General features: G+C 37.8%; 1 protein-coding gene, 1 long non-coding RNA gene and 1 pseudogene across 3 annotated transcripts; 1 reads left to right on the forward strand and 2 right to left on the reverse strand.

The window, feature by feature from the left end:
• Positions 1-29,965: 29,965 nt before the first annotated feature.
• LOC101711518 (PTB domain-containing engulfment adapter protein 1-like) lies at positions 29,966-32,294 on the reverse strand (annotated as a pseudogene).
• Positions 32,295-79,321: 47,027 nt separating this feature from the next.
• Positions 79,322-217,067, reverse strand: Adgra3 (adhesion G protein-coupled receptor A3). Of its 2 annotated transcripts, none has more exons than XM_004847210.3 (19): positions 216,763-217,067; positions 159,701-159,772; positions 150,650-150,721; positions 145,820-145,891; positions 137,014-137,085; positions 134,165-134,325; positions 131,629-131,842; positions 127,627-127,791; positions 124,530-124,731; positions 123,465-123,620; positions 114,035-114,196; positions 111,431-111,634; positions 104,392-104,605; positions 103,976-104,184; positions 93,484-93,608; positions 92,007-92,130; positions 84,646-84,791; positions 81,026-81,121; positions 79,322-80,886 (listed from the first exon to the last, which is right to left on the reverse strand). In XM_004847210.3, the coding sequence occupies exons 1-19, from the start codon at positions 217,023-217,025 to the stop codon at positions 79,644-79,646; spliced, it is 3,972 nt and encodes a 1,323-aa protein (XP_004847267.1). In that variant the 5' UTR covers positions 217,026-217,067; the 3' UTR covers positions 79,322-79,643. The 2 variants fall into 2 exon arrangements, with proteins under 2 accessions (XP_004847267.1, XP_087043531.1); XM_087187405.1 differs by lacking the exon at positions 216,763-217,067 and adding an exon at positions 213,958-214,061.
• LOC110349661 (uncharacterized) lies at positions 217,064-233,522 on the forward strand. The gene is made up of 3 exons (XR_002395803.2): positions 217,064-217,377; positions 232,453-232,541; positions 233,453-233,522. It is a non-coding gene; the product is annotated as an uncharacterized LOC110349661 (long non-coding RNA).
• The last annotated feature ends 54,836 nt before the right edge of the window (positions 233,523-288,358 follow it).

Raw genomic sequence — 288,358 nt, forward strand, 5'->3', positions numbered from 1 at the left:
TGATTCTTATAGTCTATAGTGGAGAATATGGAAATTTTTGTTCATAGATTAGATTTTTATGAACTGATTTAAATAACAATGAGGCAGTCGCTTGTTAACCACACTTGTATATACATTCCATTTGTTGAGTGGGACATAATGCCTAATATGTTTTCTTTTTACTTATGATACAAGAAAACCATTTGTCTTTTCAGTAAAATATCTTACCTGTGCTAGTTTCTCTCTAACCACACTTTTAAAACTGACCACCTTTCGAGGTCAGTTTATGTAGTCTTGAGGAAAATCCAAAAAAAACCAACAATTATGAATAAAAACACATATACTTGTATATTTTTTTTGAACTTGTATCTTTTTTATATGAAGAAAATACAATATATGACTACAAGCTTTGGAAAGGTAATAGTTCTCGTGAAATGAGGCATCTGAAAAAGATTAAAAGATAATTTATTAAATGTTTATAAATTTTAAATTGTTCTAAATTTAAAACTAGATCATTAACTAAAATTAAATTAAACTAAGATTGTACCATTATAACTTATTTACATTTAGATGATGATGGTTACGTTTCACATCCTTGGCATAAAAATGATACTAAAACAGAAGGATGATATATAGCATCCTAATTTTAGTTAATGATCTAGTTTTAAATTCAGAATGATTTAAAATTTGTAAACATTTAAGAAGTTATCTTTTCACCATTTTTAGATGCCCCATTTCATGAGAAATATTACTTTTCCAAAGCTTGTACTCATGTATTGTCTTTTCTTCATATAATTTAGTTTGAAACTAATGAAAACATCAAAGGAAAATGTTTATAGACATTCTCCTGTTCATTTGCGAGGCATGTATGTTTCTCTTAATGCCTGGAACTTGTTTTAAAACAAAAAGCAGTATTCACAACATAAACTTATAGAGAATTCTAATATGTCAGAAATATGTTTAAGATCTTGCTTTTAAGTGTTGCTCTTTTCTGTAGGGCATTTCAGAGTGTGGAATCATCACCCAGGGTGTTTGTTTACCATGTTTATTCCTGAGCCCACATTGGAACTCTTTTGGACTTTTGAACCTCATTTTGAGAAACACTTTCTTCAAGATATTCTTTTGTCCTCCAGTTAAATAGTAGAAAGTGTGTTCATGGTATAATATTTTAAGATGTTACAAGCAGAAATTTACAACATTATGAACATTTTTTAACAAATTTTACATGAATGGCTTCATTAGATACCTTCCTTGTTCCCCTCAAACAAATCTTACCAGTTTTCTGCCAATGATATCCAAATGATGAGCATTTTTCTTTGTTGAGGTTTTTTACCATTATTCAGGGTGGTCTTTTGCTTTTCAATTTTTTAAGTAATAAGATTAACTGTATATTTTATAGAGAACTGCATTACAAATATGTTTTCAACTATTTTTGTAGTATTTAAGTGTTATGTCAGTTCTTTTCATGTCATACAGAAATTGTCTCAAAATACTCTTTAGGGGAATAAGTCACTTTATAGTCAGAATGGTTGACATTCTGGTGTTCTAAAAAAAATTATTTTGCATAATCCTGTAGTCAGATCATTTTATGCATATGCAGCTTGGGTTAAATTTCAAGTACTGTGTTCCGCACTGGTATATTTACTGTATAAGTTTGTTTTGTTTTGATTTCTGTAATGTAGAACACTGCCTTGGTCATCATAATGTAATCTGTGTTGCGTTCTTCTTTTTTCATGTTACAGCCTTTAAAAAAACATTTAATATAAATTCAAAACAAAAAAAACAAAAGGAAAAAAACCAAATCCTTAACTTGTATTTTGACCTTAACATGTAGCAAGTACATACATTTGGAAACTTTTGATCATTAAAAGGTCCATATTTGACCATGTATGAAATCTTGATGTAATGCAATTATCATTATATTAAAAAACAGTAATGTGTCAGTGTCTGGGCTTTTTTTATGTTTTTGTCTACATTAAAAAATCCGAAGTGAGGTATAATCGGTGATAAATAACCATGTCAAATTTAATATCCTAGTTTGTCTCTTATGCAATATGAAGAATACAAACTGTGATGAAATGAAGTGGAAATATATGCAGGGACTGCAGACAACATAAGAATTGAAAATTCAAATGAACAGCACAAATAGTTGGAGTACAATTGGAAGTGTAAAAAGAACAATTCATTATAGGAAGGCCAAATAAACAATCCAGAGGGAGAGGTCACAGAAACAAAAATAATGGTAGTCATGAGGACAGCTATAAAAATGTAAGGCATACCTCTGTTTTACAACTAAGGAAATGAAATTCAGAAATGCTTGATAGCTGAACAAGCTGATTTTCATAACAACAACCAATTTCAGTGTAGGTGAAAATACACTGTCTAATGAATGATTTCACCTTCCTGAATATTAAACACACTTACATTTTGGATTAAATAATTTGGTATATTAAAGTGTATTAATTCACAAATATTTACATAATAATCCTGTTCTTCATTTATTAGTGTTTTAAGTTAGTTTTTGTAATGTTTTCTCCTTAATTGTTGCATTTGAGAAGATACTGCAAACCATTCTGATAAAGCTGTTTTCACGTTTCTGCTTGTTGATCTATGTATATGCAGCCTTATGGTATCACCTGAAATGAATGAGGTTAATATCAAAATATAATAATTTTATAATTAGATTATGCTATTAGTCAAGAATTTTAAAAGCTTAATTTTGAAAAATACTGATTTTCCATACCTTTCTTCACTTAGAGAAAATATAATTGGAAAATAATCTGAAAGTATTGTGGAGTAGTCCTAGTTCCTAAACATACAGTAGTCTCTTGATTTCTCAAAGCACTATATGGAAATTATATTTATCAAATAGCTATTAGTAATTATTGATGAAGTATTGTTTGCTTATTGAAGAGTAAATGAAAATATAAAAGTGAAGCTTTTTTATATTTGCACTTTATTTGTAAGGTAAAGGGAATTCTAGGCTCAGGTCTTTCTTCATATTATATTTAAAAATTCCACAGATGCCTTTGAATTTGGAAGTTTTTACATGGCGACCTATTCAGAAAGTGGCATACCAAACCAGAAATCTAGCTATTTTTTCCACAAAAGAAAAAAATAAACATTAAGTGTGATTCAGCAATTCTATGGAACTTTCATACATTCGACAAGGACTGTACCACTCTGATTGACAGGAAGAATCACAGACAGTAAAGTCTCTGTACTTTGTTATATAGAGACAGAAATTTAATAGTGATCCAGTAACTGGATCAAAAGTTTAAGGTAGTGTAGTAAGAAAGTAGTGATGAAATATATTACAGAGTAAATATTTAAGGTATAAGATTCTGTAGCTTGACATAGGAAGATACTCCTTTTTTAAAGCCAGACTGTGATCTAGGGCCAAACAATGAGACACTGCCAGTTTTGTGAACATCTGGAGTCAGAGTCCTCACAGCACTGCAAAGCCTTCCTTGAGGACAGCAGCAGTGTGTGGGGAGCCGACATCCTGTGAACTAGGGCAGCGCTATGCAACCTGAGTTCACAGGCACTGCCAGAGGACAGACCAGGCAGGCAGGGACCTGACAGACAATTCAGATTTGCATGGTAAGGATTATGGAGAGATAGAGGGAGATGTTGGGCTATGGGATAGTGTGATTTACTTTATGATTTTTAATAAAAGTCACTCTAAATATCAATTTGATACTGTATTAAAAAGCCAAGAAGAAAGGAAAAATCAGGTTGTTTTTCGGTACTTCAAGAAATTATCCTGTGAACTAAAAACTTTTTTAAGAAGATAGAGCAAAGCGGCTGGACTCAGAATATATTTTAACTATTTAGAAAGTTACATTCCAAGACTTGATAAAGACTTATATGTCAAAAGGAAAACAAAGTATGGGTTCTAGAATGGTTCCTAAGATTTCCTGAGCATATAGAAACATAGAAGAGGAATTTACCAAGATGAGGGATACAGGATAGAAGAGATTTATTAAGGAATGATGTAACAAGAAATGTCAAACATTCTGTCTGTGCCACTTAAGTTTGTTATATATTATATATCTGAGTCCAGTTATGTCCATTTTCTTTTTTTTTAGGTACCAGGGATCAAACGCAGGTCCTTGCACTTGTGCAGCAGGCAGTGAAAACACTGAGCTAAATCCCCGGCCCCCTATTTTTATAATTATGGTAATAAGGAAATGTGACTGAAGAAAGAACTGAAAAATTATTTGATTTATCTTGACAAAATGCATCTTGTAATTAAATGCTCAGGAAACAATCTAATCTTTTTTTAGCTAACAATTCTGAATTATACTTTCAAAAACAGGAATATTAACACACACATATGTACATGCACACACATACACACTATGCCATGTAAACTAGCACCGATTTGCGGGAAGTGCAAAACACTGTAATCATAATATAATTTTATATTTACTTTTATGAATGTTACCATGTATCACAAGAGAAAGGTTCCAAATGAGAATTGAAATTCAAATCCACAGTTTTATATCAGATATCACCAAATAATCTTCAGGGTAAAATATCATACAGACTCTTACATAAAGATTTTACAATAAATGATTTCATTAATGTACTTAATGAAAGAAGGCCTCTTAACCAACAAGATGATGTATCACAGTAACAAACATCATCAGTGATAATAAGGATATTAGGAAAGCTTACCAGAACCTCATGTGTTTTATTTTCTTTTCTACTGGTACAAAAATACCTCAAAATCCACAATTTAAGGAGAAGAGGTTTATTTTGGCTCTGACTTCAGAAATTCTAAGTGCATAGTTGTCTGGCCTAATTGTAGAACTGGCGGAGGGGCAAGAGCTGCTGTGAAGGAAAGCTGCTCACATCATGGAGCCAGGAAGCAGGGAGTGAAGGGAGGAGGTGAAGAGCGTGGGACTCCCACCACCCTATCACTTTTCAAACACATGAGGCTTTCAGGGGACACCCCACCACAGCACTGTGTAACAGGCCTCTTCCACTAGACTGCATTTTCCTACTGCACCCACAATTTGATGCATTCGACAAGGTGACAGAACAGCATTTCTGTAGCTAGTTAGTCTGACTTGTAATCACTAAGGAATAATTTATGACAGAGCCACAGAGGTAGACATCAAGTTGGCCAGCAAAAGATCCTAGGAAGGCTGCCTCTTGGCCCAAGAGCATTATTTACTCAGTTGTATAAATTAAAAAGCCTGTTATTTTTTCAGCATTTTCTAGGTGCTGTGGACTCTGTTAAGTGGTGTATGTGTATCACTTGACCTCATCTTTATTAATTCAATCTTTATTAATTCAATAGTTGTCTTTAGATGCTAGCTTTATTCCCATTTGCAGGACAGTAAAATAAATCAGAAAAAATTAAACTGCTAAAGGTTATATACTGTATTTAGAAGCAAGTTTCAAAACCAACCTGTCAGATTCCAATCTATGTGCATAAATGTTACTCTGCTATTAGTTCACTTCAGGCTGATGCCATTAAATGACTGAATTACATTCCATTTTGTCTTTACAGATTGTGTATGCATGTGCTTTTGTGGACAGAATGTCCAGGTTGCAGAAACCAAAAGACTCAGAGTATGTTGTGTTTCTGTAATAATTTCTAAAAATGGTACACAATGGGAGCATTGAAAAATGTTGTTTTCTAGGCTGGTAAATAGAGTCAAGTCTTAGATCATAAAGTTATGGGTAGGTCAAGGCAACTATGGATGTCTATGGATCTTCTGTACATAATCACATATTATGTGGGCCTCATTTATTTCAAATTTATATAAATGCTTTGGTTATGCACAAAAGAAGCATGAATAAATCATCCGAGTTTAAGCTATTCAGCTATTACAAAACAAGAAAGTCTCAGTGTTACTGACTTGAGATGTCAGTGGAGAGAGTTCAATAGTGAGAATGGCAGAAAATTGGGAGGAGGAATCCTAAAATCTGTTGCCTTATATCATTTCATGACTCTGAACTTCATGTATTCAGGTTCCTACTCATGTTTGTCAGTACAAAACGCTAAAAAGAATACTATAGCTTGGGTGGCTTAAGCAACATAAATTTATTTTTCATAGCTTCAGAAGTTTGGAACCCTAAGTTTTAGGTGTCTGCATGGATGGTACTGGTGCCATTCACTTCCTGGTTTAAAAAGGACCATTTTGTAATTTTTAACTTAAATTTGAGAGATATACAAACATTTAATCTATATCTCAGCCAAATGACAAATGGAAAGCTGAAAGAACTAGGCAAGTATTTTAGCTGCTAATCTTTGCAATAGAAACAACTTTTGACATTTGAGTTCTGTCATGTTAGATGGATTTGCTAAACGTTCTAGTCTTTCTACAGAGTTGCACTATCCAGGATTAAAATAAAATATCTGAAGAAGTTTGGTAGCCATCCAACAATTTACCTGCTTGCAAGAACAATGCATAAACTTCTTTAGATGATATAACAGAATCAGAGACTCTAGCAAGTAGCAGCCATGATATCCCCTACAAACAAAAAGTCATCAGGCACATGAAGGACAAAAAAATGTAGTATATAATTAAGAAAAAAGTAGTAGTGAATAGGAACACACTTCGGGATGACTCAGAAAAGGACTTTAAATCAGGTATTGTAAATCTTCTCAAAGACTTAAAGGAAAGGACAATCATAATGAATAAATAGATGGGCACTCTCACTAGTAAAATGGAGCTACAAGACAATATCAAATTGAAATTAGAGAATTGAAAAAGAGAATCCATAATTTTAAAACAGGTATTGATGAGCTTAACAGTGTCTTGGTAATGGGAGAAAAAAGATCAATGTGCTTCAAAGTAGGTTAATGTAAATTATCCAGTGTCAAGAAGATAGAAATATTTTGGAAAACAATGGAAAGAGCTCCAGTGACCTGTGGGAAATGTTCATGTTCAATACATTTCAGGACACCTACCGATAACTGTCAGTACTTTCCATCATTTCATTTCATTTCTTTCCTTTTAATTTTACCCACATTTACAATGATCTCACATAATAATATGTTTACCCTTGATTATTTTTATGCGTGATACATATGTGAGGTCGCATGTGACAGTTTACAGGTTTTCTGTGGCTGTTCACTTTTATTGGTTTAGGAAATCACACAGGCTCGTCTTTTTGCAATATTAAGACTAAAAAGTGATGTAGACAGAGTATTGGACTCTAAAAACTTTATTTTTCAAAGCACATTTAATTTTCCTCAACCAATCATTTCCTAAATATTTATACATAAGAAAAACAAGTAAGTGATAGTTCTTGTACAGAACACTATAAAAAATGGCAAGTAGGTGTGCAGACAGGGTCCCTCACCTGTTTCAGATCTGAGATTAAGAAGAAATTGAGTATTTTGTTTCACCTTTGAATTCACCTGTAGTTTTTTGTGTTTTGTTTTTATTATCCAGGATCAAACTCAGGATCTTGCGCTTGCAAGGCAGGCAGGGGAACCACTGAGCTCAATCCCTGGCCCTACTTGTAGTGCTTGATTGACATGTTTTGCCTAATCTGCCTCTAATGAATAGCATTAGCATTTCAAATATACTGAAGGTTACCAATTATTCATTCATTCATATATTCATTAAATTATTTAATCAAATATGTTTTTCATTTGTTATGCAATTTTAAGTTCTTACCAGGTAATAGATACGTATGTATGTATGTATGTACGTATGTATTTTTTGTCTTATACCAGTGTGCAAAGTTCCTTCTTGTGGAGTTTGTATTCTCATAGTAACAGGAAATAAAATGAGTTATTTAAGAGGGTACCAAGTGTTTATAAAAATTTCAGACAAATTAGGGGACAATTAGGCATGTTAGGCATAAAAGTTGCAATAGATTAGTCCAAAAAGGACTGATTAAGAAAATATTTCAGGACAGCCTTGAAGTGTGTGGAGGTGGTAGAAATACTGAAGGAAAATAGTCTTATTAGGTAGAGTCAGTGTGAGTCCCTGAAGTGGAAGATGTTTGACATATTCAAGGAAGACTGAAGAGGCCAACCAGTAGAACATAATGCGAGCAGTTTGGGAGAGAAAGCCAGCAAGCTCACTAGGTCTTATTGAGCATGATGAAATCTTTGAGTTTTACACTAAAGAAAGTGGGAAGGCAGAGGAATGACATTAGCTAGGTTGAATTTTGAAAAAGGGTCACTATTACTTCTTATTTAAGGATGGTCTATTTGGGACCTAAGAATAGATGGAAAGATTATTCGAAAATCTATTGCAATAGCAAAAGAAAGACTGAATTTTAATCTTTTGTCCCTAATCAACTAAGGGTACTTTTGCTCAGTTCAGGTGGAAACCATTACATTAGCATGTCTCTGGATAGGGCCTAAGGAGGTCACCCACAAAGGAGATTGGGATTGGAACTGAACTGGACACTCCTTCCCCATGGGAAATGAATTTCAAAATGTGTAAATGAGAGGCATAGGCAGGTAGATTTATTTGGTATAAGTAGGAAGTAAGAGAAAATAGACAAGGGGTTATAATTTGAAGATCAGAAGAAAGTACAGCTCTGATAAAGAGGAATGGACTCCCCTTTTAACAAAAGAATCAAATTAGCTTTTACTGATTCACTGAGGTAGGTTCAGGGCTGGTAGCATCCCATAGGTCATGGGTATGGTTTTGTGTTTTAGGAAATTTCCATCTAGTGTAATGTGGGGATCAGTGACCATTCTTACCACTGGCAATATCTGGGCACACCCTCTGCTATTATAGAGCATCTGACACTTGTAATAACAGTAGAAGAGTAGGGAATGGTCATATCCCACACATTCACTGTTGACAAGGAAAGACAAAGAAAAAGAGAATCCATTTTTCCTATCCCATGAAGGTATCAGTCTTATTTCATCTCCCCTCTAAGAGATTTTATCCTCCTTAATTTTAAAAGGACTAATTTGAAGTCTCCTATCTTCTACAAGATATGTATATATAGATATGCTATGCATATATAGATATAGCTATGTGTGTCTAGATACAATCTTTGCATATCAAATGGAAACTGTTGACAGTGTAGGCACTTAGTGTGGAATGAGTTGAAAACCATGGGAGGATCATCAGGTTTACTTGAAAATAGTGATGTCTGGAGTGTGCCCACTGGACAATCATGTTATAAACAACCAGGAGCCAAATATTGATAGTAGAATAAAGGAGAACAGTGGTTCCCAAAAGTGATGGAAGTCTGATGAACTTTGAAAGCATTTGGCGTAAACCTTTTATTCTTAACATTGGGGCCTATTTCAATTGTGCTTGCTTTTCTGGGCTATAATGCAGCCAGCAGTCCCGAGTGTTTACCTAGCTAGAACAGGGAGAGTTTAGGGGCACACACATCTCCCCAACTTGTCATGAAGGAACTTAATCTCCTCCTATTTATATTATAATAATGGTGAAGAATAAACCTGTGTTTTGTGTTATCACCATTACTCTGTTTTCTGGCCCTAATTTCCTTCTGGATGTTTAAGAATGAAGAGGTAGCCCTTATAAAGGTCAAAAAATTAGCCTTTTTCTTGTTAAGGTCAGTCCAGACTGCTTAGCAGTTACTTTTGGAGCCTTGTGAGAAGCCTTTTGGTTCCCTCAGTCCTTTTTCCTCTACCAGCTGCCAGGAAGGGTCAGTGTCTTGGTGATTATGTCACTTTCCTTGGAAGCTTTGGGGATTCTTTTAAAATAACATGGTGACAGTCAAATTGTGTTTGCTTCTCTGAATTATAATATAAGCATTTTAGGCACTTTTGTACTTTTTTATTCTGTATAAAGACTAAAAATTGATTCATGTGTCAGTCGTCTTCCAAATGTTTAGGGTGCACCATTTGGGATAGGCTAGATTGAGGGAGAAACACCCTTGAATTTTCTTTCTTTCTGAACTGATGACAATTTCAAGACCTTTGGGGGGAGGTTGATATGTTTCGTTTAATTTTAATATATAGTGAAATTTCCTCTTTTCCATTTTCAAAAATGGTGAAGGCTTTCATTCTTCTTAACCTGAAGTTATGGTACTTTTAAAAAATTAGCCCATCAACGGAGTACCTTTTCCATTTATTTTTGTCATCTTTAGTTTCTTTCATCAGTGTATTGTTTTTAATATACAAATCTTCCTTTTTGATGTTATTGTAACTAGAATTGCATCTTAAAATTTCATTTTTAAACTGTTCACCATTACTGTACAGAAACTCAATTGCCTTTTTTTGTTTTTGTTTTTGGTGGTGATTCTGGGAATTTCATCCAAGGCTTCATACATGCAAGGCAAGTGCTACACTGCTGAGCTACATCCCTAGTGCACTCTCCCCCCACTTTTTTTGCCTAATTTGCCCAGGCTTACCTGGAATTTGCAATCCTCCTGCCTCAGCCTCCCTAGTGACTGGGATTATAGGAGTGTGCCACCATGTTTGGCATCATTTCTAATATTTGTAATGTGCACACATTCCCAGATTTTGGTATTTGTTCAGATATGTTCTATACACATGTATTTTACTTAGACATGTACAGAATTGTCACAGCTTTGTACTATGGAGTTCCTAGGCCTAGGTGGTGACTTAGAGGACTGAAAACACAGTCTCACCTGACTGTCCTGGCTGCCTGCTGAGTCCTGAGTTCAACCTCAGTCTCTCAGTTGGCTGTGGCATGTTGATGTTCTGTCTTGCAGCTTTACTGAATTAATCCTCTAGTTAAAACTCTGTGTGTGTACATATGTGTGATTTTATATTTATGGTTATCCCAGTGTATGATCATGTCATTGTCAATCATAATTTTACTTATTTTTTAATATTGATGTCAATTATTATTATTATTATTTTACTTAATTCATAATTTGCTCTGGCTAGGACTTCCAATACTGTGTTAAAAAATAGTAGTGAAAACAGAAAAACAAGCATTTTTGTCTTCCTGATTTTAGAGAGTTTTTAGTTTGTCACCATTTAGTACAATATTAGCCATGGATTTTTCATGTGTGACCTTTAGTATGCTGAAGTAATTTCTATACCTTTATTGAAATTTTTTATTAACTTTTTTTTTGTGGTACCAGGGGTCGAACTCAGGACCTTGCACTTGCAAGGCAGGCTCAGCATCACTGAGCTAAATTCCTGGCTGAAATTTTTCATTAAAAAAGGGTGATGAATTTTGCAAAAACTTTGTCTGTATCAATTTAAATGACATTTTCTTCTCTTCTAAGTGGTGTATTACATTGATTTACGTAAGTTGAACCATCTTGCATTTTAGAAATCAATTCCATTTAGCTATGGTATATAATTCTTTTAATGTCCTATTGGGGTTTTTTCTTTGTTTTCATTTGTTATTACTTGTATATTTTATTGAATTTTTTCATCAATAGTCATCCATTATTCCTCTTTTTAAATGTTAGTGGGTTTTTCTATATACCTTTTAGGATAATTAAAAGTGTTTTCTTATCCTTACTTTGCTGAGTTTTTGCTATGAGTAGAACTTGGATTTAATCAAGTACCTTTTGTAATAATTGAAATGTTTAAATGGATGCTTTAATTTGGATCTGGAGTGTCTCCCAAAGAGCGGTATGATAAAGGCTTGGCCCCCATTTGGCGAACTCCTGAGTTGGTGGGATCATGAAGAGGAGGGATCTTGAGAGGCTTTATGGTATTGGCAGCGTCCTTGAAGGCAGCTGAGGGACCCTGGTCTCTTCCTTTCTCTCTCACTTCACAGCCATGAAGCGAGCAGCTTTGCTCCTGTGCCCCCCCCCCCCGCCCCTTGTCACAGTCCCCAAAGTAAGGGAGCCATTTCATCACGGACTGGAACCTCCCAAACTGAGCCAAAAATAAGCCTCTCCCATTGGAAGTTGATTGCCTCAGGTATTTGTTAAAGTGACAGAAAGATCACTAATGTAACACATGTCTCCTTTGTAAAGCACATGAGTGTAACTTGGATGGTAAATAAACCTTACTTTTCTTGAACAATAGGACGTGATGCAAGAAGGCCTCCTTTGTCTTCTTCCTGATTTTAGAGGAACTATTTGCTTGTACAATATTGTCTTTTTCCTGTGTATCTCTATTCAATTTGTGATTTTTGCATCTACATTTGTGAGTAATTTTTCCATTTAAACTTCCAATGTCTTTAGGTTTTAGATCAATATTGTACTAGTTTCATAAAACAAATTGTGATGCCGTTGTCATTCCCTATTCTTTGACAGAGTTTACATAAGATTGGACTTATATCTTTCTTAAATATTTAGAAGTTTGCAAGTAAACTCATCTGAGCCTCAAGTTTCTTTTCATGAGTAGTTTTTCCTTAAAGATTCAATTTTCTGATAAATATTTCTACTAAATATTTTCTATATCTTCTTGTTAAGTTGTAGCAAGCTGTATTATTTTCTTGAGGCACATGTTTTATCCAATTTGATTAATTTATTATAAAGTTTTTCATAATAAGTTTTTCATAACATCCTCTCATCCTTTAAAGGTGTGTGCTTCTGTCCCTTTTTAAAATTCCTGATAATACTATTTTGTGCTTTTCCCATTAAAAAAAATCAGTAGCATTAATGATTTCTTACTTTTATTAACTTTTTCAAGAAACCAGCCCTAGCATTTTGCTGTTCACTTTTACTTTCCTTCCATGTTTTTTTCAGTTTGCATTTGGGGGTGGGGGAGGCACTCTTACTTACACATTTTCAGGCAGAGGTGGATATCCAGGCCTGCCTGTTGGAGAGCACAGACTTCAGACTGTCTCTGCACAGAGCCTATAGACCTTCCCTCCTTCAGAGCCTGGGAAAACCAGGACCTTGAGGCTACAGCCCAGAAGCTAAGGACTCAATTCTATGCTTTCATCCGAGTTCTTTCCATTTCATTAAGTACTTAGACTTCTCAGGTCTGTTCCATTTATACTTTTTCCTTTCCTACATCCATCTACTCGATTGTTAATAACAACAGCAACAACTACTAATTAATGATAGTGTTATAATATGAATATTATTTCCCATTTGAACCATGTATACAGTGTTTACACATACAGCATCTCATCTGAGGTCTCAGTAGTTCTGTGAGGTAGGTATTCTCCTCCCCACCTTTTTTTTTTTTTTTTTTTTTTTTTTTGCAGACTGGGTAACTGAGACTCAGAGAAGTAATGGGATTTGTTGAAGATCACACAATCAGTGGTGAAACTAGGCTCTGACCCCTGAACCCCACATAGAAATCTAATGTTCCAGCACCTCACCTATCTCTGAAAGGTGAGTGACTTTTCCTACCCCCGCCAGAGCAGAGCAGCACCCTGAGGAGTCAAGCTTCCTAAAATGGGTTTTAACCTCTTTTTTCTAATGCATACAGTTAGAGCTATATATTTCTCTTTTCTCTCTGAACATCATTTCAAAATACCACAAATCATAAAAGTCATCCTCCCCTGCCACCGCTTGAATAGCTCTAAAATTTGAGAAGTGAATACAAATACCTTTGTTGTGGTTTGAATATTGTTTCAGTAAGTCCCCTAGGAATTCGTGTGTTGAGATTTAATCTCCACATGAGGTATTAAGAGGATGAATATTTATTTATTTACTTATTTTGTAGTACTGGTTATTGAACCTCAAGGCCATCACATTGAGCTACAGCATCAGGCCATTTTTTAAAATTTTGGGACAGGGTATTGCTAAGTTACTCAGGCTAGGCTCCAACTTGCAACTCTCCTGCTTCCAAGAGGGCTGGGGTCACAGGCATGTGTCACGGTGCCCGGCTCCAGGGCGGAATCCTAAACTGTGGTGTTTCAAGGGAGGGACTTTGGGAGGTGATTAGGATTAGGTAAGATCATTAGCATGGAGTCCCCATGAGTGAATTCTCAGGGCTTCATAAACAGAAGGGCAGAGTCCAGAAGAGAGACACAGGCACAATCCCTGTCTCTTGCTGTGTGTTAACCCCCTTGCCTTGAGACTGCTGCTGAGAAGGCCATTGGCAGATGCAGCCCTGGCCTTGAACCTCCAAAATGGACCCAAAACAAACCTTCCCCTGTAAACTTAACCAGTCTGTAGTACTGTGTTGCAGAAAACAGATTAATACCCGCTTTAGCTCATTTTCTTTTTTGTTTATTTTTAAAGACAATATTGGGTTACTTCTGTTTTCCTTAAGGGGCATTGTGTATTTTTAAAACTTTTACCCTTCTAGTGAGGATCCCTTTAACTGCTCACATTTCAAAACACCCCGTTTTGATAGTTCTTTTCTTTCTCCTTTAAGCCATTGGAAATTTCCAAAATAAATTCCATGTGGAAAAGATCCTTGAATGTGCTTCCATTTGAGAATACATTGTATAATGTACATTTACCTCAATGTAGACAAAACACTAAGAATATCTTTCTGTTGAATAATTCTAACCATGTTTCTGAAGATGCAATTTAGATGATAATCTCACATAAAATGATCCCAGAAATAGTTTAGCTTTGTGGAAAGCTGAAGAAACCCCTGCAACTGTAGAATTATTGTAATCAACAACAGAAACGAAATATAAGAGGAAATAGTTTGTCAGATAAATTTAATCTTTAGAATTTTCCTAATGTTAAATACAAATCATGTTTGAAAAGTGATATTTATATATGATTTCTATATATTTTACTGAATTCAGGTTTAAATTGGCAGACCTAGAAGTTGCTACCTTTTTCTTTACTGAAGTCCTTATCTCTTCTCCCTGCAGGAAGTGGACAGAAGGTAGCCACAGAGGAACTGAGTTGCAACCATATTGAGTCCTCCAAAAGGCTATATCCACAAGAAGAAATCCATCCACACTAGGGTTAGACAAGAGGGAAGTAGGGGCCGGGGATTTAGCTCAATGGTTCCACTGCCTGCCTTGCAAGCAGAAGGACCAGAGTTTGATTCCCAGTACCAAAAAAAAAAAAGAGGGAAGTTTATCAGTCATAGTCTGGGCTGTAGTTTCTCTCTTCTGCAAAATTATGAGTATATAGGTTTGGTGGTTAACTTCTTACATCCTTCTGTGGTTATCCCCAACCCAAGACAGCAACATAAAAACTGCTCTTGTAAGGTATCACTTCTGGGCTTGAATGAAGCAAATCAAATAAATCCACTTTCAATGCCCTATGAGATTTTATGCCCAGATGTGAGCAGTGTCTTAGGTATTCAGCACTGCTTTACCCAAACACTATTGGAATGAACTGCTATAGTTGTCTCTTTTGTACCCCCTCATCTTGCGCCCATCTGGATGGATACAGCAAGAGTAAACACCATGAAATGTGATTGCCTGGGGTTGATTATTACAAGGGGAATGCATGGCCCATGCCAGGGCACACAGTTTCGTCCTTAGATATTTGAACTCTAATGTCTTTTCTAATGCCTTCATTAGTCATTTAGAGCTGAGCTGAGAACTTTCATGGAGTGAGCTGGCAAGAGAATTTTCATGGAGCCTATCCAGTAGTGCCCTCTGTTGGAGCAAGGAAGTCTCAGCAGGAAGAGCTTGAGTGACTTCCTCTTAAGGCAGGAGTTTCAAATGACCACGTACATTCATCTGTGTCAAGGGAACTGTAGAAGAGCGGGCCCCAGATAGCTCAAATCCAACTTCTGACAGTACCTTTTCAAGGAAGACTTTTTTTTTTTTTTTTTACTCTTGTTCTCTTTCAGGTAAATCTTTTCTTGTTTCCCTAACTTGTCAGTCCCAATATAGGGTAAACCCATCTTTAGATGGATATGAAAGAAAAGATGTGGAAGTGGGGAAGCTGGCTCCTACCCTGTTCCTATTGCACGCTTTGAACTTTGGTATCTTTGCCTACCTGGAAGAAAATAGAAAAAAGGATATTAAAGCCAGTTTAGAGCTTTGTTATATTGAACTACACTTACTAATATGTAATCAAGAATGTTTTTCAGTTTTTATTTTTTATCAGCACATGTTTGGAAGAATTTTTAATGGTTCAATGAGATGATAGAACCTTTCAGCATTTTCTTCTAGGGAGAATTATAGTCTTTTACTAAAGTATAAATAGCAGAAGACAAAATACATTTATGCTCTTAAGTTTTACGAATATTCAAATATATAAAAAATTAGAAATAATGGCACAATGAATCACTTCTCTGGAAATAAATCGTGTCCTTTCCCTCAATTATTTTTTGCAGTGCTGAAAACTGAACCCAGCAATGTGCTAGAGAAGCCCTCTACCTCTGAGCTATACCTCTGGACCCCAAGCCATAACACTCATGCAACTGAATTTGGAAATAAGGCTTTTAGGAGGCAAAATCAAATGTGTTTATTAGAGTTCAAATTCAATAGAATTGATAGCCTGGTGAGAAGATGAAGAGCATGATCTCTGACTCTCCAATGTACACTCAGGGTTAGGCCCTGTGAGGCACAGTGAGGAGGCAGCAATATGCAAGCCCAGAAGACAGCTTTCACTAGAACCCAACTGAGCTGGCATCTTGATCTCATACTTCCAGCCTCCAGAGCTATGAGAAAGTAAATTTCTGGTTTTTAAGTCACCTTGTGTATATTTTGATATAGTAGCTTAAGCAGATTCATGCCCCAATATGTAGTATATTCAGTATATGAAATGTAGCCTAGTTCATCTATGCTCACCTATTTGCATGCCTTCCTTCCACCCTCCCTCATGTCCTCCTCCCCTTTTTTGATTTTTTCCCTCTTTACTTCCTTTTTCTTTCCTTCTTTCATATAAAGAGTATTCTAAATCCAATATTTTAGTTTTCATCTTCAGGGCTTAATTTTGTTATTCCCTCTATTTCCTACTACCATATGCGTACATTTTTTTCTTTAGGGTAAAATATTTGTTTTAGTAATTTTCTCATTGCTGGGACAAAATACCCAGACACGTGATTTAAAGGAAAAGAGGTTTACTTTGGCTAACAGTTTCACTCCATGTTTGGCTAGCTCAAAGACAGGAACAGGATAGAGGAAACCCATGGTAGCCCATGGTAGCCAGAAAGTAGAAAGTGGAAGGAGGGGGTAAGGAGGGAAATATACCTTTCCAGGTCACAGCCCCAGTGACAAACCTCTACTAACCAGGCCCACTTCCTAACAGCAAATTTACCTCTGAGCATCAGAGGATCAATCCACTACTGATAAGTATAATTTCCATGATCTACTCACCTTCTAAAATATGAAAATTTAGGGGACATTTTACATCTAAACCATAACATTCCATGCCTGGCCCCTAAATGCCCATGTCCATCTCATTATGGAAGATGCATTTAGTCTACTTCTAAGAGTCACCAAAAATTCAACAATTCCAATGCAGTGGACCCTCAAGTTATGACTGGTCTGACATACAAACAACTTGGATTATAACCAGAATTTTAGTTTTAACTTACAACTAAAATCTTGAGTTATGACCCAAATGCTGGCTGCTTGTAGTTCCAGATGGTCTCAGATACAGATTTAACCCTTGAAGAGTTCTGGAAAGAACATTACAACATCTTTTCCTGTGTGGGGTTAATTGAGAAATCTGGGGCCATTGTCTCTCTAAGGACACTGAGATCTGCCTATATACAGGAGAGCAACTCTGAAGGTGGTGTAGAGGAGCTTGAGCCTTCAATTGACCAGCTTGAGTAAAAACCAGCCTTCATGAATTAATTGAGTTTGTAAGTCAAGGAGCCACTGTATTACTAAAAGGTCAAGTTCAAAGTCTCCTCTGAGACTCAAGGCAAGCTCTTAATTGTGAAGCTAATGAAAGAAACTAAAATCTACCAACATACAATGCCACAGGGTAAACAGTCCCATTCTAAAAGGGAGAAGTAGGAGAATAGAAAAGAATGGGACAAAAGAAATTTCAAAACCCAGCAGAGCAAATATTAAATCCTGTTGTAGCCATGCTGGTCTCTCTCTTGGAGTGGCTCCACTCACTGCCTGTGGCTTTCCTCAGCAGATGTTCTTGACATCTCCAACTTCCTGTGCTCTGCATTGCTCTTATGGCTTCCTCTCCCAGCTTCACATACTGCCTTTTTGGACTACAGTAACTGGCATCCCAGGCCTTCTTCTGAAAGCTGGGTAGCTTTACAACCTTGAGCCTGCAAAAGGGTGGGATCTTGCTGATCGCTAGATACCTTCAAACTATCTTCGTCGTTTCTTTGTTTTGTTTTGATGAAAAGTACTTGGCTTATTCTTTTTTTTATTTTTTATTTTTTTGGTTCCAGGGATCAAACTTGGGTCCCTGTGGTTGCAAGGCAGGCAGTAGAACCACTGAGCTAAATCTTTGGCTGAAAATTAACTCTGGCCATGAAAGTATTTTTTTTTTTTGGTACTAGGGATCGAACTCAGAATGTTGCATTTGCGAGGTAGGCACCAAAGCCACTGAGCTAAGTTCCCAGCCGACTTGGCTTATTCTTAATGCTAATCTTTTCAGCAACCATACTCTCTCCTTTGCCCCAAATTTGAAGGTGCTTCCTTTTTGATGAAACTCCAAATTTTTTATGCCATGAGCTCTACCATTTGCTCCTGATTCTCCCTGTAGACCTGACTAAAAGCAGCCAGCAGTACCTATACCACCCTGAATATTGGGCTGCCTTGAAATTTCACCTGAAAATTCATTAGCCTGCAACTCTTAATCTCAGTCTCTCAAAAAAGTCTCAATACCTGGGGAAAATGTAGACAAATTTTCTGCCAGAGCATAATACACAGGGCCTCTAGTCCAAATGCAAATGGAGTCCTTGTTCCCAACTAAAACCTCCTGAGGTTGGCCTTTAGTGTTTGCATTTTTATCAGCATTCTGGTCTTCTGAGCTCTGCTCTGACTCTCCCAGGAAGCTCAGCTTACAGCAGTCTAGGGTTTCTCTAACTGACATCTCCAAACCTTTCCATACTCCTCCCATAAATCATTTCCAAAAGCTTCTGACCCACAGAAGCAATGATCTAACTTCTCTGGTACCATAATCTATGCTATTTCCTTATCATTGGGACAAAAATACCCAGCATCCTCAACTGAAAGAAGGAGAGATTTAGTTTGACTCACAGTTTCATTCCTTGGTTGGCTGGCTCCAAGGCAGGAACAGGATAACAGGTATAACAGAGGGAAAAGGTGCTCAGCCCGTGGCAGGTAGGAAAGTAGCCAATGAAGGAAGATCCGGGGAGGAAGATATGCCCAAGTTGTGCCCCTAGTGACATACCTATTCTGGCTCAGCCCTGTCTCCTAACAGCGTATTTAGCTGTAGTGACGAGTATAGTGCTGCCATGATCCGGTCACATTGCAAAGCACAATGAGAATTTTGGAGGAGATTTTAGACTGATACCTTAACAATACTGGTCATGTATATAACAATTTAAGTTTTTGTATGTTAATTCCATCATATGCCATTTTTGTTTTAAATTTTTCTATAGTTCTTTTTTTTTTTTTTTTCAGCCTATTTGGTCACATTCTCCAGATTCTATAAATTTTTTTTTTTTTTTTGGTACCAGGGACCGAATTCAGGTCCTTGTACTTGCGCAGCATGCAGCAAAACCACTGAGCTAAATCCCCAGCCCTCTATAATTTTTTTTAATGCTGAAAATTGTGAATTTTATGTTACTGAGTTTTGCATATTGTTGTCTTTTTTTCAGGAGCATTAAGGGTTTGTTGTTGCTGCTACTGCTGCTGTTTTCTGAAAGGTGGTCAAGTTACTTGTAGAATTTCTTCTTCTTAAAGAGGAATGTATCTAGAGTAGTCTTCACTGCATATTCAGTTGGCCCCTACTTCTTAGCAATGATGAGTCTCATGTCTCTACTCTCCGTTGGCAACATACCATCTCTACACTGACTAGTTAGGATTCAAACATCTTTCAGTCCTGTGTAAGTTCTGAGAATTACTTCATTTATAGCTCTCAAGTAGTTTTTTTCCTGTTGGTGAAATTTCACACCACAATTTTGTGTTCAGATAAAGTCTGAAGCAGATCCCTGTCAGATTCCTGAAACTCCCAGAAGATCTTCCCTGAAACCAAATTTCCCCCTCAGGAACTTAGTGGCACTCTCAGGCTCTGATTATGTTCACTCTTCCAGTGTGATCTATAAAGTGCCAGCAGGCAGAAAACCAGGGTGATTTGATTATTCATTTTGATTGTCTCTCTTCTCTTAGACTTTATAGTTCTTTGATGTATGTTCTCCAATGTTCAAAACAGGTTTTTTTTACATAATTTAATTGGTTTTTCTAATTCCTTATGAAGGGTGGACAAGTGTCATTTCAGTTACTCAGCAAAGCTGGAAATGAAGTCCCCCCATTCCATAGGATTTTAAGACAACTTATAAAATATTTATTAATTCCCTGTAGAGATAACCAAGATACGTAAAAGATTGCTTAAAATATATTTCCTATTCATAAAATGAAAATTTTATCACTCCTACAAATTAGAGAAGGTAATTGTGAACAATTTACTGATTTTAGTTAGAAACAGAGTTCTCAGTAGATTTTAAGAATGTTTTCCATTTAATAAAACAAAACTATATAATTTAATACCATTAGATTGGTCAAGGAAACATTGTTGAAGGCCTATATAATTTTGCTATTCTTTTCTCAATTTAGCACAACCTTTTTTATTAACTATATACCTAGTAATGTCATTTCCATAATTTTTGATAGATTGAATTTAGTTATATTTTGAGGAACCATTAATTCTGAGTTTACATGACTTTTGGAAACTAAAGTTTTCTGAATCAATTTGTCTGATTTGGAATGTTATAAATTTTCCTCTCTTTTTTCTGGCCTTACATAAAGAAGTCTTGAGAGACATTATTTTGGAATTATCCATTAATTTAGAGAAACAAAAAAAGAGCTTGCTAGAGATTTTGGTTTATTTTTATTTCCATTATAGAATTTTTCACAAATTTCTAACATTAGATCCAAAACTAGTACATATATAAAAGGCCATACTTTTAGATAAAGCAAGAAAAAGAAAAATCCTTAAAGAAACAAATACAAGCAAGAATGCTGATAAGCTTACTGTATTCTATTTCCTGTTGTGCCCATTCCTGTCATTTCAATCTCTGTAGAAGTTTCCTAGAATTTTCTTTGACTGTATCAAAACCCACTTTCCACCTGCTGCCAGTAGCAAGTACACCTGAAACTTTGGCATCGGTATATATTTATCTACTTTCTCTGTATTTCATCCAGAAGCAACTGGAAAAAGAAATAAAAACAAATCCAGCCAAGAGTCAGATTTCACACTATCCAACTGTTCTGTTACTTGACTTGTGGCCTAAACCAGAGGCCTGTCTGAAGGAATTGTAGATGTGACTTTTGGGATGAGCCCAAATAATTTTCATAGAACATTCTCACATACTTTTAAAGAAAAATACATTAGCACAAGTACTGAAGCTTGGACTAAAAAGGGGACAGATGGGTGGAAAAGAAAAGAAGCCCTCTGGGATCCCAAGTTTGTATGGTCAGGAGGAAGGCTGAGAAATACAGCTGTAAATAGGGAACAATTTTTATGGAAAAGATATTGCAGATGGAGAAAACAAGAGCATTGGAGTTGGAACAGAGCACTCCTTGGGCAGAAGAACTGGGCCTCGAAAAAGGAAATTTCCTGCTCCCTGGCAACATATTGTTGGCTGGACTTCAGAACTGATGTACAGCAATGACTACTATGGACCTTTCACCTCTCTCTTTGATTGCCTTTAGGGATTTACCCTTCTTGTCTCACCAATGTACATTTCTTTAAGAGAATAGATCATCTTTTTAGTTCCTTGGATCTCTGGACTAAGAAGAGCTCCTCCTGCTTATCTACATAAAGTAGCCCCATCTGCATCTGGACCTGATATAAATGATGAGAACATGGGGTTTGAGCCTGATGCCGCACTTGGATGAGACTTCTTGGGAATGTTTGGGTGTGGGCCTGCCCTTTCCCCAGGTGAGCAGATTTGAAGTGAATGTGGCTAAGGGGTGGGCAACCATAGCTTGGAAAGATAGTTATAATATTTTGAAGTTTTTCCCATCAAAAGAGGAAGTCTATTCTTCACCTCTTAAATTTAAGCCTAACCCAGAGCCTTGCTTTAGCCAATGGGACATTAGCAAAAGTGACTCAAGCAAGGAAATTGAAGGTTACTAGTCATTGGTGCTTACTGATTCTTGCTTCTTTTTAGATCCATGGTCTAGCATATGAACAATGAGAGAGAGTGTGGGCCAGAGGTAAGCTGCTCCAGCTGAAGTCCTTGCCATACTAGCCAACCTGCCAATAACCATCCTAGACCACTTTCCTCCAGTGGGGCTGGCAGAGATTTAAGAAACACCTCAGAATACTCAGAGAATCATGAATAGTAATAAGCTATTAATTTGGGGGATGTTTTGCCATGTAGCAGAAATTAACTGATAAAAGTAACTTTGAAGAGGAGAAAATGTGTAGATACAGGTTTCTTATAGAAAGACTGGGGAAGAAGTATTATTGGACATATCTTAGATTTTTTCCCTATATTAATAATGAGGCTGTGCTCATTCAAAACTTTGATTCCAGAAACAAGATTACTCAAAATGTGTAAACTTTTCCTGAAATGGAATGAATAACTTGTTAGTGTAAGTTTTTCTAGAATCATGATGTACATTTTGGGAATACAACTTTGGCATCAGTATATATTTGCTTACTTTCTCTACACTTCCCTTTGAGGAAGAGAATAACACTGAAAGAAGCTAATTAGCGATTAGCTAGAGATTACTGATTGTTAATTAGAAATTTCTAACTGTCTACCAGTATCATTTCTGTCTGTCATTCTTTTTTTTAGAAATAGAGCCATGAGGTTAGCTAGGTCCATGGTCCCTAAGTAGAAACTCTGCTTTCTTCTTTGCTGTTAGGAAGGGCATGTCAGAAGGGGATTTACACAGATGCTTAATCACCAAGCTCCTTCCTTATAAGAGCCAGTTTCAAAGCCCTCAGATGGATCTTCTCAATGCATTTATCTGAACTTAAATTTTATTTTTTTGTCATAAGTTTTGAAACTTAGTCACAGTAAAACTGCAATCTCAATATATAAGACTGCTGTCCTTTTCTCTTCCAGCTTGTCAACAATGATCAGAGTTTTCTTTGTGTTCATTACAGTAGATTGATCATGAGATACAGAATTTTCCAGGAGAGCTTAGGAAGATGATTTGGTGTGTTAGTTAGGGTTCACTAGAGGAACAGATTTAACATCATATATATATGTGTGTGTGTGTATGTGTTTATATGTGTATATATGTATGCATATATGTGTGTGTATGTATGTAATATATATTATGTGTGATTATATATATATGATTATATAAAGGATTTACTAAGTACTAGAGAGGCTTACAATGGTTGCCTATGAATCAGGAATGGAACATTGCAAAATGGCCATCTGTGCATTGGAGAACAGGAGGATACAGTCAAAGGTTGAAGGCCTGGAGCTCACTGCAGAGTCTGGTGTGAGTCTTTGCTGGGAAGCAAGAGGTTCTGTGTTGGAGGACTGAAGAGACTAAGCTGGAAGCCTGAATGAAATGAAAACAAACATCCAAAGTTGATGGCTGGAGCTGATGGCTGAAGAAGAAAAGGGATGACTTCCTTCCTCCCTTTTTATTTTTAGGGTACAAGCCTGTTGATTAGTGCCACCCCCAGTAGGGGTGGGTCTTTCTCAGTTTGTGGCCTATATGTTAATCATACATAAACACACCTAGAGCTTTACTAATATGCTAGGTGGTTCTTACTCAAATCAAATTGACACATCACAATGAGCTATCACAGTTGGTGTATATTTACTTTGTTTAGTAAGATAAACATTTGTGATGGACTACATTCTTGTAGAGTTAAGTTATTGTTAGTTATCCCCACATAGAAATGCTTTCCAGGGTTACTTTTACTCTGCACTCTGCTATCTTAACCACCATAATGCACAAAGCAGCTGGGGTAGAGGTGCCTTCAAAACATGAATGTACCCTATAGTGTCTAGCACTGAAAATGTGTGAGTAAAAGAGGAAAAAAAAGATCTGATGTGTATAGTGCCAGAAGCTAAACTGTGGAATTTCTTTTAGATTATCAGGTTGCGAATAAATGTTTCAGTTCTCACTGATGCCTCATAAACATAGGAGTATGTTTTAACCAAAGACATATTTAGGCCAAGTATGCCATTAAACACACTGCACATTACTCTCCTTTTGATGAGAATCACATGTAATAGAACTGATCATAATTCTTATGCAAGTGTAGCATACACATTTACCGGTACCTCAAATAACTTAGCTATACCTTAAGTTAAATGTTTTATACACTGCAGAGTGTCAGTATCAAGTGCCTGACACTGGTATTACCAGTAATGGATTGAGAAGCTGAAAGAAACTTCCAAACCATCAACAATAAAATATAAATTTTGTTAAATCATTGTACTAGTGAAATTTTCTTCACTATAATGAAAGTGATGCGAGCTACTTGTGAAAAAGATTTATTTAGCTCATAGTTTTAGAGATTGAAAGTCCAGGCAGCATGGCACAGATTTGGGTGATGGATCTGGGGCAAATGGCATAATAAATGTGGGAGCAAGCGCTCACATCACAAACCAGCACCAGAGAGACTGGGTAGGGCCAGGCTCAGACTTGTATAACAGTCCCTATGATGAGAAGTACTTAGCAGTCCCATGAGAAATACCTTAATCCCTTCCAAGGGCAGAGCCCCCAATGACTCCCCACACACACACACAAGCCCTTGCCTCTTAAAGGTTTCACAGCCTTACCAAGAACCAACCCTCCAACATATGGACCCTTAAAGGACAAATCATATACACACTGTAGTGGTGAACCTATGGCATGTGTGCTGCAGCTGGGTGTTTATCAGTGAAGGTGCTAAAAGATTCGCCATCATTAATAGTAACCATGTCAGGGGAATTTTTTTTCTAGCCTTACTACGGAAAATGATAGTATGGAATTGAATGTGAAGAAATAATCAAGAGTAGAGGGTTAAAAAATAGGAAAATTGCATTAGGGCTTGCTGGGAAGTTAATATTACATTTTTCTGGATTTTTCGATATTTGTGGAGTTGGAAAGATTTTTTAAATCTGTACATTTGTTTATTCTAAATAAATACATTTTTCCATCTCGTCTTATGTTTTACAGCTTTTGAGAAATACGTGTTTCTTTGTCCATCCTTAGTACATCAGTTTATTAATTTAGGCTGGATCTTGAATATTAATATAGGCTGGATCTTAAATGTTCTCCAAAGTTGCATTTGTTAAGGGGTCACTCTTCAGGGTGGCATTATTAGAAGATGGTAGAAACTTGAAGAGGCGAGGCCTGGTGGGAGGCCCTTATATCACTGAAGCATGCCCTTGAAGAGGGTTGCAGGTCGTGATCTCTTCCTTTTCGTTTCTTTTGCATTTTCTTGTTATAATTTGCTGCCTCTCCATAAGCCCCAAACAGTAAAGCCAACCAATCATGGGCTGGCAAATTCAAAACTGTGATGTAATTTTTATAAATTGTTTATCTTAGGTATTTTGTTATAGTGATGGAAAACTATAATTTTATTTACTTTTCCCTAAAGACTCCCTCTTCTTTTCCTTGCTTTCTTATGTAAATTTTGAACCCAACAAAACTTAGATTTTCCTCTGGATCATGATACCGGTTTCTGATCAGTAAGATATACACAGAAGGAATATGAGGGACATTGGACACAGTTTTTTAAAACATGTCCTTTTTCCTCCTACTATGAACTGCAATGGTGGCCTGGTAGTGGTGAACCAGTTTGGAAAATATAGACGAGGACAACATATTAAGGGATGGCAAACACCTGGACAGAAGGACCTGAATTCCTCATCAGGTCTTATAGAGTGCAGCTTCCTACCCTCCCTGGAACAGCTTCCACCTGTGGACTTACCTGCAGGAACAGTAAACTTCTGTTTTGTTTGAGCCACTGTGACTGGGTCTCCTTGTTACAGCTGCGAAATCTACATTTTTTTTTTTTTTAACACAGTGCTCTATTAGCAACAAGCAAAAGGTCAACCTGAGTTCATTTGTGCCTCTTCAATTTGGAATGTTTCTTCCTTTTCATGTCCTGTCTTTGCTAAATAAATCAGGCAATTATAGTAGGTATATATGTGAAGGCTTTTTGCACAATTCCAAAACCCATCTGGAGAGGTGTGAAAACTTGTAGAGAAAACCCTGATGTGGCGCTCAGTTTGTAATTGTAACTCATAAACTTTTTTTCTTCAGGGGAAGATTTCTTTTTTTAAGAATTCCTATAATTTTTGATCTACAATTTCTCTTCATTGAAAAAATACTTAAAATATTCAGTCTGTGTGTATCATGGAAGAAGACCATGGCACAAGTATCCTAAATTCAATTCAACCAGTATTAATGAAGTAGCTAAAATATGCCAGATAGGATCCTTTTTGTGAGACAAAGAATTATATAATATGATTCTTTCCTTAGAGAGTTAATATTTTAATGAGAGGGAGAGGAGGCTCATAATTATAATTCTCCCAAATGGCAATTCCAATAAAAGTAATACATATAAGTAGTGATTAATTTTAGAGAGAAACAGGCATTGCTTCATGAGGCAAATAAAAAATACTCCGACGCAAAAATTATTACTTTTATGGCTTAGGAATAAATTGAATTATTTTTCAAAGGATCACAGTGAAATCATTTCTCACCCTAGGAACACGCAGGTAGTGCAAGACAGGGATATAAACATGACCTTGAAGAGAGAGGGCTGCTCTACAAAGTGTGAAAAAAGTGACCCTAAGTTAACAGAGTCCAATTATTTGGTTTCATTATAACTCTTCTCACCAAAATTTTGCAATTCAAGAACAATGAGTCTTAGTCAACCTGAAATGATATAGAAAAGAATTAGCATATATAATGATATATAAAAATGATAATAAAAAAATACATAAAAGAACCAAAGTGTTTTCTCTTTGATTTTATGAGAAAGAGAAAAAACATTCTTAAAAGAAGTATGTCTGCATTGGTAGAATGCTCACATTTCCTGAAATTCTTCAGTGCAAGAAAGGCTTGTGGCGATGTATTCCTATTACATTAAGTTTCGTGTTGGTGGTACACAGAAATTTTTCATTTTTGGTTTCATCTCCAGAATCTTAAGTGAGCACATTAAATCAATTTTATAAAATTCATACTAAGAAGGCATTTAAAAATTTACTTCATAAAATAGCAGCCTAAAAAGATTGAGCTATTGAATAGTAAATTTAAGATTAAAAAAATTGGATACCAATGTTTAGTCCATATATTCTTTTTTTTTCTTCTCTGGAGTAGTTCAGATCAATAATTCTGATCAGGAAATGTTCACTGAACTTCTGCAATACCTAAGCCAGTGTGCTGTGCTGCTCTGGGCCAAGAGCTATAGGAGGTTTCTAGCTGGTGGATAAATGTTCGCAGGCTGTAAGACAGAGATGTCAAATTAGGTTTAGATCAAGTTCTGTGGGCCTGCAACACAGAGTGATTCTGAATAGGGAAACATTAGGCCAGGCTTGATGACACATTCTTGTATTCCCAGCTGTTTCGGAGGATGAGGCAGGAGGATCATGAATTTGAGGCTCGTCTAGGAGAAAGAGAGCGTATCTCAAAAAAGCAAATGAACGCACAAAGATGCAAGACATTGGATTAGGGACCAAATTCATCTATTATGGCCTCATTTTATCTTGATTACATCTGCCATGACATTTTTACATTTCTAAAACAGATTTCACTCCCAAGTACCACAGGTCAGGACATTGAAATATATTTTGGAGAACACAATTCAAGCTAGAAAAGAGAATGATGCTTTTTGCTTATTAATAAATTTCCCTTCCTTCATCTTTTCTTTTTCATCTATTTCTCCTAACATTTTGCACTATCTGATTTGCTTTTGGTTATCCCTGAATTCAGAAAGCTTTTCATTTTTATATCAGTTAAGGTCGTTAGGACAAATGACCTAGACTTCATAGACTGAAATGACTGGACATGAACCTCTGAACCATTGAGATCATTTTCAGTTCATCTTATAATAATTAGAATTTATTTATTTGGGGGGATAGTTTTAATAATTTGTTATATGGACACAATGATAACAGAACATACCTCCGAAGGCTTCAGTAAGGATGAAAAGGATTCATTATATAAAGGAGCCAACAGAAACTTAAATGTTAACCCTTTACTTAGTGGTTTACTGACCTTGTTAGACACTACTTGGTAAGTGTATGAATGAATGAATGTCTCAAAGTAAACTAGTTTTCCAGTAGGCAGCGACTGGGAAATTCTAAAGTTAAATCATCCATATAGTAGAGTAATAGCAGGTGAAATTTGCATAGCTAACTTGGATGAAATGAAATAAATGAAATGCTTATAAGTGAAATGGGTGAAAAGATTAGAGAGCAACTAGTAACAAACAGCTGCTACGATATACAACCTCTTGGCTACAGAGAATTGTGATTCAGGATACTAAGAGAAATTACAAATGAAACATCAGATGGCTATAGATATTTGAGAATTCTAAGGAACAATTTGAAATATGAGAATTATGTAAATTTCTGATTTAAAAATGAGAAGCTTCCACAAACTGTCAAACTCAGCCACACTTATTCAATAATTCAGCTTTCCTGTTACTGGGACAAAATACTTGACACCCAGAATTTAAAGGAGGAGAGGTTTATTTTGATGCACAGATTCACTGGGTTCAGTCCATGGTTGGCTGGATCTAAGGAAGAATATGCATTAAGTCCATCTCTAAGGGCCATCAAAGTTTTAGTGGTTCCAGGTTGCTAAAGAGTCTAAGTCCAAAGTCTCCTCTGAGACTTCTGGAAAATTCTTTTTTTAAAAAAATTATTTATTCTCAGCAAAATCAAACATATCATTGAGTTTACATAGAAATAGTTTTCAACCAGATCACCATAAAAATGCACTGGTGAAATAAATGTTCATAATTGATGACCAAGTATGTACTATTTAATCATGCCAGTAGCAGAATTGATTACCATAAAAAACTGGTAAAGTAACATATCTTAAATATTCAAATATCATTTTAGTACTCTATTGTGTTACCATTGATAATAAATGGCCACTAAATATATACCTATTACATAAAGCTTTTTAAAGTACAATAAAAATACAAATTCTATCTGTTAAAAATAAGCCATATATATGGCTTTGAAACATTCTCATTATATAAATTCCAAAATACTATATGACAAACAAAATTATAAAGATTCTTCCTTATGAAACATACACTACCGTTTAATTAAGGTACAATTTATAACAACACAAACAAGAAGGCTTGCATATACCATAGAACATTATAGAGATACATACAAATATAATATTGCATGAGCATATTTGATTCTTTTCCTAGTGAAAATGTACCTTTAGCTCTTGAAGAAAACTCCTGTGATAAAACAATCTATTTATTAATTTATTTTTGATGGCTACATCCTTACTAAGCTCATGTTTTCATAATTCATGTTGCTTTTAAACTAATAAAACACATTACAAAATTTGACCATAAAATTTTGTTGCATAGTTACTGTTAGTCTGTTATGTAGTGGACAAAGATACAGACAACAAATGTTTTTAAAGGTCAGGTTCCATCAGCACATCAAGAATGAGCTGCCACTGAATTTCATTGCTCACATCTAAGATGAAGCTGAGCAGAAACTTGAGTTTTGTGAAAAATGAGATTTGACTTCAACAAAACAAATATATCATGTTGCTATATATTTTGATACTTTACTATCACACATTTTAAAGTATCAAAACCAGTGGGGCATCACAAAATAAACTTTGGTGAGGGAAAATATCTTTATTAAAGAATAATATATGAAAATAGTCCATACTAGTGAGGAGAAATATATTTGGTAAAGTAAGTATGCATAATAGGCATTGTACTTATACACAGCACACATTTCAAATACATTGAAAGGAAGTATCAGATCAGACGGTGTTTAGAATTTATAGTCATGTTATTATGCATTAGAAATTAGATCTTTAAGAATTTTACTGATAGTCAATTTTTATTGTTTTCCACAATCATTATTTATAAAGCAAATATTTTAGAGACTAATTTTTAATAATATAATATTATTACCTTGTATTTGCTTATTACCTTTATTCTAAATACATTTGATTTAATTATTATTGGAATTTATGTATTTACTTTATCAGCTAAAAATTAATAAAGAGGCGGCATAGAATTCAAAGTTAACATTTTCCCAATGATGTGAACAGCATTTTATATATAAAATGACATCTATCTGGTGAATGGTAACATCTTTATTGGTTTGAAAATAGAACATGTGTAGTTTGGCATTATATTTCTTCAGAATTTAAAAAGTTACCATTTAAGCTATGGCTTTTGGGACATCAGAAATAAACTAGCATCCTGAAGAATGAACTCAAATTTTAAGGTGCTAATTATTTAGATCACAAACAAGACAGATTATTGGGATGATTTGTGTTTCAATTATAAATTTGCTGACAACAGAAACAAAAAGGAATAGAAAAGTAAGACATAACACTAAGTTGCTTTTGAAATAAAAGGTATAGATCAACACTGAATATGAAGAAATTTTACTGCGATAGTTTTCAAAGCGCTAAGATGTTCAAAAATATATTGGCACATTCATAATACCTGTCTCAAAGTAATAATGTGTGATATACATGGATATAAACAAATTGAACACAAGGCAGCATCTCTCCTTCCTGACATCAGCATCTGCTGTCTAATGGGTGGAGACAAAATACTGTGCCTTCATGAGTTAGTCCCATTTTGAATCCCTCCTGCATTTCATCTAATTTTGATTGAACATCTGGAGGGAAATCCCCTGCTCCTGTTGTGTCCAGATAGCGAAGTCCCCAAAGACCACCAAGGAGCCGATTCCAATGTAAACACACGAGGGTCGTTTATTCAAGCTGGAGCAGGGGCACTCAACCATCACCAGTGCAGCAGATCAGGATTCAGAGCCCTGAATTCCAAATCAGCAGGGTTTTTATTATGGCTACCGCAAGGTTTGGGGACGTTCCATTTAGCAGTTACATGATTGGTTGATATTTAGCAAGCATGGGGGGTTGAGGGGTGGCTACATGTAGAGTTTATGGGAAAAAGGAACAATCAGCACATTGACAGAATGTTCTATAGATAATGGGCCCGGGAGCATCTGTTTTCTGGGCAGACAGAGGATTGAGTTAGGAGCTGTGTCCTTTTTTTATCTGTTGTCCCACAGCAAGGACATTTTATCATTATTTTATGGGCACAAAGGAGACTAGGGGAATAGTTGACTTCAGTGAAGTGGAATTCATGTCAAGGCCACTTCACTGTCTTATTTTAAGATGGAGTCAAACTTTAAAATAGAGTTAGTTAGGTCTCACACTCCACAGTTAAATGGGTCAAAAGGTTCTGCTCCAAACAGGTCCCGTTTAATTTCTGTAGATCTACTAGGTACTGGAGGTAGCTGTGTGCCCTTGAGAGTAGCTACTCAAGACTGGTCTGCAACTGGAGAAAATGGAGTCATATCAAAGACGTCCGTGGAGGGTGACTTAGGTGCCACACTGCCTGCTGGAGATGTTGACTCTTGAGTAATTCTTAACTGGTTTTCCAAATCTTGTACTTTATTTGTAAGTTCCATATTTTCTGTTTCTAGGTCTTGGGTTCTTTTTTGTAGCCTTGCAATCTGTTTTCTTGTTTCAACCTCTTTTCCTCCAGATTCTAGAAATTTCCTGTATGCCAGGTCCAATGCTTGGCCAATGGTTCAAGTTATCTCTTCAGCACACTTTTCGCTGTCAAATACATAGCACAAATGTTTATTTGACTCAGAATCTTTGCATATGAAAGTGACTATCCTCTTGTCGGTTTTATCATCTGCACAAAATGATATTCTGTGAAGCTGGCAACTGTGCTGGACTTCCTTTGTTTTAGGTTCTAGGATTTTTACTCCATAAATTAATATTTGCAATTCAACTTTAGGAATTTTCTGGCCTTCAGATTTCTTGATGTGTCTTGCAAACTTTAGTATCCGCACCGCATCTCGCACAACTTCTGTCCCCTTTTGGCTGCTCCACTTCTGTACTGCCAAGAAACTTGGCATTATAGGGAATGTGATGTTTTGATAAAGCTTCAGGTGTATGCATCCATGTTTTGTCTTTCTTCCTGCTAAATGCACGGTTCATGATGAGAATCTGCCAAGTATATGTGCAGCTCAGTCACACTTTATAGCCGGAATATGCCCAAATACAGCTGACAGAATCTACCGGGACAACCACACAGCTTCAATCATAGGGTTGCCATCAGAACTCTCTTTCTATCACTTTCTCCCCTTGCGGGGCGCTGCACGGCCAAAGTTTCTCAGGGGCGTCCACGCGGCGCAGGGTTTGGCACCCGGCTGCGGTCCCCTCCCTCCTCCTTGGGATCAGCTGCAGCCACCACTGGTAGCGGCGGCGCCGAGGCTCGGGACTCCAGGTCGCGCCCAGCCGGCCGCAGCGCGGGGCTCCCCCTCCTGGCTGGACCCCGGCCTGCGCGCCGCGGGCTCCGACCTCCCGGGCGCGTGGTGCTGCCCGGCGCCGGCCGCGCGCCCCGAGGGCTCCCGCGGGCGACCAGCTCTTCAGCCCGCGCGCAGAGCCAGGTGCAGGGCGGGGCGGCCAGGCAAATTCTTAATTATGAGTCTCTGTATAAATAAAAAAGAAAGTTACTTCCTACATACAATGACACAGGGTAAATATTCCAATGCTACATGGGAGGAATAGGATCAGATAGGAAGGAATTGAGCCAAAGCAAGACCCAAACCCAGCAGAGGTTAAAATCCCATTGCTCCATCTCCAGTACTTGGGGGCAGTTGTGATGAAATGTGAGCTCCAAAGGGCTTGGGCAGCCCCACCCCTATGGCCTTGCAGCTTGGGCTGGATTTGCTCACTACCTGCAGTTTTCTGCAGACTTTCCACATTCCTTCATCTCCAACTCCCTGGAATGTCCAGTGTATTTTCAGCGGCACTCACAGCTTCACTCACTACCCTTTTAGGGGCACATTTCCTGGCCTTCCAGGCCTTTTGAAACATGGGTGCGCCACATTTGCAAATAAGGCAACAACAATGCCTGTCTGACCTGCTAGAAAAGATACATTGAGCCAGTTTTAGCTTTGGGCTGCCCATTGTTTACGTAGACAGGAAAAGAAGCCCAAGTGTCCAGCTCCTAAATCTTTGTCCCAGCCACCAAAAATGATGGTATGAAAACAGAAAGAATGTTTGCAACTTGAGTTGTGAGATACCCAGTTTCTGAAGAGCCAAATATAGCTGCTGCATCTTCCACAGTAGTATTCTGTGGTGTGTGGTGGGTGGGGCAGGAAGGCCTGTATTTCCCCAGAACCCAGGAGGAGATAAGAAACTGTCTCATGACCCTTCTTAGGGAAGCAGAGAGGTGAGTGGGAGATGGAATCAGCAGTTCCTTGAGAGGCCGCTTGTCCTCTCCATTCAGAGTGGTATCTGCCAATACTCAGATAAGCTGCAGTTCTGTCTGTTAATACTGATTTATGTGAGGCAGCCAGGGCACCAGGCCAGAGCTGTTCCCCTACACAAATCAGAACACTTGAGTGGATCTAGAGAAAAGTCCTAAACAGCTTATTAATGAGAAATGAGGTGATTTGTGACCACTTTGAAGAGAGAATGATCCAAAAATGTACATGCTAACAAAGTAAAATTTAACATGAATGAATGAATATTTATGACATTTGTTACAGGAAACTGGTCTTCCAAAATAGGTGGTAATGCGACTTGGCTCAGCAGAAATCTCCAATGGAAAAAAAGAGAGTGAAGAAGACTAGGGGTTTTACTTGGCAGCTCTCTATGAATCTCTTCTAATATGAGTACTAAAAGAGTGAGTGGGCTAGTAGATAGGATTATTAGGATATATGTTTCCAACCCCACAGAAGTGATGGGCTTCTCCTAATTCAAGAGTGTAGATAGGAACCACAGTATTTTAATAACATATAGCTTAGGTTGTGGGGAAGAAAACTATGTCAAAGAAGAAAAGTAAACATTTCTTCATCTAGAGGAGAATCAAGAGTGATTACTACCATTATTAGTCCTAAGCTAAGCTTCATTATGTGCTCCATATTTATTGCTGTACATGAATTGTCATATTAAACCCTTACAATGACCACACGGACTAATTACCATTACTGCCATCACTATATTGTACATGGTAGTGCCCTCTGTTCTGCAGCTTTACCCTCCACAGTTTCAGTGGCCCAGTCAACCAAGGTCAGTGCGGTAAAACCTTGGATTGAGAATAACTTATTCTGCAAGTGTTCCACAAGACAAGCAAACATTTCTGATACATTTTTTCTGTTCTATTAAGTTATTTAATCCTAATAACAACCATAGAAGGTGGGTGCTATTATTAATCGTGTTTTAACAAATAGGAAGCAGACCAGAGAGAAGTGAAGTTCATACAGGTAACTAATATTTTTTCTTTTTCTAATTAATTTAATTGATACTCTTGATATACATAATGATCACACTCATAATAAGGAATTTGTATCTGCATATAATATATCTTGAGTCTTCTTTTTCTCCCCATTCCCCTCCACTACCTTCAACCCCTCTTCCTCTCCTTATTCACAAAAGCTTTGTTTCCATTTTTTCCTTCCATTCTCTTTTTTCCTTTCCCTTCTTTCCTTTTCCCTTCCGTCCTCACTTGCTCTCCTTTCCATTTGAACATTTTCTTCCTACTTCCCAATATCTATTATATGTTTTGGTCTTTATTTACACTTTTAGTTTCTCACATAAAAGAAACAATGTGATATTTAAACATATGTTTCTGATTTATTTCACAAAAAGTATAGTCTCATGGTGCATCCACTTACCTAAAAATGTCTCAAGTTTACCTTTCTTTGTGGCATAGTAGTACCATTATATATGAAAACCACACTTTCTTTATCCAGTCATCTGCTGATGGGCATCTAGCCTGTTTCCAAGATTTGGCTATTACAAATTGTGCTGCTATAAACATGGGTGTGCATATATTGCAGTGGTATGATTCTTTAACTCTTTCATGAAGATACCAAGGAGGGGAGTAGCTGGAACCAATGGAACCTCTGGTTTTAGTTTCTTGAGGAATCTCCATAATGATTTCCATATTGGTTTTACCAATTTATTCTCCCACCAATAGTGGAGGAGGGTTCCTTTTTTCCCCAAACCCCCACCAGCATTTGTTATTAGTTGATTTCTTCATGATAGCTATTCTTTCTGGAGTGAGATGGAATCTCAGTGTTGTTTTAATTTGCATTTCTCATATGATCAGCGATGTTGTATATTTTTTCATGTATTTATTTGCTGTTTCTATTTCTTCATCTGAGAAGTGTCTATTCATTTCAGATGCCCATTTTTGATTGGGTCTTTAAATTTGGGGGTTTGATTTCTCTGAGGGTTTTTTTTTTTTTTTTTTTTGGTACCAGGGATCAAACTCGGGTCCTTGCACTTGTGCAGCAGGTGGCAAAACCACTGAGCTAAATCCCCAGCTCCCTCTCTGAGTTTTTTATATTTTCTAGATATTAGTCTTTCGTCTGAAGCATAGGTGTTAAAAAATGTTTTTCCATTCTGTGGGCTGTCTCTTCACCGTTGGTGATTTCTTTTACTGTGCAAAAGCTCTTTAATGTGATGAGATACCAGTTGCTGATTCTTTGTAATATTTCCTGTGCAATCAGGGTTTTGTTTACACTTATGTCAACGGTTTTACCTATTTTATCTTCCAGCAGATTAAGTCTTTCTGATTTAATATTTAGATTTTTGATCCAACTAGATTTTAGTTCAGTGCATGGTGAGAGATAAGGGTCTAGGTTTAACCTTTGCAAAGTCACTTTTTCCAGCACCATATGTTAAAGAAGCTATCTTTCTTCCATTGAAGATGTTTGGGCCATTTGTCAAAGACAAGGTGGCTGAGTGCATTTCACATTTTTTCTCTGCATCTTCTATTCTGTTTCATTGATCCTCAGGTCTAATTTTTGTTTGTTTGTTTTGCCAGGACCATGCTATTTTTCATCATGGTAGCTTTGTAGTATAATATCAATTCAGGCATTATGGTGCCCCCTGTCTTGCCTTTGTTGCCAGAATTGCTTTTGATATTCTAGGTCTCTTCTAGTTTCAAATGAATTTTGGATTGTTTTCTTTAATTCTGTGATGTATGCTATTGGCATTCTGTTCAGGATTGCATTAAACTTATATAACAGCTTTGGAAGTATAGCCATTTTCACTATATTGGTTCTGCCTATCCAAGAACAAAGGATATCTTTCCATTTTCTGATATCCTCTTCCATCTCCATTTTCATAGTACTGTCATTTTCAATGTAAACATCTTTTCCTTCCTTCATTAGTTTGATTCCTAAGAATTTCATTTTTCTTGATGCTTTTCTGAAAGGTGTTGTTTCCCTAATTTCTCTCTCAGTGAGTTTGTTATTTGTGTACAGGACTGCTATTGATTTTTGAGTGCTGTATTTGTATCTGCTACACTGCTGTCATTAAATCTAGGAGTCATTAATTGGTCCTTAAATCTAGGAATCTTTCAGTGGAGGTTTTGGGGTCTTCTATGTAGAGTATCATGTCATCCACTAAAAATGATAATTTAACTTCTTCCTTTCCTATCCTTATTACTTTTCTTTCTTTCTCTTGTCTAATTGCTCTGGGTCATTTTCCAGAACTTACTGAATAGGAGTGGTGATGGGGCCATCCTTGTCTTGTTCCTGATTTTAGAGTGAAAACTTTCAGTTTTTGATCATTTAGTATGATGTTGGCCATTGGTTTGTCATAGATGGCTTTTATCAGATTGAGATAAAGACTCCTATTCCAGTTTTCTGTAGGGTTTTTATGAATAGGTACTGGTCTTTGTCAAATGCTTTTTCTGCATCTATTGAGATGATCATGTGGTTTTTGTCTTGAGTCTGTTAATATAGTATATTACATTTATTGATTTGTGTTGAACCATCCCTGCATCCCTGGGATGAATCCTACTTGTTCATTGTATATAATCTTCTTGATGATATACTGCATTCTGTTTCCCAGCATTCTGTTTATGTCTGTGTTCATTAGGGAGATTGGCTTGCAGTTCCCTTTTTTGGTTGGATCTTTCTCTGGTTTTGATATCAGAGTAATACTTGCTTTGAGGAATGATTTTGGGAATATTGCTTCCCTTTCAATTTCATTAAAGAGTTTGAGGGATAGTGGGATTAGACCTTCTCTAAATTTCTTGTAGAATTCAGCAGTGAAATAATCAGGACCTAGGCTCTTCTTTGTTGGTAGTTTTTTAAATTACTGATATTATGTTATTTAGAATTTTTATATCTTCTTGATTCAGCTTTGGTTATTCATATGTATCAAGGAGTCTGTACATTTCTTCAGTGTTTTCCATTTTATTAGAGTATAGGTTCTTGAAGTAGTTATTGATGATCTTCTGGATTTCTGCAGGATCCATTGTGATTTCACCCTTTTCATTCATTATTGCATGGATTTGAGTCCTTTTTTAAAATAATATTGGCTAAGGGTTTGTCAATTTTATTTAATCTTTCACAGAACCAACTCTTCAATTCCTTGATTCCTTGTATTGTTTTCTTAGTCTCAATTGCATTAATTTCTACTCTAATCTTTAGAATTTCCTCCCTTGTACATTCTTTGAGCTTAACTTGCTCGTCTCTTTCTTGAAGCTTGAGGTTCAACATTAGGTTATTTATTTGAGCTTGCTGTTTTTCTGATGTGGGAATTTACTACTATAAATTTCCCTTTGTTGGACTGCTTTCATTGTGTCCCATAAATTCTGTTATGTTGTATTGGCATTATCATTTAATTGTAGAAACTGTCAAATTTCTTCTTTAATTTCATCTGTGATCCATTGGTTATTCAGGAGTGTGTTATTTAATTTTCTTGTGTTTATGTAGTTTTTGTGGTTTGTTTTGCCATTAATTTCCAATTTTATTGCACTATGATCTGATAATAACCTGGGATAATTTCAGTTTCTTTGCCTTTACTTCAGAATATTCTATGAGCTAGTATGTGTTCCATTTGGAGAAAGCCCTATGTGCAGCTGAGAAGAATGTGTGTTCTATTGATGTGAGGTGGAACATTCAGTAGATAGCTACTAAGTCCATTTGTTCAAAGTTTTGGTTCAGCTCTGATTTTTTGCCTGAATGATCTATTTGTGACAGTGAGGTATTGAGGTCCCCCACTGCAACTGTATTTGTGCTTATTTGATTTTTCATGTCCATTAATTTTGTTTTATATAGTTGTGTGCTCTGGTATTTAGTGAATATATATTTATGATTTTTGTCTCTTCCTCTTGGATTGTTCCCTTAACAAGTATGTAGTGACCTTCTTTGTCTCCTCTGGTCAGTCTTGGCTTGAAATCCACATTGTCTGCAAATAGAATAGCTACCTCTACTTTTTTCTGGGTTCCTGTTGCATGGAATATTGTTTTCCATTCTTCAACTTTCAGTCCTTGGATTTCTTTTTGAATTAAATGTGTTTCTTTTATGCAGTATATTGTTGAATTTTGTTTCTTGATCTGGCAATCTGTTTCTTTTGATTGTTGACTTGAGGCCATTTACCTTGATGATTATAATTGATATGTATTGACTTATTCTTGGCATATTATTCTGTTGTTGGTTCCCTTTCTTTCCTCTCTGTTTAAGTGCTTGCCTTACCTTGTGGGTTCACTCTATTAGGATTCATGTGATTGTTGTCTTCATTGTCTTCTTCTAGAATATCCTTTAGAACATTTTAGAGTGCTGGTTTAGTGATCATAAATTTCTACAGGTGTTCTTTATCATGGAAGTGTCTTATTTTTCCATCAATTTAGAAAAATAATTTTGTGGGGTACATCAATCTGGGTTGAAGGTTATTTTCTTTTAAGGCTTGAAATACTTCACTCCAAGTTTGTTGAGAAGTCTTCTGTTATTCTGTTGGGCTTTTCTTTATAGGTGATTTGTTTCTTTTCTCTAACAACTTTTAATATTATGTTGTTGTGTTGAATTTCTGGACTCTTGACTATTATGCACTGTGGTGTAGTTTTTTCTGATCGTGGCTAATTGGAATTGTGCATGTCTCATGGCTCTTTATGTCAAATTCTTCTTCTGTGCTTGGGAAGTTTTTTGCCATTACTTTTGTGAACAGATTTTTTGTATCCTTTGTGTTAGCTTCTCAGTTTTCATTGATTTTGGTCAATCTTATGTTATTCTTCTTTGCATTATATAGCAGCTGTGGGACTAATTTTTTGTGGTCTATTGCTATTTTTAAAAAGTCTTTCATTTGAGAATCACTAACAGCAAACCTGCCTTCTAGGTGTGATATTCTGTGCTAATATTGATTGATTGTGCTGCATAGCAGAATAGCTCTTTCAATAGAATTTTAAATCTCCTGGATTCTCTTTGGATCTTTTTCATGGACTCCAGTTCTTTCCTATGTTGGTCATTCATAGTTTCCATCACTTTGCTAAGCTTTTAAAATCTTTTTTTGTTTGTTTAATTCTTTTATTGGTAGGTACATTTTAGGTATACAACACAATTACATTTCTCATTGGAAAGTGTACCTTTACATAATGCATCTTGGTTCTTATTTTTTCCCCATTCCTAGCCCTCCCTTCACCCCTTCCACCCTTCCCTATTTACAAAGACTTTATTTCCATTTTTTCATTTCTCATCATTTTTCCTTTCCCTTCTTTCCTTTCCCCTGCCCCTTCCACTACCCCTACCCCTTTGGACCTTTTCTTCCTATTTTGCATTATCTATTATTCATTCTAATCATTGGTACATTTTAGGTATACAATATAATGACATTCATCATTGGAAATTTGCACCTTTACATAATCTCTCTTGGTTCTTATTTTTCACCCTTGCCCAGCCCTCCCTTCAACCCCTCAAGTCCTCCCTATTTACAAAGATTTTGTTCCTATTTTTCCATTTTCTCATATTAATCCCATTCCCTTCTATTCTTTTCCCTAGCCCTCCCACTTCCTTCCCCTTTGCCCCTTTTCTTCCTATTTCACGTTACCTATTATACATTTTAGTCCTTATTTACACTTTCGGTCTCTCACACCAGAGAAACTATTCAGTATTTATACATGTGTGTTCTATTTATTTCACTTAAGAGTATCGCCTCAATGTGCATTCACTTAGCTATAAATGTCTCTAATTTCTCATTTTTTTATGGCTGAGTAGTACTCCATTTTATTAAAACACCACATTTTCTTTATCCAGTCTTCAGTTGATGGGCATTTGGGCTGTTTCCAAGTTTTAGCTATCACAAACTGTGCTGCTATGAACATGGGCGAACATATATCACTGTGGTATGATTCTTTTAATTCTTTGGGGAAGATCCCCAGCAGTGGACTAGGAGGGTCAAATGGGACTTCCAGTCCTAGTTCTTTGAGGTATCTCCATACTGATTTCCACAGTGGTTGCACCAGTCTACACTCCCACCAGCAGTGGAGCAGGGTTCCTCCTTCCACACAACCCCACCAGCATTTGTTATTGGTTGATTTCATGATAGTGGCCATTCTTTCTGGAGTGAGGTGGAATCTCAGCATTGTTTTCATTTACATCTCTCGAATGACCAGTGATGTTGAACATTTTTTCATGTATTTATTTTCTCTTTCTACTTCTTTGTCTGAGAAATGTCTGTTCATTTCAGATGCCCATTTTCAGATTGGGTCTTTAAATTTGGGAGGTCTGATCTTTTTAAATTCTTTATAGATTCGAGATAGTAGACCTTTGTCTGAGGAAGAGCAGGTGAAGATTTTTTCCCACATTGTGGGTTGTCTCTTCACACTGTTGGTGGTTTCTCTTGCTGTGCAGAAGCTTTTTAATGAGAAGAGATCCCACTTGTTGATTGTTTGTGCTAGTTCACAGGCAACTGAGGTTTTGTTCATAGAATCTTTTCCTACACCGATGTCTTCAAGAATTCCACCTAACCTCTGTTCCAACTGGTTCAGAGTTTCTATTTTAATATTTAGATCTTTAATCCATTTTGATTTTAGTTTAGTGCATGGTGAGAGATATAGGTCTAGTTTTAGTCTTTGGCAAGTTGAAGCCCAATTTTTCCAGCACCATTTATTAAAGAGGCTATCTTTCCTCCAGTGAGGGTGTTTGGCTGCTTTATCGAAGATGAGATGGTTGAGTGTGTCTGGTGTTGTTTCTGCATCTTCTACTCTGTTCCACTGGTCCTCAGGTCTGTTTCTTTGCCAGTACCATGCTATTTTTATCACAGTAGCTTTGTAGTATAGTTGAGGGTTGGGGATTGTGATACCCCCTGCCATGTCTCTGTTACCTAGAATTGCTTTTGCTATTCTGGATCTTTTCTTGTACCAAATGAATTTTTGGATTGTTTTCTCAATGTCCTTGAAATATGCTGCTGGGATCTCAATTGGAATTGCATTGAATCTATATAGCAGTTTTGGAAGTATGGCCATTTTCACTATATTGATCCTTCCTTCTCAGGAGCAGGGGATGTCTTTCGATTTTCTGATATCATCTTCAATCTCTCTTTTCAGAATGCTATAGTTTTCATAGAAGAGGTCTTTGATTTCTTTTGTTAGGTTGATTCCTAGGTATTTCAGGTTTTTGGATGCTATTGTGAAAGGAGTTGTTTGCCCTATTTCTCTCTCATTGAGTCTGTTGTTTGTGTAGAGGAAAGCTATTGATTTTTGTGTGGTGACCTTGAACCCAACTACTTTACTGAATTTGGTTCTTAAGTCTAGAAGACTTTTGGTGGAATTCGTGGCGTCTTCTATATAGAGTATCATGTCATCTGCAAATAATGACAATTTGATTTCTTCATTTCCTATCTTTATTCCATTTATTTCTTTCTCTTGTCTAATTGCCATGGCTAATGTTTCCAAAACTATATTAAACAGGAGTGGTGATGGTGGACATCCTTGTCTTGTTCCTGATTTTAGTGTGAAGGATTTCAGTTTTTGACCATTTAGTATGATATTGGCTGTTGGTTTTTCATAGATGGCTTTTATCAGTTTGAGGTAGAGACCATCTATTCCAATTTTTGGTAGGGTTTTTTTTTTTATCATAAATGCATGTTGGATTTTGTCTAATGCTTTTTCTGCATCTATGGAGATAATCATATGTTTTTTGTCCTTGGCTCTATTGATATAGTGTATTACATTGATTGATTTGCGTATATTGAACCATCCCTGTATCCCTGGGATGAATCCCACTTGATCAGGTTATATGATCTTCTTGATGATCTTCTGCATTCTGTTTGCCATTATCTTATGAAGGATTTTTGTATCTATGTTCATTAGTGAGATTGGCCTCTAGTTCTCCTTTTCAGTTGGGTCTTTCTCTGCTTTGGGGATCAAGGTGATGGTTGGTTCCAGGAATGAATTTGGGAGTATTGCTTCCCTTTCAATTTCATTGAAGAGTTTAAACAGTAGTGGCAGCAGTTCCTCTCTAAATGTCTTGTAGAATTCAGCAGTGAAGCCATCAGGGCCCGGGCTTTTCTTAGTTCATAAGTTTTTAATTACATTTTCAATTTCATCGGTTGATATAGGGTTGTTCAGAATTTTTAGGTCTTCTTCATTCAACTTTGGCAATTCATATCTGTCTAGGAATCTGTCCATTTCTTCTGTGTTGTCCATCTCATTGGTGTATAGGTTCTGGAAGTAGGTCTTGATGATCCTCTGCATTTCTGCTGGGTCTGTTGTAATTTCACCCTTTTTATTTCTCATTGCATGGATTTGGCCTTTTCTTTCCTTTTTCTGATAAGGTTGGCTAAGGGTTTGTCAATTTTCTTGATTCTTTTGAAGAACCAACTCCTGGCTTCATTGATTTTTTTGTATCGTTCTCTTAGTCTCCATTGCATTGATTTCTCCTCTGATCTTTCTAATTTCCTCCCTTGTATGAGCTCTGGGGTTTTCCTGCTCTTCTTTTTCTAGAAGCTTGCGGTGCAGCATCGGGTTGTTTAATTGGGCTCATTCTGTTTTCCTAATATGCGTATTCACTGCTATGAATTTCCCTTGTAAGACTGCTTTCATTGTGTCCCATAGATTCTGATATGTTGTATTGTCATTGTTTTTAATTGAAGGAACTGTCTGATTTCTTCTTTAATTTCTTCTGTGACCCATTGGTTATTCAGAAGTGTGTTGTTTAATTTCCACGTGTTTATGAAATTTTTGAAGTTTCTTTTGCTATAGATCTCCAATTTCATCGCACTATGGTCTGATAATATACAGGGGATAACTTCAATTCCTTTGCACTTACTTAAACATGTTCTATGTGTGCATCTAGCTGGAAGCATCTGGCGATGGCTAATATGCAGGCAGGAATATCTGATATGCAAACAGGGATATAAATGGGAAGGCACTTCTTGTCTTACTGAGACTGGGTTGCAATTAACCAGAGTCTGCTAATACTGGGCAGAGATGTCTGTCACATCTCTTCCTTTCCTTTTTGGAAACAGAAGCAGCTGCAACAGAGCAAGTCCAAACTCTGCTACTACCATTTCAAAGTTCAGCTGGATTGCTTTTCATTTCTTCCACCTCATTGCCCCCTGGGTTTTCCTTGGGCATGCTGAAGGTTTGGGATGGCATATTGCTTCCATGTCTTCTCATTTTTTTATTTTTTAAAATTTGTTTTCTGTGTTCATGTTTGCAAATTGCTTATGATAGATTTATTAGTAGTATGGAGATCTCCTTAGGAAATGACTACTTTTCAGAGATGTTTCCTAGGTTTAGCTGGCTTTTGTTTTTTGAATGTGTCCCAAGAGCTTGCCTCTTCAATTTATTTGGGATGAGAAGTTGCTGCCTATTTGGCCTAGCATCTAGTTCTTTGGTACTTAACTATGGTATTGTTTATGACCCATAGAAAATCTCAGTATTGGCATACAAGTAAGAACAATTAATCACAACAACTATGTCACCTTCACTAAAGTAGTATAATCAGCAATAACAATAGCATCAAGCACTCTCTAGAAAATGACAAACTGGTAACTGTTAATTTTCCATCTTTAACTTTGGTACAAGATTTATAGTTATATAACAAAATCTAAAACAAATCAGAAAATTAAATACAGTGAATATCCACTCAGTAGAGTGATTTTACCCCAAGGGGAAGAAATTAAAAGGATAAGATGAAAAAGTAGAGAAATGAAAAAAGAGAAAGAGATTAGAAGCGAGACAGAAAGACAAAGGAAATTTACTCAAGCTTTGGGAAACTGGTGAAGAAGACAGAAGGGAAAGAAAGAAGAAAAAAGTAAAAACAAGAACTAAACAAAACCAAAAAAGCCCTAAAAAACAATGTTCACATTCATGAAAAAACAAAACATTCAATCAAGAAAGAATAAAAAAGAGATTTCTCTGTGATTTCAAGCCTGTGGTTAGCTTCTGGAGTCTACAGTTTTGTATTATTGTCCAACTCGGGTTGTGTCTCCTCTCTCACTGGAGGACAAAGGAGACAGACTGAGTCCAATCCATGCTGGATAATCCCAGCAAGCTGGCAACAGGAATAGGGAGGGTGCTAATTCTGGTGCTTTTAACTCCTCACAAGGTCAGGTTGATTCGGGTCTCTGGTTATGGGGTTGGAGCCTGAGTTGTTCAGCCTACAACACTCTGGGTGTCTCTTGCTGGCCTGGCATTTGCTCTGTGACCATGGATGTCTCCTGAAGTTGTGTCTCACCCAGTCACTATGAGCCCAGAGAGGAAGCCAACCTATAACTGCTCTGAGTCCCAGATTCAGTTTGCCCCTCCATAAAATGGCATCTGGCCAAGCACTCTCCCCAGGGGACACTTGTACTGGAGTTATTTATCAACATACACTGCTCCATTCCACTAGTGTGTTTCTCCAAAGAGGCCTCTGGAGTCACCTGCCTTCACTGTGTCTCTATAGATTTGAGCCTCCTCTCTCATGCTGCAAGCCAGAAGTCACACAGAAAGTGCAGTTGGCCACCTGCTTTTTCTGTGTTGATGTTCATCCCTTCACTTCCCCTTTGGGCTCCAATTCTCCCTTCAGATCCTTTCTGGGTCCCTGGGATCTACCTCCCTCCTCCTGTTCTTCCACAAGTTGTTACATTCCAGCGTCTGAATTCCATATCACTGAGAGGCTGATTTGCTGTAGTTAACTGTTCCACTGTCTTTGCAGAAGTCCTCATTTCTAATCAACTTTAACTTGATAAATGAGCAATGTCTTGCAATACAAGTAGTACATGACAAGCACCCGGAAGGAAGCTCCCCCACACCCATTCCATGTTCATGGAAGGTGAGCCGTGCAGGCATCAGAATCAGCCCCCTCCCCCCCCCGTGGAAATGAGAAGACTCGTAAACAAGCCTCAAAAACACATTTCGAGATCATCTACAGCAACCCCAAAGGGAAACGAGATGGAACAATTTGATACTCAACCACCTGGACTCTCTGAACTCACAACAAAAGAGGATCTGGGAAAAACAAAATCAGAAATAATTACTCAGATAGCAGCAAAGATTTTGCTCATAGTGCAAGACATGATTAATAAAGCTGGAGAGGACACAGATGGAAAGATAGAGGATCTGAAGAACATGATGAAATCCCAACATAGGAAACAAATGGAATCCATAAAACAGATGCAAACAGATTTCCAGGAGATTAAAAACTCCATCGAAAGTCTGCGCAGCACAATGAACCAATGTGAGGATAGAATTTCAGATACAGAAGATAAGATTGCAATTAGTGAACAGGAAAAGAAAAATTGCTTTAAAATTGTAAGGGAACATGAGAAATCAATCCAGCAGCTGCTAGATGATGCAAAGAATAACATAAGATTGACTGAAGACAATGAAGAAACAGGAGAGAGTGCAGATGACATTAAAAAACTGTTCACAGAAGTGATGGCAGAAAATTTCCCAAGCAGGGGGAAAGAACTTGACACACAGATAAGTGAGGCACCTTAGACTCCAACTAGCCTTGATCAAAAAAAATCTACACATAGGCATATAATTGAAGGACCCTAGTTAGCAAGACAGACTCCATATTGCTGCTTGACCCACCTGCCTGCCCTTTAGATGAACTCAAAAGGAGGAAGCTTAGAAACCTCCTCCCCTTAGAGTCTCTTAGAAACAACAATCAACTATTGCTTTACAAGTGTTCTAACAGCAGGACGTTCCACTTCTGTACCTTTTACTTGCTTTACTAGTTCTATCCCAGAGGGGGTCCTAGAAACTGTTGGCCTCAAAGGTGTATAAAACATGTTTGTCTCCCCCAAGTGGATGCTGGAGTCCGATGCTCGGCTCGGGTCCTGGCCGGTGATAAACTCCTGTGTGGATTTAATATCGGTCTCTGGTTGGTTCTCTCTCATTCGGTGCAACAATAATAGTTAGGATTCCAGAAACCCAACAGAAGAACAAAATTCTACAAGCAGTTAGAGAAAAGAAACAAATCACATACAAAAGAAAGCCCACCAGAATCACAGCAGACTTCTCAATGCAAACCCTCAAGGCAAGAAGAGCTTGGAGTGATGTATTTCAAGCCCTAAAGGAAAACAGCCTCCAACCCAGATCGATGTACCCTGCAAAACTATCTTTCAAAATTGATGGAGAAATAAGATACTTTCATGATAAAGAGCACCTCAGGAACTTCATGAATATCAAACCGGCACTCCAAAAAATTTTAGACAATATCCTAGGAAAAGACAATGAGGATCACAACCCCAGGAAGCCCAGCAGAATGAATCCATTGGGCATGACAAATTAAAAGCAAAGGGGGAGAATCCAACAAAAAGAAAAAGTCATGACAAGGCTTTTAAAACTTTTAACTTCATATCCCTATGATTGTATAATTCAATCTTGTTATTGTACTGATTAGTATTTTTCTGATTCTAGAGTTGCACACCTTTCCTTGTGCTGTACTGGCTATTTATCATCTTCTTGTGTCTACTTTTTTATTGGGTTGTCTATTAATGAGCTCTAAGAATTCTTTATATATTCTGGCCATAGGTTATATGCATTGTAAGTATGGTCTGTTTACGGACTACTTTTCATTTTAATGATGTCATTTAAAGTTCTAAATTTTGATGGAATCTCATTTATCAATTTTTTTCTTTTATACATCATGTTTTTTGTATCCTAGGTAGTTCTTGCCTACCCTGAATTCATAAACATTTTCCCTTATAATTTCTTCTTAAAGTTTTATACTTTTAGGCTTTCTTATTTAGGTTCATAGATCCCTTCAAGTTATTTTCATGTATGGAAATAAAGGGTTGAGATTAATTTTTTATATACGGATACCAGGTGTTCTAGTGCCGTTTTCTAAAAACACTATCTCTTCTTCGGCTCTTGAATTGAGTTTATATTCTATAAAATACTAATGTTAAATAATCTTTCAAAACTCAGTGGACCATATATGTGTGGTTCTATTTCTAGATTCTGTGTTATTTCAATGATCTATATGTCTTTCCTTGCACCAACACTGCCTTGATTACTGTAGCTTTAGAAGAAGTCTTAAAATTAGGTACTAAACGTCTTCCAACACTGTTTTTTGTCTTTTTTTTTTCTTTTTACTTTTCTAGGTCCTTTGTACTCCTACATAACTTTAAAATTTCAATATCCAATTTTTCATTTATAGCACGTATACACAGACCTGAATTTTTATATATACCTTGTGTTTTCTAATCTTGCTAAATTCAAATACAAGTTCTAGGGGCTCCTAGAGATTTCTTAGTATTTTCTCTGTAGATGATCATTTCAACTACGTATAAAGATTTTACTCCTACCTTGCCAATCCTATCCTAATTGTGTGATTTTATTGCCAGACTATTTTGGTGGGGCCTAGGTTTCAAAGTTTAATGGACAGATAAAGAGTAAGCATATCTGCCCTTGTTCCCCACCTTAAGGAGAAAGCATTGTGTCTTCTCCATTCATATAAGGCATTCTTGGTAGAAGTATGGAGTATATGTCTTTAATCTGTTGAGAAGGTTCTGTTCTACTTCTAGTCTTCTGATAGCCTTTACCATGAACAGCTGTGGAATTTGGTCCAATACTTTTTCTCCAACTAGTGACAGGATCATATGGCTTTTTCCTTTCCCCTGTTAAAATGATGACTTTTGGGGATGGATCTTCCAATGCTGAACCAACACTGCCATTCCTATAACAAATCCACTTTCTACATACTGCCAGATCTGACTTCTAAGAGTTTGTTTTGTTAAACAAATTTCTATCTATGTTCATACTTTTTTCTTCTATTATCTTTATCCAGTTTTAAGATTAGCACAAAGCTGATTTCCTAAAATGAGGGGAGAAGTGTTTCTTTTTTTTCCTGCTTTAAATGTTTGATATAATTTATCAGTTAAAATGTATACGAGCCTGTTGTTGTCGTATAGGTAGGTTTTCAAGCTAGGAATATACTTTCTTTAATAGGTGCTATTCAAATTTTATATTTCCTCCAGAGTTTGTTTCATCAATTTGTCTTCCAAGGTACTTCTTAGAAGTTTTGAAATATGAGTTAAAACAGAGTTTTGAAATAAGCTTTCTATATCCTTTTAAATTCTGTAAAATCTGTGGTAATGTCTCCTAGGTCTTGATATTTTAATTTTAAAAATATATAATTGATACTGTATAATAGGAAGTAAAGGTCTAAAGGAGCAGGGGAAGTGGGAGTGGTAGGGGAAAGGAAAGAAGGGAAAAAATATGAGAAAAGGAAAAAAATGGAAACAAAATCTTTGCAAATAGGGTAGGGTGGAGGGGGTGAAGGGAGAGCAGGGGAAGGGGAAAAAAAATTAGAACCAAGATACTCATGTAATGGTACAAGATCCCAATGATGTGTGTAAATGTATTTTATACCTAAAATGTACCAATAAACTTAATGGGGAAAAAAAACCCCAAGTAGTACATGACAATAAACATCACATGATCACAAGTGAGCCAATAATTCTTCCCGCTGTCTCTCCCTCTCTTCCCTCCCTCCTTCTCTGAAATTATGGGTGACTGTCTTCCAATAGGAAGAGGTTATGGAGGAGATCTTATCCACAGAGAAACAGGGGAAAAAGGCAGAGGAATCTCTCACTTCAAAAGAGATTAGGGAGATGTGTAAAATGTGGGAAACAGTGCAAATTTTTTAGAAAAGCACTACACACACAAATAAATGCACAGCAGTGAGAGCAGTGAATCTCTTTAATGACATTGCAATGTCAATTTCTGTGAAATCATCAAAAGGAGGCAAAAGCAAGTGTCATTGGATAAGTTCTTTGTTAAATTTACACAAGAAGAAAAAGATTCCCTTGAGCCATTAGTTAGCAGTGATTCGTTAGTGATTGTGAGCCAGTAGTTAGCAGTGAGCCATTAGTGATCGTGCAGGTCATCCTACAGGATAACCTTCCTCTCTTTTGTCTCCCTTAATCCAGCCAGGAAGATATTCAAAGGTAAGTTCTGGTTAATTTCTTTATTTTTCTTTATATTTTCTTTTTTATTTTGCATTATATTATAGTATTGTAATCATTTTTATATGAATATTTTTGGGTTGTGGAATGAATTGTCTGAGTTCCAATAATTTCTTATGAGGAGGTTCACTTTGATATACAAGTGTTTTGCATTACAAGCACGTTTCTGGAATTAATTATGCTTGCAAACGAAATTAAGATTTCTTTTCTTTTTTGGTGTCTCTTCTTTCCTTTCCTCATCTCTCCTCTCTTCTCTTCTCCTCTTCTTTTCTTTCTTGTTTGCCTTTTTTTTTTTTTTTTGGTGCTGGGAATTGAACTCAGGACCTTGCACTTGTGAGGCAGGCGACAGAATTGCATTTTTTTTTTTTTCTAATACTAGAGATTGAACCCAGGGCCTTCCATCTGAGCTACTTCCCCAGCCATTTTTATTCTTATTTTGAGGTATAAAGTCACTGAGTTGCTGGGCTTTGAATCTGTGATCCTCAAGCCTCAGCTTTGCAGAGTGCTGGAATTACAGGTATATACCACCATCCCTAGCTCAGTAAGATATTAGAGAGAGAGAGAGAGAGAGTGAGCATTCATATAACTTATAATATATTGTTACAATTTTATTTTATTATCTTCATTCCTTTTTTTGCTGTACCTAATTTATACATGAAATCTTATTATATCTATGCACATTAGGGAAGAAATATAGTATATATAGGAGAAAAAACTTCTAATGTTCTATAGCACAGTAGGATAATTATGGTTGATAACAATTAATTGAATAGTTCATAATTTCAACATTATAATTTTAGTATAGTGGTGATTAGAGTGACTCATATGTATATACTTTTTCACTCATTCTACAGTTTCAGGCATCTACTGGGAGTCTTGGAAAACATCCCCCTTGGATAAGAGGGGACTAGTGTTATTACTATTACTGTTTTTAGTAATTACCACTGTTGTCCTTACTGTTTAGATGAGATAATGAAGACTGTACAAGGGTACATTGCACTTCTGTCCAAGGTAAAATATGTTGCTTACTAGTGCCTGAGCTGGGATTCAAATACAGATGTGTTCACTCCAAGTCCACACTCTGCACCCCACACTGTAATATCTCACTGCAGTAATCTAACGATTGAAGGCTTTAATGCATAAAGGAGGTATTATGGACTGAACTGAGTCCCCTCAAAATGTACATGGAAGTCTTCAAATTCACTGTGACTGTATTTGGAAAAAAAGACTTCAAAGAGGTAATTAATGTAAAATGAGAAAATGTGAATGATGTCCTAGTTCAAACAGGACTGGCAGCCTTCTATGAAGAGGAAGAACTCCAGGGATTTGCAAAACCTGAAGAAAGACCATGTGAACTAACAGGCAGGTATCTATGGGAGGGAGGCCTCTGAGTAGCCCCAAACTGCCCTGACCTTGGTCTGGGACTGTGGCCTCCAGAGCTGTGAAAAAAAAATGTTTCTGTTGGTTAAGCCACCAAGTCTGTGGTATGTTGTTATGGAAGCTTGAGGAGACTAATACATAGAGTTAGATTTGTTTTGTATTTTGTATATTTTGGGCTGAGAGTATAAAAACAGAAGAGCACCTGCCTGGAGGAGCTCACAATTTACTAGGACTCCAAGGACTAGCTCTAAAATTGAGTCCAAAGAGAGACAGATTTGGGCTCAATAAAAGGAAGAACATTCTCCAAGACATCCTCCAAAAATATATTTATTGGCCTGTGGTGACTCAGAGATTTTCTGACCAAAAAGCAATTCCAGTGTCTCTAACCTGGATGACCCTTTTTGGGTGATGTTGATGAGAGGGTTCTGACCCTTGGCAATTGGTTTGACTACATAGTCTTTAAAATCTCATGTAATTCTCACCTCTTATTTCTATTTTCTGTACATATATATGTGTGCAAAATAGCTTTAGATTTGCAGAAAAGTTGCAAAGATAGTACAGAGTTCTTATATACCCACATCCAGCTTTGTTGTCTTTTAACATATTACTATGGTACTACTATGGTTGAACTCCACCAAAAGTCAAGTTGAGATATGGCTCCAATTTGGTGTCAGGAGGTGGTACCTCTAAGAGGTGACTAGGTAATTAAGAGGAATTAATTGTTTTTCCTACTGGAGTGAATTAGATCTTTCATGGGACTGTGGGAGTGGGTCATTTATCTTGGGTATGAGTTGTCATAAAGCAGGTCAGCCTCCCCTCAGTGTGTTTTGTTGCACACCACTGCTTCCTTTCTGCTTTTCTGCCGTGAGTTGACGCAGGATGAACCCTTCACCTGAAGCTGAGCAGTGGTGGGTAGCATGCTCTTAGATCTCCAGAACTGTGTATGCTTTTCTTCATAAACCTCCCACTCTCAGGCATTTAGTTAACAACAGAAAAAAGACTGAGATAGGGACATTTGTCACAACTAATGAACAAAAACCCATTGAGTTTTTGAACTTTTTCTTTTACAAAATTGAAAATTTAATTTTGTTCTCAGTTTAATTATGTTAGAGTGTTTGTTTGTTCCGAAAGCAACCACCAAAAGTACAAATGATTACTTCTGAGACTTGAACTAAGCAAAGAAGTTTCCAGAAAAAAAGTAAAACTAACCTGCCAGATTTTGCATAAGTGTGTGCAACAAAAGCCTTAGAATCTTGTAGAATGGTAGCTGTTTCAAAATGGAGACTGTGTAGAACCCTTAGAAATGTGATAAATAGTTGAGAAAGTGAAATAATAACCAAGACAGCTTCTTCTGAAACTCTATTGTCAGAATGTAACTACAATGAATTTATGTTAAAGGTTAATGCAGAGTTGCTCTCTTCTCCTTTTATTTTTGTTAAAAATAGAACTGTAAACGTAAAGCCAAGATTTTATTTTGCTTTTGCTTTGTTTGTATTAGGGTATTAAATTTCTTCCTATAAATATTAACATAGCTGAAATATGGGATTTTTTTCGGATTGCTTCAGAAGCTTCCTAGACACACTTTGGTTTGCAGGTGTTTAAACCCGAATGCTTTTGGACTGCAGTTCCCAGAGAGCACGGAATCCTTTAGAGTTCTTGATTTTGCACCAATTAATCGAGGAGTTTTGGAGATAAGAGGTGTTTGCTGTGGAAGCAAAAGAATAACATACTCTTTCTCTTAACACTGTGTTTTTCATGAACCAAGAGTTTTTAGAGGTTTGAAAGACGCAATTATTGTCAACCATAGTTACTCTACTGGGCAATAGGACAGTAGCAGTTATTTCTCTTGCTTAACTGCATCCCTACACCCCTTATCCAGTCTCTCATATTCCCAACAAAATGAAATGACAAATATGTGACATGATAGATTACCATCTTCTGTGATGTGATTATTATACATTCTATACATGTTTTACATGTCACACTGTAGCCCATATATTTGTACCTTACTAGCTATCAATTAAATACGGTGGTACTTCGGTTCACAAACTTAATTTGATCCATGATTCTGGAGAAGATGGCTGCCTTCGTGTTTCTGTGGGGAAGATGGCCACAGTAGTGTTCCTCACCCTACGTGGAGTTCATGAATGGAAGCAAAATTTTGATGAATGTTTCTGTTTGCAAACTGAATTGTTAACAAACAGATGCATTTGTAAACCGAGGCATAACTGTATCTATATGTTTTAAAATATTTTTTAGAATTAAATCCATAAAAGGATGAATATAAAGAAAAAGATTTAATCATGCAATTCACCCTTTTTTAGGAAATTAAATTACTTCTTGAAAAAATAAGATCAACCCTTTCTCAACAAGTCTTGCCATGTTGCTAATTTATCCTATACAAAAAAACTGATCCACCTAAAAAATAATCTCTGAAAGTGCAGACTTTCCAAAAACATTAAAAATGTCTTCACTTAAAACTGCAGCCAACAAATAGATTTGGATACAGCTTTATCTTTGTCACAAAAGAACCAATAGTGAAATGTTAACTAAGCTCATGAAGCCCACACAGCAGAGGCAATGGTGTGTTTAAATAGCCTCTGAGTATGTGACACACAGACAAAACAGTAAGACCTTCTGCCCATGCTTGGAAACTGTTTCAGCCATCACTGCATTTGGCAGCCCTTCCCTTCCTGTATAAAGACAAAAATGTGTCCGTCATTCTCACTGTGTCACAACAAAGATGCTGTCTATCCCCAAGCTGTCACAACCAGCACATCCAGCATTGGTGAACAATTTGGAAGAGAAATACATTTTAATTGCACACTGTTCTGTACAATATCTAATAAAGGTATGAAGAACCCAAACCATAGATGTTTAATTGCTAAAGACCTTTATGAGGAATTATAGGTAGGCTTAAAATTGTGCAGTATACCAAGTGGTAGAATTTATAGTAATGCCTATAAAACAAGATGGGAATCAGCAGATCCCAGTGAGCTATTCAAGGTTAAGGAAATGACTTATGCAGTAACAGAACAAATATACTACCCTTAACTTCATCGGGGGGAAAAGTTTCATTAATCCTTTAGTGAAGAGAGATTAGAAATTAGTAGCTCCTGAAAGTTTGTTATATGCATGTTTGTTTATATTAACTCTTGCATAAATGTTAAACAGTTTACTCTGTATTTTAGGTTCACTCCCTTTTGGCTAACACTTGTGTTGGTTTTGAAAGCTCGAGACATGAGATCTTCCAGCCAGTGGTTAAGGGAGGTGCCTGAAGTGTTAGTCACACCTGGGTATTGCAGCCATTGGCTGGTCTGCAGAGTGGACAAACTGGGTAAATGACCTTTCATCCAGGTGCTACCTGGGCAAAGCATTCCAGTCAGGAACAGTGATACATTACGCTGACTTCATTTTTCTCTGATCTGTGTTTTTCAAGGTGAAGTGGGCAAACCATCTGCATCAGAATTCCCATAGGAGCCTGTTGAAAATAGATTCTGGGACCTTTCCCAGATGAAATAAAACAATCTCTGGGGGTGTCCAGGAATCTACATTTTAAAGATACAAATGGTTGCCCTAAATGAGCAAACTAGGGATTGAAAACTATTATATTTCATCCTGCCAACATTAAGGAGGAGTTAATTCCATGTAGAAAGTCTATGGGAAACCCAGAGATAATTACTAGTTTGTAATTTTTCCACAGTAACAGTTCTATTTATATCCCTAAATGATGTTCTCAGGAAGGCTTCACTTGGCTGTTGAGCATATTTGCTATGAATTTATGGAGTAGCAATAATTACCAACCTGAGAACCCATATAACATAACTATGCAGTATAGCTGCAGATGATTCTCAAATTATTTAAGCAATGTGTAAAGTACTTTTTAAGAACTTAATATCATCCAACTGAGATAAATCTATTTTGTCAATTCCCACATTTCTCCATCTACTTAACAACCACCTACATATGTTCATAGCAAGTTACATGTGGTTTTGCAGTCATCAATGTAGTAACTAAGGGTAATTAATATAACTAGTTACTGTTACCACACTCACAGTATTATAGAAATGTTCTCAATATGATTCCATTCACTAGGTACTGACAAATAGACTTTTGTTACCAATAGAGGAAAAGAAACTTGATTGTTGATTTCATGATTTACATGAAATAAACCATTCTCTAAAAGGTAGTAATGCAAAAGTACTACTTATATTTGAAATATCCAGAAGTGTTGCTTTAATTAGAAAAAACAGTAATTAAGCAAACCCTGCAAAGTTGCTATGTCCTTGAGATGTAGAGTGCTGACAAAAATCATAGCTGCAGAACAGGACATCTTAGACTCTGTAACCTAGCTCTTGAATATCTTAACTGTGTAACCACAGGCAAAATATCAACCCATTTATGCTTCATTTTTTTCATCTGCAAAATGGAAAAAAATAATGATATCTCCCCCGTCGGTCTGGTGTGATGATTATGTATATATGTTTAAGGGGTGAGACCAGTGTCTGCCACACTAAAGCACTGAAAAAGTTATCCATTATTAGTTTTATTATTCACGTATTGAAAGCATGGCAGAGGTATGTCTCAGATCACTACTGTACCTGTGTTCAGTACCTTCTCGTACTCTAATTTTGCCCTTACTTATCTTGAGGGTTCTTTGTTCCTCCCTCAGCTCACAGCAGTGCTGAATAAAAGATTCAAAGAAACTATTGGCTTAAAATGCTAAATGAAGATTTCTGTAGGTCTGTGTTTTCCCCCAGAAATGAGTCAGTTAAGGGCTATAAAAAGGAAAGGGACAATACAGAATGATCATTCTGGAAGGAAAGAGCTGGAATACGACACCAGGGGTGGTCAAAATGAAGCAGAAATGAGGTGCCATTTATGGCAAATGACCTCCGAGAAGGAGGCCCTCGAGTGAGGACATCTGCTATTCTGTCTCCCAGGGGCAGGCGAGCTGCTCTCCACCATCCTGTACACCTCAAAGCTTTGGCTAACAGGAGTAGGGACTCTGAATATATTGAGTGGCTATGGGAGCTGGAAGGGAAATTGTGACCTTCTAGACAAATTATGTACAACCAGTTGAGAATTTTCCTAAGAATGGAAAGTGGCCAAACAATTGCAATTCAATTAAGTGAATCTACATATGGAATGGAAAAATTCTGGATTTCAACAAGTTTGAGATGGTGTTTGGTTTTAATCTCTATATTATAGAATTACAGGAATTATACAGCCCCACTGACTAGTTGTAATCAGCTTTGAGAACAGTCAAAAAATCATTTCCTTCCCAAATAATTCTTCTCTCCAGAATTTAAAAATATCTCTTAATCATTTTCCTTTATCCTTTAATAAAAGTAGGATTTAAAAAAAATCTTGAAAATTACTTTCTCATGACATTAATGTCCTCAGCCTCCCAGCACCAAATACCATGTCTCATAATTTTATTTGCACTCTAAATGACTAGCATACTAAAGCTTGTTTTATATTATATATTTTCTTTGATATCTGTAAGTGAATGATAGTATATTTATAAATTCTATGACTATTGTATATTTGGAAAATTGCATTTTCATAATCCTCAATTAGCTTATCTTTGAAGTCTCTTTCATTCATCATTTTCTTTGAAATCTGAGAATTCTTTGACACCAATTTCCTTATCCACTTCCTTGAAAATTTCTCCCTTAATTTCTCTAATATTATAATATGCTAATTTCCTTCTTCCTTTAAACTTCTCTCTGATATCTTAGAGATCATCTTTGGCATCTGGAAACTTACAATCTATTGCAAAGGCCAACATGTTGACTGACATAGCTGAGCAGCTAATCCAATTTCAGGCCACAAGCCTACACTTCTAAGCCATTTTCTTCTTTGTATCCACTAGTTTCTAATGTAGCATAAAACAAGGAGTAAAATGATCTGCTTCAGGAACATGGGCAAGGAGAAATCATTTGAATGGAGAACATGGGAAAGTTGGGATGCAAAACTAATGATGGAAATATTTCAACAGTAAGAATTGGAACAAAAGATATTTCATATGGGTGGAACTACTTGAACAGTGAACCAGGAATATAAAAATATTACATATTTTAGATAGTTCAGGTAAAATTGTGTACTGGAGAAGTGAAACGTGTGAAGTAGAGTAGATTACAGTGTGTAGCACATAGGTGAAAGCTAAGGAAACTTTTCACATAGGTAAAAGAGAGTCATCAACAATCTAGGATACAAGAGCATCCCCATCAGAGCGATGTTTCAGAAAGGGATTGCAGTGTTAGTGTGGAGACTATCTTAGTGGGAAGGGCAGATCAATGGTGGGAGATCTGTTTGTTTATTTTGTGTATTGAATTTAACATCAATTATATATTCTATTTTTTATATTACTTATCTTTTCTGCTAAATATTTATGCATACCTTGCCTTCTAAGATAAGCTCTTCAAGGCATGGGCAATCTTGTTTTCCTTTCAGGCATTTCTTACATGGAAGTTATCATGGTGCCTTAAACATAACCACCACAACCACTACTACCACCACAGCCACCATCATCATCATCATAATAGCTACAATTATGTAAGTCTTACCATGTTCCTGGTGCTATGCAAAGACAGTTACTTGCATTATCTCATTTAATCCTTATAAAATGATTATCTTCTTTTGCATGTTTAAATGGGAACTTAGAGAATGTAGTCATTTGCTTTAAATCATGTAGTTGTTACCAAGTGGAGTCAGGATTCAAAACAAATTTTTTGTAACTCCAAAGCTATTAACAATAGTGTAAAATGGATTCGATAGTGATCAATGATTACTTTTGAATGGTTGGATAAATAAAAATTTTGGTTCAAAGAATGAAAGGATGTGGGGTTGAGTTGAGCAAGATAGGCAAATTAAATTTATCAATTGATATTGGAAAGATAACTTGTGTTCAAATGGTGTATGTTTATTCAGTATTTTAATATAATAAAAGTAATGGTAATGCATTAAAGAACCACATAGTAAATACTTATACTCTATCCACTCTACAGAGTGGATATATCCTTTTTTACTGTTCCTGTGTTCCTAGACTTTTAGATCCCCTTTTCCCCACTTTTCAAAAGCTATAGCAACTTTTGAAGTCTTTCTTCCATCTACTGGAGGCTTCTTTGAATACAGGGGTGTCTCTGTCCTCTTGAGGGGACCCTTTGCCAATGTCTGGTAGGAAGTTTGAAAGTCCAGTTCTCCCCACTCAGGTTAAGGCAACTCTGACATGTAAATTCTCTCCAGTTTCACCTGTGGGATCAGACTGAAGCTATCCTAGAAGGGATTTTGCTTGAGATCACACTTTCATTTGGCAATCCTCTCTTTCACTGTCCTGCTTCATTCACTTTTTTTTCAATTTGCTAATGACGAACCACCTGCCTATGAACTGTTATTCAGTCTGCTTCTGGGGGAAACTGACCTAAAAAAAATGTATACACTGAGGTCTAATGGGTATGCTCTTTATTCCTCTTTAAATACTAATTTGTTTTCAATACTTAACATGATATGCGTGCCTTCTTCTGCTTAGATGAAGAAAATCAACACCAACATTCCACGCAGTGACACTTCAGAATATCCTCTGCACTTATGTAAATTTTCATGAGATATGATTGGGTCTGTAACAATTGTTAGAGTAAGTCATACAGGCGCTTTTCCTATATAGTGTGTTCATGTATATAAAAGTACAACTTATATATTTGTCGTATGGAACATAGAAATTGCCTTCAAAATTCCATTATAGAATTTCTAGGAGTTTGAAATCTGAAGTTCTTAAATTGTGTTCCAAATATAGCAAATGTGTTTTTGCAAAGTGGATACATTTTGAATTCACATGGTTCAGATAATTCTGTCTCTTCCAACATTATGAAGAAAACATTGATGTGTTTTCTTTCTTCATTTCCCAGGCTGAGCATTTTATTTCCTCCAGCAGGACCACAGATAAACAAATCATTCCAAATTTAGCACACTGGGAAGATCTCATATTTAAATCATAGATTTTTTATGGGGTTTGTGCCTTGTGCTAACCTTATACTCTACTGTGCTCCAGGTAATGTTCTGAATGATGGCATTTACTTCTACATCCAGACTGGTGATAGTGATGAACTCTCTCAAAGAGCCAGGCCATAAAGAAATTGTGTACCCTTTAAATAGAACTCAATAGTTCTTGTGGTATGCAAATAGTTGACCTCTCTCCCCTTTAGCCACTTTCCTTAGATTGTAAGTAATTAATGTGGCCCCATCACCACCTGAGTCCTCCTTATGTTACTGGGTATTCACATGGAATAGAGGATCCTAACCTAAAATTTCTCCTTGAATGTGTAGGGAAAACAGACCAAAATGGAAAATTCTAGTTAAAGAGAAGATACATGTTCATTCTTAATCCTGTTAAAATATATCCGAGTAGTGATTTCCTGGTTCTTGGAGGTTACATTTTCAATCCTGATTACAGTATGTTCTGAAGCCTCCCAGTGGAATAGATGCTCTTGTATTCAGTGTCAGCAGGGAAAACTATTATAATATGGAGAAATAAGTGCAAGACAAAAGATTACTACCCAGCAATGACCAAAGAGAAATGCTAGGATTATAATTTGTCATCAAGTTTGAGGGCCCATTGGATGCTGGCCAAGAGGGAGGATGCTAAAGGGCAAAGATTGATTAAAGCCAGGAATAGATAGAATGGTGAAGGGAGCAGGAGAAATAAGGTAGGCAAATTTGAACTTATACAGTGTTCTGAGCTGACAGGGGCTGCCTTATAATGCCTTGCAACTTTGGTTCTTGTTAAAACTACAGAATCCAGCAAACAAGTTATATTAAAATCCTCTTATGTAACAGTTAAGAATGATTCATTCTTTATAATTGAAGGGCATTGCATTAGGCAGTAGGGTGGCAAATAATAATAATAATGATGATAATCATCATTGTGGTAATAATGGTAATAAAAATAGCTCACACTTACATGAGACTTGCTTGTATGGTGTACATAATGTGGCAAATATTTTCGCAAGACTTTGCAGTTAATTCATGCAACTATTGCCATCATAATTTCCCCAGTATGGTTGATGAATCAGAAGCAAACAAAGGTGAAGTGGTGGAGGCAGAACTCACATCCCAGGAAATCTGGCTTCAGGATCTGCCATAAACTCCCCTCAGACATCCTACTCTTAGAGCAAGAGGCAGGAAATACACAAAGTCAGAGAAACAACTATGTAAATCGCTTTAACTTTTTCTTAAGTCTGTTTTCCATTGCTCTAACACAATGTCAGAGTCGTAGGTAGTTTATAAAGAATAGATATTAAGTTGGCTCAGGGTACTGGAGCTTGGAAATGTTTGGAACATGGCTCTGCCATCTGTCTGGCATCTAGTCAATCTGGTCAGGACCTTTTTGCTTCATCACAACAGGGTGCAGGGTATCATGTGGTGAGATAAAACAAGTGTGCCAACTTGGATCTCTCTCTGTCATTATAAAGTCATTAATGCCATCATGGGAGTAGTTCTCTAAGACTTTACCTAATGCTAATTACCACTTCCAAATACCATTAATGTATGAATTTTGGAATTAAGTTTCCAACAAGTGAACTTTTGAGGGACTCATTCAAAAATGGCAGTCCGAAGTGTTGAATCAGTGCTGCGCACAATGAATGCCTTGGAGGCCCGAGGTAGGAGAGAATGTTATGAGTGACCACTCATAGAAGTGACAGGGCTTTCAGGATTTAAAAATTAAACTCAAGCTAAACAAGGAAGGGGGTTCACTGGTAACAAGCCTGAAAAGTTCAGGACCTCTTCTAGCTCAGAACTCAACATTATTATCAAGAGTATTTCTCCTTCCTTATCCTGCAATTGTTTCTTCTGTTGACTTTATTCCCATACAAGCCTCTTCCCCTGGACCTCTCAGGGGCCCTAGGATTACATTCTGCTTATTTCCTATTACTACTAAGAAGCTTCTCCTACCCCAGATTTCCAGTAGCAGTCCCAGGACCAGTGGGCGGTTCTAATGTCCACCAAGTTTGAGTTAGATTTCTCACAGAGATAACTACTATGCATTGGCCTGGATTACATGCTGGAGTCATCTAAGTATCCATGCACAAAAAAATGGTTTTTCTCAAATTATATAGATTAGAGGTGTAGGAGAAGATGTTTTTCAGAAAAAGTGTAAGTGCAGATGCTAGAAGAAAGGAAGATGAGGGACTCTGCAGAAAGTAGGACAAATGACAAATCTCTTGACCCTACATCTTTATGTAAGGTATGGATGGAAACAAATCAGTATACAAACAACTAAAAGAAAGATGGCAGAAAAGTGCTGAAACCCATACCATCTCTCTGGGGGCTAGTTTTTTAATACATATATGAACTCTGGGGTGGGGATGGGAAAACACAGACATCAGTTTGTAACAGATGGTATTTCAATGAAGACATTTCTTTCTCTAAATAGGTGAAATGCAACAAATACTTGCTGAAGAGGAAGAGATGACAATCATAAATATCTATGCAAGAAACACTAGTGTGCCCAACTATATAAAACAAATACTAACAGACATGAAAAGTCATATATGCACTAATACAATTGTAGTGGGGGACCTCAACACCCCACTGTCACAAATAGATAGATCAACTAGACAAAAAATAAGTTATGAAATACTAGAACTCAATCGAACTCTTGAACAAATGAACTTAACATGTGTTTACAGAGTGTTCCACCCCACAAAATCAGAATGCACATTCTTCTCAGCTGCACATGGGTCATTCTCCAAAATAGACCACATACTCACACATAGAACATGTTTAAGTAAGTGCAAAGGAATTGAAGTAATCCCCTATATATTATAAGATCACAGTGCGATGTAATTGGAGATCCACAGCAAAAGAAACTTGAAAAATTTCATAAACACGTGGAAATTGAACAACACACTTCTGAATAACCAATGGGTCACAGAAGAAATTAAAGAAGAAATCAGACAGTTCCTTCAATTAAATGACAATGACAATACAACATATCGGAATTTATGGGACACAATGAAAGCAGTCTTATGAGGGAAATTCATCGCAGTGAATATGCATATTAGGAAAACAGAATGAGCCCAATTAAACAACCCGATGCTGCACCTCAAGCTTCTAGAAAAAGAAGAGCAGGAAAACCCCAGAGCTCATACAAGGGAGGGAATTAGAAAGATCAGAGGAGAAATCAATGCAATGGAGACTAAGAGAACGATACAAAAAAATCAATGAAGCCAGGAGTTGGTTCTTCAAAAGAATCAAGAAAATTGACAAACCCTTAGCCAACCTTATCAGAAAAAGCAAAGAAAAGGCCCAAATCCATGCAATGAGGAATGAAAAGGGTGAAATTACAACAGACCCAGCAGAAATGCAGAGGATCATCAAGACCTACTTCCAGAGCCTATACGCCAATGAGATGGACAACACAGAAGAAATGGACAGATTCCTAGATAGATATGAATTGCCAAAGTTGAACGAAGAAGACCTAAAAATTCTGAACAACCCAATATCAACCAATGAAATTGAAAATGTAATTAAAAACTTACCAACTAAGAAAAGCCCGGGCCCTGATGGCTTCACTGCTGAATTCTACAAGACATTTAGAGAGGAACTGCTGCCACTACTGTTTAAACTCCTCAATGAAATTGAAAGGGAAGCAATATTCCCAAATTCCTTCCTGGAAGCAAGCATCACCTTCATCCCCAAAGCAGAGAAAGACCCAACCAAAAAGGAGAACTATAGGCCAATCGCACTAATGAACATATATGCAAAAATCCTTAATAAGATACTGGCAAACAGAATGCAGAAGATCATCAAGAAGATCATACACTATGATCAAGTGGGGTTCATCCCAGGGATACAGGGATGGTTCAATATACGCAAATCAATCAATGTAATACACTATATCAATAAAGCCAAGGACAAAAAACATATGATTATCTCCATAGATGCAGAAAAAGCATTAGACAAAATCCAACATGCATTTATGATAAAAACCCTACAAAAAATTGGAATAGATGGTCTCTACCTCAAATTGATAAAAGCCATCTATGAAAAACCAACAGCCAATATCATACTAAATGGTCAAAAACTGAAATCCTTCATACTAAAATCAGGAACAAGACAAGGATGTCCACTATGACCGCTCTTGTTAAATATAGTTCTGGAAACATTAGCCATGGCAATTAGACAAGAGAAAGAAATAAAAGGAATAAAGATAGGAAATGAAGAAGTCAAATTGTCATTATTTGCAGATGACATGATACTCTATATAGAAGACCCCAAGAACTCCACCAAAAGTCTTCTAGACTTAATAACCAAATTCAGTCAAGTAGCTGTTTACAACATCAACACACAAAAATCAATAGCTTTCCTCTATACGAATGACAGACTCACTGAGAAATAGGGCAAATAATTCCTTTCACAACAGCATCAAAAAAACTGAAATACCTAGCAATCAACCTAACAAAAGAAATCAAAGACCTCTTCTCTGAAAACTATGGCACTCTGAAAAGAGAGATTGAAGATGATATCAGAAAATGGACAGACATCCCCTGCTCCTGGGTAGGAAGGATTAATATAGTGAAAATGGCCATACTTCCAAAACTGCTATATAGATTCAATGCAATTCCAATTGAGATCCCAGCAGCATATTTCATGGACCTTGAAAAACAATCCAAAAATTCATTTGGAAGAAGAAGAAACCCAGAATAGCAAAAGCAATTCTAGGTAACAGAGACATGGCAGGGTGTATCACAATCCCCAACCCTCAACTATACTACAAAGCTACTGTGATAAAAATAGCATGGTACTGGCAAAGAAACAGACCTGAGGACCAGTGAAACAGATTAGAAGATGTGGAAACAATGCCAGACACACTCAGCCATCTCATCTTCAATAAAGGAGCCAAAAACCCTCACTGGAGGTAAGATAGCCTCTTTAATAAATGGTGCTGGAAAAACTGGGCTCCAACTTGCCAAAGATTAAAACTAGACCTATATCTCTCCCCATGCACTAAACTAAAATCGAAATGGATTAAAGATCTAAATATTAAAATAGAAACTCTGAACTAGTTGGAACACAGGTTTAGGTAGAACCCTTGAAGACATCGGTGTAGGAAACGATTTTATGAACAAAACCTCAGTTGCCCGTGAACTAGCACAAACAATCAACAAGTGGGATCTCTTCTTATTAAAAAGCTTCTGCACAGCAAGAGAAACCTCCAGCAGTGTGAAGAGACAACGCACAATGTGCGAAAAAATCTTCACCTGCTCTTCCTCAGACAAAGGTCTACTATCTCGAATCTATAAAGAACTTAAAAAGATCAGACCTCCCACATTTAAAGACCCAATCTGAAAATGGGCATCTGAAATGAACAGACATTTCTCAGACAAAGAAGTAGAAAGAGAAAATAAATACATGAAAAAATGTTCAACATCACTGGTCATTCGAGAGATGTAAATGAAAACAATGCTGAGATTCCACCTCACTCCAGAAAGAATGGCCACTATCATGAAATCAACCAATAACAAATGCTGGCGGGGCTGTGAGGAAAGAGGAACCCTGCTCCACTGGTGGTGGGAGTGTAGACTGGTGCAAGCACTGTGGAAATCAGTATGGAGATACCTCAAAGAACAAGGACTGGAAGTCACATTTGACCCTGCTATTCCCCTGCTGGGGCTCTTCCCCAAAGAATTAAAAGAATCATACCACGGTGATATATTTGTGCCCATGTTCACAGCAGCACAGTTTGTGATAGCTAAAACTTGGAAACAGCCCAAATGCCCATCAACTGGAGACTGGATAAAGAAAATGTGGTTTTTTTTAATGAAATGGAGTACTACTCAGCCATAAAAACTGAGAAATTAGAGACATTTATAGCTAAGTGGATGCACATTGAGGCAATACTCTTAAGTGAAATAAATAGGACACACATGTGTAAATACCGAATAGTTTCTCTAGTGTGAGAAACTGAAAGTGTAAATAAGGACTAAAGGTATAATAGGTAATGTGAAATAGGAAGAAAAGGGGCAAAGGGGAAGGAAGTGGGAGGGCTAGGGGAAAGGATAGAAGGGAATGGAATTAATATGAGAAAATGGAAAAATAGGAACAAAACCTTTGCAAATAGGGAGGAATGGAGGGGTCGAAGGGAGGGCTGGGCAAGGGTGAAAAATAAGAACCAAGAGAGACTATGTAAAGGTGCAAATTTCCAATGATGAATGTCATTATATCGTATACCTAAAATGTACCAATGATTAGAATGAATAATTGATAATGCAAAATAGGAAGAAAAGGTCCAAAAGGGTAGGGGTAGTGGGAGGGGCAGGGGAAAGGAAAGAAGGGAAAGGAAAAAATGCCAAGAAATGGAAAAAATGGAAATAAAGTCTTTGTAAATAGGGAAGGGTGGAGGGGGTGAAGGGAGGGCTAGGAATGGGGAAAAAATAAGAACCAAGATGCATTATGTAAAGGTACAATTCCCAATGAGAAATGTAATTGTATTGTATACCAAAAATGTACCAATAAAAGAATTTAACAACAACAACAACAACAACAAAAAACCAACAAATACTTGCTGAGCATTTTAGTTGGCAAAATGACAAAACTGTTGGCTTCTTAACCTAAACTTAAATCTGGACATGCTACAAACATGAGTAGTTACTAGAGAATTTATTCAATGCCTGATTTGTACATCTTCCCAGGCCTTTCTCTCCTATGAATACAAAATAAGAAAGAGTACTGGGTAAGTTGCATAGAAAAAAGGCTGGAAAAACTTAAATTTGTTCTCCTTTTACCTTAATGGCTTAGTTTTTGTGTCTGAACCATTAGAAAGCCGTATACTCACAAATCTAACTTCATCTTGACCATGGTTTGTGGGCTAATGTTTAAGTGCTGCTGAAATTCAGGTTAGTTTGGGAACATTTAACATCAGATGAAGGAATCATCTGAAAATCTGTTAAATCAGAATCGATTTGATTCAACAGAAGCACTACATAAACATACAAAAAGAAGAAAATAGAAAACATTTTAATGTATGTTTCATAGAAACACATTGATCAACGCTGGGGATTTAGCTCAGTGGTTTTGCTGCCTGCTGCACAAGTGCAAGGACCCGAGTTCGATTCCCAGTACCAAAACAAAATAAAAAAAGAAACACACTGATCAAGCAAAAATTAAGCAAAGTAGATTTGAATAGTGTAATTAGTACGTTCAGAATAATAGATACATAGTGAAACTTATACACAGAAAATTCTAGCATTCTAAAACATGCACAAAAATACACACATAGTATGTGACAAACAAGTTTCAATAAATGAAAGAAATAATATCACACAGTATAATTCAAATTGGAAATCAATGGCAAAAGGAAGGCTAGAAAACTGGTGAATGTTTAGAAACTTTAAATGATACCATGAACCTTTGGATAAGAGAGCAAATAATTAGAAAATTATAAAATGGTTAGATGGATATATGAATTATTATATAATAAAATTTACAGCTAATGAAATATTCAGTACAAAGTTTGGAGCTATATAAACATCTAGTATATTTAAAATTTAAGCCAGATGAGCTGAGTATTCAACTAAAACATTAAATAATATATAAATGAGTTAAGCCCAACTGAGAAAGAATATAAAAATTATGACAAAATTTTTCATATATTACATTCATTTGTCCAGGCATTGTTCTTAATGCTTCCTTCAGAATAATGAACATAATGTAGAAGTCAACAACACTGAGTAAAAATAATAGAGATTAATCAAAGCAAAACTTACTTGAATAATTTTAAAATATTAAAATAATTAAGATGATTTTTCTCTTGAGTTCTATCAAACTATTAAGAGCTATTAAACTTTATCTTAATTTTTCCCAAAAGTAGATAGACATTTGCCCAAATCATTTTATTAAGGCTAGCCAAAAAATTCATATTTATAAAAAAATTAAAATGTTAAGAGAAATAGTTATAGATATTTTCAGTTTAAAAATTTAAGTGATAAAATGCAAATAAAAATTAAATCAACAATTATACTTAAGTAGATTTTTATCTGAGGGATTCAACGATAGTTTAATAGTAGTAATTTCACTAGTAGATTAAATGAGAAAAAAATCACATTAATTGAATAAGTGCAGGGAATGTATTTCATAGCATCTAATTCCTACTTGTGGTAAGAAAGATCCTGGACAACTAAAATTAAGTGGAAAATTACTTAATTTGACAAAAGTCTATGATAACCAAAGCTTAATATCATCTAATAATAGTGAGATCTCCACTCTTAGCATTATTCTACATCATGATATTTGAGATTCTGAGCACTGCAACCAGATAAGAACAACTAATAAGGGCCGGGGATTTAGCTCAGTGGTTTCGCTGCCTGCTGCGCAAGCGCAAGGACCAGAGTTTGATCCCCTGTACCAAAAAAAAAAAAAAAAGAACAACTAAAAAGAGGCAAGTTTATCAGAATGGGCTAGGTTATGTTGCAATTCATAAAATCAAAACATTATGCTGTTTAAAAGCTAGGAGTTTATTTCTTGCTCATGATAAATGATCTACACTGCTTGGCAAGAAGGCTGGAATCACTATCACTCAGAGACACAAGATGATGGAATAGCCACCATCTTGAACATTGATTGCCAAGTCATTTAGGGAAAGGAGAATGATGAGATCGGAGGGTCTGGCATACACTGCTATATGCTTTGGTTCCAAAATGATTGTGTCATGTGGACTCAAAACTCAACTGCCAGAAAGAGTCATATGGACAGCGACCAGCTTAGTGCGTGGGTGCCTGCAGTGCCTCCCCCCTACCCCCCGCCTCTGACCTCCTGGCTGTGGCTCTACCTGGTTCCATATTATAAAGGCAAAGGGGGCCATAAAGGCCATTTTCCTGAGCTCCAGAAGATAGAGCAGAAGTGAACAACAGATAGAGGGCCTGTCTCAGACTCCCTGATGAAAACTGAAGCCCACAGAAAAACTGAAGAGAATCTCCGGAATAAAGGCACACCAGACCACCATACTTGGTAAGTTGGGAGGGACCATCACTTTCCATCAGAACCCGGACTATCTTTAGGGGAAGGGCAGCTGGAATCTGCAGTAGAAACTTGCAGAGTTGAACCCTGCAAGGAGGACAGGGAGCTCAACTTGGGACTTTCAGCCAGAAATCTGTCTGAATCTCACGGGTCTCTGACTTGCTGAAACTCGTTGACTTATATCTGCACACTGCTGCCCACATTGTCTATTGTGACAGGAGAGACATACCCTGAAGGAAGCCCTGCATTTTTATTTTTAAATTATTATTTTTTGCTCTTATTTTTAATTTTTTTTCTACTCTTTTCAAATTTTTATTTTTCTTATTTCTTTTTTCTCTTCTCTTGTTTCTCTTTCTCACTCACTCTGTTGCAGTCCCACATTGTTCTTCATCTCCCTTTTTGTTCTTGTTCTGGATCTAATTTGAACTTCTTTACTTTTCTTTTCTTCTCTTTTTCTGTTTCTTGCCTGTGTCCTTTGGCTTCACTGCTAACCTTCCCCTATCCTTCTACCTATCTATCTGTCCCTCCCCAACACCTTCTAATTCCCCATTCCGAAGGGTAAAGTTGCTATATTGAAGAGTTTGTTCACTATGAACATATGTTGGGCTGGTCCTCGATTTTGATTTAATTCACACAGTTAAAGGTGACAGATTAATAACTACCACAAATTGTCATTTTCTAAGATGTACATGATGCTATGGTGTTGCAGGTGTTGTGTTGCTATGGTGTTGTGTTGATCGTATCACTTGGGATAAGGTATTGTGATTGATCTAATCAGTTGTCCTTCCTGGTATAATGAAAATGAGATAGCCTCAAAGCCATTAGAGATGCAAAACCTAAAGACCAGCTATATCTGGAAGACACCTCTGAGAAGCAATCATTCCATAAGGGTTCTAAATACATCAACAAAGATACTTACAATAAGCAACTTCAAAATATCAACCCAGGAACTAAACCAAGGACGGTATCAAAAACAACAATGAGAAGACACTTAAGTAGGGGACAAACTCAGACTTCCACCCCGCAAAAGGCAAATTCTGGGGGAAACGAGGGGGAAAAGTCTGATAATCAACCACCTGCACACCCTGAACTGACAGCACAGGAAGTAACAAAACAGATGAATGAGGCTCTAGAAAAATTCAAAACAGAAATAATCTCCAGGATAACTACAGAGATGGTGAGCAGAGTGAAAGACATGATTAGAGGATCTAGAACAGAAACATTAAAAAAAAATAGATGAGCTAAGAACCATGCTGGAGGCCATGAATGCCGAGCATAAAAAAGAAAGGGAAACTATGATCACCCAACGTAAGAAAGAAATGGAATCCATGAAACAGATTCAAACAGATTTTCAGGAGATGAAAAACTCCATTGAAAGCATGCAGAGCAGAGTAAGGGAATCTGAAGATAGAATATCAGATATAGAAGACAGGATGGCGGTTAAGGACCATGGAAACAGAGATTTCTTAAAAATAGGGGACCAGGAGAAATCAATCCAGCAGCTGCTAGATGATGCAAAGAAGAATAACATAAGAATGATAGCAGTCCACGAAAAAGCAGGAGAAAGTACAATTGACCTAAAAAAAACTGTTCACAGAATAGAAAACATCCCAGACAGAGGTAGAGAATTTCACATACAGATAAGTGAGGCATATAGAACTCCAACTAGCCGTGATCTAAAAAAAAATCTACACCTAGACATATAATAAGTCAGGATCCCAGAAATGCAACAGAAGAATCAAATCCTACAAGCAGTTAGAAAATAGAAACAAATCACATACAAAGGAAAGCCCATCAGGTTCACAGTGGACTTCTCAACACAAACCCTCAAGGCAAGGAAAGCCTGGAGTGAAGGATTTCAAGCCCTAAAAAAAAAAAAAAATTCCAACCTAGACTGTTGTATCCTGCAAAATTATCTTTCAAAATCGATGGGGAAATTGATGCTTCCACGACAAAGAACACCTGCAAAACTGCATGAACACCAAACCAGCACTCCAAACAATTTTAAACAATATCCTAGAAAAAGACAATGAAGGCCACAACTCCATGAGGCCCAACAGAGGGAAGCCACCAGGCAAGACAAGAAACTAAAGGGAAAGGGGGGAAAAATGGAAAATAAAAGAGCAAACAACAGTAAAACATCATGACAAGGATGAGTCAATATTTATCAATTATAACCATCAATGTTAATAGCCTCAATTCCCAAATCAAAAGAAATAGACTGGCAGAATGGATTAAGAAGCAAAATCTAACAATATGCTGTGTACAAGAAACACACCTAACTCAAAAGGAAATTCACAGACTGAAAGTAAAAGGATGGAAAACAGTTCTCCATGCCACAGGAACCCAGAAGAAAGCAGGCGTAGCAATCTTATTTGCAGACAAAGTAGATTTCAAACCAAAACTAATTAAGAGAGACAAAGATGGTCATTACATCCTTGTGAAAGGAACAATCCAAGAGGAAGAGATGACAATCCTAAACATATATGCACCAAACACGAATGCCCCCAACTATACAAAACAAATATTAAGGGACATGAGAAACCAAATAAGCACTAATACAATTGTAGTGGGGGACCTCAATACCCCACTCTCACAAACAGATTGTCTACACAAAAAAATCAACAAACAAATAATAGAACTGAACCAAGCTTTAGAACAAATGGACTTCAGAGATGTCTACAGAATGTTCCACCCCACAAAATCAGAATATACATTCTTTTTGGCTGCACACGAGTCATTCTCCAAAATAGACCACATGCTAGCTCACAGGACGGGTAAGTAAATGCAACATAACTGAAGTTAGCCCCTGTGTATTATCAGATCATAGTGCAATAACATTGGAGATCAATAGTGTAAGAAACCACAAAACCCCCACAAACACATGGAAATTGAATAACACTCTCCTCAACAACCAATGGGTCACAGAGGAAATTAAAGAAGAAATTAGACAGTTTCTACAAGTAAATAATAATGCCAGTACAACATACAGGAATCTATGTGACACAATGAAAGCAGTTCTACAAGGGAAATTCATAGCACTGAATCCCCATATTAGGAAAAGAGAGAGAACTCAAATAAATAACCAAATGCTGAACCTCAAAGCTCCTAGAAAAAGAAGAGCATGACAAACCCAAAGCTCATACAAGAGAAGAAATTATAAAGATCAGAGCAGAAATCAATGTAATGGAGACTAAGAGAATGATAAAAAAAATCAAGGAATCGAACAGTTGGTTTTTTGAAAGAATAAATAAAATTGATAAACGCTTAGCCAAGCTTATCCAAAAAAGGAAATAAAAGGCTCAAATCCATGCACTTAAGAATGAAAAAGGTGAAGTCACAACAGATCCAGCAGAAAGCCAGAGAATCATCAATACCTACTTCGAGAACCTGTACGCTAATATAAAATAGAAAAAATATAAGAAATGGACAGATTCCTGGATACATATGAATTGACAAAGTTAAATGAAGAAGATATAAAAATTCTAAACACCCCAATTACAATGAGTGAAATTGAAAATGTAATTAAAATTTACCCACAAAGAAAAGCCCAGGTCCTGATGGCTTCAATGCTGAATTCTACAAGACATTTAGAGAAGAACTATCACCATTACTCCTTAAACTCTTCAAAGAAATTGACAGGGAAGAAATACTTGCAAATTCATTCCTGGAAGCAAGTGCTACTTTGATTCCAAAACCAGGGAAAGACCCAAACAAAATAGAGAACTACAGGCCATTTCCCCTAATGCACATAGATGCAAAAATCCTCAACAAGATATTGGCAAACAGAATACAGAGGTTCATCAAGAAGATCATACAACCTGACCAAGTCAGATTTATCTCAAGGATCCAAGGATGGTTCAACATATGTAAATCAATGACTGTAATACACTATATTAACAGAGTCAAGGACAAAAACCATATGATCATCTCAATAGATGCAGAAAAAGCATTCGACAAAATCCAACACCCATTCATGATAAAAACCCTACAGAAAATTGGAATAGAAGGTCTTTATATCAACCTGACTAAGGCTATATATCAAAAACCAACAGCCAACATCATACTAAGTGGTCAAAACTTGAAAACCTTCACGCTAAAATCAGTAACAAGACAAGGATGTCCATTATCACCACTCCTATTCAATATAGTTCTGGAAACATTAGCCACAACAATTAGACAAGAGAAAGAAGTAAAAGGAGTAAAGACAGGAAAGGAAGAAGTTAAACCGTGATTTCTTGCTGGCGATATGACACTTTACATGGAAGACCCAAAAAGCTCTGCCAAAAGACTTCTAGACTTAATTGACAGATTCAGTAGACTAGCGAGATACAAGGTCAACACTTAAAAAATAACAGCCTTCTTGTAACAAATAACAGCCTCATTGAGAGAGAAATTAGGGAAACAATTCCTTTTACAATAGCATCCAAAAAAATGAAATATCTAGGAATCAATCTAACAAAGGAAGCAAAAGAACTCTACACTGAAAACTACAGCACTCTGAAAAAAGAGATCAAAGAGGATATAAGAAAATGGAAACACATCCCTAACTCCTGGGTAGGAGGACCCAATATAGTGAAAATGGCCATACTTCCAAAACTATTGTATAGGTTTAATGCAATGCCAATTGAAATTCCAACAATATACTTCACAGAACTAGAGAAAACAATCCAAAAATTCATTTGGACCCAGAAGAGATCTAGAATATCAAAAGCAATTCTAGGTAACAGAGACATGGCTGGGGGTTTCACAATCCCCAACTTGAAACTATACTACAAAACTACTGTGATAAAAACAGCATGGTACTGGCAAAGAAACAGACGTAAGGATTAGTGGAATAAATTAGAAGATCCAGGAACAACTCCAGACATACTCAGCCACCTCATCTTTGAAAAAGGAGCCAATCATACTCCCTGGACGAAAGATAGCCTCTTTAATAAATGGTGGTGGACAAACTGGATTTCAACCTGTCAAAGATAAAACTAGACCCATATCTATCACCATGCACTAAACTAAGATCGAAGTGGATTAAAGATCTAAATATTAAGACAGAAACACTAAATTTGCTGGAAGATAAATTAGGTAGAACTCTTGAAGACACTGGCATAGGAAATGACTTTATGAACAAAACCTCAGTAGCACGAGAACTAGCACAAAGAATCAACAACTGGGATCTCATCTTACTAAAAAGCTTCTTCACTGCAAGAAAGAACACCAACAGAGCTAAGAGACAACCTACACTTTAGCAGCTGTACCTTAGACAAAGGACTACTATATCTAGACTATATAAAGAACTGAAAAAAATCAGACCCCCCAAATTCAAAGACCCAATTCAAAACTGGGCATGTGAAATGAACAGACATTTCTCAGACAAAGAAGTAAAAGCAGCAAATAAACATGAAAAAATGTTCAATATCACTGGTCATTTGAGAGATGCAGATTAAAATAACAGTGAGATTCCACCTTACCCCAGAAAGAATGGCTGCTATCAAGAAATCAACCAATAACAAATGCTGGTGGGGGTGTGGGGAGAAAGGAACCCTTCTCCACTGTTGGTGAGAGTGCAGACTGGGGCAGCCACTGTAGAAATCAATATGGAGATACCTCAAAGAACTAGGACTAGAGTTTCCATTTGAACCAGCTATTCCTATGCTGGGGATCTTCCCAAAAGAATTAAAAGAATCATACCACAGTGATATATGTGCACCCATGTTTATAGAGGCAGTTTGTAATAGCTAAAGCTTGGAAACAGCCCAATTGCCCATCAACTGGAGACTCTATAAAGATGTGGTTTTTTAATAAAATGGAGTACTACTTAACCATAAAGGAGAAACTAGAGACATTTACAGCTAAATGGATGCACACTGAGGCCATATCCTTGTGAAATAAATAGGACACACGTATGTAAATACTGAAGTTTCTCTGGTGTGACCAACTGAAAATGTAATGATTAAAATGAATAATTGATAGTGGGAAACAGGAAGAAAAAGTCCAAAGGGGTAGGATAAGTGGGAGGGGTAGGGGAAAGGAAAGAATGGAAAGGAAAAATTATGAGAAAAGGAAAAAATGGAAACAAAGTCTTTGTAAATAACAAAGGGTGGAGGGTGTGAAGGGAGGACAGGAAATGGGAAAAATATAAGAACCAGGATACATCATGTAAAGCTACAAGTACCCAATGATAAATGTAAATGTATTGTATGCCTATAATGTACCAATAAAAGAATCTAAGGAAAAAAAAAAAGATGTCTGGGCCAATGAAGTGTAAGATAACAGAACCGCAAGTAATTTTATTAGTGGGTCACTAAGGTTAATAGTGAATGGTGTCTCTCCCATTTGAAGGCAAAACATCATCTGGTTCAAAAAACCCAGATGATTACTTTCAGTTCTGAAATTCTGATGGGATTATCCTTGTTAGGGTATAGATTTACTGAAGACTCACCCTTCCTTACTTTTTTGGAATGGGAATTTCTATTCAGTCTCTTCCACTGTTTTATGGAACCATGTATGTATAGCTTCACAATTTAACAGCTAGAATTTTACCTCTGGGTAAATCATATCTTGGGTTTTATCCATATCTACTTTGGATGACAGATGAGATCTTAGACTTTAGAGCTGATGTTGGAATTAAGACTTTGGGGGCTGCTAGGATTAAACAGAATATGAACTTTAGGGGAAGGAAAAGGGAAGAATGCTACAGACAGGTTTGAGTCTCCTCCAAAATTCCTATGAATGTGATAATATTTCAAGGTGAGGCCTAGTATTAGGCCATTCTCCATAGGTCAGGAGAAAGGAGTTCTTATGAATAGGATTAGTAACTTTGTAAGAGGGGCCCTGACAGAGATGCATCTCTCCATGTGGGGATAAGCCACGGAGGGTCCACAAGCAAGGAAGAGAGCCCTCATCACAATCCAATCATGCTGACACACCCATCTCTGACTTTCAGCCTCCAGAATGGTGACAAATAAATTCTCCCAATCAAGGCTACTTGGCCACAGCAGCCCAAGGTGGCTAAGATATTGACCATCATATAATTTCAAACTGACCTGACCATTAGTATCCCTGCTTGGCACTCACAATGGATCAATGCTTAAGATTTTTAAAGTGTCAGGAAAGACTAGGTGGGAATAAAACTCAGTTGTACATGCCAGGAATCTATCCCTACAGCAACTTATCTATTCACCAAACTGTCTACCTTTCCCTCCTGGACATACAGAAGACTGCATCTGCAGTTAAATGTGACCACAATGGTGTTCAAGCCATGGACTGTGTGTAGAAATGTCATGTGATCTCCCATCCTGAGCCATAAAACCCTCCCACATGCTTGCTATCCTCCCTTCTATGAAGAAAAATGAAAAGGTGAGCAGAGACACATAAGAAAGATGCCTGGGTGAGGTGAGCTGCCAGTTAATAACATATATGCCAGGCTATTACTTCAGTGAGAAGCTTTTACTGTTTTAAACCTCGAGATGTGCTGATCTTTTAAATAGCAGTTTACCCAAATTGAACAAGTTAAAAAGAAAACGAAACTCTTCACTGAAGGCCAATAAAAATTGTCAATAGCAGCTGACTTTTAAATTAATGCTCTAAATTAGTTTTACTATAAAGGAATGGATATTGATACAAAACACCGTTTAGTACTGGATCTCAGTTCTTTTCTTTTAATAGAATGTGTAGCTGGACATAATCTTCAACCTGGGTTAGTACTCATGATTATCAGCTTTGCAAGCAATCATATCTTACCTATTTCCTTATTCGAACAATATGAATTTATCTGTAGAAGCAAACCTTCATCAGTGCTATATACCAAGAAAGAATGAAAAAAATGACTGGAAAACTGAAGATCAGTTGGATTTTACTGTTGCTGGAAAAACCTGACTAGGTGTGCATCTGAAGAGTTCTTGAAAGTATTTTAAACTTTTTGAGGAGACCTGAAATACTCTGATGAAGGTCTTCACTATCTCCTCAAGCCAGATGACAGCAGTAGATAATGGATTAAACCAGTTGGAAGCAGTAGATAATGAATTAAACAATACAAACACATTCTGTTTTCTTCTACCATTTTATAAATAGAACACAATTAGAAGGTCAATATGTTTCAAAGAGCATGAAGCAAAAGTTTTTTGAACTAAAGTCTAATTCAGTTTTATTCAGGAAATTAATCCTAAACACTCAGTTCTATAAGAGAAGACAGTGCTCAGTCACTTCCTGAATAAAAGAGACCTTCTCAATTATTACTGTTCTCTAAATTTATGCTCAGAATCTAGCTCTGCGCCTTTTGTATGCCCAGTGAAAAGATTCAAAGGAAATTCTTTGACCAAAGGCTACCCAGACCTTCATTTCATAGGGAACAAAGTACAGAAAGAAGAGTGGATAGACCAGGACTAAACAGCCTACAAAGACTAAGTTAATATACACTACAAAGACTAAGAATGTGTTCATCAATTAATACCCCTGTATCCCAGTATCATACTCCAATGGCCGATAAAAGACATGGCTATAAACTGGAGGTCCTAAGTAATTTAGAAGATTCCAATTAACACCAATACTTAAAAAAAACAGAATCTTTTTGCTGTTTACGATTATCTTTGTCTAAGACCAAGCAACATGTACTCAGGATTTCAGTATTGACAGATTATAATTACAAATTTTTCCTTAAGGAATCGGCTTTGTTTATACAAATAAATCTATATTTTAGTAAAAACAAAGTCAGCTGATCCAAATGACCACATTAACATAAATGTTAAGGACAATATTAAGGCAAAAGGCAAAATTAGTAAAAGTGATGGACTGATTCAAGTTCAGGAAGTATCAGAAATAATTACAAATAATTAAACTATCTCACAGGTAAGAATGCTGAAGAAAGTAAAGTCATCCACTGGTATCCAGAGGGTACTGGTTCCAGGACTGCTCATGAATACAAAACTCCACAGATGGTTCCAGTCACTTACATAAAACACAGAATATTTCCATTTAACCTACACACATCTTTCCATACTTTAAATCACCTGTAGATTTCCTATAATACCTTGTTCAATATAAAAGCTACATAAGTAGTTACAATATTGTATTGTTTAGGGAATAATGCCAAGGAAAAAGTCTTTACATGTTCAGTACATACACAATTTTTAAAAATATTTACGATCCATAGTTGAATTCATGGATGTAGAACTCACAGATACAAAGGGATGAGTATATTAAATGAGCCTTAAAAAGAAAAACAAAATTACCATGTTTTAATTTTTCATTGTTGTTGTTTCATTTTCACTGATTTATTTAGCTTAATTCCTGCATTAGATGTTTTCAGTTAATTTATTTCATCACTTTTTATGTTCTCATCCAAATTCAGTTTGGCAACCTAAAGCAATGCCTGAAGCATAGAGGTCTATTTTAATACTGTTTTTTTTTCTCTATAATGAGCCTGATCAATAGCTATGAGTAATTTGGCATCTGTATTATTATTTATATACATGTACACAAATAGATGTAGCTATGTTGTTATCTATATATCCAAAATACCCTGAGATTTAGAAATAATTTACTACCTATAAATGACCCAAAATATTAATAGGCATTTATATTAGTATATAAATCTGTTCACAAAAATATGCGTACACAGACCAATCTGCCACCCTGTCACAAATTTCTATTTGTTATCTGAAAAGTCTAGTATCAAATTAAGTTTCATAAGAGTATATGGCATACACATTTAGTCAAACACATTACATGGCATGATTAAAAAAATAACTGCTGTGGAATAAAAAAAAACCAAGTCACGTGTGGTTCTCTAAGTAGAAAATAGCCAGTTATACCTCATTATGAAACTAGAACAGAAAACCCGGGTAAGAACAAAATGTGATATTGAGCACAGTGACCTCAGTATCAGGAAAAAGTCTTGGTCCTGGATATGGTGTAATTTGCCAGCATGTCAAACAACTCTTAAATTCTTTGGGGCTTGGTTGTGATTTTTTAAATTAGGGAAAATGAATGCAGCGATCTCTAAGAAAATGGAAATATACGTTAAGTTTACAATTCTATGGAAAATACAGAAATCTAGCTAGGAGGAAGCCCTAAGTCATGAATGACAAAGGTGGGGAGAAACACAGGTGTTACCCACATCCCATACACAAACATCAAACTTTAATTCAACCAAAGAGGAAAGATGCGTGGGGTCACCACTCAACACCAGACTGTAACAAAATCCCACTGGACTTTCTCAGTGGAATCTTCATTTCCTTGCAGTGTTTGATTTCCTTTCCCATCCCTGACTCCTACTCTGTTATTTAAAAGAAGTCATAGTTAAATTAATAAACGCTTATTCATAGAAGAACATTTCCAAGAGAAGAAAATTTTCCATTTCTATGGAAAGGTGGGAAAAAGAAGGCAACTAATTTCTCTCCATGTGTAGAGCTGACCAACAGGGGAGGCAAACAAGTCAAACCCTAAAATAATGAACTGCAAAGCAGAGTAAAATAAAAATAGCAATGAAGGGCTGGGGATTTAGCTCAGTGGTTCCACTGCCTGCCTTGCATGTGCAAGGTCCTGAGTTCAATCCCCAGTACCAAAAAAACCAACCAAACAACAACAACAACAAAACACAAAACAGCAAAGAGGAAACAAGAAATACACACTTAACTTATTAGTTTATCTCTGTCATTTCCAACACCATCTGCACAGAGTAGAGCAAATTACCACAATAGCCTGGGCTAGGAAATATATTTATTAACTGTGCAAATGGTGAATCTATTCCTTGGTCATCTTGTTTGCCCCATTGAACGTGTCTAAGCTATCGTACAAATAGTCTTCAATAGGAATACCAGTCTTATTACAGAGAAGCCAAGTCACATAGTTCTAAAGCAGTGTCCTAGTGAAAAGTGAACATTTACATGACAAAGGGTGGTCTTTTAGTGTCTCTAACAATGGCTCTCTGAAGGCAGGCGGTTATTCTTTCAGAATTTGACTTTATCAGGCTAAACTATTTGCCTCCTTTAGCACTTCTTGAGTATGTACCTTTTGTCTGATTTGATTCAAACCTTTAGCCTTCTGCCCAAAATAGATATAAGCTGTGAACATTTTCACACCATGGTCTTGCAGATGAGAGAACTTGGAACCCCAGTGAGATTCAGGACAAGAGCGGGGAAGGATGGCAGTGCACTGCCCACACCTAATGTGAACTGTTGGCTCACAACTGTTGGAATGGAATTTAAAGGTCATTATTTTAGCACGGACCTAAGCAACTTTACTTGTTTAAGTACATAAAGGCCAGTAGTGAAGAATGCAGAATGAGTCAAAGTGAACCTTATGTGGTAGCTCTTCATTTACATTCAAGGGTAGCACATGTGCATATTCTTTACTTCCACACAACTGGAAATAAAGAATATGAAACTAAATCCAAATATAAACCACTGAAAAGCTGCACAAGTGGTGACAACAGTATGAAGATGACTGAACTGATATGGCAAAATTATGCACCCTAGGAAAAGTCTTTAGGCATTTCCATTTATAAAAGCCATTCTGAGATCTTTTTTAAAACCTGAAGCATTTAAAACTACATTTGTAAAACTCATCAGTTGAAAAATCACTTTGATTTAAATGCCATAGTCAATACTTAACGTTAATAGACCTGAAACCGGTTTACATATAATTTTCCTTGAAATATCCCACTGTATAAGTTTCATTAAAAGAGCTAAGTGTTTAGAACGCAAAACATAAGGAAGACAAAGTGACAAATACCTATTCATTTTATTAAATACAAGCCTGAAATGTTAAGTAGGTATTACAGATTCTAAGAAATTACATTTCAGATTCCCAAAGTGTCCTGTTGGTGTTTTGACAAATAAACTGATGTTTTAAAGGACTTATTTTAATGAAAAACCAAAAGGTAACAATTTGGGACTATAAAATAAGTAAAATCCAAAACTTAGAAGTTTATTCAAAACTGTTCTGAATCCCTAAGGTGGCTGTAAACTATTTTAAAAGTTCATAGTTTAAAGGAATGTGGACGTCACAGTTCATGTCCGTTTCCACCGAAGATGACCAGCAATGCTACACAGTAGTTTCGTGTTTCCATAATCCAGTTCTAACATTGCCAGTGCTATCTGTACTGAGCAGAGGTCCTTCCTGCCCACTGCTTTTAATTGGCCCATTCTGAATGGCCAAGTTGAGGCCATAAGACTTCTGCTGACTTTCAAGTTCAACTACAGTTGGCTTCCTTAATGCATCTTTTTTACTACTAGTTGAAAGAGGCTTTTCGAAATTACGGCTACTTTTGGGAAGTGTGCTACAAGCATCACTACTGTCTTGCTGGGGTGGGTTGTACTGTCTCTCTCTGTAGGCTAAGTAAGCCCTCCGACTCCTAGAATGTCCTTCGTTATTGCCCGGCCGACTCTTGGGTAAGCCATTCTGCACACTTCCTTCCACACTTGTTGGGACGTCGTAGGCATATTCTCGGAGGACTGTGAGTCGGCTTGCCCGGTGCCCTTTACTCCGGTTTTTATGATGGCGGCTTGAGTGCACATTTGGTCGAAACTGCACATCTAAAGGTGCCACATGCATTTTGATATCATTGTCCATCGAATGTTCTGTGAGACTATTATCAAGCTGAGGATTGGAGTTCACAGGTAAAGAATTGGTATGGCACTGTGCTGCCGCAGCCTGCAAGTTTGTTAGCTTACAGCCCTGGGAAGAATTTTTGAAGCTCGATGTACTTTTGTTTGTACATGAAGATTCTGCACTGCTATTGGTGCATTTTGGTGCCTCTCCATTTGTCCCACTCGAGTTGGGGGGCTGGACGTTGACTTGCACTGAATATGAACTCCGTCCTGGGCAGCATGTCATGATCCATGCAAGTCTGACGTCCTCCCTATTAACACAATGGTGAACCATGATGAATGCACTGAAGGTTAAACATGTGGCTCCAAAAAAGAAGCTAAAAACCAAGTCCAAAGGGTAATACAAAGAAACGGCCAAGGCCCCAAACATCCACAAAGAGATATATAAGAGCAAAGTAAGACTGGCGCCCAGGAGCTGAGAACGAAAAGTGTGCTCGTTCTCCAGTGCTGATGTAGAAATCAGAGACAAAGACATTGAATCCTGATGACTTATTTCACCATTTTCATTGGCTGCCAATCTCTGTTGCTCCTCTGTGGGCTCCTTCAGCTCATATTTGCGCTCAGGGTGTCTTTTCAACTGAATAAATATGCTTAGAAAGTACATACAGTTTACAAAAGTAATGAAGCTAGCGGGTCCATAGAAGGCGCCCAAAGAGGGTTCCCATGCCATCCAGCAACTAGAAAAGAACATGGTGAACCAGATCAGATGCTGTGCATTTCAACAAACTCAGGAATTTCAATACAATGCAGGGCCTATAAAAATACTTAAAGAGAGAAGTAATTGGGTCAAGCACACAGAGAATACAAAATACTCACTAGGGTACACTTGGCCGACTGCCGTAATTTTTGATGTTTGCTGCAGCTGTTATGCCACAAACTATGATGGGGATCCCACCACCAATCAGGTAGAACCTAGGAAGAGGAAAAATGGGAACAACTGTGCATTACTCTATATTTTTTAAGGTATATGAATTGCAGCATCTCAGTACATCAAAACTCATTTCCTGAAGATGACTTTTTTGAGCAATAATGATTTGTTTTGCTTTGGTTTGTAGATTTCTGTTTTTAAAACTACAAGGCCTAGGGAGCATCTGAGCTGAGGAAAACTGGGCAGCTCCTGCCACCTTGTGGATGGGGAAAGGAACACACAGCCACTGTCTGTAGAATTTTCACTTCATTTTGGTTTTGGAGTTTTTTTTCGATTCAGCTGGTGAATGGGAAATTTGGTCCGTTCCGAGACAGACATTAAAACTTCACTGTTAGGGTTTATACAAAGATTGTAATGAGGTATGAGTACTACTAATGTTTAGCTAAGCCTGACTATTCCAGGCCTTCCATCTGTGTGTACTGCACCGTGGCCCCATCAACAGAATAAACAGGGAGGGTATTTGGATCTCAAAAGCTTCAGACTCCTTTCCTGTGGGTAAGCTGGGACAGCCAAAGACACAGAGGCACAGTATGAGCAGAGGGGGACAGGGAAGTGACTGGTACTACCAAGAACAGCTTGGTGGCCTTTGAGCTCCTGAGAAGAACTTTCTGCCCTGGTTGGATACTCCTGGGTACAGTTAGAATCTTAATTCTGCATCTACCCTCTCTGAGAAACAGCCCTTAATCCTGAATGGGCTGGATAAAGGGGATATTCACAACACGTTATTCCATACAGGACTGCTTCTCCATCAAATCCTTACCAAAATCCCTAAAGAGGATGTTAGTAATTCTAAAGATGGCCTGTGAATTAGATCATGTCTTCTACATCACATTTCAGGGAAACCTAGATGTGCAACCTTCCTCTTCTTCCTGCCTCTTACTAATTCCTATCTGCTTTTCACCTGGCAAGAAAGCATCCCTTCCAAAATGTGTCTAGGCTTCTGTCATTTTCTTTGGGGCTCTTTTCCTGCTCAGAACCTTCCTGTCACCAATGAACTCTTACTGTACTACAAAATCTCCTGCTCTGCTCCCCCTTATTTTTAATTTAAACTCATTTAAAGTTTTCCTCATCTTCTAGAACTTTTCTTGAATTATCACCTTCTTTCTACCCTCAGTTTCAAACTCCTAGAAACAGGTATCACCATGTGCCTTGCTTTAATACCTTATGATGGCTGCTTCCACCCCACACCGTGATGCTGAGGCTGCCTCCAGGGACCAAGAGAAACTCACAGGCTGCCCTTGCCCACCTTCTACGCAGCAGTGTTGCTTGGTGTCACAGTTAACTAGAGTGTCGACCTGAACAAGGAACACCTAGGGATTGGTTAAGCACGGTTCTGGATGACTTGTACCCTTGATGGAATAAGAAAGGAAAGAAGAAGGAAGTCTTTCGTACGCTTCTTTGGAGGAGCTCCAGTCTCCACTATTGCCTTTGACAACTGTCTCCAGGCTGGCAAAGCACTCTTCAGCCTTGCAGTGCAGATGGTCCAGCTTCCTGACACAGACTTGCATGGGACTCTGCAGACTTCAACCTTTGCCTAGACCCTCTAGCTCTTCAGCACTGCCTTTCTGCATTCTTCCACACCAGACTCTCCAGGCAGCCACTGTAAGCCTACCTTGTAAATCCTTATGTACCTGGGCTTCCCTAAGCTCCATACCCTGGGAAAGGAGGGTACCAGCTCTAGTGTTGGAGCTGGACTAAAGCAAAGGGGGTACATGCAAATGTGGGCCATTCAGGCGATACACAGGGTTTGGAGCTGCTTTTCCTGAACTTTTCATGTTTCTTCTCTTCTCAGAACCTAGCAATGATGAGTAACTGCTAAATGTGGGATTCTCAGGCCTCCTAGTCAAACACTTTCTCTCTCTCATCTTTTAACACAAGTGGCAGAGGTGCCCCATATCATCCTACAGGATCAATGTGGTGGCTGAGCACCCCTACTGCCCCTCATCCTCCACAGAACCACTCTCCCCTGGAATCACCTACTTTGGCAGGCGTTCTCTGTCACTTTTCCCGTGGACTGTTTCCCACAGCCTATCTATTAAACAGAGATGTGGCCTTTCTCAACTAACTTCTACCCGGGACATCTCATTCATTATCATGGCTTCAATTATAGCACATGGAAAACGTCACCTGCCTTGTCTACATAACTCCATGATGCTCAAGACTGAACTTCCAGAACTGTGCATGTTCCCAAAGAAGGCACTGGTAAGCTCCAGGATCCTGGGGAAAAGGGTACCAGCCATAGTGGGTGTACCTTCCCTGGGCTATCTCCATAACCCTCAGCCTTTCTGTTTTTCCTGTGGTATTTTCCAAGTTGATGGAAACACCATCTGTAATGGAACCTAGCTGAACTGAGCAGGCTATCTTCAGTTTCCTCTTAAATCTAAATGGTCATCAATCCTAGAGAAAGTAACTCACGTCTCTCAAACATGGATCCTCCTCTGTTCTCCATGACACTGTTCTGGCTGCAGTCCTCACAGGGAGAATCCTAATGACCTCAGAGGGAATTCCTTATTTCTAGGGAATGGTGGCAAACCTATGCTACACGTGTCACAGCAGGTTGTTTGTTATCACTGTGAAAGCTCTAAAAGGTTCGCCATCACTGTCCTAGGGCATTCCAATTTATGGTCCACACTAATGCCATTCTATCTTTCTAAAATGACACCGTGGCAGCCCACATTCTAATAGAGCCCAGGAAGACTCACCCACAGCTTTCATCCTGCATTCCTGCTCCTCTGTCCTAAACACCTTAGGATCCAGCCAGGCTGCATTTCTCAATTTCCTCAGCTTACTCCCTTTCAGGGTCCCCTTCCAGCCTTTGCCTTCATCACACAGCAAGGTTCGTGACTATGCTCCAGAATTTCCTAGTGTCTGTCCCAAATTCATGGCTGCTTTCTTTGTGCTTCCCAAGAACTTACCTGAGTTGCCTTCCTGCACCTTCAACTCCTCAAGGGGAGGGAAGGCATTTGCAGTCCCTAGCCCAGGTGCAGGCCAGGCATTTGATAAACTCTGCCACCACTGATAGAATTTTTTACTCCTTTAGCAGGATACTTAATCTACTTAATTTTTTTTTATTATTATTATAGTGGGTAGGAAGGGAATGACTCCAAATCCATTTTACCTTGTGTAGGGAATAATTAAGTGGATTCTCTATTGAGGAAATTAAGAATGTGACAAATAACCTTAAAGAACTAAAAGGTTAACTTTTTAGAGAGCCTGCTACAAAGCCAGTACCATCTTAAGTGCTTTGCGCATTAACACATTCATTCCTCCCTGAAGCTCTATGAGTGGAGTTATCCCTTCTGGAGAGGAGCTCGGAGGCACAGTGAGGGTGAGGAAGCTGGCAAAGATGCCCAGCAAGGAGGATGGGTAACCCACAGTCAAAACCAGGCAGCACAGCTTACAGGTCCATCCTTTTACTTCTCCAAATGGACTCGCCAATTTTTGTTATAATTTACAACTGTGCTTCAACTAAAACAGTTAGTTAACACTTAACAAAGATATCAGATACCTGAGCATGGGTCTTGGTGGAGGGGGTGGTTCGTCAGGATCCTGGCATCTTTTAGCTTTTTTGGTGACTTGTTTATAGATATTTCGAGCAGTCACTCCCACCCATAGTACAGTGGCAAGGGTGGAATAATGAAGAATTATTCCAACCTACAGGGAAGATTGAGGAATATATAGAAAGCAAATGAAAATAATGTTTTAACAAGTCTGATTAAAGATCAGTAAAAAGGTTATTTCAATGATCAACTTTTCTGCCTGCTAATAAAACAAAGCTCTCTTAACAGAAGATTACATTCCTCCAATGCACAAACCAACAGCTAGATCTAGGGGGGCTAAAGACTACAGATCCACTCAAGATGACCTGTAATGCACCACATCACCGGCTTCTACACCACATGAACCCACAATTGAACAAACAGAGTTCAATTCCTAGCACTCATTTTAAGGAAAAAGTAGAGGGAAAGGGTAACTAGAAGCTGAAAGCCACAGCACACAGACAGAATGTCTTAGAGTAAGAGACTTCAGTTCTGATTCAAGCTTCTCCTATCCTGGTAAAAAAGCAATATAATATAATGATGGTTAAGATGGTAAACTCAGGAATTAAATTTTGCCGGATTTAAAAACTGTATACACCTCTTACCTGCTGTATGATCTACACAAAGTTATACAATATCTTAAGCACTAACCTCGTCATTTGGGAAAGTGTCATGTTGAGAAAATAATGTGACCTGTCTAAAATTAAGTTTCCTCAATATGATAGTGGGATTATTCTCAACAGACAGCTCTAAGGGTGTTTGTAGGGATTGAATAGTAACAGACTCTGGGATATGCTAGAGGATCAATAAATAGAGGATATGTGCAGTACATGTAAATGATGACACTCATCAAGTTTTTTCCAAGTGATAACAAGAGGTATGCTTATCACATGACCTGTATTTAAAGCAATGCTACCTGAGGACCAAATTCCAGCTGAAGATACAAGAGGGGATAAGAGAAGTTTAAAAAAAATTTTAAGTTGCCAGGTATGGTGGCACATGCCTGTGTTACACAGTCAGTTCAAGAACAGTCAGAACTACATAGTCTGGCTGGGGATTTAGCTCAGTGGTTCCACCGCCTACCTTGCAAATGCAAGGTTCCGAGTTCGATCCCGGTACCAAAAAAAAAAGACGCAAGTATAGAACTACACAGTGAGACCTTGTCTCAAAAATAATTTTTTTTCTTTAAAGAAAAATAAGTGCCATGTTTCACAGAGCATCAAGAACATAATTCAGCTTTCTTAATAACTTACTGTTAAACACTGGATCACTTTTTTTCTTACATAAATATTGTAAGATTCTAGTAATGAAAGTCTCCAGGAGAAAAAGTCCTCATTTTAAAGAGATGGTTCTCCAATCTCAAGAAAATCAAATCAGTTGACATTATCAGACCTAAGTCAAAAACAAAAGAATGCATACCACTCTCTGAGATTTAACGAGAATCCTCTATCCTTGGTGATAGCAAAGCCTTATTTGCAGAGCAAACAACACAGGAAGCCACTGCCCAGGGAAAATGGCACCATGACCAGGGCATCGGAGGGGAGACGCAGCTCACCCAAACTAGGGAGGTTGGAAGTTGTCTTCTGCCTAAGGAGACAAGCCGCTCCTTGCCCTCTGTTAGTTTTGCTGACTGCACTGTGAAAGTAAAATTTATAAACAGAAGTGGAACAAAAAGCATAAAATAGACCTTTGAGCTGTCTCAAGTCACACCAGACACTGTAAGTAAAAATAGTATAAATGAATTTGGTGCATAAAAATCAATAAATTCAAGACAAATCACTGATTTGGATTCTAACATCACTGGAGTTTTCTTTGACACAAAGGTGAAAAGAATGAGATGGAACTGTAAAATACAGCAAGCTAAAGATGTTTTCAACACAGAAGGAGCAAGATGGAGAGTCTGCTAAGCAAAGTAACTCCGGTTTTAGGCTCTGAAATGTTTTCTATGGTTTTCTAAATTTTTCAGTAAAGTATTCCCCCCTTTTTTTCAATACTGGGGTTTAAACCCAGGGTCTTTACACTGAGCTACATCCCTAGTTCTTTTTTATTTTTTATTTAGAAACAGGGTCTTGCTAAGTTGCCCTGGTTGGACTTAACTTACAATCTGTTAAATGATTTTAGGAATCTGATGATCTCTGCTCAGAGAGTCACATAAGCAAATCACTAAACAATCCATAAGAACCAGAAAAATGGAAGAATTAAGATGTAGTAATGAGGGCTTCCTATGGTATTTTCCAACCAACACCAGGGCTCTATATGAAATACAAGCTCACTGTCACAAATAAATCAGAGATCCATGTGGAAATGTAAATAGTATGGAATTAATCCAATACAAAGGCTATGTAGAAAACTAATTAAATGCAATGAATTGTCACTTAAGAAAGCCACTTCACCTCTGGACAATAATTTCCAAAGCTACAAAACAGAAAGTAATTGTCTAAATAGAATTCCACTTTAGATTTTTCCTAACCAGTATTATAAACTCATATCCTGAAAGTTTTAAAAATTATCAATTATCTAAGACAGCACAGGTGTACAAAAAAAGACCTTTATGACAAATGATACCTAAATACACAAAAACTAAAATAATATTAGCTTGCATTAGTGAAGACTATGAGATGTACAAAAGTACAGTTTTGTATGTGAACTTACGCTGTTCTCTTAGCATCACCGACCGGTCAGTATTATTAACCTTGAGCTACATACAGACCCACAGACTGAGGTTAAGAGAATTCTTTGGATGACAGATATAAAAGGATACCTGAGGAGAGCAGCTGGCACTACATTGAACAGATAAATCTCTGAGTTGGTAGAGCAAAAGGCAAATCCCTTTACTGCACAGCTGTGAAAATCAAGGACCAAGAAATGAACAAACAATGACCTGGCCGCACACCATGACCCGGCACTCAGATCCCTTCTGGTCTGGAGCAAAGGGCCTCTCTTCCTCTCTCGCTCAGCCTCTTAGCTCTCCTCCTGTTCCTTTTGCAGAAGAGTCAAAGCCCATGGAAAGCACTGGAACTGACTGAGGAAACAGTGTGGGAACATTTAATTCAGCCAGCTTGAGCCACTATTTTATAGGAGAAACTTTCTGCCGCTCGTTGGTAAGTGACCAGCAGAACAAGCTGTTCAGGCAGAAAGAATGGGCGCCTACCGACTAGGATCTAGAATCCTCCACCGGTCCTTTTTTCACTCCAACACCATCTTCTCAGGGGCTACTAACTGAATTAAGTGTTTTAAAAGTAATGTTTGAGTCAAAAGTGATGTTATATCTTTCAAAGAAGGGGAGGGCACTGTAAAAAAGAAAAAATTAACAAGTAGAACATCTGAAGACATGCCTTTTCTTTTTTGTGTGTAAACCTTTAACTAATGGGCATTTGTTCTACAGGCCCTAAGGAGTCCATGCAACTCCTCTCCTTTTCACTTTAGAAATGGTATAAGACAGCACTCAACACAATGAAAGGCAGTCATCTTTACAACAGCCCCTTTCTATCCATTTCCTTAATGAAATAAATTAATGTGTCTGATTCAGGAAATCAATGAATACAGTTAGACCAAATTGAGACCATTAATACCAATGTGTGCTGTGTATTCTACCAACAGAGCCTGTGCTCACAACAGTTCTTGGTTTGAATGATTTTTATTATCTGCAAACATGGGCTTCTTTGTGTTCATAGATAAATATTTGCTGAGCACCTGCTAGGGATCAGGTCCTGTGTTGGTCCCTTCATAAATTTGGGTGAATTGAAGTGACATAATTTTTGCCCAGAGAGAGCTTAGGGACCAGAGATAACAAATAGGAAGGTAGAGAGTTCTGAAGCTAACAGTGGGAAGTGATGGACCATTATTTCTGAAGTGGTAACAAATGACACCTCCAAGGTTAATGAGAAGCATCCATGTGAAGAAGAGAAAAAAACTAAGTGCACAGAATCTATGTCTTTGTCCGTGCATTAAATTGAGCCCTTATCTGACTTCTTGTAAGCTCCAAGCCGAAGTTTGCTTTTCAAATGTATAGTAATGGCTATGAACAAACAAAAATACTGCATAACTGAGAGATAACTGCTTCAGTATTAGTACCATAGTATTAGATAACATTCACTGAGCAGTTACTGTATGCTAGCTACCAATCAGACTGTGAAATCATTAATCCTCTCAATAACTCTTAGAAAAACACATACATTTTAAATTGGCTCTCAGGTATACAATGCTGGATTAATTATAAGGCTCGGGTTCATGACACATCTAATGACTGGGCTAAGCATGGCTTGCCTTTATTCATAGTTGCTGTTAATAATATAATAAGGATCCAAGAATCTGCCAGCAAGACCAAAGTTACCATCTTGTAAATAACCTGTATCTAACCATGTCACCTCCACATTCAAGGTAACCCTCATCCTATAGTCCTATATTTTATGTTCTTGGCCTTTTCCTAAGAGTTACTGCACTCATCTATTTTTGTTAAAGGTATCTGGACTATTTTAGTCATTTTTATTTTTAAAAAAGGTACGGAGTGAATGTGATTTTTGAGATTTCGATTTTTTCCTAAGACTCACTGGTGCTATTCTACACTGCTACAATTTACTTGTTTTGACTCCTGTATAGCAGTGTTTATTTGTTTATCCTCTCTGTGATGGGCATTTGAGTTGTTTCCAGGTTTTAGCTACTGTATATACTGATGCCATGAATATTCCTATCCAGGTACACAGGCAAGGTTACTCCTTGGGCCCAGTAGTGGAACTTCTGGGCTCCATGGTGACGTGAAGGATTCACTCTAGAAAGTACAGACTCCCAGAGTACACAATGTACATCCACTATCTACCAATGTCTCCACCACCAGCATATTCAAGGGCCTGTGGAGCCACATTTTCATCAGTATTTGGCATTGCTGCCAGGCTTAGTCTGTGCCATCATAAAAAGCATAAAGTAATAATTAATGGTTACATTTGCATCGTTAAGGCCTCGAAATGGTGCTGGACATCTCTGTACATATATTCTCACCCTGTGTGCTTACTCTTCCAAGAAATCTCTATCCAGTCTCTTATTACTTCCGCTGGGCATTTGTGGCCCACTCAATGATTATATTATTACTTTCTTCTTTATCCTAATGCTCTATCAGTTTTGTATGTATGGTAATAGCTCTTCCAATTTGTAACCTGCCTTTTTACTGACTTCAGAACTCTTAATCATAAAAGTTCTTATTCTTAGTCAAATTTATCTGTTTTCCAGTGAATGCCTTTTACTGTATTATTTAAAAAAATCTTTCCTTATCCCAAGTTCTACAACATTTTCTAAAAATTACTCTAAGATTATGGTTTGGCATGTAAGTTTTTAATCCAACCAGAGCTGACTTTGTTTTCAACATAAAATGGGGTACAGATCCTTTAAATCTTTTTCCAAATGGCTTTTCCCCAAATCCGTCCAGTCTGTGCTCTGCACAGCTGATGAGGTCTGCCATCTCTGCTGGACCCCAAGTTCTGCCCCAATCTGACTGGACTACACACCACTGTGCTGGTCAACTCAGCCACCTCTGCAGCTCCTGCCTCGTGACTTATCACGGCCCTGTCAGCTTGCATCACTAGCAGGACACTATTCTGGCTCTGCTCTTCCTTCTCACAAGTATCCTGGGTTTCTTTCACCCTTCACTTTCAGATAACTTCAAAAGTCCTCAAGTTTCACGAAAAAAATCTTTTTATCTATCTATTAATTTAGGAGGATGTGCCAGTCTTCTGATATTGTCTTCCTATCTTCGGATATAGTAGTTCTTTCCATTTATATATGTCTTTTTAGCTGTAAATCTTGAACATATTATCTCTAGGTACTTGTCTTTGCTATTCTATAAATGGACTCTTATGATCCATTATGTTTTCTCATAGTTCCATTTCAGTAAACTTTTGTATATTAAATTTATATTCAATTTTTGCTGAACTTTCATATGTGCAAATTCCTTAGAGCTCTTGAACATAATAATCAGATCATCCAACAACAATTCAATTATTCTCAATGTACAAGTGAGAAAACTCAGATATACAAAGATTAAACAATGAGGATCTTGAAGAGATATCTACACTCCATGTTCATTGCAGTATTATTCATAATGCCCAAGAGATAAACAATCTGTCTGTAGTTAAGTATACAAGGGAAATAATACGGAATACTATTCAGCCATTAAAAGGAACTACTATCATATTCTATAACACACATAAACCTTCAGGATTTCTAAGTGAAAAAAGCCAATCATAGACAGATAAAAGTTGCATAAATCCACTTATATGAGGTACCCAAAGTACTCAAATTCATAGAAGCAGAGAGCGGATAGGGTCTAGAGGGAGAAGAAAATGAGAAGCTGCCATTCAATGGGTATAAAGTTGATACATCGTCATACAAAATAAAAAGTTCTACACATCTGCTAGTCAACATTGTGCACACACTAAAACATTTTTAAAGGGAGTAGATCTAATGTATTTTCTGCCACAATTTCAAAAGAAAAAGGTTAAATTGTCCATAAAAATACTACCAGTAAACGGAAGATCTGAGATGTAAATCCAGGCAGTCAAACTTTTTTTCTTTTTCTTTTTGGTATAGGGGATCGAACTCAGAACCTTGCACTTGTCAGGCAGGCTCTCTGCCACTGAGCTACATCCCTGGCCCTAGGCAGTCAAAACTCTTAATTTTTATGTGATACTTCTTGCAATCACTCATATGAAAAACAATACATGAATAGAGAAATAAAATTTTACATATTTCTTACTCTTATATTGAAGTGTTTCAATTTTTTATGTTTATATTGCAATAATACTGTTCACTAACAGTATGTATGTAAGGATTTATGTGAAAACATGAACTGAATACTTAATTCTTTGCATTGATTGAAGCTCACATCTATCTTTACATAATTCCTATTCTTTTCATCAGTGAATTATTTCTTTTTTGGGGGGGGGGCGGTACCAGGGATCAAACTCAGGACCTTGCGTTTTCGAGGCAGGCACTGGAACCACTGAGCTAAATCCCTGGCCCCAGTGAATGATTTCTAAAAACCTCACTGTCAGAAAATGTCACTATTCTTTCTGTTAAAGTCAAGATTTTATAAATATTTCAATTAACTGTTAGGCATTGTAATAGACATGACAAGTAATGCCCAGTTTCCAAGGAGAAAGAGACAAGCTGATAAAGTTAGGTATTCAGTTGTGAATGATAATTTAAAACTTGAAGCATTAAACTGTTTAAGGGACAAGCATTAGGCTGAACTTCAATTAAAGAAAAGACTTTAGAGAAACATTTTTGCTGTTCTACTTAATGAGACGCAAAGTTACGCTGAAATATCACTCTGCCTTACTGCCTGGCAGACACTGGCATTTCTGGTCTGGGTTATTCCTCCCACGAAGACCACACAGGTCAGAGAGACATGGAAGCACAAGTTCACGAGCATGTGCCAGCTCTTGCGACTGATCCTAATCAAACTGTTGGAAAAATGAGACGGTATTAATATTCAGTCTGGTACATTTGAAAGAAGACACTATGATGTTCATATACACTTTAATTCCAACTACTAAAAGGTGAAATTTAAATGTTTCATATTTAAACATTTTATTAGGTGCACACAATATTTTAGAAGTCATTCAATACAGTTTAACATTTCACTTTATGTATTAAAAGATAAACTATTTATGCAATCACTGTATCTATTAAAAACTAATCTCAAGATGTGACATGTACATATACCAATTCCCCATGATGAATGTATTTATTATATATTGCAAGCATATACTAATAAGAAGGAAAAAATGAATACCAAGAAAAAGTTAAAAAAAATCTCTTAGTCTCTTTCCCCAGAGATGGAAGGGGTGGGACCCAGGGGGTGGGGTGGGGATGAAGAAAGAATTAAGGTGTGTTATGTACATGTAGCAACCTCCCACAAGGACTGTAATCATTATGTACTAGGAATGTTTACTAAAAAAAAATTTTAATGTTTAAAATTCTCATAATAAAAACATATGCACTTTTATTATTGATGCTGTCTTAAAACAACTCGATTGACTACCTAGAGATTTCTGCAGTGTGCCAATAGTTATTTTTCCTGACTTACTAGAATAACATGGTCTAAATGCCCAGTGTATTTCTTCCTGGCCTTTCGTAATGAAATGTTGAAGTCTCTAAGTCTCTGTCTCTGTCTCTCTCTCTCTCCCTTTTTAAAAATATCAAAATCTCCTTTTGTTTCTCAACTAAACGTCAAGAAATGCCATATATGTCCAGCTTAAGGAGGAAAATATGTTCTGGCAAAACCTTTTGTAAAGTGAATTCCTGCTTAGAAAATTCTTTTAGTTCATTATTTCCAGCTATAAAATAAGTTTCTGTAGCTACGCCTTCAATTAACAAAAACCATATCCCACACTTACCGGGCACAAATTTTCTTAAAAACGCCATTTATAAAATAAAGGATATCACAACAGGCAAAAAGCCAAAAAATAAAAGTCCCGACACACGCTGCCACCTAGAGACACCTTTATAGGAGCAACTAGAGGTTACAGAGCCTTCCTTCACACCCTCTTGCTCTGAAGCACACCACCATCCCAGCCTCCAACACATACCTCCCATATTCTTCTCCAGACACAAGCCCAGCAGAACAACTGGTTGTTAAACTAATTATTCACGTTTCTAATGAAATGGAGAAGGCTTGTATGTATTCCACAGTATGAATTCTTACTTTGGAAGGTAGCATGGTTATCAAACTTAGTTTTATTATAACTAAAGGTAAAACGAAGTCCTCCAAGTCCCAAGCCACAGGTCTGTATTTGTTGCATGGTGTCTCTTACCTGTGATGGTAAATGTAACTCACAATGGTGGCCAACAGACACAAGAGGAGAATGACAGCAGTAGTATAAACCACAGGATGCAAAAGACTGGCTACCTGGGTGTACAGTTCGGATCCTGTCAAATCCTGAGGGGAAAAACAAAAGAGTCATGCCAGAAACATCTTTTTTTAAAAAAATTGTATATCCTTTTATTGGTACATTTTAGGTATACAATCTAATGACATTCCCCATTGGAAATTTGCACCTTAACATAATCTCTCTTGGTTCTTATTTTTCACCCTTGCCCAGCCCTCCCTTCAACCCCTCCATTCCCTCCCTATTTACAAAGATTTTGTTCCTATTTTTCCATTTTCTCATATTAATCCCATTCCCTTCTATCCTTTCCCCTAGCCCTCCCACTTCCTTTCCCTTTGCCCCTTTTCTTCCTATTTCACATTACCTATTATACCTTTTAGTCCTTATTTACACTTCCATTTCTCACACTAGAGAAAATCTGTTCGGTGTTTACACGTGTGTCCTATTTATTTCACTTAAGAGTATCACCTCAATGTGCATCCATTTAGCTATAAATGTCTCTAATTTCTCATTTTTTATGGCTGAGTAGTACTCCATTTTATTTAAAAAACCCACGTTTTCTTTATCCAGTCTCCAGATGATGGGCATCTGGGTTGCTTACAAGTTTTAGCTATTACAAACTGTGCTGCTATGAACACGGGCGCACATATATCACTGTGGTATGATTCTTTTAATTCTTCGGGAAGATCCCAGCAGGGAAATAGCTGAGACAAATGGGACTTCCAGTCCTAGTTCTTTGAGGTATCTCCATACTGATTTCCACAGTGGTTGCACCAGTCTGCACTCCCACCAGCAGTGGAGCAGGGTTCCTCTTTCCCCACAGCCCAACCAGCATTTGTTATTGGTTGATTTCTTGATAGCTGCCATTCTTTCTGGGGTGAGGTGGGATCTCAGCGTTGTTTTCATTTGCATCTCTCGAATGACCAGTGATGCTGAACATTTTTTTCATATGTTTATTTGCCATTTCTACTTCTTTGTCAGAGAAACGTCGGTTCATTTCAGATGCCCATTTTTGGATTGGGTCTTTAAATCTGGGAGGTCTGATTTTTTTTTAAAGTTCTTTATGGATTCTAGATAGCAGATCTTTGTCTGAGGAAGAGCAGGTGAAGATTTTTTCCCACATTATGGGTTGTCTCTTCACACTGTTGGTGGTTTCTCTTGCTGTGCAGAAGCTTTTTAGTAAGAGATCCCACTTGTTGATTGTTTGTGCTAGTTCACGGGCATCTGAACTTTTGTTCATAAAAATCTTTTCCTACTCCAATGTCCAACCTCTATTCCAGCCGGTTCAGCGTTTGTTTTAATATTTAGCTCTTTAATCATTTCTATTTTAGATTAGTGCATGGTGAGAGATATAGGTCTAGTTTTAATCTTTGGCAAGTTGAAACCCAGTTTCTCCAGCACTATTTATTAAAGAGGCTATCTTTCCTCCAGGGAAGGTGGTTGGCTCCTTTGTCAAAGATGAGGTGGCTGAGTGTGTCTGGAGCTGTTTCTGCATCTTCTAATCTGTTCCACTGGTCCTCAGGTCTGTTTCTTTGCCAGTACCATGCTGTTTTTATCACAGTAGCTTTGTAGTATAGTTTCAAGTTGGGGGTTGTAATACCCCCAGCCATATCTCTGTTATCTAGAACTGCTTTTGCTATTCTGGGTCTCTTCTTGTTCCAAATGAATTTTTGGATTTTCTCAAGGTCCATGAAGTATGCTGCTGGGATTTCAATTGGGATTGCACTCAATCTATATAGCAGTTTTGGAAGTATGGCCATTTTCACTATGTTGATCCTTCCTACCCAGGAGCAAGAGATGTCTTTCCATTTTCTGGTATTGTCTTCAATCTCTCTTTTCAGAGTGCTATAGTTTTCAGAGAAGAGGTCTTTGATTTCTTTTGTTAGGTTGATTCCTAGGTATTTCAGTTTTTTGGATGCTACTGTGAAAGGGATTGTTTACCCTATTTCTCTCTCAGTGAGTCTGTTGTTTGTGTAGAGGAAAGCTATTGATTTTTGTGTGACCTTGTATCCAGCTACTCTACTGAATTTGGTTATTAAATCTAGAAGACTTTTGGTGGAGTTCTTGGGGTCTTCTATATAGAGTATCATGTCATCCGCAAATGATGACAATTTGACTTCATTTCCTATTTTTATTCCTTTTATTTCTTTCTCTTGTCTAATTGCTGTGGCTAATGTTTCCATAACTATATTGAACAGGAGTGGGGATAGTGGACGTCCTTGTCTTGTACTTTTATGGACATTTAACCACAAGGATTTCCTTGAGTGACTGAAACACACTATTAAACAAAAACTCTGGCACTGACATCTCTCTTTGAGAACTGGTGTTTCTTGCTAACATCTTCACATGTAACTTTACCTTCCTAACTTGTCTTGTTCAACACAGGACCATGTTCTTTACAAGTCTGAATGCTGTCCTGCCAGGAGGGTAATGGAGAAGGAACAGCAGCCCATGTGAGGGTGATAGAAGAGCAACTAAAGACACTCCCTTAATGCTCTTAGAGTTCAAGTATAGGGCTGCTTAGTCAACAGCTGAGAAAGTACAACAGAGAGCAGGGCCTCCAAGTCCACAAACCTGAATAAACCCCTCCAATCACTGGAAGTCAAGTCAGCCCCAAGTTCCACAAATATGAAAGGATCAGACACTGTGTAAGGCACTGGAGATATAATGTAAGTCATGGTTCCTGCCCTTGCAGAGCTCCAAGCCACAGAGAAAAGAGACTTACAACAGATCCCAACAATGTCTGCTGAAGACACAAACAATAACAGTATGGAGGTGAAGGACATAGAAGCCTATATAGTTTAAAAAAACCAACAAACAATAACTGCAAGTCACTTACATAGCACCAAACCTAGTACAGGCACTGACTACATCCTGCTATTTACACAGAGCTACCCTGAGAAGCACGTGTATTACTGGCCTCATTTTATAGCTTGGAAAACGAAGACATAGAGAAGTAAAATGCTACAGTGAGATCCAGTGGAGCCTGGCTGATGAGTCTATGTTCTCAAACACGATGCAAAAATTGCTTCACTAAAAGGAAAACAACAGACATCTTAATGCTGCCTTCCTTAGAAATCATCAAGGCAGGCTGGGAAGACACCACCACCCCAACCATGGTGGCCAGGCCAGAAAATGGGTTGCAGGAGACAAAGCTATAGATTGTCCAGATCCCTTAGGGACAGTCTTTCTTCACTGACTTGTAACACTAAAAAATGATGCCTGGATGCAGGAAGGAGTTCACAGGGATGTATCTTGAATGAGAAAGTTCCTGATATACCTGAAACAGTAACAGCTAAACGAAAAAGGAAGGGACCATGTGACCAACAGGCAAGGAAATGGAAGAAGACCTCAACAGAGTAGAGAGGGAATGAGCACATTTTCCCAGGGAAGAATCCAAAGTTGACAATATAAAATTACAGATCAAAAAAGATCATAATGGAACACCTTACCAAATTTCTCACCTTACCAAAAGATAAATAGTTAATGACAAAAATCTGAAAGAAATCAGTTAGTGGGAAGCTGGAGATAGAAGACCAGGAACTGAATTCCAACTTGAGTGCTCCACTATACCACAACAAGTCTCCGACTTCTAGTCCACTTATTTAGTTGACAAATTTAATTGGGTGCAGAATACTGTTCCAGCCCTTGGGGGACAGACATGTATAAACTAAGTACACAAAGGAGAAAATACAAGACAAAGTCAGGGTGCCCACCATGTTAGTCTATAGCACATGGTCTCAAGAGATTCACATTCTGTTAAAACTCTAGCATATTAGTAGGAAAAAATTTAAAATGTTGAGACAATAAAAGCAGTGAGATGCTATTAAAAACAGATAAGTTTTTCCTCTATTTCTATGAAAAGCTACCATGCTGGTGCAAAATTAATACTTGAGGATAAACTTCCAATATCTAGGCTTTAGCCTCCAGACTCTTTTCATGCACTGCCTGCTTTAGATTCCTGGAGGAAATGTTCAATAGCATGTTGCACTGGATCGCTGTACAACTTGGAGCCATTACCTCTCCATAAAATGGAGACCCACCAATCATCTCACAGGGTTTGAGGAAGGAGTGGAAGGAGGGTGTGTAAAGATGCCTTCCACAGTCCTTAGCAGATGGCAACAAAACAGAGGGAGCAGAATATTAGCTAATAAAGCATCAGACAGCATCCTGATTTAGTTCTCAAAATATATTGCGTCTAACATTCAAGTTTAAAAGAAATCAGTATTGTTTTCAAAAGCCAAAAGCATGTGACACAGAATGAGAAAGAAAGCAAGTATTAAAAGGAGGCAAAATGCTTACAATTCCATTGGAATAGCTGGAGAAAGGCACAAGCAAACCCCTCTGTGCAGGTCACAGAGGTGACGTAACAGGTATACTGTGAGCCGCCCAAACGTGAAGGGAGCCTCTGTGAAAAAGATTCAGGGAAACGTACGGAAAGCCAGATGGTAAATATTTTACGTTGTGAGGGTCATAAGGCAAATTTGAACTATTACACAAGTTCTTATTAATCATTTAAAACATAACCCATAAAAAACCATTTTTGGCTTCCAGGCTTAAAAGAAAGGGGTAAAAAAATGAAAAGTAAACCACAGTGCAGCTGGCAAGATTAAGCAACACAAAAGAATATAAGGAGGTTGGTGTGATGGCACATGCCTATAATCCCTGCACTTTTTGAGAGGCTGAGACAGAAGAATCATAAGCCCAGCCTAGGCAATTTAGTGACTTAGTGAAGACTTATCTCCAAAGAAAACAAAAACAAAAACAAAAAACCATTTGAGACAGTTAAAGATTAGGACAGCAAACAAGTTAGAAGATTTACAATGAGAGATAAAGCAAAATCTGTGTCAAATTATTTTCAATAATAAATAGTAAACAAATAGAGTCTGTGCTAATATAGAAAAATGACTAAATGGGTTGTATAAAAATGACATAGGAGATACTTTCAAGAGGAAAAAGTAAAATTACTGTTCACATGTCAACACAGGGATTAGTAAAATAGGAGTCCCACCCTGGCACTCACCACCCCACCAGAGCCTGTGGCTAATGATGATCTTGATATCACACTTTTACATGGCACAAAGTTGAAGGAGAAAACTAAGCAGGAAGTGAAAAACAACACTGTCCACAGAAGTTCAGGACACTGATGCCGAGAAAAGGAAGAACACCTGCAGTGTGGGAAAAGTCATGTAGATGATCATTAAGAAGGCTCCAAATAAAGGGAAGAGTTTCCAGAACTCTTTACTTGACAGAGTAGCAAGAGGTACTTATAAGAGGTAATTCAAACCCAAGGACTGCTAAATATAGAATAACGAAAGTATTAAATAATTCATGACCTTCACACCAATAACAAGAATTAAAATGAGCAATTATCTAAATTCACCAGGATCTGAACAACAAGATACAATCTAAAGAACACATCTTGGGACACTATTCTGTGTGTCAGAACACCAAGAATTACATGAGTTTAGCGATAAGATTTTAAGATAGATGTGACATCAGAAATTTTAAGAAAACAAGAACTATGACTAACTTCTGTGCTATTTTATTATCTCCTTTTTGAGAATAAAGAAGAATAAATAAGGATTTTGATCCCCTTACCTCGAACTACAGACAAAATCAGCATCAGTCAAATTGAGGACCTAAATGTTAAAACACATTAGGACTACCTGAAGGAAACAAGATTTTCATGCACTTATGACAGACTAAGGTTTCTTAAGAGAGTGTAAAAACACTAACTGTAAAAAACAAAATGCAAACTGAGAAACCAGACTCCAGAAAAATTACAAAACCGTTCATAAAAAGATTAACAGAAAAAGGACACAGGGACAGACTGAGAAAGGCTATCTGCAATGTGCAAATCCAGCAAAGAGTGCATATTTAGAACTCATATCAAGACCTTCTATAAAACAAACCCATTTAAAAAAACCCAAGAGTTTGTGAGGGTTTCACAAAAGGAAACATTAAACTATCAGTAACAAAATACAGAGACACTTAACATTTTTAGGCACCAGAGAAGTGCAAACTAAAATCACAATGATATATCACAATAGCACCACAAAATCATGAACATCTGAGGTTGACTAAGGATCAGCGAGGACATGGAACAACTGTAAATCTCACTACTGTGAGACTGGTAACTACTAAAAGTGAGCACATGGCCTATAACCCAGATATTTTACTTCTGAGCATGCATATCCACTGAAAACATGTATGTGAATATTCAGAGCACATTTTTCTTGATAACCAAATGTCTAAACAACAAAATGCACAGATTGTGGCATATTTGTTCAATGCACTAATACGAAGCAGAAAAAAGGACTATACCGTAAATTGCTGCTACGTGTAAAGACAAAGATAAATCTCATCAGTGTAATAAGAAAAAAAACAAATGCAGATTATGTAAAGTTTAAGAACATGTGATATCACACGGGTAGGTGGGAGGACATCTTCTGAGATAGTGATGGGAACCAACTACAAAGAAACATGGCAGCTCATGACTGCTCTAGTACAAACTTTGACTTTAGTGGTAGCTAAATTTGTGTTGCACATGTAAAAATATCACCACTCCATACATGTAAGATCTGGGTCCTTTACTGAGCATCTCAGTTTAGTAAAAAAGGAGGACAGATGTTCCTTCCAATTATCAGTTTCATTGTGGAGAAATTTATCCTGCAGATATCCCATTAAACATGCAAAATGGTATCACACAAGCAAACTACAGGAAAGAAACACAGTAGAGAAACATCTAAGTAAGTTATGGTAGGGACATGAAGTAATATTCCTAGGTAAGAAAAGACAACGAGGAGGCTCTCATAATGATATGGGTTTTGAGAAAGCAGATTTAGCGAAGTGATTAGGAACACAGATTCCAGAACCAGACTTCTGGCTTCAAATCTTAATTTCAACATGTACTTTGTGGCTGTAATGGTTAATCTTGATTGCCAGCTTGATTAGACTGAGAAACACCTAAGAAATTAGAAAAGCACACCTTTGGGTACATCTGTGAGGGCATTTTCAGAGACAACTGTCATGTGGGACAGTAAATGGAAGGAGACCTCCCTGAACATAGGTGGCACCATCCAGTAGTCCGCAAGTAGTCCAGATGGAACAAAAACACAGGAGGAAGCCCGGGAGCACATGTTGTCGTCCCCCTCTCTCTGCTTCCTGGTTGCCATAAGGTGAGCAGCTTTCCACTCCTGAAGCCTAAAAGCAGTGGAGCCAGCTGCCCATGCACTCAAACCTATGAATCCATGAGCCAAAATAAACCTTTCCTCCCTTACGTTGTTCTCAGGTATTTTGTCACAGGGACAGAAAGCTGACCAACACAGCTTTCATGGAGTTTAATCTCTCCTGTCTTGGTTTCCACATCTGTCATCTGGGGTGGTAATAGCACTATTTCTCTTGAGGTTGTTTTGATAACCAAATATGTTACTGCACATAAAGCCGTCAGAGGAATGCCCGACACATAAGTGCTTAATAAAGATTAGCCACCATTATACATCAACTTCTTTAAGATATAGCAGCCTCAAAGTGACGATACATTCTTCCATGGAAAAAACATGATTTAGAATAGAACATTATATGCAGCATACAACTTTTGTGTAAAAATTGAAGCAAATAGGCCTTTATATTCATTTATTCAATACACATGAAAATGTCTTCAATGATATGCCTGACATTACTAATCACAGTTACCTACAACTCTGATGGGAGACCGGGGGATTCAAGTTTTCACTATACTCTAATGGGCAAAAACTTCTGATCCGTGTGAATGTACTATTCTAGAGCTATTTAACGATAAACATTAATAGCATTCATGGTCAATTATAGAGTAAATGAAACGAAATTTACTTTCATTCAGCAAGTTTTATAGAAACAAATTTAAAAGCATCACCGGACAGAGGAGAATAAGTCTTCTTCGGTTTCTTATTTCTAGGTGAATACACTAACAAAGGGGGAACTAAAGCATAGAGATTATTTTATCTTCACCACTATTCCCAGTTAAAACTTTAAGTTTTATGTAGTTTAGCCTTAAATCAGATTATTATCCTGCTTTCTAATCAGCCCCTACATACACACACACACACCTACACACCCACACCCACACACCCCAATCCAAGGTCCTATGAATCTTCCTGCCCAAAATGGCTGTTTCTGATCATACTATTCAAACAAACCCAATTTCCACCTTTTTTCTCTGGCTCCTACTTAGAGCTTAGGACATAGATGGTGGTTATAGCACGATATATGCTGAACCAACCATGCAGCTGCTCTAGAATTGGGAGCAAATATATCCTTTCTATCTTATTTTTAATTTTAAGACCAAATCAGGGAAAATTATATGAACTACTGCCCCAGATAAGAATTTACATTTCTATATAAAATGATGTATTAATATGGTTATTTAAAACCAAAGAATTTTACTTACTATTTTTAAAAGTTCAGAAGATGCTAATTTACAATTTTAAAAGACATTTCTTTTTAGAGATTAACTTTAATTACTTTAGAGTATGCACAATTTCATTAACTTTGTCTTTATGGTTAATTAGCAACCCTAAAATTTTCATAACTAACTTTTTCAATAATTTCAGACACATTTCAGTTCTGCCTCTAGGTGGCAGTTACATCTAAGAAAAGCAAAAGAATATCCTTTGAAAATAAATAGAAGGAAAAATCTTACTATTGTATTTTAGCTTTAAGGAATTGTGTATTACATTTTATAAAAGATTAAAAGTCTGAAAGATAAAAGAATAGCTTATTCTGTCTAGAAAAGGATTATATTAATTTAAATAGTTAAGAAGAGCTAAGAAGTTCAAGAATAGATGCTTAAAACTGGTATTAGATTAAATAAAAATAAAAGTTTCACATAGCGCAGTATCATAGTGAAGCTTATAAAATGCTTTGTGTTTTGTTTCATTTATTTTGTTCAACTTTTTCATGTTAACCATTATATACATTTCAAAATGGCATTTCTATTGTTTCTCCTTTAGTACATCAGTTTCAGACTTAAAAACCTGCATGAGAAGACTTAGAAACTGAAAGAGAAAATGTCCCCAACACTTTAATTAATGCTTTATGCTTTACTTTAAAAGAACCACAAAGCAATAAAGTGTGAACTTACAAAGTGTGAACATCAAACTCACAGAAATCAGATGCCTTCCATTTGTAAAGAAAATCATAAACAGTTAACAGTAACTTTAAGCCCAAAAGGATGGACATCTTAAACAAATACAACTGGGTCTAACTAATGTAGAATCCACCCACCAACAAACAGAATGAATACTATACATGCTGGAGAACACTAGGTGGAGCTGTACAAAATGCATAGAAGGACATTAGTGAAAAGATAAATCTTTAATCCTCACTAAATAATCAATTCAATTTGCTGCCTACAAGGCCAACGTACCAGGTAAGATACAGAAAGCTGAAAGCAAAGAAAACCAGAGAAAGAGTTGAGGAAAGTTTATTATAATCCAGACTCGATTTAAGACCATTTCTAGTAGCAAGATGGTTTCAAGATAGTTTCTTGTTTTTTCAAGAAAAGAAAAATTCCCAAAATGTAAAATACTGCATACTGTTTCAAGACTATTTGGTACTCTGCAAAAATACTGTCTAGATACCAGATTCACAGCTGCAATTAATAAAAACATGGAAGTTTTCCTCAGGCTAACCTCAAACCATTTCTGAGGTGTCTGAGACTCCTCATTCCTTCCACTGCAGCCTAAATACACTTCATGAAGTTAGTAACATGTAATTACAATATAAAATAACACCTATCATGGCTAACTTCATAGTTATCACTCAGGAATTAGATTCACTGAAATGTATCACTATTTAAGACCTGTTCCTGTATACTAATAACAAGTTTCTTTACCAAAAAGATTTACAGGGGTCAGCAAAGGTAAATAGGAAAGAACCTTAGATTGACTGGAATTAAAACTTAAAAAACACTTTGTGTCAGTACTGTCACTTGCAGTCACAATGGTGGAAGTACCACCACTGATTCTGAATTCAAAAGGAGTCTAATGATGATAGTGTGTAGCAGGGAAAGATAACATCAAAGCAAGAAAACTATCTTTCCCCACGGACTGAGTATCCTTAGGCAAGTGAATGGGTCTAAGTTGACAAAACTAGACCCATGCTTTCTCTACATTTTAAGAAGGCCAAAGTCAGCTGAAGTGACTGATTTAGAAAGTTTACTGAAAATTCCTAGACTAAAGACAATGTCATACATTTCACTTGGTAATAACTCAATTTCTCTTTAAAATCAGAATTATACCAAAAATCCCTTACATAGTTAAAGGGAATAGTATCTGTTAAAAGTTTAAAAAAGAAATCTTCATTTAAGCTTAATTATGCAAAGGGAAAAATTAGAATACTTAGTATTTATGCATAAAGTTAACAACTGTCATACCATTAAAACTGCATAGTTACTCAGGGAGTAGCACTGAATTGTAGTGATATTTTCATCTGAGTAGAGTATACGGCACCCATCTGACTTCCAGCCTCCTTGTCCATTCAGCAAATCAAAATCCCACTGGGCTGCGACGGCATCTGCTCCGTGCGCAAGTCGACGCAGTGTCACATTAATAGGGATGTGGTGGGTATCTACATTCACACCATCTGGAGAAAACGAGAAATAACAGTATTTTTGAAACAAATTTCATAAAGAATTAAATGTCAACTTATACACAAATGGGTACTCTGCAAGATCTTTTTTCACTAGTGACTCATTAAAACGAGAAGGAACAAAAATAAGCATTCTCAGGAACCGTGAAGCATAAACCACACTGCCCAGTGAGTACAGGCTAACATATGTCGCATACGAACCTAACTTGGTGAGAATTACAGGGGTAACCACTGTGCGCCGCTTTCCATCATCAGCCAAGTCTGTTGAATTTCCAGTGGCTGGAAAAAGTTTCCCATTGCGGAATGCAATGAGTTGCAGCTTATAAAGAGAGTCTTCAGTTAGTCTGACTTCTCTTTTTTGCTTTGGTGAGAAAAGGGAAGGGGGAAGCTGAATAGAAGCCTCTATGACGGTATTCTGAAAGCACACATAAAAAAAGAAAAAAGGTTAGGATATTAGTAGACAGAAACCAGAAGAATATCAGATGCTTATGTTTTTTTACTTACATACTGAGTACATTTTAAAGAAATATATATATACAAAATTTAATATTCAAAGCATGTATGAATTAATTGAAACAATATAGGACAGCACAGATCAGCAACGGGGTACATGTTTTAGAGCTTGCGATGATAACAAACAGCTGGCCATACCTCTTGGGCCACAGGGTCAAAGGAAGTATAGATCACTGGCATAGACCAAAAGTACAAAGTAAAGAGAAATGAAAACTTTATTTCAAAGAGTTTAAGAAGTAAACAAGTGAATTATTTCAAAAGTTAATTTCCCCATGGTACCATATAATGCTGAAGTGGATACTAAAATTAAACAGATCAAGGACCTCAGTGATCATTCTTTGTATCAATTTTACAATAACAAAATACAGTAAATTAGGCCAAATGTAGCAAACATCAGAAATTTGAGTATAGTTAATTTAAGGTTATTGAGCTTTAAGCTGGTTTGTGATGGATTCAAATAGTCAAGCAACACAAAAAGGACATTATACAAACAAGAGAAGTTTAAATTCAGCAAACTCTTAATTTAGCATCAATTTTCTTGAGACCAAGAAACACAGGTTTGGAAAACAGTATCATATCGGAAAAATTAAAAATGCTAACTGATCGCTGAATGTTTTTCTGATTTCATTACTGGAGATTTTATATTTAGCATTCAGTTTTAAAAGGCTATACACCAAGTAAGATAAACATTAACTATCTTAATTTTAAAAAGATTCTCTATTTTACAAATTCGTTACAAAGTCGTTCTCTTGGTCACTAACTCCTTCCCTTCAAACCAACGTTCCTGTTGCCACCAGAATTTCCCCTGGAGAACCAAAGCCCACCGTGTTATTCCAGTTTAAACAACACCTAGGTTCAGTACTATGTGAAGATCACTGCCCGTGAACTCTAAGCATACACCACGTTACTTGACTGAAACCTACTGCTCAAATGCATCTCCTACCCTTCCTCCCCCACAGCCAGGAGGGCTTCTCTGAGTTCTCTGCCCTCCTCCTGCTGCCCTGCATGCTGCCCAGTGTAAGGAACAGGGAAAGGGGACGTTACTAGAACCTCTGCAGTAAGTCCTTGTCTCCTGCGAGCTACGAGAGCACAAGGCGAATTACAGGAAAGGTAGACAAATGAGACTGAGAAGAAGCTGAGCTTTGGGTCTGATCAGCGCTGCTCTGGCCGGCAAAGAAGAAAGCCCACAGCTTACCGCACCTCGGGAGAAACAAATATAACAAATGACTTGCAGAGAGTTCAGTACATCCGGCGTAAACAACATGTAACAATCTAAGAACAATGAGGAACTGAGTCGATGAAGATTTTGTTCCTCCCAGGATGTCTTCAGCTGGTGTAATCTTGTCCTGAAGAATCACAGCATCACCAGATCATTGAGGTCTCAGTTGTGACCGGAGGCCAACATGGAATTATGTCTCGTAATTCCATAGCTGGGCTGTAGGGAGGAGAACTAGGCCTAATCAAATGGTTTTTCCCTAAAATTACGTAGCATTGCTCCCGACAGCACAGGTGCTCCTGACTGAAATGCTCCACTGTTCTTCTCCCTGACAAACTCAACTCATCTGATTTGAATGTGAGCAAGATAATTCCGTTGGCAACAGGTCAGAATGAGAGGCTGACAGCAGACCTTCCCCAGAGTCCTTAACCTAGGGCCTATTGAGATGATAAATCCCATCTTCACAGCAGTTTGCTTGTACAGCTGGCTGGTTGCTCCCTCTTCTGGACTCAGAGGGCTCTGTACAAATCGGCGTCACAAGCAACCTTAAGCCTCAACCTGGAACTCACTCGCTGCACCTCCAACTAGACTGGAGGATTTCCGGCTGTAGACGATCTCACTCATGTTCTGGATCCCTACATGCCTGCCATATGCACTTCATAAAAACAGTTCACTGTTTATGAAACTAACAAAGTCTCCATGGCATGTTTATTTTTAAGTACAAAATTCCACTGAAGCAATTAACTGATTTTAGAATTATGTAATTGCCATGCTTACAACAAGGTGAGGACACAGCAGATAACTATAAAGATCTGTTGAATGAATGTTAAATTTTAACTTTTACATTAAAAACTGCAAGAAAATATTTGGTAAAAACATTTTGCCTGAGAACAAGCATTAAAAGGTTTCTGCTATTGCCATAAATATAATCTGATGTAGAAACAAAGTTTATTATAAACTCATTTGCTAATATAGTAAATTTCTGTATAGTATATAAATTTCTCAAGTATAAAATGAGGCACACAAAAAAGAAAACACAAAACATAGATAAGACAAAAAAATAGATCTGATTGGTTAAAAGTTCAAAATCCTGATAAAATGTTCTGAAATGGACATTTATTAAAACAAATACTATTAAATTAATAAAATAATTTTACTGTGAATATAAAACAGCTCTCTGGGAAAGTGCTTATAATTAAAAAATCAAATTTATTTTTAAAAAGTTTATACCTAACATTTTCTAGAAGGGAGCTAAAAAAAGAAACATTTGTACTTTGTAGAAGTTGAAGATCTTCTATAAAAGGGTAAACTTGAAAAACAACAACAAAATAAAAACAGAAATTCCAGGCCAGCACAACCTATGGCTAGCGCATACTCATGGCCTCTAAATACCTTCTCAGGTCCAATATAGAATATTACTAAATAATTATATATTCTTTAGTATGGTGAGAGGGTGTCCTGGGGATTTTGGTAAGGCAAACTGCACTGCATCAAAAATGTTTAGATATTTACAGTAAAAATACAGTATAAAGCTTTTATATTTCATTTCTTAAGAAGTGTTAACCATTACTTATGGAAAGGTTGTAAATCTAATGAAAAAACTAAAGAACATTTATTTGTTACATTTATCATAATTATACCTTCTGTCTCTTGGCCTAAAGGCAGGGAATATAAAAATTTTAATTTCATTTAACCATGTATTTATTTTAAAATGTATGGCTTACAGCAATGAGAGATAACAAACTAATTATACTAATTATAGCTAATAAGTTGGAAAGTTCTCCCCTAAGATTTTTGGGGAAATATTTGTTCCTCATTTCTAAGATCTGAAATAAGAAAGCAAGATTCAGGGCCCAGCCTCACCATTAAGGAGCTAGTTAACACTGCTCAATTTTGTTTAACGGCTCTGAGTTTCACCTGTTAATCACAGCTAATGAATGATCTTTCTAACAAAGGATAGTGAAGACCAAATGAGATTATGGCCATGAAATGGTGGGTAGTATTTTTATTAGCATTACTGTGGCAACATGGAAGGTGGTTCTTTGGGTGCTGGGGAGAGAAGAAATCTCTGGAAATAACTGACTTGCCAACAGTAAGCTAAACCTCATCATGCTTTGATACCTACAATTCAGTATCACTGTTAATTTAAATAATACTGATAAAGGCTGAATACATATGAAATGAATGTCAGTTATTAAATTCACGTACAGTTCAGTACAAAGACATTAAGCTACAAAGAAAGTGTTTAATGGATGTTAACTGAAACATGGAAATATTTTACGTTGACTTTAATATCTTTCCTTAAGAACTGTCCACTATGTAATTAATACATTAAAATTTTCAGAAAGCTCCATTTTAAAAAATCTACAGAATTCTAACTACATTCAGAATAAGTCAAAATCATCAGATTCAAAATAAAATACTGATTTGTTTTCTTATCCACTTACTGGATTTTGAACAAAGAGGAATGATATATCCTCATTATTTCCTCAAATATTAGTTATTAACTATATCCCACACCTTTTGATTACCTCATGGCTACCTATTAGAAAAGGATCATATTTGCCTTTACAATTATTGAGCTGAGTTTCATTGTAAAGCTTGACTGCTAATTCTATTTAAGAACGGTTATTGGACATTTCTCTGTGCTTGGGCCTGTGCTGGACCCAAAGACAGAGTGAAAGAAGCTGTATTCCTTGCCTTCAAACATTCACAATGTAAAAGGAGAGAGATGACAAGAACAACTACAAAACATTTACGGTGTGCTTATTGTGTGCCAAGTACTGCGGGGAATATCTACATGTCTACCTCATTTAATCTTTTCAAAAAGCCTTTAAGTACTATTTCATGATCCTCCATTTAACAGACAAGGAAGTAACATCGTAAAAGGTTAAGATACTTGCCCAAATTTGCAAAGCTGTTAACTGGAGAGGAAAACATGAACCGAAGCTGCCAGGGGGCCACATTCTCAGTCACCACATCAGATGACCTAACTGTGAATCAACTCACCATTGCATTATCGTCTAGTAACTATGCTGGAGAATAAACACACCACCATGGGATTAACAGACAATGACTGAGTCTGTATGACAAAGGAAGAGAGGGAAGATGCTTTGTGCATGGAGTTGTAGAGGGAGAGTAGCAGGAATTCCACTAAGCAGGGAAGGACTGAAAGCACACAAAAGGGGTAAGAATCAGGGTAGGAAGCATGAAGACAATAGCTGCTCTGGCAAACTGAAATGGCCTCAGTTGTGGAAAGGTCTGGATGGTGCTCCCAAGGGAAGGATGCGCAGGGTTGGGGAGCCATTCATGAGCAGGAGTACAGCTATTTGCTGAATGGTAAACAAATATTTCACTAGTTTACTAACTGGCAGGGCTGCACTGGTGCATGTTGGCCAATTACCAGGTACCTGAGGCAGGCCAACCCACATACCAAGACACAGACCAAAGACTCAGAGATGAAATCAAACTTTACAGTGATCTGGACAACACATGCAGTCCCTGTCTTATGATCTTCCAACAGAGAGAAAAACATTCAGTACAAACTGTGCTTTGACTTTTGATTTTTCCCTGGTCTGGACATATATGGTATGATATTCTATACTCTCACCACACTGGGTAGCAGCAGCACCCAGCCTCAGCTTCCAGTCAGCCACCAGATCCCAACGTTAAACAACAAAGACTCTACAGTATTCCGTGTTGGCAGTGACGTTTGGTAGGTCAGCTACCATCTGTTCAATGCATTTTTGACTTAAGATATTTTCAATTTACAATGGGTTTATCAAGATGTCAAACCATCGTAAGTCAAAATGCATGTATGTAGCATGGGAGTCCAAACCAGGCAATGGTGGTAGTGTGGGAAGTACCAAGATTGCAAAAATATGGAGGAGGCAAATCAGGTGGAACACCTATTGCTAAGTAAAGATGCTGCACTCCCATTTGAGGGTAATGCAATCAACTATTGGATGGATGTTCAAGGTGATTATCTCACTGGTACTTTGTAACAGTATATTCAATGAGTTTTTTAAAAAATATGCAATATGTAAAAGTTAACCTAGCATAAAGTTTAAAATGGGAAGGAAGTCCTCGGTTAAAGTGCTAATGCTTAAGTACATTTTACAGTGTTGGTGTTAAAATTTTTTTTAACTAATTTTGTGTCACAGAAGATGCGTTCCTTTTTCATTCAGGTTAATCATGTCTATCTATGAAGCATGAATAATAATGTAATGTGTTCTTTCTCTCTGGTCATTGGATGATCTTAAAAGGACAGAACAGTATGAAATTAGCAAATCTGAGTGTTCATTTAAAGCTTTCTACTTTAGCAAACAGAAACTCCTTACACAGAGGGGAAGGTGGTGAAATTGATAAAATGTGTAAGATGTCATCATTTTTAATCTCTCATGGGCTTGCATGTTGCTGTTTTTATGCTTTTCAGGGTATATTTTTACCGATAAAAGATAAAGAGAAGTTGAATGGGTCTACAGCTGCACGGCTGGGTGCATCAAGTACTCTCACAGGACCAAGGGTAACACAAATCTTGCCAATTTTCCTCTGAGTATATGACAACAAGAAACTGTAATGCCATCAGACATTTTGATCTAGTTGAGATTATATTGGGTAGTTGCATTATTTCTAAATTCGGTAAATTAGCTTTTCTTATGGAGGTCACCTGGGTAAAGTATGACTAGATACATTAATTATTCATTTACCTACTGGATACTTATTGGCTACCTATGGCATTAAAGAATATTTAATATCCATTTGAGCAATTATTATGCGGCCATTAAAATGACTAGAATACTGTTTGGAAAGCCATTCGGGGACACACTACAAAGTTCTGTGTAATTAAAAACCACAGAGTACACAACAGCACATCCCACACAAAGCTAAATGAAAAAATGTGGCTTCATTAGGGTGTTGGACTTCTGCCTCCAACCATTTTCTTCGGTGTGGTTTAGTGAAAAACATCTATACCCCCAATTATAAAAATCAATGAGAATGCTTTCTTCTTGCTTGCTACAATAAAACACGCATTTCTTTTTAATGCATGCCACATATTTCCACTTCTTTGCCCAAAAAATCCTGATATACTTGATATACCGTTTGCCTGATTAAATGTCAGGCCTCAGAGCTGGCTACTCTATTAGGTACAGTGCCAAGAGCCCACAAGATTTCTAGGGACAAGGAAAATGTTTTTAATGTCTTAAAATCAAGAGAAAAAAAATGTGTGAGGGTGTCAAAGAAACAATTTTCTTTATATCACTGCAATCATAAAATGCAAGTTTTGATTTTTTGGGTGGACAAATAGGACCTCGAGGCAAAAATGCCATAAAAGTTAATAAGGGGGTCTTCTTAGGCTAAATCTCATTTAATACAACAGCACAACATCCCCACACCTCTCATCCCAAACCAGTCCTGAAAAACAACTTTTAATAAGGTTATTTTGCAAACCAAAAGGCTTCAATCATTCGAACTACAAATACTATTAAGTGACTAAGGGAAATTAAATACCTTTAGTGCCAGACTTGAAAATGTGCTGGAAACATTGCACTTAAAGCTCAGCTGCTTGTCCAAGTTTCCATCTGGATCCCGCCGTCCATAATCAGACAAACCTGTGCGGTCAGAGGCAGCCACTTTCTGGAACACAGTGCAGGTCATTCCCGTGAAGCCAGCAGCCTTGATGACATAGGCTTCCAGAGCAATGTTGGGTGAATACTTCAAAAGTCAACCAAATAAGAGTTAGGAAAGATGTTTAATCTGCAGGGAAGACACTATCAAAGACTTCTCAAACATAAAACAATACACATACAAGCCAAAGCAGAAAGCCCACGTTCTTATCAAACAAAAACTGTGTAGGTACTGAACAGAATAAAAAACAAAACAAAACAAGAACCTTGAGTGAAAAATTATCCTAGAATGGAAAGAAGACTGATGAAGAGAAAAAGAACAAGTTTTGAAGTATGGCAAGCTAGGTATAAATTAGAAGTCAACTGAAAATAATTTCAGGGCCAGGGACCCAGCTGAGCAGTAGTGCACTTGCTTGGCATGCACAGGGCCCTGGGTTTCAGCCCAGCACTGCAGAAAAAATAAAATAATAAAAAATTTGAAAAGCCACCTTGCAGGAAGCTTCCAGTTAAAAATGGAAGCCTCTTATTTTAAAAATATCAGCTAGATTAAAAAAAAAATCAATGAATCTCCTTAATGACCACTTTACAGAAAGAAATGAAAGGTAACTACTATTTGGGTTTGAGAAAGAGACGAAAATTCAACACTTCAGGCCATATTTACTTTCCCCTTTACAGCGAGATCAAGTTAGCTCTCTACATTAGTTTCTCAGATAAAAGCTTTCCACAGACTCATTCCTCAGCTGTTTCTTTGAAAACGGGACATGGTAGTTCAAATAAGAGAAAATAGACAGACTTAAGTATATTAGGTCAGAAAAAAAATCACCCGAAGAAAATAGCATCTGCCCCAGAGTTTTAAATACGTTTAAAGAGTAAGCTGAACTTGGAAGACTTGCCCAAATGTACGGCCTTTCAATACCAACTGCCGCCAGGCCCGTGGTAGAGAGATGCCAGCAATACTCCCATTTGCCAGAGACTCAGCAGAGCAGGCGTGCGAAGCGACAAGCTGACAACCTCCACTTTCAAAGCAACCAAGGGGACAGGATTTACTGTAAATTCTAAGGACAACATGATGTCTCTCCTTGGTTCTTTAATGATAATTAAGTGTATCCCAACCATATGGGCAAGGTGGCATTCCAAGTACCATATACAGAACATCACCCTGTAAAAAAATTTTTTAGCATGGAACTTGGTGCAAGATGCTTAAAATTCTATTAGGAAGACAAGATACAAATTAAAAATATGAGATGTAAAGTAAACTTGGGCAAGTACCATACATAGGACAGAAAACAATCGGTGGTTCCTGAACTTTTCAAGAGTAGACAATGTTCATATGAGCTTTTGCCTTGCCGATTACACACTATAAAGCTTTACTGAGTTGTATTTGTTAACTAATAATGTATAGAGTTTGATGCTATATCCATGGCTGTAGGTACACACTGGGATCTAGAACACTTTCCCCAGGGATAAGGGTGATCTGCTGAAGAAGCACTCACGTAACTCCTAGAACCTGTTTTGTATGAGTTTTTAAAGGAACCATTGAGGTTTATAGGCAGGAAGTAAAGTCTTCCAGGTGAGTGATAAGTAAGGCTAAAGGATGGGATTTAAATTGGGTTTCAATAAATGTCTGAGGAGGACATAAAATAACAAGCAGGTCTTAGGTAAGGTCATGCACCTGGGCAGGAAGTGCCCTGAACTATATTATAAAAATGTAGCCATGTTAGGCCTCTATTTTATTTATTATTCAGGAAGGTAATCCTAAACTTAATTAGCCAATAGTTACAATAAAACATGGTATCATTGAAGAGTCTCAGAAATCAATGGAAAAATGATAATCTAACATCGACAAAACCACAGGTGGAACTGCAGAATATTCAACACTACATGAACCCATTAAAATAATCAGGAAATGAAAAACAGGGATCAGAGTATGACTGCTATGGGAACACACATCTTTACCATATTTTAACATTTGTAGAACAAAGAGTAAGCAATATACAAAGAAGTTTAGAACAGTTCAATCTGGCATAAATAAAGTGTAATACTATTTAACTGAGTAATTATTATGCCAATAGTTTTGCAAGTGTTGGAGCACATCCCAGTTCTCCTTTGAAATTAAAATCTAGATAAAGCAATCAAGCATTCTCTCAAAATATCCTTCAAGGCCCAGGACACAATATTAACTCTGCTAGACTGTGTGTAAACACCAGTAGGGCAACACAATAATGCTCTTATTCTTGTTGCAGAAAGTTTCAGTGGGTTAGATGATGACAACCATTCAAATTACAGATTTAGAAAGTATTTTCCAGTTACCAAAAAAACAGATTATTACTCACAAGCAAAATTACTTGAAAAATGTCTTAGAAAAGAAAATTCTGTGCTTCAGCAACAAAAAATATCTGCCCCATAATAAAGAAGATACCTATTTGGGGGGCTAGAGTTGCCCATGATGGACATTTGTCTCAGAGGCCTCGGACAGTACTGCACTTACTGTTGAATACACGTGAGCCCCACTGGCAAGTCGGTGTGTGGCGATGCACTGCAGGCACTGCACAATTCTGCTGCAGGCTCTTGCCTCCCTCTGTGCCAGCCACAGAACACGCTCATCAGCCAACATGATATTGCTTGCGATGTCAACCATCACGTCACCTAGCTGTGCAGTGTGTGGGAGAAAAGAAGAAAGGTCCTTTAAGCCAAGGGAAGGTTTTTGATAGAATCCAAATCCTAGAGAGATGCACCTTCAGTCTAAATTTTTCTATGAAATTCCTGCAGGCCCTTGTTTCTCTTTAAAATATTTTCAGATATGAACAGCACATTCAAGTATGATCATTTGGCAATATTGAGCTCCAGACAGTATACTTAAGTAGTCACTACATCACCAGAGAAAAGACTGCCACGCAATACTTCAAACAGAGGAAAAGAAAGGCAATTTAGATTAATGAAAGAGGGAAAATGTCACCCAATCCCAGAAGAAAAAGCTCATCTCTTCCTCTGGAAGAGATATAAACACTTCTTTTTGTATAGGCATTAGCTTAAGTGAAACCCTATTATTAATGAAAAGTATATATAGTCTACTTTAATCTCTTGCCATGTTTAAAACACCAGGCACCTCCAACTACTGTGAATTTCCCGTTTGTGCTGTACGATCCCAAACCTCTCTACCCTGCTACATGTGGACTCCTCCACCTTGAATGCACTCCGTCTTCCCTTCCTTCACTCAATGAAATGCTTTAAGATCCACGACCATGAAACAAATGGACCCTAAGAGGTATTTGTGTCTCCCGTGTTTACTTGTTTCATTTACTCAGTTCTTTTTATTAGTGTCTTTTGTACCTTTCTGATGTGAACATCTGTCAGGCAGTGCCAGGGAAGTCAACTGACTACTGTTTACTGTGACTTGTGCATCCCACCACAGAGAAATGCACTGAGCAGTCCAGCTAATAAGACATACTGGTGTCAAGGGTGTTTGGTATTGAGCAAATGTTCATGAGAAGGAGATCTATGGCAGAAAGAACAGCAAAAACATTCCAGAGGCAGGAGCAGAGTGTTTACAAGCCAGCTGGTCCTCTCACCAAGAAGGAAGCATCAAAGGCGTAACGCCCAGTGCCAAGCCAGAAAGCCATGGCTGTGTTAACAGATGTCTTTTGATCATCCCACAAGATCCCAGCTATGATTTCCAACCCTGTTCTGCATCCCTCTTCGCAGGATGAATAATTATGAAGGCTGGGGTGGTTTTGGAGTAAGTTCTGTCCACCCCACCATGGTCCACTTTACAAAGAGGGGCCTATGGAATCCACCAGATCCCAATCCCAGAAGCACAGTTGAAGGAGCCACAGCAAGGCCAGAGGTAAAAACCTGCTGTTCAAATACTCAGCACTACTGCTTGGGGTGCAAACCTCACGTCTCCACACCTCCAGCCTCCTTATTTGTCTGTTCTGAATGCTGTGCAGACTAAGTTCCAATAATAAATATAAGGTTTCTGAAACCATGCCTGGTACATGGCAAGCACTTAAAAAATGTTGGCTCATTTTGTTATTTTCTTGTTCTTTTTTTTTTCAACCATTCCAATCCCCAAATCAATACTATGTATGCCTCAAGAGGAAATGATTTCTAAAGTGTGTGTTCCTACACAAATAGGACCACCTGCTTGCTCACTTTAAGCCCCAACCCCAATCTTGATTTAATTTTTAAGAAACTGGATCCTGACTTTATACTGCCCTTGACACAGTGTGTCACAATCATTTCCTTATTTTATGTCCAAGGTGAACATCTAAGGCCAGGGATATCACAATAAACTTGTATCTACACCCTGATGCACTACTATACAGGACTTGGTATAGAAGAAGCCAGTGGCTATCAATATCCATTTATTCATTGTTATTGTTCATTTATAATGTCCACTGACTAATATTTATTAAGGATCAATACAAAAGTAAAAGAAACATACACTTCTACCTTCCAGCTTACAATCTAATGAAGAAAATAACCAAAGAAGTAATTCCACTTTTAAAAAAATTATTCAGACTGTGATAATTGCTATGAAGCAAGTAGAATAATATATGATGGTGAGTAAGGAAATTTAACCCAAACACCCTATTTTAATGAACACATACATTCTTGAGATATATTTCTCTGAAAACTAAGACACTAACAAAATGAACTACTGAAAAAGGAAGGAATTCCACAGGAGTGATGACACATGCCTCTGGTCCCAGCACTCTGGAGCCTGAGACAGGAGGATCACTTGAGGCCAGAAATTGAGGCCAGAAATTGAGGCCCACCTGGACTACACAGTAAGACCCTATCTCAAAATTGAACACACACACACACACACACACACACACACACACACACACCCTAACATCAAGCTTTGTATAATTTCATTCAGTTCATTTTATATGATCCCTGGGAATATCAGCATCCTAGTTCATTTTCTTTAACTAAGAACAGGTATGGTGGTAAATGCCATTCTATCAGAAGCCTTTATTTCTGGAGTTATGAAGACAGGTATTGACTCCTGATTGGTCAATTAATGAATACGTCAATCTGCCATTTATATAAAGGTCAGACTAATAAGCCCCAACTTTAAATGGGAATTCAGAGTCGCTGGAATACCTATGTTTTGTCCATTATTCTGATTAGTTATTTCAAGTTTTTACATAAAAATAAAACAGATAAAAGAGAGATAAAGCAATTAAATGTGCTCTGTGACTATGAGAAATTAAATTCCTGTTGGTGAAAAAAAATAAAGAGCTAAAAGTACATAAAAATGCTGATTCTAAGACACCACTAGTAAAATATAAGATGTTTCTAGATTTGTGCAATGACAATGTTTTTTGCAGATTTAAACAGATGGACTGTATACTGAAGTTCACCTGTCCCAAAGAATTATGATGATGACAGCACCAAAGAACGGCTGCCTTGCCCCAGTTAACAAGGCCAACACAGGGATGCAACTGGCACTGCTCATCACAAAGCATCTCCCCTGGGATGGGGGGGTCAAACAAGAGCACTGGTTTTAGATGAGAGCAAGTTATTTTTCTCATAGTTTGACACAAAATGGCTAAGAACTGAGGAGAGGGATTTGTTGCCAAAATATTCCCTAGAGTAGATAATCATAAAACTATACGGTTCTGTGGCTTGGTCACAGGAGTAGTTCTGAATCTGTCACAGGAGCCAAGAAAGAAAGAAAAGGAAGAAAAAGGACACAAGTGGGATAACAACGCATGAAAAGGTACTGGATTAAAAATTTATTCCTGAAATGTGACATGCAAAGATAGTTGAAAAGCTGCAAACAGCATTTAAAGCACTGCATTTTCCTTGGCTTCCTTCCCTGAAGGCTGTTCCAGCCACAAAAGGGTCAGGAGGAGCCAGGCACCTGTGCTGGCCCCATCACACCATGCCCTAGGGACCAACCGAAGATATGTGTGAATGCACTTCATAAAAGGTGAAATAGTAAGACGAAAATCCACATGGACAACATTGAAAGCATTCAATGCCATACATTTTAAGAGACAGGCTATTCCATGTTCTTTTTAAATTGCTTTGGAATTTGGACCAAAAGAAAAAGTAGGTCAAAATCATCTGTAAGTCCAATAATGAACTTATGATATCTTATCATATTAAATAGACAAAATATAAACTTGACATTTAATTTTAAGGTGTAGGCATACAATGTTCAATACTGAAGACAGAATATTTATGTTGCCTCCTGGGTTTAGATTTCAAGTCTGTCAAAAGCTAGATGTCTGAGCAAATCCTTATGTCTTAGCCATTCTGAGATCCAGTTTTCTCATTTGTAAAATAATGAGTCGGAACCCTATGAGAAGTGTTCAGAACATCTCATCTCATGTTAAAATTAGAAGGAACAAAACCCAGAAGACAAATATCCTTTCACATACTAGCAGATGTATAACCAACGCATGTAGTTTTTAAAGAAGGCCAGTGATTCAGACCCTTTACCCAAGCAAAGAACAGCAAGGGATACTTCTGTCAATTCTGATAACCAGAAAAGCAGGAGCTACACATTCATGTACAGCTGGGGCAGCCAGTGGGGCAACTGTTTGCGGGCGGATAGTGTGCAGATGACAAGCAGAACTGATGTCACCCAAACGCCACTCTGACAACAGCAGCAGCAGCACAACTGATATTAATATTTGGGCTGAAGTAGTTACAACTTTCTCTGAATTACAAATTGAGTACAATATTAGGACCTTAACAGTCTGAAGGTATGTTATGACTGCCATTACTTTTAATGAAGGAACTGCTCAGTTTTGGAAGTCAATTTTTTAAAGGCATATTTATGTCACTCTTAGCCAAAATCTGTATAAAGTACTAAGGGATCCTCGTGAGGGCTTCTCAGCAGCTAGCTGAGGTAAGACTCAATACTCAACAAGAGTTCTTGGCATGATCATCATCAGGACGTGGGGTGAAGATTAAAGCTCCAACATTACCAAGTGAAGCAGTAAAGAGAGATGAAGGGGCGGGGGGACAAGGGGACAGACAGGAAGGGAAGGACGGAGGGAAGAGGCTGAAGATGCTACTGCACGGAGTAAATATTCCACACATTCTCCATTTACTTAGAGAAAGGGCTTGGAGTCTAACCAAAGATTAATAGTTCTTTTAAAATTAACAGAATGTAAATAATACAGAGCAGAGAAACAGACTTACGAGGAAAAAGGAGACACAATGAGTTACAAATATGTGCCAATAGCAGAACTGCTACAACTGGGGAAAAACTGATTCCTGCTGTATTTCTAGTCAAGGCAACAAAGATAATTTTACAATTATAACACAAAGGAGAACATTCCCTCGAGGCAAAGTTGCTTTTATTAATAATAAAAAGTTCCATGACCATGTGAAGAAGACTACTGGACAGAGGTGTAATTTAATGGGCAACATGCTAGGCCACACTTTCACAACAAAGAGAAAGCTCCTCCTAGCCTCTCGAGGAAAGCAGTTTTGGTTTTGACTTTTTTTTTTTTCTGATTATAAAATGGATGTGTGCTTCCCTGTCTGGAAATATGGAGGCTGAGAACTCTGGATGACTCTCCTGAGACAAATGAAAATGCTGGCAGAAACCAGTCAACTTTGTACCGGAGCAGCAAGAAAGCAAGACTCCTCCAGGGGCCAACAGGAACGGGACAGCAGGGATGCAGGATGGTGAATTCCAGACAGGGCGAGGTCATGCCACAGGAGCACATCAGAAGGCCACCTATGACAGGGGAATGGCACCCAGCCTTGGGCCAGCAAAGAGAAGCCAGCTTCACAGACAGGAAGCAAGGAGACGGCCCGGCCTGCACCTGGCTCATGGCAGGAGGACAAAACATGTCTTCTCTGAATACTTGTAAGCACAAATCAACCTTCACACAGGCCAGACTCCACGCCACTGCTGTTGTCTGAAAAACACCAAGCTAAGGATTTATCTCAAAATGAGTTCCTACCTTGGTATGGCCCCTGGCCATTTGGCAGAAGCAAAGGAATCACATTTAGTGATTTGTTAGACTGTTCTCATTAATGCCTCCCACTACCTACATTTATTACACTGTTTTGGAGGTCCTCATCAATGTATAAGCAGAAAAAAAAAAGTGTGTGTGTTTTGTATGAATAGATAAACTAATTACTATTTGCCAATGAGCTGTCTAGAAAATTGCAGCTTACAAACTGCAAAATGATATGAACAAATTTAATAAGGTAATCAGACACAAGGTCCACGGTTCAAGAAACCATAATTAAGGAAAATAGAATATGGTCAATATATTTGATGACACTAAGAACCTATAGCTAATTCTCATGACAGAATAGCAATTTTTAAAGTTCTCTTCATTTTAGAAAAACTGTGGATGAAATACAACTTCTAAATTTGCTTTTAAATGCTCCAGTATTAAAAAAAAGAGAAGGGAGGGAGAGAAAAGAGGAGGGAAAGGGAAAAGAAGTGCATATACTTGACAGATGAAACAAGACTGGTGAACACTAAAAACTGTTCAAGCTAAGTGAGAGATATAAGGTAATATAAATAACATTCTCAGACATTTTTGGTTGAAATTTTCCAGTAAGAAGGTTCTCAAAAAGTTAAACTCAAAGAAAGAACTTCTAAATAAGTAATATAAGTGTAGAAAAGGAAGATGCTGCAGTGGTTCTCCATCCTATGACAAAGATGCACTGCTTCAGCGTCACCTGACGGGATTTGAGATGTAAATTCTCAGAGCCATCTCAGAACTGCTGAATCCGAAGCTAGGGATGGGGGTGAGGGGTGCCCAGGACTGCAATCCCTGTTTAACAAACCCTCTATTGAAGAGTAAGTCCTAGGAAGGTCCCAAAACCAGACAGTGGGTCTTAGAAAAGGTCAATAATATAGGAAAGTCTGGCAAGTAAGGGCAAGAAAAAAATTAATACCAAAAATAAAACCAAATCTGTCAAAACAGAAGTGACTACTTTAAAATGAATACATGAAAGAACTATAAATTTAAAAAAATCTGTACATAAAAATACACCAAATGAATTTAGTAGTAAACATAGCCTAGGTTACATGCATGTCTCACTTATATTTAAAATGAGAGCACAATAAAAGTATTATAAAGCATAACCAAATCTAGGTTTTAAATACTTTCTCATCTTCTGCAATGGACATAAGAAATGGACGTAAGAAAAATCACTACAGTGAATACGGAATAGCCACTTGCGTTGGCTGACAGACAACCCTTGGTGTTTTTAGAAGACCACTAAATATACTGCTTTGATGGCTTTTAGTAAGCATTCTGAGAAAGTAAGGGTACTGACTAAACTCAATCACAGTTTAAAAAACAAGTGTCTCACGATATTTTAGCTATGAAATTATCCATAGCAGAATTAATTTTGGATATAGTACAAAAATCAATTTAATTAATGATTTGTCCACCTAAGCTATATGAATTTTAGGATATCTTAGTATAATTTTATGCCGTGTTAATTAACTTAAGAGGAAGCTCTTAAACCTCGTAATTTATTTTCAGCATCCTGATAAACAGTGAAAGCTCTAGCCTGCTGTTTGAATTTCCAAAGAATTGTATAGGATGTCAATCAGCATATCACAGATGATATTACATTTATATACCCAAGATTCAGTATTTTTCCTCTCTTTTATTTATAGTTAGTATGTTGATGTCTCTTGGTTCCAAATGTAACAATTAACTTTATGACTATGCTAACCAGTCAAAGTGACAGCAATCTTCTTCAAATTAAATTTTTAGTAAGTAACTAAAGCACTCATAACTTTTTGGGGGGGTTTTATTTTTTCCTTTTTTTGTGTGGTTTTTTTTGTTTTGGTACTGGAGTTTGAACTCGGGACCTTGCGCTTGTGAGGCAGGCACCAGAAACACTGAGCTAAATCCCCAGCCCTCCTTTTTCTTTGAGACAGTCTCACTATGTAGTACAGGCTGGCCTTGAACTTACTGTGCAGCCCGGCTGCATAGCAATTTTCTGCCTCAGCCACCTGCATGCTAGGATCACAGGCATGAATCACCACACCAGCAATCACAAACTTAAAAAAAATTTGCTTTCTTAGATTCTGAGATCACAAAGTTAATTTCATAACCCTATAAAACAAGACCCAAGTGGTGCAACAATTTTGCTTTTGAATTTCCTCACTTGTACATACAAACTCTGCAAGTTAAATGGAGCCAGTGTCATCCTGATTTAAAAATAACAAAGAGCACATGGTTAACTGAAAGCTTATGAAACCATATCTATTTCTAGTTCTAAAGGATGCTTCCACCTAAGGACATATCAAAAGATGGTTTATTCCATGTACTATAGAAGAGATAACCTTGAACCTTTGGGTACCACACTGCTCTTTCCAGTTGAGAAATAAGCAAAATCCCTTCGCATCAAACATGGCAGCAAGGGAAGAAACATGTATTATAATTTGGCAGAATCTTTTAATGCCAACATCCCAAATGTCACTGCAATTATACTAGTAAGTCAAAATACTCCACTTCCACAAACAACTAGTCATGTGGGCAGCTAACCTGTGATTATAAGTGATGATGAGAAGCCATAGCACTGCGTCAGAACCCAGACTGCTTCTCCCAGTGCTGAGGGAATTGACCACAGGGAAGTGGCCCAGAGTGCAGTTGGCTAGCAGGACAGTTCATTAGGAAATCGTGGTCTTCCAGTCTTAAAGTTCAATAGCAAAGCTGCAATGTTCTCTCACTCTCCAGCAGAAAAGCTGTTTGCCTGGGTCCTACACCTTATGCACATTATCTACTTTGCTCCCTTTGATAACTACATCCCAAGGTGCCTAACATGGTAGGGTTGTGGTTCCAAAACTTATTACCAAAATACAAGACAGCAGTATCCCTCATTGAGGGATACAAGACATATTATTTACTTTTCAGCAGTATCAAAGGATCTGAGATGCCCCTACATAAAGAAATGCATAGACTTTGTTTAGCCAGTTCCTCAAAGCTATGGAAGAGGGGTCAATAATGTACTCAAAATGAATGTGATACTACAGAAAACACTTCTAGACAGAGTCAGGGAAGGCTCCAAGGATTTGTTTTTTAGCCCTCCCTTAACTGAACTATATACTCACAGATGAATCATTTAATTTTCACTGGGCTTTAGTTTATGACTTTGACCTAGGTTCTTCCTAACTCTAAAATTCATTTCGGTGTGATTATCTCATTTTGTCTTTAAAATCTTTTATTTGTTGTGCATTTGTTCTGAAATCTGTGGTTCTCAGTTTTTCCCCTAAAGGACGCTATGTTGACAAGCATAACACAGTCTTGATGTGGCTCTGTTAAAATACATCCCTTTTCAGTCATTAAAATTTTTTAATGTTTAACTGATACATATAAATTATACATATTTATGGGGTATCATGAGTTTCACTACATGCATACATTGTGTACTGCTCAAATCATGGTAAACGTATCAATCTCCTCAGGCAATTAACATTTCATTAAATTTTTATAATTTGTATATTCCAATCATTTGGAGGTTCAAAAGAGTTCCTAAATAGCCTCTCATTTCCCCAGGATATTACAGAAGTAATTAGGCAGTTCACAATATGTGAGTGACAAAACCATATTAAGAAGGATGATGGCTGTATAGACAAAGGAAATTCCAGGGGCCAAAATAAGTAGCCCTGGTAACCCACAATATGGAAACAGAAGGCTGTTTCCTTACTATACTTCTCTCTTTTGTATTATGGTACCTTGTAGTGTTCAAGAACTGATAAATCACCTTTATTCCCAATAATCTCTCTATTCCCAACAGGTCACTATAACAACTGGAGCATGACTTTCTCTGTGATAATTTTGGAAGTTGAAAAGTGCATGTAGTTCAAATATGGCAAAGCATCAAAAATACAGATTGGACTCTATCTGTCCTACTAACACTTGTTGACACTGTGCACTACAGATCTGAGATTAGGAAAATACCTCTTTTGATTTTTCCTCTTTGGTAAATCTTCCAAATTTTTCTATCATTTCAGCCACAAATATAACATCCATTTTGTCAGAGAAGTTGGCTGCTTCCACGGTGTAAGCCAGTAACTGCCGAGCTGTTGCCATGGCGTTCGTAAGATTGAGGGGCATCTACATGGAAAAGGTGGAAGGAAGTGGTTTGAAAAATGGCTAAAACATTTTTGACATTTTAACTTTGCATTTCAAGACATGGCAATGAACTGGAACTATTTACCCATCATAATCTTAAAATGCTTTTTCAAATTTTAATAGAAACTATCCTGAGGGAAAATTTTCAAAACCTGTAATGAAATATAATGATACAAAAAACCAGTATCTAGTAAGCATGCTGTATCATCTCCTCCTCTCTGCTTATCCAACTTCCAGACATACCTCCTCCCAATTGCTCAGGAAAGCCTTTCCCGAAGACTCCAGCTGGGAGCGATCAATACCTGCCCTGGAACTCCTACCGCACAGGAGTGTGAACCACTTATTTAGCATTTATCTTTATTGCCATGTACTGCTAGCATGCTTTCCATTTGCTTATTTACTGGCTCAAACACTGACTTAGCCTCCACCACTGCAAAAAGGATAAACTAGTGCTAAGGAGAAAAGAAACAGTAACACAGAAGTAACAGTAACAGAATAACACAGAGGCTGCCTCCCCATTGCTCACTGTTCAGTAAAGTTTAAAAAAGATGACTGGATGCACAGATAGGAAGAGGCACACGAGTCCTACAAGTCCTGGAAGGGCTTAGTTCTGACAAATGGAATATAAAAGAATCCCAAGATGTGGCTCGCCACATGGGCTGGAAGAGTGGCTGGGATTCTGTCTGGTAGATGCAGATGGTAAAAGTATTCAAAAAAGGCAGAGTCAGGCAGTGACTGGAAAGGAAGAGGGACATCGTACAGAGCTTGATCCCAAAGACAGATAAATCAGTTAAAGTATTTAACCAAATCCTTACTTTGCTTAGTATTTTTAAAAAAGTGAATACTACATTTGTTCACAACTCAAAAAGAATTTGAAGACTTTATAATTACCTGATTAAACATATAAAGAACTCTAGTGACATCATTTGCATACTGGCAGCGAGAATAATCATCATCTGCCCAGAAGCCACCTCTGTCACATCTGCGCCAAGCCTTTCTTTCATCCTGTGGGTTCCCGGGATAGATCCCACTGCCATGGGTGTTCCGGGTGCACTGAAGATATGCAGTGATGCCCGCCAAGGTTCTGGGCCACCTGCACGGGGAGGACAAAGCAGTGTAAGAAAACCTAGAATGACAGAGTTAAATCAAATATGGCAACAGTGGAGGAAAAGCCAAGGAGTCAGGATATGTTATATACAACTACAGAGACAAAAATCAAGAAAAAAAAAACTCATTGAAGAATAAAGACCAAATGTTTAAAAAAAGTTAACAAGGACTAACCTGTGTTAGTCTACCTGCCGAGTACATTTCAATACTATACCATGACAGTTTTCTAAAACAAATTTCTAAATGTCACCATGAAGACAGGGAAATTGCACAGTTCCCAGTAAAATACAGAGTAAAACTGAGTCATTTGTAGGAAAAACGGATGCATCTTGAGACCATAATGCTCAGTAAAATAAATCAGACACAGAAAGTTAAATATTGCATTGCTTCTTATATGAGAAACTTAAAATGTTAATAACGTAAAGAGAAAAATAAAAGGTGGCTGGGAAACAAGAGATAGAGACCTGTGGAGAGGGGAAGGGGTCTGGAGATGATGGGGAGGGGAGTAAAAAGGACCAAGACAGCTATGCGCATGCATCCTTCCCCAGGATGAACACATTCGTTATGTACCACAAACAAGTCCAGGTAAAAATGAGTCATGAAAACAGAATTGGAGCAACAGATGGTCTTCTTGTGTTTTCGCCTAATAACTGTTGGTATACTGTTGGCTTCGAAAACCATCAGGCATCTAAGGGACGACTTTCCCTGATAGGAACAGATGGCCTTCTGCAGCAGTGGGGTTGGTATATGTAGAGAAAAAAAGGTACCACAGCAGGCCTAAGGCTGCTATCTGTAGGAGGTGTTGGTTTCAAACCTGGCTCCTCAGTGGCTGTTTGGGAACTTGCAGAGCATTCTGGTATTCCGAAAGGCAGTAAACGGGTAAAGGCAGTTCACTCTGCTTAAACTGTCAGGGCAAGCAACATGGCTTATGCTCAACCTCTACTTTCCTCCTGAGAAGCTGGACTTCTGGTCTCTGCCAAGTGGAGGGGCTACATGACCAGCTCCTGGACAAAGCTTTGGGTGCGAGTCTCCAGCGGGCTCCCCCTGGCAGAACTTACACTGCTGCTGGTACGATAAACTCTGTCTGACCCCTTCCAGCACAAAGATGCCTATCCTGAATTCTTCTGGAGCCTAGCGGTGTCTTTTTCCTATATGCTACAGCTACATATTATACCACACTGACATTTATTCTACCTCAGAGTACAACTCTATACTGAGTCCTATGAGTTCTGGCAAATTTCTGGGTGTGGACAGGGTCTTAATGACATCCAACAGAGCATACAACAAAATTTATCAGGAAGAAGCTACGGATTACACCAGAGATCAGCAAACCTGCTGACACAGGTTAAGACTCTTTGGGGCTAAGAGAAAGGTCTGTTGTTTGAGCTCTATTTCTCCAAAAGTGGGAATGAAATTAAGTGTATTTCAATACAAGTTATGGCTGACTCACAACATGTGAACCACCAAATTACAGTAACAGCCACATCAAAATAGAATTCATTATCAAAACCATATAAATAGATCAAGCAACACAATTAAATCTCATGACTAATGCAGTGGAAGTTTAACTGTATAATATCTTTTTTAAATTAAAAAAAATTTTTTTTGTATAATATCTTAAGGAGTGCCAAAAGATAAATAATTCATTAATCAGTTAAATATTTAGATTTCTGCTCTATTTTTAAAAACAAAACACTCAAAAACTAGGAGTAAACCAGAAAATCCACCATAAACAAAAAACATGATTATTTAATAGAAGATGCTGAATATAACAAAGTTAACCAATGTTATCCATATTTAAAGTAAGCAATAAATGTAGCTCAATATTCAGTGCTCATAAAAGACCTCCCTTGCCAATAATAAATGCCGATTTCCACATGCACATGCCAAGAATATTTAAAAAAAATTTTTTTAAAAGAACAACAGAAAAGCAATAAAGATATAGGTGAATTAATGATGTTATTATTGCTTCTTCTCCTTGGATTGGAAGGATTAATACCAAAGGGCTTTCTTACTCTTAACACACTGGGTTATTGCACAAAAGGGGCAGCAGAACTCACCAGAGACAATGCAAACTCAGCATTAAATAATCTTTACACTGCCTAAAAGCAGTATGTTCCCCTTTGTTTATATCAACTATAAACTCAATATTAAAATCTCTGAATATAAAGAATATCAAGGTAATAATATACCTAAGGCTGTGTTAAGAAACAGTGAGTGAAGAGAGTCTAAGGTAAAAGTTGTTACTTCTCGCAAGTTCTAAACTTTCCAGTAAAAAATAAAATTAACTTATTTGTTTACCTTAATATAATTCCAACAAATCCCCCTGGCATTCTAATGATTTTCTCAAGTTTCAAGTTACCCAATGGCTTTCATTTCCCAAAGTCCTTGTCACTTAATTGACAGAAGAATGGAATAGAAGATAATTAAGTAAGCATATCTCCTAATGATGATGTCATAACTGCCAAAAGTTAAGTGACTCAGCAACAGAAAACTTTGTAGAGTTCATTCATAAAAGCATCTTTGAAAAACAAGAGAGTACCATTAGCCTGTCTGAATTTTATACTATTTTCACCAAAATGTTTCCATAAAATAGTGATTTTTAACTTATATAACAAAACCATTTGAAAAAAATGATTTTAAATTCCAGGGACTCTTACATCAAGGGGTCTGAAATAAAGTTCAGGCATTTAAAAATAAAAATCTCCATAAAGGATTCTGAAACTATCATTCTAAAGGATAGTCTTTAGACAAACATAAAAGGATATGTGTTCATTTTTCTCAAATTTTGTTACTGAGGATTGGCATCCAATTAAATGCTTCTGAGAATAAAAAGAGTTTGGACAAATGAGGCTTTTCTAGTACTTTCCATGTCACTGACCTGAAATCACCTTTATTGTTCACCACTCTCTCTGGGGGACAATACTGTGCAGAGCTTTCTAGTACTACAATATCGACAGTCCTTGTATTGTTTCCACGCTTCGTCTGGACATGACAGCCCCAGTTTCCAGTAGATCCAGCCTGAATATTAGAAATGGTTAGGGCACTGCATGAAAAGAAGATTTTAAAAAGAGAAAACATGATTAGACAAAGGAGGAGATTACAAGTTTCAATCATTCATTTAGCAAATACCTCAGAATGCTCATTGTGAGCCAAGTGCTTGCTAGATAAAGGAATTAAAAAACTGTGACCCCTCCCTTTTAAGTCCTTCTGTCAAAACAAGCAAGGGGAGGGATCCTTAAAATACAATAAGAGCAATGAAAGGAATACTAATAAAGTGCAATGGCATACAATAAGTGAGGCTTCGCCTTCCAACAAGAGAAGAACAGAGCACAGTAGGACACAAATGGCCAGCCCAAACCAGAAGTATCTCAGCACTTGCTGCAGCAAAGCTTGGAGAAATTTCCAAGTTACCTCTACCTTTCAAAGATTCTGAGCAAAATACTCAAGTATGAAAAAAAGATGGCACTATTTTGAATTATGTAACTGAGAAAACATTTCAGGTAAAAATAGTTTCTGAGAAAGGGAAACAACCTGTAAAATCTCTAAAAGATTTAGTAATGACCAACTAATGCTTTCATAAAAGAATTTCCCATATAAAGGTATATTTCCATTTATAAAACAGCTATATTCCTAAATGGCTCTCAGTAAATCTCACTTTTGAGATGAAATCATAATTTTTTAATATAAAACCTATTGAGTATAAAGGAAGTTTTAGAAACTTCAATTAACCTTTATTCCTCCAAAGGACCCACTACACTTTACTGTTATATAGACACAAATGATAAGAAATAATTTGAAATCAAGCACATACCACTTTAATTAACTTATAAAATTATATCTTGACGTTAATACACATTTGGTCTCCTAAATCATTGATGACTGCACCAAATGTTCTACTAAAGAGGCTCTGTTATATTCTGAATCATTAAAGAAAATGTTTATTAAGTTAGAAAAGTAGCTCAATAACTATAATAAATATTTTCAAGACCAAGTGACAAAAAGAATTTGAACTAATTTAAATAACCAGAAAGTTTACAAACATTCTACTGTGGCTTTGGAATGAAAGAGGAAGGAAAATTACTTGGTTGTAATGAATCAAGGAGAAGTGTATAGAAATTTTGCCAATGAAAATCATTCACTAAGCCAGAGGTTCCCAAGTTTTATTAGCTCTGAGCCTTTACTAACTAGATAGAACTTTTTTATGGGTCACCTAATGCCCCAAAACGCCCATAGTGTTTCCAATTACTAAATTAAACCTCCAAACTGTGTATTTGTTTAAATAACTTAGTAAGCATTTGAAAAAATAACATAAACTTGAAATAAAATTTTATTTTGAAATAATAAATCTTATTTCTTATATCACTGTGACCTCTTCATGGGATGTGAGAGTCTATCTGGAACTTGAAAAATTATCCAACATCAGATTCAGATCAGACAGTGACAGTCACTCTTCTTCCACAGGGATTTCCACATGACAGTCACTTTTCATCACAGTAATTACCAAAGCCCACACCCCAGAGTATGAGGCCATAAAAGGGAAGCAGCCTGAGCCGGCTGACAACTGCACACCGCAGATGACAAGGTGCACAGTGTCCAGCCAGTGTCAAAGCCAGCATGCTTTCCCCAAATACTTAAAAATCTCAAAATGCCCCACAAGCACCTGTGAGATTCAGTGTGCTGTCCCAGGGCAGGTGAGCATGCTCCTTCGTAACTAAAGCCCTCATAAATTTTGCAAACTTCTGTGGCTAACTTAAGCAATATTTTCAATGTCTAAAAGCAATCACTGTAATAAAATTCCCAGGAATCCTCCAGGCAGCAGATCTGAAGATTTAAGGAGTCTTAGGGAGAAAGAAGCAGCTTCAGTTTCATCTTCTAAGAAAACTACAACCATTGATGCTTACTGATTAAAAAGATTAAAGACATGAGGAAACTAGAAAAGGATCAATAAGTATCTCACACTACCCAATTCAATAATAACATATTTCCTTCTCCTACAACTTCTGTATCATTGTGGGGCTAACTTTGGGTAAAGAATTTCAGTCTTTATGTGAAGGTTTTTTTACCTTTGTTAAGTGTTTCTACCAACAAAAATGTTTATCTGAACTGCTATCCTTACAATTAATTTTTTTGTACCACTATAAAGAATTTAGACAAAGCATGACCAGCAAATACTGATTTATAAAGTAAATTTACTTTATTTATAGTCACATAGCTTATTTTCATTTAAAAATAAGTAGGGCTCTTTTATCTAGAAAATGGATTATTCTACTTTTAAAGACTTATTTTGCATTGTACATGTACATATATAATACTGTACAATTTATTGAGTTTTTGACATATATACATGCCTGTAAAATTATCACCACAGTAAAAATAGTGTAATAATGAATATAGGATTTCTAACAATTAATCTCATCCCATAGTAAGGGAATTCTGCTTCTGGTAATGTCTGAGTAGTTCCTAGTAAGCCATCCTTCCTGCAGTTAGCAATTATAAACTCTGAAGAGTGACCAAAAGCACAGTTACTAAAGAGGAACTGATACTGGGAAGAAGAGATTAGCACTGAGGAGTAACCCGGAAACTTTTTTTTACTGGTTTTTGCCTAAGGGCAGACCCCAGTCAAACAGAAAATCACAATCCTACTGATTTGAAAAATCAGCAGACAGAGGTAGGAAGGAGCCTGGGTAGAAACGAAACCTGTAAGCATAACATCCACCCAGATCTGTTACTGACCCCTGACCTAGGCACCAAGACTTCTGCTGCCACCAGCTGGAGTTTGAGACTTGCCAGGCTAACTGCCTGATCAAACAAAACTCAGCTGTCCTCAGGAGAATGAAACAGAATCGAGAGTTAGGAGTCAACACATTTTTTCTTCAAAGGTCAGAGAGTAAATATTTTAGATTTTGTTGGCCAGAAAGAAACATCAAGGATATTACAGTACTGTACAGGATATACTCCAACATTATTAATAGACAATAAACAATATTTTTAAAAATAAGAAAGTATAAGTCATATTCTAAAGAAAAATAGTAATGATGACTCTAAGAGGACCCAGAGGTTGGAATTACCAGGCAAGGATTTAAAAGTATTTATTCTATTAAAATGAATGGATGAATGTTAGAAGATACAAAAAAATGCCTTAATAGATAGGACATGTCAGGAAAAGTTATAACAGAAAACTCTATCCAAGAAGTGCCCAGACTTAAATCTCAACTCAGAGAAGCTTTTTTCTCTTGGCATTTTTTTCACAGCATCTCTGTCCTGGCAGTTTGAAAACTATAACTCTAACCTAACAGAAATTTAGGCCAATATCTAGGTAGGTAGGTAGATCAGCTGATCAAAAAGAAGGGAGGGAGGGAGATGAAGAAGACTTTAAGGAAAAGATCTATCAAAATAAAATAACTGGTGTGTAATACATATATTTTTAAGCCTATTTTCTATACTTATAAAAAGTTCATTCAAATTAACTGCTTTGGTGCTCACATCAATCAGGATTGAGCACTCAGATGTTACATTCTTTCATACTCATAGGTAGGTAGAATTATCCTAAAACATAATATTAATCACAAAACTAAACAGTAAAAATTAGTTAATTTCTACAAGTAAAAATAAGAACTTAGCAGGAAATAGAAATTAAGTTTAGCACTAAAAGTTTACATTTTTCTTCTGAAAATATTAAACAAACAATTCAATTTTTTAAGTATTTCCATTTCATATTAAGCTTTTTCTTCCAAAACTGGATGGAAAGATGCATAACAATCAAAAAAGAGAAATGCTGCCTTTCTAAATGCAAGAAGATAAAATATTAATTAAAATCCCAACTAAATACAACTCCAAAAGGATAAAATCCAGAAACAATTCTTCATCTAAAAAAGTTTACCTTGCAATCAACGAGCAGTTGTGAATCATGTTCTTTTCAACAAAGATACCTTGGGATTCATCAGTTTCAACTATTCGTCCATCTTGGTACCATAACACCTGCATGTCCTGGTCAATGTATGAAGCCATGCACTGGAAGGGAAGGCTGTCCCCTTCAAACACAACCTGGCGGTGAGAGGGAGTCATGTAGAAGGACGGCAACTCCAGGGGAGGATCTAGAGACAGTAAAACAAACAGTGAGCATACATTTTCACACAGTGTAATTTAAAAGTTATACAAATTCTATGTAAAATTATAAAAACAGAACGGCAAATACACTTTGGTAACCAGGATTCTAATGTCAATACTAATGAAGCTGTTACTGAGTTACGTAGGGCCATGGTTTGGTCTGGCTCTCAAGGGCTGGGTTAGGCTTGACCCCCCAGTCAGCAATGTGGAAGCTGAAGGAAGCTCTAAGAGCTGAGGCCCAGGGGTTGACCACAGATTCACTGGTGGCCTTTTCCTCAGAAGGGTAAGCTGCCCTCCTGGAGTATGAAGTCATGAAAGCAAGCTGTTCTGAACAAGCAGAGCCTGACCCCCAAACTGCTCCCTGGCTGCCAGTCTTGCTTGACTCTTGTTCCCACCCATGTTCCTACCATGAGCTCACCAGTCATGAGGCTTTCACCAGAAGCCAAACCAATAGGGCAACTAGATCTTGAATGTCCAGCCTCCAAAACTTCGAGTTGGAAGTACTTATTTTTGTTATAAGGTTACCCAGCTTCAGGAATCTTATTACAGTAATGAAAACCAACTAATGTTTCAGAAATAGATAAACAAAATTAAGTAAAATTAAAATGATACCATTTCATATTCAGTTCTAGTATTTAGAGTTCTTCATTTTTGGTGATACAGTTAACAATATCAAATGATCACAGAATCAAATTCAAAAAACAAGTTGTGTAACAATATTTAAATCTAGAAAATTGAACCAGTGATAAATGCTGACATTTACCATTTTAAAAGACATTTCTGAAAACAAATTACAGTACCTTTGATTAAAACACTGGTTTCTGGTGGTAAAGGTAATGCATATTCATTGCAGAAAATTTAGAACATTTAAAAAAAGCAAAAAAATCCTTTTAAAAATCTCATCTTTTACAGTCATTTAGTGAAAGATGATATACTTCCTTCCAGTCAGAAAAGAGGCAAAGATTTCAAATATATATATATGCAAAAATGTATAGCTAGTGCAATAAGACTTTAAATTTAGTTTATTTGTGTGACACAACAATTCTATTTTTAACAGTAACGTATCTTGAATAATAGCAAACATGCATAAATATACAGAAAAATTAATCACTGCATTATTTACAGAGTGAGAATTTATTAAGAGGCTAAATATGTAGTAATAAGTTGTGAAATTATGGCTACAACTATACAATGAATCATTACGCATGTACTTTGTGATAAGGAGATAAGTTTACATAAATTAATCTTTTAAAAGGTTACAACATATCACAGAATATGATATTTTTGTCAAACTATAAGAAAAAGGTGCAAAAGATAACATCAAGTTCTCAACACTACCTGTTTATGAGTGATAAGAATGCACACATGAGCTTTGCTTCTTTTAATTTTTGTTTCCCTTCATAAGCCTTAATTTTTATTCAGTGAACATATTTTACTTGTGAAATAATAATGAAAGAATAAGGGAGAAAAATAATTATTTCTAAACACAAATACTAGACTGAAACTCCTTTTGTCATTTTTAGAGACTACATGTGGTTTTATAGGTTGTGTTTTGTTTTTACATGGTAAACATGTTATTTCTCTCATGCCTTCAGATATTCTTCAAAATCATTATTTTCAAGAGCTATCTATTATTTCACTGAACAGATGTATCAAAAGTAATTAGAACATTTCTATTTTTGAGAACTTAGGATATGCTTATATATAAATTTTCAACATTTACATATGCACATGATGTTATTCAAAGAAATAACTCCAAGACATTGAGCTACTCGATCTAACTGTATCAGTCTTTAATCACACTGACACATACTGCTGAACTATACTTCCAAACAATTATTTCATAGTGGGTGGTGGTGAAGCTCAGTGGTAGAACATTTGCCTCGCATATTTCGGGGTCCTAGGTTTCATACCTAGGACCACAAAAATGAAACAAAACAACAAAAACAAAAAAGATTACATTAACTCTCACTTCCACCATCAAAGATGTGTGTATCTTGGGATTTTATTGCTATGAATAAATTCCTGATTTTTTTCCAACTGATGGAAAATCTCAATATCTATGCTGTTCTTTGCAATCACTTTTCATAAAGCTGTTCAGAATCTAAGAACAGCTAATTTGAAGACCAATTGAAAAAACAATGCTTTCTAATCCAGTTGGCTTAACTGTTGTCATAAACTTAATATCCCATCCTATAAGAGTAACAGTTGTATTTCAGGTCCATCCAAAGAATTTTACAATTTGTCAAGAAAAACACAATAGGAATCAAAATATGGTAAACACTTTCTCGGTTTTGATTCTTCCTTACCGCATGTCAACAGCTCCTGCTTCACACCTGTGACTGGCTGAGCTTGCAGTGACTTAGGGTACACACACCTGGTGTCCCGTACAGTGATGTTCCTCTCCTTTACCCAGCGATGCATCCACAGTATGTTACAGTCACACAAAAGATAATCAGTCTGAAATTCTCTGTAACACACAAAGCAGAAATTATAGTGAAGGAAATTAAGTAGCACCATTATTTTATACTGGTTTAACTTTTTGTTGTAATAAACAATACTGCTCACCTCTACCATACTTGTGCCATACACCATCAACCTGGTCACTATCACCTGGCCTTCTATCCAAGGACCATCATTGGAGTGTTGGGTCCCAACCCTCTTTCCCACTAATCCCAGGATTCTACTTTTAACCAAAGAAAAAGTTATCAGATATTTCTCTTCTATGCAGCAAGTTCCATAATCCCAAGGTTCTGGAATACCAAATCCCCATTCTTTTTGTCTATCAACCTGTATCTATTTATCATAAAGCACAAGGCAGTAATTTTAAATCTTAAAACCTCCTCCAATTTTTCAGTATCACTGACACATTCCTGCTCTAAATGTGTACAATCTCTCCTGCTGATTTTGGCTGATGAATAGCAACGTACAGCAATACATGGACTATTTTGTGTGGTTATATTCTAGACATCTGACAAGACTGTAGGGTTCTCAAGGGTGGAAACTATTTCTGACACTTATTTCCTATGCAATACGTGACACCACAGGTACTTACAAATTTAAGGGATAAGGATTCAACAGATAAAATATAAAAGAATATTTCATACTTGATATAAAAGAAAACAGAACTGTCTCTAGATGACACAGAAAGCTTTGCCATGACCTTTGAGAGGAGATGCACACACAGCTTGGCTCTATGTACTGTATATGTAACACTTTGCTGAGCACTCTTTTCACTAAGCATAGACTATTCCTATGGCACATTATGATAAATCCAGCTAGAAGCCAGGGATATAGCTCAGTGGTGCTGCCGCCTGCCTCGAAAGCACAAGCTCCCAAGTTCGATCCTCAGTACCAAAAAGAAAAAATAAATAAATAAATAAATCTAGCTAATAAAAATAACAAGATGAATAGGAGGAACAAACAAATATAACTGAAATAAAACGTAAAAAAATATTCCATAAAAATGAATCAACAAAGTGCAAAGAACAAACCTAAGTCTGCATGTGTCTTACACTAATAATGCATTCGAACAGGGACCAAATCACTAGTTGCGGGGGAAGGGGAGGAAAAAGCAAAGAGAAAACAAATTTTTAAAATATTCCACAGAATAACCTGATTGCTAATTCCTAAGCACCACCTTCTGGTTGGTTCCTAACACTGCCAGGCAAAAACACTGGCAATGTTTCCCACCTTCTGGATGAGAATACTTTCCATATTCTTGCTACCCATGACCTTAAGATGTCATATTACCCTTTGCAATTTTATTTCTTTAACTTCAGAGAAGGGACGAGGAGGCGACTCAGTAGTAAGCACTTGTCCAGTATGTGCAATGCCCTGGGTTTAATTCCCAATGCCAACAACAACAAAGAAAAGCACTAGGCTGAGCAACGCATGCCTATGATTGCGACACTCTGGGACACTGTTACAGGAGGATCTCAGGTTTGAACCCAGCCTGGGCAAGACAGCCACTTAGTGAGACCTTGTCTCAAAATAAACAAAAATAAAAAGGGCTGGGGATGTAACTAAGGGCAAAGGCCTGGGGTTTAACTCCCAGTACTGCAATCAATAATATCAAAATCCAGAGAAATGAGCCCATTAAAGGTGTCAAAAGGAGCTGTTTCCACTTACAAGCAGCCTTTTGGACAGAAAAGTAGTGGCTCCGAAAACAGAGACCACACAAAAATCTGACCTGATGGGACATACACCCCCACAAGCACATACACCCCCACAAGATAAGGAGCAGCCAGATGGGAGCCTTGACTGCCGACTCCAGCTCCCTGCCTGGAGAAACTGCCAAAGAGACTGAAATGACACATCTGCAAAAAGAAAGGGGCTGGGGCACAGTATGGACAAGGCCCTGGGTTTGACTCCTCAGTGCTACAAGAAAGGGGGGAAAGAGGGAGGGAAGAAGTCTACACACACTGAACAAAGGCATCTGGTAGAGAAGAAAGTTTTCCTTGGAAAAAGACTCAATCTTATCAACTGAACAACACAGAGGAAAACTGAAAACAGTAAGTTTAACAGTAATCCCAACAGAAGTTAGTGTAACTTACAGTTTGAGATGGATTAGGGTTTATCTGGAAATACAGTCACTTTCGAAAGTGACTTACCAAATTTTATCTGGGGAAAATAATTAACCGATCCTTATAAAATTACATATAGCTGTGTGAATCAGATTTTATACCAACTTCATAAAACAGGCTTTCAATAAACATCCTTAAAAACACCAGTAATAAGTTGTGAATTCAATATGGTCAGAGATTACAGGATAAAATTAAATCCTTAAGGTATAAAATATTCTTCACCACAAATTCTTCATTGGGAGAGGACAGTTTACACTTTAGGGATTTAGTTAGTGAAACAACAAAAACAATTCCAGATTTGAAAACACAAAAAGAGAAACAATTACCAATTTATTTACTCTGAACTTAGATTAGAGTGATAAGGGATTCTGAGAAGAAAATGGCCATCTTAGCCCGAAATGCATTACTGAGATGTACTATATATTTTTCAGTGTGAATATAGGTTTCTCTAGTAAGTCTCATTTTTGCAAATTCACAAGATGTCCCTCATGAAATCTCTTAAACTACATAATGAATGCTTTTAATTTTCAAAAATGAATATACGCTTAGTAAAACAAAAAATTCTTACTTACAAAGACCGCAATGAGCCAAGATAATCAAAAGTTCCTTGAGACAGTGAAGAAAACAAATTCCCTGAAAGGTTTCTGGAAGAAAAGGAAATAAAATTAAAAAATTTTTTACTTTAAAAATTATTTAGTTCTATCAAATAGTTTTTCACATTTTTTTTAAATGCCCAATAATCATTATGTAACGTTACAAAAAATTCTTCCAAGTGTTTTATAAAGGGAGATCATCTAGTAAATTTTCTCCCAGATTGGGGGACAAAAGGTATTCTTAACCCTATACAATGTGGTTGTGAAAGTTTTTTAAAAATATTAATGTCAGGTAAGGATTTTTCTATGGAATATCAGGCAATCCTAAAAGGATGTGTACAAAATAACTCTTCATATGTTCATTCTCCATCATTAGAAAAGGTGAGGGGGAGGGAATTACAATCTTAAAAAATAAGAGAAAAAGACTGGTCTCCCTGATCAGCATCAGAACACATGAGTGAAAAACATGGGAAGAGTGCAGAGTCCAGGACCTCAAATGAGACACTGACTATAATGTAACCTTGGTATTGGGCAAATTACATAACCTCTCCAGTTCTCTCTTGTATCAAATGGCTTTAATATTCTGCACCTATGCTGCAATTGGAGTAGCCTGCCACACCCATAATTGGGAAAAAGTGTTTCTTCCAAGTTTGACTCTAAACCTGGGAGCTGGTTGTTAAGGACATACACCTCACCTTTGGGGACTTCGGGCAGTGAACTGGGACCAAGAGCTCTGTGAAAATGGCAACATGATCAAACTCCCCCAGGATCTGTCCTGTGCCTCTCGTATTACGGAGAACAGCTGGAATTTAAAACTAGAGCTCTCAAGCAACGAGGTGGGATAGGGCACAGCAGAAGCCTGGAGAGATGTGAGGGCTTTCAAAGACACAGCACTCCCCTCTGGCTCCGAGGACCTCCTCAGGCGCAGGAGAGAGCCGCAGTGTGGTAAGAGGAGAGAAGGACCTGGGGAAGGGGAGTAGCTCGTGTTATACCTGCAACCAGGATTCCTAGATGGGAGCCTGGCTCTCAACCAATGACCAGTCCTCACCTATCAATACACACGGACGTTCAGTAAGAACAGCCCGGACTTGCTTCTATGTACGCTTAAGGATTTTTTTTCCAGGTAGAAAGTCTGGATGAAATGCTTCTGATTCTCATGGGAGAAGTGTCTGAGAACCTTAAAAGAACAAGTAAAAGTATACATGTGCAGACTGAAAGAACAATGAAAAGAGATGCTTTTTTTCCTTTCTGGCCTGTCAGAGTAGAAACCAAATGTGAATTCTGAAAAAGATACTTGACTGATGGGAGTGTGAAACACTATGACATTTTAAGAAAACAATATTTATTCCATTATAATGAACAGATGTACTTTTATGATGCTCTTCTACATGAACTTATATGAATACTGTTATTGTTTATAATGTGAGCAGCATGAAAAATGAGATATATAACCAAATGAAGGCTTATGAGTTGCAAAGTGCTGAAATTGGGAAGTGAGTACACATTAATTCCTTTTTTCTAGCATATGTGCTGCTGAAGTGAGCACCACATTAATTCCTTATATAGCTACTTCTAATTTTTGTTTAGATGGTCTCAAGATTCATAATACTAAGTCAGAAACAAAAAAATTCATTCTACAAAAGTAGGATTTAAATGAAAACAGAAGAATGTCATTTTACAACGACCACTGGATCCTAGTATACTTATTATTAGATATTTTCCCTTGGAAATCACAGAAAAAGGAAAAGGAACCACACGAGAGAAGTGAATTCCAACACAAACCAATTTTCCTTTGTGCTTGAGAGGAAAAACAACCCTATTGTTTGGCTGCACATCAAGTAACTGGTGTGAGGTTGGTGGGCCACAAAACATCTCATATTTTACAACACTAGAACCACATTCCAACACTGAGATGCTTACAGGGACAGCTAAAGGGAACTGAAAATGACACATGAAAGAACAAAAATTAAGATCCACAAGAGTAAAGCCACTGTTTCAGCCTCACAGTAAGCTCCCTGGATGGTGCGGCAGGATAGTCAGCCACCTGCCCCCCGCCATGGTGTCATTTTCACTGTCTCAATTTTTATAATTCACATGATTCTTGCTAAACAGATACTTGAGTCACATATGTGTGTGACACATCAGGTGTGTGCATACACTGGGTGTTTACCAAGACATTTTTTTCCTTAAATTCTTTTATTGGTACATTTTAGGTATACAGTGTGTTTACATTCATCAATGGGTGCTTGCACCTGTACATGATGTATCTTGGTTCTTATTTTTTCCCCCATTACCTGTGCGCCCTTCACCTGCTCCACCCTTCCCTATTTACACAGATTTCATTTCCATTTTTTTTTCTTTTCTCATTTTCCCTTTCCCTTCTTCCCTTTCCCCTTTCCCGCCCACCAACCCTACACCTTTGGACCTTTTCCAATTTAAAGTATCAATTACTCATTTAATCCTCATTTATACTTTCAGTATTTCACACTAGAGAAACTATTCAGTATTTACACGTGTGTCCTATTTATTTCAGTTAAGAGTATTGCCTCAATATGCATGCATTTAGCTATAAATGACTCTAGTTTTTTGTTCTTTATGGCTGAGTAGTACTCCATTTTATAAAAAAAACACATCTTCTTTATCCAGTTTCCAGTTGATGGGCACTTGGGCTGTTTCCAAGCTTCAGTTATTACAAACTGTACCGCTATAAACATGGGTGCACATATATTGCTGTGGTATGATTCTGTTAATTCTTTGAGGAAGATATCCAGCAGGGGAATAGCTGGGTCAAATGGGACCTCTAGCCCTAGGTCTTTGAGGTATCTCCATATTGATTTCCACAGTGGTTGCACAAGTCTGCACTCCCACCAACAATGGAGAAGGGTTCCTTTCTCCCCACACCCCCAACAGCATTTGTTATTGGTTGATTTTTTATAGCAGCCATTCTTTCTGGGGTGAGGTGGAATCTCAGTGTTGTTTTCATCTGCATCTCTCAAATGACCAGTGATGTTGAACATTTTTCATATATTTGCTGCCTTTACTTCTTTGTCTGAGAAATGTCTTTTTATTTATTTTATTATTTATTTTATGCCCATTTTTGATTTGGGTCTTTGAATTTGGGGGGTCTGATTATTTTCAGTTCTTTATATATTCTAGATAGTAGTCCTTTGTCTGAGGTACAGCTGCTAAAATGTTTCTTCCCACATTGTAGGTTGTCTCTTAGCTCTGTTGGTCGTCTCTCTTGCAGTGCAGAAACTTTTTAATAAGATGAGATCCCAGTTGTTGATTCTTTCTGCTAGTTCCTGTGCTACTGAGGTTTTGTTCATAAAGTCTTTTCCTATGCCAATGTCTTCAAGAGTTCTACCTAACTTATCTTCCAGCAAGTTTAGTGTTTCTGTCTTAATATTTAGATCTTTAATCCACTTCGATGTTAGTTTAGTGCAGGGTGATAGGTATGGGTCTAGTTTTAATCTTTGGCAAGTTGAAATCCAGTTTTTTCAACACCATTTATTAAATAGGCTATCTTTCCTCCAATGAGGGCAGTTGGCTCCTTTGTCAAAGATGAGATAGCCAAGTATGTCTGGAGTTGTTTCTGCATCTTCTGATCTATTCCACTGGTCCTCAGGTCTGTTTCTTTGCCAGTATCATGCTGTTTTTATCACAGTACCTTTGTAGTATAGTTTCCAGTTGGGGATTGTGATACTCTCTGCCATGTCTCTGTTGCCTAGAATTGCTTTTGCTATTCTAGGTCTCTTCTGGCTCCAAATGAATTTTTGGATTATTTTCTCTAGTTCTGTGAAGTACAGTGTTGGAATTTCAATCGGCATTGCATTAAATCTATATAGTAGTTTTGGAAGTATGGCCATTTTCACCATATTGTTTCTTCCTACCCAGGAACAAGGGATATCTTTCCACTTTCTTATATCCTCCTCGATCTCCTTTTCAAGACTGCTGTAGTTTTCAGTGTAGAGGTCTTTTGCTTCCTTTGTTAGAATGATTCCTAGATATTTCACTTTTTTGGATGGTATTGTCAAAAGAATTGTTTTCCTAATGTCTCTCTCAGTGAGTCTGCTATTTGTGTATAAGGCGGTGATTGTTTTTTGAGTGTTGACCTTCTATCCAGCTACTCTGAATCTGTCAATTAAGTCTAGAAGTCTTTTGGCTGAGTTTTTTGGGTTTTCTATGTAAAGTATCACATCAGCAGCAAATAATGAGAGTTTAATTTCTTCCTTTCCTATCTTTATTCCTTTTATTTCTTTCTCTTTTCTAATTGCTGTAGCTAATGTTTTCAGAACTGTACTGAACAGGAGTGGTGATAGTGGGCATCCTTGTATTGTTCCTGATTTTAGTGTGAAAGTTTTGGACCATTTAGTATGCTTTAGTATGATGCTGGCTTTTGTTGTTTTATAGCTAGCCTTAATGAGGTTGAGATAAAGACCTTCTATTTCAATTTTCTGTAGTGTTTTTATCATGAATGGGTGTTGGATTTTGTCAAGTGTACCAAGGCATATTTTTAAAGGAGGAGAAATATTCTGTAGCCATGAAAAAGCATAAACAAATATTCTCTTATTGTTTCATTTTTTAAAGTGTGTTGCCAAGGACAGTGCATTTTTAAGTCTTGTACGTACGGCTATCCACACGTGAGGGCACCAGAAAAGAAAGTGTGAAAATGTATTTATCAGATCACTGCCAGGGGCTATCTCAGAGTGGTGTGACCAAAATGACAGAGGAAGTCTAAATTTCATATTGTCATACGGTTTATTACTCAATAACATCCAAATTTTCTGTATATTTTCGCATGTTTGTCTAAAGGAAATTCTTTATGCAAACATTTTTTTATATATGCAATTTTCTACATAAAGAAAATTATATGGGAAGTTGCTATACACATGACTCAAAGATTTCCGATAGGGAAATATTATGGACAGAAGTCTCTGGGAAAAAAATACAGGTTTCAAACTACCTTTCTAAGAAAGGGAGAGAACAAATGTTGATTCTGTGGTCAGGTAGCTGTCCCCCAAGAGAGCGGCATGGTGTGGACACCCTTAAGAGTGCAAGGCCATTTATCTGGCAGTGCTCAGGAGATCAGCTCCATCCGGAAAAGCAGAGATCAATACAGAGAAGTCATCAATTTCACACCACCAACCCCAACTCGTGTCCACTGAGGCCTCTGAGTCGCTTACAGAAAGCTGTTTTTCAATGTATAACTGAACCCCCGAGGCAAAGGCTTGCTTCAAAATGACGACAAGCATGTGTAGAATGCGCTGACGTCTGGCACGGCCACTCAAGGGCCTCAGCATCCAGCCCTCTCGCTAAGAAGCCTGCTGGGTTTCAGGTCCCTGCTGCCAAGGTGACCAGAAGAGTTTGCTGAAGAACTGGCAGAGGAAAGAGCTGAATGAGATTCACTCAAAACTCACTTTCAGGTATCTCCCAGGACCTGACCCCTAAAGGACAGTTCTACAAGCCTGTTAGGCATCGGATTTTCTTTTTCCACTTGCTGGAGTAAGAGAATGCTCTTCTTCATCCCCGAAGAACACACTGTGACTGGCCTTCAGGACCGGCACATGGTTTGGCACACAGAGCTCAGAAACCAAGTGTGAGAGTAGTCCACACGAGGCTCTTATCCAGAGCTTCCAGGTCCACAGCGTGAAACCAGTGATGGCGAACAATGGCAACAGCAGCAAGCTGTGGCACACGTGCCGTCGGTTCACCACACTGCTCCAGACCTACAGGGACTCAAATCATGATAAGCAGTTTTACAGAAATGCAGTCTTGAAGGCTAAGAAACGATCTCAAGTGACATTTTCTCTTTCAAAATATTAAACAATTTAAGCCAGATATGATTGTGCACATCTATAATTTCAGCTACTTAGGAGGCTGTGGCAGTAGAATTACAAATTCGAGCCCAGCCTGGTAAACTAATACTGAGACCTTGTTTCAAAATAAAAAATACAAAGGACGGGGGATGTAACTCAGTGTGTAGGCCCTGGGTTCAATATTCAGCACTGAAAATAGGGGCGAGTAGTATTTAAAACATTTAAGCCTGGTGTATCACAAAGATAAATCCATTAAAAAAAACCCTAGTAATCTCTTATTATACAGGCTATAAAATCATCTCAGTCAAATCTCAAAATAGGAAGTCCGAGAGGGTTATTTCTATGTTTTAACGAGTCACCTGGACAAATATATTCACTGTGTTCTCTGCCCTATAAATTCTCACAACTGATATCAGATACCTGGTAAAAATGTAAGATATGACTTAAGTTGTGCCCAAACTACCAGAACCTTGAACTTTTGAGACAGAGAAAAAGAAATAAAAATAAAATAGTAACTTGCCCTAACCAAGCTGTCCCACACAGCTCTTCCTAAATGACATTTGTTAATGGTTCAAACCCCAGGGACAAAGTCAGAAATCAACCTGGAACCAAAATCAACATAATAGTACACTCTGGATTTGTGCACTGAGTCACAGGTATCCAAAAATACAGTAACAATTCCTTCATAAAAGTAGAATTAGGGGAAATATAAAGCAGTCCTCAAAACTAAAAATACACAGGGATGGGATGTGGGGAATTAGAGGATACAGAATAGAGGGGAGAGGAAAGGGAAGGAAAAAGGACCAAGACGTGGTGTGTGTATGTACCACCCCTGGGATGAATGATTTACTAGGTACCATAAGTATATACTAAAAAAGGCAGAAATACAAATATCTCAAGAATAAAAATAAAACATCTGAAAAGGAAATGTATGCAGCTCAGTTATAAGAGTTAAAATATGACTGATATAATTAATTTCACCTCGTGAGTAAAGCATACCAAATCAATTTTTTTCTGCAGTTCTGAGGGATGATCCCAGGGGTGCTTACCACTGAGCCACATCTCCAGCTCTTTTTATTTTATTTTGAGATAGAATCTCACCAAATTGTCGAAACTAGCCTTAAAATTTCGATTTTCCTGCCTCAGCCTCCCAAATAGCTGGGATTATAAGCATGTACCACCACGACACCTGGCCAAAATCAGTCTTTTATTTAGAAACATAAATTAAGCCATATATTTCCCCCCAAAATTAAAAAAACACTAGGAAAGAAATCATCTGCAAGTCTCCTGACAAAGAAGTAGGAATAATTTGTCCTATAATAATTAGAAGTCCCTTCTCTTACTATACACATGAAATAACCTCTCTATTTAAGCTTCTAATTGCTTTCTCAAAGTGAACTGAACTAAATAAAAGAGCATTTCTAAAAATCTCCAAGGAGAAGGAAACAAGAATGGACCACGGTGTATCAGGTCTTCCACTGGAAATACGTTTCCTGCTGACCACTATTCTCAGACTGCTCATCTAACACATTAGTTTATGCATTTTCTCATTCTCATGCGGATCAGTGGGTTCCTATTCCTGAATCAGTCTGACTCTGTCTGCTTTTCATACATTTCCAACATAAAGCTTTATAGGTAATCAGCCTTATTTCTAATTACTCCCAGAAGGAGTATCTTTATTTAAAAAATTGATGGGGCCGGGGATTTAGCTCAGTGGTTCCAGGTTCTGCCTCACAAGTGCAAGGACCCGAGTTTGATCCTGATACCAAAAAAAACCCCCAAAAAAACAAACAAAATAAAACCCCAAACCAAAAAACTGATGGGTTATACAAACTTCTTTCACATTTATATTATGCATAAATTATACACATTTACAAATAATTTAAGTCTTTAAATAACTTTAGGTACTACTGGTCTTTCACTATAAACAAAAAACAGAGAATCTCAGAAAAGTCAAACAACTTGCCAGAAATCCTATGGTCAGAGGCATAGGTAAGTGGTTATTTTACTCCAAGTCCACTGGCATCCCTTTGAAAAACTGATGTTATTCTCATTTCCTCCTCCGAGCATCCCTAATTCAGCTTCCTTTCCTTCTCAACATTTGAAAATCTTCTAGACCATCAGCTAGCTTTTTACCTCTCCCAAAAAATTTCCCTGGGTTAGCAAAATTTTCAATCATATCCGTTAACGTGAATGTGTTGTCTTCTGTATGTGTGACATTGTGTGTGTGTGCGCACCTGTGTGTGCACGCATATGTGTATGGTGTGTTAATGTATTACAGGCTGAGCAGCCCTAATCAGAAAGTCTGAAATCCCAAATGCTCCAAACTCCAACACTTTTTGGCCATTGACGTGACAGCACTAGTGAGAAATTCCATACCATGACACTTAGATTCATGTACAAAATATTTCTACTCTTACACAATGTTTTCATTTTTTAATCAGCACATTTGCAGTACATGATTACAGTCATCGAGGGGAGTTGGTACATGTACCTGCCACGTCTGAGTGCTTTTCATGTCCCCTTCTCCTCTCTCCCTCTCCACTCCCTCCATCTCTTCGACCTCTTCCCATCTGCACCAGATCCAGTTCCGTTTCCTATTATCTATCTATCATGCACAAAATCTGTAAAAACACTGTACAAAACTGTCTTCACGGTCTGTATATAAGGTGCATATGTAACATAAATTTCATGCTTAGATCATTTCATTATATACATGCAAATATTCCAATACCTGAAAAAATTCAAACTCTGAAATACTTCTGATCCTAAACAGTTTGGACAAGGAACACTCAAGCTGTATCATACTGAGGCCATTACAACTCCACGATTGTGAGCAAACTGTCCCTTATTGCTTTTATAATCACAACAGTTGCTTTCTAATATTAAATATATTGTAGGTGTTCACAAACACTTGGATTCCAGTTCAGATAATACCTTGTATCTTAATAGAAAGAAAAGGTACTTACAGCCGAACCAGATTGGTGAGTCCCCGAAATATGTCTGCATTCAGACATCCTATCCTATTGTTGGTCAGGTCCCTGAGGAGAAAGCACAGAAAGTGTCTGCAGTTAGTTCTCTTCAATAATAAAGGTCTTACACGTTCAGTGTTCAAAAATGGCACCAAAGCATCACACCACCCTTCCTCCTCTGTATCTCTGAGATACCTGCCCACCTGCTGGGACATAAGAATAGCACTCCTCCGAGAAAACGATTCTTACTTTCACTTAGTTCTGTACACACAGACTAAATGCTACTTAATTATATTTCAAGCACTGACTCCTGCAAAATTAGTCAAGATAAAGCTGGAGGGTAAAAGAAGACTCGATCTATCTTACTGTCTGTGACACAGTTCCCTGGCTGACCTACAGAGTTAATTATGCCGGGGCAGTAGGAGAACTGAGCCCAATCTCAGCCAGCAAATAAGAGGTAATGGAAAGAGGTGATGGATAAAAGGGTAAATTATCAAAATGATGAAACTTTTATTTCCTCGAGAACATTTGAAACTTAATGCTTTTTTTAACTACTCAGAAGTTGTAACTGTAATGAAAAAACAACTGAGTTAGCTTTTACTTTACAGATCTATCATTTAGTCTCAAGTACTAGGGAATTGGGCCACAATTATTGTTTCAGTCCTAATTTCTATTTCCTGGAAAGTGTTATTTTCTAAATATTTTTCTCTTCGCCTCACTCTATGGAGCATTTTTCTTTTCATGTATGCAGAATTTTTAGTATTTTGCTCTCTGTAATTCCAGCACTTTGGGAGGCTGAGGCAGGAGGTTTGGAGGACTGCAAGTTGGTGCCCAGCCTGGGTAACTTGACGACTTAGTGAGACCCTGTCTCTGAATGAATGAACCAATGAATGAATGAATGAATGAATGAACGGGGATGTAGCTTAGTGCAAAAAGGCCTTGGGTTCAAACCTCAGTACTGCAAAAAAGAAAAAAATTCTTTTTCTTCACTTACTTTACACCAAGAACAGTAAACACAGTTTTAATTTTGCATTTAATCAGAGACCTGCATTGGTTATAAGTGAAAAAGTTTAAGCTAGAAGATAACAATTAGTTTCTCTAACTTTCAAATTGAAACGCCATGCCTTTCATTACTTTTCTTCAGAGGTCTTGGTACACCCTATGAAAGAAATCCCTACAACAAAGAATCTTAATTTTTAGTTGTTAAGTTTTGAATAATATACTTTGAATTTCAATAAAATTATTAGAAATAACTCTTTCAACCAAGCTTTCAAAAATTATCACATTCTCCTCAATGTCTGTGTTATTCTCTCTCATGGAAAAGTACACATTCTTGAATTACACTTTGAATTATTCTAGAAAAGTCCTTTAAGGCACCATTTCCAAATGAAAAACTGCTGCATTCAATCTGTATAATTGGTAATGGAAGAAAACATATTAGTTTGACTATAAATTACAGTAACACAGCATTTGAACCAAGTACTACTCATTTACTTTTTCTGCTACATACTAAAAACTACCTCACTCTGATTTTTAACAACTTCATGGCTCTCCTTCCCTCTCTTATGGCCACTTTTGCTAAAAGAATCTTAAGCAACACAATTCTTCATCTGTGCATGGTGAATCCCTCAACTTCCTCAGAATATTAAATTTAAGTATCTAATGGCACGGGACTTCTTTTTTTTAATTCTAGTAGATTTTCTTTTTATTTTGGGGTTTTACTGTTTAAGAAAATTAGGCATCATCTTGTGAATTGTTGCTTAAACAGGCATTTCTGGATGCTGTTCATTATCCTGTCTCAATTCTGAGCTTTAAATGGTATAATTATCATTGATTCTTTGGGAAACAATTTCATTATAGCTATACCTACTTAAAATGGAATTTAGGTATTGACAATGGGTTTTCATTTGGGTTGAGAATCAACTTGAATTTGTTGATAAAGCAGAAGAGAAACTGAATGAGTCTAGGTTTCACTTATTTCTGGTAATTAATTTTTCAGAAAGCCCCTTAATCTTCCTGATTCAAATTATCTATAAACTAAAGGCAAAGGCACGATATACTTACAAAAATGCTTTATATGTGGCTGTTGAGAAGGACGTACAATTGAGAAGAATGATTTAAGAGCGCATAAGAAAAAGCGCCTGTCTCTATAATCAACAGCAGAGTATCTTTACATCCCATTTAATTCATACATAGGACTCCTTCAGCTTGCAAGTTGTGTACCGTAAGTTCAATTACAAGTCAGATGTTTGGAATTAAGAATATATTTTCTACTGGGAAGAACATTATAAATGGCAATTACCTTCCTACACAAGAACACAAGAGACTACTTAATGTGTAATGCAATGAAAAAATGCTAAGGCAGTGCCTAGTACAATATCAGTAATTATATTAAATGCTACCAAACATGAATTTTAAAATTTATTTTAGATGGCTGTACTTGAGAAATTATTTAGGATCAAGAACTAGATGGAGAACCTCTGCAATCTTTAAAACATTCTGATGAAACTACTTTTTATTAACAGTCAAATTTCCTCCAACCTATATCTGTGTAGAAATATCACTCAAATTAACCTGTGCATTACCAAACAAGGTGGGAATACAATGGTGTAGATCAGAGAGAGGGAATACTAAGTTGCCCTATCTAAGATATGATGATGTCACAACTCCTGTGAAGAAAAAGCTCGATGGAAAAATATTCTAGAAGGTCTCAAACTTAAGCATCAGAATCAATTGGAGGGATGGTCACAACAAAGATGGGTCTCAGGCCCAGGGTTTTTGATGTGATAGGTCTAGCCCTACCTGGGCTTCCTGCTGGAAGATTCGGCATAGGTGGGAACTGACCCAGTATGACCATCACTGTTCTAAATCAAGCTCCTTGCTGCTGCCCTCTTCTCCTTAACGGCTACTTCTGGACGTGCTGCCTGTGCAGGGCCTGCTCCATACACTTGCCTGAGTTTGTCTGGCTGAGCCCTAACAACCTCCAGACACCCAGCAGCTAACCCCTAGCCACTGCTTCACCTCTCTGGGACTAGACATTCATTCTGCATCCAGGCTCTTGGCTGCTGTCATGGCTACATTACACTCAAGCCTCTCCTGGGCTTCCTGAGCTTCCTGGTATCTCTGGTGCCCAACACTGAACATGAAACAGATCTGCTGAATTTTCACTGAAGTCACCTGCTGTAGATCTCTGCCTTGCTGCTTGATGACACTGCTTACGCCTGGCTGATGCTGACTTTAACAAACTCAGCACCTGCTTGACTGGCTGTAACACTGACACTACCTAATGCCCGGCTGCCCCAACTCTTATCTCCTTATCTAGAGGTCCAAACTCTACTAACATCAGCCAGATTCTGAGTTGTTTCATTGAAGAAAAAAGTACAAAGTGAGTGGAAAAGAAGAAAACTGACTGGCAGCAAGCTTTCCTCCAGAAGACCTTGGGTTTCTAGGGAGTGGAGCAAAGAATGAAAATCACAGGACCCATCACTGCTCACACCCAGGCAAAAGCTATGGCACTACAAGGCCATAGTCTAGGCCAGGCCCAGACGAAAAATTAAAAATAAGTTTACAAGACAAAACACATCCTCTAAAACCTTTTATTGTCCAACTTCCAGAATTCTGACCTCTAAGGCTGCCCATAGAAAAAGGAGAAGAAAGCTACAGATGTGAAGTTTTAGATAAAAGATGTTTTACTGGCAAAAGCAATAATGGGGGTGGGGCTCAGGGTCAGAGCACTTGCTTAGTATGTACAAGGCCCTGGGGCTCAATCTCCACGCCCGCAAAATAAAAATAGTAGTGGTAATAATTTTTAAAACCCTGTGGAAATACCATGAGGATGATTTTGAACTGAAGGTATCTGAGAAGAAAACAGACACACGAAAGTTTTTCCTTGTTCTCCTTCTTTGTCTAACAAGGTTTAAATTTATAAAGGAGTCCCTCCTCTCTCTAGCAGGAAGGACAAAAGTTCCCCCTAGAGAGGACTTTATATAGACCTTTATTAGCCCAGAAGGCTCACCAGAGGAATCTACAAAACAAACATTTCTAATTAGGCTTTAACTACTGTTAGTTTCTCCTTCCTTTATTTGCTTTCCCACAATTTGTTACCCCTAGAGACTCAAGGTCCTTCCTTTTCTTAAGTCCTATCACTTCTGTAACTCTGACTAATCTGGCTTCTGTTATCAGGGTCACAGCCAAGAACTTAGAAGAGGTAGACAGAAAATTATTTTTCCTCCCCTAAACTACCTTCTTCCCCTCAGGAGTCTGTGAGCATGGTAAGGTAAGACAGTGCCCAGTACTGTCTTCAGAAGGGGTACAGAGGGTGAGGTGGTCTGCCTAGCTGGAGTGTAGTCATTTCTCAAATTCGAAAAATTGTGCAAAGAGCATGGAGGGGGTGAGGGTTAGCTTTGGAAGTAATAAAAACTGGCCTGTAGGCTGCAAAATAAAAACACAGTGATAAGACACACATGAAAATGGCAAGACTTTCACATCGTTAGTGGAAAGGTGCTCCATTTATCTCATTTATGACAGGTGCAGTGTGATCCAACTTGTAACTTGAAAATCATCTACAGATTAGGGTGCCCTGCAGAGCCACAGGTAATGATTTTACTAGCCTAAGAGGGACACAACTATCCAGCAGGAAACAAACCGCACTTAGGCAAATTAACTGCATTCTAAGCTGTTTATATTAAATTCTCTGTTCTTCTGCAAGGGACTGGTGCAGATGAACCTCCAGAAATTATTAAATATCCATTTCTTAGCATGCTAAAGTAAGTGAATAACTACTTCTGAAAGAAATAATTCAAATTCATAAGCAATTCAAACACTCACAATCTTTTTAGCGAAGACAGTCCCCAAAAGGCACCTGGATCTATATTACTAATAAGATTGTTCCGGAGGTCCCTGTTAAAAAATAAAGCAAAATAAAAGTTACTCACATAGCAGCACCGTAACGAATACCAGGCACACACTTACCTGCTATAAGGAAACAGCAGGAACAACAGTGATGGAAAGAAACAGAAACCACAGATCACCTGAGAAGTAACTGACAGAATTCAATTTTGAGTAATGCGGCTCCACGGTTTTTTGCGTTGGTCAATGTAAGAATAAAGGTACGTCATAAAAGCACATGTGTTCTAATATGATTCAGATCCAAGTTATCACTCAACTATAACCACCTACATTATTTCTCCAATCTCTTCCTCAGCATGCTCTACTTTGGTTATCAAAGTATATCAGTGGCTGTATTTATGACAAACATCATTACACTACAATTTTTTTTAAATCTCTGAAAATATATACTCTTAAGATTCATGTCACTTGGGTTTTTGTTGTTGTTCCTTTTTCCTCCCTGGGCTTTTGTGATCAGGTTTATTATAAACAAATACATGATGAATCACATGATAGCTCAAAGCAAAGATGCAAAAGTCCTCTCTGGGCACCAGAGAGCAGGCATTTTATTTTCCTTCTTAAACCCTGGCAACTCCATGCCAGTACCCTACCACTGGAGGGCAGCAGTGGGTGCCTACAGACTTCCCTCTACTCCTACCTACAGTGTTTCCGAAAGCAGGCTTAAACTGTTGCTGTCCTAGGTGCCTGAGCTTCAGTGGGGACTGAAGATGCCCCATAAAGGTGCAGAGAGCGGAGAGTCGGCGACTGTCCAGTTCTGGGGCCGACACTCTACCCACTGGCTTGCTCACACTTCAGCTATGCCGGGCACCCGAAAGTGACTCTGTCTATCGGGCAGAGTGGGCTTGCTCTCTAAGTAATTCAACCTTGCCCTTCCTTACACAGCCACGGGCGACCCTCCCACGCTGCTCTTCCTGACCAGACACAGCTCAGGGATGTTAACACAACAGATGCAGACAACACAACCTTGGTGTGCAGAGGAATGCTCAGTATAAGCCAGGATGGCAGGTGCCTCTCAGCTCTTGATTTTAGCTGAGATTTACAAGCCTACACTAGAAATACATCCCAGACCTTGGTGCCACCTGTTACCACAGCAATGGGGCGACCTGCATCTCAGGGTTCTCAAATGGCTACTTCTCCCTCGTGACCATTGTAGCCCATGCCTGGGCAGTCTGAATGACTATACTTAGAGAACAATCCCTGTCTGCCTTCTCAAACCCCTCCAACTCGAAAAACAACATGTCTCCCTTTGCTACTGTGCTTTTGAAAAGGTCTCCGAGGAAATCTTACTGCAGTCTATCCTGTCTTCTTCCATCCACTGTGTCTTCTTCCATCCACTTCTCGAGAACATTCAACTGTACTGCCGCACCAGTACATGAAAGATAACTGCTGCATGGCTGGATTCATAGCATGTTGCTTTCTTTCTAACAGCCTGTTCTAACTATCAATGGAGCAAAAGTCACGGCTCTGGGGTTAGCTTTTGGAAGGGTTTCCTGGAAAACACACAAAACCTTCAGATGAGGTGGCCTGCTGCTCATCAGCAGAGACACTCATTTACTCTGAAGCCCAGCATTCTTAATGTGTCATTGACACTGTGGCTTCCCACACTGTCCCTGATGTTTAATACATGGCAGCAGAGACTGATTAGAGATTCTCAAATCCAATTCTCTAGAAGTAAAACCTCTGAATCCTGTAAATACTGTAGCCTTCAGCTTTCCAGGGGTTCGTGCTCTTCTAACACACTACGTGCTCTTCAGTAGCTAGGCTAGGGGTGGCGATTCCACAGCCTTCTTTCTAATCAGTTGGAATTTTCTACATAAAACTGAACAGCCTCTCTCTATACTTAACAATACTTTTTTAAAAAGAAAGTAGGCCGGGGATTTAGCTCAGTGGTTTTGCCGCCTGCCTTGCAAGTGCAAGGTCCCAAGTTCAATATCCAGTACCAAAAAAAAAAAGAACTAAGAGATATAGAAGACATACAAAATCTATGTTCTGATTTCATTACTAAATAAGCACTTCACTGATCATAATTCAGATAGTTACATGCCACAAGAAGTAAATAGCTCTGTGAACACTGGTGGTTATCCTTCACTTTTGGAGAATCTGTATGACAGCCTCTAAAATATTTCCTAAATGAAGTAACTAAAAATACCAGGAAAGTTACGAAGCTTCCCCATGTGTACTCAGATGGCACTAAAAAGTCTTAAAGATACTCAGATAAACTCTTAGTTACTTCCTTTTAAAAAAAGTATTGCTAAGTATGGAGAGAGGCCATCCTTGCTGGCCTCCTGTCCTTCCTTCTCAGTGTCCCTCCCAAGTACAGCGCTTTCTGGGACACCTTCCAAACAAAGCAGCTAACTCACGTCTGCTTCGGGTCCTCTTCTAGGAAAACACTGGTTCTCACGTTCACTGGTGACTGTGACCCTGCTAGTGCCAAGACCAAGTATTAACATACAACCAGCAGGGAGACCTAAGAGGACTGTCCATTCTGGAAGAAACAGACCAGAAGTCATTCAAAAAAGTGTCCAGAATGCAATAATGATGACACTAATGACGGCTATCAATCACTTAATGTTTGGTCACCATACTTGGCACAGGTTTGCGTGCGCGCGCGCGCGTGTGTGTGTGAACTTTTCTCTTGATCTGAAGGGAACAAATGGCACAGACAGCAGCTTAAAATTCTCCACCCCACCCCTCCAAATATGGCAACTGATCAACCTTGTCCAGATCTTTCAAACACCCTGGATTTAGAAACTGTCATGATTACGTGATCCACCAAAAGTAGGTCTCCTGCTTCCACTCCCCTGGTTAGAGGTCACAATGTGGGCTGGGAGCTGTTAATGGCACTTTGCTACAAAGGCAGAAAAGCTTGTCTGGTTACCCAATAGAAAGGAAGAAGTAACAGTTGGTGAGTCCCTGGGATCTGGAATCTAGCTCTAGCTCTGGGCTCCTCAGTTACACACACAAAAAATCACTAAATCCAGTGAGTTGGAGTCTGTCCCTTACCACCCCATTAGGACCTAGGAGATAGTATCATTTAGCCAAGTTCTTTGTGTTAAAAAGCGGCCAGTATTTAATCATATCTTATACTGATATTATGAATATTTACTAAAGGAACTAAGTAAATCTATCTACAGCAACACGGAGATAAAGCAAACATGCAAAAAGCTGGCCAGGAGGTTAGAGATTTAGCTTAGTGGTGCCACCGCCTGCCTCGAAAGCGCAAGGACCCAAGTTTGATAACTGGTACCAAAAAGAAAAGCTGGCCAGGATTAAATCAAGATGCTAAAGCTAAGATTCTCCAAATTCCCCTGTATATTGGAAAAATGAAATCGAAGAAGAAATGATGACACACAGTAATAATATCTCAAAGCCACCCGCCTTTCTTTCATCCTCTCCATCACTACCCAGTGCCCGGTTACACACCACACACATCAGTTCTCTCTCACACACGTCCCTGCCTCTCTCAGCCACTCTCCACTCACAGTGGTCTTTCTAACCAGGAGCCCAGTCATGTCTCTGCTCTAACGGAAACCTCCAGAAGCTCCAGTCTTCTCAGAAGAAACGTCAGTTGTTGAAATAATGTCCAAAGTTATCCACTTTCTTACCCTGACCATAGCTCCTAACCCAGCTCTTCCCACTTGGCCTCAGCTTCTTCCTTTAGACCCACTCAATCTCTCTCTCTTCATATACACAAGTCACTTCAAGATATTTCTAAGAAAGACCATTTTTAGGCTGGGCGTGTAGCTCAGGGATGGAGCATTTCTCTAGCATGTTGAAGGTCCTAGGTTCCATTCGCAGTACAACAAAAATGTTTCAAAGAGAAACAATACCTTTCTTTTACTTCTGACTTTTGCGCATGGGTTTCCCTGTCTTTCACCCTCATCTCAATCCCTCTTCTCTTGCCTGGCCAATTCCTACTCATCTATAGAAGTTTGGATGAAACGTTACTCCTTCCTCCAGAAACAGTTCTCTGAACAACAGTGTCCCATGCCTGCCTTATCAGGTCTCTCATCATATCGTGCTCTAGGTGCTTAAACCGTCTTTACTAAGAGACCACAAGTTTCTCAAGACCAGAGCCTGCTGTGCCCAGTGAGGAGACCCTCACCATATATCAGGGAGATGGGCAGAAAAATAGATGAAAAAAATAAACCAAGACTGAGATATGGAATTACATTAACCTTTACTATAAAAATATTTTAGTGAATTATCGTTACCCACAACGTCACTAGGATGTTCATAAAGTCAGGCCATGTGGCACTTCACTCAGGATCATTTTCATTTCTCAGTAAAGCTATAGTATGATGCCTGCAATTTACCTTCAGCTAAGTCAGCAAATGTGTGCATGTGTAGGCATATTCCAATATAAGAGAAAAATTATGGCAAAATGTTAATAATTATTGGACTGTTAAATATAAATTGGTGATACAGAGATGGTGGCATCCTTTTCATTTTTCTGTTATTTTTGAAAATTTTCATAATAAATTTTATTTTTGACCCCAATGTAAAACAACCCAGCTTTTTGAGTTTGGGAGCTTTTAAGTAGCAGGAAATACAGTGAATCACCACCCCAAACTTCCTGGTTCCTCTCTCCCCTTCCCCAACTAACCCCAATCCTACACCTCAAAGAGATAGGATAATTTTACGAGAAAATTCAATTCATATATTTTTACTTGTTTTGCACAAGCCAAAAATCTCTACAAATAGAAATATATAATGTCAGTTCCATTTTTTAAAAACATAAGTTTCTCTTTTCAGATTTTCAACAGCATCTACAAGAGGAACTGATTTAACTAGAGCACTCTATAAATCTGTGGCCCATGATGAACTGCATGTGTTTCTACGAAATACCTCTCATGAATAACTAACTACAGTAATATGATTTAAAGATACACTCCTTCTTTAATAATAAATTCTTGACATATTACATAATATTTAATAATAGCCATATTAATCAGGCATTGCCAAAGGATATTTATGGTCAGACTCTCTCATTTAACATCCTCTTTCCCCCACAAGCCCACAGTGTCCCTAGTAAACACGAGTCTAACTTTAGAATATAGAACTAAATCTAATATAGTGGATCATTAACACAGAAGTGAAAAGGAGCACAAGAACTGCTTTAATAAAATTAAAGGAATATTTTAACAGTTCTTGGTAGAAGAACTCACTCCTTTAGGAAAGAAAGCACAGTGGATGAGGAGAGACACTTTTAGATGCCAGTATCAGAATGCCTGACTCAAATGATTTCAGTGATCAAGGGAACAATTCTCTGATATCACAAGAAATCAGAAGCAAAGCAGCCTTGTGATTAGGTCCATCTACCTCTCAGACCACCATCCTCAGCATGTAACTGCCAGGTTAGTCTCAGTCACAGTACAGTATCTTAGGCCCCAAAATCCTTCCAAGTACAAAGTCATGAAAAAGAATGGAGATTTCTTCTTGTGTCTCCTTAGATGCTATGAAATTTTTCTCCAAAGTCCACAGTAAACTGTTCCACATCTCTTATTAGATAGGGTAGGCTCTATCAATAGTCAGACAAAGACGCTGAATTACCTCATGGCCTTGACCCATCACTTAGGGTAGAATTAACACTGGGGAGTCAAACACATTGATTAGTAAGCAATCCTAGTGTCTAGTGAGAGTATATAACAATACAAGAACGACATCACTCTGTAAGGAAGAGAGAAAGCATGGAGGGAAGAAAAGAGAGAAAGGAGTAAGAGAAGACAGGGAAAAAGATGACAGTCAGATGGGAATGGATACATGGCGAATGTTATGACTTATATCTAAGATGCCTCCCCCAAAAGCCTCATGTGCTCATAGGTGGGGTTTTAGGAGGTGACTGGATCATGGGTGTGTGATACTGGATTACTTCACTGTAATGGTTTAGCATAGTTCTAGGTGAGGATGATGGATTTACTGAAGAGGGAGGACCCACTCTGGGTATAAGTGGCACCAACCAATGGGCTTATAGCCTGGAAAGAATAAAAAGGAAAAGAAAAAGGAAGTCTCAGTGCTTCCAGCCTGCCCTGCCACGGACTGTCTCTCCTCTGCCAGGCCACCCTGCCTTGGAGCCAGGTGACTGTGGACTGAAACCTCTACAAACTATGAGCTAAAATAAACCTTCAACTTATGGGTGTTAGGTATTTTGTCCCAACAATGAGAAAGTAAGATAGTGAATGAAACATCAATTCTAAAAAAATCTAAAAAGCTGGGAGAGAGTGGGGGGTGGGGGTGGGAGACATGGAATAGATGAGGAATTGCCAAGGATGACTTAGTCCTTAGATTACCTCAATCTCTAAGGCATGTTTGCTAGCTCAGCTCAGCCAGACCTTGCTACTCTACCTCACCATTCATACACTATCCCACCAAATGCTACCCCTTACTCTGTAGGACTTTATCCAGCAATTTTAAGACTAGACCTTTGGAAGTTTCGACTCTGCTTTCAGGAACTTCTTGTTCTACTAAACATTTTCTTTCTTTCTTTTTTAACAACGTATTCTATTCTGACATATTCTCAAGTTGTTTGGTTAACTTATTTTCATTTAAGGGTCTCTACCCAAATCTGGATTACAAACATTGCATATGGCTGGTTGTATCTCTTAGGGAAATTTTCCCAGACAAAGATGCAAATGCAAGTGGCTTTACCTGGAAGGGGATCCCGTGATGTGCCAGTAGGAAAGTGGGAAATGAGATAAGCAAGAGCAGCCAATCAGGGGTGTGCTGCTGAAGAGGACAGCACTATAGTCAGAGGCTCAATCTCCTGGGAAGCTCTGGAGGGCAGTGTAGACAGAGCATGCATGAGGCTGGCCACACCCTAGACAAGAGGGGTTAGCGTAGTTATCCAGCACTTGCTCTCAGGTGAGGGCTGAGGGTTGCTGGAGGCAGGCATGGAGTGATGGGGTGGCTTTCTCTCCAGTACTGGAGCCAAGACAGCTCCCAGACTTCCATGGAAGACTGCTGGACTGAGGGTCTGCACAGGTACCAAGGTTCTCCAACACAGGAGGCCCAGGGCCCATACTCAGCACTCGAGGTTCTGGGCCAATAAGACAATCCTTCAAAGTTCTCGTGTGTGTGTGTGTGTGTGTGTGTGTGTGTGTGTGTGTGTGTGTGTGTCCTACCACAAAAGACAGTGGTGCTATTCTGGCATTCGGGTATAAACAGACCACTAGCTAAAACACATACTGCATCTTAATATCACCCTACTGCAGTGTAACTTGTTTCCACCATATACTGAGATTTATTATCAGCAAAAGAGTCAAATACAAAGGAAATTTAAGAACAAAATTTAAGAAGAGTAGTAATTCACACCACAGCATAGAATATTAGCTATGCTGGCTACATTTTTATGTGGCTACATGAGCAATCACATCAAGCCGACACATCAAGAATGAAGTGTGTTTTTAAACCCAACAGATGCTATCTATAACCTTAGAGGGCCCAGCACTCTTTATTCCTTTTGATAAAGGATGATCACACAGATTTCCTTGGTACCACCTGAGTACCTACTAAGCACACGATGGATTATCTGCCAATCACAATCACCTTTCTCTGCAAAAACAGCGCACACATGATGGCAACTACACTCTAAGGGCCCAGAGGTGCATGCTTCAGCAGAGTCCTCCCTGATCCCCCACTGCTTACATGTCAGTCATCTCTCCAGCCTCCTTAGCACGCTGGCCCTAGCCCAAGCTGGCAGCAGGGTGACTTCTGGGCCAGAGGTACAACCATGGTTTCTGCTGACAGTGAGGAAATCCTTCCGTCCAAATCTCAAGCACATCTTGACTCAGTCAAATTGATTCAAATGCCCATTCCTGAAACAGCAGCCACAGAATGTGTACAAAGGACTATTCTTAGCATAGCCAGGCCTGGAGCGGAGGGTGCGGCCAGCGTCCTCTGAGGCTCATGGATTATGTGGAATATTATAGGAATACTTGAATAAAAACAGAGAAAAAGATTCTGAGATTAAGTGCCAGTGTGCAGGAATGCTTTTGTGTATTTATGTATGTGTTTACATACGTAGCACAACAGAAACCTATGTGATTTAAGTCCTGCGAGTTGAACTGCCAAAGCCACAAGGCGAAATGCTCAAGGAAAAGCATGCAGAGAAATAGAGAAAGTGAAGTAGAGTAAAGAGAATCGGGAAAAATGAGGGCAGTTTGTTACTTCCCAGAAACAAAAATGTTCAATGTGACTCTCTTACGTATTTTGAAATCTGAAACAGGATCCTGAAAAAGTATTCAGAATACAAGCAAATTTACCACCCTTTCCTAAAATTTACCAACACAAAAAAACAAGTCCATTTGTAACCCATCAGATCATAAGCAAAACTAAATTTCTAAGCAAAAAGATATTATACTCAGATATCTGAATAAAATATCAATGTTTCAGCAAAGTTTTACTTTACCAAAGTTTTTCCCCTTGACATGCCTTTTAAAAGTTCTACTTATAAAACATACATAATTCATGATATAAATTTCTGAAACATATATATGCTTTAAGCCAGTGGCCAGGAAACTGGTTCATGGCTTGTAAAGTTGTATTGAAGACATCCATCCACCTTCACTTATATTGTATTGTCTCATGCAATATCTCTGTGGTATGACTTATCTACTGTCTGTGACTTCTTTCACACTCTGATGACACAGGTGAGTCGACTTGTGTTTATAAAGCCTAAATCTGCTTAGTAACTGACCCTTGCCAGAAAATTTGCCAACCTCTGCTTTAAGCAATTGGCTTTTTGGGAAGCAAAAATGGGAAAATTCATTCATCATTGAATAGTTGGGATTTTAGCAAAGACTTACGATGAAAAATGCATTGTACTTAATATATCACAAATATATTAATAAAATTTATAAAAACAATTAGCTCCTGATTCAAAAATCAGAAAAACTTTAACCTCTCCCCTGCAAAAAAATCTAATGAAAATGCATTAAATACAGTAAGAAATAATAATGAAATAATACTCACAATCTTTCAAGAAGACTTAGCCCAGAAAATGAGCCATTCTTCAGTTCCGATATTTTATTGTTACTTAGAATCCTAAAAATGACAGGAAAAAAATAGGTATGTAAGTTTTCTAGTACACAGCATCAATATCAACATTATTTGTGCACATCATGTTTATATCTATGTGGAATTCTCAGAAATTATTACCCAGAATTTTTGAGATGGTTGAGAAAAGGGGGCTTTTTTCCCAAAATAACTCACTCAAATATCTTAACTTAAATCACTTTCGTCACGCTTAACCAAAAGCTCAAAGATGAAAAGGAGAAAGTCAACATGTAACCGCTCTAAGTTCAACAGACTTATGTTAAGTTGAACACTTATTTTAAAACTGAAAACTTACTAGAAAAGTCCTAGTAAGTGATCCATGAAATACTGACCTCACAAAGAAAAGTATCTTCTTGATTCAAAACATTCAAATTAAAATACAATAGCATTTTTTCCAATCGAAACCACAAAGGTTAAGGTAGTTGGCACAGGCAAAAGCAAAACCTGCATGTGGTCACCGCAGATCACCTGCTTCGAAGCAGGTTTCTCCAGCACCTGGCAGTGCACACACACTCTGGACCTCCAACCCTTGCTATCCCAAACAGACATAGATCCTAAGCCAACAAACACCAAATCTGACAAAAAGGACATCCAAGTACTTTATTTCAGCAGGATTTATAACAGAGTATAAACCACTGAAAGAGGTCAGAAATCAAGAGGAGTTAAATCACAGCACACTCAAACAATAAAATTTTACATATTTATTACAAATGAGTCTTTCCAGGGAAATCTGGGAAAGAGGAAAATATTTATCATCAATTACAAAACAAACAACACAATTGATACCACTGTTTGAAAAGGATCCATGCAAAGACCAAAAAGAAAAAACAGATCAAAATGACCACTATATCACAAAGGAGGTATTTATGAATTTCTCTTTTATTTCTTATAATCCTGCAGTAACTTTTGAAATATCTGGAATAAGACTCTTAGCTTCAAAATGTTTTGTCCTAATGATAGACATAAGAATCTTAATAACTAAATATTGCTTAAAATTGAGTTAATTTTAAGTTGAATTACATTTTAGAAATAAAAACTGAAGGAATACTTTGTACTTTGAAGTTAAATACTCATTTAACTATTTTAAAATGTTTGTACAATGCCTGATGCTAGCAACTTAATTGGCACCAAAAGTAGTACCAAGAACAATCAGGTTCATATTTACAGCATGTGTTTTTTGTTGTTGTTGTTGTTTCTGGTACCGGGGATCGAACTTGGGACCTTGTGCTTGCAAGGCAGGTGGCAGAACCACTGAGCTAAATGCCTGGCCCTGAGCCTGGGTTTTTTAATAGAGGCCCTGCCAGGATAAATCTGTCTGTCTGTCATTTCACGTTTCTAGGTAGACTTTAACTTCATTTTTAAGATAAAATGAAATTAGAGTGATTACCAAGATCCTTTCTAGCTTTTAATTTTGATTATTCATATTTAATGAGCAAAGCTGTATAGTGACTGAGAATTTATAACCAATAAGCCAAAAACGAGAGAACAAAAGAAAAAAACACCAACTCCCAGCTCAGTGGCATTAGGACCGCATTTTTGAGTGAAGAATGAAAACTCGATGTGGAAGGGGTTTATAAATAACTGCCAGGGTGGGAACCAACTTACATTGCTGCTTCAGGAAAGGGACTGTCATTTATTCAGCCATAAAGGTTTTTGTACAATAAATGATAGATTTTATTGAGGAGCGTAAAAGGAAGGCATTTCATCACACTTAAAAAGTTATAACTGTAACCTCAAAAATATAGTTTACAACCTCAAGTTAATATATTCAGTCTACACATTACTGGATGTGTTTAAGGATTGTGTGCAGGAAAACAGGATCAGTATGAATAAATCTACTCTGCAGACAGCTTTTATACTCAATTTTGAAACAGGGGACTATGGAGCTAGGAAATGCATACTATCATATATCGTTATAAACTGAAAACCCATTCATAATCAGTATTTTTGCTGACAGGTTTGAAATTTCAAACTTTCTAGGAGGTAACTAAATGAAAAATATAAAACTTGAGCAAGTTATAAAGCTTATATAAATATACCTACTTCCTTCTATACTGATGATGTTCACACCACATGATCTACAGACAATGTGTAGAGAGAGATGCTATCCTGGTTCACATTTCTGGAATTCAGAAACCAAAAGGAAGAGCCTGGTATCCACTGCTATTATCTAGCATGGTACCAAGTTAGTTCAATGCACATGTGCACTGAAAATAAGAAAAAAGTATAAAACAATGTAGAAATTTTTAAAATAACAAAAGTTGATGGAACGAAAAATAAAAATTAAGTAGTATATGCAGATCCTAGGTTGGAATGAAACCTTGAAAGTTGGTAACAGAACCTACACCTACTATGGCAGAAGTCACTAAATAAATTCCTTTTGAAAGGAATTGGATAATCTCTTTCAAGAGCATGAGGACTCAGGTCAACATTGAGAATATAATTCTTGGTATCAACCGCTAGAAGGAAAAATCAGATGTACAAATTGTCCACCTGGAAGATGTTATGCTGACCTTATTTAGAAAATGGGGCTGTCTGCAGGCATAACGAAGGACAGAGCGAGAAGAGCACACTACAGTACAGCAGGTCCTAAATCCAGGGACAGGTGTCCTTAGACAAGAAGGAGAGAAGAGACAAGAAGGTCATGTGAAGATAAAAAGGAGGTCAGAGAAACCGAAAATGGAAGGAAGGCCAATTCAGAAGCCACAATAACCAAGGATTTTCCAGAACTATGGAAAGGAGGAAATATGACATTTAAAAACATATGTTTAAAACTTCTATTTGATTCATAAATGAGCAATGGTAACAGTTAACTGATAAATATTTGCAACTCCCACCAAAGGCAAAAAAATTGTCCAAATATATAATGAACTTCACGATAAATTATGAAAAAAAGTTCTCAATAGAAAAACTGGCAAGGACTCTGAGCAGACAGTTCAATAAACGTAAACACCAAGCCAGGAATAGAAAGCCTGCAGTCCCAGCTCAGAAAGCTGAGGCAGAAGGATCACTTGAGTCCAGGCGTCTGCGGCCAGCTTGGGCAACTCAGTGAGACTCTCTGTCCCTTTAAAAGTGATAAATTAAAAAAAAATGATAAAGAAACACCAATGGAGCATAATCGTATGAAAGAATGTACATGCCTAATCATGAAAGAATGTAAATTAAAACTAAAACAAAATACTATAAAAAGTTTATCAGAATAGGGAAAAAATGTGCTAACATTTTATATTCTGAAGGAAATAGTCACTCAAATTTGCCATGAATTAAGACAATCACTGTGGAGGGTAAAAGTACTACTGAATATTTAGCATTTGCTCCAGTAATTACTCTTCTGGAAATTTATCTAAACACATACTTGCACTTGTCCAAAATATATCACATGTTAAATATAAAATTATACAACAAAATTATTCTTTGGATTACAGTTGGTAAAAGCCACATGGTAATCCTACATGTTGGTTCCAGATTTTATGAGATTGTTTTTCTTCTACAAAATGGAGCACAACAAAGATGGAAGACGGTGGATACACGGAGAGGAGACTCCTTAGGCTTCCCAGTCAGCATCTCTCTCGTACTTCTAGCTTCACAGAGACCTGTGCTTCTCAGAGCACCCAACCGACAAGGTGCTCACATCTGGTCAATAAAAGAACAAAAGAAAAACTAGGGCTGGGTTTAGGTTACTGTGTTCAGAGTCCTTCTCTGAGGACACAGTGGTACAGCATCTGTAGTTTAGTGAGTGGTAGAGAAATATAAATCTCAGTCCACTCTCATTTCTTCCTCTCTCTGAAATTTATAGAACTTTTTCTGAAAATCTACCAGAATATGTCTAGTTTCTTGTCCACTTTTAACACTGTAATGGAAGTGTCCTATGATAACTTTTCCATGTTTTAACCCTCCTGAAATTAGGACCATCTTAAAGTTGATATGAAAAGAAATTTGCAGCTGTCAGAAAAAGGAAGGAGTCGTGAATTTATCAATAGTTGTCACTGTTGGCACACACACAAACAGTGGTTGACTTTTAAGTCTGGGTCCTTAATTATGGCTTGATGTTTATACACTGAGGTTTTACTATGATACAGGGCTGAAATTAAAAGCTGTGTGATAAAAGATTGCATACTGTATGGCAGTCAGAGCAATTAAAGGCTGAGAAATGTTAGATCTCTCAGAATTTAACATTTTAAGAGGTGGGGGGACCCACTACATGTCACAGAGAACTATCACTGAGGCAGCTCACAACTCTCCGAAGCTACCAGCTAACCAACCTATAAAAGCAACACTTCAACTTTTAGTGTAGTTTGGAAAACAAAAAACAAAAAAACTAAGGGAAGCTTGTTAAAGTAACCAAGTAAAAAATGCAAATAAAACCGTGATATTCTTCAGAGCCATCCAAATTATTTTATCATGACTACAAATGCTAAAGAAAAAAAGTCAAAATCATTCTTATAAAAACACTTCGTGGAATTATGTTGCATGGCACACACTCTAGAAATTTTAACATGCACATATAAGAACACACTGATAAGGGGGTAAAATGTTAGTAATAGAAAAATCATGTGAATCTGGGTTAAAAATATAAGGAGGATTTACTCATTTTTTTTAACTGTCATGTAAGTCTGAAGTTATTTTCAGACCATAATGGAAAAGAATGTGTGTCAAAATGACACTATGCTGGTCACAAATGGCTAAGTGACTCAGAAGAACTCCAAATGAGAGGGCTGGGGAGGGACAGAGCACTGAAGTGGCTCTTCATGGTGTGGGAAAACGTAAACCACTCTTTCAGAAACTGGCTTTTAAGAGTAATTATCATCCCTCCAGCTCCCTTGATAGCATCTGAGAATCAAAGAGTATTTTAACCTGGCTTTTCCTGCTCCATCTGCTTCTCAGTTGATACTGCATCTCTTACATCTATCCTCCACATTTCTTAATTCTGCTTCATAATTCTCATCTTAATCCCTTTGCCTTGAATTTTCAAATAAATCCCCTGTTCAATTTTCCAGACCACTAATTTTCTAAGTCTTCAGTTGTTTCCATTTTGCTAGTCAGCCCTTGCGCTGACCTCAAGCCAGTGCTTTTTAATGTGACAATCCCGTGGCTAGCTTCTTAGCACTCCTTTTCTCAGTCTGCCCCGTGAACTGTTCTTGCATTATGGATATGCTGTTCAATTGGGTTTGAAACTATAAATTAGAATCTTCCTGGGGTAACTTTTTTTTTAAACATGGGCTCCTGTTAAGTTGCCTAGGCTGGGCCTGAACTTGTGATCCTGCTGCCCCAGCTTCCGAGTGCTAGGCTTATAAGTGTGCATGACTACACCAGACACTTGTGTTAACTTTTCACCAATCATTGCACTGGACTCAATTCTGATTTCTTCACTAATGAGCCCTTTTGGTTGTCTGTGGATGTTTACAAATGCAGGGGCTAGAATAATCAGTGTGACACTCTAAAGAGGTTTTCTTTAGATGTATGAAGATAATGGTGAATGAGCAGAGCAAAAAACAGGTTTTAGGTCAAGGTTCAGGTGTCCCACAACCTTGGACTTGCAGACAGAAAAGATCCTGGGACCCCAGCAACTTCTTCCGGCTGCAGTCATCCAACTTCACTCTGCCTTGGAAAGCTGCCCAGCTTATTTAAAACTAAACTAAATGGCTTTGTTGCAGAGGCGAACTGATCACTAACGCCTCGGAGCCAAACGGAGAGCAAAACCAGAGCAGCTGTTGCAAGGTTATTAATTCCTGGCCATGTACTCTCATTACCCACTTTTGTTGCCACTCCCTACAGTTTCGATTATTGGGACTCTTCCAGGATGCTAAGAAAATCCGTTTTTCTAGTTGTTCTTGCTTTTGTCTTTATTGGGTTGTAAGTTCCTCTGCCGTGGAGTTTCCCCATCAATCTGATCCCGTCTGCTTTATTTCACAATGTTCATCGCCAATGTTTCTGGGTCACTGTAGCACCTTGCTCAGTTTTCAGCCCCATTACAGGGCTATTCATATTTTTTGCTGCTTCTATATTTCCAAGAGAATTTTGGAAGCAGAGAAAAATAAATAAACACAGCTCGATGCATATCCACTTAGGGGGTTGTAAAGGGGTCATTCCCTAAAATAAGAGTTCTCTTTCCCTCTGGATGCTAAATGATTCAAAGGCAAGTTTGGCTTCCTTTTTCCTAACAGAAATATTACTTTTAATCACAAGGGTCCCTGTTAAAACAGGAATACCTCATATATGGACAAAAGCTAAGGTCCCAGATACCCTGTAAGACAGTCAGGTGTCCCTGAGCACAGCATTTTTTAAGTGTCATCATCATCCAGGCCAACATCCAACCACCAGATGCACGGGGAGGCAGATGTGGTTCTGTTCTCTGAGCACGTCACTTATCCAGCCCTGCCCTCCCTCAGTGGTCACTGAACATGGAAGGCCACAACGGGGAACAGATTCTGGGACATGGAATACCTCAGTCTCAACACCAGGATCCAGCATCATGATTTTAGACAAGGTCCTTAACCTATTAGTTGCTAAATGCCTCAGCTGTAAATCAGCGCCCCCCCGCAAATGCAAGGCTTTGGGAAATGTGTAAGGGAACAAGCGGTAAAGGACTTAAAGCAGGGCCTTAAGACTACTTTGTAAGAACCACACTGTTGGTCAACACTGCATTAGAAAATGAGGTGGTTTTTATTCAGCTGTGCCTACTGTGCCTACTGGTGGCCGCCAACCAGGTCAGTTACTCTGTTGCCTTCTGACAAGGACAACAGAAACTGCCCTGCCACACCTGCCTCTGGCAGCTGCTACAACGCTGAGATTCATGGACATCTTTCTAATGTTTTCAGACCATAATGCATATCTAACAGAGCAAGTGGCATCTAGTAACAAATTAGGACGAAGGCACACATGCATCTGAAAATTTGCAAACACTACTGTTTTCATGAACAAGAAAGCCATAGAGAATGAGTCTGAAGAAATGGCATGTCATGAAACTCTGACCAAAATGAACTTAGGAAGCAGCACCTGCTGGATCAACTTATCCTCAATTAAAGGTACTTAAATTTGCTTACTTGGATATTTCTCAAATTTAACCAAAAAATTCTCAGTAACAATGCAATGACCTGCCAAACCCACTTTGCAAAGTTGAACCATAGCCATCAGCTGCCTGAAAAGCAGTGTGTGGTGGGCAAAAGCCAACACTTGGTGTTAGACATCTAGACCCAAATCCAGATCCTCAGGGTCAGAATCCATGGACAAGAGTGATTGTGCTTATCTGTTCAGAAGAGGACTCAAAAATCTGCCCACAAACTGTTTATAAATAAAGTTTTACTGGAACACAGGCAACAGTCACTTGCTTATGAATTATTTTATGGTTGCTTTCACACATCAGGGCTGTATAGAATCACAACAGAGGCTATGGCCTTCGTAGGCAAATTATTTATTATCTGGGCCTCAACAGTTTGCCTACAGCTGTGCAGAACAAAGCTTCTCAACTCTTGCTATACATTAAAAATATTTATGGAGCTTTAGTCTGGCATGGTGGCACATGTCTGCAATCGCAGCACTCTGGGAAGCTGAGACAGAAAGACCCAAGTTCAAGCCCAGCCCGGGCAACTTAGTGAGACTTTGTCTCGGCAGGTGGGTGGTGGGTGAGTGCTGACTGGCAAGCAGTGTGGTGGGCAAAACCCAACACTTGGTACAGGTAGGAACAGTAGCAGTAACTACAGAAATGAAGGGAAAAGGCTCTGCAGTAAAGAGGGGGGGAATGGAGTGATCGGGAACACAGTTATTTTGTGGATACAGAGTTTATGCTGGAGATGATGGAAAGATTGTGGATAAAGACAGCACGAGCAAGGATGGCTAAAAGACAGTGCAAATGTCTTTAATATCACTAAATAGTTCACTGAAAAATAATTAAGATGACAAATACGTGTATTTTACCACAATAAAAAACCAATGTACAGGAAATATATTCACGTAATTTTAAAAAAGAAAACAGAAAATGTCCCCAGTTTGGAGAGAGATTTGTAAAGACTATGTGTCAGTCAAACCAATGAAAGCAGTATTTGAGCATGAGCTAGTAAAAAAATTTCTGACTTCCATAATAAAGTAAGTGTCCAAACAAACAACTGGGAATAATTTCATTATTTGTTTTTAAAACCTCTTCCACACATTTGGCAAAATGGGGTGGCTTCACCATACAGAATTTAGCTTGCCTTCTCAAAGCTCTAACAATAATATGTCCAACTTTAATCTTCGCATGGTGTAAAGTGAGACAGCAACTCAAAGGTTCCGACTAGAGACAAACAACTATTACAGAGCCCTGAGAATAAAACAGGCGCCATTAACAATTACACTGGCACAACAGACATCACCTGGGTACGTGGTACCATTAACTTCGTAAATGGTTCATTAAACAATCTTCTTTCAAGTTCCCAGTCATTTTTATCAAAAACTAACACTTCTTTAAAAGGCTTATTATTTTGTATTCTTTATTTGGCAGTTTATAAATTAAAAGAAAGTAACTTTTTATGCTTTAGCATTAAACACAGTGAGTGTACCTGAGATTAAATAACATTTGACTGATTTAAAAAAAACTAAAGAGGGCCGAAGATTTAGCTCAGTGGTTTCGTCCTCTGTTGCGCAAGCGCAAGGACTCAAGTTCGATCCCCAGTACCAAAAAAAAAAAAAAAAAAAAAAAAAAATCTAAAGTTTTTAATGCCATACTAGGTATCTTTCAAAAATGCCTAAAAATGAAAAACTGCTTATTAAACAACACTTCGTTTTATCTCATGAGCACATTCACTTCTTGAGAAAAGGAAACCCATTTCTCAAGGTGTCTGTGGATCTTGAAGAACAATGGACACAATATTTATGAATACAATAAAAGCAGGTTTATTTGGAATTTTAATCAAATGGAGTGCTTTCTGAGACCACAGTGAGATTCTCAAGGATTTCTGTGATTTTTCAGCTGAAATTCCTTAAAATGTACCAATTACTCATTAATTCAGATTATATTTGAGTAACTAGCAGTGTGCTAGCCATGACACCTAGATACAGAAACAGACCTCAAGGACTAACATCACACATGAACTAAATCTTGATGCTATTAGCTTAGTGCGTAACTGATCCCAAGGGAATATGAGTTTAAGTGTTGCTAAAGGGGAAACACTTCTGAACCATGGTGTCAAAACAAACCAAAACAAGGAGTAAGAATTATGAAAGGCAGGCAAGGAAGAAAACATCCTTTCAATTGGAGATAACCTCGAAAAGATCTGTGTTCATTTCCTACTGTGGCAAGAAAGTTCACCACAAACTCAGCTCACAGAAATCCAGGCAGGGAGTGAGCGGGTCCCCACGTATGGGCAGATCATGCTTCTAGGTGTGGAGCTGACAACTTACAGGAGGAAGCCTGGAAAATGACACAGATTAAGTCAGGCAAGCCCTTCTGCCTGCAGCTCCTCCTAAGAACATGGAGCACAAGGTCCACTATCAATGGTAAACATCTTGTTTAAGTGTAAAGGTGTTAAAATTCACAAGGGTAGTGCTAAACTAGAGGTCAACAAACTTTCTGAGCACGAGCTATTTGAGGCTTTGCTGGCCAAGAGGTGAGAGTCAAGATATTATGCAGGTACTTGCTTCAGCCAGGCTCCTTTGAGCCCCCTTCTTGAGGAGGCCTCAATCTTGAGCTTCTTAGTCTGTACTTATAAAGTCTAATTTTAGCAAAAATCCTGCTAAATTAGAGAATCTCACCCTTGCTACCTAGTCGTTCCCATATCCCGTCAAATTCCTCATCGCCTGACCTCCTAGGTGGTATGTGACAACCCTAGTCCACCTGCAGCAAGAATCCCATTCAGCCTATCAAGAACCTCCCTACTCTGGTGCCTCCTCTCAGTAATTTCCCATTTACTGACCTGTCCTGCCCCAACATTCCCAGCTATAAACCCCATTTGTTATTATACTTGGAGTCTGGCCCGATCTCCCTGCCCTACTGCAATAGCTCTGACAACTCTCACAATAATCTTGAAGAAGGTATTCCCTACTGTTTCACCAAGTGTCATAATAATTCTGTCCTTAGCCTACTGGTGAACTAGTAAGAATAGGTTTCTTTTTATCAAGAGGAGGAGAAGATAAAACTTCACTTAACTAAAGTTTTCAATCATCAAATCAATTGCAAAGGTAAAAACCTCTTCTTAGCTCCAAGGCTATACAGAAACGCGCAGAGCAGTAGTTTGTTGACCCTTGCTCTTGAGAGCATACAGCTTGGAGGGAATAAAACTTGCTATGAAACTCTAATACACATATCCCTCCAAGGCACTTTCCACAGCACAGCTTCACCAAACTACAGGGAAATGCATTTAGTGTGTGGGGAGGGGACACAGCAATGCAGAACTGGCCTTGCAAAACAAAAACAAAAACAAAAAAGACCTTCCAACTTCCTTGAGTCTAATGAGGAGGAGGAAAGTACAACTGGATACAGGCAGACTAAGCCACAGCAATTCGTCAAGTGTATAACTTTAAGTCCACTTGTAGCTTTCAAGATGTTAAATGACCTTGGTTCAAATCTGTCTCCATACTTGAGAGATAAAGTTTGGCCCAAAGCAGCTGCTGTACATAGTTTTATGTGCCAAGTGTAAGCTAACTGAATAAGTATACTCAAACAATTAGTGTCAGCCAATCATAGCAGCTGAACGTCCAGCCAATCAGGGTGCTGAAACCTGCCGGAACGTGACCATATGAGGCAAATGCCTACTGTACCCAATCAGGTTGTTCCTGTATGGCACCTCCATGTCTCTGGCTATAACCATAACCTGCATGCATGGTACGAATAAAGCATTCTGCACCATCTTCAGCCTCCAGTGCTTTATGGTTCAGTTGTAGAACTTTTTCTTACAAAATTTACAGGTAAATTTCAGGTTTTCTGGTTTGCTTTTACAGATGTCTTCAAGCCAATAAATGAAAATGATAAAACTGTAGTATCATCATTTTGGAAGTACTAACAGTATCTTTGATTTAGGTAATGATATCAAAAGTTGTTAAACAGTTTTTTGCTTTATTCTTTGGTTTATGTAGTACAGGAAATTGAACCCACGGCCTTCACACTGAGCTACACGCCCCCTCTTTGGAGACAGGGTTTTGCTAGATAATTCAGGCTGGCCTTGAACTCACTATTATAGCCCATGTGGCCTCAAACTCACAGTGATCCTCCTGCATCAGCCTCCTGAATGCTGGGATTACTGGCATCCACCACACCAGCTTTATTTTTTATTTTGAGACAGAGTCTTATTAAACTGCCCAGGGTAGGCTCAAATTTGCAGTCTTCCTGCCTCAGCCTCCCAGAGTGCTAGGATTACACACACACCCCTACACTGGCTAATTTTTTTTAAAAAAGATTATGTGTCCCGATAGTACATACCCTTCTTCTTGAAGTCACACTGGAATCTGAGAAGTGAAAGTGTTATCTCAGAAATTCAGTTTACTTTTCTCATTGAGAGTTTGTGCTTTGACCATTAAAACATCCTGGTTATGAGGACAGGCTCTGAAGTCCAGTTGCTTGGGCTGGAATCCTGGTTCAGTTGCTTACTGCCTGGGTGACCTCAGGGAACTTAATGATCTTCTCAGACTCGCTTCCTCAGCCTGGAATCAGGGATCATCAGAATGACCCCAACAGGGAACTGGGGAAGTAACTAATATGCTTCAAACACTACAGGATGATCTGGCACACTCAGCAAGTATCACCTATTATTATTAGACCTTATTTCCAATGGATTATCTGTCTTTTCTTACTCATTAGAGCAGTTCTGAACATACAGGAATCTGCATTTTCCCCAGTAGAGTCTCCCACACACCCTTTGGCAAGTGGCACAAATGCAGGCAGACATTATCAGAATATGCGCAGGAAGTGCAATTTAGAAACTCTGAAGAGTAAAATCAGTATTTTTGTCAACAATAGAACTTACTACTCATTAGAATCTAAATAATTTCACTAGTAAAAAATTCTTCAGACTTTTTACATATTTAGGTGGATGAAGTTCTTTCACAGTAGCTACTGAAATTTTATCTCAGTCAGTGAAGAATCTCAAATCTACAAAAGGCCAGTATAAACTTTTAACTGTAAAGCTGGAGGAATAGTACAGTTATTAACAGTTGTGGGCCTATGCGGCCCCTGGCATACAACCGCACCTGCGCCACTGGCTTGTACCCTGCCTGTGTCTGATCGTCACGCGGCCCTGGCACCTTCCTGAGACACCCACACGGCACCCCGACATCTACTCCTAGTTCACCAGCGCGAACATGCAAAGAATCTATTTGCCTCGCTGGTTCTATTGCAGAAACTGTATTAAAGGCAACTACGGCCCCTTCTCTACATCCTCCCCGCAGAGGATGTAGAAGTGGCCTCCCCCCGGAAAGGGAGTTAGGTGTGGGGTGGGGAATGCTCATGAAAGAGAAGCAGCCAGAACATGAGCATCAGAGGATTCTGCAATAAATACGGGAAAAGCAGTAAAAAGTGCAAAAATGCAGTCAAGAAAAACAATCATGTGATGTATAACCTGCAGCAGGTACACAAAGTCTAAAAATAAAAGAAAAATGGGTGTTGTGTATAGGCAGCAAGGATACCGTCTATGTGTATTTTAAAAAGTCTTTGCTCCATACATTTATGGACACTTTGCAGATACATCTGCTGCTTAAAAATTCAGACAAGCAGGCTTGTCTATTCATAGAGCTGGGTTTAAAAATCTATATTCCTGTGCCGGAGGCAGGAACAGGGATATGCCAAGGGACCACCAGAGTTCAAGCGCTAAATGGGCTCAAGTGTTCAAGTCTTAAAGACAGGAACTTGGGGACAAGAAAGAAATCAAGTTACCACAAAGAGCATTCCAGGTCTGAGGCTGGGATGAGCCCCAGGGAAGGAGGGCAGGTCTGAACTGGTAAGTGAGAGGCAATTAGCTGCCAAGAATGGTAAGAAAAGGCAAGCAAAACAAAGCAAAGCTCGAGAACCTTCCCTGGCAAGCCAGATGCTAAGTGAGACACTCAATCCTCTCTGCCAAGGAGACAGCCCCTGCACCTGCTTTTATGATTCAAAATAATGATGCAAAGAATCTGTCCCAATAAAACTTCTGGGGCTTCATTAACGCCTGTGGCTTTTAAGAAACACTTAAGTGGTCTTGTCAGGTTTGGCTGGGTTTGTGTTCAAAGTCCTATTTCACTAGTCAGAAAACTGAAGGGCAGCTATGTCGTGCTTAGATAAGGGGCACAATTCTATTTGGTAATAAAGCCAATGTGAGTCCCCCTCCCATTCACTCTCATACCATTTCCTCTGCTTTCTCCCTTCTGGTCTCCAGTCATCCTGAGCAGGTAGGAAGGAACCCCAGCCCCTGTGTACCCAGCACAGTAAGACGTGAAGACTGAATCTTCTCTAGAAGACGGCAAATGTCATGAATTATTTTCACTTTAGATGAAGATTTAGCAAAACGAGCAGCTTCCCTGCCCTGTCTGATGCTCTCATTCCTTCCATCTTAACATGGCAGCTATGTTTGACACATGGTCACTAGGGTTCCAGTTCAACATTTTTAATTTCAAGAATGCAGATAAACAAAGAATGCTTAAGTACTAATAATACCACATTAAAAACTTAAACCTGACAACCTCTGGCCATTTTTTCCTTCAACAGTTAGACACTGGGACCTAACGTGTACTAGGTTACTCTCAGTGACTATTTTCCCATCAGTCGTCCACCTCTAAAGAAACTGTCCAGTATATACCACTTTTCTGAGACAACTGTCCTAGAAAACTACACGCCCCCCGTACTGCCAAACACAGCAGTAAGTTGCCTGTGAATTTCATGGACACAATAGCTAGCACTGTGCACTGGAGTCACAGTGCTAGGCCAGAAGCCAGACTCTGCAGCCCACAGACCAAACCATAAACAATGTAACTGGAGAAGATCGATTTACCTGTCCAGGCTTCAGCTGGCACACCTGTAAAATGCAGACAGACAAGGTCAACCACTGAAAGCTGGATTTTAACCACCGAGATGTCGTACATGGAGTGCTGAGCGCACTCCCCAGCAGAAGACAAATACTAAATATTAGTCTTAGAACTGTAATTAGGAATGCTGAAGTTCTGAAAGTCAAAGAGCTCTATGGACACCTTAGGTGTTTTTGTCATCATGATAATTACTAAACCAGTTTCAGCAGAAAATAAAATGAGCATTAGAAAAAAGTTTTTAATTGTTTTATGATGATTAATTCTATGTGGCAACTCCCTAGGGCCAGGAGATGACCAGACAGGTGTGTCTGGAGGTGTGTTTCCTGGAGATCAGCATCTGAAGTAGACCTCTGAGTAGAGCAGACGGTGCTCCCCACGTGGGAGCGCATCCAGCAACCTACTGAGGGCCTGAGCAGAGAGTGTGGAGATCAGACCTTCCCTAAACTAAGAACAAAATGATTTCGAATTTGGGCCATTCGCAGCTCTCTGCTACTGCTGAGACATGCATCTTCTCCAGGCCTAGGCTCTCTGTACTCCTTGTTCTTAGCCTTTAAAAATCCATATGGAAGTTGGGCATGGTGGCACACACCTGTCATGCCAGCACTGTGGGAGGCTGAGGCAGGAGGATCGTAAGTCAAGCCCAGCCTGGGAAATTCGGCAACTTAGCAAAAACCCATCTCAAAATATAAAATCAGGTGTGTGGAGGAAGGAAAAGAGAGCTCGGGATATAGCTCAGTGTGAAGACCCTGAGTTCAATCTTCATTGCCACACACACACACACGCACACGCACAAAATCCAAACTGAAACCTACCCCACCATCTGCATACGCTCCACACAAACCTGACCGTAAGACTCTCGTTAAGAAAACTGAATCACACCACTAAATCTCCTGGTTCTTCAGGTTGCAGATCATGAGACTTCTCAGTCTCTGTAATCACGTAAGCCAACTCTTGTAATAAATCCTTTTCATCTCTCCATCTGTCTGTATCGCTAGAGAACCTGTGCATCGGGTAACTCAACTGTGCTTATACTAAGTAAACCCGACCCAGCAGGTCTCTCAAATTCACTTCAATAGAAAGCTAAGGAGAGTGTCTTTTTCAATCCCTTTCTTGGGAGACAACAATGAGCAGAAGCCAGAATCTTTAGTTTTACTGTACTCTCCTGAAACATCCCAACCAAAAAGCAAAAACAGCACTGGGGAATAAACTCTGAGTCCAAATAAAACACAACCATGAAGGCTTACAGAGTTTCATAAGCTAGTAAATCATTGGAATTAAAGAGCAAGGAAGAACTTCAGTGAGCAAGGAAGAACTTCAATGCTATGCTCACCTCCTGGCCAGGAAGGAGCTCTCTGCTTGGACTGCAGGGTGGCTCCCCAGGCTTCCTACCATTATAAAACTGTCACCACCTACACGCGCTGCGGCCACAGTAAGACTCAGGACAAAGCCTAACACTACTTCCTCTCTCATGCTTGCAGAAGTCTGCTTGCAATTTAAAAGGTTTTATGATGGCTACAATGAGAAAAGATGGGAAAAACTAACACAAGGAACTGAGAATATTACAAAGCTTAAAAATACATTTAAAAAAAGTCTTTGCAGGTTCTCATGATCATCACCCCAGTCTGTGGTTGTTATCTTATAGCTAAGCTGATGGGCAAGTTTTACAACTTATCCCTGAGAAAAGAATTCAGATATCTATTTTGTTTTTCCAGTAAAGAGCCTTGAAAAATCAAATCCTAATAGGTCAATTATCTAGGGCTCTGTAATCAAGCAATAATCTTAAGCAGACAACTGCTTCTCATCATTCGGCCTGGATGACAAACCATTCCCAAAAATCTCACCTTGAAAAGCATCCCATCCCCTAGAGGGCGCTGCCCTTCCTGGGTCTCTCCACCCTGGTGTGGAAATCATGCAGCCAAACACACCTGTTTTTCCTAAGAGATTCCCACAGCCTGAAAGAATGGTTTAGTAGCAAACACAGTCCTGAAATGCATCAATTAGTGAGTGTGGTAACAAATATGGTCATCAAGATAAAGGGCCAGAATATGAAGAAATATGCAGTGCTAAGTAGAAAATAGCTCTGATCTAAGCAGATTTTAGCAAGAACGCAGGTCAAAACGTAGACAGCAATGGGCTCAAACTGATGTACAAGGAAAGAAAATGAGGGTGAAGGATTCAAGAGGCTCCCAAGTGGAGGAAAGACAGTGGTTACTCATCATGGTGCTGAGAGGAGTTTCTGACCAGCAGAGAAACATCACAAACTTGAGGGGAAGTTCAAAAGAAAGGAAAGGCTGAGCCGGGGATTTAGCTCAGTGGTTCTGGCGCCTGCCTTGCAAGAGCAAGGTCCCGAGTTAGATTCCCAGTACCAAAAAAAAAAATCAACAAAACTAAGAAAGGAAAGGTAAAAAAACATACTTTCTCAAATGGTAGGAAGGAAAGGGATCAAGAAAGAACAACAAAGGGTAAGAATTAATCTGGGTGTCAGATGAAGAATGACAGCTTAAGCCTTGACCTTGTATGCTGGATATCTTGCTCTGAAGATTATCCACTGTAGATTCATCTCCATTAAAGACAATGCAAGACTCCTCCCTGGTCCTACTGGAGGAAAAGAATAGTGGGTAGAAAGGGACTTCTGTGTACAAACTTTTACCTGGTGCTGTTCCAGTTGCTGGTGATGCAGAGGGAACTGTGACTTCTCAGAGTCCACAATGTGGTGAGAGAGAGTAAGGACTACAAATAAAACATCCCGAAAAGGAATCAGCGCTGCCATAATGTAAGCAATCTTGGGAGGAAGGAGGATCACAAGGAATGAGGAGCCAGCCAGGTACTGTCCACTAGGGCAGGATACAAATCCATGTTTCCACTGGAGAGATTTCAGAATTCTAAGTAAGGCTTGGTCATCAAGGAAGAGTTTACGCTTGGGCTTGTTTAAAACAAATGAAAGGAATCTTAAAAACAAAGAAGGAAAAAAAAAGATGAATATAACAGAAAGGACTTCTGTCTTAAACACTGCCCCAGAGATGAACGTAGTGGTAGTCAATTTCTTTTCACCTTTTTCATAAAAAAGTCAAGAAGAATTGCACAATCAAAGAATGCTTTTTAAGTCTTATCTTGATTGGAAAGGAATCAAGTGTAATTAGACTTAGATTCAAACAGGCTCAGAGAAAGATTTTAACAATGGTGCTAAAGAACCTGTATTACAGTTATACCTTTGAGGTTGCTCTAAAATCCCTTCAATTAAATTTAAGGAGGGTTAGGACTGTCATGTCACACCCAGCACACCTACATCTACCTTCTCTGCTACCCACAGCTCCAGGCCTTCACAGGAGTGACTGCTAAGTGCTGGTGCCTGGAGGAAGCGCTGCAGATGGAGGGAACAAAACAGCCCCTGCTACCAGAGCAACTAGGAGGCCTGGACAAAACTAGTCACATACTCGCAACAGATTCTCTGACCCTGAAATGTCTTATCAGGAGTGATTTTTTTTGTGTGTGAAATTCTTTTATTGGTACATTTTAGATATACATTCATCATTGGAAATTCGCACCTTTACATAGTCTCTCTTGGTTCTTATTTTTCACCCTTGCCCAGCCCTCCCTTCAACCCCTCCATTCCTCCCTATTTACAAAGATTTTGTTCCTATTTTTCCATTTTCTCACATTAATCCCATTCCCTTCTATCCTTTCCCCTAGCCCTGCCACTTCTTTCACCTTTGCCCCTTTTCTTCCTATTTCACATTACCTATTATACATTTTAGATTCAATGCAATTCCAATTGAGATCCCAGCAGCACACTTCGTGGACCTTGAGAAAACAATCCAAAAATTCATTTGGAACAAGAAGAGACCCAGAATAGCAAAAGAAATTCTAGGTAACAGAGAAATGGCACGGGGTATCACAATCCCCAACCTGCAACTATACTACAAAGCTTCTGTGATAAAAACAGCATGGTACTGGCAAAGAAATAGACCTGAGGACCAGTGGAACAGATTAGAAGATGCGGAAACAATGCCAGACACACTCAGCCATCTCATCTTTGATAAAGGAGCCAAACACCCTCATTGGAGGAAAGATAGCCTCTTTAATAAATAGTGCTGGAAAAATTGGGTTTCAACCTGCCAAAGATTAAAACTAGACCTGTATCTCTCACCATGCACTAAACTAAACTTGAAATGGATTAAAGATCTAAATATTAAAATAGAAACTCTGAACCAGTTGGAACACAGGTTAGGTAGAACTCTTGAAGACACTGGTGTAGGAAAAGATTTTATGAACAAAACCTCAGTTGCCCGTGAACTAGCACAAACAATCAATAAGTGGGATCTCTTCTTATTAAAAAGCTTCTGCACAGCAAGAGAAACCAACAGCAGTGTGAACAGACAACCCACAATGTGGGAAAAAAATCTTCACCTGCTTTTCCTCAGACAAAGGTCTACTATCTCAAATCTATAAAGAATTTGAAAAGATCAGACCTCCCAAATTTAAAGACCCAGTCCGAAAATGGGCATCTGAAATGAACAGACATTTCTCAGACAAAGAAGTAGAAATAGCAAATAAATAGATGAAAAAATGTTCAACATCACTGGTCATTCGAGAGATGCAAATGAAAACAATGCTGAGATTCCACCTCACTCAGGAAAGAATGGCTGCTATCATGAAATCAACCAATAAGAAATGCTGGTGGGGCTGTGGGGAAAGAGGAACCCTGCTCCACTGCTGGTGGGAGTGTAGGCTGGTGCAACCACTGTGGAAATCAGTATGGAGATACCTCAAAGAACTAGGACTGGAAGTCCCATTTGACCCCGCTATTCCACTGCTGGGGATCTTCCCCAAAGAATTAAAAGAGTCATACCACAGTGATATATGTGCGCCCATGTTCATAGCAGCACAGTTTGTGATAGCTAAAACTTGGAAACAGCCCAAATGCTCAATCAACTGGAGACTGGATAAAGAAAATGTGGTGTTTTTATAAAATGGAGTACTACTCAGCCATAAAAAATGAGAAATTAGAGACATTTATAGCTAAGTGGATGGACATTGAGGCGATACTCTTTAAGTGAAATAAATAGGACACACATGTATAAATACCGAATAGTTTCTCTGGTGTGAGAAAATGAAAGTGTAAATAAGGATCAGGAGTGATTTTAATTCACAATCCACGCACTGTATGCTATGCCCTGTGCTTGGGGAGGAGTGAGGGGTAGGGAATCCCAGGGATCCTCTGCTTTTCCCAGCCTGGGAAAGGGACATGTTTATTCCCCTGTGGAAAGACACCATGGTCTTCTAGGACAGTTCCTAAACAGGTGGAGGGGAGCACATTCGCACACAGACAGCATCCTCTCTCACTACAGGAATACCGTCATTGGGCAAAATCACAAGGGAGTATAATAAAAATTTGAAACAGTTGTGAGGGAGATGGTTACCCTCCAGGTGTGGAATACATTCTACAGAACTGTCCCCCTCCTGTGGTAATGATGCAAGAGGAAAAGACTAAAAATATGCACAAAAATTCAACTATTAAGAAATTTAAATTGAAGAAGGCAAAATATAGGGAGGGGAAAAAAGACAAGATGGGTAAGCTTCTTACATTATTTAAACTAAAAACCAAGAATGTCTGGCATCTGGGTTAATAAGGAGCTAAAGCAACTGGCAAGTGTCTGGGGAATGAGTTGATGACTGTGTCCTTCAGAGGGACTGTCCTGTTGTGGTCCACGCCCATCTGTACTACACCCATCAGCTGTAAAGTCAGCAACAAGGAGGTTCACACTCTTCCTCCTTCGGTCTCTGCCGAACAGTGCAAGAAAATCATGAAATAAATGTACTATCTGATGACGACCTGTCTCCCTAAAAATCTCAACAGTGTCAAGTGCAGAAGAAAAGGTAACAAAACTCTACAGAGAAAGTGGCTAAGTACAAATGACCCTTTGGCAGATATGTCAAGTTCTATTAAACTGCACTTCTATCTAGAATGCAAACCAAAACAAGCTCTTGTTTTTTGGGTTTTTTTTAATCTACCAGACAAGTAGAGTGTTTTTAAATTTTTCCAGAGTAGGAGCTGGGCATGGTGGGGCACGCCTGTAATCCCAGCACTCCAGAGGCTGAGGCAGGAGGACCACCTCAAGTTCAAGGCTAGTCTGGGCTACATAGCAAGATCTTGTTGGCAAAAAAAAAAAAAAAAAATTCTAGAGCCAGCACATATATGGGAGACTGGGCCTCTAATGTTACCAGGAAACAAATATCTTATTTTAAATCTAAGAGAGTAGATTTAAGGGACATTGTGCAGAAGCTCTGTTTTGTTGCCTGCCCCAACCAAACACACAGCAGGTCCTCAAATACTGGCGGTACAAATGCTTGCATTTCTTAGACCCCTTTGAGTTTATGCATTTAGCTGCACAACACATCGCATGTCTAAAACCGTACTGTCCGTACCCTCAACTTTATATAAATCCAAATTCAACACATCAGTCCCCACTTTACGAAGTTATCCCTCTTGCCTATAAACAAGGCCTGTCGTCCCACTGCTCTTGGCTCTGTCCTAGAAGCGTCTCTGGATTTCATCCTCTCTGTGCCACTGGGAGCAGCTCCTACCTCCATGGAGGCAGCTGCCCAATTTGTTCCCCGGCTCTTTCTGCTGTCTTCTTTTGTTCCAGATGACAGCTGGTGAGGATGGTTAACCCTTCAGGATGCTGAACTACTAAAAAAACAGGTTTTCAACCCAAATGACATAAGACTCATCCATGGGGCTTTGAAAAAAGGCCAGGATCCTGGGCCCATCCCTACCAATTACATCAGGACACAGGGTCTGTGGTCCAAGCACCTGCCCATTTGATGCTCCCTTGATGATTTAAGTGAAATTCTCAACTGTAAACTCACTAGCCAGGTTACAGCAAAGTGGAGGTAACTGCTCCCTTGGGCCCTGGGGCTGGCAGGGCTACAGGCCGGGACAGTTGGCTCTGGAGTGACCTTCACCACTTCATTTCAGTGTGTCCCGTAGCATCAGTAATGCTGTGTGTGTCATAGCATGGTGGGAGCAATCTTGCAAAGACCTGCATAAACAGTAGTACCTGTGGGCTGCAGGAAGTCTGAGACATTCTAGGCTGCCGAAAGGTTTTGTGCCCAGGAGGTGAGGATGAGAGAGAAAGCAATGGTGGTCATAGAACAAAAAGATCTATCACTCAGTCTCTTGAGTAAGACCGCTCCTCAACCAGTATTGCAAATTTCTCTTTAGAAACTTTCAGCGCCTACTCAATTTTCTAAAAATGCACAAGTTGCTCTCCTGCTATCTTAGCAGAGTGTGACAGTGTATGAAGGTACAGGGGAAGTCACATCAAAAAGAGCTGGACAGTTATAGCCAGGAAGAGGTAAGACATGTTATATAGCTAGAAAGCAAGAGCCAGAGCTTCAAAACGACAAACAGGACTCAAAACTGGTCTAACAGACCAATGAAAGTCCAGTCCAGACAGAAGTCACCTAAATCCACCTAAAACTAGCACAAGCATTGTAGGTACTGAAAAACTATTTACTAAATGAATAAAAGTAGTTTAAAAACTAGTGTACCTTTTATGAAGTTGGCCACTGGAGAAGAGTAAACATCAAAAAGTAACTTCTGGCCTTTTTGCTCCTGCTGCATGCGGGAAGGTGCAGGTTAAAATCTGGGCTTGCAGTTTGCAGGCAAGAAGGAAAAAGGAAGATCAGGGTGTGGAAGGAGAAGAAGGGGGAAGCTCTAGATTATTTTTTGTTATAATCCCTTAAACTTTGCACATGTTCCCATCAGGCTGTGAACAGGAAGAATATGAGGACAAGAAAGAGCTCACTGGGTAAAAGGCAAAATCAAAGCCCTATATCGGCTCTGTGCTCAGCATCCTACTAAAACTAGCCAAGACAGCAGGTGTGGTAGCACAGGCTTGTAATCTCAGCACTTGGGAGGCTGAGAAAGGAGGATCACTGTGAGTTCGAAGCCAGACTAAGCTACACAGTGAGTACACAGCCAGCCTGACCTATACAGTGAGACCCTATCTCAAAAAAGAAAAAAAAAAAAAAGTGACCAAGTCAGATGCTATTATATCTCTGTACCAGCCTATCCTATGACTCCTTTACTAGACATGCAAAATGCAAAATCGCAGCAAAGTTTTATGAAGAAGAAAGAATCCGGGCCAGCATAGCCACACAGGCAGAGCAGTCCCGGGCTGACAAGAGCCCCTCTCAGAGCGGCTCACCACGCCCACTTGCGGCCAGGAGGCGGTGAGGACCCCGGGCACAGCCACTAGCACCCAGCATAGCCGCTCAGGCACCTGCAACAACAGGTCCCTCCCCACCCCGCGTCTCTGGCCTCTTGGCTGTGCAGCTACCTGGTCCCATACTACAGAGGAACGGGGGACCTAAAGGCCATTGTCCTGAGTTGCAGAAGTGAACAACACACAGAGGGTCTCTCTCAGGCTCCCTGATGACAACTGAAGCCCACTGGAAAAGTGAAGAGAATCTGCAATAAAGGCACACCAGACCACCGTACTTGGTAAGTTGGAGGGATCATCACCTCCCATCGGAAGCTGGACTATCTTCAGAGGAAAGGCAGCTGGAACCTGCAATAGAACCTAGCAGAGTTCAACCCTGCAGGAGGACAGGGAGCTCAACTTCGGACTTGCAGCCAGAAATCTGCCTGAAACTCACAGGTCTGCGACTGGCTTAGTGAGACTCACTGACATATCTGCACACTGCTGCCCACATTGTTGACAGTAGAGACATACCTTGAAGGAGGCCCTTCATTTTTATCTTTTTATTTGTTACAAAGTTACCACTATTTTTTACTCTTATTTTTAATTTTTTTCTTTTTCTATTCCATTAAAATTTTTATTTTTCTCTTTTTTCTTTCTTTTCTCTTTTCTTTCTCTTTCTTTCTGTCACTCACTCCCTTGCTGTCCCACATTGTTCTTCATCTCCCTTTGTGTTCCTGTTCTGGCCCTAATTTGTATTTCTTCTTTATTTTTCTTTTCTTCTCTTTCCTTCTCTCACCTGTGTCCTCTGGCCTCACTGCTAATCTTCCCCCATCCTTCTACCTACCCCTCTCTCCCCAACTCCTTCAAACTCCCCACCCTGAACGGTAAAGTTGCTATATTGAAGAGTTTACTCACTATAAACATATGTTGGGTTGATCCTTGATTGTGATTTAATTCATACAGTGAAAAGTGATAGATTAATAACTACCACAAACTGTCATTTTGTAAGAGGTATTTGATGCTACTGTGTTGCTGATTGTATCACCTGGGCTAAGGTGTTGTGATTGATCTAATCAGTTGTCCTTCCTGGTATAATGAAAATGAGACAGCCTCAGAGCCATTAGAGACTCAAAACCTAAAGACCAGCTATATCTGGAAGATACCTCTGAGAAGCAATCATTCCATAAGGGTTCTAAATACATCCACAAAGATACTTACAATAAGCAACTTCAAAATATCAACCCAGGAACTAAACCAAGGACAGTGCCAAAAACAAAAATGAGATGACATTTAAGTAGGGGAGAAACTCAGACTTCCACCCCACAAAAGGCAAATTCTGGGGGAAACGAGGGGGAAAAGTCTGATAATCAACCACCTGGACACCCTGAACTGATACCACAGGAAGTAACAAAACAGATGAATGAGGCTCTAGAGAAATTCAAAGCAGAAATAATCTCCAAGATATCTACAGAGATGGTGAGCAGAGTGAAAGACATGATTACAGGTTCTAGAACAGAAACAGGTAAAAAAACAGATAAAGAAACATGCTGGAAGCCAAGAATGCCCAGCATAAGAAAGAAATGGAAACCATGATCGCCCAATATAAGAAAGAAATGGAATCCATGAACCAGATTCAAACAGATATTCAGGAGATCTAAAACTCCACTGAAAGCATGAAGAGCAGATTAAGGGAATCTGAAGACAAAATATCAGCTATAGAAGACAGGATGGTGGTTAAGGACCGTGAAAACAGAGATTTCTAAAAAACAGTACAGGATGATGAGAAATCAATCTAGCAGATGCTAGATGAGGCAAAGAAGAATAACATAAGATTGATGGGAATCAATGAAAAAACAGGAGAAAGTACAATTGACATTAAAAAACTGTTCACAGAAATAATGGAAATCTTCCCAGACAGAGGTGGAAAATTGGAAATACAGATAAGTGAGGCATATAGAACTCCAACTAGCCATGATCAAAAAAAAATCTACATCTAAACATATAATAGTCAAGATCCCAGAAACCCAACAGAAGAAAATCCTACAGGCAGTTAGAGAAAGGAAACGAATCACCATCAAAGGAAAGCCCACCAGAATCACAGCAGACTTCTCAACACAAACACTCAAATCAAGGAGAGCCTGAAGTGAAGTATTTCAAACCCTAAAAGAAAATAAATTCCAATGTAGACTGTTGTATCCTGCAAAATTATCTTTCAAAATCGATGGGGAAATTAGATACTTCCACGACAAAGAACACTTGAGAAATTTCATGAACACCAAACCAGTACTCCAAACAATTCGAATCAATATCCTAGAAAAAGACAATGAAGATCACAACTCCATGAGGCCCAACAGAGGAAACCCACCAGGCAAGGCAAGAAACTAAAGGGAAAGGGGGAAGAATAAGAAATAAAAGAGCCAACAACAGTAAAACATCATGACAAGGATGAGTCAATATCTATCAAATATAACCATCAATTTTAATGGCCTCAATTCACCAAACAAAAGAAATAGACTGGCAGAATGGATTAAGAAGTAAAAATCTAACAATATGCTGTATACAAGAAACACACCTAACTCGAAAAGAAATTCATAGACTGAAAGTAAAAGGATGGAAAACAGTTCTCCACACCACAGAAACCCACAGAAAAGCAGGGGTAGCAATCTTATTTGTAGATAAAGTACTTTTCAAACCAAAACTAATTGAGAGACAAAGATGGTCACTACATCCTTGTGAAGGGAACAATCCAAGAGGAAGAGATGACAATCCTAAATATATATGCACCAAATAGGAATGCCCCCAACTATACAAAACAAATATTAAGGGACATGAAAAAGCAAATAAGCACTAATACAGTTGAAGTGGGGGACCTCAATACCTCACTATCACAAATACACAGATCATCTAGATAAAAAATTAACAATGAAATTCTAGAAATGAACCAAGCTATTGACCAAATGGACTTAATAGATGTTTACAGTGTTCCACCCCACAAAATCAGAATACATATTCTTTTTGGCTGCACAAAGGTCACTTTCCAAAATAGACCACACGTTAGCTCATAGGATATGTCTAATGAAATGTAAAAGAACTGAAGTTATCCACTGTATATTATCAGGCCATAGTGCAATAAAATTGGAGATCAGGAACATAAGAAACCGCAAAACCCCCACAAACAAAGGGAAATTGAATAATGCCCTCCTGAACAACCAATGGGTCACACAGGAAATTAAAGAAGAAATTAGACAGTTTGTACAAGTAAATAATAATGCCAGTACAACATACAGGAATCTATGGGACACAATGAAAGCAGTTCTAGGTGGGGAATTCATTGTACTGAATGACTATATTAGGGAAACAGAGAGAACTCAAATAAATAACCTAATGCAGAACCTCAAGCTCCTAGAAAAACAGCATAACAAACCCAAAGCTCATACAAGAGAGGAAATTATAAAGAAGAGCAGAAATCAATATAATCGAGACTAAGAGAATGATACAAAAAATTAATGAATCAAAGAGTTGATTTTTTGAAAGAATAAATAAAATTGATAAACCTTTAGCCAATTTAAAACAAAAATTAAAGAAAAGGCTCAAATCTATGCAATCAAGAATGAAAAAGGTGAAGTCAGAACAGATCCAGCAGAAATCCAGAGGATCAACAAGACCTACTTCCAGAACCTATACTCTAGTAAAATGGAAAACACAGAGAAATGGACAGATTCCTAGATACATACGAATTGCCAAAGTTAAATGAAGATATAGAAATTCTACACACCCCGATTACAATGAGTGAAATTGAAAATGTAATAAAAAATTTACCAACAAAGAAACACCCAGGTCCTGATGGCTTTACTGCTGAATTCTACAAGACATTTAAAACAGAACTATTCTCATTACTCTTTAAACTCATCAAGGAAATTAAAAGGGAAGCAAAGCTTCCAAATTCATACCTGGTATTACTTTGATTCCAAAACCAGGGAAAGACACAACCCAAAAAGAGAACTACAGGCCAGTCTCCCTAATGAACATAGATGCAAAAATCCTCAACAAGATACTGGCAAACAGAATACAGAGGATCATCAAGAAGATCACACACCCTGACCAAGTCGATTTATCCCAGGGATCCAAGGTGGTTCAACATTCATAAATCAATAAATGTAATACACTATATTAACAGAGTCAAGGACAAAAACCATATGATCATCCCAATAGATGCAGAAAAAGCATTCGACAAAATCCAACACCCATTCATGATGAAAACCCTACAGAAAATTGGAATAGAAGGTCTTTATCAACTTGATTAAGGCTATCTATGAAAAACCAACAGCCAACATCATACTAAATGGTCAAAAACTGAAAACTTTCATGCTAAAATAAGGAAAAAGACAAGGATGGCCACTATCACCACTCCTGATTAATATTGTTCTCAAAGCATTAGGAACACCAATTAGAAAAGAGAAAGAAATAAAATGAATAAAGATAGGAAAGGAAGAAGTTAAACTGTCATTATTTGCTGATGATATGATCCTTTACATTGAAGACCCAAAATACTCTGCCAAAAGACTTCTAGACTTAATTGACAGTCAGTAGAGTAGCTGGATATAAGGTCAACACTCAGAAAACAATAGCCTTTTTAGAGGCAAATAATAGGCTCACTGAGCAAGAAATTAGGGAAACAATTCCTTTTACAATAGCATCCAAAAAAGTGAAATATCTAGGAGTCAATCTAACAAAGGAAGCAAAATATCTCTACACTGGAAACTAAGGAGAGACAGAAAAAGGAGACTGAGCAGGATATAAGAAAATTGAAAGGCATTCCTTGTTCCTGGATAGGAAAAACCAATACAGTGAAAATGGCCATACTTCCAAAACTATTACATAGGTTTAATGCAATGTCGATTGAAATTCCAACAATGTATTTCACAGAACTACAGAAAACAATCCAAAAATTCATTTGGAACCAGAAGAGACCTAGAATAGCAAAAAAAATTTTAGGCAACAGAGACATGGCTGGGATATTACAATCCCCAACTTGAAACTATACTACAAAGCCACTGTGATAAAAACACCATGGTACCGGCAAAGAAACAGACCTGAGGATTAGTGGAATAGATTAGAAGATGCAGAAACAACTACAGATATGCTCAGTCACCTCATCTTTGACAAAGCAGCCAACCATCCTCATTGGAGGAAAGACGGCCTATTTAATAAATGGTGTTGGAAAAATTGGATTTCAACCTGCCAAAGATTAAAGCTAGACCCATACCTATCACCATGCACTAAACTAAGATGGAAGTGGATTAAAGATTTAAATATCAAGACAGAAACATTAAATTTGCTGGAAGATAAGTTAGGTAGAACTCTTGAAGACATTGGCATAGGAAAAGACTTTATGAACAAAAGCTCAGTGGCACGGGAACTTGCACAAAGAATCAACAACTGGAATCTCATCTTATTAAAAAGCTTCTGCACTGCAACAGAAACCAGCAACAGAGCTAAGAGACAACCTATAATGTGGGAAAAAATTTTCAGCACCTGTACCTTAGACAAAGGATTACTATCTAGAATATTCAAAGAAGTTAAAAAATTCAGAACCTCCAAATTCAAAGACCCAATTCAAAAATGGGCATCTGAAATGAAGACATTTCTCAAAGAAGTAAATGCAGCAAATAAATATATGAAAAGATGTTCAACATCATTGGTTATTAGAGAGATGCAGATGAAAACAACACTGAGATTCCACCTCAACCCAGAAGGAACAGCTGTTATAAAGAAATCATCCAATAACAAATGCTGGCAGGGGTGTGGGAAGAAAGGAACACTTCTCCATTGTTGGTGGGAGTGCAGACTGGTGCAACCACTGTGGAAATCAGTGTGGAGATACCTCAAAGAACTAGGGCTAGAGGTCCCACTCGATTCAGTTATCCCCCTGCTGGGTATCGTCCCAAAAGAATTTAAAAAATCATACCACAGCGATATATGTGCACCCATGTTTACAGAGGTACAGTTTGAAATACCTAAAGCTTGGAAACAACTCAAGTGCCCATCAACTGGAGACTGGATAAAGAAGATGTGGTTTTTTTATAAAATGGAGTACTACTCAGCCATAAAGAATGAGAAACTAGAGACATTTATAGCTAAATGGATGCACATTGAGGCCATCCTCTTAAGTGAAATAAACAGAACACACATGTGTAAATATCGAATAGTTTCTCTAGTGTGAGAAACTGAAAGTGTAATTAAGGATACACATGGATGAAATGGCCTAATAACATATTTCTTGGATTGTGTTTCCATCGCATGTCATATGACTCTATCGAAATCTAAATTAGGGAGAAGTCTGGATTATGTGGAGTCTTCTAGCTAACTGCAGTTTTTTTTCCAGACCATTATTTGTTCAATGTTGGTTTTGGGGATCTTTCTGAAACAAATCACATCCTCTGGTGTCTTGTTGGTGCTTGAGATGTTTTTTTTAAGTTATATGGAAACACGTTTAAGTGCTTTTCAGTTTTGTTTTGGTTGAGTTCTACTGAATTTGAACATTATTGTAGTTTTTTTTTTCCCTTTCATTGTTCTTCTTTGAATGGTTTTAATTTCTGTATGTGTGTGTGATTGATAATAAAGTTATTTTTAAATTAAAAAAGAAAGACATACTTTGATTTGAACTTGAGCTGGTATAATTTTTATAATTTCATATAACTCCTTAAAATTGTCTCTTATCTTCTGCTTATAATATACATACTTACTCCAAGCTGAAGCATCTTTATTAAGAGACACTGATGATGTTTGCTCTCGTGGTTAAAATGCCACTCCTAATACTGGATATAATCTTAATGTGAAGGGCTACACTAGTGAAAATAACAATGATGCTGGCTATTCTTTGTTGAATATCTGCTGGACAAATCTCTTCACGTGTACAATTTCATTTAAGTTTCTTCATGTCAAAGAAATAGAGACTAAAATTATATCCATTTTAGAGTGGAGGAAATTAAAGTTTCATGAGGTTAATTATTTTTCCATGTTTGCACATATACTGAGTATAAAACTTTAATTTGAATTTATATATGTGTTAACAAAATTATCTCAGTTACTTACCCTGATGTCAAGATCTAGTAGCATTTTACATTTGAAATCATTTTTTGCCTAATAATTAATAACCTGAAAATATCTAGTAGCAGAAATAAAAAATTCAACTTCATTTTTAATTAATAATGCATGATGATGGGGATATTGGTGTGACTGGTATGTGTGTTCATGTATGTGTATTTTCTAGTGTTCCTAACTAACATGCTTGTATCTTTGCAGGACTTTGTTTACACAAATTTACTGCTTTGATTCAAAATTTACAGTCCTACAAAGTAACTATCAAACTGACTCATTTTTAAAGGCATAAGTAGGTGAAATTATAACTTTATTGTTTAAAGAATGTAAACCACATTAGCGTGACTTTGTGATATGCTTGTGAAAGACGAGTGATGAGACATCCGATGCTTAAAGACTGTGTTCATTCTCTAACTAAAATAGTGTTTCCAGTTGTATTTGAAAAGAAAAAAAAAACAAAAAACTAAAACAAAACAAAACAAAAAACTAGTTTTTTTTTAAGTGCCATAACTTCAGGTTAAGAATGAAAGCCTTCACCATTTTTGAAAATGGAAAAGAGGAAATTTCACTATATATTAAAATTAAACGAAACATATCAACCTCCCCCCAAAGGCCTTGAAAATATCATCAGTTCAGAAAGAAAGAAAATTCAAGGGTGTTTCTCCCTCAATCTAGCCTATCCCAAATGGTGCACCCTAAACATCTGGAAGACGACTGACACATGAATCAGTTTGTAGTTTTTATACAGAATAAAAAAATAAGAAATTGCCTAAAATGCCTATATTGTAATTCAGAGAAGCAAACACAATTTGACAATCACCATGTTATTTTAAAAGTATCCCCAAGCTTCCAAGGAAAGTCACATAATCACCAAGACACTGACCCTTCCTGGCAGCTGGTAGAGGAAAAAGAACTGAGGGAACCAAAAGGCTTCTCACAAGGCTCCAAAAGTAACTGCTAAGCAGTCTGGACTGACCTTAACAAGAAAAAGGCTAATTTTTTGACCTTTATAAGGGCTACCTCTTCATTCGTAAACATCCAGAAGGAAATTAGGGCCAGAAAACAGAGTAATGGTGGTAACACAAAACACAGGTTTATACTTCACCATTATTATAATATAAATAGGAGGAGATTAAGTTCCTTCATGACAAGTTGGGGAGATGTGTATGCCCCTAAACTCTCCCTGTTCTAGCTAGGTAAACACTCGGGACTGCTGGCTGCATTATAGCCCAGAAAAGCAAGCACAAATGAAATAGGCCCCAGTGTTAAGAATAAAAGGTTTACGCCAAATGCTTTCAAAGTTCATCAGACTTCCATCACTTTTGGGAACCACTGTTCTCCTTTATTCTACTATCAATATTTGGCTCCTGGTTGTTTATAACATGATTGTCCAGTGGGCACACTCCAGACATCACTATTTTCAAGTAAACCTGATGATCCTCCCATGGTTTTCAACTCATTCCACACTAAGTGCCTACACTGTCAACAGTTTCCATTTGATATGCAAAGATTGTATCTAGACACACATAGCTATATCTATATATGCATAGCATATCTATATATACATATCTTGTAGAAGACAGGAGACTTCAAATTAGTCCTTTTAAAATTAAGGAGGATAAAATCTCTTAGAGGGGAGATGAAATAAGACTGATACCTTCATGGGATAGGAAAAATGGATTCTCTTTTTCTTTGCCTTTCCTTGTCAACAGTGAATGTGTGGGATATGACCATTCCCTACTCTTCTACTGTTATTACAAGTGTCAGATGTTCTATAGTAGCAGAGGGTGTGCCCAGATATTGCCAGTGGTAAGAATGGTCACTGATCCCCACATTACACTACAAGGAAATTTCCTAAAGCACAAAACCATACCCATGACTTATGGGGTGCTACCAGCCCTGAACCTACCCCAGTGAATCAATAAAAGCTAATTTGATTCTTTTGTTAAAAGGAGAGTCCATTCCTCTTTATCAGAGCTGTACTTTCTTCTGATCTTCAAATTATAACCCCTTGTCTATTTTCTCTTACTTCCTACTTATACCAAATAAATCTACCTGCCTACACCTCTCACACATTTTGAAATTCATTTCCCATGGGGAAGGAGTGTCCAGTTCAGTTCCAATCCCAATCTCCTATGTGGGTGACCTCCTTAGGCCCTATCCAGAGACATGCTAATGTAATGGTTTCCACCTGAACTGAGCAAAAGTACCCTTAGTTGATTAGGGACAAAAGATTAAAATTCAGTCTTTCTTTTGCTATTGCAATAGATTTCGAATAATCTTTCCATCTATTCTTAGGTCCCAAATAGACCATCCTTAAATAAGAAGTAATAGTGACCCTTTTTCAAAATTCAACCTAGCTAATGTCATTCCTCTGCCTTCCCACTTTCTTTAGTGTAAAACTCAAAGATTTCATCATGCTCAATAAGACCTAGTGAGCTTGCTGGCTTTCTCTCCCAAACTGTTCGCATTATGTTCTACTGGTTGGCCTCTTCAGTCTTCCTTGAATATGTCAAACATCTTCCACTTCAGGGACTCACACTGACTCTACCTAACAAGACTATTTTCCTTCAGTATTTCTACCACCTCCACACACTTCAAGGCTGTCCTGAAATATTTTCTTAATCAGTCCTTTTTGGACTAATCTATTGTAACTTTTATGCCTAACATGCCTAATTGTCCCCTAATTTGTCTGAAATTTTTATAAACACTTGGTACCCTCTTAAATAACTCATTTTATTTCCTGTTACTATGAGAATACAAACTCCACAAGAAGGAACTTTGCACACTGGTATAAGACAAAAAATACATACGTACATACATACATACATACGTATCTATTACCTGGTAAGAACTTAAAATTGCATAACAAATGAAAAACATATTTGATTAAATAATTTAATGAATATATGAATGAATGAATAATTGGTAACCTTCAGTATATTTGAAATGCTAATGCTATTCATTAGAGGCAGATTAGGCAAAACATGTCAATCAAACACTACAGGTAGGGCCAGGGATTGAGCTCAGTGGTTCCCCTGCCTGCCTTGCAAACGCAAGATCCTGAATTTGATCCTGGATAACAAAAACAAAACACAAAAAACTACAGGTGAATTCAAAGGTGAACCAAAATACTCAATTTCTTCTTAATCTCAGATCTGAAACAGGTGAGGGACCCTGTCTGCACACCTACTTGCCATTTTTTATAGTGTTCTGTACAAGAACTATCACTTACTTGTTTTTCTTATGTATAAATATTTAGGAAATGATTGGTTATGGAAAATTAAATGTGCTTTGAAAAATAAAGTTTTTAGAGTCCAATACTCTGTCTACATCACTTTTTAGTCTTAATATTGCAAAAAGGCGAGCCTGTGTGATTTCCTAATCCAATAAAAGTGAACAGCCACAGAAAACCTGTAAACTGTCACATGCGACCTCACATATGTATCACGCATAAAAATAATCAAGGGTAAACATATTATTATGTGAGATCATTGTAAATGTGGGTAAAATTAAAAGGAAAGAAATGAAATGAAATGATGGAAAGTACTGACAGTTATCGGTAGGTGTCCTGAAATGTATTGAACATGATCATTTCCCACAGGTCACTGGAGCTCTTTCCATTGTTTTCCAAAATATTTCTATCTGTTTGACACTGGATAATTTACATTAACCTACTTTGAAGCACATTGATCTTTTTTCTCCTATTACCTAGACACTGTTAAGCTCATCAATAGCTGTTTTAAAATTATGGATTCTTTTTTTCAATTCTCTAATTTCAATTTGATATTGTCTTGTAGCTCCGTTTTACTAGTGAGAGTGCCCATCTATTTATTCATTATGATTGTCCTTTCCTTTAAGTCTTTGAGCAGATTTATAATACCTGATTTAAAGTGCTTTTCTGAGTCATCCCAAAGTGTGTTCCTATTCACCACTTTTTTCTTAATTATATATTACCTTTTTTTGTCCTTCATGTGCCTGATGACTTTTTGTTTGTAGGGGATATTGTGGCTGCTACTTGCTAGAGTCTCTAATTCTGTAGTATCATCTAAAGAAGTTTGTGCATTGTTTCTGCAAGCAGGTAAATTGATGGATGGCTACCAAACTTCTACAGATATTTTATTTTAATGCTGGAGAGTGCAACTCTGTAGAAAGACTAGAACGTTTAGCAAACCCATCTAACATGACAGAACTCAAATGTCAAAAGTTGTTTCTATTGCAAAGATTAGCAGCTAAAATACTTGCCTAGTTCTTTCAGCTTTGCATTTGTCATTTGGCTGAGCTATAGATTAAATGTTTGTATATCTCTCAAATTTAAGTTAAAAATTACAAAATGGTCCTTTTTGAACCAGGAAGTGAATGGCACCAGTACCATCCATGCAGACACCTAAAACTTAGGGTTCCAAACTTCCGAAGGTATGAAAAATAAATTTACGTTGCTTAAGCCACCCAAGCTATAGTATTCTTTTATAGTGTTTTGTACTGACAAACATGAATAGGAACCTGAATACATGAAGTTCAGAGTCATGAAATGATATAAGGCAACAGATTTTAGGATTCCTCCTCCCAATTTTCTGCCATTCTCACTACTGAACTCTCTCCACTGACATCTCAAGTCAGTAACACTGAGACTTTCTTGTTTTGTAATAGCTGAATAGCTTAAACTCGGATGATTTATTCATGCTTCTTTTGTGCACTACCAAAGCACTTATATAAATTTGAAACAAACGAGGCCCACATAATATGTGATTATGTACAGAAGATCCAGAGATAGCTAGTTGCCTTGACCTATCTATAACTTTATGAACTAAGACTTGACTCTATTTGCCAGCCTAGAAAACAAATTTTTTCAATGCTCCCATTTTGTACCATTTTTGGAAATTATTACATGAACACAACATACTTAAGAGTCTTCCAGTTTCTGCAACCTGGACATTCTGTCCACAAAAGCACATGCATACACAATTTGCAAAGACAAAATGGAGTGTAATTCAGTTATTTAATGGCATCAGCCTGAAGTGAACTAATAGCAGAGTAACATTTATGCACATAGATTGGAATCTGACAGGTTGGTTTTGAAACTTGCTTCTAAATACAGTATATAACCTTTAGCAGTTTAATTTTTTTCTGATTTATTTTACTGTCCTGCAAATGGGAATAAAGCTAGCATCTAAAGACAACTATTGAATTAATAAAGATTGAATTAATAAAGATGAGGTCAAGTGATACACATACACCACTTAACAGAGTCCACAGCACCTAGAAAATGCTGAAAAAATAACAGGTTTTTTAATTTATACAACTGAGTAAATAATGCTCTTGGGCCAAGAGGCAGCCTTCCTAGGATCTCTTGTTGGCCAACTTGATGTCTACCTCTGTGGCTCTGTCATAAATTACTCCTTAGTGATTACAAGTCAGACTAGCTAGCTACAGAAATGCTGTTCTGTCACCTTGTCGAATGCATCAAATTGTGGGTGCAGTAGGAAAATGCAGTCTAGCGGAAGAGGCCTGTTACACAGTGCTGTGGTGGGGTGTCCCCTGAAAGCCTCATGTGTTTGAAAAGTGATAGGGTGGTGGGAGCCCCACGCTCTTCACCTCCTCCCTTCACTCCCTGCTTCCTGGCTCCATGACGTGAGCAGCTTTCCTTCACAGCAGCTCTTTCCCCTCCGCCAGCTCTACACTTGGGCCAGACAACTATGCACTTAGAATTTCTGATGTCTAAGCCAAAATAAACCTCTTCTCCTGAAATTGTGGAGTTTTGGGCATTTTTCTATGAGTAAAAAGAAAACAAAACACATAAGGAGGTTCTGGTAAGCTTTCCTAATACCTGATTATCACTGATGATGTTTGTTACTGGGATAGATCATCCTGTTGGTTAAGAGGCCTTCTTTCATTAAATACATTAATGAAATCATTTATTGTAAAATCTTTATGTAAGAGTCTGTATGGTATTTTACCCTGAAGATTATTTGGTAATATCTGATAGAAAAGTGTAGGTTTGAATTTCAATTCTCATTCGGGACCTTTCTTTTATATATGGTATCATTCAGGAAAGTATTTATAAAATTATATGTTCATTACAGTGTTTCGCACTTCCTGCAAATTGGTGCTAGTTTACATAGCATGGTGTGCATGTGTGTGCATGTACATATGCGTGTGTTAATATTCTTGTTTCTGAAATTATACTTAAGAATTATTAGCTAAAAAAAGATTAGACTGTTTCCTGAACATTTAATTACAAGAGGCATTTTGTCAAGATAAATCAAATAATTCTTCAGTATTTCAGTTTCTTCAGTCACATTTCCTTATTACCATAATTGTAAAAATGGACATAACTGGACTCAGATATATAATATATAACAAACTTAAGTGGCACAGACAGAATGTTTGACATTTCTTGTTACATCATTCCTTAATAAATCTCTTCTATCCTGTATCCCTCAACTTGGTAAATTCCTCTTCTATGTTTCTATATGCTCAGGAAATCTTAGGAACCATTCTAGAACCCATACTTTGTTTTCCTTTTGACATATAAGTCTTTATCAAGTCTTGGAATGTAACTTTCTAAATAGTTAAAATATATTCTGAGTCCAGCCGCTTTGCTCTATCTTCTTAAAAAAGTTTTTAGTTCACAGGATAATTTCTTTCTTGAAGTACCGAAAAACAACCTGATTTTTCCTTTCTTCTTGGCTTTTTAATACAGTATCAAATTGATATTTAGAGTGACTTTTATTAAAAATCATAAAGTAAATCACACTATCCCATAGCCCAACATCTCCCTCTATCTCTCCATAATCCTTACCATGCAAATCTGAATTGTCTGTCAGGTCCCTGCCTGCCTGGTCTGTCCTCTGGCAGTGCCTGTGAACTCAGGTTGCATAGCGCTGCCCTAGTTCACAGGATGTCGGCTCCCCACACACTGCTGCTGTCCTCAAGGAAGGCTTTGCAGTGCTGTGAGGACTCTGACTCCAGATGTTCACAAAACTGGCAGTGTCTCATTGTTTGGCCCTAGATCACAGTCTGGCTTTAAAAAAGGAGTATCTTCCTATGTCAAGCTACAGAATCTTATACCTTAAATATTTACTCTGTAATATATTTCATCACTACTTTCTTACTACACTACCTTAAACTTTTGATCCAGTTACTGGATCACTATTAAATTTCTGTCTCTATATAACAAAGTACAGAGACTTTACTGTCTGTGATTCTTCCTGTCAATCAGAGTGGTACAGTCCTTGTCGAATGTATGAAAGTTCCATAGAATTGTTGAATCACACTTAATGTTTATTTTTTTCTTTTGTGGAAAAAATAGCTAGATTTCTGGTTTGGTATGCCACTTTCTAAATAGGTTGCCATGTAAAAACTTCCAAATTCAAAGCCATCTGTGGAATTTTTAAATATAATATGAAGAAAGACCTGAGCCTAGAATTCCCTTTACATTACAAATAAAGTGCAAATATAAAAAAGCTTCACTTTTATATTTTCATTTACTCTTCAATAAGCAAACAATACTTCATCAATAATTACTAATAGCTATTTGATAAATATAATTTCCATATAGTGTTTTGAGAAATCAAGAGACTACTGTATGTTTAGGGACTAGGACTACTCTACAATACTTTCAGATTATTTTCCAATTATATTTGCATTTTCTCTAAGTGAAGAAAGGTATAGAAAATCAGTATTTTTCAAAATTAAGCTTTTAAAATTCTTAACTAATAGCATAATCTAATTATAAAATTATTATATTTTGATATTAACCTCATTTGTTTCAGGTGATACCATAAGGCTGCATACACATAGGTCAACAAGCAGAAACATGAAAACAAATTTATCAGAATGGTTTGCAGTATCTTCTCAAATGCAACAATTAAGGAGAAAACATTACAAAAACTAACTTAAAACACTAATAAATGAAGAACAGGATTATTATGTAAATACTTGTGAATTAATACACTTTAATATACCAAATTATTTAATCCAAAATGTAAGTGTGTTTAATATTCAGGAAGGTGAAATCATTCATTAGACAGTGTATTTTCACCTACATTGAAATTGGTTGTTGTTATGAAAATCAGCTTGTTCAGCTATCAAGCATTTCTGAATTTCATTTCCTTAGTTGTAAAACAGAGGTATGCCTTACATTTTTATAGCTGTCCTCATGACTACCATTATTTTTGTTTCTGTGACCTCTCCCTCTGGATTGTTTATTTGGCCTTCCTATAATGAATTGTTCTTTTTACACTTCCAATTGTACTCCAACTATTTGTGCTGTTCATTTGAATTTTCAATTCTTATGTTGTCTGCAGTCCCTGCATATATTTCCACTTCATTTCATCACAGTTTGTATTCTTCATATTGCATAAGAGACAAACTAGGATATTAAATTTGACATGGTTATCACCGATTTTACCTCACTTTGGACGATTTAATGTAGACAAAAACATAAAAAAAGCCCAGACACTGACACATTACTGTTTTTTAATATAATGATAATTGCATTACATCAAGATTTCATACATGGTCAAATATGGACCTTTTAATGATCAAAAGTTTCCAAATGTATGTACTTGCTACGTGTTAAGGTCAAAATACAAGTTAAGGATTTGGTTATTTTCCTTTTGTTTTTTTTGTTTTGAATTTAAATTAAATGTTTTTTTAAAGGCTATAACATGAAAAAAGAAGAACGCAACACAGATTACATTATGATGACCAAGGCAGTGTTCTACATTACAGAAATCAAAACAAAACCAACTTATACAGTAAATATACCAGTGCGGAACATAGTACTTGAAATTTAACCCAAGCTGCATATGCATAAAATGATCTGACTACAGGATTATGCAAAATAATTTTTTTAGAACACCAGAATGTCAACCATTCTGACTATAAAGTGACTTATTCCCCTAAAGAGTATTTTGAGACAATTTCTGTATGACATGAAAAGAACTGACATAACACTTAAATACTACAAAAATAGTTGAAAACATATTTGTAATGCAGTTCTCTATAAAATATACAGTTAATCTTATTACTTAAAAAATTGAAAAGCAAAAGACCACCCTGAATAATGGTAAAAAACCTCAACAAAGAAAAATGCTCATCATTTGGATATCACTGGCAGAAAACTGATAAGATTTTGTTGAGGGGAACAAGGAAGGTATCTAATGAAGCCATTCATGTAAAATTTGTTAAAAAATGTTCATAATGTTGTAAATTTCTGCTTGTAACATCTTAAAATATTATACCATGAACACACTTTCTACTATTTAACTGGAGGACAAAAGAATATCTTGAAGAAAGTGTTTCTCAAAATGAGGTTCAAAAGTCCAAAAGAGTTCCAATGTGGGCTCAGGAATAAACATGGTAAACAAACACCCTGGGTGATGATTCTACACTCTGAAATGCCCTACAGAAAAGAGCAACACTTAAAAGCAAGATCTTAAACATATTTCTGACATATTAGAATTCTCTATAAGTTTATGTTGTGAATACTGCTTTTTGTTTTAAAACAAGTTCCAGGCATTAAGAGAAACATACATGCCTCGCAAATGAACAGGAGAATGTCTATAAACATTTTCCTTTGATGTTTTCATTAGTTTCAAACTAAATTATATGAAGAAAAGACAATACATGAGTACAAGCTTTGGAAAAGTAATATTTCTCATGAAATGGGGCATCTAAAAATGGTGAAAAGATAACTTCTTAAATGTTTACAAATTTTAAATCATTCTGAATTTAAAACTAGATCATTAACTAAAATTAGGATGCTATATATCATCCTTCTGGTTTAGTATCATTTTTATGCCAAGGATGTGAAACGTAACCATCATCATCTAAATGTAAATAAGTTATAATGGTACAATCTTAGTTTAATTTAATTTTAGTTAATGATCTAGTTTTAAATTTAGAACAATTTAAAATTTATAAACATTTAATAAATTATCTTTTAATCTTTTTCAGATGCCTCATTTCACGAGAACTATTACCTTTCCAAAGCTTGTAGTCATATATTGTATTTTCTTCATATAAAAAAGATACAAGTTCAAAAAAACTACAAGTATATGTGTTTTTATTCATAATTGTTGGTATTTTTTTGGATTTTCCTCAAGACTACATAAACTGACCTCGAAAGGTGGTCAGTTTTAAAAGCGTGGTTAGAGAGAAACTAGCACAGGTAAGATATTTTACTGAAAAGACAAATTGTTTTCTTGTATCATAAGTAAAAAGAAAAAATATTAGGCATTATGTCCCACTCAACAAATGGAATGTATATACAAGTGTGGTTAACAAGCGACTGCCTCATTGTTATTTAAATCTGTTCATAAAAATATAATCTATGAACAAAAATTTCCATATTCTCCACTATAGACTATAAGAATCAAGTATTACATCTAAATATAGCTTCAAAACAATAAATTAAAATTAGCTTCCAGACATCTCTGAAATAGTTAATTCTATCTAGGCTGGTAACAAGTTTTTCCAAGCATTAAATGGGAACATAAGCAAAATGCATAGTTGAAAAATGGGGGTCAGATCCCTTCTTCTTCCTACATCGTAAGATGATTGATATACTCAAAACCTGCAAATTCATATCCATCAAGCTCCCTCAGGACATCATTATCATCTGGGGTGAGCCGAACAGGTTCATTAGTAAATTCAGGATCAAAGTTGTCCAAACTGAATTGCTCAGAGATCTTTGGTTTAAATGGAGGCACCTCCTGCTTTTGCTCCATCATGTCCCAGTCCACATTTTGAAAGAATGATGCTCCTGAATATCAGCAAAGGTCCTGTGAGGATGAGAACCCAGTCGTTCTTTTGGGTCCTTGTTCAGAAAACCCTCTAGGATACTTGCAGCTTGTACAGACAGAAAACGAGGTATGACAATGTCTCTTTCCAAAATTACTTGCAAGACATGCCCCACTGAGTTTTCATAAGGGTTATCAGAGCTCTCATCAAGATCGAATGGAGACTCTCCAATTATCATGATATAGATCACGACTCCGAGATTCCACCAGTCCACACTGAAACTATAATCTTCCATTCTTAGAAGTTCTGGAGCCATGAAATTAAGAGTGCCACAGAAAGTGTGGGTCGTGTCTCCTGGCTGTAAGCCTTCCTTACACAAGCAAAAATCGGTGAGTTTAATGTGCCCTTCTGAGTCGAGTAATATGTTTTCCAATTTTAAAATTCTGTAAAGTATTCCTTGCCAATGAAGGTAGTTGACTGCTAAACTGATTTCTGCAGAGTAAAACCTGACATGTTCTTCAGGAAGCCGTCTTTGTTGCTGCACATGAAACAGTAAATTTCCCCCACTGACATAGTCTAGAATAAGGAACAGTCTGCTTTCCGTCTCGAAGCAAGCATGCAGTCCAACTAGAAAAGGACAATTGAATGCCTGCTCTAGAATGCGCTTCTCTTTCTGTATCCGATCAATGTTGACATGCTCTTTTTTCACTGCTTTCACTGCATACATACAATTTGATTCTTTCTGTTGGACTAACAGTACTTTCCCATAACTTCCTCTGCCAATCACTCGGAGCAAATCAAAGTCCTCAAGACCTAGACCAGATGAAGCTTTGCCACCTTCCCCGGTGTTCCCTGCCTCATTCTCTTCATCAACTTGTTCTAAAGCCCCATGAGTTGAAAGGTTATGTGGGATCGCTGTGTGTGCAGGGTCTGAAGCCATGGATGATGGATCGACTGGCACCATGGGCTCTGATGGTAAAGAATGCTGCCCACTTTCAATTGTGAGAAGTTTGTGGCACTTCTTATGAACCGAGAGTTTGCAGTTGGTGCACTTATACACCTGGCGGCCAAGTCCCCCTACACTGTCTGTGCAGACAGCACAGTGAGCTTGCCTGCTGAAGCATTTGGCCTGAAAAGTATGGCCATTTGCATAATACAGCTTTCTCCAGCAGCCTGCAGCTCTGTGGTGGATGGATTTCTCTTCTCCTGGACAAGGCACTTTAGGATGTTCTGGTATACAAGGCGATGAATGAATTAAGAGCTCAGAATCTTTCTTTAGCTCAGAAAGCCTAATGGCCTCTTCTAATTCCAACTGAGGTGACACAGTATACGGGTCTCCTTCCTCCTCTACCCAGTGTGTGGTGAAAAGCTGTTTATTGTCCAAACACCACACATCTCGATCTTTATCACACAGGCCCTCAAAGGGGATGGAATTCTCAAGAGATCTTGTCATGATGTCTCTTCCCAAAATCAGAGCCGACGGGGTAGAGGTGTGGGTGGTGGAGGTGCCTGGGAAGAAGGGACCATAGATGGGTTGGGTGCCCAGGGAAACAGGCAGGCAGGGCTCAGGCAACAAGAGGGGTCTGACTGTCTGCAGGGACCACACTGGCTGGAATTCTGCATGGCTCTTTGTGAAGTTGCTTAAAATAGTGCCAGCCAGGCCTGGATGGATGTACACCAGGCTTCTCAGTGTCTCTCGGGGGCTGGTGGCTGTGACTTCAGTCTCCCTCCCTGCACTTTGACTCTCTAGGTTTTCTGTGCCCGGCTCTGCAGAGGCCTCCCCAGAGCTACTGGGTGTTTCTGGGCCTAGTGATACTTGCCCCACACTCTTCTCAGTTTCTATGCCATTGGTATTTATGCTTAGGGAGACTTCCCTGGGGTACCTTGATTTTTGTAGGTCACTGGTGGTCACTCCCGGGGAGACCTCCCCTGTGGTGTCTGTGCCAGTTGTGTGGCTGCTGCAGCATGGCCTGTGGCATCTGGATGGAGTCAGCCATCTTCTTAATGTTTCATAGATACTTTCTCTACCTGGGGTCCTGAGGCTGTTGCTTCTCGAAGTGGAGAAGCAGCTCAGCATGTTCGCTGTTGACCATCTCTGGCCAAGTGAGCTTGGGAGATGATTGTTACTAGATTGTGACACCCATTAACAAGGGTTCCAAGTTCTGTTTGGAGATGTTGCCAAGGAAGTGAGCTCATGTCTTGGGGTTCCATAACCTGAGTCTCCATGTAATAGAAAACCCTAGAGCCCTGTACGGATAGAAACCCCTAGGCAGGGAGAGATGAGACCCTCCCCAAAGGAGTTCAGATAGCTGGCAGAACAGGCTTAACCACTCATAAAAAGCTGACAGTCTGCTGAGGCTGCACCTCCTCTTCATGCTGTACCCTGCAAAGCTTGGTTTGCTAAGATCAAAAGGAAAAAGAACCTTGGCCCTAAGATGTAAATGGCCTCTGAAAAGACCCTTCCCTATTGTCCCTAGTAATGAGCTAAGTTAATCAATAACCAGTCAAGTAGGGGAGCCCTCAGCCCAGAGGCAGGATAGGCCCCAACCACTAGAAAACCAACATCTTGAGCCCCACTTCAATGGTGGCTCCGTTTCGGTCACCCCGGCCTGTCTCTCTGCAAGAAGGCAGCTGTACTCTTGCATGCTTGCTGAATAAAAGTACAACTTTGCGTCTATGCTTTCAGTCTCTATCTGATTCTTCCACAACCTTCTGCGTCATCAGGAGAGTCAGGCCTGGGATTGCGGGGACTCTCCCCCTGTCTCCGGCCGTGACAGCCATTTTTTCTTCATACTAAATAAATCAGTGGGCACTTATTTTGTTATTTTTATCTAAGTATCTATGAATATTTTTATCTATTTCTCATCTATCTGTTAGTTTTTCACTTTTGCATTACTGGGGCTTGTACTCTGCATCTCCTCAGTGAACTATATCCTCAGACATTTTACTCCAGATACCCACTAAGGGTCTCACTAACTCACCAAATTGGTCGGGCTGGACTCCACCATGTGACCTTCTTACCTCAGCTGACCAGAGTGCTGGGACTGCAGTCACACACCATCCTGCCTGATTCAGTGTGCAACCACAGTGGTCTGGTGTGCCTTTGATGCAGAGATTTTCTTCACTTTTCCAATGGGCTTCCCTTTTTATCAAGGAGCCTGAGAGAGGCCCTCTTTCTGTTGCTCACTTCTGCTCTATCTTCTGGAGCTCAGAGCAATGTCCTTTATGACCCCCTGCCCTCTGGGCTGTGGATCCCAATACTGTCTCAGTGCAGCCACCGGGGTGGGGGGAGAGTGGTGCTGCTGGCAACTGCGCAGCTCCCTCCTCGGCACTGGGGCAGGGGGCTCTGCTCCTCCAGTTTTTTCTGTTTTTCGCTGTGAAGTGCATCTGAGGACTTTATGTGGCTATCGTGTCCCTGGGCCTACTCTAGAAAGTTGTATAACAAATTTCTTCTATATGAGAGTCAACCTGATACCAAAGCACATCGAGCTATTGAAATCTTGATTTCAGGATCTGCAAAGAGGTGAACCTGAAGAAGTAGCTTGTACAGGACAGTCCCCTTCAGAGCACCGCTTGTTTACCCTTCATGACTGTGCAGCCGGCTGGGAGCAGCAGCATTTATCAGGAAGAGAGTATCAGGTCACGTGTTGCCAGCAAATTGTTAACTGCTTCCAGATGTGGTGGAGGATGCTTGTAATCCCAGCATCGGGAGACTGAGGATATGCATTTGAAGTCAGCCTCAGCTACACACTGTGTAGCTCCCATCAGAACCTGGACTATCTTCAGGGGAAAGGCAGCTATAACCTGGAATAGCACCTTGCAGAGTTCAACCCTGCAGGAGGACAGGGAGCTCAACTTCGGACTTGCAGCCAGAAATCTGCCTGAATCTCATGGGTCTGTGACTAGCTTACTGAGACTCATTGACTTATAACTGCACACTGCTGCCCGCGTTTTCTATTGTGACAGCAAAGACATACCCTGAAGGAGGCCCTTCAAGTTTATCTTTTATTTGTAATTTTCAAAGTTAACACTATTTTTTTTTGCTCTTATATTTAATTTTTTTCTTCTTTTTCTTTTAAGATTTTTATTTTTCTCTTTTTTCTTTCTTTTCTCTTTTCTTTCTCTCTCTCCCTTACTCCTTTGCTGTCCCACATTGTTCTTCATCTCCCTTTGTGTGCCTGTTCTGGCTCTAATTCAGATTTCTTCATTATTTTTCTTTTATTCTCTTCTTCCTTCTCTTGCCTGGGTCCTTTGGCCACACTGCTAACCTTTCCCTATCCTTCTACCTACTTATCCCTCCTTCCCCAACTCCTTCTAATTCCCGATTCCGAAGGGTAAAGTTGCTATATTGAAGAGTTTACTCACTATAAACGTATGTTGGATTGGTCCTTGATTCTGATTTAATTCGCACAGTTAAAAGTGATAGATTAATACCTACCACAAACTGTCATTTTCTAAGAGACAAGTGATGCCATTGTGTTGCTTATTGTATCACTTGGGCTAAGGTGTTGTGATTGATCTAATCAGTTGTCCTTCCTGATATAATGAAAATGAGACAGCCTCAGAGCCATTACAGATGCAAAACCTAAAGACCAGCTATATCTGGAAGAAACCTCTGAGAAGCAATCATTCCATAAGGGTTCTAAATACATCAACAAAGATACTTACAATAAGCAACTTCAAAATATCAACTCAGGAACTAAACCAAGGACAGTGCCAAAAACAAAAATGAGAAGACATTTAAGTAGGGGACAAACTCAGACTTCTACCCCACAAAAGGCAAATTCTGGGGGAAACGAGGGGGAAAAGTCTGATAATCAACCACTTGCACACCCTGAACTGATAGCACAGGAAGTAACAAAACAGATGAATGAGGCTCTAGAAAAATTCAAAACAGAAATAATCTCCAAGATAACTAGAGAGATGGTGAGCAGAGTGAAAGACATGATTACAGGATCTAGAACAGAAACAGATAAAAAAAAAAATAGATGAGCTCAGAACCATTCTGGAGGCTAAAAATGCCCAGCATAGAAAAGAAAGGGAAACCATGATCACCCAACATAAGAAAGAAATGGAATCCATGAAACAGATTCAAACAGATTTTCAGGAGATTAAAAACTCCAATGAAAGCATGCTCAGCAGATTAAGGGAATCTGATGATAGAAAAACAGATACAGAAAACAGGATGGTGGTTAAGGACCATGGAAACAGAGATTTCTTAAAAATAGTAAGGGAGCAGGAGAAATCACTCCAGCAGCTGCTAGATGATGCAAAGAAGAATAACGTAAGACTGATAGGAGCCCATGAAAAAACAGGAGAAAGTACAATGGACATAAAAAACAAGGGTTCACAGAAGTTCTCAGACAGAGATGGAGAACTGGACATACAGATAAGTGAAGCATATAGAACTCCAACTTGCCATGATCAAAAGAAATCTACACCTAGACATATAGTAGTCAAGATCCCAGAAACCCAACAGAACAAAATCCTACAAGCAGTAGAGAAAAGCAACAAATCATCTACAAAGCAAAGCCCATCAGAATCACAGCAGACTTCTCAACACAAACACTCAAGTCAAGGAGAGCCTGCAATGAAGTTTTTCAATCCCTTAAAGAAAACAACTTCCATACTAGACTGTTGTACCCTGCAAAATTATATTTCAAAATCCATGGGAAAATTAGATAGTTCCACAACAAAGAACACCTGAGAAATTTTGTGAACACCAAACCAGTACTCCAAACAATTCTAAACAACATCCTAGAAAAAGACAATGAAGGTCACAACTCCATAAGGCCCAACGGAGGGAAGCCACCAGGCAAGGTAAGACACTAAAGGGAAAGGGAGAAAAATAAAACAGCTAACAAGAGTAAAACATCATGACAAGGATAAGTCAGTATCTTTTCATTATAACCATCAATATTAATGACCTTGATTCACCAATCAAAAGAAATATACTGACAGAATGGATTAAGAAGCAAAATCCAGCAATATGTTCTATAAAAGAAACATATCTAACTCAAAAAGAAATTCATAGACTGAAAGTAAAAGGATGGAAAACAGTTCTCCACATGACAGGAACCCACAAAAAAGCAGGGGTAGCAACATTATTTGTAGACAAAGTAGATTTCAAACCAAAACTAATTAACAGAGAGAAAGATGGTCACGACATCCTTGTGAAGGGAACAATCCAAGAGGAAGAGATGACAATCCTAAATATATATGCACCAAATACGAATGTCCCCAAGTATACAAAACAAATATTAATGTATATGAAAAACCAAATAAGCACTAATACAATTGTATTGGGGGACCTCAATCCTCCACTATCACAAATAGAACATCTAGACAAAAAATGAACAACAAAACTCTAGAACTCAACCAAGCTAATGAACAAATGGACTTAATAGATGTTTACAGAGTATTCCACCCCACAAAATCAGAATACACATTCTTTTCAGCTGCACACGGGTCATTCTCCAAAATATAGCGCATGCTAGCTCATAGGACATGTCTAAGTGAATGTAAAAGAACTGAAGTTACACCCTATATATTATCAGACCATACTGCAATAAAATTGGAGATCAGTAACATAAGAAACTGCAAAACACCAACAAACACGAGGAAATTGAATAACACCCAGGAAATTAAAGAAGTAATTAGACAGTTTCTACAAGTAAATGATAATGCCAGTACAACATACAGGAATCTATGGGACACAATGAAAGCAGTTCTACAAGGGAAATTCATAGCACTGAATCCCCATATTAGGAAAAGAGAGAGAACTCAAATAAATAATATAGTGAAGAACCTCAAACTTCTAGAAAAAAAAGAGCAAGACAAACTCTAAGCTCCTATGAGAGAGGAAATTATAAAGATCAGAGCAGAAGTCAATTCAATGGAGACTAAGAGAACAATACAAAAAAAATCAATGAATTAAAGAGTTGGTTTTTCAAAATAAATAAAATCCATAAACCTTTAGGCAACCTTATCAACAAAAAGAAAAGGCTCAAATCCATGCAATTAAGAATGAAAAAGGTGAAGTCACAACAGACCCAGCAGAAATCCAGAGGAAAATCAATACCCACTTTGAGAGGCTGTACTCTAATAAAATGGAAAACACAGAAGAAATGGACAGATTCCTAGATACATATGAATTGCCAAAGTTAAATGAAGAAGATATAGAAATTCTAAGCACAGCAATTACAATGAAGGAAATTGAAAATATAATAAAAAATTACCAACAAAGAAAAGCCATCAGGTCCTGATGGCTTTACTGTTGAATTCTACAAGACATTTAAAGAAGAACTAATGCCATTACTCTTTGAACTCATCAAGGAAATTGAAAGGGAAGCAAAGCTTCCAAATTCATTACTGGAAGCAAGTGCTACTTTGATTCCAAAACCAAGGAAAAACCCAAAGAAATCTCCAAAAAGAAATCTCCCTAATGAACATAGATGCAAAAATCCTCAACAAGATACTGGCAAAGAGAATACACAGGTTCATCAAGAAGATCATACACCCTGACCAAGTCGGATTTATCCCAGGTATGCAAGGACAATTAACATTTGTAAATCAATAAATGTAATACACTATATTAACAGAGTCAAGGACAAAAACCATATGATCATCTCAATAGATGCAGAAAAAGCATTCGACAAAATCCAACACCCACTCATGATAAAAGCCCTACAAAAAATTGGGATAGAAGGTCTTTATCTTAACCAGATTAAGGCTACCTATGAAAAACCAACAGCCAACATCATACTAAATGGCCAAAAACTGAAAACTTTCATGCTAAAATCAGAAACAAGACAAGGATGCCCACTATCACCACTCCTGTTCAATATAGTTCTGGAAACATTAGCTACAGCAATTAGAAAAGAGAAAGAAATAAAATGAATAAAGATAGGAAAGGAAGAAGTTAAACCATCATTATTTGCTGCTGATATGATACTTTACATAGAAGACCCAAAAAACTCAGCCAAAAGACTTCTAGACTTAATTGATAGATTCAGTAGAGTAGCTGGATAGAAGGTCAACACTCAAAAAACAATAGCCTTTTTAGGTGCAAATAACAGACTCACTGAAAGAGAGATTAGGGAAACAATTCCTTTTACAATAGCATCCAAAAAAATGAAATATCTAGGAATCAACCTAACAAAGGAAGCAAAAGACCTCTACACTGAAAACTACAGCACTCTGAAAAAGGAGATCAAGGAGGATATAAAGAAAATGGAAAGACATCCCTTGTTCCTGGGTAGGAAGAACCAATATAGTGAAAATGGCCATACTTCCAAAACTACGATATAGATTTAATGCAATGCCAATTGAAATTACAACAATATACTTCACAGAACTAGAGAAAACATTCCAAAAATTCATTTGGAACCAGAAGAGACCTAGAATAGCAAAAGCAATTCTAGGCAACAGAGACACGGCTGGGGGTATCACAATCCCCAACTGGAAACTATACTACAAAGCTACTGTGATAAAAACACCATGGTACTGGCAAAGAAACAGATCCAAGGATTAGTGGAATAGATTAGAAGATGCAGAAACAACTCCAGACATACTCGGCTACCACATCTTTGACCAAGGAGCCAACCGCGCTCATTGGAGGAAACATAGCCTATTTAATAAATGGTGTTGAAAAAACTGGATTTCAATTTGCCATAGATTAAAACTAGACTCATACCTATCACCATGCACTAAACTAACATCAAAGTGGATTAAAGATCTAAATATTAAGACAGAAACACTAAAATTGTTGGAAGACAAGTTAGGTAGAACTCTTGAAGACACTGGCATAGGAAAAGACTTTATGAACAAAACCTCAGTAGCACGAGAACTAGCACAAAGAATTAACAACTGGGATCTCATCTTATTAGAAAGCTTCTGCACTCCAAGAGAGACCACCAACAGAGCTAAGAGACAACCTACAATGTGGGAAAACATTTTCAGCAGCTGTACCTTAGACAAAGGACTACTATCTAGAATATATAAAGAACTGAAAATAATCAGACCCCCCAAATTCAAAGACTCAATTCAAAACTGGGCATGTGAAATGAACAGACATTTCTTAGACAAAGAAGTAAAAGCAGCAAATAAATACATGAAAAAATGTTCAACATCACTGGTCATTTGAGAGATGCAGATGAAAACATCACTGAGATTCCACCTCACCCCAGGAAAAATGGCTGCTATGAAGAAATCAACCAATAACGAATGCTGGTGGGGGTGTGGGGAGAAAGGAACCCTTCTCCATTGCTGGTGGGAGTGCAGACTGGTGCAACTATTGTGGAAATCAGAATGGAGACACCTCAAAGACCTAGGGCTAGAGGTCCTTTCTGACCCAGCTATTCCCCTGCTGGGTATCTGTCCAAAAGAATCATACCAGAGTGCTATATGTGCACCCATGTTTATAGCAGCACAGTTTGTGATAGCTAAAGCTTGGAAACAACCCAAGTGCCCATCAACTGGAAACTGGATAAAGAAGATGTAGTTTTTTGGTTTTTTTTAATAAAATGGAGTACTACTCAGCCATAAAGAACGAGAAACTAGAGACAGGTATAGCTAAATGGATGCATGCTGAGTGACGTGAAATAAACAGCACATCTGGTGTGAGAAACTGAAAGTGTAAATAAGGATTAAAGTGATTAAAATGAATAACTGATAATTTGAAATAGGATGAAAAGGTCCAAAGAGGTAGGGGAAGTGGGAAGGGAAGGGGAAAGGAAAGAAGAGAAAGGAAAAATTATGTGAAAAGGAAAAAATGGAAACAGTCTTTGTAAATAGGGAAGGGTGGAGGTGGTGAAGGGAGGACAGGGAATGGGGAAAAAAGAAGAACCAAGATACATCATGTACAGGTACAAGTACCCAATGATAAATATAAATGTATTGTATACCTAAAATGTACCAATAAAAGAATTTAAGAAAAAAAAGAAAAAGAAAAAATCCAATCTTTTGAGGAATTCCTTACCTTTTAAACTCACTAAAATTGTCTCCACTTGAACATACATGCAAGTTAAACCATACTTTGAGCATTAAAGTTATATTGCATTACAGAAAAAATCTACTTAGATGATAGTTAAAAACTTAAGGAGCAAGTTTGAATGTACAGCTTCTTAATCTTTGTAGAAAACTATGTTCATCAGCTACTAAAATTTAAAGAACTCTGTACCCTGTCTTTTGTTCAGTTAAGAGAATACTGTTGACATAATAATGTACAAATTAAATTATCTGGACTTAAGATTCCCCTATAATACCAAGTCAATACAGAAAACAATCATTTTCCAAGAAACAGCTGACAGAAAAACAAGTCACTGAATATTCTTGTAAGAAACCATTCTTTTTCTGAGTCAGAGTTTTACTTCTGCCTTCTGCTTTTTAAGACCAACTTCTATAGATCCTGAGAAGAGAAAGCTGCAGCTGCACTGGGACGAACCTCTCCTAACTCTCTGTGCGTGTGTGTGTCTGCAAACGGGCATGCTGCCAAACCCGCCAACTTCTCTCCCCACTCCTCATCCTGGAGGAACCCCAGCTCACATGGGAAGCAAAAGAGTCAGAAGTCCGGTCCTGCCCGACTTTGCATATTGGAAAAGCTCAAGACTCGAACTCAAGGACCAAATGCCTAAGTCTCCCCCAAATTCTGCAGCATTTTTGAGCAACACTGCTGGTAGGAATTCAGGCTACTTCCCGACACAGTGTAAGTCAACTGTCACTGTAGATTTCATATACCTGTTTTTGAATGCGAGATGTCACAGCTCTAAGATGCCTAAGGAAACTAAATAAACAAACCTTCTCATTCACTACAACAGTGTAATAATCTAAATTCCAATCTCTCTTCCATCCCCCATGTCTCTAGCTTTTCTATCATCTACCTGTGTTATTGTTAGCATTACTCTTTGTTGTTGTTGTTCGGATTACTCCTGACCAAAAGAACAATTACGAACCCACCTGTGCTAAGATCTGTGCTAAGACAAGTCCCAGGGTCCTTCTCTTTGAGGGTGTCTGCATGATGAGAGTAAGATCCAGTATCGGAGAAAGTAACACAAGAGTTTTGGAGATGCAGGTGCATGCTTACCGAGAGTGAGGTCTTGGGTTCAATCCCCAGCAATACAAGGGGGCGAGAGGTGAATAAGGAAAATAAGGTGACACAAAAGCTCAGAAATTAAGAACTACTGGAGTTCAGAGAAGAGAGGAGTCCAAACACCAGGACAGTGAGTGAAGAGTATGTAGCAGTTGAGCTAGATTATGAAGAATCCAGAAGGTATGAGCTTGTCAATCTTAGCCAAGGTACACAGGAAGCCAGGTCCAGGGGAGGAGGGACTCACTTTGGTTAGGCAGGGAATTTGTGTTTGAGACGCATCCTTGAATGAAAGCATCACCTCTTTTATCCCCAAACTATGAGCACTCAGCACCATGTCTACAACATAACTGTGCCCCAACATATATGCATTGAAAATAGTAATATAATAATAATAATATTCTGTACAAAAAAGTACTGGAAAATCAGGCTACAGGGGTAGGTAATACCTTGAATTCAAAGATAACAGCCTTACCCTTGAGCCAGCAGCTCCCCCTGGTAGAATTCAGGGCAGTTCCTCTTTAAAATCATTTTGTTCCTCTCTCCCTTGTCTGTATTCACCTGGCAAAGGAGCAACCTGGCTCCACCCAAGGAGTTGTATCTCTCCGCAGTCTGCTGGAGAAACAACCTTGCTACCTATCTCCCTTTGAATTGGGATCTAGTACAAGGCTCCAAATGGGCACAGCTCCATTCTGCTGACTTTCTCCAGTACCCAGCAGGATCATCTTCCAGAAGAAACTTTTCATTCCTTGCCGTGGACCGAGACTGAAGATGGCCTTTCACCTAATCTCTCCTCCCTTTCTCCTCCATATTCTCCTCCACAGACTGTGTCTGTTTGGTTAAGAGTGTAGATCCTGGATGATACAGTCCCAGGAGACACATTATGTATCCTTGTTCCTTTTCTGCGCATGCCCTATCACTAGACAATCATGTTCAGCCTAGGCCATGCGGGCCACGCGGCACAAGTTACCCCACCTTCCTACACTACACATAAAGAGCACACTGGAAGGCAGCAGCAGTTAGCTCATCAGGCTATGGTCCCACCTGGTTCCAGCTATCAAGAATTATCCCAGTCTCTATGTCATCTTTCCTTCCTCTTCCACCGCTCTCCCTACTCTGTGCGGGTCTGGGCAACTCCTCTTTCACCTCTACTTCCCACCTGGATCTTTGAGAATGCAGAAGCAATGAGGCAGGAACTCCCTTTCGCAGCCACCTTTATGCCTAGTTCCACTTTCTTTCCTGTGGAGAGAAAACTTCCTGCAGCCATCAAAAGTGAAACTGTGCACTGTGCTCCAGCTTCCCCCTATCTCCCTCACCATTCCTCCTATCTTGGAAATCATCCTGGATTTTTTTTGGTACTGTGAATTGAACTCAGGACCTTGCGCTTACGCGGCAGGCACAGGTGGCAGGCACGGTGCCACTGGGCTAAATCCTGGCCCCTGTCTGCGATTTTACTCAGAGGCACTATCCCATCCCCCAACAAATCCAAACCTTTGCTCAACCCTGCGCTGGTCAGACTCCTTTCACACCAAACTCCTGCCTCATCCAGTGCTACTTCCACCCTCCCCGCCCCAAACTGGCTTTTTTGTCTGAACTATACCAGCACTGTTCTTGGTAGGCACCGAATCTCTAGGCTGTTGAAGCCCGTTATCTATTCCCCACCTCTGTACCTGATCTCTCCACAGCTCTCCACTAGGCAGCCATGCCAGTCCTGAAATGTTCACTTCTTTCAGCTTGGAAGATCACATTCCCTGTAGCAGCTGCTTCTCCTAGATCTCCTTTCCAGTGCCTCCTTGCTGCAGGGTGGTCTGGCTGCACCTCTTCTCCTTCCCCTCTGCACAATGTCCTCCAGCAAACCCTGGCCGCCACTGCGACTGGAACGCCACATGCAGGCTACGGGTCCCAGAGCTGTTTCTACATCAGCATCAGTGGCCAACAGTCTCTGCCCCAGCATCTCTGCTCCTCTGTTCAGTCTTCCCTTCTTTTCAGTTCACACTCCAGTCCTTACTTCTCTGGAAAATAAAAAACTTCCCAAGGACTCCACATCCACACCAAGCTATCTCTTTTCAGGCTTCCTAAAACACTCAAACAGTCTGCAAGGCAGGATTTACTATTTAATTACAGACATTCTTTAATTGCTCCCTAAATGTCTGCCTCCTACTGTGCAAATCCTTTCTCCCAAGGAGGCTTCAGTTTCTGAATAATGAAGCATTCCTTTTCCTCTACCTGGTACTGGGCCACACTGGAGATTTCCAAATAAGTGTCAGTTCTCTGATAGCAAACAAACATTAACTTTTATAAAGAAAAGCCAAAACTCATACATTATTTTAATTTGTCAGTCTGGGAAAAATCTGGATTTCATCCCTAAATTTCTTGATGAACCACAAATAATTTTTATTTGTCTCGAATTACCAAGTAGCATCATGAGGAAGACACAGGGTCACACCCTTAAAACTTTCTGGCAATGGAATCCTTAAAATTGTTAAAACAAAATATTGAGAAACATCTTATGCAAAACATAGTAATATGGCAAATAATTTATATTACCTACACAAACATTAAATTTGGGCGATTTCTGTTCAATTTGTATCCTGAATTAATAAATCAATTTACTCTTTCAGTGTAAGTCTACATAAGAGATGGGTGTGTTGAAGCCAAGGATTTCTGTCAGATTACGCCTGGTAACTCCAGCTATAGAAACAAGTGTTGTTCATTAGGACAGTTGAAAGGTCTGAACTTCAGGCTACAATTAAAATGGGTTCATCAACCAAAGAGAAACCACCTTATTTTTCATTGGTTTTTTAAAAAGCTGTCCTTGCCATACTCGAAATCCCCATCAATTACCCTCCCTCTCTGTTGCCACATCACCACTCATTAAAAACTCTTGGTCACACCTAAGGGATAAAAACACACCAGGGCGCCTGCTCATCCTAAACTGCACCCTACAGCCTCTACTCTGGCCCTCTGGGCTCTGGACACTGGCCCTTGCCAGTGTAGCGACCCCAAGGGTGGGACATTCCAACTCCCTTCAGTTCCTCTCCAGGTCCTCTGTGCCCTTCAGTTACCTTCCTCCTTTAGCCAGCATTGGCTCAGTTTCACCAACTGTGCTCCAAAAAGGCCTTCATTGCCCTCCTCAGGGTTCATTTTGCTCCACGTGTAAGCCAGGGATACAGCATTTACCATACTCTTCTGGTACTTTATGGATTTTCTTCCCCAAATATCTACAAGTTCATAAATAAGAAAGATCATAGTTTTTTGTAGCTCCAGTGCTAGGAAGGAACCTAGGGCATCGAACACGCAAAGCAAACTACCACTGAGCTACACCCTCTGGCTGATATTGTTATTTCTGTTCTGTAGAGTGGCATAGTGACTCCCAACAAAGATGGTCCAGCCCATTTAACCTTTCCATGTGACTTTAGCTGTAAATAGGGTCTATAAGTAAAAGAGCTTGAGATGAAATCACTTGACACTTAGAGTGGACCTTAAATCCAATGACTGCTGTCCTTAAAAGACAATGTCACAAAAGACAGGAAAGTAGGCTACAGGAGCCAAGTGTGGTGGCAAACACCTGTAATCCCACTACTCAGGAGGCTGAGACAGGAGGATACCAAGTCGGAGCCTAGCCTGGGCAACTTAGCAAGTTTGTGTCTCAAAATAAAAAAAAATTAAAAAGAACTGGGAATGTTTGAAAGCCCTATATTCAATCTGAAAGAAGAAAAAGTAAGAAAAAAGGAGGCCATGTGAAGATAACACACAGAATCAGCAGTCAAGATTTACCACAAATCCTAGGAACAGGGAAAGCTGAAAGAAGCAAGGAAGATTCTCCCACTAAAAGTTTCAAAGGCAGCAGGGCCTGGCTAGCACCTTCATTTCAGGCTCCAGACTCCACAACTGTGGGAGAATAAAACTGTTTCAAGCCACCAAGTTTGTTGTAATTTGCAGCAGTCCAAACTTTAACATGCTACTTTCCACCAAGAAGTTGCTCAATTATAACTATGTTGAACTAGCAAAGATTCCACTAGGGGGAAAGATGTGAAAGTGTCTGAACTGCTGGTCAAGCATCCGGGACCAGGGAGGACCCAGCCATCAAATTACTATGGAAATTTGGACATGTCACTTACAGGTAGAGACTCTGATTTCTTATCGAGTAAAGTGAAGGAACTGGCCCACAAAACTGTAACCAGGCCTGAAATACCTTGAATGGACTCCATCCAAACCATCAGCTTTAATTAGGCCTTAAATAAATTACTTCTTTCCACTCACTATCCAAATTTTATTAATTTTATTTTCATCTAAAGAGCTTTTAGGTGCAAAAAAAAAAAAAACTAAAATAAAATGACATTTCAAAGGCATTTACATTTTAATCAGCTTATGCAAAATTCACTGAAATAATTTCACTGATAATATGTCAAAAAAGTGATTTTCAACAATACTGCCTCTTTGTCTTCTGCAAAGCAAAATCAACAATTTACAAGTAGCTGACCAAATCCAGCTGGAATTGTTGACATTTCACAAAAACTGGACTCTAACATGAATCCAGTGAAGCGCCATTTGCTGACCCATAACCTAAATGTTTATAAAGCCACTGCATGATGACTAATTCTTGCAGCAGCATAACAAGGGTCTTCTCCAAGTCTGGGGTTTGCTCCACTAGACTTAGACTGTAATTAAAGTCCCATACCCCGAATTTCCACTTCAAAGCATCTGGCCAGGAAATAAGTAACAACTGCTGCCACCACCAAAGGGTAAGGGAGTCCAAAAACAAAACAAGAAAGGTACTGAACTTCATCCCTCCATAAACAATAAGCAGATTTTCTGTTAAATATTGTCTAATGCAAAAAAATGAAGATTTAAAGGTGTAAATAATATGCCCACTCATCTTACCCTTAAAGACAGCTGCTGAATTTGCGATTAATTTTTGAATATTTTTTTCCAATTTTGTTTTCATAGACAATCCTGTGCCTTTTGCTTTTATACTGGCAGCCTCCTCGATTCTTTTTTAGGAAACCAATCAAAGAACACAGAGGAACACGGAGCTGAGACAGTCGGACAAAATATCCATTAGAAACACTTAGGCTTGAAACTTTTTCCAAAAAAACCAACGGTTCAGAAAACTAAATCTAAAGTCACTGGGACCGACTGTTCTGCTAGAATTGGCTGAAGGATGCTAGCAAACCTCAACAGCGAGTTCTGGCACAAAGTGTTACCAAACTTTTCCTTTCCAGGTGGAAACTCAATCCGAAAAAATCAGAAGTCCCTTAAACTGGAAGGCTCACTGCTCAAGCCCGGCTTTCAAGTCCAAAGTTCTCTGCTTTTCAAAGTGAATCTGGCAGGCAGGGAAACAGGATTGAGAGGTGGGAGCGCAACTTTATCTCGCAGGTCCCATCTTAAAACTATCCATGAAACTAACGTAGCAAAAGCCTTGGGGACAATGTCCAAGCTTGGGGACACACAGGGCGTTCAAAGCGCTCCTGTTCTGCACTTCCGGCCATCCAAGTGTAACTTAATTTGCACAGAAGCAGGACCGCCACTAGCACCCAGAGCACAGTGTTTCTCGGAAGCGGAATCCGGGATGAATGAGCTTTAACTCCCACGACGTGCCGCCTCACGTGGCACCGCGCAGCCCCAGGAGCTCAGCGCCGGGGAGTCGGAAAACTTTACTTTGCAAACTAGCGGAGCCGAGAGTCGGATTCGCCCGCCGGCCCCGAGCTGCACCTCCGCCGAGCGCCCCGCGGGCTCGGCCCGGCACCCGGCACCCAGCACCCCGCCCCGTCCCGGCCCAACTCGGTCCACACAAAGGCGCGCGGGTGCCGCCGGAGCCCCCCGGGGAGACCAGGAGGGGCGGGCGGGGCCGCGCGCCGGCTACTCACAGGGTGATCGTGCGGTTGGGCAGCGTGTCCGGCGGCAGGACCTGCGCGAGCTCCAGGCTGCTGCACACCACCTTGCCCTCGGCGGGCGCCTCCGCCCTGCCGCTCCCTCGGGGCCGCCCGTCTTGCTTGCAGCCCGGGGGCAGCGCTGCGACCCCGTCGCCGCCGCCGCCTCCTCCTCCTCCTCCCAGCATGGCGAGCAGCGCGAGCCGCAGAAGGAGCGGTGGTGGCGGAGCGCGGCCCCGGGGGCGCCCGGACGGCTCCATGCTGCGGGCCGGGCCTGCGGGCCGTGCGGGGAGCGCTGGCCTAGCGGGCGGCCTCGGCGCGCGGGCGGACGGGCGCGCGGGGCCTCCAGGCGGCCGCGGGGCCGGCGCTCCTCGGCGCCGACATGCTCCTTTGTCCGTGGCCGCCGCGCTCGGCCTCGGGGAGCCGCGGGGTCACGGCCGCCGGGTCCCAGCGCCGCTGCACAGCCCGCGGGAGGACCGCCTCCTCGCCCCGCCCCCCTCCCGCCCGGCCACGCCCCCGCTCGCTCGCCGCCCCTCGGTTCGGTTCGGCTGAATTCCCTCCAACCACCCTCGCGGGAAAAGTTCCAGAAACCAAGTCCTCCACCTCGCCAAGGTAATCTCATTTGTCCCAGGGCCAGGTCACAGGTTCCACTCTAGTTACGTGAACTCTGACGCGCTTCTGACCTTCAGCTACAACAGCTTTGGGTCCTGCAAAGGGGCCTGGCTGTAATGGCAGCGCTTAGGAAAAAGGTTCTCTCAGGGTCCAGAGATACCAAAGAGGTTAACAAAGCTGGAGTCATCCTTGGCAAAGCGACCAGGAGTAACCAACTGAATCTATTGCTCTAAGACCGCAGCCCCAGGCGTCACATCTGCAAGCCCAGGGTTCACCTACCCTGTGTTTAAATTGTGCAAGGAATACGCCAAGCTAACAAAATGAGTTTTGTTCTGTCTTGGGAAGTAGACTTTCGTACCCTGGAAGGCCAGTTGGCCTGCAGAATTCTCAAATACCGTGGCGTTCCACCCTAAATCGTAGCAGGTAGGAGTTAGTTCTTGGCCATACCAACCCACACCCCTCAGTACCCGGGCCAGCTCTGTTCAAGCACACACAGCTTTCAGCTTTCTGCTCATGTGCTTGGCTAACCCGGCCCAATCATCCCAGCTCCATCCACACCTTAGAACTGCCCTCTGCCTGCCTCTGCCCAGGAGAGCCCAGCATGGTTGTGTGGTTTTCCATGGAGAGGATTCTGGGAGGAGGCCTGTTGAGGAACTGGGATGTGACCTTGGGATTTTTAGTCAGAATTCTAGGGTCCTGGATCCCATGGACTTAGTCTAGAGAAAGAAGAGCACACAGGCTGTGGGCGCTGCCCAGGGAGATTTTTCACTCTATGGAAAGGAAAGTCAGGTTGGTGTCTTCTAAAATATAGAGCCCAGAGCAGTGTTTTCTTGCCTAGGTCTAAGCACAGTACTGTCTCCAAAGGCCCCCAGGAAGTTTATTTCAGAAACCAATCCCTAGACTCCATTTGTCTAGCTAGAAATTTCTCAATCATCAGTAAATGGCCTCCATTTACCACACACTACTCCGTTAAGGTTGAGTGACAATACTTTTAAATAATGCTTTTTGTGATTCAACTATACAAACCCACCAGTGTCCAGGACTGTCTACTGTGATAATGTCTATTTGGTGATGATAAAAGTGTTCTAGATCTCTGCTGTCCAATATAATGGCTTCATGTGGGTGTGCAGCACTTGAAATGTACCTAGTATGCGGTAAGAAATGAGTTTTTTTCTTTTTATTTAATCTTGTAAATCCCTAGGGGCTACCATGTTGGTGTTGAGCAGCCTAGGTCTGTCACACTTACAATAGGTTGAAAAACAGGGACATTATCACCGATATTAAGTACCTTTAAATGTCTAAATAACCGTAAAAGGAAAATTGGTGCCTCTATGTTAAGGTAGGTGGAATTGCCCATATTTATCTTGAATTTATGTGAAGAACTCTTATTCCTCAACAAAATTACCATCATTAACATCATCATTGGGTGTTTTTTTAATAAAGATAAAAGAGTACCAATATGAAAGTTCTTAATAACTTTTACTCTTGATATAGACACAGATTGGCATGTGAACTTGAGAGTATGTGAATATAGCTGCGTGTGGTGTCACGTACCTGTAATCTCTGCACTCTGGAGGCAAAGGCAGGAGGACTACAGGTTTGACCCCATGTGGGCAACTGAGCAAGACCTTGTCTCAGAAGAGGGTTAGGGATATGCTTTGTTCCAAGGCTCTGAGTTCAGTCCCCAGTACCCCCCCCCACACACAAAGTATGTGAATATTTTGAAGCCTGTTGAAGTAAATGTGCTTGTCTATTTTGAAATGTATTTATAGATACTCACATTAATTCTTTTCTGCTTTACCGTATAGAAAGTTATGTGAGGTACAGAATGTTCAAAAAGAGAAAGAGAGATGACAGGGGATACCATGAATCCAGTGATAACTATGGAGAAAATGTTTTTATTATACAGATAATTTCAGTCACTTTTGCACAGAAATCACTCAGATCATCTTACAAGATTACGTATCTGAAACTTATGCTGTTCTGTCCTTCAGTCACACCAGAATCTAAGTTTGAGTTAAGCTACTCCAGCTCTGAGAGCTTCTTGACAGACAGGTCTGTCTACTGCTCCCTCAGGCTTTAAGAACATCACACCATTTGAAGTTTTAGGACTTCATAGGTCCTTTCAGAGTTCCCACTGTGTTTGTAATTGTTCCACTTTAGAAGGTCCTGTAGAAACTAAGAAACCACTTGTTAACCATACCCACATACACATAGTCCAGTAAAACTGTATTGCATCAACTGTTGCTTAAGGGTGGTAGATGGACCACATTCCAAAGCTTCTATGCTGCGAATCCTGTCTTGCTATGTTATGCAAGACTTGTAGGAGAGACCAGAGAAGCTCTCAAAGATGCTTTGTTTTTCTCCTTAATAAACTATTAACCATATAATTTAAGCATGTACATATATAATAAACATGTATATGTTAAATATGTATTTATGTATAATGAATATGTTTGCATTCATTTTTGTTAACAATTTCATTTATATGCCTGTTTTCCCTCTCTACCAGACTGTAGGATTCTGGAAGCTTTTGAAATCATTTCTTCCCACTTTCTATCATCCTCTTTTATATTTGTTACTCTAGAAACTTCTAGACTGATTATCTAGACTGAGTTAGATAATCTTGATGTCTTGTCCAAACTTCAACACAACTTCCTTTTTTATTTATCTGTCTACATATTACATTGTTGCCTGCCCCGCTACAGTGTCAGCTCCATGATGCCCTATCTTATTTAATTTTAATGGCACACACTGTCGGTTGCTGCTAAAGAGCCATTCCCAAATTTTCCTCCTTTAGAGGAATCATTTTCCCAACCTCTTTTGCAGCTATTATGGCCTACATCTTTCTAGCCAAAAATAATCAAAGGATGTGCTGTCTAATATGGTAGATACCACATACGGGTATATAGATTTAAATTCAAATTAATTATAATTAAAACAAAAAAATCCCATTTGTTTCATCATGCTAGTCCTAAAGTGGATATCATTTTAGACAGCACAGACTTGTGAATAGAACATCACAATAACTTTTATGTGTATGTATTAAAAAGAGATTAGTAGGGCTGGGGATTTAGCTTAGTGGTTCCGCTACCTGCCTCACAATCACAAGGTCCCAAGTTTGATCCCCGGTATCAAAAAAAAAAAAAGAGGTTAGTAAGAGAAGATATCTATCCTATCATTTCCATTCATCTTGCTTTGGAAATAGTCCTGTGAGAACATTATACCTCGTGCTGAACCAGGTATTTTGTGATCCCAAGGCAAAAAGCCTGAAGGAAATTTTTTAAAATAATTAGGAGGAAATAGAAAACATGAAACCACTTGCTTCACTGAGGTCATAGTTGACCTACTGATTAAGCCTCTGGACTTCTTTTTATCAGTAATGAATATTCTACAGTTAAGTCACTGTTAATTGTGATTTTTCTAACACCTACAACAGTACAGGAACATAGAACACCAAAGGATTTTCTGATTCACCTAGTTTAAATCTTATTATTTTTATGGTTCAAACATTTAACTCAATTCCTCATCTATATTAACTGGTGAGTAAAAGTTTTATTGAATTGTGTATTTTGGATAACTGGGCAAAAACTCCCAGCTAAAGTCAGCTAACTTGAAATGACTGAAGTTCAGTCTTCTGTGATTGGATGGAAATGTGTAATATGATCAAATTAACAGCAGGAAAGAACAGTGATGTTTAGCTCTTGAAATGTTTTGGTGACACCTTTAATAAGCCCTGCTAATAAACAGATATTCTCTGTTTATTTTTGTATCATTTAAGGTTAATCTATTCATTGTGACAGCTGTAGTTTCTATTTTTAGTACTTACACAGCATGTGCTAGAATGTGTCTTTGGTCATTACTCAGGACCCAGACAGGATCAGCAGTACTATCTCAAATGTCCCTCTACCTTCATTAGTGTTGGCTTCTTTTCTGGCTTGCTAGTTAAAAGAAATAGTAACCGGGGCCGGGGATTTAGCTCAGTGGTTTTGCTGCCTGCTGCGCAAGCGCAAGGACCCGAGTTAGAGCCCCAGTACCAAAAAAAAACCCCAAAAAAACCAGCAATAGTGACCATCAGCAAGTCATGATATCTCACCTTTTGAAATGAGAGTTTGAACTGGGACCGGTTTAAAGTACTATGATTTTAGCCTGCTGAACCATGAATCCTTTTGTCTGCTGCATCCAGAGTATTATTGGAATGTATCCCTGTGACAGTTAAAGGCTTTTTTTAGATGATCAAATACTTTTCTGCAGTGGTTTTTTCCTTACCTCCTGCAGTGTAATTACCAAAAGTTGTAAATATAAGGCAGAAAATAGGCAAAAATTGGCGATGTCATTTGAGGAATTGATACAACAGTAGCCTTCATGAATACATATTGCAATGGAGGCTAGAGCAGATGTTATGGAATAGGAAGGCTCACAGTCCAAATTAAGATATCCAGATTACATTGAAACAAACAGTGAGAAACAGATGGGAAAGAAATGAGATAGACTAACCTGCAAAAGATAGGGTACAAATCAGTAAAGGATCACACAGCCTGAATATTGGATACCAAAATGTTTCTGTGAACTGTCTGTATTAGTTCATCTGTCTGCTGCTGTCCCTTCTAACATGGCCACTTCAGTCCTTCTCACTGATGGTGTGGTTACAAGGCCCAGACTTGACTTCCGAAAGCAGGGTGCCTGCCAATGTAAAATTTCAAGAGGCCGCCTGTTTTGGAGAGATGCAAGAGCATTGGTACCTGGCCCTGATCACAACTCGCCATATAGCTCAGTCAGGAGCTCTGGAGTTTATATCTGTGCTTCTTCTGCAGAAAACATATGGTGCCGCATTACGCGTCACCCTGGCTGGCTGATTTCCAACCCAGTAAGTAGAGCGTCATTTCCCTCAGGTACAGTTACTGAACCATGAATATTGGGAGCCTTCTCAGACCTTCCATTCTCTCCAGTGTATAAGTAATTTTCTCATTTATTCTATCATTCTTATCTCCTCACCACAGCTCTACTGTATTTCTCTTTCCTAGATCTATCATACATCACAAAGCTATTTGCTTCTAAGTATCATTTTTTCCTCCTTGCCCCTGCCCTCGTTTTAGTCACTTTTCTCATTGCTGAGACAATACAGACCTGACACCTGCGACTTAAGACAGGAGAGGTTTATTTTGGCTCATATTTCAGCTCCCTCGTGGAGTGCTCCAGAGAAGAAGCAGCACAGCAGAGGGGCATGACAGAGGGTCTGGTGGAGGAAAGCTGCTCACCTCATGGCAGACAGGAAGCAGAGTAAGTGAAGGAAGGGGCTCAGAAGGGAGATACCTTTTAGAGGTCAGGCCCCCAGTGACCTACCTCTTTGGACCAGTCCTTACCTCTTAATAACAAGGCAGCTATGATGTCCCCGTAATCCAGTCACCTTCCAAAAGTCCTGCACGAGCCCCTTGGGGGACATCTAGATAAAAGCCATGACACTCCCCTTATCATCACATTAAAAATAACCAAAGAAACAACAGACTTTGAGGGAAGCTTAGAATTGTAATTGTACGGAGGGAGTTTTCCCAAATAGGATTTCCTGAGTATCAAACTCCTAGATATAACTGTCTTGTATACTGGCTGTGTGGGTTATTATCAGCTTGAGTTCTATGTACAGACTGTGTTTAATGTCTATCAATTGGCTAATAACAATTAATGATAGACTTAGTAACAGAGTTGCCAATTCTGAAATTTCCATCTTTTTAGGATGTTAATACGTTTAATTTCCCATTATTTGGAGATATATATATATATATATATATATATATATATATATATATATATATATATATATGCACGCAAGTCCAGGGCCTTTCACATGCTAGGCAAGCTCTCTACCATTTAGCTACATTCCACTTCTTTTTTTTTTTTTAATTCTTTTATTGGTACATTGTAGGTATACAACACAATTACATTTCTCATTGGGAATTGTACCTTTACATGATGCATCTTGGTTCTTATTTTATCCCCATTCCTAGCCCTCCCTTCACCCCCTCCACCCTTCCCTATTTACAGAGACTTTATTTCCATTTTTTCCATTTCTCATCATTTTTCCTTTCCCTTCTTTCCTTTCCCCTGTACTTCTATTTTTTAACACCATTTTTTATCACTTAGAGGCCTCAAAGATTATTACATCATAAAGAATTTGTGCAAATGAGTTCCAATTTTAAAAATTTAAACTTAGATATATTAATTATTTCAACCATTATACAATTTTCCTACTTTGAGTAATAGGGTTGGTCTTGTCTATACATCAGTAAATCAAGTCACATTTATGCTTTTTATGTAACTCGAAGAATGCTAAAATATAGGAGAAAATGCTAATGTGCAGGAAAAGAACATTGATCTTGATGTCAGGAGATCAAGGTTAAGATGTTGACTCTAGCTGGATTACTTTGGGCAAATTGCATAACTTTTTGGCACCTCATTTTCTTCATAAACTGTGAGGTTTAATTCAAATATAATTTAACATTGAGAGTATGTGGCACATGACTTGCAAATAATAGGTACGCCATAAATGTAAGTTGAATCTGGATCCTTGCCTTATTATTCCAGATGAAACAGCTGAAATCTAGAGATTAAATTACTGTGTCCAAGGTCACATCCTTGGTTCCTCTAAAAGCCTCAGAGAACTGAGAAAATTGCGAGTGTAATTTCTTTCCTTTATATGCCTATAATTAGATGTCCCTTTAAACTTGGCCAAGGATTATGACTTAGATAAGCCACTCACTAAATATCTGTTTCCCAACCTGCAAAATTGAGGAATAATAATTGTCTTCTACCTTCCAATAATGTTAGGTAAAGCAGTAACACATGGAAGAAACTACTAGGAAAAACATTCTGTGCAATCATAATATATCATTACAAACACTATAAATTATAAAAAAACATCTTTTATCTTTCATGGCCCTACATTACAATTACATGTATCAGCTCCTTTCATCTCTGAATCTCTGACTTCCTCCAAAATAAGTGCCCTGGCCATTGTTAGACAATGCTTCTAGGAACAAGGCAAAATGCAAAATGAACACCATGATATGGAAAACTCTTGGGGAAGCAAGCCAGATTCTCTGCATTGCCTGTCTTTTACAGTCCTGTGTGTTAATTACCTCAATTGTCTTCACCCCCTCTCAAGCAGATACCCGTCACTCTACAGACTGATACACATAAATCCCGACTTCAGTTCATTGTAACTGAGTTGCTTCTGAAAGCACATTGCATGAGTGAAAGAAAGTTTTTGTTGTATTACTGTATTGCCAGCACTTTGAATAGTGCCTAGCATACAGTAGGCACTCCATAAATATTTAATGAATGAATGGATGGATGAAAGAGTACACAAAAACAATAGTTCTCCATTCATTAATTTGTCTTTTCATGGTAACTAAATAACCACAGCTTCATCCCTGTTTGGTAGTTTAAGTAAAACTTTTTATTTTTTATGAAGTCTCAGCTGAGTTGACTGTCCATTGAAATTTCCCATACCTGCACTTATTCCTTAAAACATTTTGTATGTTTGATCCCATCATTACTAGATTATAAATAGTAAAACCCAGCACTCTGACTCCTTACCCAGGTCCTAATCAGGCAAATTACTCATCTATTTGAAGCCTGGTTGGCAGTAAAAGCTGTGTATATTAAATTCTAAATCTACTTAATTAGCTTCCCTAGTCTCCATTATATAAAGCTCAGTCTCTTTTGATAGAAATATGTAATAAAAACAACTTTTCTGGCAACTGATATGGCAATGTGTAGTCTCAAGTTGAGTGAAAGACTGCCAAGGACACTGTCCAATGCTGACTCATTTTTAACTGAATCTGATTACTTAGCTAAGAATAATTGTTGCTTTTATTCCTCTTTTCTCTGTATCCAAACCCTTCCTCTCCTCACTACAACGGAACTTTAAAAAGAGAAATAGTCGAGAGTCAGGTCCCTCACCATAGCACCATGAAATATTATCCAAACTCCTCCAATATTAGTCAAAACTCTCAAAGAAGTGACACAGTATAACTCCAACTTGTTCTAACTCGAAGAGGAGTCTATTGGTTCATGTAAATAGGAAGTTGTTTCAGGCATAGCTGTATCCAGAATCGGAAACAATGCCTGCGGTTCTCTCTACCTCTCAACTCTTTGTTGGCTTTGTTCTCAGGCTAGATCTACTCACCCTGCAACTGGAGGATCACTGGAAGCCCTTTCCTTGTAGCATCCTCAGATTGTAAAATTTCAGCAAAAACCAAACAAAATCAAAAGCAATGGACTCCACCCCCACACCCCATACACACACACCAGCATTCTTAGTGAGGGATGTAATTGGCCTGTCTTGGGTCACACATCCCTAAAGAGGACCAATGTGGGAGTGCAGCCCTCTGACTGGCCTGGCCTGGGCAGAAAATATACCACCTGAAACAGTGGCAGGACTAGGTGGGTTCCACAAATTAATACTTTATGGCAAAACAAAATAGTCCACTATGCTATCCTTACCCCAAGAGTATATGACACAGAATAATAAGGAAAAGTAACAAAATGTTAACCATGGATAAATCTGGTTGCCAGAGTTGCAAGTGAATTTCATTTTATTTATGCCATTCCTTCCTTCCTCCCCTCCTCCTCTGCAGACTCCCTCTCCCCTTCTTTCTTTCCATCTTTCTTTCTCCCTTTCTTTTCTCTCTTTTCTTTTCTTTCCTTCACCGTTATGGGGACTGAACCTAGGGTCTTCACACTGCACTACATTTCTGGCACTTTTAAAATATTTTTTGAGACAGAGTCTCACTAAATTGCAAATTCACCCAGGCTGGATTTGAATTTATGATCCTTCTTCCTCACTCACCCTCCAGATTGCTTGGATTCAGGTAGGTCCCACCATGGTGGGCTGCTTCTTTATGTTTTTTAAATTGTTATTTGTGATTTTTATAATATACATCAATTACTAATTTTTTTTTTTTGGCACCGGGGATCAAACTCAGGACCTTGCGCTTGCAAGGCAGGCGCTGGAACCACTGAGCTAAATCCCCAGCCGAATTACTAATATTTAAAATGTTAAGTATGCTGTTATAAATTTTAAATAAATTTTATAATTTTAAATAAACTATAAATAAATTTTATTGCATTAATGAATATTATTATTCAAAGTCCACTGCGAGCAGAGCACTCTTCTGAATGCTGAAGACAAACTTCATAAATAAATAGGCTTGGTTACTGCCTTCAAGGTATTTGTCTTCAGATGGGGACGATAAACACCTATAGACTTAATTACTATTTTGAGCATCCTTAAATTCCTTCAGCCAAGGATAATGGCCATTTAAAAGTTACTAGCTCTTGGGGCCTGAGATTTAGCACAGTGGAACTGAGCCTGCTCCGCAACCACAAGGTCTGAATTTGATCCCCGGTACAAAAAAGAAAGTTACCAGCTCCTACTGCTTCTTCTAAATTCCTCTCTTTCATAACACCAACCAAAGATTTAAATGTAAACATGTATTTATAAGACATGTTTAAAAATCGTGTATATATAGACATAGATATTTGTATGTACATCCACACATGCACCATACCAAGATATAAATCAATAAATTTTATCTCATAAAACTTTAAATTTGTTCAGAGAAAAAAACCATAAAAATTAAACATTTAACTAATTTAAAAATTGCAATATATATGATGGAGGAAAAAAACTTAAGGATAGTAAGAAAGTGTTCACCTACTTAATAAAAAATAGATGAAAGATATAAATACCTAGCTCACCAAAAGATAATAATAAAAGGTTGTATAATATAAAAAGGTGCATAGCATCACCAATCATTAAAGAAATCCAAATAAAGAAAAAAACCCCACTAATAAAAACAGATAACAATTTTTACTCATCACATTGTGAAAAAACAGACCACTGGATGTAGGGCAGTCCACATTCTTCTACCTAGCCAGAGACAATACACATTGACTCAGCTTTTTTGTAGGATGATTTGGTATCACTTTCCAAAAAGATGATAGCAAATATCTTTCATTTAAAAAGCTTCATTTCTAGGAATTTTTCCTTCAGACCATGTTAAGCTTTGGATCTAAAATGTCCCCCAAATGGCTTCTGGATGGAGCTTTTATAATGTGATTGGATCAGGAGTACATTAGCCTCATCAGTGGATGAGGTCATGGGGGTGTGACCTGGAGTATTATGTTTTGTCCTCCACCTCTACTTCTAGGGCTCTCCTCCCCCACTGCTTCCTGGCTAGCATGTGGTAGCAATTTTACTCTCACTCTCTTCCAGCATATTTCTGCCTTGCCACGGGCCTAAAAGGGATAGTCTTAGTCACTTTTTCATGGCTGGGACAAACTACCCAGCATCTACAATTTAAAAGAACAAAGGTTTATTTGGGCTCATGGTTTCTAGAGAATTCATTTCACAGTTGGCTGGCTCCAACAGGTAGGGCATAGTTCAAAGGACTTGAGGAAAGCTGCTGAAGTCATGGTGATGGCCAGGAAACAGAGGAAAGGGAAGAATGGGTGAGGGAGATAGACCCTTCCAGGTTACACCTCCACCGTCTCACCTCCAACCAGCCCCACCTCCTAATAACAACAGCTATCATGCTGCCATAATCCAGTCAGCTTCCAAACACGTGAGGTATTGAGGGCACAGAGTAAATTTAAACCATAACAAGAAGAGAGCTCTTGGTACCTTGGAAACCATCAGCCCAAACACCTATATACCTTTATTCCTTAAATTATTTTTCTCAGGCATTGTACTTGGTCACAGTGATGGAAAGCTAACTAATACAGATCAATACATACATGTTGCACAGAGAGCACATATGGAGGATTGGTGCATTTTTTGTGATGACAGAATGCTGGAAATAACATATGTCAACTGACAAGCTGTATAGACATTCATAAATAGAGGTGAATAAATTATGGTCAGGTACAAATGGAGGGCAGTGAAGACTTAAAAAACAGAGTGTGGGGATCTATATAGGCTCTGAAAATCTTGTAGGTGGTAAAAGCAGAGATGTAGTGGGTTCATGTGTGTATGTGTGTGTATACTGTGTATGCATGGACTATTTCTGGAAGGATATATAAGGAACTGTTAGTAATGAATGCCTTCTGGGAAAAGGGTCAGCAATAAGAAGACTTACACTTCATTGGGCACTCCTTTGTTAAATTATTTGATTCTTTGAAACACTCTGTACTTGTGCTTCCTTTTTAATAAAAAGTGATTTGAAAAATAGACTGAGAAAAAATATATAAATACATTTTTCAATTATCTGACACCGGTAGACAGCAAGTAATCACAGAGAATATTCTGTTTGTTTTGGGAGTTCTTTGAAAGGAGCCTCTTAGTTGTGGAAGAGTAAAAGTGGTAAAGCAAGATGGTACCAGTTGCCCTGGAGGAGTCTTTTTTTTTTTAATAGATTGACCAAAAATGCTCTTTTTAATATCTACTCAAATGTAGATCTGGTCACTTGGAAGTATGTGTAAATTTTCACAGGGACAGAGGAGATTCTCCGGAGTGAAAGGCTGAAACCTGAAGACCAAGACCCTTTTAAGGCTTAAAACCTTTTCATTTCTGATATGCTTAAGTGATCTTCAGGCAGTTCTGTTGGGAACAAGTAACATGCCAGCTGGACCTTGGGAAAGGAAAGAGCTTATGAAAGGTTCCTGCAGCTGGAAGGATAATGGAAGGATAATGGGAAAGTGAGAAAAGACTGGGGCAATGAAACAGACAGCAAAGTGCCATGAGATTAGTGATGTGGGCATAGGTAGGATCCAGCAGGGCTCGTGTCTGTAATTAATAATGTTTGGAGGCTACAGATATCTCAGTGGTAGATGATGTTCTTAGCATGCAAAAGTTTAAGGTCCTGGGTTCCATCAACAGCTCCCACTCACCCTAGCCAAAACAAAAATGTTGTTTTTCAGTTTAATACCACTTGAAAGCCATTGAAAGACTTGAAGTAGAGGGAAGTCACAGTGAAAGCTGCATTTCATGTGCTTGTTTTGGCTCCTCCATTGAGCTTGATGAGGAATGGGGAACAGTACAAGAATGGATTCTGGGAAATGATTAGAAGTCTGTAACTATAAATCAGAAATTCAGGCAGCTCAAAGTAGGATGGAGGGAATGAAGCTGAGGGAAAGTGGATATATTTGAATCACACAGAATTTAAGAAACCACAAGATTCATTTTTGTGGTTGGCGGGTGGACTTGAAGGAGAGGGAGATGTCAAAAATGACTCCCAGTGTTTTGGTTTGCCTGAGTTGGATGGGGATACCTTTCACCAAGCCTGGAAACTTGAGAGGCAGACAGGTTTAAATGGGAGGATATGAGTGTTATTGGAAGATGTTGAATCTGAAGTCCATTTTAAATAGTTGGGGATGGGGGGAGTCAAGTGGCCATGCTGGTTCAGCAGTGTTATGAATAGTCAAGTTCTCAGCTAGAGCTGGAGATTTCCTTTTTCTTTTTAGTCAGAGTATGTGAATTTTATTGGAAGCCATAGGTGTGGATGAGATTTTTTGAGTAGAAAAATAAGTCATAAAGGAAAAGGCATTAGCCACCTTCTATCCTTAACTGTTGTATGTTGTTAGAGGAGAAGGAAGCTGAGAAATTGTAAGTGAAAGATTTGACCCCAGAGAAAGGGTAATGAGAGGACACAGAACAAAGCCAAAGTGTGGCATTTCCAAAGATAATAATGTAATAAATCCCTATGATCATTTGATTTCTTCTTGTGTTATGAAATTAATGAGAGTATTTAGTGATAAGCAAGAATTGAAGACATCTTTGTTTATCAAGAAAAATATCTGTTTTAAATTAACTATTTTTTGCAGTACTGAGGATTGAACCCAGGGCATTCACACTAAGTTACAACCCAAGTCCCTTTATTGATGTTTTTAAATTTGGACACAGGTGGCACTAGGTCACTTGCAGGCTGGGCTTGACCTAGCAGTCCTCCTGCCTCAGCCTCACAGAGTGCTGGGATTATAGGAATGCATAACCACAGCCAGTTTAAATTATCTATTCTTAAATTGTTTTCAGGAAAACTAATGAAGCTAAACAATAATTTAAATACCAAAACAACAACAACAACAACAACAAAACTAATACCAGAAGAATAAAATGGCCTGTTTTCATCTATACTTTCTACCCCAGACCTATCCTTTTATCATTGGTGCCATAGATTTTTGGGAGATTGCTCCTGAGGGTCACTAATAAGAATGGAACGTCTAGCCCAGCCTTCTTCAGCTGTTACAGGATTCGGGGAGAATGACTATTTTTCTCTGTGTCTCTGCTTAGTTCTTGAAAGACAGAGTTACCTGTTCTCTGCCAGATGCTGTCTGACAGGTGCTTCTCGGGATTCTGTTGCCATCGAGTCCTAACCGGAAGACTACCTTATCAAGGCATCCTTGAGCCAGGCCCAATGTTTGCCATTTGTGTCTCTAACGATAAATATCAAAGAAGTCTAGTCCTTTATAAGTCTCAAAATTCTACTCGTTGGGTAAAAGTAGATAAAAGTATGGAGGGTGCGTTTCAAAAGGAGTTTTCATTGTCTCCAGCATACTAGAGCAGGCATCAGCAAACTTCTGTGAGACCCGCCAAAGGGAAATGTTAGCCTTTGCCTGCTCAGCTGTAACCACTGTGGGGGAAACAGCTGTAAACAGTGGTGCATAAAGGTATGCATGCAACTCTGTTCCAATTATACCTTATTTATGGCTATTAAAGTTGGAGTTTTGTATAGTTTTCACATGAAATTGGTATTCGGTATACTTTTCATGTTACTCTTTTGATTTCTGTCCCCTTTTCTTAAGAATGCAAAAATCCATAAGGACTTTCAGATCATAGGCTGACCCCTGCCCTTGATGAGGAGCATAACGGTAGGCCTTCACTGAGCTGGTCACCACCTGATTACTTCCCCAAACAACTAATTCAGAAAATTCAATTCCATGTGTTGAAAATGAAAATATTAAACTTTAGAGGGGAAAATCCTTGGCAAATATGGAAGTCTGGTTCCTCCAGGATTCTTAGTGAAGGCAATCTTAGCAGTTTGCACCATCCAGGCATGGCTGTTTGCTTGGGATTGATAAGACACAATGGTGACAGCTCTGATAAGGCTCCCAGCTACAAATTCTCACCACTCAAGCCATGGTCCAATCAGAACTGTTGTCAGTAAAGATGGGGTCTGTCAATCTATGTGTTGCAAAAACTACCACAGAGCTGTGATTGTTGCTGGAGATGTTGGAAATGTAATTATAAGCACTTAGAACCATTTTGAGACGGAGTTTAACCCAAGAAGTTCTTTTGATATCAACCTGCAAAATCAATATGGATTTTGAATTGCATTTTGAACTCTTAGAGCCCTTAGCCTAAAATTACCTTGGGCCAATAATATCTAGTGGGGAGAATGTGGGTCAATACTTTTACAGCTGTTTCATTCTTTGTGTTTATCCAGGATACCCAATAGAAATTTAAACAAAGAGGTTACACAAATTCCTTCTGATTATTTTACACTCAAGATGGTCTGATGACCCATCAAAGAAGTAACATTATTCCTCCTTAGAATATATTCTTTGTATAAAACCAACTCATTCTGATGATTTACGACCAACCCTTTATTTCTTCCTTTCCTTTCCTTCTTTTCCTTTTCTTTCTTTCCCTTCCTTCCTTTCTTCCTTCCTTTCTTTCTTTCTTTCTTTCTTTCTTTCTTTCTTTCTGTTTTCTTTTGGTTTTTCTGAGACAAGGTTTCACTGTGTATTTCAGGGTGGCCTTGAACTCACTATGTAGTCTAGGTAGGCCTCAAACTCAGGACAATCCTCCTGTCTCAGCCACCCAGGAATTACAGGATACTCCACCACACCCAAGTTCAAGCCTTTCTTTATTTCATATTCTTACTCTATTCCTTATTTAAGACAGAGACCAAAAGAGGATATTTTACACAGGTAATTTTGTAATATGGTCAGTCAAAAGATGTAAAACATTTGGAGGCCCTCAGACTTTGATGATAAGGTGCTATATTGTCAACCCAGGCTGCCACCATAGACTAGGTGGCTTAAAGGATGAAAATTTATTTATTTATTTTTTTACAGTTCTGGAGGAAAGGTAGCTCAAAATGCAAGCCAGTCCAGTTTCTGGTGAAGACTCCACCTGTCCTACCAATGGCCACTGCTTTCTCACTGTATCCTCACATGGAAGAGGGAGGAAGGGTGATGAGAGGGAAGCAGAGAGAGTGAGAAAGCATTTGGGTGTCTCATTTTGTAAGGACATTCAATCCATGGTTTGGAGCTCCACCCTTCTGACCTCATTGAACCTTAATTACCTTCTTCTGGGTCTTACCAACAAACAGTCAAAATCAGGGTGATACTTTGAAATAGGAAAAGGTCCAAAGGGGTAGGGGTAGTGGGAGGGGAAGGGGAAAGGAAAGAAGGAAAAGGAAAAATTATGAGAAAAGAAAAAAATGGAAACGAAGTCTATGTAAATAGGGAAGGGTAGAGGGGGTGAAGGGTGCACAGGTAATGGGGAAAAAATAAGAACCAAGATACAACATGTACAGGTACAAGCACCCAATGATAAGTATAAATGTATTGTATACCTAAAATGTACCAATAAAAGAATTTAAGGAAAAAAAATCAGGTTAAATCTCAAACCTATGAATTTTAGGGAACCCTAATTCAGTCTATAACTGGTACTGTAAAAATTTAATTTCAAGCCTAGCACTGTAGTGCATGCCTATAATACTAGCAATTTCAAAGGGTACGGCAGGAGGATCACAAATACAAGATCAGCCTGGGCAAGTGAAAGAGACCCTTTCTCAAAATAAAAACTGATTGTCCCTGGTACCAAAAAATAAAAAAAATTAAAAAAATAAAAACTGATTGGGGACATAGGTCAGTGGTAGAGTCCTAACATGAGGATTGAGTTCAATCCTCAGTACTGAAAAACAGTCTGTAATTTCTAAGCTTTCCAAAAATTTTTTCAAAATTGAACCTTAGATGAATAGTCAGGTTCCTGAAGCTAAAGCAGACTGTCTGGCAGACAAATATGCTAAGATAGCCATTCTTCTGAAATGCTTCCTCAGCTACCTTATAGTCAGCTTCCTTCTTCAGAGACATGAAGACTAAAGGAAAACTTCCAGTGTTGAATATACAGTGACGTAAGTAAGTATAAAAACATATTCTTATACATTAAGGCCTATTCTCTCACAGCAACCTGTAATTTCCCCCATTATACTACTGGAAGCTAAATCAGCCCACTGGCTGAACACACAGTCCTTACATGAACTTGCATACTAGCACAAGAGAGCTGACATTGCGCTGTCAGCAGATAGGCTTTGAAGTTGTACGTGGTTTTGGTGTGCTGTGGAAACAGTGTGCATGATAGCTTCAGGGACACCCACAAAAGTAGAACAGAAGTCAGTAACTCAGCGGAGGCTTTCCTCCTGCCCACAGTATTGGCTATTTTCAAAAACAGATCTCAGGCTAGTAGCCAGATGCCTGAAATTCAACCAAATTCCTTGGCTATCAGATAGGCTTAGATAGCAGCTTCCCAGGAAATCTCTTCCCTGAATACTGAATACTTCCCCTTGCTCTATCTTCTTCAGAGGCAGAAAAACTCTGTTTAGGGAATCTAAGGCATAACAACTGTAGCACCTGAGGCTGAGAAAGTCAGCTGGAAACAAGCTAAGATTTTATTCACACAGGTGGACTTTGGAGACACCCAGCTGGCCACTTGTTCTCTCCTCCATTCTTTGCAGAAATTTAATCCACACACAGCAAGATTATACAAAATAGCAAATGTTAAAAGTTTCTTCCATAAATATTGGTAGGAGCACTTTGAGTTCTCATATTGGGCAGGGAACCTCAATTTGCACCATCTACTAGAAACAATACCGATAAAACCATAAAGGTAAGGATGAGAACCAGCTCCCAAGGGCTTCTTTCTCCATTGGCAAATGGATTTAATTCAGATCTCAGAGTTTCACAGATAGGTTCATGCTCTGACCATTGTCTGCATGTCTTTAGGATGGTTAGAGGCTTTTCTTCACAAACAATTCGCTGGCACTGCTGTAGCTAAGAATCATCAGTTGAGCAGTTCCTCTGTTCTTCTATAACAGAAGACAACCAGTTCACCAGTGAGGTCATTCAAGATATTCATAAGTACTTTCACTCACAAATATTGTGCCTTCCATAACACCCTCCATCCTCTGGATAAACAGAATGGGCCAAGCAGCCAAACAAGCCAGATTATTTGAGGAACTGAAATTGCCTTACCCCAAAATATTGGCTTAGCCCCAGTGACCCTTCCCTGTCAACACTGATTATCCCTTTAGGAAATAATTACTGTCAGTCTGATGAAGATCCTTACTCTTTCTGATCTTAAGCAACTCTAATCTGATTCAATCTAATATACAATGTTTTGTCAGACCCACTCCTTCATAACACCAGAAGGTCAATTATGTCTTTTCCTAGACTTCATTCCACAGCTCACCCAAGAGCTTCAGGTTAGAGGCCTAGTCTTCTGAAAAAGACCCTGAACCAGATCGGAAGGACCTGACTGACCTCTGAACCACTGACACGGCTGTAAAACTATAAAGAGCACAACCATGGGCATATTTAAATATCAGAATTGAAGCGGAATTGAGAGTGGTGTAGATTTGTTCACTCCCTCTTGTTTCCAAATATAGTTGTTTAATGACTATATTATGGTTGTCTTGAGGAAAGAAAGGAGATACGATAGTGTGCAATGGTTAATTTTAAATGTCAATGTGATTGGGCTAAAAGATGTTTGTAAGGCATTTTTTCTGGTGTTTCCACAGGTTGTTTCAAGAAAAGATTAGCATTTGAATTGGTGACTAAAAGAAGAAAATCACCCTCAGCAATGTAGATGGACTTTATCCTATCTGTTATGGGCCCAAATAGAACCAAAAATACCAGAAAAATGCCAAATGTACTCCTTCTGCTTGAGCTGAGCCATCCTTCTTCGCCTGTGCTTGGACATGGGTGCTCCTTGTTCTCAGGTCCCGGGCTTGGACTGGAACTACATCACCTTGGATCCTCTGTTTTCTTGGGCCTCCACCTTGTAGACACAATAGTGGGCCTTCCCAGCCTCCCTAAAGATAGCCAATCCCAATCTTCCTTTTACCCCTCTATCTCTTTTTATATCTCTATATCCATTGATTCCATTCTTCTGGAGAATCATAACACAAGGTCAACCACATACCTTCCTTGCTCTTATCTGAACCTGAGAAAAACAGGCAAAAATCCTCCCCTTTTAACTCTAGCCAACTTCTCATTCTCATCTTATGAGTAATTAGCTAAAATTAAAACCGTGTGTCTCCAGAAATTGATTAGACATTTTCTTTTCAGATAACAGGCTGAGACCTTCCTAGATTGCCAAACAATTGCAAATGTAATTCGCTTATACCTTTTTAACTACCTGTTAGCAAAGTTTAAGGCAATAACACTTTGCGGAAAAACTAATCTTTCACTCAGGAATGTAGTCTTCATTAAAACAGAATGGCCAAGATCAGTCTCTTGGCCAGTTTTTGTCTTTAATGGGTCTGAGGGAGGTGAGGAGAGAAATTTTCATCCTTCTTAGGGATTGTTCAACTAGATTTAGTAGCCAAATCATACAGTCACACACAGTATGTTTTTAGGTAGTCAGGAGAAAATTACCTTTGATCAGTTGAGGCCGATCTTGAGCCAGAGAGCAACTAGGGAGGAGGAGTTTCTGCAAGGAACCTCCAATAAAAGATCAATAAATTATATAGTTATTTTATTATGATTTGCATATGCCTTCTCCAAGATTCATGTTGAAACTTAATTTACATTGTGGTACTACTATTCAGAGGTGGGGCCTTTTGCAAAGTGCATAAATCCCGAGGGCTCTGCCTTCATGAATGGATTAGTGCTGGAGGGAGCTTGCTCAGGACTCTTGCACTCTCTTCTACCATGTGAAAAATATGGCGTTTTGGAAGCAGAGACTAGGCCTTCACCAGATACTGAACCTGCTGTCCTCTTGCTCTTAGTCTTCTCAGCATCCAGCATAAATGAACTAAGATGATAATGCGCAGTCATTTTTATATTTTTTTCTTAATATTGTGTGGTCTTCAATACTCAGTAGGTTATTTTTAATCTTTCATCTTTGTTATAATTGAACTAAGGAGAATTAAAGGAAGAGTCCTACATTTTGTCTGGAGAGAAATGATCAGAAGGATCAATACTCTCTCTGGTAGTGGGTGAAATTAAGCATAAATCTCAAGCAAAGAACTTTGAGGTCTGACTCTATTAACTCTGAATATCTCTATTGCCTAAAAAAAAAAATATGTTGAATAAGGTCAGACACTAGCCATATTGATAGAATAGCTTAAGGAAGTAACTCTGGAAATTCAGCTTTTTGTTTTCCTTACACTGATACAACTAATATGTCAAAATGATTTAGGGCCTCTAAATATGTCTCTGTAGTTCAACCTCTCTTGATACCAGAAATATAAATGCAGAAATATAGACTTAAAGCTAAGAAGTAGAAGCACTGCTCTCTAAGCCTTCTAAACTGCTGCTCTCAGGGAGAAAGTTGTTAGTATCTGTAACACTTTGCAGAAATGCTGCATAACACAGAGGAGGAAGAAAACCATTTCTGGGGGCTATGGATATAGCTCAACCATAGATGGACACTCAGCATGTACAGGGCTCTGAGTTTAATCTCTAGCAGTAAAACAAACCAAATCAAATCAAGACAATACATTAAAAAAAAGGTCAGGGTTCTAAGTTTCTAGAAGTAAGTATTGTGTGGAAAGAGTAGAAGAGAGTCTTTCCTTTTACCATAGACAAGGATGTGTCTGCATCAATAATTTAAACTTCGAGCAACTGCAAATGCAGAGCCTGGAGGATCTCTGCAATTGTTAACTGGCCTCTGACTAAGGATGTTGAGAATGAAGCAGGGCCACACCTCAGAAGATAATAAGAAAGAAGATGGGCAGAACTCCAAAATGAAGAAAAGATACCTAATGACTCACAGTCAGAGAGTCTTTATTAGCAAATTAACCGCAAACCTGTAGACTAATTAAATACTTTATTAGATTAAAAGCATATGAGAGATTATAAATATATGCAAGTATCTTGCCTATATCATGTAGCTTGTGTCCCTATCACTTATTTGAAGACTTTTCTAATTCGAATATAAAGATTGAGAACTGAGTTCACCAAAGCTCACTCATAGCTCAGATAATGAGAAATAAAAACCTCTACTTTCCTTATTCCACCACCATGAATTACTGACATAAGTATAACTTTACTCTGCCGTTGTTTGGATTGCTGTGTTTTGCCAAAACACCCATGCATTCTTCAACAGGAAGCATCAACAGGCAGCTTGCATCTTATGACCACTTGGATGTCTTACTTGCTGTTTTTGCCAATCTCAGACTGTTGCGTCTTAATCTTCAAACAATTCTGATCAGTCTCCTTTGTACTGAAAGAATCATCTTGAATTAAACTTCTGATTCTCAATGAATTTGGATTTTGTTCCCATAGAGAGACATTACCAAAGCATTGTGAAAGTGTGTTTCACCCTTAATGTGGTGAGCAATAAATTTAGCTTTGTCTTATCAACAGATTGTGTTTCATGATATTTGAGGAGCCTAGTTTTCTTAAAGTCTTGGTAAAATTGTTTTGGGCAGAGCAAAATTAAATTCTTAGCTTTCAAGAATATTTACAAGTGATCAATTTGTGCTGGGGTCTTTAAAAGATAAATTGTAACTTCCTTCACCACATGTAAAAGACAGCTACCAATGGAAACAGCTATGAAATATGATGTAATCCTGAGAAGTATATAATCATCTCAGTAACTTTGGTACAGGAGTTTCAAGAATTTATGGCAGGTGAGATACTTACTAGTTTTGTTGACATGTCATGACCAGGGTTATCTTGACTTTCTTCCCCTTGTGTTTATGTATTACATGAACTCTCTTATTTCTGGCCCTCAGGATTCACTGAGGAGTGAATAATTGAGGTCACCTGATGCCACATGATAAGCATGCTCTGACTGATCCTGAACTCTTTTCCTAATGGATTTTGAATAAATTCCCTTAGACTATTATTTTGACAGAAAATGTAGTAGTATCCAATGTCATACTTATTAGCAAAGAATTGTCTTAGTATCTAAATTTGAGCAGGATTATAGGTATGCCAATAGTAAAAAGTGTGTAACTTCTATATGCTTGTATCATCTTGATATATATTCTTTCCCTCCATGCAAAGATTACATTTAGTATTTGTGGCTGAAATGTGATATGTCATCTGTTATTAGTGTCAAATAGTGGTGGAGGTTGAGAGGAAGAGGGTTTATAAATGAAACAAAATTAGCCTTGAAGTAAATAACTTTGAATCTGGTTGAGGATACATGACACTTTAGTATACTGTTCATTCTACTTTTGTATACAATTAAAACTATGATAATACAAAGTAGGAAAGACTTCACACATTCAGTTTGGAAACTGGTCCTAGCAGGTGTGCAGGTTAACAATTGCTTTGATTCATTCAAAAGTTCAAATCTGGTACAGTCAAGAGATACTATTTAAGGATTTTATAGTAATTTCAAATTAGTGCTGAAGCTCTAGGTAGAAAAATAAGTTAAAGAAAAGGAACATTATGGGGCTATTGAATTGTTTTTTAAAAAGGAATGAGTACACCTCAAGATTCCCAGCCTTTATTTAGTCATGCAGTGTTAAGCGAAGCACCAGTTTTAATATATTTTTTATACCATGAGATGGGAGCTCTAAAGATGCCAATTGAAAGAACTCTATATATTTCTTCATAAAATGAAAGGATACAGAATTTTTCTCTAAAGGCCTAGAATCTAGATAATCAAGACAGTATTTCCAGGTTGCAAGCCACACAGTTTCTGTTACAAATACAGTACCCTTCTGCTCTTCCATGGGAGCACAAAACCAGCAATAGATAATGCAAAATAATTTGGCCAGGCTGCATTCCAGTGAAATTTTCTTTATGAAAATTGGCACCAGGCCACATAGTTTATGGAGCTGCAGTTTGCCAATCCTTGGATCAGAGTCTGAGTTTTGGAATTAGACAATCCTAAATTTGTGTCCTGACTTTTCTATATGTTAGCTGTGTGACCTTAGACAATTCACATAACCAGCTCTAGTTTTCTTGTTTATAAAATGGGGAATTATGATGGCTGTCTCATATGAATATATAGTACAGTGCATAGGAGGCATTTAGCTAAGTGCCTACTATTGAAGAATGAATACAAGTGGTACCTTGTTCACGGATTTAATTCTTTCCACAATTCTGGTCACAAACCAAATTGGATGAGAACCAAATCAAATTCAGTGGTTAAGTTCAATGTTGACCTTGTGCAGAAAATTGATTCAGTTCTTGACCAGTGTTCAACAAAAATCATACAAAGAATTAAGTTTGTGAACTAAGGTACCACTGTAGCTATTATTAATCAATGCCTTTTTGTTATTATGTAATTATTATTTACCTCTTACGTAGATTTCAGCATTTTCTTCATCAGAAAGGAACAGGAGATTTTTGGCATTTAAAGCACTGAGACCCAAGTGTAAAAAAGATCTAAGAACAACTACTGTATTCTGATAATCATGCTAGTTTAATCATCAACTGTTGGTGTCATATTGTTGAAGTTTTAGTTGGCTGCTACCACTTTTTATCCAGTTCCAATCCTAAATTTGACCCTCAGTAAGAGAGACACAGGAGTTAGACTTAAATGGAAATTAGAATATTAGCTTTATTTATAACAAAATTGAACTCAACAAATTGGCTTAATAATCTGTGGCCAATGGAGCTTTCAGATATCCTCTTATAATAGCTAGTTTTACTTACCCAGTCACAGACAGTGCTGGACACTCATATGCTTCCCCTTTGCATGAACCAAATCTGCCCCAGTACGTTTTCTTTTTGGTAGAAGAGGTGACCAGAATGCTTGTATCCTTCCAAAAAGCTGGCTCCAAAAGGAATGAGAAGAGTCTGAGCTGGACAGGCCTACTTCCTTCCCGTAATTCACAAATAAATGAGGTCAGGAAGGCTACTAGAGCTGTTATCTTTCTCCAAGAGAATATAGAGGTAGTAAAATAGATTTCCACTAACTCATAATACAAAGTCAACTATGTGCTGGAAATGGTGCAAGGTGCTTTTACTTTGATCAGCCCACAAGAACTTTCCAACTATCTTCTGAGGCAGTCATGAGTGAACTGACTCACAAACTCAGAGTGAGATGTTTTCTCCCAGGTCACTCAGGAAGAAAGTGGTGGAGCCGGAATTCAAATCTATATTTAGTTCCCTGTCTCTAGAGCTCAGCGAAGAATTTCTACCAAACCTGCTACTTCTGAAAACAAAGCAGAAACAAATGCAAATGAACAACAATGCAAACTAATTCCACTCAAATCTTTTGTTTGTGAACACTTATTGATGTATAACCACTACAACATTGTATTTTATAAGTTTCAAATGTACTTAGTAAATCCTCTCTTGGATTTTGCCTATGTCTGTCTTAAAAAAAATCTTATATTTCCTGCTTTTAAAAAAACAGCAGTTTAGAGCTAGCTGCAATTTTCTGACTTATACATCATTCTTCATCGTAAATAACAGTGCCACAGTGCTGAGATTCCATCTACAAATTCCTTCAGCTTCTGAGGATGTAATTTGCTTGGTCTTAGAGACTTAAATTCACTTGAAGTGGCTATGTGCTCTTTTTATTATCTTCTCAACTATCTTGGCTTAGAATTCTCTTTTTTTAAATTGAACCTTTCCAACTTGAAGGGAACTAAATAGAAATATTTTAGTGTTCTACCACCTGTTAATATTATATTCCTTAAAGAGTAATCCTATCCCGTCATTTTTGCTTGTTCTGAACAGTTGAAAAAGACTTATGTCATCCATATTTTTAGAGACCCTTATTCACTTTGGTTTTTCACCTTCCTCTCTATTCTTTGTTCTTGTTCTTGTTACATTTTTATAGTCAACTTTCTGTCTTAAAACATTACATCATAGAATTGATGCATTGATAATTCCACCAAGGCTGTCTATCTTACATCCCAACTTGTTTTCAATATATGGTATTTATATTGAACAATTTGAAACAATTATTAATTTCTGTAAAAGTGTAAGATTTTCTGACATTTTGACAAAATGCTGTCCCCTTAAAATAGTCATACATTCAAAACTTCTGTCAAAACAACCAACAATAGGGCCGGGGATTTAGCTCAGTGGTTTCGCTGCCTGGCAAGGACCCGAGTTCGATCCCCGGTACCAAAAACAAACAAACAAACAGCCAACAAGATCATCTTGCATAATTTGTTTTTAAGCTTTTAATTCTGTTGCTTTCTTGACTGCTACAGATTCTTTTAATGTTAAATCTATTGTTTTGCTAAATAATACTAGTTTAGCAGAGGTAGTTATCAATTTTTAGAGCTGTTTGGGGAATTTGGTTTGGATTGCCCTCAAATACAAAATTGGTGCCACTGACCTGCCATTAGCAGGACACAAAATTTGAGTTATTTCCCTTGGGTGAGTGATGGATGGTGCTGCCAGAGCCACTGGCTCTCCCTCTCACATGCCCCATGGTGACTAATCGCATGCATTTGCAAGATGATTAGCCAAGGTGAGGGGTACAGTCTGTGATTATGGAACAGAGTTTTTTCTTTATGTGAAAAATTACTAGTTTATAATAGTATTGAATTATACTTTTACTCCATCTCCTAGCCAATGGTAGGTGGTTAATGGTAATTCATATTCCTATGGCTATGTTATTTGCTATGCATTTTCTGAGTAGAGACCTATGTCATCCTCATTTTTCTGTCCTTAAATGTTTACAACAGTCTCATGTACCAGTTCCACTGCTAAAGAATCAGTAGTTCATGCACTTGCTTGCAAATATCTACTGAACATTTATTAGACATTAACTCCTATTCTAGTGCTGGGGACACACCAGCCAATACATCAGTTCTTGGACGATATAAAAGTATTCAAATAAAGGCATGGGACAGATATAATAAACAAGGAGAAAAATAAAGTGAGAAAAGACAGAAGGTGCTAGGGAGGGAAATCATGTATATTGTATAAGGTGATCAGTAAAGGCCTCAGTGATAAAGAGCCATCTGAGCAGATATTAAAAAATGTGAAGGAGCAAGCCCTGTGGGTATGTGGAGAAAAATCTCCCAAGCAAATAAGCAAGCATATGCAAAGGTGTGAATTTGTGTCTCCTCAAAATTCACATTTTGAAGCACTGACTCTGCAGGTGATGGCAATTAAGAGGAGGAGACTTTGGGAGATAATTGCGTTATGAGACCAGAACTCAGGAGTAGCATTAGTAAGGTGTGAGGAAGACTGTTTGCCATTTCTACTGTGAGTGGACACAGAATGAAGGAGCTGGCTGTGGGCTCCCACCAGATACTAAATGTACAGAGTAGGCTGGGCCTTGCCCTAAATTGCTTCATTTTGGAGAAGAGCAGCAGTTTTTAGGCTATGCCCTCCTCTGACCCATTCCATTTTAAGGCAGAATAACTTTACATCTTATCTGTGCAAGTAGGTACTCACCAGATGTTGAACACTTATTGAAAACAACAACTACCACAATTATAAGGCACTGGTAACTTATCAGGCCAATAAAAAATTACCACACGTGGCATTATCAAATAAAATCAGGGTGCATGGGCATATAAACGTATCAAACCATATCAAAAACACTGGGCATGTGAGCTTACCCAGTACACCAGACTGATAAATGATGCAGCCTCCTCACCTGAAACATAAAAGACGGGTCACCCAAGACCATGGAATGGTGGTACAACAACTGTCATCTTTTCGTAGACCACCTGGTATACACATCACCATTTCTACCCAGGAGATTTGCCAGGTAAGAACTTCCTACTCTATCCCTGGACTTCAGATCAGCACACTTCCTCCCTGCCATTTTGATTCTGCCCTCTTCAAAGCCAAGCCTTTCGGGTGTTCACATGGAGACCTCTGCACCTAGACAGTTCTGACCCTGGGTTGTTGACCCTTTATCTGACCACCTGCCGTGACTGCATTTGTATCCACTTTTGCCTTTGCTCCTGGTGCTGCCTCTAAATCCTATGCTACTTCTACCCTTCCTCACCCTCTCTGTAATCTACTACTGCTGTTTGAAGTGTGTTGTGTTATAGATATTAATAATTGAGATTGAAATTACAATTGCCATGGTCATGACTTCCAAGTTAAAGCTGAAGTACTTGGGTGATTTAAAGCAGATGAAATTTACATAGTTTGTGAATTTATTGTTACTCAATAATTCCGACGGTGTGGAAAGACAAATACGTTGGTCTATGTTGATGACATAGTTTGCTCTCAACACTTTGATCTTGAACTTTTCAGCCTCCGAAACCATAAGAAATAAGTATATCACTTATAAGCTCTCTAGTATGTTGTAGGCAGCTGGAATGGACTAAAAAACCAGACATCTTTTTGTCCCTAATAAGACAACTTGGGGGCTGGGGATTTAGCTCAGTGTCACTGCTCCTGCCTCGCAAGCACAAGGTCCTGAGTTCGATCCCCAGTACGCCCCCCCCAAAAAGACAACTTTTTACAGTAGGCAAAGCAGCTTGGTTTCTTATGGTTCAAAACTTCCAGAACAGATTTTCACTTTCACCTGCAGGAGGAAACCTCAGATGACTTAGGCCGATTTATCTTGTCCCTTTTTTTGAAGGCAATTTGTGGGCAGAATACCCAAGAATACACATCCTGAGATATGGGGAGATACCCAAAAGAATCTAGGATATGCTCACAATCTTCTCAGAATAAGATATTCTACTTTTGTGCTCAGTAATCCCAGTGACACATGAGGTACAAAACTCAGAGTGTAGTGCTCTTAGAAACTTTGTACCACTGGATTAGTCAGTGGTACTTACTAATTCTACATTCTACAGATGTAGAAGAGCTCAGGATGACTGTCTGCATGCTGGAGACCCGAAGGATCCAGTCCAGGGCTTAGAGCCCACAGCAATGTTCTGCCACCTATCAGGTAGCTGAAGGATCCCTGATGGGAGATGGAAGGATCTACCCCGGAAAGGCTGTAAGCTGAGGTGTCTGTGACAAAAGGCTGAAGGAACTGAGCCAGAAGGCTGAGGGTTCTGCTCTGGAAGCCAGGAGATGACATCCAAGATGAAGACAAGGATTGAAGCTCCCCTGAAGAAGAAAACAGCCAAAGCTCCTTCAAAAAAAAATGCTGCCATGAAGCTCCTTCAAGGAAGATCAACTGAAATCCTTCCCTCTCCTCCTTTTACGCCATTCTGGCAACCATGCTGACTTAAATCAGCAAGGCATTCCCACTGAAGTTGACAGTCTATTAACTACCACAACCACCTTTTCATATTTTTCCAGTCAATTTTTACCCAGGCCTATATTAATACAAACTAGATGTTTTGAAATTACACATCTTTCATAAAAGGACATCAAAGGCTATCTCTTGTTTTTTCAGGCAAGAATCAAGTTCATTTAATATCACTCCCTTAATGTTTTTGTAGTTCTTTCTTCTCTTTTGACTAACCTGACTCATTACTTTTACTTCAAAAGTGATTTACATACTGACAAAGTCCAATTTATATTTTAAACCTCAAGCTCCCCTTTTCAAGTTTCTGAGCCACATTGTTAATTCTTCTCAGGGCATCTTGACCTGGAGACCTACAGAGACTCAAACAGAAATTCATGCTCATTTCCACGAACCCATTCTGTTACTTTTAGTTCATGATCTTATCATCCTGAGGTAGAATAGAAGAAATAGAGTCAGGTAGAAAAGAGACAAAGAAAATCATAATTTTAAAATTGTACTTTTAAAAACTGCAGTTTTATGACACAGTTACCCAAGATTACACGTTTTTCCCCCTTCCAAACAACTCACACCTAGATTCCTAGTTCCTAAAAAAATACACTAGGTTGAGTTCATGCCTTTTTCCTGTAAAATTGACCCTTCATCTCTAAATGGGCTCTTACCTTTCACTTGTAAATTGAACCCGAAGTTTTCTCCTTTAACTATAGATTCACAAATTCCACAGATTTCCATCCCCAGAAATCACATAATCAGGCCCAGCCCTTAAAGCACTTCTCTCTGGAGGGGGCCCACACTCCGTTCTCTAGGATTGTACACTCCTTGATTCTGCTCACAAATCTTTTTATGCCTCTTATTGACACATCTGAAAATACTTTTTCTGGGGCAGGAGTCAGTGAGGCTCCAACCTGTTCTGTGGGTGTGTGAGCCTCCAGAGGCCTTTGTGGAACCTTCTCCAACCCTACCCAGCAACAGTTCACGTAGTCTCCTGTGTCAAAAACAGGCATTCCAAGATTTCCTTCTAACATGCTGAATAATAATGATAATAAAAATAATGATAGGAGATTTATAAGTATTATATCAAATTATTTTAGTAGCCCCATTTAAGTAGGTACAGTTTTCACCGAACAGGATCTGAGGAGACTCCCCAAAGCAGAGAGGGAAACCTCGGCTCATCCCACTCACAGAACAGGTTGTAGGTGTAGTTGTAGAGAATTATGGTAATTTTACCATTGTTTCTTCAGAGGCCACATTGCATCTGAGTGGTGAACATTAGAACATTCACATTCTACTTTCCGAGCTATGCACAAAAACTATGCATATCTCACTAGATGATCTAACCACTTGACACATCTTAATACCTGACTTCCCCATCCCAATATAATGTCAAAAGTCCCTTTCAAGTACATTTTATTGTGATCTCCTTGATCACTAACATTAGTCACTCTACACATTTCTTAATTTAATTTACCTAGAAGAACTGTTTCTAGCAACACTATGGGCACTGGACCCTGTTGAACAAAAACATTGCCAGGCTTCAAATAATACCTCGCTATACTTAGAACTGAGATGGATGGACAATAGAACCACTGTAACCCGATGAAAGTATTCCTGGGGTGTCTTTAGAACCCCTTCTCACGTTAAACTCAAATATAAAGGTCCCTACTTTTCTGTCACTATAGTTCTCTCTGCTGCTCTATTGCCTTGTATCAATAAACTTTTTACTCTATATTCCTTGACTAATGGTAAATTCTTTTACCATCTGCAGCATCAGTCTGTCACAGGCCATGCATTGCCTAGCAGTAGGTTCACGGACTTCCACCACATAAGAATTTTCAAAACATGTCAGCGATAGGCATAAAGAGATGTGCTAGCAGAATTTTAAAAGTACACATTCAGAATAGTGTGAGCCCTGAAGAACCAAGAGACTCACTGTGGGCTGTAACTGTATATATTTATGTGTTTTGGGGAAACTGAAATTTGTTTAATTTGCAAATCTCTAGAAAGCAAGTTTACAGTCAAAGACTTTGTGAACCCTGAAGGCCCATTTTACAGGACAAAGGGGACAGGTCCACAGGTGAAAAGCATGGCTGCCAATTGTCTTTATGACCCTTCAGAATTTTTTTTTTTTTTTTTAGTTTCCTGGAAGGGAAAAAGACATTGTAACTGCAGTTTTTTTGAAAATACAATTTTAAAATTATGATTTTTCTGATCTCCTTTTTATCTATCTTTATTTTTTCTATTCTGTCACAGCTACATTTATTAATAAGAAGGGACAAAATAATTTGTCCAAGATCTAAAAGCAAACATAATGGCAAAATTGGGTCAAGTCAGCAGTTCCAGGGTGCCATCCCAGTGTTCCTTCTATTCTTCACTGTTTCTTCTCCAGTTATTCACCCAGTCTCGTTAGCTGTATATTCAGAGATATCTCTGCTTTGGAATAGCAATACGGGTTTGGAGGCTGCTTTTGCTAAAAAAGCACTGACTCTTCACTTGGACCTGTGGATGTCTGGCAGGTAACCAGAAACAGGAAAAAGCTTGACAGTTCTCATTTTGTATTCAGTTTCCTTTGCTACTTTAGATTTTGAGTCAAATTCCTGTTCAGCTCTGTTACCATGGGTAATGGAATCCTGGATGAGTTCTTGTACATGATGAACAAAGATTTGAAAGTGGCACTTTACTTAAGGAAAAGGCAGCAAAGTTTGATGACTTTGAATTAGGTGATGGTATGCTTACAGTGAGTGGGTTTGCCCCAGCAGAAAGAAAGATGGCACAAGTGCTTGAGGACTTCTTTGGGTTTAAGAATTTAAAATGTGGCGCCTCCCTTTGGGTCTTCCAGAGCAGGATTAACACTGTGATTGACAGGGTCACGTCAGCTGTATCTACTGTGCATGTCCTTTCCCATAATTCACTCTGTATGGATTCACCCTAATTGGATGTATGAGATAAGGCCCGTATGTATGAACCTTCAGTAAACTCCAAGAGAAGAAGGGTTATTGTAGGTCGTTCCAGCAGATTTGGCACACAGATGTTTTAGGACGAAGTGGGGAGGTGGGGATGGCTCTTGGGTGTTGCACAGGTTCAGATGAGTGGAGGGGAGTGGTCCCTTGGCCCACTATACTATCCCTATGAACTCTCCACATAGGCGTGTTAATCATTTAAGGAGTGTCTGTCTAAAAACTGGTAATACAATGTTCATTAGCCCTAAATTTATATAACCTGTCTTGTCTCCCCAAACTGAAGATGCCTAGATAAAGGTACTTAAGATATTTACAAGATTCCAAGAATAGTGAGGTAACTAAGAAAAGGAAGGTAAGCAAGAGTAAGGATTGTTATGCAGACTTAAGTCAGTGCCTTCTCCACTGATGAGCGTGGTAATTTAAAGTCTTCCTCTCATCTTGCTCAAAAGGGAATACCTTTATGAATGGAGACTGCCTTTATTAATGTAAATTTCCTTTACAAAAGGGCAACACTTCTATTTTCAGAACTTCTCCTGTATATGCTACATCTCAAAATAATCCTCATGTAAAAAGGGCATATTTGGGGTGCAGATGCTTGTCTCCCAAAGCCATAATTGGGGTGACAGTCTTCTGGTGTCCTCAGTCTCTTACTTGTTTTATTCAAATCTCTACAGAGTTTAAATTGTACAGAACTGAGACCAGCTAGTGATTTTTTGGGGGGAGAGGTGTAGTTTTTTCTTTCTGATGAGTCCTTATCCAGTTTTGGTATCAGGGTAATCCTAGCTTCAAAGAGTGAGTTTGGCAGTATTCTTTTCTTTTGAATTTTGTGGAAGACTTTGAGAAGTGTTAGAATTAGTTCTTCCCTGAAGTTTTGGTAAAAATCAGGGGTGAATCTACTTGGTCCTGGATTTAGCTGGTAGGGTTTTTATTACTGCCTCTATTTCATTGCCTGTTATGGACCACTCAGGGTTATTATATCTTCTTTCAGTTTTAGTAACTCATATGAGTCTAGGAATTTATCCTTTTTGTCTAGGTTTCCAATTTATTGAAATATAAGTGTTTGAAGTAATTTCCTATAATCCTCTAGATTTTGGCAGTGCCTCTTGTGATTTTGACTTTTTCTTTTCTGATTGTATTGAGATAAGCCATTTCTTTCCTTCTTTTATTAAGTTTGACTAAGGGTTTTTCAATCTTTGAGTGTTTTAAGTCATTGCTTTTCATCAATGGATTTTTAGGAATGGCAACAACTGAAATATTTTTGAGGTTGTGATTTTGCTTATAAAGTATTCAGTAATACACTATGACAGTAATATTTTTTCCTAGAAAGTGATGGAAATGATGTACTTTATGATTTTTTATGGTAAAAATGTTTTCTTTAAGAAGAGTTTTAAAACACATGTACATAGCCCTAAAATAGTGATCATTAAAAAATGGACCTATATTACTTAATAAAGTCAGGAGTAGTAGTGGAAAAATTTATAGTTAGTATGTTATATTCTTTTATTATTTTACTTTTAAAATATTGATAATAAATAATTTGTTATTTTTCTTTTTTGACATAAAATATATATTTATCTATACAATATGAATGAATCTAGCTACTTAGCATGTACATTATCTCAAATATTTATTACTTTGTTGTGAGAACACTTAAAATTGACTCTCAGCAATTACAAGAATGTGATATACTGTTATTAACAATAGTTATCTTGTTGCACAATAGATCTCCTGAAATTCTCCTAACTAAATTCAGTATCCTTTAACTATATCCCCAGAATCTCACATAGCTAACCACTCCAGTCCCTAGTAAATATCACTGTGTACTTCTTTTGGATAATGTTGTTTAAATTCCACATATAAGTGAGACTATGTAGTATTTGACTTTCTGTTCTCAGTTTATTTCACTTAGCATAATGTCCTCCAGATTTATCCATTTATAACAGATTGTAGGATCTCCTTTGTAAAGGCTAATATTCACATATATGCATATGTATGTGTGTACACATGTACATATATATCTAATGTTTTCATTATCTATTTACCTATTGCCACTTAGGTTGTTCCATATCTTGTTTATTGTAAGTAATACTGAAATAAACATGGGAGGACACATATCTCTTCAACATATTGACTTCACTTCCTTTGGAAATATACCCAGTATTGGGATTGCTGAACGACCAGTAATTCTATTTTTCATTGTTAGAGGAACCTCTATTCTGTTTTACATAATAGCTGTACTAATTCATAGTCCCACTAATTTATGTTCCCTTTTTCTATATTGTCACCAAAATTTATTATTTTTTCTTTTTGTTTCAATAATATTTATTTCAATAGGTTTGAAGTGCCATGTATATTATTTTCCTTTCAATTTTTAATCTTATAATTTATTGAGCAATATTTCTTTTAATTTAGTTAGCACTCTTCTAAATTGCTGTGTATTACTTATTCAACAAAATCATCTAACTGTGGTTTCAATTTACATTTTCCTGATAATTAGTGATAAACATTTTTTTCAGATACATACTGGTCATTTGTATGTCTTAAGATATGTCTATTGAAGTCTTTCACCTTTTTTATTAATTAGGTGGGTTGTTTGTTATTGAGTTATTTGAGGTAGTATAAAAGGTAAAAAAGTGAAAAGGAGACAAGGAAATTTTGATTTTAAAATTGTACTTTTGAAAAAAATAAAACTTTCCTTCTAGGCTATTCAATCCTAAATTCATATATCTTAAAAAATACAATAGATTGATCCTTGCTTTTCACCTTTGAGTGGGCCATTACCTTTCCACCTGTGATTGGATCATTGTCTTTCACCTGTGATTTGAGAACTTGATTCCTATAGATTCACAAATTCCACAGACTTCCATCCCCCAAACACATAATTCTACTTGGCTGCAGACCATAATGTATCTCACCCTACAATTACACACACTTCCTTATAAATATCTAATTTTTTCAGCCATTTAAGTCTTTCTATGGCTCTCACTGCTGTGTCCGGAAATATTATTTTTCTGTGATGAGTGTCAGTGAACCTGTTCCATGGATGAGTGAGTGAGTGAGTTGAGGTACCAACCTCCTCTTTGGGCAATCTCTTTGGACTCCATCTAGTGACTTTTTGAGTTTTTTGTATATTTTGAGAATTAATTTCTCACTGAATATAATTTGCAAATATTTTATTCTATTTTGTATGTTAACTTAAACCTTTTTAATTCTTTCCTTTGCTGTACAGAATCTTACTAATTATTAGTCTGTTTGGGTTTTTTTTTTTTCATAATTCCAACTTGGTACGTTGTATATGTTTAGCCACTTACTCATTTTTTCTAGGTTATCCAATTTATTAACATAAATTGTTCATAACAGATTTTTAGGCTCTCACATTTCTGTGGCAACATTAGTTCCTCATTTTTCATTTCTAACTTTATTTATTTGAATCTTCTCTCGGTTTTCTTTCAGGTTTTTGTTGATTTTATTCATTGTTTGAAAAAATCAACTCTTACTTTCATTGATATTTTCTATTGTTTTTCAAATTTCTCCTTTGTTTATTTCTGCTCTGATCTTTATTATTTCTTTCCTTCTACTAACTTTGGAGTTAGACTATTCTTGTTCTCCTAATTCCTTGAGAGGCAGACCTAAATTGTTTATTTGACATTTTTCTTTATTCTGGTGTAGACAATTATTGCTATAAACTTCTCTCTGAGTACTGCTTCTGCTCTGTCCCTTAGGTTTAGGCATGGTGTCTTTCCATTTTCATTTCTCTTCAGAAAATTTTAAGTTTTTCTTTCAATTTTCATTGACCCATTGGTGAATTTCCATGTATCTGTGAAATTTTGAAGGTTTTCATCTTAATTATTTATTTCTAAATTTAATTATTTATTTCTAAATAATTAAGATGAGAAAAGATATTTAATATGATTTCAATTTTGTTAAACTTGTTAGCATTTGTTTTTGGGCTAACATATGATTTATCTTGAAGAATATTCTATGTTGGTAAGAAATTATATTCTGTATATATATATATATATATATATATATATGGCTATATCCTCTTGTTGAACTCACTCTATCATTATATAATGACCTTCTTTGTCTCTTATTTAATATTTTTGACTTAAAATTTATTTTATCTGATATAAATATAGCTGTTGTGCTTCTTTTGGTTTCAATTTGCATGGAATACATTTTTTCATCCCTTCGCTTTCAATCTACTTCCTCCCTTGCAGGAGAGACAAGTCTCTTGGAGGCAGCATATGGACCCAAGGGCATCACATTGAGCTACAACACCAGCCCTATCATCTATATCTATCTATCTATCTATCTATCTATCTATCTATCTATCTATCTCTATCTATCTATCTCTATCTATCTATCTATCTATCTATCTATCTATCTATCTATATCTATCTGTATACTTTGAGATATGATTTCTCTAAGTCATTAAGTTGCCTGGGCTCAGCTCAGAGTTGTGACCCCCCAGCCTCAACCTCCCAGATTGCTAGTATTACAAACATGAACTGCCATAACTAGCTTACAATTTGAATTTTTGTCATTATAATTTATAGCCTTTTAAATTGTATATCCTTAAAAAATTATTATATCTATTTGCCTTTTAATAGTTTTGCCTTTTAGCCTTCATAATGTATATATTTTCAAATAACTCACCACTATTACAGTATTAAGAGTATTCTGACTATTACTGTGTACTTTTTACCAGTGAGTCTTATACTTTGATACCATTTCAGTTTACTCATTAATGTCTTTTTCTCTCATCTTAAAGATACCTCTTTAGCATTACTTATAGAAATCTGGTGAGGATGAATTCCCCTCAACTTTTGTTTGGGAAAGTCTTTATCATTTTCATATCTGAAGTAACATATTCTGGGGACATAGTTAAAGGATACTGAATTTAGTTTGGAGAATTTCAGGAGATCTATTGTGCAGCAAGATGACTATTGTTAATAACAGTATACTATATTCTTGTAATTGCCGAGAGTCAATTTTAAGTGTTCTCACAACAAAATGATAAATATTTGAGATAATTTACATTCTAAGTAGCTAGATTCATTCATATTTTATAGATAAATATATATTTTATATGTCAATAAAAAGAAAAATAATAAAAATTATTTATTATCAATATTTTAAAAATAAAATAGTAAAAGAAGATAACATACTAATTATAAATTTCTGTACCTCAATCTTTACAACTTTCTCCAGGTTTGGGAAGTTTACGGCTATTGTTTCTTTAAACAAGCTTTCGATTTTCTTGTCTTTGTTTTCTCCTTCTTTAACCCCGTGACTCAAAAATTTGCTTTTTTCATCCTGTCTTTTAATTCTCATAAGCTTTCTTTATGTTTTTTTTTTTCTCCTCTGGCTATATATATTTTCAAATAACCTGCCATGAAATTCACAGAATCTTTCTTTTGCTTGAACAGTTCTGGTATTGATGGTCTCTATTTCATTTTTCATTTTGTTGATAATACTTTCCAGCTCCAGGATTTTAATTTTATTTTTTGTTATCTTAATTTCTCTCTAAACATTCTTGTTTGCCCACCTGTCATTTTTCTTATTTCACTGAGTTGTTTTTTCATATTTGCCTCAAGTTTGTGGAGTTTCCTTAGAGATTTGTTTTCCTTTTTTTTTTTTTCGGGAAGTGCATATATCTCCATTTCTTTACAGTCAGTAAGTAGCACTTTATTTTGTCACCTTGATCATGTCTTATTTCTCTGATTATCTTTTATCTTTTTGTGTGTGCATTGATGTCTGCATATTTGAAGACATATGTATTTATTCTAGTCTTTTCAGACTTGCTTCATCTGAAAAAGACTTTGAGCAGACAGCCTATCTAGAGATTATCAGCAGGCTGCTGGCCTGGTCCTGAAGCTGGGGGGCTTTTTGAGGTAGGGCTTAGGTTCACTGAAGAAGAGTGAGTTTGGTGTATACTCAGTATGTGGAGCCACCAAGTCCTGCCTTCTTCTGAGGGAAGTGTCAGTTCAAAAGCTGCTGGTGTCAGGCCACTTATGGTGTCTGACTTGCATGCCTGAGCTCAGAGCTGCAGGTTCCCTCTTGGTGCTGGAGTAGGTCTGGAATTTCCATTCATGTATGCAAGCTTGAAATCTGGAGCCATTGATGTCTGCCTAATGTTGAGACTTTTTATAGTGGGCCTGATGTTGGGGATCAAATGCAAAGTCATGTGCTTACTTCTCTGTCTTTCCCTCAAACAAATGATATCTCTTTTTTTCATTTGTTCTCTGAGGTAAAAGCAATAATGTGGTAGTAGTGGAAAACTCCTTTCTATCCAAATCAGTGGATTTTTCTCTTTGCTATTGTGCTAAAACCAGATGTTATGATCTCCCATCTGGTTTTGTTAGCTCTTGTGAATGTATTTTCATGTGTGAGTAGTTGCTCAAATTGATACTGTTGTAGGAAATTCCTGGAAAGTTTGATTCTCCCATCTTGCTCCAGAAATACTCATTAATTTTTTGTCCAAATTTAAAAGGTCTGTGAGTTCTTTATTGCCCTATGTTTTGTAGTTGTGATTGTCTTCACGGCATTCATTCACCTGTCCTCAATAGTCCCTGACTTTTCCTTGGGAATTCACGTGACTTCTGGGAAGATAACAAACTCATCCATTATCTGTAGGAATAGAACACATGACCTAGACTATGTCAATTGGAAAAATATCTTCCTGTAGCCAGACTGATTGATTCAGGAACTGGCATGTATAATCAGACAGAGGGAATGCTGATAAAGCCATGATCTTTTCTTTTATCAAATGTGGTGACCTATAGCTATGAAGTTTGATATAGTTCATTAATAAAATCTACCTATAGATGAGAAGATGAGAAGAACACAGAAACAGTTTAAAGAATCACAGCAAGACTGACACAGACTGATTAAATTTTATTTATACTGTACCTATAGCCTTCACTACTTCATGGCCTCTCATTTAGAGGAACCAATACATTTCCTTTATTATGTTGTCAATTTGTGTTGAATTTGCCATTACTTGAAACCAACTACTTTCTCTGTATATTCATATTAAAAAATAGTAGAGTGGAGTAAATTATTTGACCACGACAAACATGTTTTTTTACATATGAATACAAATGCATTTGACCCATTGTGTTGCAGAGTATACTATGAAACCACACAAAGGAGTCTCAGCTCCATAGATTGCACAGTAAACTTTGCTCATCATACTCTCATACTCAGAGTCAATTCCAGCTTTGTTAGGAAGACTCACTCCTGAAAACCTAGAGTACAGTCATTTCAGAGTTGATCTAATTATATTGACTGATGTATAATAACTGGGATATACTAACAGGGATTGAAGAGCTGAGCTGAGAGAAAGAGCTGAGTCCCAGGCATTGAGTATTACAGCCAGGCAACAAACCCAACAGGAAAGAATTAAGTCTACAATCACTGAGATGCTATAAGCAGGAGGCTAATGCAGACAGAGCACCACTTTCAACTGTTTCATCTTTCCCTGTGGAAAGTCACACTGGTCAGGAGTCAGGTGAACCATCAGAGATGTGGGCTCCTCTCAGTGCCTGGGGGCAGAAAGTAAAAGTTTCTGGAGTTGTATAGATTCTGGTGCCAGAGTAAGGATGCAGGGGAAGGGGTGGCAGACATAAAATTCTGAGTACTCCATCATAATGGGGAAAAGTTTCTTCGAGATTTTTCTTTTCTTTTTATGTGGGGGCTTTGACAAAGTTATCAGAAAAGAACTCTGCCCACAGCTTCAAATAAAGAGAATTAGGAATGAATGTGTAGCAGATAGAAATTTAAATATATGAGGTACCTGAGGAACTAGAGAAACTTAAGTACTTGACTACAGTTACCTCCGAGAAAGACCGTGATGCGATAGGTCTGTGTCAAGTGTAATATGAGGAGTGCAGTTTTCCCCAGATGGGGACTGCTAGGTAATTGCCTGAAAAAATTACACATTGTTCTTTGGGAGCTGAATTCTTCCAAGGAAAAGCCAGAATATTGTAAAATCCTGAGAATTTTCATCAACATTTTATAATGTAGAAATTTTATGCCTGATCTCTCCACATGTGCCCGGGTTAAACTATCCATTGTTTGAATATTGCTGCATTTGTGGGATTCACTTTTCCTTGTTGAAGCTTCTTGGATTGAAAGAGTTTTAAGCAGGATACAATTTACATGACAAAGTAAAATTCAACAGAGAATGCCCAAGATGAAATCAGCTGTCTTGTAACCAACCAAATGGGTGTTACATGTTCTAAAATGTAAAAATCTTGGGGAATAAGGAGACTGCTAATGATTTGCTCTCAAGACAACCATGTGACTCTTTCATAGATTATTTTATTTTGAGGGATAAATACTGTCACCCTTTTATAGATCCCAAATGTTTTACTAAACATATCTTATAAACTTCCGAGTTTATGTCACATCAATAATACTTTCAATTGGCTTTTTGAAGTTTATCAACTCATGACAATAAATTCAACATTTATTATTCTTAGATGAATTCCAGAAAATCACACCCTTCCTCAGTCAAGAAGTCTTCTCTGGTGATCATAAGACAAATCTTAAAAGGAGTGGGGCCAGGGAGTTAGCTCAGTAGTTCTGCCACCTGCCTTGTAAGCACAAGGTCCCGAGTTTGATCCCCGGTATACTGGATCCCTGGTATATTTCTTGGGTATACTGGTTATTTAAAAAAGCATTTAAGTTTGATGGTTTAAACTGGGGTGTGGTAGTCATGGGGATCCCTAATCTTTGACGGATTAGAAATATTATTTTCTGCAATATAGTTTTTATGCTACTACTATATAAAATTTATTGGAGGCCATTTTAAAATTTTTATTATTTTTTGGTACTGGGGATCAAACTCAGGACCTTGCACTTGCAAGGGAGGCAGCAGTACCACTGAGCTAAATCCCCAGCCCCTTGGAGGCTATTGGTTTGGACTGAGGTCTTATACTAGGCCCAGTAGACCAAAAGCAAAATGGAGTCAGTCATGCTGAAGTTCCACATCTTCTGCCAAAACTGTATTGTTTACCCGACCTGAGAAATCAGTAGAGAGAGGGATAATAGCCAAATTCTCGAAAGGCCAGCGTTAGCCTACATGATAAGGGTGTGCCCTCTGTATTAACCTTTATAGGAAGTAGCTTAGTCTGCTTTATATTCTTTGTTCCTGCTATCTTCAGTGCTTTTCAGCCTATAAAACCAAGCTTCTCTGCTCAGTTCCCCAGAACACTCATTCTATTTTATTTCATTCTACTCTATTTTGCTTCATTCCAGAATCACAAATAAAAGCCAGTTATTATCTTTAAACTAAATTTGAATTATGTTGCCGCTCCCTAGTGAGCCAGTCTTTTCTCCAGAAATCTGGGCAGCCGCTCAGATCTGAGAGCAACACTGTCTGACCTGTAGGACACAGACCAAGAGGACACAGGGTCCTGTGAGTCACTTTGCATGGCTCTTTAAGAAGTCTAGCAATTAAGCTGTGTTTGAAATAAGACTCTGTTTTTCTCACCAAGTTTTAAATATCCGTAATAAATTTAACTTTCGGTGCTGAGAATAAATCATAGGCCAGTTAATTGATAATTTGGCCTGTAGTGAGGATAATAAAAGGAAAGAAAGAAATTTGCACTGTAAAACCTTGCCTAATAGTAAAAATCTTGATTTTAGAATGGAGAAAAAGGGGTGAGAGTGGGGTGGGAAAGAAGAGGAGCATTGGATCTAATGAGCAACCACCTCTTCTTAGTTGAGGTACTGTTTTTTGAGGTGCTGGAAATGGAATTCAGTGTCTCGTATGCTGAATAAGTGCTTTACAACTGAGATACACCCTAGCCCTGAAAGATTCACTTTTGAATCTCATTTATTTCCCAAATAAATTATTCCAAATTAGAAGATTTAAAAAATGAATGTTGCATGTTTCAAAACCTGACTTTAAAAATTGAGAAATGCATCATTTCTGTAGTTTTAAGTACATTTAATACAAAATGTGATGTTGGGATTCTATATTTGATTCTGTGCAACAGTTTAAAATTTTGTTCTGAAATTAATTGATAAAATGTTTTGAGCAGCACTTAAGTATGTTCTCATATTCTCATTGCTGGGACATAATATGCAACATCTGCAACTTAAAGGAGCAGTTTATCTTGGCTAACATTTTGGAGGATTCAGTCCATAGTTGGTTGGTTCCAAGGTAGAAAAGGCATGACAGAGGGGAATGGTGCAGGAAAGATGCTCAACCCATGCAGCCAAGAAATAGAGAGGGAAAGCAGAAGCCCTTCCAGGAGACAAGAATACATCCTTCTAGATCACGTCCCCATTGACCTGCTCCTCCTCACCAGGCCCTACCTCCCAACAGTACATGAACTACTGAACTCATGAGTGCATGAATCTGCCAATAAATGTATTGCTCCCATGAGCGAACCACCGTCCAAACACACATGAGCTTTGGGGGAACATTTTAGATCTAAACCCTAACTCCAGGTAATCTAGATATTTAAGAATGTTTAGAGAAATGTCCTCTTGATTTTTCTTGGTGACATGTAGTAGTAGGTTTTTAGGGCTGATACTACAAAATATCACAGATTGGGTGGTTTAAACAACAGGCATTTATTTTATCATTGTTTTGGAGGCTGGAAGTATAAAACCAAGGTGTCAGTGGTTTGGTTTCTTTTGAGCCCTGGCTCCTGCCCTTGAAGATGGCTGCCTTCTCGGTGTGCTCGTATGGCCTTTTGTTTGTTCATTGGAAACCTTGGCATACCCAATTTTTTTCTTCTTAGAAGAACATTTATTATATTAAATTAAGGCCCATTCTTATGACTTTATTTATTTATTTATTTATTGGTACTGGGGATCAAACTCTGCTGCTTGCAGGGCAGGCGGCAGAACCACTGAACTAAATCCCTGGCCCCTTATGACTTTATTTAACTTTTAATAATCACTTTATTATTCTTTTCTGGTACCGGGAATTGAACTCAGGAACTTGCTCTTGCCAGGCAGGCGCAGTGCTGCTGAGTTATATCCCCAGCTTAATAATCACTTTAAAGGCCCCATCTCCAAATACGCTAACATTCTTGGATACTTGGACTTAGAGATTAACCATATGATTTTGGGTGAAGGGGGCATAATTTAGCCTCTAGCTGTATAGTGTAAGTGTATAACATCTCACATGTAATATCTCACATAATTTTCAGTTTCTGAGTACTCAGTTGTATTTTATTTATAAAATGTATAGCTAATATTTTATAGCATCCTCTATTGGCAAGTATGGATTTGCATAACAAGAAAACTACTTTTTGTAAATATCCAGTAACACCTCAGTTGTTTATTTGGTTTATTTGTAATTAAAAAGATATCAGTTGTTTGAATTAAGTCTTACATTTGAGTGAAACAACATTTCAGTCAAAGTCTAAAAAACACCCTATATTTACTTACATGAATTGTTCTCAGTTAATCATTTGCAATTATAGGATGCAAAGTATATCCTTGGTCTCACACCAGGAAATACTGAAGATTTTTAACTGGCTTCATTAGTTATTGTTGTAAAGCAAATTACCCCAAATCTTCAGGCTAACAACACTGGTTATCTTATTGTTTATGAATCAGAATTCTGGGAGCAGCTTAGCTGGGTGATTTTGTCTCAGAGTCTCTCATTATGCTGCAGTCAAGATTCCAGCCAGATCCACAGTCATCTGCAGGATTGATGGACACTAAAGGATCCACTTCCAAGCAGCCTTCTCAAGATGCTGTTGGCTGGATGCCTTGTTCTTCACTGGCTGGTAGCAGCTCCTGGCTATCCTCCCCTCTCGATGGAATTGCCTGAATATCATCTCCACATGTCAGTTAGCATCCTCCACAGGAAGTGGTCCAAGATAAAGCAGGCAGAAAGCCACATTGTCTTTTAGGACCTGGCCTTAGAAATCACATAGCATCATTTTCACCACATTTTGTTTGCTAGAAATGAGTCATCCAGTCTAGATTCATACAAGGGGAAGGGAATTAAGCTCCAACTTTTAAAGAAAGGAAAATCAAAGACTTTCTGGATCTATTTGAAAACAACCGCAGTGTTATTGAGTCGAGATAATATTAAGTAGGAGGACTGTTGGTGTGTTTGGGCTCCTACAACAAATACATAAACTGCATGGCTTGAAAACCATAGACATTTATTTATCACAGTTCTGGAGCCTGGCAATTACATAATTAAGGTGCCAGTCCATTTGGTGTCTAGTGAAGGCCCACTTGTGAGTTCATAGATGAAGCCTTTTCATATTGTCCTTGTCAGGTAGAAGGGCCAAGAATATCTTCGAGGCCTCTTTTATAAGGGTACTAACCCTATCGTTAGGGTCCTGTCTTTATAACGTAAGTACTGCCAAAAGAGTTACCTCCAAATAACTTCACCTTAGGGGTTAAAATTTCAAAATAAGAATTTTGGGGGAAACATAAGCATTTATGCTATAGAAGAAGATGGCTTGGATTTATATACTGCAAACCTTGTTATGAAACTCCAGACAATTAAATATTAACATGCTAAAAATATTATATACTATGAAATTAAAAAGAATCTATAGCCCTCCACAAGAACACTGTTAAATCAATGTCAGTGACAACATCAATTAACTAGGAGGATTGTAGGCATGGACTATCATGCCCAACTTTAAAATGTGCATTTAAATAATTAAGTTTAGATTTATGATTTTTTAAATGTAGTCTCACAAATAATACTCTGTAATGGAAAGGCTAAGAGAACTTCAGTCACTGTTTTTAAGACTTCTGGCTGGGTGTGGAGGCACTCACTTATAGATCCAGCACTCATGAGGCTAAAGCAGGAGGATTGCCTCAAGTTCAAAGCCAGGCTGGGCTACACAGTCAGTTCAAGGCCAGCCTGAACTACAAAGTGAGATCCTGTCTCAAAAAAAAAAAAGTTTTAATTTATTGGATTTATGAAATTACTTTTTCCATAAAATAACAACTTTTTCAAAAAACAAATGTTAAAAGTGAGGCAACTGTTGAATTCTTTTCATTTCAATACTCCTACTCTGCACACTGGCAACCTTGTTTCATTCTCCAGTCCCTCTCTGAATAACTTATAAAATGGGCACTGTTAAAAAAAAAAAGGAAAATTATTGGGCCCTGGATTTAGGTCAATGGTTCTGCCATCTGCGTCGCAAGAGCAAGGTCCCAAGTTCGATCCCTGGTACCAAAAAAAGGGCACTGTTCTGTAAAAAGCTGCCTGTCTCAGGCTTACTTCTATTTTTCAAACCTCTAGCTACTCACACATAATTTTTTTGATGACCTCTTAGATACTCATTCCTGGCCTAGTCCAGTCATCCCAGTCAGTGGCAAATGTGAGGAAAAATGAAATCACAGAGGAATGGAAAAGTGTAGGCCACGATTTTACAATGTAGTGGCTTCTCACTGCGCATAGTGGTTGATTGTTGCTGTGTGTAATTCAGAGAAGCCAGACCAAGTATTAGGTAGAAACTGTTGGGAAGGTAGATTGAGTTGATATCTTCCTCTAGATTTAGATTCTCCCATGATCTATGTATAATATACCTATTCTGCAGTTAGCTCTGGACTTTAGCCTATTAGGAAATACCTTATTGTATCTAAAAACAGGAAAAGGAAGAGGAAGAGAAAGAGGAGGAAGAGGAAGTTGAGAACAAGGACGAAGAGGAGAGGGAGGAGTTTCAAAGAATACTTGCTGGTGAATTTCTTTTAATGTAATCTAAGACCAAGTTTTCTTTTGTTTTATTGTGACGGGAGGGGATAGGGATTGAACCCATTGCCTTCTTATTGAAATGAACTACACCCCAGCTCTTTTGTATTTTTATTTTGAGACAGGCTCTCACTAAGTTACTCTGGCTGGGATTGAACCTGCAGTTCTGCCTCAGCCTCCCAGGGTGATGAGATTTCAGATGTGCACCACCATGCCCAGCTCCAAGTTTTTATTTTTTGGGCAAGCTTTATACAACTATGTATAGACTGAAATTGTGAACTTCAATTGTGTACCCCATACCACACCCAGAACTCTAAAAAATTGAACTAGTAAACTATACTATCAAGAAAATTATAATTGCTTAAAAATACTCACCCAGAAGTTATCAACTCCTAATCTAGGAACCTGCAAATAGTAGCTTGTATAGCAAAGTCTTCCAGTATGATTACAGGAAGAATCTTGAGATGAGGAGAAAGAGTCCTGGATTGTTCAGGTAGACATGAAATACAACTATGCATGTACATATATATTTGTTGTTGTTGTTGTTGTTGTTGCTGCTGTTGTTGTTCAGGGAAATGAACCCAGGGCCTTTGCTTGGGGCCACTTCCTCAGTTGTTTTTTTATTTTGTATTCTGGGATAGGGTCTCACTAATTCCTAAACTACCCAGGCTGGGCTCAAACTTGCAATTGTCCTATCTCAGCTTCCCAGAGTGCTGTGATTGCAGGCATGCTCCACGATGCCTGGCTGAATTGCATGTATTCTTAAAAAAGGGAGAGAAGCCAGGCATGGTGGTGCATGCTGGTAATCCCAGCACTACAGAGACTGAGGCAAGAGGATCACCATGAGTTTGGGACCAACCTGGGCTACATAATGAGTTTAAGGCCAGCCTGAACTACATAGTGAAACCCTGTCTCAAAAGCAAAAGACAAAAAAAGAAAAAAAAGGAGATTTTTATTAAACCAGAGGAGAAATCTACATGAAGATAGAGCATAAATAGATTAGAAACCCGTCCCAGAGGAAACGGCTTTTGGGCCGCCTTCTGTCCCACTGTTCCTAGCTCAGAGGAAGGGGCTTCCGGGCTGCCATCCATCCCACCACTCCAGCCCAGAGGAAAGAGCTTTTGGGCCACCTTCTGTCCTGCCACTCCCGGCCCCTGTCCCACCTCTCCTAGCTCAGAGGAGGTGAGCTGTGTGGATGCCAACAGCACCCCCCCCCCAGTTGAAATGAGAAAACACGTATAAAGTCTCAAAAACAGACTTCCAGATCACCTACAACAACCCCAAAGGGAAATGAGATGGAACACTCTGATACTCAACCACCTGGACCCACTGAACTGGCAACAAAAGGGCATCTGGAAAAAATGAAATCAGAAATAATTTCTCAGATAACAGGAGAAATTGTGCTCTTAGTGCAAGACATGATTAATAAATCTAGAGAGGAACTGAAGAACATGATGGAATCCCAACATAGGAAACAAATGAAATCCATAAAACAGATGCAAATAGATTTCCAGGACGTGAAAAACTCCATTGAAAGTCTACATAGCAGAATGAGCCAATGTGAGGACAGAATTTCAGATATAGAAGATAAGATTGCAATTAATGACCAGGAAAAGAAAAATTGCATTAAAATAGTAAGGGAACATGAGAAATCAATCCAGCAGCTGCTAGACAATGCAAAGAAGAATAACATAAGACTGATTGGAGTCAACGAAGAAAGAGAAGAGAGTGCAGATGACATAAAAAAAACTCTTCACAGAAGTAATGGCAGAAAACTTCCCAAGCAGGGGAAAAGAACTTGACATACAGATAAGTGAGGCATATAGGACTCCAAATAGCCTTGATCAAAAAAAATCTACACATAGGCATATAATTGTTAAGATTCCAGAAACACAACAGAAGAACAAAATTCTACAAGCAGTTAGAGAAAAGAAACAAATCACATACAAAGGGAAGCCCATCAGAATCACAGCAGACTTCTCAACACAAACCATCAAGGCAAGAAGTGCTTGGAGTGACATATTCCAAGCCCCAAAAGAAAACAACCTCCAACCCAGATTGATGTACCCTGCAAAACTATCTTTCAAAATTGGCAGAGAAATAAGATACTTTCATGACAAAGAGCACCTTAGGAACTTCATGAATACCAAAGCAGCACTCCAAATAATTTTACGCAATGTCCTAGGAACAGACACTGAGGATCACAACCCCAGGAAGCAAAGCAGAATGAACCCATCTGGCATGACAAGAAATTAAATGTAAAGGGGGAGAACCCAACAAAAAGAAAAAGTCATGGCAATGACAAATCAATATGTTTCAGTTATAACCATCAATGTTAATGGTCTCAATTCACCAATCAAAAGAAATAGACTGGTAGAACGGGTCAAGAAGCAAAATCCAACAATATGCTGCATACAAGAAACACACTTAATTGAAAAGGAAACTCATAGACTGAAAGTTAAATGGTGGAAAACAATACTGCATGTGACAGAAACCCGAAAAAAAGCAGGAGTAGCTGTCCTCTTGGCAGATCAAGTAGATTTCCAACCAACACTGATTAAGAGAGATGAAGAAGGACACTACATCCTTGTAAAGGGAAGAATCCAAGAGGAAGAGATGACAATCATAAATACCTATGCACCAAACACTAGTGCACCCAACTATATAAAACAAATACTAACGGACATGAAAAGTCATATATGCACTAATACAATTGTAGTGGGGGACCTCAGCACCCCACTGTCACAAATACTTCAACTAGACAAAAAGTAAGTAATGAAATACTAGAACTCAATGGAACTCTTGAACAAATGAACTTAACAGATGTTTACAGAGTCTTCCATCCCACAAAATCAGAATACATATTCTTCTCTGCTGCACATGGGTCATTCTCCAAAATAGACCACATACTCACACATAGAACATGTTTAAGTAAGTGCAAAGGAATTGAAGTTATCCCCTGTATATTATCAGACCATAGTTTGATGAAATTGGAGATCCATACCAAAAGAAACTGGAAAAATTCATAAACAAGTGGAAATTGAACAACACACTTCTGAATAACAAATGGGTCACAGAGGAAATTAAACAAGAAATCAGACAGTTCCTTCAATTAAATGACAATGACAATACAACACATCAGAATCTATGGTACACAATGAAAGCAGTCTTACAAGGGAAATTCATAGCAGTGAATACGCATATTAGGAAAACAGAACGAGCCCAATTAAACAACCTGATGCTGAAACTCAAGCTTCTAGAAAAAGAAGAACAGGACAACCCCAGAGCTCATACAAGGGAGCAAATTATAAAGATCAGAGGAGAAATCAATGCAATGGAGACTAAGAGAACGATACAAAAAATCAATGAGGCCAAGAGTTGGTTCTTTGAAAGGATCAACAAAACTGACAAACCCTTAGCCAACCTTATCAGAAAAAGGAAAGAAAAGGCCCAAATCCATGCAATTAGGAATGAAAAGGGTGAAATTACAACAGACCCAGCAGAAATCCAGAGGATCATCAATACCTACTTCCAGAACCTATATGCCAATAAGATGGACAACAAAGAAGAAATGGACAGATTCCTAGATACATATGAATTACCAAAGTTGAACAAAGAAGACCTAAAAATTCTGAACAACCCAATATCAACCAATGAAATTGAAAATATCATTAAAAACTTCTCAACTAAGAAAAGCCCAGGCCCTGATGGCTTCACTGCTGAATTCTACAAGACATTTAGAGAGGAACTGCTGCCACTACTGTTTAAACTCTTCAATGAAATTGAAAGGGAAGCAATACTCCCAAATTCATTCCTGGAAACAAGCATCACCTTGAACCCCAAAGTAGGGAAAGACCCAACCGAAAAGGAGAACTAGAGGCCAATCTCACTAACTAGCATAGATGCAAAAATCCTTAGTAAGATAATGGCAAATAGAGTGCAGAAGATCATCAAGAAGATCATACACTATGATCAAGTAGGATTCATCCCAGGGATGCAGGGATGGTTCAACATATGCAAATCAATCAATGTAATACACTGTATCAATAGAGCCAAGGACAAAAATCATATGATTATCTCCATAGATGCAGAAAAAGCATTAGACAAAATCCAACATGCATTTATGATAAAAACCCTACAAAAAATTGGAATAGATGATCTCTGCCTCAAACTGATAAAAGCCATCTATGAAAAACGAACAGCCAATATCATACTAAATGGTCAAAAACTGAAATCCTTCACACTAAAATCAGGAACAAGACAAGGATGTCCACTGTCACCACTCTTGTTCAATATAGTTTTGGAAACATTAGCCATGGCAATTAGACAAGAGAAAGAAATAAAAGGAATAAAGATAGGAAATGAACAAGTCAAATTGTCATTATTTGCAGATAACATGATGCTCTGTATAGAAGACCCCAAGAACTCCACCAAAAGCCTTCTAGACTTAGTAACCAAATTCAGTCACGTAGCTGGTTACAAAGTCAACACACAAAAATCAATAGCTTTCCTCTACACAAATGACAGACTCATTGAGAGAGAAATAGGGCAGATAATTCCTTTCACAGTAGCATCCAAAAAAATGAAATACCTAGGAATCAACCTAATGAAAGAAATCAAAGACCTCTTCTCTGAAAACTATGGCACTCTGAAAAGAGAAATTGCAGATTATATTAGAAAATGGACAGACATCCCCTGCTCCTGTGCAGGAAGGATTAATATAGTGAAAATGGCCATACTTCCAAAACTGCTATATAGATTCAATGCAATTCCAAATGAGATCCCAGGGTGATACTTCATGGACCTTGAGAAAACAATCCAAAACTTCATTTGAAACAAGAAGAGACCCAGAATAGCAAAAGAAATTCTAGGTAACAGAGTTATGGCAGGGGGTATCACAATCCCCAACCTGCAACTATACTACAAAGCTTCTATGATAAAAACAGCATGGTACTGGCAAAGAAACAGACATGAGGACCAGTGGAACAGATTAGAAGGTGCAGAAACAATGCCAGACACACTCAGCCATCTCATCTTTGATAAAGGAGCCAAACACCCTCACTGGAGGAAAGATAGCCTCTTTAATAAATGGTGCTGGAAAAATTGGGTTTCAACTTGCCAAAGATTAAAACTAGACCTGTATCTCTCACCATGTGCTAAACTAAAATCAAAATAGATTAAAGATCTAAATATTAAAATAGAAAGCTGAACCAGTTGGAACAGAGGTTAGGTAGAACTCTTGAAGACATCGGTGTAGGAAAAGATTTTATGAACAAAACCTCAGTTGCCTGTGAACTAGCATAAACAATCAACAAGTGGGATCTCTTCTTATTAAAAAGCTCCTACACAGCAAGAGAAACCACCAGCAGTGTGAAGAGACAACCCATAATGTGGGGAAAAATCTTCACTTGCTCTTCCTCAGACAAAGGTCTACTATCTCCAATCTATAAAGAACTTAAAAAGATCAGACCTCCCAAATTTAAAGACCCAATCTGAAAATGGGCATCTGAAATGAACAGACATTTCTCAGACAAAGAAGTAGAAATAGCAAATAAATAGATGAAAAAATGTTCAACATCACTGGTCATTCGAGAGATGCAAATGAAAACAATGCTGAGATTCCACTTCACTCCAGAAAGAATGGCTGCTATCATGAAATCAACCAATAACAGATGCTGGCAGGGCTATGGGGAAAGAGGAACCCTGCTCCACTGTTGGTGGGAGTGTAGACTCGTGCAAGCACTGTGGAAATCAGTATGGAGATACCTCAAAGAAGTAGGACTGGAAGTCCCATTTGATCCCGCTATTCCACTTCTGGGGATCTTCCCCAAAGAAATAAAAGAATCATACCACAGTGATACATGTGCACCCATGTTCATAGCAGCACAGTTTGTGATAGCTAAAAGTTGGAAACAGCCCAAATGCCCATCAACTGGAGACTGGATAAAGAAAATGTGGTTTGTTTTATTAAAAGGAGTACTAGTCATCCATAAAAAATGAGAAATTAAAGACATTTATACCTAAGTGGATGCCCATTGAGGCGATACTCTTAAGTGAAATAAATAGGACGCACATGTATAAATACTGATTAGTTTTTCTGGTATCAGAAAGTGAAAGTGTAAATAAGGACTAAATATATAATAGGTAATGTGAAATAGGAAGAAAATGGGCAAAGGGGAACGAAGTGGGAGGGCTAGGGGAAAGTAAAGAAGGGAATGGAATTAATATGAGAAAATGGAAAAATAGGAACAAAATCTTTGTAAATAGGGAGGAATGGAGGGGTTGAAGGGAGGGCTGGACAAGGGTGAAAAATAAGAACCAAGAGAGATTATGTAAAGGTGCAAATTTCCAATGATGAATGTCATTATATTGTATACCTAAAATGTACCAAAGATTAGAATGAATAAGTGATAATGCAAAATAGGAAGAAAGGTCCAAAGGGGTAGGGGTATTGGGAGAGGCAGGGGAAACCAAGGAAGGGAAAGGAAAAATGGTGAGAAATGGAAAAAATGGAAATAAAGTCTTTGTAAATAGGGAAGGGTGGAGGGCATGAAGGGAAGGCTAGGAATGGGGAAAAAATAAGAACCAAGATGCATCATGTAAAGGTACAATTCCCAATGAGAAATGTAATTGTGTTGTATACCTATAATGCACCAATAAAAGAATTTAAGAAAAATAAATAAATAAATAGATTAGAAGGTGTTGACCTTGAATATTGGAGTGCTGTGGCCCCAAGCTGAGATATGGTGGCAGCCACCAAAAAACTAGACCAGATAAGGGATGGATTCTCTTCTACAGCCTCCATTGTGACCACAGTCCTGCTGATAGCTTGGTTTTAGCCTAGAGAAAGTGCTTTCTGATCTCTCACTTCCAGAACTGTGAGTGAATTTTGTTATTTGAAGCTAGTGCTGGTGCTAATTTGTTACAATAACCAGAAGGAGGTGATTCAGTACCTTTGCCAGAAAACAGGTCTGAAACACTTCCAACTCATATGGTGGACATGGGAGCTGTCATTCAAATGCCTCTGGCTTAGGCCATACAAAATCATCACCAGATGGGTCACAGTAGCTCCACCTCATATTCTCAGTGTCTCCCTCCAACAACTGGCAGATAGGTTGCTGTTATAGTCAAAGAGCCACTGCTTTTGCGAGTTCATTTGGAGCATGAGTATGCATTGGATAGCATTGGACTTCATATCAATACATCTCTGTAGCAAAGATCCATGTAAAGGAATTCCGCAGAAATACATGCTTTGCCCCAAGCTTGTGGGGCCCCTGAACTCTCCTACCTGTGTGGTTCAGCAGACCATGGTCTTAGATATATATACAGTATTGAAAGTCTGCTCTGCATAGTGAGCCAGCGATTCCAGACAATGGGGCAAATTATGTACAACCACCAGCAAAACAAGGTGCAAATCAAGTATGACCTTTAAGATCTGCAAATTAGAAGAAAATAGTTGTACCCCTAACATTTGTGGGCCCTAGAGCAAATGTACAAATGGAGGCTTATGTAGTATAAATCCAAATAGTTTAAGGTCAAAAAATTAAGGGATTAAATTATATATAAAAAGTATACTAATTGGCTACCTTGAAAAAAATACACTTTTATATTAAGAAAATATGTGAAAACTACGTTTTTTGTCTTTTTCTGGTACCCGGGATCAAACTCCAGGACCTTGCGTTTGCCAGCCAGGCACAGCACCACTGAGCTACATCCCCGGCTTTTTTATGGGTTTTTATATGACTGATAGCAAAATATTGAACTTAACTCTATTTAAATATTAATTGTATTCAGTGATGAAATAGTGATGTTTGGATGTATGATAAAATAAAAATTCAGAAAGTCTACAAAATTTACTTTTCTTGACTCTATTTCAGCAGTAAAAATATTATAATCAATATTTTCCTGTAAGTTACATTCTACTGACAGCAATTATCTAAAATGGTAAAAGTGAATTTGTATTCTAAATAAATGCTTCAATATATTTTAATTAAAATATGAGATAAAATCTAAGAAATTATTTTCAAAATGTTATTCTTATTCTAGATTTGAAATACAATTATGACTAAATATTAAAATTTTAGTTGAAAACTATTAGCTAAAACTGAAATCTATTCATTTTTGAAAATATAACTGAATCATGTTAAATATAGTTACAAAAATATGACTTCATAGTCCTAATACTTGTTGTTCATCAAGTTGCTAATATAAAAGTTGTTATTAAGCTTCACATATCTTATGTTTAAAATAATATAATACAAATTCAAGAGTAATACGTTACTAATCACTATTACAAAATATCCACTGGAAGCCATGTGTAACATTATAAATTCCATGTGCCTTAGAACATTTTGTGCTGCTCTAACAGAGTACCAGAGACTGAGTAATTTATAATGAACAGAAATTTATTTGTTACTTCGTTCCGTAGAATGGGAAATCTATCATTAAAAGGCCAGCATCTGTGGATAGTTTTCATGTGTTATCCCACAGTGGAAGGTGGGAGGGCAAGAAAAGCCAAGAGTAAGACAGCAGGAGAGCAGCTAACTTGCTATTAAAGCAAACGCCTTCTTGTAATAACTAACCCACTCCCATAACAATACCATTAATCCATTCATGAGGACTCTGCCCTCATGACCTAATCACCTAACATGGTTTCATTGGCAATTAACTTCCATTACATGAAGACTGGGGGACACCATGCTGTTTTGCTAATTCCCAAGTACTACTTGAACCATGAACCATGTATGTGATATAATCAAAAATATGGGAAAGTTTATGTAACAATTTAAAAATATTACAATAAAAGATACATTTCTATCAGTCTCCCTCAAAATACTTCTCCTTACCTCAAATACACTCATCCCTCCATTCTTCCCACTGTCTGAAGGACAGGAATTCACTGTTTCCACCTCTCTATAGCATAGCAATTCTACCCTACAAGAAGGAAAAGATACCATATGGTTACCCAAAAGTTCAAATACCTGCATGTTGGGCTGGGGATTTAGCTCAGTGGTTCCAGCACCTGCCTTGGAAGAACAAGGTTCCAAGTTCGATGCCTGGTACCAAAACCAAACAAACAAATACCTGCATGTTGACTCAGAATAAACAGCCCTAGAACTACTATATAATCTAGAATGCTACTGTTGGATTCATATTTATTTTTTCTTTACTTACATTTATAGTTTTCTGCTACCTCTAAAAAAGTTCTCTCTCTCTCTCTCTCTCTCTCTCTCTCTCTCTCTCTGCCTCTTACTACATCCATCTCCCTTACGTTTAAAATGAAGGTGAGAAATTATAAGCCTTGAAAAGATGTATCTATAGCTTCAAGGGAGACTGGTGGGGAGATCAGTTTCCCCCCACTTCCAGGTCACATATTTTAAGTTAAAAATCTTAATAAAAAATTTTGTTAATATTTTACTTTCCCCCACAAATATATGTTAAAATAACCTATTTTGATTTTTTCTTTTTTCACACTATAACCATGTGGAATTTATTTAAAAATCAGTGTAATTTACTACATTAACGGAATCAAAATTAAAACTGGATAATGATTTCAGTGGATGCAAACTGACCAAATTTAGTGCCAACTGATTATGAAAATTCTCAGCAAGCAAGAACTGAAAGGAAACAACATACGTTTATTATCTCATGATTTCTGGAGTCAAGAATCTAAGTGTGGCTTAATTGCGTGCTTCTGAATAAAGGTGTCTTGAGAGTGTAGTCAGGTAGTGGTCTATGGTGCCAGGCAGTTTCTTCTGAAGATCCAACAGGCAAACTTCAACTTCCAAGTCTATGCCCATGGCAGTTGACAGACTCAGATCTCTGACAAGACTGGTTCCCCTCTCGGGCTGACAACGACAGTGTCTCCTCTGCCCTCCTTGTGTGCCAAAGTCCTCCTCCTCTCCTGCAGACCACTAGACAAACCTTGAAGGTGGTCTTGGATATATGTGGGGGTGAAAAATGCTTACAATTGTGATGAGTGAAGGGAGAGGGAGATGGTCCTGGATGGGAAGGACTGTCCTTTGTTGGGATGCAGTTCTCATAAATAGTACAAGTCAATTGTAAATATTTCTAAGTGTATTTTATTATTTTTTTTAAAAATCTTTATTGAAATATAATTAACATATCACAATTTAGTCTCTAAATGTGCAAAATTAAATTGTTTGTATATATACAGAGTGCATTCTCAGAGCAATAATCCCCACAATCAATTTTAGGACATTTTCATCCCCATAAAAGAAATCTCTTGCCCAATAGCAGTCATTCTTCAACCCCACCCAACTCACCTCATCTGTACACAACCGTAATCTACCTTCTGCCTTTATAGGTTTGCCTATTCTATACCTTTTATATAAATGGGATCAGACAACATGTGGCATTTTGTGAATGGTTTCTTCCATTTAACCTAGGTTTTCAACATTTCTCTCTGTTGTAGCATGTATCATTTCTACACTTTTTTGTTTTGATGAGTAATATTCTATAATATGGGTACATTTATTCCTCCATTCATTAGTTGATATAAATTTGGTTGTTTTCATTTTTTGTTGTAATAAACAGTACTGCTATGACCATTTTTGAACAAGTTTTTGTGTTGTATTGAAAAGAGAAATTTCTGGGTCATATGGCCACTGTTTAAATTTTAAGAAATGTCAAACTTTGTTCTAAAGCAATAGTACCATTTGGCATTCTCAAAAACAAGATGTGAGGATTCTATTTTCTTGACATTCCCCAACACTTATTATCTTTCTTTTTTTATTATAGCCACTCTAATGGGTATGAGATCGTTTTTCTTTGCATTTCTCTAATGCCTAGTGGTATTTATAATTTTTTCATATGTTTATGGGCCATTTGTATATCTTCTTTGGAAAAATTACTATTCTTTGCTCATTTTAAAGCTGGGTTATTTATCTTTTTATTATTCAGCTCTAAGAGTGCTTTATTGGATATAACTTCAAAATACTGTGTTCTCAAGGGGAAGAGATTCTGGATGAGATTAATTGAATTGGTAGATTGATAAAACAGATTGCTCTTCTTAATGTGGGTTTTACTTGTCCAACCAGTTGAAGGCTTCAATTGAACAAAAAGCTGTTCTTTTGAGAATAAGAGGAACTCCTCCTGCCTGCTTGATTGAGCAGTGACATTGATCTTTTCCTGCCTTTGGGCCTGAACTGAAACATTGGCTCTTCTTGGATCTGAAGCTTTCAAATGGAATTTATACCTATGGCTCTCCAGGTCTCCAGGTTGCTGACTGCAGATCTTGGGGCTTTCTAGTCTCCATAGTCATGTGACCCAACTTATTCTAATAATACTTTCCCCACCCTACACATCCTATTAGTTCTGAGCCCTGACTAATACAATAAAACTTATATTTTCTTTTCTCCTACCTATGGTTTTGATGTTATATTTAAGAAGTCTTCGCTTAACTCAAGGTTATTAAAGTTCATATTTTCTTTCAAGAATTTGATAATTTTAGCTCTTGCATTTAGGGCTATGATCCATTTTGATTTGATTTTTGTGTAGAGTGTGAGAAATGAATGGTTCCAACTTCATTCTTTATATATGGATCTCCATTTGTACCAAAATCACTTGCTCATAAGAGTATTCATTGTCCATCATATTTTCTCAGCACCTTTATCAAAAATCACCTGACTATAATTATACGAGTTTATTTATTCCAGTCCAAGAACTTACATGTTGATTGTTCTAGTACCACACTGTTTTGATCACTATAGTTTTGGAGTAAGTTTTGCATTTTGGAAGCATGATTGTGAACATTCAGTCTCCCACCTTTAAGTCTAATGTTAGTTGTTGTTTTTGTGGGTGTCCTTATTGAGTTGAGGAAATTCTCTTGCATTCTTAATTTATTGATTCTTTCTCTAATAAAATTTATGAGCCTTTGTCAAATAACTTTTTGACATTTATGGGAGAAATATACAGTTTTTGCCATTTATTTTGTTTATATACATGGTATATTATATTACTTGAGTTTTAGATCTTATATCAACCTTCCATTATGGAGTAAGTCTTGTGTCAAAATTCTGAGGTTGTGTTCTTTTGACAAAACAATAGCAAAACATATCAATAATACTAAATAGCTTGTTATAATGTGGTAGAACCAATTGTATTTTGTCTGAGATCTTGAGGTTTTTCTGTCTGAAAGCAGATATACCTTGATAATCCGACTGTGAACTGAGATCAGTTTTCCTATTTATATCCTTATTCTAAATTTTTCAACATACTAGCAATAAATCTTAAACTCAAGTAACAATATGATCATAATTAGATCCTAACTAAAAAAAATGCAGGTCATGCAACAGTTAGCTATTGCATTAATTTGCTGTGCAAGCTGTAGCAAAGTACTGTACCACAAACTAATTGGCGTAGACAACAGAAATGTGTTGTATCACAGTTCTGGAGGCCAGAAGTCCAGGAATAGGATATTGACAGGTTTGTTCTTTCTGAAGCCTGTAAGGGAGAAACTGTTCCATGCCTCTCTTGTTGCATCAGGTGTTGTTCTGGTTATGTTTTGTGTTTCTTGGCTTTGTAAAAGCATCACCACAATATCAGCCCTCCATCTTCACATTTGTGCTCCCTGTGTTTCTGTCTCTGTGTCCAGGTTTCCCCATATTTCAAGGACCCAGCACAGCTAGATTCAGGTGTACCCTAATTCATTTTAACTTGATTACTTCCAGAAGACTCTGTCTTCAAATAAGTTCGCATTCTGAGATCTGCAGTACTAGGGCTTCAAAATATGAATGCGGCCAATAATAGGTCCTGTCTGAGGATTGAATCAAATTGTTTTCTAAGGTTTCTAGGGAAAGCCTTAAAAGAAAACTTGAAATAACAAACTTGAAAGTGACATCTTCATGTTTGTATTATTTAACATTTATTCATGAAATGAATTTGAAAAATGACTGATTCTTGTTTTTCTGACTTTTCTTGTTTGATGCTAGAAACACGGAAGTTTAGAACTAATTATCATGCATTCTAAAACTCTTTATTTCCTGCCATGACTATAAAAAATATTTCTATGAAGGAAAATCCAATACTAATGGATTCCCCAGATATCAAAGGTAGTAACTGTAGTTTGATTAAGTGAGATTTTGTGGCTTTAGAAGAGGAAGGAAGAAAAGAAAGTGGGAAGAGAGAGAGAGAGAGAGAAATAAGAGCAGCTGACAAAGTAGAGAAAAAAGAGGAAGAGACAGGAATTCTGATAGATTAATTCTTCACTGGTGATACTACTGTCAGAGACAAATGATGTAGGATTACCATAGATTTTAAAGTCAGATTCAAACAAAACTCTAATAAGTCTATGTTCTGCATGGATAACACTTTTAAGATGATATGATTTTTTTTAATATTTTATATTTTAGGGTGCTGTCAGAAGGGATTGAAATCCTTTGCATCTATTCTCAAAATTTACATATTAACTATACTGACATTTACCCAAATGTTTTATCTTCTTACCTCATTGAGCTTTACAAATGGAAATCCAAGTTTAGTGATAAAAACATCAGCTAAGTAAATACAAAATAATTATTAAATGGTATGTTTAGAAATTTTTAAAACTAGGGCAGTAACAATATTCTAATTATGAACAATTACATAACTCAGAGTATTTTATTGTTTCAATCATATGTTTGTAAACTAATTATATGAACTAATTTGCTAAATAAAATTAATTGTGATTCATGGAACATTAATTTAAATTGCTGTCCAAAACCTGACATTCTTCAAAGAGTCAATTTCTTTTTATAACTCTTTTAAGAAATGAAAATGTGTGTTACACTATGTAAATTTATTTAATTTTAGAATTGTAGTTACTAGCTACTTGAAATGACTTTGAAATAATGTAATACCAAGTTTGCTTTTAATAGATGAATTATGAGTTGTTTTTTCTCAGTCATTTTTGGGCATTTGGTATAATAGGAAATCATACATTTACTTAAAAGAAAATCTCTATTGAAAATGACATTTTCAGAGGTTCACAGAGATCAGAAAGCTAAGCTCAGCCTTTAGGGTATGCACATTTGAGGAATATATAAACGACTAATTTGCAAAACAATGAGTAAATCTAAGATATAATACATATATTTAGAAAGTTATAAACAAAGTAAGATTGTCCCTGAGAATTTCCCTTGCTCAAAGATTTTCAGAAAATAAAATTTGATGCTTCAGGGCAATAATTCAGGATAGTAATAGGCTTATGAACCTTATTATAATTTTTTATGCTTACAATTTGACTCAAATTTTCTGTGCAATAAATCTTGTAGACCATGAAATTAATTTTTCTTTCTTTTTTTTTCTCTTCTTGTGGGCATGGAAGAGTGTCCAGTTAGAAATTAATGCTTCTTCCTAAAGAATGAAAGATGAAAGAAGACATATGACTTAAATATGTATTAGCTTATTATTTTTCATCTTTATAAAAATACAATAATATAGAGCAAACATACCTTCCAAGTTATAGGTTCTGTAAAGTAATCCGCCCACTTGTATTAGTCACTTTCTTATAACTGGGACACAGTATATGATTCTGACAACTTAAAGGAGGAGTTTATTTTGATTCACAGTTTAGGGGATTCAGTCCATGACTGTCTGAGTCCAAAGCAGAAGTATCATGGTGGAATGGTATCGGAGGAGGAAAGATCCTCAACCAGAAAGTAGAGAAAGAAGGCTGGAGCCACGGACAAAAATCCACCCTCTCAGGTCACACTCCCAGTGACCACATCCAACCAGGCCACACCTCCTAATAACACATTCAACCATCAGCTCATCAATGGATTAATCCACTGATGAATATAATGCTCCCATTAATCACAGTACAAAAGCCTCATCTTTGAAAACATGAGCCTTTGGGGGGCCATTTTAGATCTAAACCATAACATATCAACCCTGGCCTATAAAAGGCTCTTGTCCATCATGCTATACAAAATACAAGTTAGTCCATATTGAAGAGCTGCTAAAGTGTTAACAGTTCTAGCATTGCTGAAAAGTCCAAGTCCAAAGTCTCCTCTGAGATAGAACATTAAGTCTTAGCTGTAAAGCCTCTGTAAAAATGGAAAAGCTCAAAACTGCTGACATAGAAAGGCACAGGGTAAACATTCCTATCCCAAAAAATGGAGGAAAAGGGGGCTTAAATTGACTCAAATTAAAGCAACAGTGAAACCCTGCAGGGAAAACATTGAATTTTGTAGCTCTATGCCCAGCATCTGGGGCAAGTTTTATTGAGAGGTGAGCTTCAGAGGGCTCAGGCAGGCCTACATCTATGGCCTTGCTAGTTGCAGCTCATATGGCCTCTCTTGGGTTGGCTCTGCTCATTGCCTGTGGCTTTCCTCAGCAGGTTTCCCACATTCCTAACATCAACTTCCCCAGGTCTCCACTGCATCTTTGGCTTTATGTCCACAGCCTCAGATATTACCCTCTTTGGAAATTCTGGCCAAGACTATGACCTTGTCACACAATTTCCCTGGTCTCCCAAGCCTTCTTCTGAAATCTGGGTGGAAGCATCCATGACACCACAATTAATACATTCTGCATGCATCAGCACCATGTGGATGATACTTAGGTGTTCCACTTGTTCTATCAGTAGGTTGGGCCCCTTGTATCATGGTTGCAGTAGTCTCTCAGTACCTAGATGGCTGAACTTGGGGAAATACTTTCTTGGTGACTCTGAATTACCAAGGTGCTCTAGAGCTCTCTTCTCAAAGCAAAATCTTTCAAAGGAGCTTATCCTTTTACACTCTTGAGACTGTGATGAATGAGGTTTGGCCATTTCCTGTGATGTCCTCAAGGCTCCTTTCTTATTGTGCTAGTGCAAGTACTTAGCTTTTTAAAAAATGCTAATCTTGTAAGCAAGCATTCTCTTCTTGCTACAAGTTTACAGGTGTTTCTTCTCTGGCAAAACTAAAAACTTCTCACATCTTTTGGCTTTGGGGTTTACTCCTAATTCTCATTGTAAATTTGGCTAAAAGTAGCCAGCAGTACCTATGGTACAGCTTGAATGTTGGGATGCTTTGAAATTTCATCCACCAGCTCAGTTAGTCCACTACTCTTAATCTTAGTCTCCTGCGAAATCTCCAGGCATGGGCAAAATGTAGAAACATTTTCTGCCAGAGTATAATAAAGATAGTCTCATCTCCAACTCCCAGCTGAGTCCTTGTTCCAACTGAAACCTCCCTGGTCTGCCCTTTACTATCCACATCTTCATTCTGGTATTCTGATCTTCTAAGCTCTAACCAGAATCATCCATCGTGCTCAGCTTACAACATTCTAGGTCTTCTCTAGCCAGCATCTCCAAATCTTTTTAAATTCCTTATGCAAACTAGTTCCAAAGGCTTCTAAACCACATCATCAGGTATAGTTGACAATAAGTCCACTTCCCTGGTACCAATTTTTTGTACTAGTCACTTTCTTGTTGCTGGACATAATATCTGATATTTACAATTTAAAGAAAAAGTTTATTTTGACTCATAGTTTCAGAGATTCAATCCATGGTCAGCTGGCTCCAGTGAAAAAACATCATGGTGGAAGGACATAGCAGAGAAAGTTGTTCACCTCATTGCAGCCAGGAAACAGAAAGAAAAGGGGAGAATTGGGGACAAGAATACTCCATCCAAGGTCATGTCCCCACTGACCCACATCCAACCAGGCCACATCTCCTAACATAGCATTTAGCCATGAACTCATCAATGGATTAATCCACTGATGAGTATAACGCCCCCATGATCCAAAGCCCCATCTCTGAATACATGAACTTTTGAGGAACATTTTTTCATCTCAACCATAAACCCACTCCTTCAGTGTCTATGTACTGTGTGTTTATGATCTTATCTTTTACATAACTTGAATTAGTTACTCTAACACATCTGAATTAGCATATTTTAGTGGTGTTTTCTACTAATTTGAAAATTTATTTTATCTGATCTGGCATTATGAACTCAGCTTTCTGAGCTTAAATTTTCACCTGGAGATATAGGGACTATTAGGAATTAATCTGTGTTCCTTCAAAACTTGCATGTTGAGGTCCTAACTGCCAATGGGACTGTATTTGAAGTTTGAGGTCATAAGGCTTGGACCCTAATCTAATATGACTGGTGTTCTTAAAGAGATACTGTGTATATGTGTGCACAGAGAGAAAACCATGTGGGAGACTGGTGAGATGGCAGTTGCCTGTAAGCCAAGGAAAGAGACTGCCAACAACTTGATCCTGTCCTTCCAGCTGTGAGAATCAATTTCTGCTGTTTAAAGTACACAGCCTATAGTAGTTCATTATGGAAGCCTTAACAAACTAATACAAGAACATTTGCAGCAAGTGACTATAATGGTGTGGTTTGCAACGCAAGTTCTCGACATACACTAAAAGAGATATTAAGTGACATTATTTAAGCGGAAGAAAGGTGGTATCTGTTGGAAATTGGGATTTACATCAATAAATAAAAAGCATTGAATGTAGCATTTACATAAAATACTTTTTCCTCATTAAAATTAATAATATATTGTGGGATATATAATATGTATAGAATTAGTATATGACTAATGTATGACAATAACAGCATAAGATGCAAAAGTGGAGAAATTAAAGTATATTGTTAAAAATCTTACATTATACATGACAATAACACAGTATTATTTTAAGTTGTAATAAAAATGCTCATTTAAAACGCTAGAGCAATTGTTTAAAAAAATTAAAGGACATATTAATAAGCCTATACTGGAGATAAAGTAGAATACTAAAATAAACTTAGTTCCTAAAAAATGTAGGGAAAGATGATAAAGTAGCAAATACAAAGCAGATCATATCAATACTTATAGACTCCAATTAAAAACTAAAGATTGCTTAGATAAAAAGCAATTAATTATATGATATCTACAAGAGACTCATTTTACATATAAAGTCAGATACATTCAGTGAAAAAGGATGAAAAAGGATGTCATGCAAACCTTAATATTAGACAGTAAAAGCAGGTATGCTAATGTCACCTTAAATAGATTTCAGAAAGAATACTGCTATGGATAATCACCATTCATAATGTTAAAGGGATTCATCCATCAAAAAGACATAAATCTTCAATGAGTATATATCAATAACAGAGATTTAATAATGCAAGTAGTGTGGAAACTGTCAGAACTGAAAGAAGAAACAGATAATTCCACAATTATAATTGGAGGTAACAATAATCTGCTATTAGTTGATAGAACAAAAAGACAGAAAATCAGTAAGGGTATAGATTTGAACTATTAACTACTGTTAACCATTAATACAATGTACATTTGTGGAAGAATTCATACAACAAAATCAAAATACAATTATTTTCTTTCAGGTCCTCAATAGTTTTTAGGGAGGGTGGTGCTGGAGATCAAACCTAACGGCTCACATATGCCAGGCAAGTGCTATACTATTAAGTTATACCCAAGCCTTGAAATATATATATATATATATATATATATGTATATATATTATGATATATAAAACATATAATATTTTATTATGTACATAAAATATTCACTGAAATGGATCATAAACTATTCCATACAACACATTTTGAAGAACTGAAATCTCACCTTGTAATATTATGGAGAATATCTTTTTAGTCTTTTCTCCTAGTTCCTGACACATGACTCCTAAAACTTCTGAAGTGACAAGGGTGTGTGTTGTTGGTATGCTAATGACCTGATTGGTGGCTGGGGATCCCTAGATAGATTTGGAGAGCAGCTGGCCACCAGAAATGCCAAGGTCTTAGGAGAAAATAGGAACTGTCACATCCCTCTTCAACTTCAGGGAAGAGGAGAGGGCTTGGAGACTGAGTTAATCATCCAGAGCCAATGATTTAATCAATCATGCTTTCACAGTGAAATCTGAAGTGGTAGCGCAGAGAGGTTCTAGGCTGGTGAACATCCGGGTGTGGGATGGTAGCATGCCAGAGGGGGCAGGGAAGCTCTGGTCATGGCCCTCACCACCTACACCTTGCCTATGCATGTCTGCCTTTAGACTGTTCCTGAGCTGTAACCTTTATAATTAACTAGTGATAGTAAGTAAGTTGTTTTCCTAAGATCTCTGAGCTGAGATTTTTAAAATTACCAAATCTGGGAAGATGTCATGGGAACCCTTGACTTACAGCTGATTGATCAGAAGTAAAGGACTCTTAAGATTCGCAATTGGCATCTGAAAGGGCTGTGGTCTTGTGGGACTGAGATCTTAGCCTATGGGGTCAGGGCTAACCCTGGGCAGTTCATGTGAATTGAACTGAATTGCAGGACACTTGGTTTATGCCTGGATAGTTAGAGAACTGGTTGGTGTGAGAAAGACAGTTGGTGTCACAAGTGTTTTGAGTAAAAAAGTACATATATAATATCTTCTCTCACCACAACAAAATTAAATTAGAAGCCACTAATACAGAACATTTGGAAAAACTCCAAATATATGGTAATTCAGTTCATAAATCAAAGATTAAATAACAAGGGAAATTAGAAAATATTTGGAATAAAATGAAACAACCCAAGAGTACTGTATTTAAATTTGCGAGATAGAGCTAACAGTAGTACTCAGGTTACTAGGAAGCGAACATACAATACAGCAGCACATATAGCTAGAAGGAAAGTAGAAGTTTTTAAAATCAATGGTTTACATATTCACCATCAACCTAGGAAAAGAAGAAATTGAACTGCAAGTAAGGAGAAGTAAAAATTAATTTTAAAAATTAAACCAAATAAGAGCTGGGGATGCAGATGAGTGGTAGAGTATTTGCCTAGTGTGGGGGAGGCCCTGAGTTCAGTCATCAGTACTGATAATCCAGGCAGAAAGCCTCATACACCAATGGAACCAAAGGTTGATTCTTTGAAAAACAAAACCAAACACAAAAACAACTCACAATATTGATTAACCTTTAGTCTGATTTAAAAAAGAAGAAACAACACAAAATACTGATACAATGCTACAGACATTGAAACAGAAATAACAGGATGTTATAATAATTTTATGCTAATATACTGAAAAACCAAATGGATACATTCTTTAAATTCACATTACCAAAACTTATTCAAGAAGATATAAAAGATTTGGATAACTCTATCAATGAAATAAATTGAATTTACAATAAAACACCCTTTAACAAAAGAATCTCCAGATCCAGATTACTTTACTGCAGCATACCATCAAACATTTCATAAATAAATTATTCTAATAATACACAGAAGGTAGCATAGAAAGATGCTATGACAGTTCCCCTAAATTACAATAAAAACTCAAGGAAACCATTTGTACCAATGAGCAAGTTGATATTTAAAAAAATATATATATATACACATATATATATATAAAGAAATAAAAGAATTCTGAAAAATCTTGCAGGACTTATCTGATTTCCACATATACTACAATTATACAGTTAATAAGAAAGCATGGTCCTAATATTAACAAGGTTTAAAGTTGTCAATAGAAGAATATGCTTTTCAACAAATGGTTCTAGTATAATTATGCACAAGAAAGGAAATGAAACTCAACTTTATCATGCACGCAATATAAAGATATAAATATATAAATGAAGCATTAAATATAAAACTAGAAAAATTAAACTCATAAGAGAAAAAACTTTCTAGTCTTGGAACAAGTAAGTATTTTAAGTAGTCCAAAAGACAAAATCATGAACTATAAAGGAAATACTCAATGAACTGGGTATCACAAAGATTTAAAACTTTTGTTCTTTGAAACATACTGTTAAGAAAATAAAAAGGCAAGTCATGGCCTTGGAGGTCATATTCCTGATATATATATATCTGATATCCCAATAGGATGTCTATCCAGAATATATTAAGAGCTCTTATAATTCAATAAGAAGATAAACAATATGAGATGCTCAATAAAAAATGGGCAAAAGGTTTGAACAGGTATTTAACAATAGATGATAGACCATTATCAATAAGTCCACAAAAGATCCTCAATATGGTTAGTTAGCAGAGAAATAGAAATCATATAATAAGAAACCACTAAAAATTCATAAATAGATTAATGATATCAAGTGTAAGTAAGAACATGAGTAAACTGCAACTCATACCTTGCTAGAGGGGACATAAAATGATACAGTCTGAAAAACTCCCAAAACCTTAAAAGTTACATATACATATACCATATGATCCAGAAGTTTACATCTACTATTGATGTAGAGGAATGAAAAATGTATACCCATACAGAGACTTGTTCATGAATGTTCATAGCAGTTTTATTCACAGTTGCTAAAACTAGAAAAATCCAAATACTCATCTACATATGAACAGATAAATTATTTTTGGTATATCTGTACAGTGGAATATTACTCAGCAATGAAAATAAAATCCTGATAAAAACCACAGTAACACATATATCAGAAAAAGATTACGATTACAATATATATGAATTTCTAGAAAAGATATACTTAATTCATAAAGACAGAGAAAAAAATCACTGGTTGCCTGAGTCTCAGGGTAGCTATTGAGGATTGATAATAAATAAAAAAACTGGATAATTGTAGGAAAATGGATATGAGGGAACTTTTACTTATGATGGAAGCATCCTGCATCTTGATTGCATTGATGATTACATGGATGTATACATTTACATCATTGCTTAAACATAAAATTAAAATTAGTACACTTGATTTAAAAAATTAATTTTAAAGATGTTTAAAGCTAAAGTATTAGTTGGAATCTCTGAGCTGTTGGAATGGATTTGTCTGTCAAAGAAGGTTGCTCGGAGCAGAGAATATATGGGGAGAACCCCAGAGTCCATGGAGAATATGGATCCAATGCTGGCTGGAAGTCCAACAGCTGGAACAGCAGTTCAACATCTGATTATTAAGACCCAGGCCCAAGTTAGGCCCAATGGAGTGGAAAAGCAAGCACTACATAGAACACAGCATCTTCACAGCATTGTGAGGACTGTGGGCATTCACTTCCCCTAATGTTTTGTCTTCTCTATCTGAATCATTTTGATGTCCACATCTGTTACTTCCTCACACTCCTACTGATTTATTAACCTGCAGATAGAACTGATGGGTCAAAGAGAATATGCATCTTATGCTTGACTAGATAGTTACATTATTGTTCAAAGTAATTGAATAAATTGTATATCCACGTGGTAGGATACTACAGAACAGAAAAGGAAAAAGACAGTACTGCACCTTAGTGTTGGTATATATAGTACTGGTTTGTCATTTTCAGTCTGGATAAATCTAGAAAAATAAAATGAATGATAAATGAAAATGACAACTTTTTGGGTTTCTATATAGTTTTACAACGTTAAACAATGTATTCTATAATTTTATTTATTTATTTTTGTGGTACTGAGGTTGAACCCAGGAAGGATTGATCTACATCCCTAGGCCTGCCTATTTATTTATTTATTTATTTATTTATTTTGAGACAGAATCTTGCTATGTTTCCCAGGCTGGATTCAAACTTGCAACTTTCCTGCCTCAGCCTCCCAAGTAGCTGTGATTAGAGGCTTACACTTCCTTATATATAAATATATATATTTAAAAATATAATTTATATATTATGTATATAATTTATATATAAATATATATAATACATATAAATATAATTTATATATTATGTGTATAATTTATATATATAAATATATACATATAAAACATGTAGGGCTGGGGATTTAGCTCAGTGGTTCTGCCGCCTTCCTTGAAGGTGCAAGGTCCCAAGTTCAGTCCCCGGTACCGGTACCCAAAAAACCCCATGTAATAATGATCAATCATTCATGAAACTGATAAATACAAATTTGAAGTTTGGTTAAATCTATGCAGGGATGGAAGAGAACAGGAGGATGGACATAGAAATACCTGAGTGCTCGTTATTTTAATGCAGTTTTTGTAAGTTTAATATATTTCATGACAAAATACACAGAAAATATGTGGATATTTTTTCTCACATTAACCAATTCTAAAACTCTCTGGACACTACCCAAGTGTCCTGAAATTTGGTTTAGTTCTGACCCCTCAGTTAACAGAGAGCTCTTGGCTCAGGCCCGGAGATGCCTACTTCAGATGCCATCACAGGTTGCAGCCTCCTCTGTGCTCTGACCCCAGAGGTAGAAGCTGGAGATTCCCACTTCCCCTTCCTTGGTTTTGATCTCAGGAGAACACTTTGGCTTACTATTACTGGTTTCCTATAAAGACACCATTAAAAGTGGGATGAAGAAGGATTTTTATGGAGGTTGAATCACACAGGCACGATTGATTATTAACTCAATCTCCAACCCTTGGAGGTGAAAATTCTAGACTTCTCATTAAAATTTGTTCTTTGTGCATACTGGCCTAAGGTTATTTATATGTCATTAGAACAGAAGACATTCCTATTACCCAGGAAAAGTCCCATGGATTTAGGACTTCTGGATCAGAAACTAGAGGTGAAGGCCCAATCTATATTTCTTATTTTTGTTGTACACTTAGATGAGATCTTTAAGTTTTGTAAGGATGACGGATTTCATAATAAAATTCCAAAAAGCAGTATAAAATGCTACCAAACTGCAGTAGGAACTGTTTCATCATATATGTTATAAAACTCCACCTGAACAGTGAATAAAAAAATGGTCGCACCAGCAGAACAGGGCAAAGGCAGAATTGCAGCCAGCAAAAGTAGTACAGGGTTAAATTTTCCCTTATATTTATAAACTTACTCACAGGATATAAATTACTAAATACAAATTCTCAAGTCCTTTTATTTTATTGTTTCCTCTATCTTAAATTCTGTTTGATATCTATTTAATCATTTGCCCATGTTTATGACTTTTTCTTTACTGTCAGCATATGAAATATTCTCATTTTATGATCTTTATCTTATAGTTTGATTATATGAAGGCTTTTGAAGTTTAACCTAGCTGTTTTTGTTTCTGCTGACTTTTGTTTGTAGTGTTTCGAATAGTGAGTCTATGTATATGAGACTGGCTCTTAACTGGCTCCCACTTTAAAAAGTCCAGTTTGTGGGATTTGCCAGTTTCTATGGTGAAATTGTTCCTATGGTAGCCAATTTAAAATTTTGACATAATTCTGAAGTTGGGAAGAGGTGCACACAACTGCCTCTGTCAAACTAGTCTGCAGAAGCCAGCTCCAGCCTACCACTGTCTTTATGTATGAGACCCCTATTAGACTGGAACTGCGAGTCTATTCCTTACCAGGGATTTGCCTTTCTTTTTGCCAGGTACATGGATCTGTTCCCAAGGTCAGGCCACTTAACATTAATTTCTTAGAGTTTTTGGAGCATGCAGATAGTTTTGAATTGGAAACTCAATCCATTTGAGGATTGCTTCTTGTCATTATTGTACTTTTATTTAAAAAATTGACAAGTAATAACTCTACTGCCTATGCAGCACAATGTGTTGTTTTGATATATGTATACATTGTGGCAGGACTGCTTCTGCTAACAGATTCTCAGAGGAGATGTTCTTTTTGTTTTTTGCTTCACTCAAGGTAAAAAATAGTTTCATAGTTACATCCTGTCACAGGGCTAGTATTTTTCTATCCAGATCTCATATAGGGTACACCTTTAGGCTTTTAGCTTTATTCAGAATCTTCATTTCAATTCCCTGTTCTGTGAAGGCATAGGAATTTCGCTCAGCCAATAAAAACTGAAGGCTCTTTCTTTTTGGAGGTCAGCCAATGCCCTTGGGGCATCTGCCAGTTTCAGTGCCTGCTTACTAGTCTACATTTATTCTGGGATCCTTCCCTTCTAAATCTTCTTGTATTCTCCTGTGAGCTTAGCTATGCATTTAAAATAATTTGGGAAAAATGTTTATCCAGTATTTTAAAGTGTTTTGTAATTGCAAGGTTTTCAGAATATGTAGACTGCACTATTGTTGGATATAGAAGTCCCATTTTAATGCCATCTACTTTTTCAGGTTATCAATCTCTGTGTAACAGATATTCTATTGGGTTTATAAAACAATAAATTTATAGGGCATGATATTCGGGTTAAGAATTTGGACAGGGCTTGGCAGGGTGATTCTTCTGCTCCATATTGTAGCAACTGGGTTTGAGTGGTGTTTCTAAACTGGTGGCTGGTCCAGTTTGGAGGAGCCATGAGCATTTTACTCACATGTCTGGTTCCTTGTCAGGGAAAGCTGGAAACCTGGGATGAGTTGGTTTGTTCTCTCTCTCTAGGTAGTCTCAGGCCTATCTGGATGATCTGTCAAGCAGTCATTAGACTTCTTTCATGGTATTTTAGGCTCCAACAGTAAGTGTTCCAAGAGACAGGAATTGGGAGCTGCCAATTTGTAGGTTTGAAACTTGACCCATAGTCACTTCTGTCATATTTTATTTGTAAAAACAATGTTTGAGCCCAAATTAAAGAGGAGAGGGTAATTCAGAGATCATTCCTAGTGAGATCAAACAAATTTCTGTGGTCACAGTGTGGCTAGGGTCATGTTTTGGACCTAGTGGAGGAGCATCTTTCAGTTTCTGTAAATGGAATTGTCCAACTAGAGAGATCTTAGAAATTGGAGATGCAGCTGCTGCTTGGAAATCCAAAAGATGAAGAAGAACATGGTACCTAGAAAACATACCAATAGAGAACAGTGTTAGTTTCACATAGCAGTTTCTCTGAAGTTCACTGTAAAACAGGCAGTTGTCCTAACAGGGAAATAAAAAGATGCTATTAAGAAATTTAAGAGACAATTAAATGAATAAACCTTTGTATATCACTGTAAAACAAGGACTGGAACACTGGTGAGATCAGGGTAAACTCAAAGTTGTTCCTGGCCTTGTAAGGTTCAGAAATTATGCAGTCAGAGAGTCAGCAAGCAGAAAGTCTGTTGATAGGGAGCAAGGTCCCAGCGACTGGCTAGTTATCATGAGCAAGTTGATCTATAGTCCTGGAAGTCCCAGAGCACTGAGATGTTTTTACAAGGTGAGAATTTAGGTGCAAGGACCAACGCTGAGATCTTATTCTGATTAAAGGATATGTAACAGTTATTAGGAGTAAAGCATGAGCTTATTTATTGGGGCGGATGACATGAAGTGGAAGATGCTGGGTTCTGGAGTGGTTAAAGGTCCTTAACTCTTTCAGGTTTGGTTCAGAGACTCACCTAAGTAGAAATGAAAGAATTGGGAATAGTCCAGGATTGAGAGCCTGGGCCTATAACTTTTTCATATTTTCAGACTGGTTAGGGCACAGTGTGGCCTCTGATCTCAGTGGGTCCACCGCACCTCTTTCTTCCTCATAGCTTGTTCGAACTGATCATCTTTGTAGCTCTGGTCTCTTAGTGGATGTCTCTGCTGTAAGGCTACTCTTGGATTCCTAGATCAAGCAATCTCAATAGATTTTGTGGGCTTGCATAGATAATTTTCCAAAGAAGACATGCTCATGAGCAGGTGAAAAGATGGTCAACAACTGTAGCCATTAGAGAAATGCAAATCAAGATCACAATAAAACACCACCTCTTACTACTATGATGGCTACTATCAAAAACCCAGAAAAACAAAGTAATAGCAAGAAAGATGTTGAGAAATTGGAATGCTTATCCACTATTGATGAGAGTGTAAACTGGTTCAACCACTATGAAAAGCACTATAGCAATTCCTGTAGAATTTTCCTGTTATTCAACAATTCTATTTCTGGGTATATATTCACAAACAATTGACGATAGGGTGTCAACTAGATATTTGTACATTCCTGTTCATAATGGCATTATTCATAATAGCCAAAATATGAAAGGGAGCCAAATTTCCTTTAGTAGATGAATGAACAAAACATTATCTATACATACAATGGAATATTATTTAGCCTTTAAAAGGAAAGGAATCCTGAACACATGCAACAACATAACCTTGAGGTATACTAAGTGAATTAAGTCAGCCACAAAAAACATAAATACTGTGTGACTCATTTATATGAGATACCTGCAGTAGTCAAATTCATAGAGACAAAAAGATGAATGGTGGGCGTCAGGGGCTTAGCATTTTGGTGGAATGGGGAGTTGTTTAATGGGGACAGAGTTTCAGTTTTGTAAGATAAATAGCATAA

Source organism: Heterocephalus glaber, unplaced genomic scaffold (genome assembly GCF_053883595.1).
Source record: "Heterocephalus glaber isolate CG9 unplaced genomic scaffold, H.glaber_assembly_v1.0 deba00001509, whole genome shotgun sequence".
NCBI lineage: Eukaryota > Metazoa > Chordata > Mammalia > Rodentia > Bathyergidae > Heterocephalus > Heterocephalus glaber.

What these genes read in the sequence shown, in the direction of transcription:
- Adgra3 (XM_004847210.3), bottom strand. Translation starts at nt 217,025, where the DNA reads ATGGAGCCGTCCGGGCGCCCCCGGGGCCGCGCTCCGCCACCACCGCTC. An exon ending in CCCAACCGCACGATCACCCT is followed by an intron (nt 159,773 to 216,762) that starts GTGAGTAGCCGG and finishes TGTCATTTTTAG; the next exon opens with GATTCTAAGTAACAATAAAA. An exon ending in CTAAGTCTTCTTGAAAGATT is followed by an intron (nt 150,722 to 159,700) that starts GTGAGTATTATT and finishes ATTTTTTAACAG; the next exon opens with GGACCTCCGGAACAATCTTA.